The 267966-nt window shown below is 38.3% G+C and overlaps 2 protein-coding genes across 10 annotated transcripts; one reads left to right on the plus strand and one right to left on the minus strand.

Annotated features, from left to right (window-relative positions):
• Positions 1–252: 252 nt before the first annotated feature.
• Positions 253–29977, minus strand: CIP2A (cellular inhibitor of PP2A). 2 transcript variants are annotated; one of them, XM_055420703.2, is made up of 21 exons: positions 29626–29977; positions 27757–27904; positions 26820–26932; positions 25900–25994; positions 24555–24651; positions 23159–23281; positions 22866–23011; positions 22415–22490; positions 19105–19323; positions 17539–17698; positions 16140–16281; positions 14720–14819; positions 13155–13273; positions 11074–11269; positions 10319–10393; positions 10114–10224; positions 8545–8741; positions 5933–6046; positions 5603–5685; positions 4118–4257; positions 253–2908 (listed from the first exon to the last, which is right to left on the minus strand). In XM_055420703.2, exons 1-21 carry the CDS (start codon positions 29725–29727, stop codon positions 2738–2740), a joined length of 2727 nt encoding a protein of 908 aa, XP_055276678.2. In that variant the 5' UTR covers positions 29728–29977; the 3' UTR covers positions 253–2737. The 2 variants fall into 2 exon arrangements, with proteins under 2 accessions (XP_055276678.2, XP_055276755.2); XM_055420780.2 differs by lacking the exons at positions 26820–26932; positions 29626–29977 and having other exon boundaries at positions 27757–27884.
• An 85-nt stretch (positions 29978–30062) lies between these two features.
• DZIP3 (DAZ interacting zinc finger protein 3) lies at positions 30063–157256 on the plus strand. Of its 8 annotated transcripts, none has more exons than XM_055420053.2 (33): positions 30064–30212; positions 44926–45027; positions 50615–50684; positions 51980–52018; positions 53037–53192; positions 59895–60011; positions 66264–66344; positions 67573–67697; positions 70459–70573; positions 75815–75934; positions 77257–77358; positions 80256–80348; positions 81048–81100; positions 102260–102336; positions 103975–104592; positions 106429–106461; positions 107713–107879; positions 108703–108747; positions 119566–119591; positions 124313–124478; positions 126258–126353; positions 126475–126602; positions 128991–129059; positions 131451–131547; positions 132965–133068; positions 134850–134937; positions 137694–137795; positions 145808–145933; positions 148149–148288; positions 149699–149819; positions 150600–150743; positions 150828–150923; positions 154482–157256. In XM_055420053.2, the coding sequence occupies exons 2-33, from the start codon at positions 44996–44998 to the stop codon at positions 154590–154592; spliced, it is 3657 nt and encodes a 1218-aa protein (XP_055276028.2). In that variant the 5' UTR covers positions 30064–30212; positions 44926–44995; the 3' UTR covers positions 154593–157256. The 8 variants fall into 8 exon arrangements, with proteins under 8 accessions (XP_055276319.2, XP_055276028.2, XP_055276406.2 ...); XM_055420510.2 differs by having other exon boundaries at positions 30065–30212; positions 104431–104592; positions 154482–157255; XM_055420583.2 differs by having other exon boundaries at positions 30065–30212; positions 104542–104592; positions 154482–157255.
• Positions 157257–267966: the final 110710 nt, after the last annotated feature.

A 267966-nucleotide genomic window follows, 5' to 3' on the forward strand; every position in this document is an offset into this window, starting at 1 on the left:
ACTCATGTCCACAGAGTCGGTGATGCCATCCAGCCATCTCATTCTCTGTCGTCCCCTTCTCCCCCGCCCCCAATCCCTCCCAGCATCAGTCTTTTCCAGTGAGTCAACTCGTCGCATGAGGTGGCCAAAGTATTGCAGTTTCAGCTTTAGCATCAGTCTTTCCAATGAACACCCAGGATTAGAGGTAACAAAATGTAACAATAAGCCTTAAGCAGAAGTTGAAATTGTTACACTTTCATTTAATGAACAGTCCTAGCTCAAGACAGAACCTCATTATATTTTCAACACAACTAGGTTTTGCAGCACACGATAAATGAAAAGAAAAGGACACCAATCTGACGTTTCTCTAAAACCGAGCATTAGGTTTTAATGACTTATTTTTTGCCCTGACATTAAATGGGTGACAGTTTAGTATAAACTCCAACCAGCCAAATTTTAAGAAAACTCTACTTGTTCAAGTAACAAATGTAAATGGTTACAAGGAATTGTGTTAATGTATACTTGAATTCAAACTTCATAGCAAAATTCTTAAATATGAATAACTCCAATATGATGTATTTATTTACTTGTATTCTCCATTAGAAAATGGACAGATGCACATAGGAATCATTTGTAAAACTGACTAGAGACTCAAGTTTGCTTAAAATAAATTAATATTATTAATTTTATTTTTACAAAAGAAGAACATATTCAGACATATACACACACACTTTGGTTTTTGATTGAGGTACACAGAACCAAAAAGCAAAAAAAAAAAAAAAAAGTACTAAGGTTAAGACAAACAATAGGAATATGAAAGATGCTACAAGAGACAGAAAGACTAGGAAAAAACAGAAATGAAGATGGATGACAATTAGTACTCACCGTTAAGTCTGAAATATGGGCTTTTTTCTTCAGAGAGAAGAAATTAACAGATTAAAACTATTGTATTAAAAAAAGGTTGAAAAATATGTGCAGTCTCTGCCTACACAGGTTTTTAAGAATAGGCAAATTGAGTGGCTTAAATAAACGCATACTTGCAAGAATGGACTAGATCTGAACGGTGCAACTGGATGGAAATTAAAGTTACAATCAATTAAAATTAAATAAAATTAAGAATTCAATTCTTCCACTGTACTAGACACATTTTAAGTGCTCATTAACCACAAGTGCCTAAAGACTACAGTACTGTATAGTGCAGACAAAGAACATTTCCATCATCACAAAAAATTCTACTGGGTAGCACTGGGCTAGGCTCAGTATCTTGAACAGAATATGCCCCTTAAGGAAAGTGTAGCAATTTAAAATGTAACATATGACGTGGTCCTTTTTGAAAAATTTTCAGAACTATACAAAATGCATACAAATATATGAAACTTATTAGATAGTTTAGCGTAACTCAGTTCAGTCAATCAGTCATGTCCGACTCTTTTTAACTAGTGAATTACAAAAAAAAAAATGTATTTTCTAAATATAAATTCAGATATACCATGGTTAAAAAACAGAAGTAAATCTAAGTTTACCTAAGTCAAATAGAGATACAAATAGTGAGGAATACACCAAGTAAAGTCTATGGTTGTAATAGCATAGCAATAAAATCAACCAAAGTACAAATATACAAATTCTTCTTAAAGACTACTTAAAACATTCAAAATAAAGTACTAAAAAATTCCCTTGTATAAAAGTAATACATGAATGAGGATAAAGTTATGCTTTAAAATTAAATGGCCTAATATAAAACTATTTCAATAAAAGATGATATATTAAATGAAATTCACGTCAGAATTAACAAATAAATTTCTGAATATGTGGCAAAGGTAGAATCCAAGTTATCTGTATGTTACTAATAAGAAATTCGTAAATGACTGAAAATGATACCGGTGGGCAAACATCTAACATTTTAAAGAATAAAACTAAAGATATCCATAAATAATTCTGTTACTACAGGTTTTTATGTGACAACATAGTCACTTAATACAACAGCTATTTTTAAATTTTTGTACATTATTTCTGAAAATATTCACTGTATTTTTTAAAAATTTAGAACTTACGCCATGTATCTTACTAAATTTTAAATGCAGTAATAAAGTTATTTTAAATTCACTGAATGGGGTGAAGGGAGACTCAGATGAAGGTGATTAAAGGGTACACATTTCCAGCTGTAGGTAAGTAAGTACTTGATGTAACATACAGCATGATAAAGAGAATTTACACTGCTTTCTTTAACTTACATATTAAAGTTAAGACAGTAAATCTAAGAATTCTCTTCACAACGAAAAACAACTTTTCTATTTCTTTAATGTTGTTTTTATATAAGATAATGGATGCTCACTAAATCTATTATGGTCATCAGTTCATAACGCAAATTATTATATTGATATCTTAAATTTATACAGTGCTATGTGTCAATTATATTTCAATAAAATGAGAAGGAAAAGTTCACTGATGCCTGATTTTGAAAATCTAATCACAAACAGAAGAGAATAAACAAACAGAAGACAATGGAAAGCAACTAAGGAAAAGGAAAAAAAAAAAAACCTTAGAAAAAATAATGAAGGTTAAGAAGAATATTTTGAAGAACTAAACAAGTTTTAAGCAGTAAAATATAGAAACAGGAAGTAAAAATTTAAGACCAAATAAAAACACATGTCAGATCAGGTTCTTTACTAAATTAATACTTAGATAATAATTTGCTCTTGTTTTGGAGTCACAGATTAGCTTTCTTCCCCCACCCTGCCAGTAGATAAACACATAGTGTCTATATACTGAGATTCACAGTTTCTGGATTTATTTTCCCACCACTTAGACTGTGGATCATTGCTATCATATGAGAATGTTTGTTTAACTCCTCTTGCTGAAGTTTTACCAGGGACTCTTTCTCTTCCAAACGACCTTCTAATTGAGCCTTTTGAACTTCCAGGGAGGAAGCCTGAAAAAAGGGGGTGGTAGAGAGAAATTGAAGGAAACAACTTAGCATGTTTTCTCTTCACAGAAACCTGCTTTAAGATGTCCTTATGTTTTATTTGTACGACAACAATATCAAGGCACATTAATGTAATTGCTTTACTTAACAATTATATGGTAAGTTTAAGATCTGTAACTATTAAACAATAATAAATAAATTGGGAAGACATAATTCGTCTTTTTAAGCCTGGACTTCTGCAGAAAATACTACATATTACTATTTAGAATTACTATTAAGATAAACATATTAAAGCTAAATTGTATGCCTCTCCTGTCACTTATATTCTGTAGTTGTTCGGTCTTTTTAATCTTGGTCTGTTCTCATCTTCCTTGTAGTAGACGGTCCAGAAAGCATTATTCATAGCTATCACACTCAATGAAATTGTTAGTCACTCAGTTGTGTGTGACTCTTTGTGACTCCATGGACTGTAGCCTGCTAGGCTCCTTTGTCCGTGGGATTTTCCAGGCAAGAATACTGGACTGGGTAGCCACTCCCTTCTCCAGGGAATCTTCCCGATCCAGGGATTGAACCTGTGTCTCCTGCATTCCAGGCAGATTCTTTCCTGTCTGAGCCACCTAAATAGCCCACACTCAAGCATTCATGATAATGTAGAAAGAATAATGAACTTAGACTATATGCCTACTATTTCACATAGCTATGTGACAACCTTGAGCAAGTAACTTAAGATTCAGTTTCATTTGTAGGATGAAAATATTTATAAATACTTATATATTAGTATATTTGTTAAAGTGAGGAAGATTAAGCAAAAATATTTCAGAGTCCCTTGCAAATTATGAAATTTTACATATATACAAATTTCTATTATTATCACCATCCTTGCAAGCAAAGAGATGCAGTTATATAGATTTATACAGGTAGCTATCTGTATGTGACATTATGAACTGAGAACCTCTTTCTGTATTGTTTGCCCTCTTGAAAGCAGCAAGTGCTGGAACACGGTATACATTTAATCAATGTGTAACAATTTTAGAAAATACAAGTTTTCACACTGTGAGAGCCCTCATAACAAACAACTGTCAAATCAATTTGAGCTTCTGGTATCTTCTAGGCAAAATTACTTAAGAAACAGAACACTAATTTATACAGATTTACCTTTTTCAAAAAATAAGACTTTATAATTTCACTGAAAATGAGAATGCAATAGATTCTTACCTTAATGCTCAATTCTTTTCTTATCTGATCTGTCCTATTTAATTCTTTTCTAAGGACACCAATGGTTTCCTCTTTGTCTTCTTTTTCTCTTTGTAAGACTTTAATCTTTTCTTCCTGTATTTTTATTTTTTGTTCTAGGTCTTAAAGCAAACAGTCAGCTTTATACTCAAAGGTCTTAAAACAAACAGTCAACTTTATACTCAAAGGTCCTATACTGACATTATCCTGAAAAGGTTTAGAAGCTATTATAAAAGACAGATAATTACAAAGAAGAAGAAACACCTTTCCACACATAAGTTATATAGCATTTGATGAATTAAAAAAAATCATGAAACTTTTCTCCTGTCAGGATTCTATGGTGGTGGTTTAGTCGCTAAATTGTGTCCAACTCTTACGACTCCACAGTAGCCTGCCAGGTTCCTCTGGTCCATGAGATTCTCCAGGCAATACTGGAGTTGGTTTGCATTTTCTTCTCTATGGGATCTTCCCAACCCAGGCAGTGAACCCAGGTCTCCTGTGTTGCAGGCAGATTCTTTACCAACTGAGCTACAAGGGAATCCCAGGATTCTACAGATAATGCTAAATTGTCTATGTCTTTCCCTCTTCCTCTGTTCTAAATATAATATATAGTGGTCATGTATGGATGTGAGAGTTGGACTGTGAAGAAAGCTGATCGCTGAAGAATTGATGCTTTTGAACTGTGGTGCTGGAGAAGACTCTTGAGAGTCCCTCGGACTGCAAGGAGGTCCAACCAGTCCATTCTAAAGGAGATCGGTCCTGGGTGTTCATTGGAAGGACTGATGCTAAAGCTGAAGCTCCAATACTTCAGCCACCTCATGCAACGAGTTGACTCACTGGAAAAGACTCTGATGCTGGAAGGGGTTGGGGGTGGGAGGAGAAGTGAGATGGCTGGATGGCATCACCGACTCGATGGACATGAGTCTGAGTGAATTCTGGGAGTTGGTGATGGACAGGGAGGCCTGGTGTGCTGTGATTAATGGGGTCGCAAAGAGTCGGACATGACTGAGCAACTGAACTGAACTGTATGAGGGGAAGGATAATCCTTATAGAGTTTAAGGGTTATAAAAGAAAGGGCAAGAGAAAATTATGAACAATTATATAGGTAGATGTCTGTGCTTTAAGGTAAGTGAGTCAGAACAAAAACATTTTTGTCTATCTCTTTAGAGTTACTACCATTAAGAAGCTAGCACTGCCACCTGCTGTTATTTTCTTTAAAATTTTTTTTATTTTAAAAAGGCCAATCATTTCCTATAACTCCTGATTTCAGAAAAAATGTATTGCTTTTTTAGTCTAACTAAACTGCTTTGTGGCAAGAAAAGGAGAACTTTTAAGATATGATTTAAGGATTAAAAAAAATGAGAGAAGTAGAAAATGAAACAGCAAACTAAAAACCACTTATGCTTTGATTTTCTTCCAACATAAGATTTATTAAAATATAGACAATTTATTAAACAAGCTACTTACTTGCTAGCTTACATTCTCTGTCTACTAGTTGGTTCTGTACTTCTTTTCTCTGTTCTTCTTTCTCTATCAATTGGGCAATAGTTCTGAAGTTATAAGACAGTACAGAAGAAAACATTAGTGAACCATATAATTTCTTTTTCTCTCCAACAAGTATTTTAAGAGGAAATTTCTAAGGCTAGTAATCACTCTTAAGTTCTGCCAAATATGTACTTTATATCTATAAGTAATAATTCTATTAATTTTATATATAAAAAACAATGTTCTATATATAGGGAACCATTTTGTTTTTGAAAAATCCAAGTAATTAAAATAAAAAACTGTAAATTTTACTTTTCATTTTGTTGCTTGAGTGACTCATTCAGCTTTTTCACAGTCTCAATTTGTTTATTTAAAGAATCACAAGTGACCTGTAAATCTTTGTTCTTTTTTTCAGCAGTTTCATTCCTGAAGAGACAAGGAGATATTTTTAGTAGAGGAAAACACAGAGAAAAAGAAACCGAGTGTCTTCTTTACTACCTCTTCTGACTAAATTGCATACACTGCAGGAAGAGGAGGAATGCTATGTGAACAAGCAACACATAAACAGAGTTAGGTTAACTCTAAAAGACAATAAAGATATGTTTTGGCTGACTGAAGAGGTGAAAAATTACTATGAAATGGAAACATGTGAATGCTGCACTACAAAATTTGCTATTAATATAAAATACATGTCTTTTTCTTTATAGTCAAGTCCAGAAACTGAAACAATTTCTATTAAAGGATAAGGGATTAAAAACAAAAAAAATTAAACTTACACCTATCATCACTAGCCTGTTGGGCATAACACATGTTAAAGGAAAAACATCAAATTAATGAATTAAGTGGTTGAAGATTTTAAATTTCTCTTGCCTCTTTATAGTTCTGCATCATATTTACCTGTTGCTGCTGCTGCCAAGTCACTTCAGTCGTGTCCGACTCTGTGTGACCCCATAGACGGAAGCCCACCAGGCTCCCCCGTCCCTGGGATTCTCCAGGCAAGAACACCGGAGTGGGTTGCCATTTTAGGTAAACATATAAAAAATCCTTTCCAAAGTGATACTTTGACACCCAACTATCTTAAGCATAAAATGTCCTTTCAGAGGATAAAATGGTGCCATTGGCCAAATGTGGCCAACAGAAGTTTTATTTATCTCACAGAGAGTCTGTGAAATTCTGAATTTGAATGCCTTGAGATATCCCTGCTGCTCCGTCACGTCAGTCGTGTCCGACTTTGTGCGACCCCATAGACAGCAGCCCATCATCCCTAGACCCCATAGACGGCAGCTCCCCCGTCCCTGGGATTCTCCAGGTAAAAACACTGGAGTAGGTTGCCATTTCCCTCTCCAGTGAATGAAAGTGAAAAGTGAAAGTGAAGTCGCTCAGCCATGTCCGACTCTTAGCGACCCGATGGACTGCAGCCTACCAGGCTCCTCTATCCATGAGATTTTCCAGGCAAGAGTACTGGAGTGGGTTGCCAGTGCCTTCTCTGTGAGATATCCCTACCATTACAAATAAACTTTACCAGCCAGCTTCATTTGTTATCCACCTGGCCCCTCAAGGCTGGAGTTTCACTTCCTGGCCCACCCCTCACTATCTGGAACATAAGCAAATCCTAGAAAGCCTATTTTCTCTTGAACCACTGCCTACTTTCTCTTACACCCTAACTGAAAACTAATAGTCCACTTTATCAGGACTGCCTCAAATAATCAGACTAAAAGTTGCTGGGGGAGAATATCCTATTTAAAAATCACCATGTCCTCACAAATTTTGTAGATGCTATACATTTTCCACCCTTCATTTTTATTGATGGACAAATAAAATAAGGGCTTCCCAGGTGGCACAGTGGTAAAGAACCTGTGCTTTCAATGCAGGGGGCACTGGTTCAATTCCTGGTCAGGGAACTAGATCCTGCATGCTGCACAGTGAGGCAAAAATAAAAAGAAACATTAGCTTCCTTAAGAAAAAAAAAAAAAGTTAAAAAAATAAAATAAGCATACAGAACTTGTAAAGTTAAATTTTTCTGTATCTGTATATTAATACCAGAGAAAGAAGGACATATTTTCAAGTCTTAACCTATCTTAAAGTATATATAAAGAAAAACAAGAACCAAGTTAACCAGAGTGTAATTTTTGTTTGGCAGAAATAAATAACTATTACTGGTCTTCCTTATAATTCGCATGTTAAAACTGGCTTAAAAGATAAAAAGTGACAAGGGGGGGAATAATCAATCTCATACTTTGTTAGTGAATGTATAAACTGGCATTGGCATAGCCTTTCTGAAGGTAAACTGGACAATCAATCAAAAATTTAAAAGCACATACCCTTTAAACCAGCAATTCACCTACAAGAATTTATCCTGCAGACACAGTCATACATATAAACTACACTCAAGGACTTTAAAGAAAAATACTGCCTACAAATTCCAAGGTGAGTTAAACACTAACATCCAAATTTCTATGCTATTAGGCTGGTGATATGACAACTGTTAATATTCAACCACTTTTGATCTGCAGAAATGGCCAATTCATATGGTTCAACCTAGTATGAATAGTGACAACTAAGGTCATTCAACAATTACTTATGCAGTGCCAAACCATGTATCAAGCACTATTCTAGGCTCTAGAGATCTGTCAGGAAATAAAACAGGGGAAACTTGTCCTTGTGGTGCTAACATCCCAGACGACTGATGACTGCATAAATGAAACTGGAAAGAGACACTTATATTCTGTTTCCAACTGTGGTACTGAATTTGAGTAAGCAATATTTCATTTCACTATGATGTAAGTTTCTTGCTAACTACCTATCTTATATTAATAGTATTATTAGAACATACGAATGTTCAGAAAAGAACTTCAAGGACAGAGAAGAGAAATGCTGTGTGTTCATTCTAAATTTAAACAGAAATTTTTACTTTATTAATTTACCTCTGAAGAAGTTCCATGTAGGATTTTGTCAGAACTTCGTGTTCTTCAGCCACAGACTCTAACTTCCTATTATGTTGAAAGAGATGCTCAATATCACTCTGGGCTCTTTCTGATTCAACCTGCTGTGACTTCAGCAACACAGCAAGCTCTTCGTTTTTTCTTTCAACTTCTCTCAACATATTAGCAAGTGTCCGAGCCTAAAAGAAAATGGAATACTTTTCTACTATCATTTATATAATATGCTCAGTTTCTATAATTTAAAAAATTAATGAAATGAATCTGTTTATTGTCAATTATTAGGCCAGTCTAGAGTGACCGAGGAAAAATTTTCCTCTCGAACATCATCAAGGGTGACAGTGGGGTCATACAATTTTCACATGGTGTGAGAAGTACTGTAAAGAAGGCAGCATGGGGAGGAAGGGTCACCAAAAGTGTGGGAACCAGAAGACCAGAGAAAAGCTTCCTGGGAAATGGAGGAAGCTTTTAATAGATTTAATTTATTTAATAGATTTAATAATCTAAAGGATTATTAAAAAACAGAGAAGAGAGGAAAAGGTATTCCAGATACAGAAGAGCAAGTGCAAGGGCAGGAAAACATAAAAGTATGTCAACTTTCAGAAACTGCAAAGCAATCTAATGTATTTGACTGGAAAGAATGCAAAGAAGTGCAAGGAGATGGGGAATGAGAAGTAGTTGAAATCCCTGTGCAGTGAGTTCTTAGGAATTCAAATTCTCTTCTGAGCTAAAAGGTAAGACACTGAAGGATATTCGGCAGAGGAGCAATAGGATCAAAGTACTGCCTCAGGTGTGACTGTGAAGGAAGAGGAAAGAGGATGGGCAGATCCAAACACAGCCAGTGACTGTATGTAGAGGGCAGATGAGAGGAGGGCACTAGACTGAAGTAGGAAGACTAATTAGAGGCTCTGTTGTCACTCATGTGAAAAATAAAAACGACCTGGCCTGTAACAAATAGCCATAAGAACAGAGACAAGGCAAAAAGTATTATGAAGAAAGGAGAATCAGCTGAACATGATGAAACTAACTGTAGAAGGTAAACTGTGATTTCCAGATTTCTTGTTTGGAAAACTCTAAGAACAGTACAGGGAATACATAAGAAAGAATAAATTTTTTAAAAAGGGAGGGTGATGAGTTCATTACTGGTTCTGAGTCTGAAGTATTTGCTGTGTATTTAATTGGAGCTACACATAAGATACCTAGTGCTTAAGGAAAAGGATCTGGCTCAGCATATAAAATTTGGTGAATTAACATTCTGGTAATGAGTAGAAACCATGAATCACCTAAATAAAGGAAAAGAGCTTAGAACATAATCCCACTCAGGTGGGTAGATAAAAGGGTGGGTAGATAAAAAAAGATTTAGGAAAAGAATATACATTAAAGTAGAAAAAAGAACCGTGTAACCAAAATTAAAGGGGAGATAGTTTTAAGACAGAGGAAGTAGTTGTGCTAAATGCTAAGGATAACTTATTTCAATCAGAGTAATGAAGGTAAAACTAATATTTTGTATTTATTTAGTTTTCTACTAATCAGATGTCTTTATATTGTACACACCTCAGTCTCAGCTTGAGTTCTTTGACAGCGATACTGAGCAATCAGTCTATCAGCCTGTGCAAGGGCTAGAGCTTTTGCTTCTAAGAGATCCTGTAGCCTGCTTTCTTTGGACTGTAAGAAAACATACCGTAAATCTTCTTCATTTGCTGGAAAATATCTCTTAGGGTTTACTTGATACACATAATTAAAATAAGGTTGTACTTACAGCTAATGTGGATAATTTCATCTCATACACATCCATTATGTCAGATATTCTCACATCATTAATCTGATCCTTTACCTGGATTTAATAAAATAAAAAAAAATCAGAAATCATTAGCACTCAATAAAAAAAGTAAATAAACACCTACTAAAACCAAATAATTGAAACACATTAACAAAGGGAAAAAAGGGATGTCATATGAGGCAGGTCACAAACAATTCATTAACCTGACTATTGCAGAATAATATCTTGGTGTTCTGCTTGTGGGAATTTAAAGTACATTTAAACTGGGGGTGATGGTGGGGGGTGGGGTAGGAAGGTAGGCTGGTTTGGGAAGACGAATGGAAAATTGATAGCTGTATTAAAATGTTGGGAGTTTTATGACTGAGTTTTTCCTCTTTCCAAACTTTCCACAATATTGCTACTTTTTATATTAAATAACGTTTCAATGATCAAATCTGTATCTAAAGTTGTTTAAGTAAATGTTATAATAAGAGTTGATATTTAGTTGGTATGTTGTGGCTCAGCTGGTAAAGAATCTGCCTGCAATGTAGGAGACCTGGGTTTGATCTCTAGGTTGGGAAGATCCCCTGGAGAAGGGAAAAGCTACCCACTCCAGTATTCTGGCTTAGAGAATTCTATGGACTGTATAGTCCATGGGGTCGCAAAGAGTTGGACACGAATGAGCGATTTTCACTTTCACTTTAGTTGGTACGTACCAGGCAGAATCCCACTTTTCATGGCTATTTATCACTCACCACAACTCCAGACTGAAGTTTCTCTATTAAGTCCTCAATGTTCAATCCAGGAACTCTATCTTTCAAAAGTGGAGGAGTTAAACATTTTACTGACGTTGAAAAACTGTGATTTAATGATTGCAAAGGCACTCTTCTAGGCATATGTTCTGTTTCCTGTTGTCTATAGGCATTGTTTGCTGCTATACTTTCTCCAAGTCTGAGCGGGAATCAAAATAAAAAAGAGAAATAATTATATGAAAATAGAGCAAAAGGCAGAGTTAGTATAGAATTAGGGACTCATTTAGAATGGGTCTTCTGAGAATTAAGTCTTCAAATATTTCCGAAATAATCTTGGACTCTATAATGAGGCAGATTTTGGGGAAATATCCAAAATCTGCCAGAGGAAAACTTTTCTACTTGCAACCCTTTACAATGACAACTCCACCTCTGGTTTGGAGCCTCTAGAACTAGTTTGTGAATATGAGTCATATGTAAAAATTAAAGTTATTGGTATTGGTAAGAACATTCTTCTAACCATGGGCAATAACACCTGGCCTTTAGTTTTCCTTCACACTTCCCTTTTCTCACTCAATATTATTCTTACCAACCTGACCACTATCTTGCCCCTGCTTCTGAAAATATCATCTCAATGGCTGAAACTGATGAGTACAGTAGATAATTCTGTCTGGCCATTATCCCACCTTCTTTAACAACAGAATTTTTCTTTAGGAATCCTTTCCATGGTAAATGACCGAGATCTAGTCAATGAAAGCAATACTCAGATTTAGCACTCAAACAGCTGGGAAGGAAAAGCTCTTTCTATGGAGAAACTAAATTGGTAGGATGTAAGCAGGTCAGGAAGCAACAGTTAGAACTGGACATGTAACAACAGACTGGTTCCAAATAGAAAAAGGAGTATGTCAAGGTTGTATATTGTCACCCTGCTAATTTAACTTACATGCAGAGTACATCATGTGAAATGCCTGGCTGGAAGAAGCACAAGCTGGAATCAAGACTGCCAGGAGAAATATCAATAACCTCAGATATGCAGATGACACCACCCTTATGGCAGAAAGTGAAGAGGAACTCAAAAACCTCTTGATGAAAAGAGGAGAGTGAAAAAGTTGGCTTGAAGCTCAACATTCAGAAAACAAAGATGGCATCTGGTCCCATCACTTCATGGGAAATAGATGGAAAAACAGTGTCAGACTTTATTTTTTTGGGCTCCAAAATCACTCAGAATGCTGATTGCAGCCATGAAATTAAGAAACGCTTGCTCCTTGGAAGGAAAGTTATGACCAACCTAAATGGCATATTAAAAAGCAGAGACATTACTTTGCCAACAAAGGTCTGTCTAGTCAAGGCTATGGTTTTTCCAGTGGTCATGTATGGATGTGAGAGTTGGACTGTGAAGAAAGCTGACTGCCGAAGAATTGATGCTTTTGAACTGTGGTGCTGGAGAAGACTCTTGAGAGCCCCTTGGACTGCAAGGAGATCCAACCAGTCCATTCTGGAGGAGATCAATCCTGGATGTTCATTGGAAGGACTGATGCTGAAGCTGAAACTGCAATACTTTGGCCACCTCATGCGACAAGTTGACTCACTGGAAAAGACTCTGATGCTGGGAGGGATTGGGGGCGGGAGGAGAAGGGGACGACAGAGAATGAGATGGCTGGATGGCATCACTGACTTGATGGACATGAGTTTGAGTGAACTTTGGAAGTTGGTGATGGACAGGGAGGCCTGGCGTGCTGTGATTCATGGGGTCCCAAAGAGTTGGACACGACTGAGCGACTGAACTGAACTGAAGCTAAGAACAGAAGCTATTGCATTAAATAGAAGTGTTGAGACAGGTATAGAATCTGAACAATAAATTTAATCACCTGAATGGATCTAGCTATTTTCTAAATGAGTATACATCTGGTCTTCTGATTAGTTGAAATAAAAAAAATTTTTAAGCGAAGGTTTTATTTGAAGAATTACTATTACAATGAAGTCTTCAATTCACTAATTTTCCAATTTGTCCATACTGAAGAGTATTAAAGAAACTGGCAGGATAGTCTAGCACCACAAGAGATACACTGCAAATGATTATAACTCACACTAATGCAGGAAAATCTGGCAGTGGAGAAGCTTCCAATAATATTCCCAATCCAGACTGCACTTGTTCTCTATTATCTGATGTTAAAGCAAAAGCCAAGGGAGTAATCAGGCGAGGATCCTATGCAAATCAGAAACCAGAAAATAAAAAGTCAGGTCTTTCAGAGTAAGGTGAATAAATAGACCTAAATCATAAAAATTCTAGGCAAATTCAAAAGTATTTCTATCTGATGTCTGAATGTATTTATTAGTCTTTACCTAATGTTATTTTAAAAAAATCTGGCAGAGGTTTTGAATGCTTTTACTGTGCCTAAGAAAATCATGTCTTAAATATTTTGATTTATTTAAAATATCATCTACAACTGATTGATGTTTTGAGTTACTGTTTCTTTCTAGCTACCTTTTAAAAGAAAAACTGGCTAGAAGAAAAATGGTAAATCATTTCCAAATTAAAGTAAAAAAATAAAATTCAAATTAATTTCATAAAATATTTTAATTTAGTGAATGAAACAATTATACTTTAAAGTATAAATCCTTCATATCAGTAAACATTTTCATTAGTACTTTAAGCCTCAAATCATCTATTGTGAAAAAATTTTTATTGACATAAAATCAGTGTGACTCAATTTAAAATTTGTGTAAGTTGCTAACAGAGAAAAATATGACAATATAAATTCTTTAAAATTATCAACATTTTAAAATGTTAAGTGTTTTATAGGTACTCAAATATAATCTAATGCCACAGAACCATAGGAGATGGCTTTTACCTCCAAAACCCTCATGGCAACCCTTCATATCTCCTCCATGAAGGGGGATCATTATTTTTACTTTGTAGCCAAGAAAAGGAGCTCACAGAGGTGAAGTAACTTGCTCAAGTCTGTAACTAAAAAACGGTGGAGTCAAAATCTGAACCCCATCTTTTAAGCCCCATGCTCTCAAAGTATACAAGTAGGTTCCAGTTTTGGCTTCTACCCTGTCTACACAGGCACTGGAGACATTTGTGTTATTATAGTAACTTATTTCACACGTTTGTAAATATCTGTTATAAGCCAAATTTTGCGGCTATCAAGGAAAACATCTAGAACTTGTGTTTAGCTACTATGGTCAATAAAGTCGGTGAGTTAGCTACTTTCTGCACACCTATCAAATAATCACTCACAATCAAGTCCTTTACTTCCAGATGTCTTCTTCCTGCCTTAATATTCTACCTCATCAACCTTAACCAAAAACAAACACTCCAAAATAAATACCACTCCTGCCTACCATAAAGTCAATAGAAACAAATGAAGAAACCAGAAATACGATACAAGAAAGGAAAAGGCTGTGGAAGCATGGCCACCATGAATATCCCATACTTCAGAATCAGAAGCACTTAGGTTTAATCCTTGTGAAACTCTACAAAATAACTGTAGTGAGAATATTATATCAATTAACTATTTTCAAATTTTTCCCAATGGCCAGTTTTAAGAAAAACATTAATCTTCTAAAGATTAAGAATATTAAAACAGAAACATATATTAGGAAACATTTATATATAAATCAACTTCAATATTTTAAGAGTACTCACCTGAAGGATTTTGTAGAAGCTTACTTCCATACCAGGAACCAACTGTTTAAGTTTGTTCATCAAATCAAGAGTTTTCAAAATCACATCAGCAGCAAGCTTGCTTTAAAAATAAGTCATATTTAACTTAGATAACTCAAAAATTGCTTACAGCTATTTCTGTCCATAAGTCTAAAGAAAATAAAAACCCAAAACCTTTGTTCTTAAACCTCAAGATTAACCACTCTTTGTCATGAGATTTAAAAATATCAGAGACCAACATTCTTATAACCCAGGATCCAAAGAGAACTGGTATTAACAGTTTAAGTTTAGACAGTGTTTCTTCTTCTAATCTCAAATACCAACATGTTTCAACTTTTGCTTGAAATTACTAGCAGTATTAGCAACAGGACTCATTTAATTCTTAGTTTTGTCACTAGAATATTAACAGTAGAGGGCAATTCTGCGTGCATGGGTGTTGTCGTTTCAGTTGTGTCCAACTCTTTGTGACCCTGTGGCTGCAGCCCATGAGGCTCTTCTGTCCATGAGATTCTCTAGGCAAGAATACTGGAGTGGGCTGCCGTGACCTCCTCCAGGGGATCTTCCAGACTCAGGGATTGAACCGGTATCTCTAACATCTTCTGCACTGGCAGGTGGGTTCTTTATCACTAGCCCCACCTGGGAAGCCTAAGATGGCAACCTTCAGCAATGTAGAGTATCTAACATTTACTGAACAAATCATACTAAGCTGTTTTTCACAGCCTTTTATAACTGAAAAGGAGTACAAAAAAGTAAAAAGAGATCATTGTTATTCTTGAGAAGTACAATTACTGACAATTATGACATTTATGAAAATTGGAACAAATTATAGTGTTTAGCATTCAGTGGGTCCTCAATAAACACTTGTTAGATGAACTTAATTCACAGGGGAGGACAGAGATAAAATCATCTCATTACTATCAGTGAAAATCCACATTTAACTGTAAGCCTTAACATGCTAAAGAAGAGTTGTCTTTATTACTAGAAACTTTCAGCAATGATTGGTTTTTTTGAAATAAAAATGAACTGTTTTTTTCATGCTTTGTCATTCAAAATATAAAATTAAATAAATATAAAATAATTACTGAGTCAAAGTCAGGAAGGAACTCTAGAAAAAAAATGCACTGAAGCATAAAAGGCTTGTAGATAATCACAATAAATTAAAACAAGACAAACCTAAACAATGAAAAACAAATCACAGATATTAATATCTCTGTTCAGAAGCACGTGATCTATGACTTAAATGAATTAAAAAAAATTCATTATGAATCTATTTTTAATTCTCTTCTATATCTTGAGTTAATAGAACATACCCAAGGATGATCCTCTAAAACGAATCACTACATCTTTTGATTTTTATTAAGTTTGGACTTACCATTTTGCCATTTGTATTTCATATACTCACCATAATTCAGAATCTGCTACCTTTGTTCCAAAGCCCATATCAATCTTGCCATATGTAAACTGTTGTTCTATCAGAGTGGTACACTTGATAGTAGTGAGAATTTTTGCAACATGCATTTTTAGAGTGTCATCTCCACACAGAGGTTAAGTTTTGTTAAGAAAAACAAAAGATTCTCAAAAAAACCCCTTATATTTGAATAGCACTTTACAGCATTTAGGATGATTTCAAACAAATTATTCTTGTCACTGCAATTTGGTGTAATTGTTGCTACATTGGCTCAACGACAGATGAGGAATTTAGGAGCTCAGAGCCATTTAAATGACTGATAAGTCACAAGAGATGGGGCTGCCACCAAAGTTTCTGACTCAAAAGTAAAACAGAGAAAGGATCTGCTTTTCACTGGATGTTAGTTTTTTATTAACAGGTTTCACAATGGGTCAATAAATACTTGTTGAAATAAGGGAAGTTATTTTCTCATTTGTTTTTTCTCAATTTCTCTAAGTTAATTTGAATATCTATTATTAAAAAGGGGTTAAGTTTGGTACTATTCAATGAGAGGAGGCCTAAATATTTTAGAGACTATCTCAAGGTCAAGCAAAATAATCCTGCCTTTACAGCAATGGTTTTCAACTTTGGCTGCATGTTAGAATCACCTGGATAGTTTAAACAGTCACAAACATGCCTTCACATCCCAAGGTTCCACATTATTTTAACTGAATCAGAGTTTCTGGAAGCAGGAGTCAAGCATCAGTATTTTTCAATGTTCTCCAGATGATTTTAATACACACTGCCATTGAGAAAGAAGAAAATTAAGGAGCAGCTCAGAGAAGAAATTAAAAAGATGCTGAGTTTGCTATAGGGCAGGACAAAATTGACTACATTCTTGCTGGTCTGAAATATAAGGATATCTTTTTTATTAGTAAGTGTGATGTCCTGTTTATTGAAACATTTATGGAGCTGTTAATTTGTAAAACACAAGCTAAAAAACTAAGCTAAAATAATAACTACCAATATATTCTTCTTCGCTAATATACTCCATCACAACATACATCGTCCAGGGGCAGCAATCAGCATCAAAAGAGAATATCAGGGTAGTTATTTATGTATCTACTAACCTCAAATTATGATAAAAAATGTACAAACCAAACTTAAAAAGCATTTCTGAAAATGTCTGAAAGTTTTACACAGAAAAACATGGGAAAAAAGTCTAGGTAACTTTTTCTAAGAGACTCTTCTGTGAGTATCAGTTCTTTAATTTAAACTTGTGTTCAGTAATTCTCTACAGATTCAAGCATGAGAGGTATAAAATTATAAATAAAGACATAAAGTCAGTAAAGATGCAGAAAATAAATTCTAAAAAACATAAGCAGTTAGTTTCCATGGTTAAACCGAAGGATATTTAACAAAACTTCAATGGCCTTGACCATTCTTGCACATTTTTTCCTTATTAGGGCTTCATCTAGATTTTGTTCTGTGAACTGAAGCTGATCAAGGATTGCAGGCAGCAGAAGAGTCACAGAACGGTCAGCTGAGGAACAGTGAGCAGTATCTATGACATCCTGGAGAATTCACCACCACCAAAGATTAAAAAAAAAAGAGACAGAACACAGAACGCACAGTCACCACTGAACTGCAACACTCTTTAAATTTTTTATACAGATGATCCTTGAACAATGTGAAGGTTAGGGGGTGCCAACCTCACCATGTAGCCGAAAATCTGAGTATAATCTAGTTGGCCCTGGCCTCCTGTATCTGTGATTCTGCATCTATGGATTCAACTAACATTGCACACTGTGTAGTACTGTAGTATTTACTATTGGAAAAAAAATCCACATATAAGTGGACCCAAGTAGTTCAAACCTATGCTGTTCAAGAGTCAATTGTAATTACTTCAGATATTCTTGACCTGTGTCTTCTATTTAAAATCTACCCTTTCATCCAGTTTTGAGGGCTATGGTAACTTTTTTATCAAATGGACCAGTCTCAAACAAGACTCTTTAAAGTGGACTCTGTGACTTAAAAATTATTCTAAGTATGTACTGTAAACAAATATTGTCAAGATGCTAAATGCAATTACAATAACTAAGAGACACTGGTATCAACACTACAATAATTCCTATCAAGAATCTCACAGGGCTTTTTCAAAGCTAAAACTGATTGTTAAGTCAAGATCAACATGAAACAGAAAGAATAATTTGTGGATAATCCTTAACAAATATATTTAATCATTCATACACATTTTGATTTGTGCACAGAATCTAGTCATGAGAGGGTAAACATTCTAGGAAAATGCTGGTATAGACAGAATGGGTATAAAAACAGGGAAACAGCAGAGGGAAACACAATGACCTAGATAATAAAATCTATCAGAATTTAATGGCCTCTATGAAAAGGACTTTTTTTCAGCCTGCACTGCATGGCATGTGGGATCAGTTTCTGGATCCCAGATTCAACCCATGCCCCCTGCAGAAGAAGAGCAGAGCCCTAACCAACTATACTATAAGGGAATTCACAGTAAAGGATTTTTGTTTATATCCTTAAATACCTGACATGTTCCACTCCATCTGACTGACTTAATTCAATGTTCATATATATCCACTCAATAAAAACAGCAGACAGTATCTACTGAGACGGAGAGACAGAATATAACTATTGCCAAGTACAGTCACAGACAAACAAACCATACAAATCTTAGTCATACCTTTACTTATTATACTGAAAGGAGTATATATTAAGTTACTTAGTGAAAACACAAAAGTCTCACTAATATTTGGGACCTGGCCAGAAAAATGAAATTCAGTAGCTAGGGAATTACTACTAGAGGCAGGGAGTCCAGTAATTGCTAAGTTTTCCTAAAGGGTATGAAGAATTGGAAATTTATTATAAATTTATAATAAACATTTTAAAAAACTGTCTACTGAGAATCATAAGAGCAGAAAAGTCAATTTGTTAGTCACTCTAGTACCTCAAATATTTCCTTGAACAACTCCAGTGCTAAAATAGAACAGTTTTCTGATCCATCCAAAGGTTGGCTTGACCAACGAAGCAGAGCTACAGTAGGTTCTAAACACTTAGAACGGGTTCCCAGAATGGTGCTGCCAGATGGAGGTTGTTCAAATATCGTCTGTGTGAGCACGTGGCGCAGCTGAGTCACTGAACAGAAGGCAAGAAGTAATTCTAAAACCTGTGCAATATAAAGTCTTCATTAAGGTCTATATCATTAGACTTCAATGCACAAAGCAACCAAAAGATGAAGTTGGAAATAATATTTATGTTTAAAAAAATAAAATAAAAATTAAAAGTTGCTTCCCATTTTTCTTGGAGTATTATTTCCCAAAACATGTCATTAGGTTCCAGAAGGTTACAAATAAACTTGTTAATGGTAGTTACTTTAGTTAAGAGGACTATGGGAACTCAAGGGCAACTTCAACTAATGTTATATACCTTCCACAGTACTTAATATTTCTTCAGCACAAACATGTTGTCTCATGCTAAGATTTATGAACTGCTATAAAGTATACTTTAAGATAATATTTAAAAATGGCATCCCAAAGCTTAAAAACTTTAAGGATGGCTATTTCCACAGTTTACATAATGCTGGCAATACGCGCCTCAGCCTGCTTCCCTGGGCTACCACATTTCTTCTGTGCTTCATAACTGAGCCTTATGCCATTACAGAGCATCCCACATCAACTTGTTTATTAGCTATTAAGTTAAATTCTACCTTATTTAACATACTACCAACTTATTATTTAAAAAAAAAAGTATTGCTATGTCTTTGTGTACTTATTTTCACCTTTATCTGTTCCTTGTAAATGATATACAATAGGGATTTGTGTTTTAATCAACCTGACAGTGTCTGATTTTAATAGAATTCAACTTATTAGCATTTACTCCGTTACAAATGATAAACTCTTTGACTTATTTTCTTTTAAATACAAATTGTAGTACTTGTTTTTGAATAGATAATACATTCACTTGGTTCCAAAGTCAAAGGTACTGACCTGACCTCTACCTAACATTCCCTGGAAGCAACAGACACTATCACCGGTTTCTTATTTACCTTATCAGAGATTATGTACTGCTGCTGCTGCTAAGTCACTTCAGTCGTGTCCGACTGTGTGTGACCCCATAGATGGAAGCCCACCAGGCTCCCCCTTCCCTGGGATTCTCCAGGCAAGAACACTGGAGTGGGTTGCCATTTCCTTCTCCAATGTGTGAAAGTGAAAAGTGAACGTGAAGTCGCTCAGTTGTGTCCGACCCTTAGCGACCCCACGGATTGCGGCCCACCAGGCTCCTCCATCCGTGGGATTCTCCAGGCAAGAGAACTGGAGTGGCTTGCCATTGCCTTCTCCGTTATGTACTGCACATAGAAGCAAATACCGTCATTTACAATTTCTCTATAAGTGTAACATAGAGGGAAATAAAAACATCAATAGCTAATGGAAAGTTAGATGTTTTCCCCAAAGTGAATTACCTGAGTAACTAGCAACTAGATCACGAGAATTCCATCAAAACTCCTGAATTCCCTTGAGTCCTCTCCCAGACAATGCCTCAATCACTACTCTGACATCAGATTTTTGACACCAGACACTAATTTTACCTTAGCTATTCTTGGATCTTTGTATTTCCATATAAAATTTTCAATCAGCTTGCCATTTTATATAAAAAACTCACATGGAACTTTATATATAAATACAATCTTACAGTGTACACTTTAAATTTGTTTTAGCTTAGCATTATGTTAGTGAGATTCATTTATATTTTCACATGCAGCTGCACCTCACACATTCTCATTGCTGAATAGTATTCCAGTGTATAAACATACCACAGTTTATTTGCCCATTCCACTGTTGTTGGCATTTAGGTTGTTTACAATTCCTGGCTATCGTTAAGAACACTGCTGCGTTTTGTACATGGTGAACACACGTATTCAACTCTGAGATAAATCAAAGAGTGGAATTGCTGGGTCATAGTTTATACATGTATCCTAGTTAGATAATACCAGTTTTCATAAAAGGTTGCACCAATTTTCAGCCCATGAGTATTTCAACATTCTTTACATTATCATCTATGCTTGACAGTACACTATTTTAAATTTTAACCATCTGGTGGGTGTGTAATGGTATTGTATTACCATTTAAATCTGCATTTCCCTGAAGATTAATAAAGCTGAGCAACTTTTTCACTCTTTAAATTATTAGTGGCCTTCTCAGGAACAGAAAAGTTCTTAATTTTAATGTAATCTAACTTACCAACATTTTCCTACATAGTTCATGTTTTTGTTTTCTGTTTAAGAAAATCTTCATCCCAAGGCTATGCAGATATTCTGCTAGGTGTTTCTTTTTAAAGTTCACTATTTTCCTTCCACATTGAGAGCTACAATCTTTATGACTGATTTTTGCATCTGGTGTGAGGTAAGGGTTAAAATCCCGCTTTTCCCCATATGGATACTCAATTGACCAGTATCATTTACTGCAATGATCATATTTTTAGGAGTATACAGTTATCAATCAGGAGGCTGTATTCTGTGGGCTTGTTCTGCACTGTACTCTATTCCACTGAGCTGGCTGTTCATTGTTATGGCAATACTGCACTATTTAGTTACTGGGGCTTTGCATTACGCTTTAATATCTGGTACTATAAGCCCTCTAGCTTTGTTCATTTTTCACAACAGTCATAGCTATTTTTAGACTCTTACATATCCATATAGAGTTCATAATCAACTCCTCAATTTCCATATACACCAAAAACAAAAAAAACCTAAAGCTTGCTATAATTCTGACTGACCTAATATGGTAAACTCGTCCAATCTATGAACTTGCTATATCTGTGTTTATTTAGGTTTTTTCTATTAATGTTTTGTAATCTCAGAGTAGAGGCCTTGTACATGTTTTGTTGGGTTTATCCCCTAGGCATCTGCATTTAAAAAAATCAGTAAACAGTACCAGTTTTAAACTTTCATTTTCCATTGAACACTTTCTACATCTTTTGTGAGCTTACTGACATCTCTCTCAACTATGTAGATGGGAGTGGTATCTGTGTCATAGGGTTTACATGTGTTCAACAGGCACCATGAAAACAGTTTCCCAAAAGGATTATGCCAGTTTATGAGGATTCAAGGAGGGTTCTAAACATTGGTAGTATCTGGTTTCTTGCTTGAGGTCTTGGTTACATGGCTGTGTTCATTTTGCAAAGATTCAGAGATCTGTGCACTTAGATTTTTCTGCATATTGTAGTTTTTAAAAACTTTAAAAACAAAAAGCTATATATACCTTTGAAGAAGAATCAGGATCCTTTCCATTAAGAAGACCTAATACTTGATTAAGACATGAAGAAAAGTGCTCATACCTAGGTTTAAAATAAAAACATATCAAATGATAAGTATGAAATTGATACATTAAAAGGATTTATATATAAGATAATCATACTGTTCAGATGTAAAACTGGTTTTGCACAGATTAATCAAGATATGTATATTCTGGAGAATGGCACAACCTTATTTACCTAAGACAAAGTAAAAAATACACACATACCCTTGTTATACTTTCACATTTCAAGTCAGAAAAACAAAAAGAATGGGAACATAAAGCACATGAAAACAATCTGATTTTAGTCTACTGTGAATCAGTAGAGTCCAAGTTTACTAAGTGTAAAAAGGCAGTTTTATTTATTACAAATACATTTTGGTTTAAAAAAAGTCCCAAATTTGTCAGATAGCCATACCTGGTAAGATAATCAGCAATTTTCGGATTCTTAAGAAGATCCACCAGTAGATCAACTGAATACTTTCTGGTCAGTGTGCCATCCCCATTTATGAGAATATTAAATATTAGCTGAAATGTCTGATGAATATTTCGAGCATGGAACAGCTTAAAAACAAATCAGGAAAAGGATATTATACGAAAAAAAAGTTTAAGTTGACACCACACTAAAACTCAGAGAGTCTCAATAACTTTTAAATTATCAGAGAATATAAACTTTAGGATTAGTTTCATAAATTGCAAAAAAATTTTTACCTTTTCCCCAACCTCTTCGTTTAATGTCAAACTGGATAATATTGAAAGTGCAAACACAACCACAGTTAAACTACTATGGGCCAAGAAGCTTATAAGAGTTCGATAAAAAGATTTCACATTATTCTGAGGAAGAAAAAAAATTAAAAATAGATTAGAATGAAAAAATTATGAGCCTTACATTTTGTTTTAGAAAGTATATCTTGCACAGAATAGGTTAACTGTCATTAAATATTATTATCAACTTAGAGATAATTCAAGGTGTAAGACGGTACTTTCACAAACTGCTTACAGTAGTATGAACAGGGACAATCTGAGTAAAGAGCAGTGTGTAGTTTGCGTTTATGAGCAAATGTTTACCTTTCTCAAACAGTTTCATGGCTCAAAATAATCTCCACCAACAAAACAGGATGAGGTCAGAAAAATCCAGCACATGAACAAATGAGATACTGTTAAATTTAAAACTAAACAAATAATACTGAATATTGCATAGCAAGGGAACTATTCATAAAGCAACTTAAAGAATCAATGAACTTTCCTGATTTAATATATTTCTAAGGAAATGGCAACCCACTCCAGTGTTCTTGCCTGGAGAATCCCAGGGATGGCAGAGCCTGGTGGGCTGCTGTCTATGGGGTCGCATAGATTCGGACATGACTGAAGCGAACTGAAGCGACTTAGCAGCAGCAGCAACAGTGGTTCAGATAACCTCATTTGAGTTCCTTCACTTCTCACAAGTACTGGTAATGCTGCTGCTGCTAAGTTGTTTCAGTTGTGTCCGACTCTGTGTGACCCCACAGAGGGCAGCCCACCAGACTCTGCCGTCCCTGGGATTCTCCAGGCAAGAACACTGGAGTGGGTTGCCCTTCCTTCACCAATGCATGAAAGTGAAAAGTGAAAGCGAAGTCGCTCAGTCATGTCTGACTCTTTGCGACCCCATGGACTGCAGCCTACCAGGCTCCTCCGTCCATGGAATTTACCAGGCAAGAGTACTAGAGTGGGTTGCCATTGCCTTCTCTAGTAATGATGCTAGGCACTTATAAATCTTTTTGGGAAAGTTGTAATTGATTGTGTAGAAATACAAGACTGAGGTAAATGCAACTGCCAATAGCATGTCTCCCCTCTATTAGCACAAAATTCAGCATTTATTATATTATTCAACACGACAAATAATGAGATGCTACAGAAGAAAAACTTCTAGTATTTAAATTAACATTTGTATTAACTCGTCTTAATTAAACATATATGAAAGCTAGTGTACTTCAAGTTATTTACATCAACCTGATGCTTTGTTAACTCTGGTGAGTCAACTAGACAACACAAATTCTTGTTAAATTTCTTTTTAAAGAAAAAAGTGAGCCTACCACAAAACAAAACAAACATTTTAGAAACGTCTTACCAAAGTCTTTATGTGTGTTTGAACAGAAAGATTGTGCCGGCAAAGATTTGCCAATAATCCTAGACAAGGCATTGTCAACTCATCTTCAGAAGATTGACTGTTTCAATAAAAATAATAAAAGATAAAAATATTAAGCTCCTTCTAAATTACTCAAAAACGATCATTTACACATTTAAATTCCTTCCTTTTTATAAGCAAAAAGAAAAATCTGATTAACATGTGAAGACTGCCAAGTTGAATAGTATTGATCATTTATTTCATGTTTTGAAACTAAATGATCCTACTCAATCCAGCATAAAATATAGAAATAATTGTCAGAGTACTCATATGCTATCTCACCAGTATATTCTTTCAAGAAGATTAAATATAAACATAATTTTCAGTTTCAGTTAAGTTTTTCTGTCTCAATCATTTCATAAATTTCTGTTCTAAAAATTGAAGTTGTTTTGTACCATCTGATCCTCGAAATCATCCAATGAGTAAACAGGAATCATCATCTCAGTTTAAAAATTAGGAAAAAAAATTATTTAAGAAAAATTGAATCATTACATATTTTAGTTTAAAATAAACCATTAAGTCAACACAATGTGTTTCTGAAAGTGAAAGCTGCTCAGGCTTGTCCAACTCTTTGTGACCCCATGGACTATACAGTTTATGGAATTCTCCAGGCCAGAATACTGGAGTGGGTGACCTTTCCCTTCTCCAGGGATCTTCCCAACTCAGGAATTGAATCCAGGTCTCCCACATTGCAGGTGGATTCTTTACCAGCTGAGCCACAAGGGAAGTCCAAGAATACTGGAGTACGGGTAGCCTATCCCTTCTCCAGCAGATCTTTCCAACCCAGGAAACGAATCAGGGTCTCCTGCATTGAGGCGGATTCTTTATCAACTGAGCTATGAGGGAAGCCCAATGTGTTCAATGTGTTCCTCTTTCCCATATATTTTTGCTTGTCAGTGTATTTCTTGAATGGTTTCATATTATTTCTTTCCTGTCTGTGAAATGGTTTTAAAAAGAAAACTTGGGACTACAAGTTGTACAGATGTATGTTTTCACCTGACTGTTATACCACAGGTAGACTGTTTAGTTAAGTTGAAAAGAGTCAATTGATAGCTTGATTAAGTTACATTAATCCTGGATAAGAGTTGTTGTTGTTTTAAAGGAGTTAGTCCTTAACCACTGGTTTGACATCACCTCTATTTTAGGTGACTTGTTTCACCAGCAGGCCTGTTACTCTCTCTGACTAATTGTGTAAGTGCTTATAATGGAATCAACTTTTTCTACATTAAAAAAATAAAAAAACATAAACCAGTAGATTATTTGGTTACATGTGTGGTTGCATACTCACATATGATCTATCAGGAATGTAATTAATTCATCTATATTGGCACCAGAATGCAAAATTTTGATGTTGTATGTTAACCTCTGCAGAAGCTGAATGCACTGAGAATAAGAAAATAGCAATGAATATAAACACATAAAAATATATTTGCATGATCACAAAAATGAACTCCCACACATATTCTGAGCATGTAACCATTTTAGGAGGCATTTAGAGTAAAAATCTTTCCACATCTTATAAAGGTTCTATTTTCACATGCAAGTAATGAGATTTTACTTAAACATACACAATTAATGAGACCTTAAAAGTTCACCTCCTGATTCACACATTTCTATATATTCTATCTCAAACACAGCATTGTCTCATCAATCTGGCTTCCTTAATCATCTTAAACTTATACGCAAGTTGAGAATATATTCTATCAATTCTAAGATACATTTATTCATATTTTACCATCTTTAAAACTGCATGTCAGTTTAATTGGCAATGTTTTTCTTTCTTACAACTGACGGCATTTTAGGTTCAAAGAAATATGGGTATAAGAGCTTTAAGCCTATGTTAAAGAAGACTAAATCTATAGCTTCAATTTTTATAGAATGCTTCCTCAACAGTATGAGACTAGATGCTAACTTTAAATTATAATTCTAATACAAACAGCTTACACCTCAAAATGCTGACACCTATGTTTATAAATCTGTCAAAATAGTTATAATGTGAATTTTTCTTCAATAATAGTGTTAGATGTAAATTTTCTTCCTTAGAATCTCTTAAGTGGTAGTACATGTGACTAACCAGTTTTTAAATTTATTGATGGTATTAATGCCAGCATGTAGTACACTGTATGCCAGCACTTCATAATAAATACTATCAATTTTGATTTGAAAATAAGGAAGAATAAGCATAAAGTGGAAAGTAGATGTTTATACCTGCAAAAACACTGAATCATTGTGGCAAGTACTGCTCCGACAAACCACTCCTGCCAGCACACTATTTAGGTTGTATGTACTCTGAAGACAGTCTCTGGTTTCATTGTCTATAGCTGTTAAGTTAAAATAAAATGACACCAAGGAGATCATCTTTATATATGGCCTTCATGGATGAAAGACAAATAATTTATAACTTATTTCATGTTAAATTTATTGTTATATAAAAATATAAAATATGATGTGACTATTTTATTTACAAATACCTCCCAATTCACAATTTCAACCATGGTGGCTGCTATACTGGACAACACAGATATAGGACAATTTTATCGTCTATTTGAAATGATCTGTTACCACTTCTGTATCACTTTTTTTTTTAAATAAGCATGTATTAATTTTATAACCACACACAGAAATATCTCCCTTGTACCCCAAACACAAATCAGGAAAAAAAAGTAATCAGAGAATTAAAATATAAAAACTAAGACAAGGTAGGAAAAAGCAAAAAAAAGCAACACTTGCATTTTTAGCTTTTAGCTCTAGGTTTAGTATAGTCTATCAAAAAAAGGATGATATTTTGATCACTAGTTATGATTTTCTAATACTGTTCATACTGACACTTGTGCATGTATTTTTTTAATTTGAAAATAGGCCCACATTTCCCAAGGTACATTCTTTTCTGTAGACCACTGAACCCTTGATTTGCTTCAGATTCTCTGTTCCAATAAACTTAAGGATGCGTATAATATTCCCTTTACAAGAGATCCACAACAAGATAGTTCCAAGAGGTCCTGCAGCGAAGAAATCTTTTTCTTTTTAAAGAAATCTTTCAAATGTGAATCATCCTCCAAAAGATTCTGTAATGGAACCTGCCCTTTAAGAAAATACTAAATTCATGCATCTTCTAAAAAATAAAAAGCGAAACTAAATACATTACCTAGTTGAGATAGCAAACTGATGATACTTAAGATGAGTGGGGCACTTATGTTTGGGTCTTCAAGTAGTTCTACAAGGCAACTTAAGCATTCACTTGGTAGTATCTGATTTGATGTAAACAACCGAGTGAGCTTCTGTCCAGAAATTACCTAGAAAACAGTCATTAAAATGTGTTAGTTAAGAAATGGCAATTTTCACTTCTTCTCCATTTTAAATAAAAACCCATTTCTTCCAAAGTGGCACTGACACACTCTTCCCCAATTTAGAAAATTCATACATGCTGTTCCCTCTACACGGAAGATCACCTATCCCTTCACTCACTAACTAACGTAATTATTCCCGTCTCAGTTTTGTTTTCTCTACTAAGCTTTCTCTAATTCTCTTCCACTAATTAGGTTAGGTTTGCCTGTTACACTAGCCTATAGGACAAAAAGTACATATGAATCCACTTATCTGGACAAGGGACATCTGAACAATCCATGTAAGGGACAACTAACGTGGTGTTGGAAATGTTCTACCTCATGATAACAGGTTTTAGCTACTTGAGAGTACACTTTGGTTTAAAAAAAAATAAAACTACTTCATTTAACATTAATGCACTTCATGCAATGCACGTGTGTTATCTTTCAATTAAATGGTAGAAGAATTTTCAGTAAACCTCTTGAAAAGTCTGGGAACAGAGTACATAGAAGTCAATCTCTAAGCCTCAAATTTCTTTGAAGTCTCTTTCAACTGTTGATAACACTCTGCTCAGATTCATAACATACCTGGTTATTCTCAATAATAAATAATGTTTCAGATTACAATCTAAAACTTTTTTTAGGAGGCAGGCAGCTCAAGTAGTAATAAGAGGAGTCCCAGAGAACCTCGAGAGAATGTCCACCAGTTAGAACAAAGGCTGATGTTGCTGGGCCATTCACAATAGCCTTCTTTGTAGCAGTTTCTAATCTTTGCAAATATAGCCTTTCATCATAGGGTTAATATAACAAATAGGATATATTTTTAAATTATGTTCAATTCTATGTTGAGAAGCTGCAACATAGAATTAAGAGTAACTTAGAGCTTAATTACTTTTAATTAAACTGATGTCAGTATTAGTTGGAATTCCATTAAAGTATAACAAATGACAGCCGGAGTTTAAGAGTCTAAAAACAAACAGGATCACAGAAAGCTGTGATTTTATCTTTAAACACAAAATAAGCACACTCTACAGGCAAATCTTTGTGAAGTAACGGAAAAAGTGACAACAATTCAGCATTTTAGGACTTAAAAACTGTGAGCAATACATTTTGGTAATGAAAAAAGGATTATGATTACTAGTAAACAAGATTGGTTCTCAATCCAGAGTAAATTGAAATAATAATTTTCGAGCTCGAGATCAACATGAATTCAACTAAAAGCAATAAGCAACAGGTTCAGATTGCAAATTGCCTAAGGGACAAGAGATGAATCAAATTTTAATCCTTATTCTCTAGCATCTCCACCTCCGAGAATTGCTGTACCTCTAAAAAGGCCTGTTACAATGGAAAAACGAAAATAAGAAGCAAAAGAAAAGATACAGCTCCGAGCTCTTTCCTCTACCAACTCCAAATACGCTGAAATCCCCAACATTTTGTCTCACCCTCCCTCTTCCTACAGCTTTCAGTACTCTTTCCTCACTGCAGTCAGCTGAATGCGGAGAGGCTTGGCGTTGGGTGGGAATTCAAAGGTGACAACCACTCGCTTTCTGTAGCAAAACAAAAAGACAGCGGAGGGAGCGAGGAGTTGCCCTTTGTTTTCGAGGCTGAGACCGCTACAATCTCGGCCACAAGGTGAACGAAGGCTACAGGAAAGTCCGTCTCGTCCGCCACCCCTGGAGCCCCTTACTTACCTCCAAGTGCCGCAAAAGCTGAGCGGTGTTCGCCTCGGACTTAACGGCTTTATACTGACTGATGGTCAGAAGCAAAGACTTCAAGCAGGCGGTAGAGTCCATCCGGACCCGCCACAGGGCCGCTGGGAGCGAGTACCACCACCGTCCTCCAGCTTTTACCGCGCTTTTTTTGATTTTTCTTCTCCACCCCCTGGCTCCCAGAAGCTTCCGATTCCGGTTGAGCTCCGGAAGTCCCTTGGCAACTTGAGGATGGCACCCTACGAAGGAAAGGAGGGCTGGGATGGAGTGGTGGAGGTGGGGGTGTCGAGGCCCAGTGTGAATCCGTGAGACGGGATAGTAGTTGTCCTTTCAGACCCCCGATCTGAAAACCCGCGAGGTTTTAGTTCGAGATCCCGTGAAGCGGAAAAATCTCGCGAGAAGTCAATTGCGCCTCCACTGGCGTAGGGGCGGTTGGGTAGCAGGGGTCCCTGTTCGTCTGTGAGCCCTGTTTGCGTTTGCTTCCTTGGTCTTCACCGTGGGTGGCCATTTTTCTCTTTGTGCGTCATCCTCTACCTGAGAAATGGTCGCTTTCCCCTAGTCTAGACACGGTGAGGAGCTCTGAGGAGGAGAATCTCGGGTTCTAGGTTTTGAGGCGGCCCGGGAGAGGCCTGTTTTTAACATCGCTTATTTGTCCACCGCTTCTGCTGAGGAATGGTGGTTTCTCAGAGTAAACCTTTGGCCGTTCGGATTCGGTGGCAAGTTAGTCATGCGCTTGTGATAGTCGTCAATTTATTTGAGAAAGCTGGCCCAGGTGACTCCTGTGCCAGGTGTTGCTCCGAAGGCTGTTATTAGCGTCAGTTTTGTAAGTGAAGGTGTCTGCTTTTATTTGGCGTGATTGATTGTTTTATAAATCTTGGTGTCTAAGGAAATGGCACTGCAGTTTTGTTCAGAAATAGTATTATGCATGTGAATATCATGAAATGAATCAGACCGGTTCTGGAGCTTTTTTGCTTAATGTATGCTATTGTTGAATGAAGCTTTAAAAGCCAGTTTGGAGAAAATTGTGAGAACTGGGTACACATCCTTTTTATTAAACCATTTGTCGGAAATTATGTTTTGTCAATTCAAAGAAAGCCTGTTTTGCGTCACTACATTTTTAAAGACAGGAATTATTTTTTATATTAAAAAGCAATTCTGAAAGGTAAAATAACTGAGGCATAAATCATTGGATAATTAGTGTGTTTACGCATTTATTCATTCTGTAAACAATTATCAAGTGTATAAAGTGGGCTAATCCTGCTAGTTAGGGACCCTGCTGGGAAGGAATTAAATGTACTGGATAGTAGTACATACAAAAGTCACCAATTAGAGGCATCATGCGATTATGGTGAAAAGTGGAGCCAGGCTGGTTGCTTACAAATCCTAGGTCTACCTTTTACTCTGTGACCATAGGCACATTCTTACTGTTTCGATCTCATCTTAAAATAAAATCTGACTAACAGTAGCATCTATTACATAAGATTGCTCGTTCAATAAATAGCTGGAGCCTACGATGTGCTGGGCACTGGTCTAAGCACTAGATTCGGTAAATAAAGTAAAAATCCTATTGTCATGAAACAAAAATCCTACCATTACATTCTGATAGGGGAAAGAAAAACAGTAAATAATAAGTACAGTAAGGAAAGTGAGATGGAGGAAAAGAGAATTACTCCTCTAGAGAAATGGTTTAAAAAAGGGAAATGGGAGGTCAGGATAGAGAAAGCATCATTTGAAAAATACTTGAGTTGAAAAAGACCTGTGCTTTCTAAGGGGAAACATTTCTAGATAGAAGCTAGGGGGGAAGCTTTGAAATGGAGCTTGATAATATAAGGAACAACAAGGACTTTGCTATGGCTGGAGTAGAAAACGAGGGTGAGAGTAGTAGAGATGAAGTCATGTCAGGTTCTTTCACTTTTCACATTCATGCCTTGGAGAAGGAAATGGCAAACCACTCCAGTGTTCTTGCCTGGAGAATCCCAGGGATGGGGGAACCTGGTGGGCTGCCGTCTATGGAGTCGCAGAGTCAGACACGACTGAAACAACTTAGCAGCAGCAGCATGTCAGGTTATTATAAAATGAGCTAACCAATGAAGAACAGTTGTCTGGCATACCTTGGCAATACAGTGATAGGAGTTTGACAGCATTAGACTTTTCATTCATAATGATAAGTGCCTCATGATTGTCCCCATTTAGATCTGAGGGAAAGGGTCAAAGCTGTTTGTTTAAAGTACTGTCCTTTGAAATCTTGCATTTTAACTTGAGCAGTCGCACACATTTTGCATCTCCGTATTTATTTTAATGTATAAGAAAATCTTCACCAAAAATTGAGCTGTGAAAAGGTCTGACATCTTTTGTCACATACTTGTGTATCCCAATATGAGAAACAGCCATATTTTTAAGACCCAAAAAGGGGAAAAGGAGGAGGAGGAAATGGAGCTGGGTCTAGATGTACTAGCCTTTGAGCTGAGACTCTATCTTGATTAAATGGTGATCTCTGGTTTCAAACTGGGTCCTGAAAGTTAGGTTTGTGTTTTAGATTGATTACTCTGTTACTCTGAGGAAGATAAGCCCAGAAGTAGGAAGAATATTTATTTTACTGGAGTCTTTCCAAAGGATGGCTGAGATAATTGAAGTGGAGTTAGCAAAAAGGTGACAAATTTAAGAAATATATATGAAGTGAAATAGGTAGGACTCTGAATGATTTCAAATGGATGAATGAGAGGGATGAAAACTAGAAGGGATTCCAAGTTTCTAGTCTGGCTGATAGAGAAGATATAGAAACTGCTGAGGTAGTCAATATTTTAAGTATTCACGTCATATTTTATGTTCAGTGAAATATTGTATAGCTTATCATGTAGTCTTGTACCATTCTCATTAAATTTATTCCTGGATATTATATAATTTTTGTTACTGTGAGTGGATTCTCTTTTTCCCCTAAAAATGTTTTAGTTTGTTTTTGCTACTGGTAAAAGAGAAACTGATTTGTGGTATATCTTTTACTCAGTTTACTGACTGAAATATCCTTATTGATTCAATTTTGCTTCCTCTCTTAAATTTTCTAGCTATGTATCACCTGAAAATAATAATTGAATCCCTTCCAATATTTATTGTCTTGCTTTATTTCATCAGTGTAATTTCTAAACTAGGGAATAATTATAATGATAATGAACATTGTTACTTCATTGAATGAGAATGATCAGTATTTTAACGCTTTGTATAATTTGTACAACAGTTGCCAAGAGATAAGTATTCTTCAAAATGTTTAGGCAATACCAGTTGTATTTAAAGATTTGTCAGAATGTCTGCTAAAAAGTTATCAAATATTTATATATCTTATTTGTCCCTTTAAACTGGTAGTGCAGTTGATTGTAACAGCTAACACATATTGAACATTTATCATATGCCAACCACTGTTTTAAGAACTTGGCTATTTGATCTTTATAATATCATGCTTTATGTATTGTTATGATCTCTGTTATGATCAGATGGAAGAATTTGAGAGAGGTGAAATAATTGCCCAAGTTCACACAAGTAGTAGTAGCAAACCTTGTATTTGCTGTGCTGCAGATATTTTATTCAGGGTTTTGTATTTATGTTTGGGAGAATTTAAAATAGCTTTTTCTTTATTCTCTCTTTTGGAATTTGGGTTGTTTGTTACTTTTGAAAAATGAATTGGAAAATTTCCATCTTTTTTCTTTGCTATAGATTAACGAGAGTCACATAGGAATCATCTGATTCTTGTAGATTGTGTACAACTAACCTATAAAATCAAGTGTGATAGCTCATTTAGTGGTAGATTTTTAGAAGATACTTGAATTTATAACATGGTTATTGATCTGATAATTTTTTCTATCTTGAGTTAACTTTGGAAATAAAAAATTTGAGCATACCAACTATTTCTCTAAATTTGAAAATTTATTGATGTAAAGTTGCATCAGTATTCAATAATTCTCTTAATCTCTTCTTTGTAAATTTAAATTTTCATTTTCATTTTAAGTTATCTGTTTTCTTAGGCTTTTCAGGGGGGTGTCTATTTTATTCAGTTTTTCAAGAACCAAATTTGATTTTATTAATCTTGCTTTTTTTTTCCTTCAGAATCAGTAATTTTACTTTTCTCTTTAAAAATTCCATCCATATACATGTATTTTTCTTTTATTTGTTTTATAATTTTGTAAAATTGAAGGCTTAGTATATTTCCAATACTGTGTTTTTTATTAAAGATTATTCATTTTTTATTAAAGATTATTCATTAAAGAAAATTTAAAAAGTCATTAGCTAAAGTGAGTGTCTGCGTTGTACTTTAAAAATGTTTATTTTAATCAGGTAAATATTTTTAAAATGCTAATATTCACTCATTTATCAAATATTTACTGAATGCTAGTTATTTCGCAAAGAGCTTAGAGTCTTTTGGGGAATAGACAAATTCAAAGTGCTTAAAATAGAAAGCTGTAGGAACACAGGATTTTTTTTAACACAAAATACCAAGTATCCAATTCCTTTATCTGGGACTGGCATGAAATCTTCTATAAATTTGTATTGCTGTCTGTTCTTTGTATTTGATGTAGATATTTTTCCTAATTTATAGATCAGGGAACACATTTGAGGGAGTTAAAACTTGCCTAGGAGCTTGCAACTCAAGGGTTGTGAAATTCCTTTATATCTTCTGGAAAAACTTAAAGAGCATTATCTTCAAAGCTAAATAGTAAAATGGAAATTTTTAATGTCATGACCAGAGTTTAAGTCGTATTAGATGAATCATATTGAACGGAGATATGAACTGTATTTTTTGACAGAAGTGCAGAGTACTGAATGTTGTAATAGAGGAATTATATCAGAGGTATGAATACAGAGCTAATTGTTAATTCATTTAATCTCCATATATTTAATGAGTGCTTGAGTTGCAGGTACATTTCTAGGTTCTGGGGATAGAGTAGTGAATCAAATAAATAAAAATGTCTGTCCAAGTAGAGCTTTTATTTTAATGGGAGATATAGCAAAGAAAAAAAGAGATATAAGTAAAATATATGAGTGTTAGTAATAAGTGCTATGTAGGAAAAGAAAGAGAAGGGAGATAGAAAATATGAGTCAAGATGGAGAATTGAAATTTTAATTAGGGTGAAGTATTGATCAGTATTTGCTGCACACAAAATCACCTCAAAACTCTGGATGAAACCGTGAAAATTTCTTTCTTGGTCTGTGGGTTGACTGCAATTAGTCTGATCAAGGCTTGACGTGGCTGAGTGGGTACTTGAGCTGTTTTCTGGAGAAGGGGAGATATCCAGAACTCAAGCTCAGTTATGGTGAGGTATCTACTAGACATCTGGAAGCTGTTGAGTGGGCTGTTCAATATATTATTTGTAGTCAAGGGAGTGTGGTCAAGGCCAGAGATAAAAATGTAAAGCCTCAAGACTAAATGACTTAGGGTGAGTAGGATAGAAAAGACTGAACCCCGAAAACTAAAATATTTAGACGTTGGAGAGATGTGGAAAAGCAAACAAAAACACCGAGAAGTAGTTGCCAGAGGACAGGGAACCTATGTTGACCCTGTGGTTGTCTGTAGGGATTCCTGTTACTGTAGAATTTGGGCTGCTTTCAACTTGTGAAGGTGGACTCTAGGTCGACAGAGAAGGAAGTCTTTATCTATGTACAGGTTTCACTCTTTATTTCTGCCTACAGAGGACTTGAAGTATGAGGAAGGATTGGTGATTTTATTCTTTGTATCAGTATTGAATGCTTGAAGTGTGCCAGGTACTAGCCACTGGGGCTGTAGCAAGGGATTTAGAAAAAGAAAAAAAAAAGTTGTGACTCTGGGACTTCCATGATAGTGAGAACATGAGGCCAAGTCTAAAACTGAGAGATTATTCAGTAGGCATAAACAGCAGGTAGAACAAAAATCCTATTGGCCCAGGTTCCAAAGATACAAGAAGAAGAAATCAGTGGTAGAAAATTGGCAGAGGTCTAGACATGAAGTCATTTGGATACTATGGCCCCAGTACGATTAAAACAATTCAAATATGTACTGATATTAAATTAATTTTAGCCTTTATACAGAGCCAGAAAACAGGCTGTACAGTTAATGTTAACTCTCATTTTTCAAAACAGTTTACCTTCCATCACAAAGCCAGGAAACCTAACTAAACCAAAATTATTCTCCATTTACAATTATTTTTCTTCCTGGTTTCTTTCCGAACCGTATATGATTAAGCTAATCTGTAAATGACTTACCAAACCATAAAGTTAACTTTCTCACTTTTCAGACAGTTCCTGATTTTATTTAATGTACATTTCACAGACTTCAGCTCTAAGTTAAGAATACAAGGAATGGATAATTTGGGTAAATGTTTTGTCCTGCATTTTCACATCTAATTTTATATCCCCGAAACTTTTGATTTTTTTTTTTAAAGTGCTATCCATTTTTTTTTAATCTAATTTTTTATAGATAAGTAAACATGAAGTGGCACACTTTTAAGTTAAGTTACAGTAATCATTTTTAATTATAACTAGTATTTGTTGAAAGCCTCTGTACAGAGCAGTTTCTTCTGCATATCTCATTTAAAATTTTCTAGTCTTTTAGGAAATAGAAATTATCAAGATCGTGAAAGGGGTATATATTTGTTCCCTGAATTAAAATGTGAAGTCATTTTCTGAAACAGGGGAGTCCAAAGTAGAGTATGCACACCTTAGATATGTGAAACTGACTATTAAAGTGTGGGAACAAATATTAGAACTTTTGTTTTTACTTATTTTAGTCTTACTCATTTTATAGTAGTACTTTCAGTAGCATTAATAGCATAAATGAATTGCTAGCCATATATTTTCATTGTATTTTCAGATTTGCTTCTTTAGAAATATGTGATCAGAACAATTGGAGACTTCTCCAGAATCTTTAACCTTGACGGAGGATAAAGTTGGATTTGGGTAGGGTCATTGGTGGTGGGAGAGTCAAGTATATATTGTATCTCTATTCCCTGCTTGATCGTCATCTCGATATGGGTCATGACTTAAAAGTCTGTCATACCTTTTTTTCATTATTGTCTAACAACTGTAATGACAATGTAATATTTTTAAATGACTGAAAATATTCCACTTTTGGAGAGTTTGCTTAACAAATGGTCCTTCCAACAGTCCTAGCTGCATTTTTGAATAGCATGGTTTTTGCAGTGCTACCTGTAAGTAACATGAAACTGATGGATTGTTTAATATTTGGATTTTTTTCAGGTGAATTCTAACCTGTGCATATTTAAAATAGATACATTCCAAATATTTATAACACACACACACACACACATATATATAATTCTGCAAATTTACTTGTGTAAGTTCAGGAATAAATGACTGATTAGATCTGAAGAGAATTAAATACCGGCTTTGGACAAGATGCTAATTTTGGCAAGGATGTTACATTGGCAGATTTGTAAGGATGGGCATAGGGTGTGCATTGCTATTTTCTGTGTCCTGGTATGATCTGCCAGATAGTGCCAACTGATCTTTGCTAAATAGCTAGAGCTGAGTAGTACCCTGATCTTTTGGGACAGATAATATCTTTGGTTTCTGATAACTTTTGCAAAGATTTTCCAACCGTCATCAATCAGTCTGGGAATTTACTTAAGCAAACTATATATTTTTTCCTTGGGGGAAATGATATTTTGGCTTCCCTTGTGTAGGTATGTTCATTTTGAGGCCTTGCCAAAGTGAAAGTCACTGTTGTGTCTTTGTGACCGCATGGACTGTAGCCTCCCAGGCTCCTTTGACCATGGAATTCTCCAGGCCAGAATATGGAGTGGGTAGCCATTCCCTTCTCTAGGGGATCTTCCAAACCCAGGGATTGAACCCAGGTCTCCAGCATTGAAGATGGATTCTTTATATCTTGCAGATGTTCATTTTGAGTCTTTGCCAAGAACCTAAATAAATACCAAATGGAAGAAATAAATGGAAATTTAGAAAATCAAATAATCAGTATATTTTGGCCATTCTTCAGACAGCTAATAACAAATTAATTGTACAATCTGTTATTCTTTGAGTTTACACTGATGTCTTTAGCCCTTCTTGTTTACTATCTCACACGTGAGAGTGCTGAAGCCGCAAAACTGCTTTACTCTTTTCAAAGCCACCAATGACTGTTTCTATTTGACTAGCAGACATAGATTAATAATAGTTAAAATTTTGGTTCAAAGAAACTCCCATAAAAATGTCCTGAGTTATTCCTAGAAAGTGTCCTCTTCATAGGTTTTTCAGCCTTGGAGTGGTTACTGTACTTTATGTGGCCATAACATCTCACATCTCCACTTACAGAAGTGTTTTAGAATTCTTTCGGTAAAGTCTAGCAGAAATGATAACTAACGTTGTCAGAATTTGCTTTAGTAACAGACCTGAAGTACATTTAATTCAGTGCTGAAATAGAAATCCAGCTTTGTAAAGTAGCTTTCAAAATTTGACCAAGTTACATGTTCAGAATTGTTTATTGCAGCATTGTTTATAATACAAAAAAAAAAAAAACACCCACATACAAACACAAACTGGATACAATTGAAATATTTATCAATAGTGGTCTGGTAAATAGTTTCATTTATACAATGGCATATCATGCAGTTTAAAGAATATGGCAGATTCATATGTGTTGATTTGAAAACTGCAAGGTGCCAAGTATATGCAGATTAAACTGCCAGTTGTTATCATGTAGGATATATTTGAAAGATGTTTTTGACCCATTTTCTTGTCTCATTATTACTATTCCTTTTCATATAATAGCTTTTCTCCAAGGTAGAGAATTGGAAGGAAAGTGAATGATTTTGCCCTAAATTTAAATGAAATTAAACGAAGATGATGATAGTAACAAATATAGTCCTTACTATGTTCAGTTACATGTTTTAAAACATTTACTCTTTGCAACCACCCTGTGAATCATGGATCAACTTTTTCCCTATTTTTCAGATAAGGAAACTAAAGTACAGAGATGTTAATTCCACTTAAGTTTTCTTGGTTAATATGTGTTGAAGCTGACTTGTACACTCTTGTAAACCGGCTGCAATGTCTCTTGTGCTCTTAACTACGAATCCTGTGCAACCTCTCAGCTTTTCACACTGATGGAAACTAAATGAGATACTTTATCATTTCTCCTTTTTATAGACAAATGATTTGTTGTGTTTATACATGATACCTGAGTCCAGAAGATCCCCTGGAGTAGGAAATGGCAACCGTCTCCAGTATTCTTGCCTGGAAAATTCCATGGACAGAAGAGCCTGGCAGACTACATTCCATGGGGTGATAAAGAGTCAGACATGGCTGAGCACACATACACATACATGATACCTAATCACAGGATTTTTTTGTTATAATTTCTGAGAACAATCTTTGTTCATTTAGTTAGCTTTTTCATTTTAATTCATTTAATTAGGTAGTTCTGAGCTGTGGGCAATTTTGTCCCCTGAAGGACATCTGGCAGTGTTTGGTGACGTTTTTGATTGCTGCAGTGGGGCTGAGAGGTGAGAGAGAGTTGCTCCTGTCATATACTGGCTAGCTAGGCATGTTTCTGAACATCCTAAAAATGCATAGGACAACTTCTCATAACCAAGATTTACACAGCCCAATATTTTTTTTTTTCAAGCTAGTAACATTAAGAAAAATGAACTTTATTTTTACTGCTTTTTTTTACGCTGTTATTATGCACTTTTCCCACCTGGCAATGTGTTATCTGTAAGTGCCACAACTGACAAGGCTAGCAAATTCATAGGACCATAGGCCATCCACCCATACATTGAAATGTAAACTTGTTGGTCAGGTGGAGCCTCTAACTTGGTCAAGTGACAGAGTTAAGATGAACATTTAAGTGGATATAAAGACAATGTAAATATATACAGTTTAAGGAGGTGACAGTGCTGCAAGGTAAATGTTTAAATGAATGATTAAAAAATTATAAACAATAGTTGTGCCTACTTTGATGAAAATAGCACAGCTTTAAAAATAGGAAACAGAAACTCTTAAATTTAAAAAAGCTTGCTATTATTCCATGAGAGGAAAAGTGGGAACTGGAAGCTCAAGTAAAAAAGATATTATGCTGCCTCGAGATAAGGATGGCAATACCTTATTTTCAACCAGTGAAGCAACATGCAGATAAAATCATTTTGGATAGTGGATAAAGGTGTGATTTAAATCGACACTGAACTTTAGCTTGCCCTGTGGTTAGCCAGCCAGACCTGAATAGTTCCTGTTGAAGGGCAGTTCTTCAATTCCAGAAAGTCAGAGTAAATGTTTCATTTCCTGCTGACAAGGGAAGTCTATTGAAATGAATACACACGGGGAAACTGGATTCACCCTTTCCCTCATGATAACCCTGATTTTAAAAGTTTCCTTTAGCCTCTTCTAGAATAGTGAGAACTTTTGATTATTTCAGAAGTACAGTGATATCTTTGCAGTCCGGCTGCTTCCTTTCTGTTGCTAGGCATTTATACCTTCCTTCCCAAGAAAGGCTGTAAAGTGCTCCTGCTGCCAGTTTTACCTATGGGGCTTGCCACATGGCAGCTCAGCTCCTGGGAAATGATGGAATTAATGGTCAATTCTCCCAGAAATCCTTTCACCATAGATATTAAGAGGAGGTGGCAAGAATACACAGAACTATACTATACAAAAAAGGTCTTCATGACCCAGATAACCACAATGGTGTGATCACTCATCTACAGCCAGACATCCTGGAATGTGAAGTCAAGTGGGCCTGACAAAGATAGTTGAGGTGATGGAATTCCAGTTGAGCTATTTCAAATCATAAAAGCTGATGCTGTGAAAGTGGTGCAATCACTATGCCAGCAAATCTGGAAAACAATGCAGTGGCCACAGGACTGGGAAAGGTCACTTTTCCAGTCCCAAAGAAAGGCAATACCAAAGAATGTTCAAACTACCACACAATTGCACTCATCTCATATTCTGGCAAAGTAATGCTCAAAATTCTCCAAGCCAGGCTTCAACAGTATATGAACCGTGAACTTCCAGATGTTCAAGCCGATTTTAGAAAAGGCAGAGGAACCAGAGATCAAATTGCCAACATCCACTGGATCATTGAAAAAGCAAGAGAGTTCCAGAAAATCATCTACTTCTGCTTTATTGACTATGCCAAAGCCTTTGACTATGTGGATCACAATAAACTGTGGAAAATTCTTAAAGGGATGGGAATATCAGACCACCTGACCTGCCTCTTGAGAAATCTGTGTGGAGGTCAAGAAGCCACAGTTAGAACTGGATATGAAACAACAGACTGGTTCTGAATCAGAAAAGGAGTACATCAAACGTCAAGGCTGTATATTGTCACCCTACTTATTATATGCAGAGTGCATCATGTGAAATGCCAGGCTGGATGAAGGACAAGCTGAAAGCAAGATTGCCAGGAGAAATATCAATAACCTCAGATATGCAGATGACACCACCCTTATGGCAGAAAGTGAAGAAGAACTAAAGAACCTCTTGATGAAAGTGAAAGAGGAGAGTGAAAAAGGCTTAAAGCTCAACATTCAGAAAACTAAGATCACGGGATCTGGTCCCATCACTTCATGGCAAATTGATGGGGAAACAATGGAAACAGACTTTAGTTTTTTTGGCTCCAAAATCACTGCAGATGGTGACTGCAGCTATGAAATTAAAAGATGCTTGCTCATTGGAAGAAAAGCAATGGCCAACCTAGACAGCATATTAAAAAGCAGAAACATTACTTTGCCAACAAAGGTCTGTCTAGTCAAAGGTATGGTTTTTTCCAGTAGTCATGTATGGATGTGGGATTTGGACTGTAAAGAAAGCTGAGTGCTGAAGAATTGGTGCTTTTGAACTGTGGTGTTGGAGATGACTCTTGAGAGTCCCTTGGACGGCAAGGAGATCCAACCAGTCCATCCTAAAGGAAGTCAATCCTGAATATTCATTGGAAGGATTGATGCTGAAGCTGAAACTCCAATACTTTGGCCACCTGATGTGAAGAACTGACTCATTTGAAAAGACCTTGATGCTGGGAAAGATTGAAGGCAGGAGGAGAAGGTGATGACAGAGGATGAGATGGTTGGATGGCATCACTGATGTGGTGGACATGAGTTTGAGTAGGCTCCGGGAGTTGGTGAAGGGACAGGGAAGCCTGGCGTGCTGCAGTCCATGGGGTCACAAAGAGTCGGACACGATTGAGCAACTGACCTGAACTGAATGATCCTGTCTCCTGGAAAACCTTTCACCACAAAGATTGATATCAGGTTGTTTTAAAACAGGCTGAAAAAGAAAGCCATTAGCCTTTTTAAACTCTTAATTTAGGATCCAAATACATTTTAATTTATTGATTACTTTTATAATTTTTTTTTTTCAAACTGAACACTGAATAGCTTAGTAGAGGCCTTCCATTCTCTCTGCCTCATTGCCAGAGGATTTTCCTCCTTTTCACCCTCACTATGATCTATGCACGGAGAAGGCAATGGCAAGCCACTCCAGTACTATTGCCTAGAAAATCCCATGGATGGAGGAGCCTGGTGGGCTGCAGTCCGTGGGGTCGCTAGGGGTCGGGCACGACTGAGCGACTTCACTTTCACTTTTCACTTTCACACATTGGAGAAGGAAATGGCAACCCACTCCAGTGTTCTTGCCTGGAGAATCCCAGGGACGGGGGAGCCTGGTGGGCCTCCGTCTATGGGGTCACACAGAGTCGGGCACGACTGAAGTGACTTAGCAGCAGCAGCAGTAGCAGTGATCTATGCAAACAGCTACTAACTGAAGGAGAGCTTATCAGAAAGGGGAATATCCAGGCCTGAACTTTTAAATTCAGAAAATGAGAGGATTATTTTGTCTGGGAAAGGCATACTTTGTATGCTCTGGCTATGAAATAATGTCATTTTTTTTTTTTTTTTTTAAATAACAGGGAGGTTAAAGAAACCATAAAAACAGTTTGATCGCAGTCCTACAATTTTCAAAGCCATGTCCTTTTCTGTACAGCTCTATTAAGAGAGAGAGCAGATCTGAGTGTGTGTGAAAGAATAGCAAGTTTTATCCGAACTTTCTCTGCTTCATTATTGGCTTTAGTTTATATCTTTGTGTTTGAATAGAGAATGCAAATTTTAATAGGCATATGACTTTGTATACTGAGTTTTTGAAATAAGACTAAAAGTACAAAATAATGTACCTAGGAGACTAGATTGTATAGGCGAGTTATGTAAATATTGACAGAAAGAAGTGTTTTATTAGGTATGGGCAGGAAACGGGTGTTAGAAAGCTCCGTTTTAAATGACAGAATTTAGTGGAAGTCTGTGTAAATCTTTGCATTTGTAGTTTGATTAAGAAATATCAGCTAGCATTGAATTGTTAGAGAATTATCCTTGTTTCTCAATTCTTTTTGTGTAACTGAGGGCTGGTATGCGTTGCTCGCTCAGTCGTGTCCGACTCTTTGCAGCGCGGTGGACTGTAGCCTGCCAGGCTCCTCTGCCCATGGCATTGTCCAGACAAGAGTACTGGAGTGGGTTGCCATTCCCTTCTCCAGGGAATCTTCCCCTCCCAGGGATCGAACCCGGGTCTCCCGCATTGTAGGTGGACACTTTACCGTCTGATTCACCAGGGAACAGGGAAGCTAAGTCAAATACAGAATATAGATAGAATCATTTGTTTCTTTGTCCCAGAGCACCGTGCTCTGATGTGAAGAGCTGACTCATTTGAAAAGACCCTGTTGCTGGGAAGGATTGGGGGTGGGAGGAGAAGGGGACAATAGAGAATGAGATGGCTGGATGGCATCACCGACTCAATGGACACAAGTTTGAGTAATCTCCGGGAGTTGGTGATGGACAGGGAGACCTGGCGTGCTGCGGTCCATGGGGTTGCAAAGAGTTGGACATGACTGAGCATCTGAACTGAATTGAACTGAACCATGCAATAGTTTTATATACTTTTACTGTAATACTTCCTCAGCTTGTGTACAGTGGGACCAGAAAGGGAAGCCAGCGTAACAGAGGGCATTAGAATTTGGAGACCTGAACCCTCAGTAAAAGAGATCAAATGGGACTGATTTTGGAAGAATTGGCTTTGGGATAGTTAAATTAGAGAGCAATAATAAAAGATATAGATACGCTAATGATACTTTGTTCCCCTTTAGTTTTCATTTATTTGCAGCAGTATTTTTTTTTTTTTCCTTCAGGAAACATCCAAAACATCCAATGATATTTGAATCAGAGAATATGCAAGGGTTCTTCACATCTCTAATCTCCTATTAATGGAGATTCACGCAATTTTGAAGAAAAGTCAGTTCAGTTCAGTCAGTTCAGTCGCTCAGTCATGTCCGACTCTTTGCGACCCCATGAATCACAGCATGCCAGGCCTCCCTGTCCATCACCAACTCCTGGAGTTCACTCAAACTCATGTCCATCGAGTCGGTGATGCCATCCAGCCATCTCATTCTCTGTCGTCCCCGTCTCCTCCCACCCCCAATCCCTCCTAGCATCAGACTCTTTTCCGTTTAGTCAAAGCTAAATGTTATTTTTATGTCTTTCTGTGAGATCGCTCAGTTGTGTCTGACTCTGCAACCCCATGGCCTGTAGCTTTCCAGGCTCCTCCATCCATGGGATTTTTCAGGCAAGAATACTGGAGTGGGTTGCCATTTCCTTCTCCAAAATGTTATTTTTAGACTAAGAGAAATGTTGAGGCTTGGCAGAAACCAATACAATTCTGTAAAGCAGTTATCCTTCAATTAAAGAAGAAAGAAAGATTGTGTTAAAGAGGTACTTCTTATAACTGGGAAGTAAATTATTACAAACCATTTGGGAAGCCATTTAGCAGTATGCACCTAGAAGCTTAAAATATTTGTGTCTTTGACCTAGGAAATGTATTTCTGAGGATTTATCGTAAGGAATTAATCCCATTACAGGCAGTGGAGTTTATCATAGTATTAATTATTTATATTGAAAAAATGGGAAACACTAAATGTTCAACTATCAGGAAATGGCTAAGGAAACCGCAGTCAGTCAGTTTGTTATATAGCCATTGAGAATGTTTACTAGGAGTATAAAATAACATGAAAGGTGCTTTTGATACAATTCAGTGAAGAAGCTACTGTTGTGTATTCTATATTCAATATGATTACAAATTGGTAAAATATAATTGGAACAAAGTATATTAAAACATAGGCAATGATTTATATTATTTGTTTAATGATGAAACTATGTGATTTCACTTTCTTTTATAGCAGTTTCAAAATTTTCTTTAATGATTATATACTATTTAAATAGTGGGGAAAAAGAATGAAATCCTACTACCCTCCTACTAAAAGCATTACTTTCCTTACAGCTTTAAACAGCAGTTGTAAAAGTCAGTCTTCAAGCCTTGGAATAAGACTTGCATAAGAATATTATGCGGCATGGATTCTCTACCAGAAGAATTTTTTGTGAGGTAAGGGATGGGCTGACAAAAACCAAATGTAGGTGTTACATTCTGAAGATACAACGTTTGCCTTTCTCACAAAATTTTGAGAAGCTAGTGTGAATGAGATACCCTTATATTTCAAGACAACTTAACGGTTTTTTAGTAGAGGATGAAAACTGGGTAAAATCTAATTTTAGAAAATTTCTCAAAGGACTTAGACCCTGACTCGGTAGCTAAGAGTTGATGTGCCATTGCTTGCCACACTGGGGACATTCACAACAAAGTAATGTTTTATTTATCATTTAACAAGCACTTAAATAGATTTGGGGCTTCCTTGGTGCCTCAGATGGTAAAGAATCTGCCTACAATGTGGGAGACCTGGGTTGATCCCTGGGTCAGAAAGATCCCCTGGAGAAGGGAATGGATACCCACTCCAGTATTCTCGCCTGGAGAATTCCATGAACAGAGGAATCTTGCTGGGTATAATCCATGGGGTCTCAAAGAGTCGGACACGACTGAGAAAGAAACACTAAATAGACTTTCTTTCTGCCACACATTGTTGTGAATACTTTTACAACCTTAAACCATATAAACCTCATAACAACTCTAAGAGGGGATGCTATTATTATTTCCATTTTATATAACTTAGCCTTAGTATAACACAGAAGACTACTGAGTGGTTCAACTGGGCCTAGGCTAAATGTCAGTCTCTCCCCTCCAGTTAGGGAAAGTTCATCCTGCTTAGACCTTTCCCATAAAATAGTAAAGAGCTGGTTGGTATTGGAGATCTCCTTCCCACCTTGCCCTATCTCATATAATAAGCAATGTGTTGTTTTTGCAAATATTTAATTACCTCCTGGACACTGAGGGAATAAGACTAAAATAAAATATGTGTACTTAGATAGCATCAATGACTCAATGGACATGAATTTGTGCAATCTCTGGGAGATAGTGGAGGACAGAGGAGCCTGATGTGCCACAGTCCATGGGGTTGCAAAGAGTTGGACATGACTTAGTGATTGAACAACAACTTAGAATTATAGTCAGAAGATATATAAAAAGTTGTTTTATCTTCAGGCAAAATGCATGCGTAAGTATTATAGTAGAAATGCTGTGGCTGTATATAGAATGAAACACTAATTATTGACTGGGTGGTTCAGTGGGTTTTTACAAGGTGACATTTAGACTGAGATTTAAAGGATAAAGATGGCTTTTGATGAGTGTAGAAGCAGGGCACATGGGAGGTTGTTTAGCTGAGGAAACAGCAAGAAAAAAGTATTTAAGATAAATTCTTGGAGAGGAGTTTGACTCCTGATAAGGAGTTAGCTTTATTTTGTGCAGTTACGAGAAAAGGGGCAGACGAGAAGCAGAGATAGGCTGAAGGTTTCTAATGATCACAAGGAAATATGTACTGTTAAGTAACATGGAGATCACAAAAGGAGAACAGTTTTAATGTGTATTGAGAAAGTAAGAGAGGATAGATAATGAGTTCAACTTTAGATTTGAGCAGTTTGAGGTGTCGCTAAGATAGTCTTACGGAGATTGTCAAATAGGTGGATGGAAATATGTAGCTGTAAGATCAAAGAACAATTAAGGTTGCAGATACAGATTTGTGAATCATTGGAATGGGTTACTATTTGAATTCATGGAAGTTATTTATTTGTTTGTATATTCATACATTCAGTAAATATTTGAGTGCCTACTTTATATCAGATGTTGAACTGGAGACTTGAAGGTAAAAATAGTGAATAAGAAGAACCTGATTCCTATTTGAGGGTGTTTATTCATGGGCATAAATGAGGTTGATTTAAATAGAAAATGTTAGAAGAAAGAGGCTAAATATGGAACATTACTATAAGCTGTATATGTATATTTCAGGTTTATTATTATAGCAAAATTTCAGCTTTTCCCAGCAGTAGAATAAAGTACACAGATTGTAGAAGTAGCAGAATAGCAAAAAAAAAAAAAAACCAAACTAGTCTTATACTTTGTTTTAGCTTTGCTGCTTTCTAGTGTATGAGTTCTCTGGGCATTAATTTACCCATCAATAGAATAAAGTAGATGCCATATATGACCACTGGGTACCATCCTGATCTAATACATGGGGAGCATGGTTTGATAGTGTTAACGTATGCAGTTCTATATAAATATTATTATTTTTTCTTTTTTTATTTATTTTTTATTAGAAAACTGAAATTTACAATGTGTTTATATCACTCACTGAGTACATGGCATTTAAAAACATCATTAAAGAAAGATAACAAAAATATAAAGTCTTAAAACTTACGGGATATGGAAAACATTATCCAGTGAGGCCTTAAATGTAGTAGACTTTACATAAAAAGGAAAAGCAATGAGTATACAAGTATACAGCCAGTTTAAGAAGTTAGCAAGATAAGCAGAATAATCATAAAGAAAGCACCTAATACATACCAGGTATTAATGCAATAAAAATAAAATTGAGAGGCTCAACAGAGTCAAAGCTGCCTTAAAAAGCTTCTCTAAAAAGGGAAACTTCAGGTAACAATAATCAACAAGAAAAATCTTGCAAATAAATGATACTCAAAATGGGAATTATTCATAGAAGCATTAAGAATATAAAAGAAACAACTTTATGCTTATACATTCGAAGATTAGTTGTCTCCTATAAAGGGTTATCGTTACCGTCTTTCTAAATTCCATATATATGTGTTAGTATACTGTATTGGAGGTTTTCTTTCTGGCTTATTTTACTCTGTATAATGGGCTCCAGTTTCATCCATCTCATTAGAACTAATTCAAATGTGTTCTTTTTAATTGCTTAGTATACTCCATTGTGTAAATGTACCACAGCTTTCTTATTCGTCTGCTGATGGACATCTAGGTTGCTTCCATGTCCTGACTATTATAAACAGTGCAGCGATGAACATTGGAGTACATGTGTCTCTTTCAATTCTAGTTTCCTCAGTGTGTATGCCCAGGAGTGGGATTGCTGGGTCGTATGTCAGTTCTATTTCCAGTTTTTTAAGGAATCTCCACACTGTTCTCCATAGTGGCTGTACTAGTTTGCGTTCCCACCAACAGTGTAAGAGGGTTCCCTTTTCTCCACACCCTCTCCAGCATTTATTGCATGTAGACTTTAGGATAGCAGCCATTCTGACTGGCGTGAAATGGTACCTCATTGTGGTTTTGATTTGCATTTCTGTGATAATGAGTGATGTTGAGCATCTTTTCATGTGTTTGTTAGCCATCTGTATGTCTTCTTTGGAGAAATGTCTGTTTAGTTCTTTGGCCCATTTTTTGATTGGGTCATTTATTTTTCTGGAATTCAGCTGCAGGAGTTGCTTGTATATTTTTGAGATTAATCCTTTGTCCGTTGCTTCATTTGCTATTATTTTCTCCCATTCTGAAAGCTGTCTTTTCACCTTGCTTATAGTTTCCTTTGCCGTGCAGAAGCTTTTAATTTTAATTAGGTCCAATTTGTTTATTTTTGCTTTTATTTCCAATATTCTGGGAGGTGGGTCTTGGAGGATCCTGCTGTGATTTATGTCGGAGAGTGTTTTGCCTACGTTCTCCTCTAGGAGTTTTATAGTTTCTGGTTTTACATTTAGATCTTTAATCCATTTTGAGTTTATTTTTGTGTATGGTGTTAGGGAGTGTTCTAGTTTCATTCTTTTACCAGTGGTTGACCAGTTTTCCCAGCACCACTTGTTAAAGAGACTGTCTTTTCTCCACTGAATATTCTTGCCTCCTTTGTCAAAGATAAGGTGTCTATAGGTGTGTGGGTTTATCTCTGGGCTTTCTATTTTGTTCCATTGATCTATATTTCTGTCTTTATGCCAGTACCATGCTGTCTTGATGACTGTGGCTTTATAGTAGAGCCTGAAGTCCGGAAGGTTGATTCCCCCAGTTCCATTCTTCTTTCTCAAGATTGCTTTGGCTATTTGAGGGTTTTTTGTATTTCCATACAAATTGTGAAATTATTTGTTCTAGTTCTGTGAAAAATACCGTATTATTATTAAAATAATAATAAGGTAAATGAAAGGAAGAGGGATAGCCAGTGGTACAAACTGATAAGTGGACAGCTGAGGGGCTAGGAGAAGAAACAATAGCAGCAAAGTATGTAGAGGTTTTCAAGGAGGGTTAGAGTATATGATGTATAATGTTAAATGATGCAGAAAGGGTCACTAAATGAGGACCCAAGACAAAAGCTGCTGGAGTAGCAAATAGAGCCTCAGCAGCAACTTTTATTAGAGCACTTTTAATATTGTGGAGAAAGTACAGAGTAGTCAAGTTTTCACATCAAAATTTGTTATGGAACCTATGGAACATACTGAAGCTCATGTTCCACACTTTTGTTTAAGAAGTTCTGAAGTAGGGTTTGGACATCTGGATGTTTCCAAAGCCTCACAGATAATTTTAACATGCATTAAAATCTGGGACTGAGAACTACTGGGTTAAGGAATAAATGATCCTAAAGTGGAGTCAACAAGTAGAATATACCTTGCAAGAACATTTTGTACTCTCTCAAACCTTAATGGGCTTCAGAAGACTGCTTAGTATTTTTCATTCCTTGATAACACAGATGCCCTGTGTTCCTTTTTGGAATGGGGCTTAGAAGTGCAGGAAAAAAACAATTAGCAAGTTTCTTTTTTACCATGACATTTTAAAGGGCACTGACTCCTGTTGTGAAATATTGTTTGTGTGTATAAATCAGCTTTTGTTGTAACGTTCACTGTGTAGATGATTCTGTACTGTTTATCTGTCCCAGTTTCTCCTGACAAAATCAGTTAGCACATAGTAGATGATAACTGATTGTCAGTCAAATGAGTATATAAATGTGAAGTCAAATAGGATATTTACAAAGTACAATTCTGATAGGGTTCTCACCTCAGCTTTCTCTTTGCTAGTATATAGAATTAAGCAGATTATATAAATCATTTATGACCTATGTTATGGTTCTCAAATCTTGTGTCATGGTTCTGTATGTAGGCAAAGGCAGTTTTATAAATAAATTTTCAGTTCAATAAACAATACTGCATATATTCACATTTCAAGTACATGTCAAAAGCAAAACTTGTTATTCCTTTCTACAGAAATAGTTAATTTCTAAATATGATACTCTTCTACTTCAGTTACAAAAGCCACTTTGGAAAACCAGATAATTTTGATGCTAAGAAGCTGAAAAAAAAAAACTATGTAAGGTAGACACTTCCCAAACCTTAATTATTTTCATAAACACACACACGCATGCACACCCAGAACAAAATATCAGTCTTTTCAGCCTTTTTTTCCTTTACACTGAAACAATGCTATAAAGTTAATTTTTCCTATTATTTTGATCTATTGTGTGTTTGTTAAAGATGAAAGTTTTTTACCTCAGTTTTCTGTTCTCTCTGCCACCATCCAGTAAGGACTTGGAATAATTTCTTTTCTTTATCATGAGTCCCTAAAGAGAGATAGCACCTACCACTGTTGCCAGGCTTTGGTACGTATTGTTTACACTTTTGAAACTTTCAGGCAAAAATTCATGTTAGAGTCTTTACTAATACAGGCAAAAATTCATCAAAAATTTTTAATTGTGTTCTTTGTAAGGAGATGCTCTGAATATACCTTTCTTTTTCATTTAACATAGGGATCTTCCTCTGGAAGAGCAGGCTACAGAGGAAACCAAGAAAAAGGTAGAAAAATCAACTGATCAACTGGTAAGAGAAAATTTAGTTAACTAATGTTGTATGAGAATAGAATACTAAATCTAATCAGTTTAATTATCTGCTAAAAGTTTTCCTACCTTGGTGGTCATCACTAAATCTTTTTTTCATAATTGATGTTTGTGTCTCAAAGTTATCATTATAAACATCCATCCTCACTGTAAGTTAAAATTAGTAGATAAGTGAATTGACTTGCCCAGAAACATCACAGTAATCAGTTTTAAGATATCTCTTATTTAACCTTTTAAGCAAAATGCAAACAAGATGAACACTATACACATAGCAAGAAAACGTACACAAAGAATTTTATTTAATAAGAAATTTCATTGATTTGTTTCTTAAGTTAAATCTTTTTCCTGTTTTTATTTTTATTGTCAGAACCTCCAGTTCTAAATGAATAACTTAATTATACACTAATATAAAGTGCTTGTTACCTGCAACAGTAGACTTTATAGCAGATTAAAAGATACAGACACATTTGTGAATGCCATATGTATTTATATTTAGTGAAGCCTTGATGAGAGATATTTGTTTGATAGGTTCTTTTCAATGCAATTTTTACTTTCTACATAGTTTTATACAGTGAATGATGGCCACTTGTTAATAAAGTTTATAAAAGTTGTCTGCTGCTGCTGCTGCTGCCAAATCGCTTCAGTGACCTGCATAAGGTTATTAAAAGAATGTTGCAGAGAAAATACAACATGTGCAAATATACATAGGGATGTACACTTGGACTAGGGGGACTGGATCCAGAAAAGCCATTTCTAGATACAGATTTCAGAATACATAGGCAAAGGAGGTAGAAAGTTTAAGTTGAATTTGGCTTAGATGCTAAATCTATTTTGCAAAAATAGATTGAGTACCAACTATTTTGACAACTTAAAAATTAAAATTGTGTTTATAATAAGATTATTTAACAAACATGGAGCTTATAGTATTTCCTGTTGAAAAAAATTTTATTCATGCCATGATCTTATTTGTGTTCTAATTTGGTAATTAGTCTTAGATGATTCTACAATGACTTTTGAAGACAGAATTGATCTTTACTTTGAAATACATGCACTGTTGACAATGATCATTCTTTGTAAAGGTTTGTTTGGTTATTTTTTAGAAGCTTTTTTTATTAACTTTTTGAAGTATTTTAGACCTACCAAAAAGATTGTAAGAATACAGTGAACATATACACTCTTTACTGAGATTTAGCAAACTGTTAACATTTCCTACATTTTTGGATGTAAATATAGTGAAGTGTACCATAAAATGCAAGATGTATTTGTTTGGTGTTGTAGGTGGTGAAGAAATCTCAATGTAAGACTCAAACCCAGAAGGTAAGAGGAGGAGGAGGAGGAGTCCTGCATTGGACCTTATTTTTTTCTGGGTAGTTCCAGGTCTTTTAGAAACCTGGCAGTCAGAGTCACCCCATACCAGTGACTGTTTTGCCTTCTCAGCGACTCTACATGGCCTCTGCAGTAAAAATGTTTTTATATACATAGGTCAGTAGCTGCATATTCATAATCCCAAAGTTTTAGCTGGGTGTAAGAACTGTGGTATCTTGTTAAGGTTTGAAGGAAGGCCATCATCCATCCGTTCCAGGACATTTATTCATTTCTGTTGCGCACTCGTTTCTCACAATTAATGTTAATAGAAAATTCAGCAAGAGTTGACTATATAGCTATCAGTTAACCATTAATTACAGCTTTATTAAGTCTATAAGGATCAGTTCCTGAAGTCTCAAGATTATTACTATTTATTCAGCTCTGACTGAATTGAGATTAGGTATAGATTTTATTATGCCAATTATTTATAATTTAAAGTATTACAACTGCATTCATTTTCAAATTGCTGTATGTAGTAGCTGAAGCATTAGTCACATAATGTAAAAAGCACTATTGGAGATAGTTTTCATATTATTTTGTAGAATAACCTATTTAATATTTTAAACTTAGCATTTTTTATGCCTTTAAATGGACCAATTCACTACATGCTATGTATTTCTCAAGGGCAATCATTTTTTGAGGCTTAACTCACATTTAAACCTAAAATCATTCATGTTTCCCATCCTGCCACAATAAAAAAGGATATAATTATTCCCATCTTTGAATCTATGCTTTGTTTATAACTTATAAATGTGTTTATAATGGCCTTCCCTAGATTAAAGCTTCTTGAGTTTTGATCTTCTGGCTATGTTTTACATTCCTTGAGAACAGAGAGAATGTCTTTTGGGGTCTGTCAAAGTGATCACATATAGCATGGAAAGGTACTTTTTAAAAAATATGTCAACTGGTTTTAATATTGAAGTAAATAAGATCATAAATAATTGTGTAAATTTTTTAAAATGTTGTCTAGGACAAACAGCAAAAGGACACACCTACTGATCTTGTCCCTGTTAACCTACTGTTAGAAGTGAAGAAATTATTGAACGCAATTAACACTCTACCAAAAGGTGTGGTTCCTCACGTCAAGAAGTTCTTACAAGAAGATTTTTCCTTCCAAACTATGCAGGTAAGATAAAAATTTGGTATTTGGGGCAGAAGTGTAGCGCTCTCTGTGACACACAGTGTTCCTTTACTTTCACACTACTGTCATACTCACACCACTTCTGACACTAAATGTGTGGGTTTAGTCCCACACCAGTCAATTCTCCAGCATTCTCTGGGTGTCCTACAAGTCACTTCAGTTCTGACACTATCTACCTAGAGTTAGCATCCAATCCCACAAGTTAAGAGCCCAGTCTAAGACTGCTCCCCTTCAGATGCCAATCACCCGTCCTTGATTTTCCCAGTACTTCTGACTGGCTGGCTATACATTGGCCAGTCAGTGAACACTTGTATGCTCAGCCATGATCCCTCTTGGGTGCAGTAATTTGCTAGAACAGCTCACAAAACTCAGGGAAACACATTTACCAGTTAATTACATGATAAAGGATGTGATTTATAGAGGATACAGCTGAACAATCACATGAAGAGATACATAGGGCAAGGAAGGATCTCAAGTTCAGGAACTTCCCTCCTTTTGGAGTTGGGGTTCACCATTCTCCTGGCATGTGCAAACTGGAAATTCTTCAAACGCCATAGTCTTAGAATTTTTACAGGGATTCATCATGTAGGTACGTTGTTTTATTAATTATTAATTTACCTTCCAGCTTCCCTCCCCTCTTTAGGGGTATGGTGCTAAAAGTTCTAAACTTCTAATCATGGCTTGATCTTTCTGGTGCCCAAGTGTCCATCCAGGAATCCACCAAGAGTTACCACTTTAGAACAAAAGATACTGACTTCCCTGTCATGCAGGAAATTCCAAGGGTTTTAGGAGCTCTGTGCCTAGAATCAGAGTCAAAGACCAAATATTGTCAGGAACTGGGGACAGATCAATATTTGTATTTCTTATTACTTTACAATGACCCTTCCTTCCTCCCTCCTATCCTTTCTCATTCTCTCTCTCCCATTCCTCTTTCCATCCACTTCCTTCCCTTTCTTTCCTTCTTTCTTTACCGTAACAGTGACACTAAGTTCTTGAATCTATCTTACACCTTATGAAGAGCTTTGGTTTCAGCTTAGACATTTATTAATTAAATAAATAAAGTTGATGCTAGCCTTTCAAGAATAATAGTAAGGATGTGGGTTAGTAGCTTATAAGCTGTTAGTAGCTTATAAGGTCTAGGGTTGAATTCTAATAATGGGCAACATACTGTTCTGGAAGAGGGAACTGCTTTCAGTTTTCCAAATTTGTAAAATGCTGATGGCTTTTTCAAAAATATAAAATATAAAGAAAATAATAAGACTTCTGGATTTTTAATGCGATAAATATTCTAGAGAATAGATTGTTGATTTGCATCGTATAGTTTTTCTAGATAATTTGTGAAGCTTTTGACACAAGATGGGCATCAGTTTGTAAATTAATGAAATTTCCCAAAGTTAAAGAAAATTATTATCTACTCTTCTTTGTGACAGTTAATTGGGGGAAGGAGACAGAACAACATAGGTGTCCTGAAAAGCCCACATTTACTTTTTCTGTGAAAGAATATATTATTAATTATTTCCATGAAACAAATTAATACTATTATGATTCAGTTCAGTTCAGTCGCTCAGTCGTGTCCGACTCTTTGCAGCCCCATGAATCACAGCACGCCAGGCCTCCCTGTCCATCACCAACTCCCGGGGTTCACTCAAACTCATGTCCATCGAGTCGGTGATGCCATCCAGCCATCTCATTCTCTGTCGTCCCCTTCTCCTCCCACCCCCAATCCTTCCCAGCATCAGAGTCTTTTCCAGTGAGTCAACTCGTCGCATGAGGTGGCCAAAGTATTGGAGTTTCAGTTTTAGCATCACTCCTTCCAATGAACACCCAGGATTGATCTCCAAAGTTCTAAAAATATCCAGAGACTTTGTGTACAATTATAACCTTAACTGAGGTGAAAGTGAAGTCGCTCAGTCGTTTCCAACTCTTTGCAACCCCATGGACTGTAGCCTACCAGGCTACTCAGTCCATGGACTTTTCCAGGCAAGAGTACTGGAGTGGGTTGCCATTTCCTTCTCCAGGAGATCTTCCCGACCCAGGAATTGAACCTGGGTCTCCTGCATTGCAGGCAGACACTTTACCATCTGAGCCACCAGGGAAGCCTGAGGTAATATACCACAAATATAAATTCTGGTTTGAAATTTGATGGAATAATGCCACTTTTTCCCTCTCATGGTTTGAAAATCCTAGAAACCACAATATGTAATAGAAACCAGTAGCCTTTATTATATAAACAGTAGCCAATTAGAAGGTAAGAATGAAAGAAAAGTACTTCTGATAGCAACAAAAAAAGGTAAAATATCCAGGAAAACACTTAAGAAGTACACAAGAAATAAGTTGGTGTTTCTCAAAGTTTTTTCTAAGCCACTTACATGAACCTATTCTGACCCCCATACTAGTCTCAAAGAATGAAAATCTCTGGGGGTAGGTCTGGGAATCTATATTGTAGCAGGTACCTGGACACACCTATTTTTTCACAATTAAGTTTAGAAATCAATACTATATTAAAACAATAAGTAAAAATTTCTAAGACTCTATTAAAAAGTAAGATATGAAGACGTGAATGGGAAGCAATAGATGTAGGAAGACACAGTGTGATTGAGATGCCAATTTTCCTGAAATTAAAATTTACAAGTATCACAAAATTCCAAGAAAAGTAACAAGAGGGTTTTCTATTTACTAAAAGCTAATTCTAAAGTTCAAATCAGAAATTAAAGGAAGAATAGCCAAGAAAATTATGAAAACATTGTAGAAACAAAGGGCTGGGAGTTTGTCCACTTTGATGTTAAAACTTACTATGAAGCTCTAATAACTAAAAGATTATGTTACTTGCTCTTGACTCTACAGACAAGTCTGCAAAATAGAAGAGAAATTCCAGAAGTACACCCAAATATATTCAGGAATTTTATGTATAAGATAACAAGAATTGATAATACTAAAGGGGAAATGAACCAATTAGCAGTCCCGGAGGGAGATTTTAACACAGCTGTCTTAATAAGTGATAGAACATGAACACAAGATTAGTAGACTATAGCAATCTTAGTCTAATTTATTTGGTCCAATTCATTTATGTATATGTAGATCATGGCATCTGGTCCCATCACTTCATGGGAAATAGATGGGGAAACAGTGGAAACAGTGTCAGACTTTATGTTTTTGGGCTCCAAAATCACTGCAGATGGTGATTGCAGCTATGAAATTAAAAGATGTTTACTCCTTGGAAGGAAAGTTATGACCAACCTAGATAGCATATTAAAAAGCAGAGACATTACTTTGCCAACAAAGGTCCGTCTAGTCAAGGCTATGGTTTTTCCAGTGGTCATGTATGGATATGAGAGTTGGACTGTGAAGAAAGCTGATTGCCGAAGAATTCATGCTTTTGAACTTGGAGAAGACTCTTGAGAGTTCCTTGGACTGCTAGGAGATCCAGCCAGTCCATTCTAAAGGAGATCAGTCCTGGTGTTCATTGGAAGGACTGATGCTAAAGCTGAAACTGCAATACTTTGGCCACCTCATGCGACGAGTTGACGCACTGGAAGACTCTGATGCTGGGAGGGATTGAGGGCGGGAGGAGAAGGGGACGACAGAGAATGAGATGCTGGATGGCATCACCGACTCAATGGACATGAGTTTGAGTGAACTCCGGGAGTTGGTGATGGACAGGGAGGCCTGGCATGCTGTGTGATTCATGGGGTCACAAAGAGTTGGACACGACTGAGCAACTGAACAGAACTTAACATTGAACCCAACAGTTACAAAAAATGTATTCTTTTTAAATACACATAGAATATTTACAAAAATTGACTGTGTTCTAGTTTATAAAGCAAGTCTCATCAAATTTCAAAGAATCAAAACATGCAGAGCATGTTCTCTAACATTTGTACAATCGATTTAGAAATTAGTTACAGATATACAAACTAGAAAATCATTGTTCCTAAATTAAGATATATACCTCTAATGTAGTTAATCTAGGGGCCAAGGAAGCCAGCACATTGGACATTAGTACATTTTGGAAATAAAATATATGAAAAACATGTATCATAATTTGTGTTATTAGATAAAAGCTGTGCTGCAAGGATTATTTAGCTTGAAATGCATATAATAGAAAAAGAAGTAAGGTTGAATCCAGTCATCTAAACAAAATTCAAGAATTTAAAGAAAGAACAGCAAATTAAAAGCAGAGTTTAAAAAAAGAATAAAGATAGCCAAATCTAATGAAATAGAATAAAACAAATGACTGGTAAGAATGTTAAGAAAAAAGGCAAAAATAACCAAACTCGTAAATAAATGAACATGCAAGCTTCAATACAAATTCCATAGTCATCTATTTTGTCTGACGGGGATTAAGAAATACAGACTTACAGCTGTAAGATAAATAAGTCAAGGGGATATAATATACACCTAAGGAATATAGTCAATGATATTATAACAAGTTTGTATAATGATGAATGATAACTAATGTTATTACAGTCATCATTTCATGAGGATGTCATAAGAAAAATGTCAAATCACTATGTTGTTCAGCTGAAATATGTTTATTATAACTCAATACGGTATTCTGCTACTTACAATGGCTGCCTGGGTTGGTTTCAGGCAACCTTCTTTTGAGAATAACTAGAAAAACAAGGCAGAATCTTTCTTAGTAATGATTATTTGTGCTTTTCTTACAGATAACTTAATTCAGCTAGGGATTGAGATGATTCCAGATTTCACTTCTGTTCTATGAAGTGTCTGTGGCTTACCCTTTGTAGCAGATACTGTCAGTGCCCTGTCCATATCCGTTGGCCCCTTTAATCATTTCAGTATACTCTGGACAGTTTCTAATTTTCAATATCTACATCTCTATGTTTCAGGCTTTTTTTTTTTTTTTAAACTGCATGCATGCGTGCTTAGTCACTCAGTCATGTCCAGCTCTTTGCAACCCCATGGATTGTAGCCCAGCAGTCTTCTCTGTCTATGGGATTTTCCATGCAAGAATACTGTGAGCAGGTTGCCATTTCCTAGGATCTACCCAACCCAGGGATTGAACCCACGTCTCCTGAATCTCCTGCATTGGCAAAAATATTCTTTACCACTGTGCCACCTGGAACTGAAGAAAGCTATAATTCTTACAGAATTTTAGAGATCTCAAGGAATTAGTACTCTCCCTGACCTCAGAAAGCACACCATCAATAAGCCTTGGGAATTACTATATAAAAAATCCCAGTACTCTCTCTCCTTAAGTTGAATAACACTGAGATTGAATTTTTAAATGGTTTTCTGTTGTATTAACCCTAGTCAGTCACCGTGGTAACTAGCTTAATAACACACCTGTTAATTTAAAGCCTGCTTTCTCTTCCCTGATTCCCTTCTTCACTCCACTACCATTGTTCTCTGCACCTCTCAAGTAAACTACTTGCATGCATATCTTTGTGTTAGGGTCTGCTTCCAGTTGGAACCAAAATAGACACTTTTACTCTAAGGGTAAATTTCTTCAGGATTCTAACCAAAAGAATAAGGTGTTTACCAGGGACCCTGTTCCTTGGTAGGTCATACAGTCCCAATTTCCCTCCCAGCTTCTCAACTTTGTTGAAAGCTTTGCCTAGCATTTCAGCCTCTCAGCCACAACTGAATACAGCAGTTTTATTAAGAAAAAAGGTGGCTTCAAAATCAGTCTCTTGTCTCTGGGCCTTCCCCTTCTCTTGCATGTTGGCCCCATAGATTTTAGTGCCCTGGTAGTCCATTGCTTTCAAAATTAAAAAAAAAAAAAACTTGTATTTTATCCAGCTTTTTAAAGTTCTGATTGAGAGTATTGCTCTGAAACTAGCTAAACTGTTTGGCAAAGGTAGAGCTTCAGTGTTATATACTTTTTCAGATTCAAGAGATATTCTTGAATTGGTTGGATGGATGAGTCTGAAATTCAGATGATAGTTCTGAGCTCAAAATATAAATTTGGAAACTGTCAATATGTAGACACTACTTCAGAAGATATGCTATATTACTTTATCTAGGAAATGTGTTTTAATAGAGAAAATTGAATGTTATGGAGACTGAAATAAAGTATCTAGTTAGCCTAGGAGAAGAACAGGAGAATGTTGGAAACTGGAAACGGAGTTAAAGTATAGATTAAATTCCCCCATAGATAGTAGTAAATCATTAAACAAAGAATGTAATTTAAGCCAAACACTTTGGGGTACAAGGCATTGGGGAATGGACACAAAGATAAGACATAGGTCTTCCTTTATTTCATCCATGTAAGTAAGAAACTATGGTGCATAATAAGTTATATATTAACTTGGTTTCAATTAGATGACAGCATAAGATGGTTTGCCCTGGTTTTGGTATTTTTAAAGCCAGCCTTCTTGTTTACTAGAGTCTCAGGGCTGGAAAGAAGTTTTTAGCAATGTTAGAGAACAGAAGGTATCAGAAGGAAATGGGATTATGACTTTCCTCTGAAGTAGGAATGGACATTACCAATTCTTTTGCAAAGTTGGTATTTAGTATTTTGAGGAAGTAGTTATAAAGAAGATTTGTCAAATTACTTAAAAACAAACAAATATAAGAACAGTTTTATCTAGGTTGTATGGATTTTTTTAAGGCCTCTTTATTCTTTAGACTTTCTATGATGAGCGTATATTATTTATTTAATAAAAATAAATGTTGATATTTGTTGTAACTTAAGGAAATTTTTGACCAAATTATTTTTCACAGAGAGAAGTTGCAGCCAATAGCCAGAATGGGGAGGAAATTGTTCCTGCTTTGACCTTACGTTTCTTAATAACACGACTAGAAGCAGCACTTAGGAACATTCAAGCTACTAATTATACTGTAAGTGTTTTCTTTTGGAAGTTTGAAATAGTGGACTTGGACAACATTTTTCAATGAGAGAGCATCCAGTATATGCTTTTTAAGGTGTGGGCCAATTTGTATTTTCCTTACTTACCTCTAGAAATACACATGAATTGATTTCTTGCATTTGTCTTGTACTTTCTCGTGACCGCATCGCTTTAATGAGCCTATTCTAGTTTCCTTTCCTACCATAAAATTGTTCATCTTAAATAGAGAACCTTGAACTAGAATAAGTGGGCTTTCCCAGTTAGACATGAAGAGTTATGAACTTCAAAAACTAATTCTTCCTTTCCTCCTGATTAATAGACATCTCTTCTTTTTACTGATATTTCTTTCTTTAATTGAAGTATAGTTATTTTACAGTGTGTTAATTTCTGTTGTACAGCAAAATAATTTGGTTATATATACCTTTTTTATATTCTTTTCCATTATGATTTATCTCAGGATGTTGAATACAGTTCCTTGAATACAGTTCCTATTGAATACAATAGGACCTTTTGTTTATCCTTTCTATAAGTAATTCTACTGATATTTCTGTATTTGTAAAAATTGGAACTTCTATTATCTGTGTAATCGTGTGAGATACAATTGACAAGACATATATTCGAGGTCAATTGATACTTTAGAAATAAAGAAAAATCTGAGAAAACATTGCTTCAAAAATAAGAACCAATAGAACAGGACATAAAAGGAAAAGGCAGTTCTTTGAATAATTGGGTCAGTAAGAGTTGACTCACTGGAAAAGACTCTGATGCTGGGAAGGATTCGGGGTGGGAGAAGAAGGGGACGACAGAGAATGAGATGGCTGGATGGCATCACCGACTCGATGGACATGAGTTTGAGTGAACTCCGGGAGTTGGTGATGGACAGGGAGGCCTGGCGTGCTGTGATTCATGGGGTCGCAAAGAGTAGGACACGACTGAGCGACTGAACTGAACTGAACTGAAAGTAAGCTAAGTTTTGCATACATGTAGAAGATGGATTAGAGTTATCTTCAAGAAAGGACTACCCAGACATGAAACAAAGTAGCCTAAGACACCACTCCCATATTATAATGGTGTATACAGAGATAGAAAAATGATCTTTTTTTTAGGACTTTCAGGACAGGTTCTAAGAGGTGATATATACTAACCTAGAGGAATTCTAGATAGAGTCAAAAGAGGGAGCAAGGAAAAGGGAGTTTGCATCAACCTGTAATCCCAAGAACTTCTGGAACACTGCAGACCTGCTGTTTCTCCCAGTAACCAGGTTGCTAAGCAGTTAAATAAATCATTGTAAAATCAGCATTAACAGATGCTGATTGCTTAGCCTTATCTGTTTAGGCATTACTTCAAAGATAAGTCTTACTGCTAATGGAAAAATTTCTTCGTTTGGTGGCACTTTTGAGCAGAATCAAAATTGTCATGATCAGAGCAGCTTACAACTGTATTCAGATGGCTCTCTGATCCTCAAGGCCTCCAAGGAGAGGTGAAGCACCCTTTTAGGAAGTGGCAATCAGGTGCGGGGGTTGGGGGGAACTGCTGGGGTAACATCTCTATATCCACTTAGTCCTGTTACCCCAGATGATCTCTGTTAATGGGGGGAAGGTAGGAAGCAAAGGGCAGGGCATTTGATTTGACCATTTGCATCTTTAAATTTCTTTATGTTGTACTTCTAATTATAGCATTCCCACAATTCTGCATCTCATCTTGTTCTCAGATGCTTTTTTTTTAGAGTTATATGAGCCAAAAGATGTATTGTATTATTTATGAAGCTAGTTTTTTAAAAGTTACAAAATAATAGCTCATGCCTGTTAATGTTTGCTATTTAACAAACACGGTTCTAAGCACTTTGTATGGATTAGCTCATTTACTTTTCACAGGCAGCCCATCTTATTGCTCCCATTTTACAGATTAGAAACTGGGGCATGGAGATTAAATAATTTGCTTAATTAATCAAGTAGTAAGTAGTGGAGTTCAGAGAAGCCGATGGCACCCCACTCCAGTACTCCTGCCTGGAAAATCCCATGGATGGAGGAGCCTGATAGGCTGCAGTCCATGGGGTCGCTAAGAGTCGGACACGACTGAGTGACTTCACTTTCACTTTTCACTTTCATGCATTGGAGAAGGAAATGGCAACCCACTCCAGTATTCTTGCCTGGAGATTCCCAGGGATGGGGGAGGCTGGTGGGCTGCCGTCTATGGGGTGGCACAGAGTCAGTCATGACTGAAGCGACTTAGCAGCAGCAAGTAGTGGAGTTAAGACACAAACCCACATAGTCTTGGCTTCAGAGTCTCTGCAGAGACAGGAAGTTTAAGATGGAAGCCAATTAGATGTTTCAGAGGAGTTTATTTATAACCCTACTTTGTCCATTGACAATAAGCATACATGCATATTTCCACTAAAATCAATTTGAAACTGAACTAACCCCAGCCAATTATAAATATATATTGTTGGCCCTAAGAAGTGGGCTAGGTGAGAGAATATAGTTAGATCAGTATAAAAAGAAAGCACCTTGTATTCTATAGGTGCTTATCATCCTTATGTGCTTGAAAATAATCTTGTTTTTAGTAAAGCGGAAATCTTAGTGAAAAAAGTCAATGTGACAAAAGATATGGTTATACTCTAGTCAGTATAAAGCTTATGAACAGAATGAGCACTATTTTTCTCCATAGATAATTTATTTTTGATTTCAAGATAATTTTAGATGTAGAGAAATTAGAAAAATACAATTTTGTACAATACAAAAGTACAGAGAGGTCTTGCCGTACCCTTCATGCAATTTCTCCCAATAGTTATATCTACATAACAACAATGCATTATCAAAACCTGGACATTGACATTGGTACAATGGGTGTTGTGTCAGGTGTGTTGTATCAGGGGTCTCCCAGACCCTCATGTTCAAAAGGACTCATGAGATTCAGTATGTAGTTGTACTCATACTGAGACTTATTACAATGACATAGTAAAGATATGCCCAGATCATAAGGGTTAACACACAGGCAGAGCCTAGAGGAATCCATCTTCAGGCATCCTTACGTATTTTCCCTCCCATGAGGGAGTCACACAGTACATTCCCTCTTTCCCTCCTTCGCGACAAAAATGCAGCAATGTGTGTGTGATATTTTTGCCCAGGAAAGTCCATTAGAGAATCACTGGTCAGGATTTTTACTGGGGGACTTGCCTGGTGGTACAGTGGATAAGAATCTGCCTGCCAATGCAGGGGACATGGGTTTGATCCCTGGTCCAGGAAGATTCCACACACTGTAGAGAAACTAAGCTCTAAGCGGCACAACTACTGAGCCTGTTCTCTAGGGGCCTCGAGGTGCAACTGCTGAACTCATTGTTGCAACTACTAAAGTCTTTGTGCCTAGATCGTATGCTCTGAAACAAGAGAACCCACCACAGTAAGAAGGCTGCAGAAGCCAGCACAGCATTGTAAAGCACTTATCCTCCAATTAAAAAAAAGTGTGCCCACCACGGTGAAGAATAGCATCCCTACTTGCCACTACTGGAGAAAGGTCTCACACAGCAATGAAGACCCAGCACAGCCAAAAATAAATAAATAAACAAGAAGATTTTTATTGGGGGTTGGTCATGTAGGCATCCTCATCTGCTGCTACTGCTAAGTCGCTTCAGTCGTGTCCAACTCTGTGCAACCCCATAGACGGCAGCCCACCAGGCTCACCCATCCCTGGGATTCTCCAGGCAAGAACACTGGAGTGGGTTGCCATTTCCTTCTCCAATGCATCAAAGTGAAAAGTGAAAGTGAAGTCGCTCAGTTGTGTCTGACTCTTAGCGACCCCATGGACTGCAGCCTACCAGGCTCCTCTGTCCGTGGGATTTTCCAGGCAAGAGTACTGTAGTGGGGTGCCATTGCCTTCTCCAATCGTCTGTCTAAAATGTAACAAAATTCCAGACTCACAGACGAAACTTCCTGATGTTCAGCATAAGTTGCATCTTTGGCACAAACAGTCTAAGCACAGTGAGCCACCCCTGTTGGAGAACAAGGGGAACACTCTTGAAATCCAGATTTCCAGGCGCCAGCCAAGGGTCAGACTTGCAAGCAGGCCTTTCAAAATATAACATTCTCAAGCCAGATATAATAAGGTTTTTATGTACAGGTGTGTATCGGTCTCTGCCATTTTGTCACAGTGTATATGTTTATAACCACTGCTGCAATCATGATAAAAGAACTATATCATCACGATGAAAATCTTTTGCTGCCCCTTTACAGTCACATATACCTCTTACCATCCTCACTCTTCCTAATCCCCAATCTATTCTCCATCTCTAATTTGGCATCAGTTCAGTTCAGTCACTCAGTCGTGTCCGACTCTTTGCTACCCCATGAATCACAGCACGCCAGGCCTCCCTGTCCATCACCAACTCCCAGAGTTCACTCAAACTCATTTCCATCGAGTCGGTGATGCCATCCAGCCTAATTTGGCATAGGCTGTTTTTTAATAAGGGCTTTCCAGATGGCACTAGTGGTAAAGAACCTGCCTGCCAAGCAGGAGACAAAAGACGTGGGTTTGAGCTCTGGGTTGGGAAGAAGGTCCTCTGAAGGAGGACATGAAGGAAATATTTGTGCTTCAATTTTTCATTCAGTTCAGTTCAGTTCAGTCGCTCAGTCGTGTCCGACTCTCCGCGACCCCATGAATCACAGCACGCCAGGCCTCCCTATCCATCACCAACTCCCGGAGTTCACTCAAACTCATGTCCACAGAGTCGGTGATGCCATCCAGCCATCTCATTCTCGGTCATCCCCTTCTCCTCCCGCCCCCAACCTTTCCCAGCATCAGAGTCTTTTCCAGTGAGTCAACTCGTCGCATGAGGTGGCCAAAGTATTGTAGTTTCAGCTTTAGCATCAGTCCTTCCAATGAACACCCAGGATCGATCTCCGTTAGAATGGACTGGTTGGATCTCCTTGCAGTACAAGGGACTCTCAAGAGTCTTCTCCAACACCACAGTTCAAAAGCATCAATTCTTCGGCGATCAGCTTTCTTCACAGTCCAACTCTCACATCCATACATAACCAGGGGAAAAACCATTGCCTTGACTAGACGGACCTTGGTTGGCAAAGTAATGTCTCTGCTTTTTAATATATTATCAAGGTTGGTCATAACTTTCCTTCCAAGGAGTAAGCGTCTTTTAATTTCATGGCTGCAATCAGCATGTGCAGTGATTTTGGAGCCCCAAAAAACAAAGTCTGACACTGTTTCCACTGTTTTTCCATCTATTTCCCATGAAGTGATGGGACCAGATGCCATGATCTTTGTTTTCTGAATGTTGAGCTTCAAGCCAACCTTTTCACTCTCCTCTTTCACTTTCATTAAAGAAGTGATAAACTTTGTTTATAACAAAACCGCCCATGAACAGTAAAAGACTTTGATAAGAGATCCTTGTGCTTTTTAAGCTGGATGGTAGATACTTGGGTATTTGTTATAAACTCCAGTACTCTGGCCACCTCATGTGAAGAGTTGACTCACTGGAAAACACTCTGATGCTAGGAGGGATTGGGAGTGGGAGGAGAAGGGGACAACAGAGAATGAGATGGCTGGATGGCATCACTGACTCGATGGACATGAGTTTGAGTGAACTCCAGGAGTTGGTGATGGACAGGGAGGCCTGGCGTGCTGTGATTCATGGGGTCGCAAAAAGTCGGACACAACTGAGTGACTGAACTGAACTGAAAGTGTTTCTAGGGGCTTCCCTGGTGGCTCAGATGGTAGAATACCTGCCTGTAATGCAGGAGGCATGGGTTCAATCCCTAGGTCAGGAAGATCCTCTGGAGAGGGAAATGGCAGCTTATTCCAGTATTCTTGCCTGGAGAATCCACGGACAGAGGAGCCTGGTGGGCTACTGTCTAGGGGTTGCAAAAAGTTGGACACAACTGAGCGACTAACATAACAACACCAACAGAGTGTTCTACACCTAAAATACAATGAGAAAAATGGAGAATTAGAATTTTTTGGAACGTTTTAGTATAATAAGTATTGATGGTATTTGCTTTTATTTTCTTTGCTCAAACTCTAATGTTTTATTTTGAGATTATTAACTGTCTTTCTTCTGGGTCTAATTATTAAATACGTCTAAAATGAATTCTATAGTGATTATTAGATGATTGATAGTAAAATGATAATTTAGCTCCTTTTAATAGCTATTGAATAGGCCTAGGGTAATTAAGCTTTCTATACTGAAAAGTAGCATAGTCTAAATAATCAACTAAGGTATATTTTATCTTTTTAGGCACATCAGATTAATATTGGTTATTACCTGACATTACTGTTTTTGTATGGAGTAGCACTTACTGAAAGAGGAAAGAAAGAGGTATGTAGCCTGTGTTATTTGTCCATTACAAATAAATCTTTTCACGTACTTTGATTTCATTTTAGTAAGTTAAAAATGTTGATTTTTAAAAAAAATTCTCTAAAAACTGAAACCATTTCATGACTTTTCTGTCATGTATTTAAGGTATAGAGTAATTCTGACAGAGACTATATTGTGAAACTAAAAATATTGATAAAATAAACAATGTAAGCGTATGGCCTTGAAATACTTACCATTTGTATAAAACAGAAAATTTTGTTTAGCTTGTTTCATTTATACATTGTAATTCATTTTTAGTGTAGTAGTATAATCTCTCTGGTTTTTATATTACTGTCTTACTTAAAATATGAATTTGACCTTGGTTCTTTATCGAATAAAGTGAAGTGCAAAAGTAAAAATCTAGGAGTTAACTAGGTGATCTCTAAGGGTCCTTACAAATTTAACATTTTCCTTTGCTTATTTTCAATGATTTCTCAATTGCAGCCTTGATATCTCTTTTACTTTTTGTATTCTTAAATTTATACTCTCTTCTTGGTTTCATAAATAAGTCTAATTTGTTAATTAGGTGAAGTAGAATTTATAAGCACCAAACTGAAAACATTTCCAGTTTAAATAATTTCACAAAATGCTAATTATTGTTTAGTGTGTTGTACTAGAGGATGTTTCAAAATGAGGCCATGCAGCACTTTTTTCCCCTCAGGGAGATTGAGGCTATTGTGCCTATTCTAATAATAGTAACTGAAACATTTATTAGAACTGATTCTGACCTTTCCTTCTATCCTATATTGCTTATAATCAAGATGATCCTTCCCCAAAAGAGACTATATGTGTGGTCAAAAAGTCACTTCTTTCCTATTTTAAAAATTAGGAAGATTTGTGCTCCAATTAGAAAAAAAAAAAAATAGGAAGAATTATGTTCCCATAGTCATTAGAAGAGCCCTTATTTTTGCTAGTAATATTTGTCAGTTTTAGATATAAAGATTATTATTTAATGTTTCACTTTGAAACCCTGAAGATCTTAAGTTCTTTTGTAACTTTTATTAAGCACTGAGTACATTTTTTATGGGATCATATACATATATTCTACAAACGGAGATGTGAATAAATGACCTAATGACTGAATCAGTATTAAAGCTGCTCTGTCTTTTCTAGTTTGGCAAATAATTGTTTATTGTAAAAGGAAAAAATAATTTTTACATCAGCCAAACCTAGTTTTATGTTACTATAGGATTATATACAAGCTGAGAATAAATTTCTAGTGATGAAGATGGTGATCCAAGAAAATGAAATTTGTGAAAACTTTATGTCATTAGTTTATTTTGGCCGTGGTTTGCTTCGATGTGCTCAGAAGAGGTAAGAATTTTAATTAATGGGTAGTTCTTGCCTGTTAACTTTCAGCATTATGTAATGGGAGTAAAGTTTGCACAATATACCAGGGATTGTGACAATTGTGCTCTATTGATTCTTTTCTCTGTCACTGATTCTGTAGATCATTTCATTAATGTACTTGAGAATATTAGATATCAAATTTAACAGGCCATGGCAATAAAAGGTGGTATAGCATAGGCATTAGGAACACAGGCTTTGGAGTCTGATAGACCGGTTCAAATACATTTGGTATCACTTACCTGATATACGACCCTAGGAAATTTAATGTTGCTAAGCCTAATCTTTGGAACTAATAACAGTACCCACCTCGTAAGGTAATTAACAGTGCTCAGGACACAAAAATACTATTCTTAATAAGTAATAATTATAGTTATTAATATTATTACCACTTAGAATGGCTGTTTAAGTTATATATATGCTTATAACACATTTTGAAAGGGTCCCAGTTCTGAGTCCAGGAGTATTGGGTATTACATGGTTAGGTACAGAGGAATGTACATGGGCTATCTGTTCACTTCCCATATGTATGTTGTTTAGTCACTGAGTCATATCCAACTCTTTTGGAACCCCATGGACTGTAGCCTGCCAGGCTCCTCTGTCTGTGGGATTTCCCAGGCAAAAATACTACAGTAGGTTGCTATTTCCTTCTCCAGGGAATCTTCCCAACTGAGGAACTGAACTTGAATCTCCTTCCTGACAGGCAGATTCTGAGCCAACAAGGAAGCCCTCCAATATGTATCTCCTTAGCCATTTGTAGAATCAATCATTCATTTTATTTCTAAGCATTTCTTGTATACTAGAGACTGCTCTAGGTGTTAGGGATAAAATGGTTTACAAAACAGTTTCTTTCCTCATGTAACTGACAGTATAGTGAAGGTTTATAGACCTTAATAACATAATCAGTTACTTAAATAATCAATTATGAAATGTGATGAAGAGCTATGAAGAAAAATATAATAAAGAATTAAAGTCCTTACTGAAACCTCAATGTGTTTCTTGGGAATCAGAAGTCTTCTTGAAGAATTAATGTATGGCTGACATCTGAAGGACGAATTAGGAAAAATTTACTTATGCAAATCCTTATGAAGGATTACTGCTGGGCCCAACTGTTGAATCCCTAAAAGCATCACTTAATGTGGTAGTTCCTTGATTCTTTGAAAGGCTGATCTTCCATCCTCTGGTGTGCTTGATTTTTATTATCCAGAAGACGTCCTGCTTCCTATTTATTATTAGCATGATGTTCTCAATGTAGTTTGCCACTGTGATATTTCACAGAAAGTCAGAATAAGCAAAATCCCTTTACTACTGTGGAGAGAATTAACATAGCTCTGAGTCAAAGAATCTGGACTGCTATCCTTCCTTCAGATATGTGAACTACTGTTTATTTTCTTTATTGATGGGCATTGAACCCAGTTGTCTGGCAGCAGCATTTCGTTTCACCCCTGGCATATAGAGAACAGCCACCACTGAGCTGCTCAAAATGTCCTTCTTACTCTGTATTTCTTATTGCATTAATAAAATGGAATGTCTTCTGGACCTTTCTAGGGTACCCTGTCTGGTAGTGGATTCAATGGTGTTATGTCCATACTACCATCTTTTCCTCCCTGAGCTTTGTTGAATACTCTGCCAAGAAATTTTCAACGTTTTCATCACTATCATAGAGGCCATTGGTTGTGTCCAGACTTCAAGTAGCCTCAGCAACATGTTAGGATTGGCTTCGCATGTCCTTAACATTCAGTAAATGCTAAATTATGGGAGAGATTCCCCATATCAGTATACATTTCCCTATCCGGCTATATATTTAACCATTGGTTTAGCTCTCTTAAGATCCACTCCCAAACACATTCCTGCCACTGCATAGTAGTGAAAGTAGTGAAGTCTGCAACGCTTATGGTGAACAAGCCTTTTCTTCCTCTTTTTTCACTTGGGCTTTGCTTGTACCTGATCCTAGATTTTTCAGTATTTAGGCAATGAGCAGAGATAGGGGACGATTTTGAGAAGGAAGAAGAACATCATCTTTTGGGACATGTACCTCAGATGATGTACAGATATTTGCATGGTCTACTCGTTCCATAACAGAGTCCTGATATTATAATAGTCTTGTTGAGGCTGTGCTTTTGGTTTTTGCTATTGTTCTATCCTTGTGATTAAATACTGGGTCTTATTTTCAGCATTGTCTGCCTTTATGTTTAGAATTGGTCAGATTTCTTTAAATGTTACTATAGAGGCCTTTTAACTTTCACGGGGTACCCTTAGTTGATAGTAGTAGCCAGTTTCTTCCACTTTGTGGTTAAATCTGGGCCTGATTTTCAGCACAGATTATCTTTATGGCTGTCAGAGCTGAGGATCTCTTTAAATGCTGCCCTCAGAGGCCTCTGTCTTTCATTGTGTCCTGAGTCAATCATTGGCTGACCTATGCCGGTCATTCTCTTTCTTCAAGGCTTCCAAGACAGTAAACAAAAGCCAGCCAACTCTGCAATCCCTTTAATTACTGTGGCCCCCATACTGTTCAAGCTTGAGCTACTACATAGTCTATTACCTCCCCTTCTACCTGTATTTCATCCCAATCTATTATAGGCGAGAGTCCCAGTATTTGTATTTTTGTAGCATGTTAGACATTATCATCCTACTTATACACACACACACACAAATGGGTTGCCTGTTGTCTAATTGGTAAGCTAGTTACAGAGTCTTGTACAAATTAACCTTTCAAAATGCCTTGCAGATATAATGGAGGACTGCTCGAGTTTCATAAAAGCTTACAAGAAATAGGAGATACAGATGATCATTGGTTTGATATAGATCCTACAATAGATGAAGATTTACCTACAACTTTTAAAGTAAGAAATTATTTAAGAGTAAGATTTACTCTATGGCTAATCAGAATCATCTTTGATAAAGTGCAGTTTATGCTGTGTCATTCTATAGCAAACATATACTTTTATTGGACATTAGCTTTTTGTATGAGAAAACTTTGATTCCATTATCTGGTACAGAATGTGAGTATGATTCAACAAGTAGAGAGAAGTGAAGTAGATGTGTTAGCATTTACAGATAACAAGAAGATTAAAAATTGTACTAGTTCAGTACTTCACATGGCTAGAGATAAATGTAAGTTAACTTCTTTTTTCTAATTATATTTGCCATTGTTTTGTTGTTGATTTAAATTTTAAAAGTATTAAATGGTCACTTCAGAAAACTTGAAAAATGTGAAAATGCCAAAGATAAAAGTAAAATTCATCCATATATTCTTTCAAATGGCAGAACTATTGTTAGAATTTTCATTTATGTATTTCCATACACACATGTATAAACACTTATTATTTTTAGTAAATTGGTGTGATGTTATATACACTGATTTATAGTACAAAATATATATTACTGTGAATTTGCAAGTAGATTATTGTATATTGAAAGTATAATTTTTATAGTCTATCATAAACTGTGATTTAATTTGGTTAACCAGTTCCCTGGTATTGAACATTTAGTTTATCCTAAACATTCTAATTTTTTAGTATTACGGAAAGTGATCTGTTTTTATTTCTCACATCATTGCCTTAGTGTAAATTTCTAGATGTGGAATTGTGAAGTGTTTACACACTTGTATAAGTTATTCATGTATATTTCCACATTTCTTCCCAGAAAGTTTGTCCTGATTTATATTCTCAAGACAGAGTGTAAGAATTGCTCTTTGCCCTCATGTGCTTAGCAGCTCAGTTGTGTCCGGCTGTTTGTGACCCCATGGACTGTAGCCTCCCAGACTTCTCTGTCCATGGGGATTCTCCAGGCAAAAATACTGGAGTGGTTGCCGTGCTCTCCTCCAGGGGATCTTCCCAACCCAGGAACTGAACCCAGGTCTCCTACCTTGCGGGTGGATTCTTTACCATCTGAGCCATCAGGGAAGCCCATACTCTCTGGATATTCTTTACCTTTTGGGTAAAGAATAATAAGCCATATTGGTTACTTTTTAGTTGTTTAATGTGAAAATAGCTACATTAGGCTTCTCTTGGTTAACATTTGAGTGAGGTATGTTATTCCAAACTTTTACTTTAAACCTTTCTGGATCCTTACATTTTAGCTGAGTTTAAAGCCAAATGCATTCCTCAGATTAAAGAAGGATGTTTCATAAAAAGAAGAAATTCAATTTTTCTGGGAATCTTTAACAACTCGAAGTTTCTACATACCTAATAATATAGCCTCAAAATACTTGTGACAAAACCTGGTAGAACTAAAAGAAGAACTAGAAGACTTCCCAGTCACAGTGGAATATTTTAATATACCTCTCTCAGTAATCAATAGAATAAGCAAGATAATCTCTGGTGTTTGGTGAGATGATCATATGTCTTGTAACTTTGACTTTAATATTTTAAGCAGTAATTTTATGCATTTTCTAAAAAATACTGAATTTCTGTGTTTACCTGAAGCAGCCCCCACTTGGTCTTGGTTGATTTTCTCCTATTCCTTCTCCTTTTAAATTATCTTTCTTTCTTATCCAAATTTTATTTTTGTTTTATGCAAGCTAGTACATGTATACAGTTTGTCAAGTATATTAAAAAATTTTAACAGTCTGTGGTTCATCATTTCTAACTGTAGTTTTTGACTGTAGATAACTTATTTTAACCCTCTAGGCATTTTCCTTTGATATTAACTTGTACTTTTAAAAAGCTGTACCGCTATTTTAAAAAAATTCTCCATTGTAGGTATCATCTTTTGATTTCCTACTGCGGAAGGTGAGGGTTTAGTAATTTCCTTATACATTTCCTTCACACACACACTTCCCATTCCCCATCCTGTTAATAGTTACATGTTTTTATTAAATTGGCCTTAGAGTTTCCCTTTATTCCTGGGAATACCCTTACCCCTCTCCTGTGTAAATCCCCTATTCTTGGATTAAGTTTTCCTCTTTCTAGGTGTACTTCCTTGTTTTGGGGGAGTAGCTTTCATCCAGCAGCTTCCTAGAAAGGGAACTTACTTGGGAGTTAAATTTTTTGAGACCTTTCAAGTCTCAAAATAATTTATCCTTTGTACACTTTACTTGTATCTTGCCTGGGTATAAAATTATAGGTTGAAAATAATTTTCCTTTAATTTTAAAAATTATGTTTCTATTATCGTTTAGCTTCCAATAATAGTACTTTTGAGATATTTGATGTCATTCTGATTCTCAATCTTTTGCTTGTAACCTGTTGTGTTTTTTCTTTCTGGGAATTTTTAGGATATTCTGTATATCCCAGGTGTTCTGAACTTATGTTTTTTTGGTGCTAGGACATTTTATTTTTTATTTATTTGATGATTTCTTCTTCATTTTCTCTTTTCTTTTTGCGATGTTTGTTTTTCAGCTGCTTGACATCCTGGAATGAATTTCTGACTTTGTTATTTCTATGCTAATTTTTATTTTTTGTCTTTTCTACTTTCTAGGAGATTTTCTTAAATTCATCTTTTCGCATAGACCTAGTATTCAGCCAGTATACACTAGTGCTATCATACTAGTTATTATAATGTTAAAATATTTCCATACTACTTGGAAAATAGTTTCTGTCTCAAAAATAGTTTGGGTAACCAGCTGCATTCCAGATGCCCTGTACTCTCCTCCAGCCCTCTCTCCCCGTACTTCTCTAAAATTCAATAACTAAAGGTTTAATGTACAGTAGAGCAGAGTGTGTCCATGATACTGCTCCCGCTCTAGGCCAGCATGTTTTTATCTGTTTTAATTGGTACCTATGCCTGTGAGCCCACCAAAAGTCCTACTTCCCAGACATTGTGATTAGTTTCTAAAGGAAACTTAAAGGGCTGGCCTGTTACTTTATCTGGCATTGACAAATTCCAGGTGAGTACCACCAGAGGCCTGCCCTGCCCCAGTTGCTCCTATCCTCATGTGTCTCCTGAGATAAACTTACCCTGTTGGAAGAAGATCATACTTATAGAGATGCTGGCACCCTTGTAGAGCAGTGACCTTCATATCGTTATTGTTTTCAACATGATTCTAGTTTCTATCCTTCTGTTGAATTTTTAATTTCCCTGATTATTTCAGCTATCATCTACCAAGAGTTTTCTTGTTATGAATGTTCCTTTTTAAAAAAAATAATATCCTGTCCTTTTTTCTTGCACTTGAGAGGTAAATGTTAACCAGATCATTTAAGGCTTTATAAACAGTGGGGTGTTATAATTAAATTATAGTAAAGTATGATTTATAGAATTTAGGACTTTGAATAGTTTCTGTATTTATGGTAAAGGAGGAGTTAATAAAATAGTTGCAAATTGTAATCAGTGTTTTAAAGAAAAACAAGGGACTGGGATAGAGAAAATGGAGGAAATGCAGACACATACTTATATCCCTGCATGTGTCCATATTTATATGTATATATGCATAAATGTGTATGTGTGTTTATGTGTAGTGGTTAGGAAAGGCCTTTCCAGGAGGTGATATTTAAGTTGGAAGCCCAAGACTGCTGATGGAACTAACTCTATGAAGAGTAGGGGAACAAGGGGAGAAGGCCCTCAGGCCTTGAAGAGCAAGTTTGAGGAACTGGAGGTATAAAACCATGTGAATGTTATAGGGAGTGAGGCTAGAGGTGAATTTGAAGAGATGGGCCAGCAATGGATAGGTTTACTGGGTTCAGATGCTGCAAGTTCTGCAGAACCTTGACATCAGTCTTAATAAGATAGTGGAAAGGTAGGTAGTGGGAAGCCACTGAAGAGTTTTAAGCAAGAAACTGACACGATCTTTTGCTTCTTTATAGAGTGCTTTGGAGCACAGTAGGCAGGGATGAGGGAGACCAGTTAGGCAGTTGTTATAGTTAGTAATCTAGGTAAGACATAGAACGGTACAAATGGAGATAGAAAAACTTGCAGTATAATTTGGGAGAAGTCTCAACAGTATTTGCTAATATATTGCATGTAAAGGGTGATGGAATAACCATGTGATGTATGACTTCAAGCCTGCTGGTTGAAAGTTAAATAGATTGTGGTAGATGTACTTGATGTAAGTTCTGTGAAGACTAAGTATATATTGACCTTCTAAGTTCACTGCTGTATCCTTAACATCTAACATTTCCTAGCATTCACAACCTAGCCTGTAACAGGTACTCAGTAAATGTTCATTGAATGAGTGAGTATCAATGACTGGGGCAGAAAATAAGAAGTAAGGAACAAGGAACAGATTTGGTGGGCGACTCAGTAGATCAGTTTTGAACTATTAAGCATTAGATATGTGAAATGACAGTAAAGATATACATACTATGAGTCCTGTCCTTTTATTTGAGGATCTGCACTTACTATTGGCTATCCTCATAGGATATACTGCTTTCATATGGATAGGTCCTTGGATGCTTCTTCTTTATTTCTTGACATTTAAAAATTTCTAGTTGATTTGGTTAAAACATTTTTATTCTTCATAAAATTCTGAATGTCATTAAGCACATGTTATGAATGCTGACTTGATGCATACAATAGTCTATAGAGGTTTACTTTATCATGTCATATACCCTCAGTATATATGGGTATGTCTCTCTAAGGGGCAGTATTAAGGACTTGTTTAACTTAGACTTGATAATATGTTTCACAACCTTTAGCCAGCATTTTAAAATATGGAAATTGCATTGAAAGTTGTAACTCTGAACATTGGAAACATATTTCTGGCCCTGCCTCTGCCCATTTTGGCTGAGCAGCCTGTTGCACCACTACAATAGTCCCACTGCCAACATGGTGTCCAGTTCTAGCAAGGACTCTCCTGGGTTTCCAACAATTTGTTGTTTCTCTGTATCTGTATCAGAGAAAGTAATTCTTATTAGGAACCCACTGGCTATTATGAGTTAGAATGGAAAATAGACGTATAGCTTCGAATATAGACTTTTTTCACTTTCTCTGTGTTTGTATTCAGTAAGAAATTTAGTATTTCATGTTTAGAACCCTTCTGTGTATTGTTTACTTTGAATGAGGGAAATAGCTTCTATAAATATTTTTTTAAAAAACAACATAATACACCTTCAAAAAAAGGATATGAAATGAACCTATAACTTAATATAGGTTAAATGAACCTGTAACTTATTACTGATTCATAAGATTTTTTATTTTTAAAATTTAGGACCTTCTTAATAATTTCATCAAGACAACTGAGGGTAATATAATGAAGCAGACCATTTGCAGTTATTTAGATTGTGAGCGATCTTGTGAAACTGACGTTTTAAAGAACACCAATTATAAGGTACTATAATTATCAATCAACTGAGTGTTTTAAAAATGTAATTGTAAAATTAAACTTAGGTAAAAATTGTTATATTATCATTCATCAAAATACTCTTTAAAAAGTACTTCATTTATTGTTTGTAGACTTTCTGATAGCGGCCATTCTGACCTGTGTGAGATGGTACCTCACTGTGGTTTTGATTTGCATTTCTCTGATAATGAGTGATACTGCGCATCTTTTCATGGCTGATTCATGTCAATGTATGGCAAAACCCACTACAATATTGTAATTAGCCTCCAATTAAAATAAATTAATTTTTTAAGTACTTCATTTAATTACAGAAAAATGCAGTTGAGAAGTTGTTTGACTCTAGATAATCTCAAAAGCTTAGATTCATTGTGATCAGGAATTATTTACATCCCATGAGTCAATAAAAAAATGAATTAGCACAGAGCCCCTGTTTGAGTTTCCTGAGCCATACAGCAAATTCCCGTTGGCTATCTATGTTATATATGGTGATGTAAGTTTCCATGTTGCTCTTTCCATACAGCTCACCCTCTCCTCCCCCTCCCCATGTCCATAAGTCTATTCTCTATGTCTGTTTCTCCATTGCTGCGCTGTAAATAAATTCATCAGTACCATTTTTCTAGGTTCTGTATATATACATTAGAATATGATATTTGTCTTTCTCTTTCTGAATTACTTCACTCTGCTGTATGGCTCAGAAAACCCAAACAGGGGCTCTATACCAATCTAAAGGGGTGGGATGGGGCAGATGGGAAGGAGGTTCAAAAGGGAGGGGATATATGTATACTTGTGGCTGATTCATGTTGAGGTTTGACAGAAAACAACAAAATTCTGTAAAGCAATTATCCTTCAATAATAAATTTTAAAAAATGAATTGGCTTTGCTAGGGCTTTTGTAATATTCACAAGTACAGTAGCTCAGGAGCTGTTTATCACCAATATAGTAATCTAAGGTCTGGTGATTGATGACAAAGGAGTTTTGGGGAATAATGCTATGGGATTGGGGCTGAAGGAAAAGAGAAATATAAAAGTTCTGATGAAGTTGGGCAGAGAGCATGTTCATCTACAAAGGTCACTCACTGAGTTTCTGATATTTTGTTGTATACAGCGTATGAAAAATATTAACTTACTCAAATTATTGCCTATTTTTTGTCTTTAATGAGATAAAAATGATTTTTATAGTTCTTTGACTACCAGTGATCTGTTGATGAATTTTCAATGCCATCTAGTTATAGAATAATAAAAAGTGACGTAAGGTGATATTTTATCTATATGAATTATTATTTCTTATCAACAGTTTTTACTCTTTTCCAGGGATTTTTTCAGTTAATGTGCAGTAAGAGCTGCTGTGTTTACTTCCATAAAATTTGTTGGAAAAAGTTCAAGAATTTAAAATATCCAGGTGAAAATGATCAGGTATTATATTTGTACTTCCTTTAAAACTTTACTAGAGTATATCCTCTTCTGCTCTTTCCTGCTTTTTTATTCTTTCCCCTTCATTTCTTTCTATTTACATCCTTCCTCTTCCTTTCTCACTGCATTTTTCTTTCCCTATTCTCTCTGATACTTTTCTCCTCACTATTTGGTCATCATTACTGTTTATTAACAGGTCTTTGTAGGAAATTCACATAAAGGACATAAAATCAAAGAATAGAATTGCTTAATAAAAAGAAAGGACAACTGTGTAGTTTCAAGGGTAGAGAACAGTGATACATTTTATAGTCTTCAAAAATATATTTGTGTTATTGGAAATTCCCTGGAAATTCCCTGGTTGGGGCTTGGTGCTTTCACTGCTAGGCCTTGGCTTCAATCTCTGCTTAGGGAACTAAGATCCCACAAGCTACACAGTGTGGCCAAAAAAAAAAACCAACAGAAAACCTTCAAAATATATTTGTATTATTTATATTTGCCAGGCTGGGAGGGATTGGGGGCAGGAGGAGAAGGGAACGACAGAGAATGAGATGGCTGGATGGCATCACCGACTCGATGGACATGAGTTTGAGTGAACTCTGGGAGTTGGTAATGGACAGGGAGGTCTGGCGTGCTGTGATTCATGGGGTTGCAAAGAGTCAGACACGACTGAGAGACTGAACTGAATTGAAAATCATATAACTAAATTGAATTTTTTCCACTGAAATTAAAATAGAAATTGAGTGCCTGAGTCTTTTACTTAATCTTTACTCTTTAATGAGGTAATAGCCATAAATTGGGTCTATAATGTTTAATTCTAAAGTGTTTACATTGTGCAAACCACAGAAAACACTTATAAAGCAATTGTATATGGAGTTGAGTGTTCTGAGTTCAAGTCCAAATTGAGCCACTTACTAGGTTTTTTTTACACTAGGCTGAAACTCATTTTTCTAAGCCATAAAGTGAGGATAGTAATACCTGCTTTATAAGGTTGTGAAGATTAACAGATAAACTTGTATTGTACATTGTAAAAATCATTATATAAAGCATAGTTATTCATTTTTTAAGCAGTATGTAAATACTTTTCACTTTCTTTGATTGTTAGGGCAATCAGTATTGCTCAACTTTAGAAAGACAAGTAAACGAAAACTAAGTAAATTAACCAGAGGAAATAGCAAGATCAGGATCAGAGGACTCAAATTTTTATTCTTTCTTTTCTGCTGGAATCTTCACTTATCTAATGGAAATTCAGTATTTCTTTTTGCACTCATTTAATTTGTATATTTTGCTTGAAGTTACTTTCACTGGGAGCAGCAAATTCATTTTAGTTTATAATGTAACTATACAAAGATTTTGAAATATTCATGGAAATGATGAGAGAGAAAAGTGTGTTCCTACATTTTAAATAGGAAATCCACTGGTACGAGTAATGGACTGTCATTGAACAGCTAACTCTCAAGTGTTTGTTCACGTGAATCTTTTGTTTTATTGTCTAGCAATGTTTACTTCTAACTATCGGGGACCAGCCTCGATATGGCCCAGGGTATCCTCGGGATGAACGGCGTCGGCGTCAGAGAGAGAGAGAGAGAGAGACAGGGGCTGATGATTCCATGGTTTACGCTGGAAACCAATAAAACCCCAGCACGGGGTTTGCTCTGTTTACGTAGGCCGCAGGCGCCCTCTTGAATCACTGGAGGTACCCCACCAGGGCACCCCCTCGAGTGGGTCTTAGAAGCCCAGGCAGATAAGTAAACTCAGAGGGCCCAGCGCTCCAAGGATCTCAACCAGAAAAAGGAGACTAGAGAAAAGGACAGAAAAAGAGAAAGAACGACACGGGGAGACCAAGCTTCAGTGAGCAAGGCCCAAAACTTTATTTTCCAGTGCTGCTTTTATACCCTAAGTTTTGCACATAAAAAATAGAGAAAGAGAGGTATGGAGTCACGTCAAAATCACGCGGGGTCAGCAGTCTTGACCCTTATCAGGATCAGGGCTCATTTTTGTATGTCTCGTGATATACAAAAGTTTTGGGTGGTTTATATCATCTTCTGGCCAGGTGGCCTGCTAACAGTTTATGGCCCTCTCTCCTAACAAAGGTTAGTTAGCTAGAAAAAGTCTTATATTCTTTTAAGATGATTTTCCTAAAGTCAGGTGCTATTCTCCAAAGACACATGACAAAGTTACATTCCTATAAGGCAAGGGTGTAGTGAGCTACAAGAAAGGAATTTATTAACTTAAGATCTGATGTGGTTAAATCAAAGGCTACTACTTATTTTCTCTATATGTGATTAATATATTTCCAAGGATACAATAGATAGAGGAAACTTTGCAGCAAGCATTGATTCAACAATGAAATCTTTTTTAGTACTATTCTAATGATTTTAACTTCTTCAACAGATTCCTGTATTTTAGAATATTAGGCTTTCTGTCCTTGCATGGCTGGGAGGCTATAAACGGTCACACTCATAGTTGTAAGAGCCTGGACAAACTTGTCATGCAAGTTAGAAAGCTGTCAGAGGGGCTTGGATTGGAACACTCCTATTAAGCCAAGGAGAACTTTTTAACTACAGCTCTGAATTAATGTTTTCAGAGAAAGGTGGTTGGGGGGAAGCCCCCGTAAGTATTAGAGGACTTGATAAGAGGCGTAAGGTAGTAAGGCAGTCAGACTCCGGTTTTCTTTGGGATAGATGCTCAGGTAAGTCCAGGGGGTTCCTCGAGTCCTGATTAGCCTTTGCCCGTCAGGCCTCTTCCCCAAATGACCTTTGCCACGGGTAGGATTTCCCTCGCTGGCTCCCGGCATCTAACTTTATATAAATATAATCAGTTTTGCACATCAGTGGGTTTTTTCTATTTTTATTGTTCATATTATCTATTGATTTATTGTTTTCTATTGATAAAATTTATAGAGTTTTAGTGGAAAAAAATGTTTAAAGGAAGGATGTACGGGTGACATGGTAAGGATGCTGCAGTGTGAGGTACCTGGAATTGTCAAAATTTTGGTGAGTATCTTTCTCTTGTTTTTCTTGCTTTCCTTCACTGAAATGATGTTTTTGACTTGGAACAAATTTGGGAATCGTAATAATAGTAGCCTAGTCATATTCTCTTTGATGGTGACTAAGCTCTCTAACATTTTGTTGTATTGATTTCTCTGAAGTAGTATTTAAGTGGTACTTAAGAGTAAAAAATTTTAAAAATAAAACACACACACACACAGAAACTGACGAAATAGACCATGACTATACCAGTGAGGAAGGTCTATCATGCACAGAGGATGATAATCTAATTCTGTTCCACACATGGTTAAAAATAATTTCAGAGTTTCTGAACTTTTTATAGTCTTGGTTTTGCTATTTCATTTTAATAAAATATCTTCTTGATTTTTCAGTTTATCAGTAAGTAAACCAAAATTTAAAAAATGCGTGCATTTATTATGTTTATGTGTGATCTCTTTTAGATTTGGTATTTAAATCCCAAGGCGATATAAAGTAGAACTGGTTTTTGAGATCAGCTCTACTATTTGACTAAGATTGTTTATACCTTGTTTCTTCTGTTTTATTTGTTGTATATTCACTATAGTTTCATTCTCACTGTCTTCTTTCAAACATTAAGGCTAAATGTAACAATACAGAATTTTGAAATACAGAATTTTGAAAATTGAACTACTTTAGCGCTTTTTTGTTTCTCCCCATCATTTGCAGTTTGAAGTTGTGAGGAAGGATGAATATATAACCACTGAAAATTTAGGAGCAAGGTAAGTTTGAAATTAAATATTCTACTTTTTTTTATGGCATGTATGAATTTTTCAGTTGCTTCTTTCTGTGTTTTCTGTTACTTTTTGGTGCTTCATTAAATTGGAAGAGTATCAGTTGTGTGAAAAACTGTTTAATTGACGTTTGTTTACTCTTCCCTACCTCTTTGTAGACACTTAAATTCTAAAGAGGAAAGGAGAAATTATGTGGATGCTTTTACCTTAAGAATGAAAAGAATCCTTTCATGAAAACCAAACATATTTTTAAATTAGTTATTTAAAAATATGTTATTTAAATTAGGTTGTTATAAAAAACTTTCTCCTAGCTTTCAAAACTCATCCAGGCCTCCAGGCTCATCTGAGAATTAGAATCATTCTGTTTCTTAGATGAGAAAGCTGTATTGTAACTATATACTGCTCATGTATAATATATAAGCAGAAATTCATTGAGCTATAAATTGTTTCTGTTGAAATTAAGAATTTCAATATAAAACTTATCCTAATCCATTTATTCTCTTTTCTTCTGTTTAAAATGTCTACCATTTTTTAATCTACCAGGGTCAGACATTAATACCTAAGGCATCAGTTTTCCCTATGAGCTAATGAAATGCAAATCTTTATCTCTGCTTCAGATCTCACTCTCAAAATTCTCGGTCTATCTACCTGAATGCTAAATATTTACATTTTTATTTTTAAAAAAAGATCTATAGTTCAGTATGCCCACAGCTAGATTCACAATATTTCTTCCAAACATTGCTGTGTAACGTTGTTCAGGTCCAATTAATTCATCTTCTTAAATATATTGTACATGCCTCCTTACTTATGCACTTGTGCTTCTAGTAAGCTAAATAAAGTTATTTTTTCATTTGGAATTCTGAAATAGCTTCTAAACTTGTCTTTCTGGCTCCAGTCTCAAACCTTTCTTCAGTCTGACTGTTCAGCAGTCTATAGAACTGTCTGTTCAGCCATTAAAATAGCTTTTTAAAAAGAAAAATGGAAATACTTCACTTCTCTGCTTGAAAATCTTTAAGAGACTTCTAGTTGTTCCTGGTTAAGTTCAGACTTCTTAGCTTGGTTCTTTCAGACACTTTGGACCCTGCTATACTCACTGGTGTCATCTCTTGTCATTCTTTTCTTACTATATATGCAGCAACTGTACTCAACTTCTTTTAGTTATTAAGTGTGCCATCTGTTTTACCTCTAGAACTTGCCCAGAATACTCCACTCCTTTGGATTTGGCTGGTTAAAACTTCAAGAAAGTCCTATTTACTTTGCATTAGGTGTTTCAATCACATATTCCCTTTTTTTCTCCTATTAAAAAATTTACTAAGTTCTGTTGTACTTTCTTGGCTCTCTTCTCCATTTGACTGTAGCCTCCACGAGGGCAAGAACTTTAACTTGCTTACTGGTATATTACCAGTATGTAGCATAATGTCTGGCATACAGCTAATACCCAATAGTTACACGACAGATGTGGAGATTCTGAAATGAGTGTGTTACTTTTGTTTTAATAGACAATTAACTCATTTGGAACTGAACTGCAAGGCTGTTTTTTTGGCTAGTGGTTCCAGTTTCAATTCAGATCGTTTGTCTTTAGCTGAGCTGCCACAAATGAGTGTTCCACGTGTATGGTTAAGCTGTCAGTCAGAGACGTGGCCAAAAAAATTGGGGGATCTCTTCTCTATTTCCTTTCTGAAATTCCCCCACAATCAACAGCCATGGCTTCTTGGCTTCAATTTTCTAGTTCCTTTAACCAGGGAGACCTTTGTTTTCCGCTATGTTATACTTGCGCAGTATTGCATAGGAACCTGGAATGTTACGTCCATGAATCAAGGCAAATTGGAAGTGGTCAAACAGGAGATGGCAAGAATGAACATCGACATTCTAGGAATCAGCGAATTAAAATGGACTGGAGTGGGTGAATTTAACTCAGATGACCATTGTATCTACTACTCTGGGTAGGAATCCCTTAGAAGAAATGGAGCAGCCATCATGGTCAATTAAAGAGTCTGAAATGCAGTACTTGGATGCAATCTCAAAAACAACAGAATGATCTCTGTTCGTTTCCAAGGTAAACCTTTCATCACAGTAATCCAAGCCTATGCCCAAACCAGTAATGCTGGAGAAGCTGAAGTTAAATGGTTCTATGAAGACCTACAAGACCTTTTAGAACTAACACCCAAAAAAGATGTCCTTTTCATTCTAGGGGACTGGAATGCAAAAGGAGGAAGTCAAGAAACACCTGGAGTAGCAGGAAACTTTGGTCTTGGAATACGGATTGAAACAGGGCAAAGGCTAATAGAGTTCTGCCGAGAGAACGCACTGGTCATAGCAAACAACCTCTTCCAACAGCACAAGAGAAGACTCTATACATGGACATCACCAGATGGTCAAAACCGAAATCAGATTGATTATATTCTTTGCAGCCAAAGATGGAGAAGCTCTATACAGTCAGCAAAAACCAGACCGGGAGCTGACTGTGGCTCAGATCATGAACTCCTTATTGCCAAATTCAGACTGAAATTGAAGAAAGTGGAGAAAACCACTAGACGATTCAGGTATGACCTAAATCAAATCCCTATGATTATACAGTGGAAGTGAGAAATATATTTAAGGGACTAGATCTGATAGATAGAGTGCCTGATGAACTATGGACAGAGGTTCATGACATTGTACAGAAGACAGGGATCAAGACCATCCCCAAAAAAAGAAATGCAAAAAGGCTAAATGGCTATTTGAGGAGTCGTTACAAATAGCTGTGAAAAGAAGAGAAGTGAAAAGCAAAGGAGAAAAGGAAAGATATACCCATTTGGATGAGGAGTTCCAAAGAATAGGAAGGAGAGATAAGAAAGCCTTCCTCAGCAATCAATGCAAAGAAAGAGAGGAAAACAACAGAATGGGAAAGACTAGAGATCTCTTCAAGAAAATTAGAGATACCAAGGGAACATTTCATGCAAAGATGGCCTCAATAAAGGACAGAAATGGTATGGACCTAACAGAAGCAGACGATATTAAGAAAACGTGACAAGAATACACATTAGAACTGTACAAAAAAGATCACGTGACCCAGATAATCACGATGGTGTGATCACTCATCTAGAGCCAGACATCCTGGAATGTGAAGTCAAGTGGGCCTTAGGAAGCATCACTACGAACAAAGCTAGTGGAGGTGATGGAATTCCAGTTGAGCTACTTCAAATCCTGAAAAATGATTCTGTTAAAGTGCTGCACTCAATATGGCAACAAATTTGGAAAACTCAGCAGTGGCCACAGGACTGGAAAAGGTCACTTTTCATTCCAGTCCCAAAGAAACGCAATGCCAAAGAATGCTCAAACTGCCACACAATTGCACTCATCTAACACGCTAGTAAAGTAAATCTCAAAATTCTCCAAGCCAGGTTTCAGCAATACGTGAACTGTGAACTTCCAGATGTTCAAGCAGGTTTTAGAAAAGGCAGAGGAACCAGAGATCAAATTGCCAACATCCGCTGGATCATGGAAAAAGCAAGAGAATTCCAGAAAAACATCTATTTCTGCTTTATTGACTATGCCAAAGCCTTTGACTGTGTGGATCACAATAAACTGGAAAATTCTGAAAGAGATGGGAAGACTAGACTACCTGACCTGCCTCTTGAGAAACCTATATGTAGGTCAGGAAGCAGCAGTTAGAACTGGACATGTAACTGGTTCCAAATAGGAAAAGGAGTACGTCAAGGCTGTATATTGTCACCCTGCTTATTTAACTTCTATGCAGAGTACATCATGAGAAATGCTGGGCTGTAAAAAGCACAAGCTGGAATCAAGATTTTTCGGGAGAAATATCAATAACCTCAGATATGCAGATGACACCACCCTTATGGCAGAAAGTGAAGAGGAACTCAAAAGCCTCTTGATGAAAGTGAAAGAGGAGAGTGAAAAAGTTGGCTTGAAGCTCAACATTCCGAAAACTAAGATCATGGCATCTGGTCCCATCACTTCATGGCAAATAGATGGGGGAATAGTGGAAACAGTCTCAGACTTTATTTTTTTGGGCTCCAAAATCACTGCAGATGTTAATTGCAGCCATGAAATTTAAAGACGCTTACTCCTTGGAAGGAAAGTTATGACCAACCTAGATAGCATATTAAAAAGCAGAGACATTACTTTGCCAACAAAGGTCCGTCTAGTCAAGGCTATGGTTTTTCACGTGGTCATGTATGGATGGGACAGTTGGACTGTGAAGACAGCTGAGCACCGAAGAACTGATGCTTTTGAACTGTGGTGTTGGAGAAGACTCTTGAGAGTCCCTTGGACTGCAAGGAGATCCAACAAGTCCATCCTAAAGGAGATCAGTCCTGGGTGTTCCTTGGAAGGACTGATGCTAAAACTGAAACTCCAGTACTTTGTCCACCTCATGGGAAGAGTTGACTCACTGGAAAAGACTCTGTTGCTGGGAGGGATTGGGGAAAGGAGAAGGGGACAACAGAGCATGAGTTGGCTGGATGGCATTGTCAACTCAATGGACATGAGTTTGAGTGAACTCCGGGAGTTGGTGATGGACAGGGAGGCCTGGTGTGCTGCAGTCCATGGGGTCGCAAAGAGTCAGACACAGCTGAGCAACTGAACTAAACTGAACTGAACGTTATACTTAACCTCAGACTAAAAGCTCTAAAAGTGGTAAACTTAATTTCATGTCGTTCTCTTCTCTTCTCTCTGAGCATATATATATATACTGTCTACATTTTGTTTGTTTGGTTGGTTTGTCTTCCACTCTTTGGTGCCTTTAAGGAGTCGCTTTTTGTAATTTATGTAAGTTTTATAGTTATTTTCTGTGGGAAAACCCTGGAATAATTGAACCTTATTATCAAAAGTGGAAAAGCTACCTCATAAGGTTTTATTAATGAATGACAGGAATATTTGGTTGTTTTTTAACTTTAAAATGCGTGTTATTAAAATATGCTTAAAGAAAAGCCCATAAAATATAAATGCAGATTTTAAAAAAGTTATGAAGCATACGGTCTTGTGGCTTTACCCAAAGCACCAAATAGTTTTGTCAGCACTCCAGAAGCACTCAGTTCTCCTCTTCCTAGGTAACTGTTGACCTGACTTTCACAGTAATCATCTCTTCACTTTCTTTATTAATATAAATACATTTCTAGACACTGAATTTTTTTATAGGTTAGGCTTTTTTAAGCTATAGTTCATATACAGTCAAATTCACTTTTAAAAAATATACGTTTAAATGAGTTTCTTCATATACAACCAGGTACCCACTACCGTGATCAGTAGCTCTTCATCTCCCCCAGTCTCTATAAAATCTCTTACATAGTCTTTCCTCTTCAACCTCCAAATTCTGGTAACCACTGATACGATTTCCATTCTGATTAATACTGCTTTTTTCTGATTATCCTCTAGTAGGAAGACCTGTAGCATCTGGATATATTTTACTTAGTGTAATGATTTTGAGATTCTTCCTTGTTATTGCATGTATCAGTAGTTCTGTTTTCTTTGTTGCTGAGTAGTCTTCCTTTGTATAGATGTACCATAACTTATTTATCCATTTAACAGTTGGTGACATTTGAATTGTTTCTGGCTTTTGGCTTTATAAATAAGGCTGCTATAAATATTCATGTATTACTCTTTGTAGAAAGAGATGCTTTCATTTCTCTTGGGTAAATTCCTAGAAGCAGGATTGCTGAGTCATATGGTATGTGTTTAATGTTACAAGAAACATCCAGACTGTTTTCAGAGTAGCTATACATTTTGTTATTTTTACCAGCATTGTAAGAGACTTATACTTTCTCTGTATTCTGTTCATCGCTTGGTATTATTAAATCTTAAAATTTCAGCCATGTTAAAAAATATGTAATGGTATCTTATTGTGGTTTTAATTTCCATTTGCCTGAATTTTCAAAACTAGTTTTCTATTTTAGATCCTTTGCTCTTACGTGATAAATCTCAGAAACACCTTATAAATTTCTGTAGACTTCTTGCTGAGGTTTTGATTGCATTGAATTTGTAGGTCAATTTGGGGATGATTTATATCTTAGCAGTTTTGAGAATGCTCATCCATGAAGATGGTGTATAATTAATTCCATTTAATTGAGTCATCTTTGATGTCGCTCAGAAATATTTTGTAGTCTTCTGTGTATAGTCTTATTTTGTTAGACTATCCACGTATATTTGACTTTTTATGCTATTGTAAATGATAATTATAAAACTTCAGTTTCTAGTTATTTCTATTATATAGAATTGATTTGTGTCTATTGAACTTATATCCTGTGACTTTCTACTTAATAATTTTAATATTATTTGTAGATTCTTTGAGGTTTTCTATAAATGATTATACCATCTGTGCATAATGACAATTTTATTTCTTTTTTGCAATCTGTTTGCTCTTTGTTTATTTTTCTTTACATGTTGCATGAGCTAAGTTCTCTAATACAGTGTGGAATACACTTGTGAGAGCAGACAGACATCTTTGTCTTTTCCGGATCTTAGGCAGAAGCCTTCAGTGTTTCAGCGTTTAGTGTGCCGTTAGCTGTAGAATTTTTACAGATGCTCCTGTTTAGGTTGAATAGATTCATTTCTCGTGCTACTTCTCTGAAAATTTTTATCATGAATGAATAATGAACTAATGCTTTTTGGATGCTTTTGAGATGATCATATGATTTTCGTCTTCTTTATTGTTAATATGTGAAATTACATCAGTTTATTTTCAAATGTTGAATCATATGTGCTTTCTAGGAGCAAATAGTAATTGGTCACTTTCACTTTTCACTTTCACACATTGGAGAAGGAAATGGCAACCCACTCCAGTGTTCTTGCCTGGAGAATCCCAGGGACGGGGGAGCCTGGTGGGCTTCCGTCTATGGGGTCACACAGAGTTGGACACGACTGAAGTGACTTAGCAGCAGCAATAGCAGCAGCATGATCTTTATTTTATGCTGCTGCTTGTCTTTTAATTTCTAGCTTTATTGAGCTATAACTGGTATACAGTGTGATGCTTTTATATATGTATAATATTCACATATATATGTTCGTATATATGTATATGAAACAGTTACCACTGTAAGGTTAGTTAATATATCCATCACCTCATACAGATTTTTTGTATGATGGGAATTTTTAAGATCTTTTGTTTTCTTGGCTGCACCTTGTAGCATGTAGAATATTAGTTCCTCAACTCAGGATCAAACCTGCACCTCCTGCTTTGGAAACATGAAGTCTTAATCACTGGACTGCCTGGGAAGTCCCTAAGATCTACTGTCTTAACTTTCAAGTATACATTGTAACATTGTTATTTATAGTCACGTGATGTATTTTAGATCGCTGGTTTGTACCTTTTGACCCCTTTACCCATTTCTCCTCCTGTTGTAGAAACCAGTACTCGAGAAACCAAGCACCACACTTGGAGAGTTGGAGAACTCAGGTTTATTATGCCGGAGGGCCCAGAGAGTTAACACTCCAAACTCTGAGCCCCAAACAAAGGGATTACAGAGTTTTTTATACACAGACAGGCATGATTAAATGGGTTTGTGGGTTTGCAGGGGCTAGGGCGATTGCAAAGAGCAGAACAAGGGTGAGTGAGATAAGCTGCAGTTCCTAATATTGTGAGTCCCTACTTTCCGAGACATAGGTGATCTAGACTTTGCAAGGAGCAAGCTGGGTTACAGATGCAGAAGAAGCAGGAAGTTATGTTAAATTTTAATTTTTCCTCTTCATTCCCCCCTCTTGATGCTTCTGTCACTCATTGTAGAAAGCATCATCTCATGTTTTGGTAGGACATTCAGAGCTCCCCATCATTTAGGGGGCTATATTGGGCTATTACCATTTGTAACTTTATGGATTTAATCCAAGAGGTTATGAATTGACAGTTACATTAAGAATACAAGGACCACACAAGAGCACTGCAAAGAACATGAAGAGAGGACCTGTTAAAGGGAGAAGCCATGATGCCCAGCTCCAGATATTGTTCTAATTACTCCGGAAATTAGCTAGTTTCTCTCTCCTTTTTATGATTTATTCCCTTAGTGGTTAGGCCTTGTCCTTGGCTATTTCTGATTGGTTTACAGCATTCTTCAATTAAGAAGAGACAGAGTCCTCTCTTTTCAGCTGTCAGTAGGTCTGCTGCTAAGTCACTTCAGTCGTGTCCGACTCTGTGTGACCCCATAGACGGAAGCCCACCAGGCTCCCCCGTCCCTGGGATTCTCCAGGCAAGAACACTGGAGTGGGTTGCTATTTCCTTCTCCAATGTGTGAAAGTGAAAAGTGAAAGTGAAGTCGCTCAGTCGTGTCCGACCCTTAGCGACCCCACGGACTGCAGCCTACCAGGCTCCTCCATCCATGGGATTTTCTAGGCAACAGTACTGGAGTGGCTTGCCATTGCCTTCTCCGAAGGTCTAGCCCTTTTCTATTCTGTAAAACCACTTCAGCCAGGGAGTCTAGTTGGTCCTATAATGAAAAGCACAGCAATAATACCGATTAGGGATAGAGGCCAGGGTTGACAATGAAAATCCATCGATATTTCGATAGCAGGATCCTCAAACTTCTGCTGTGCGTTGACCAGCCAGCTGCCAGAGTGTGACTGGAGCAAGGCTGAAGAATCCTCAAGCTTCTGCTGTGCATTGACTAGTCAGCTTCCAGACTGACTAGAGCAGGGCTCAGCGTCCTTCATGGGTGAGGGCGGGTGTCTTTGGAACCAGACCTTGAGGAGGTTTTTTGGGCAATGGTTTTTCCCGTGGTCATGTATGGATGTGAGAGTTGGACTGTGAAGAAAGCTGATCGCCGAAGAATCGATGCTTTTGAACTGTGGTGTTGGAGAAGACTCTTGAGAGTCCCTTATACTGCAAGGAGATCCAACCAGTCCATTCTAAAGGAGATCAATCCTGGATGTTCATTGGAGGGACTGATGCTAAAGCTGAAACTCCAATACTTTGGCCACCTCATGAGACGAGTTGACTCACTGGAAAAGACTTTGATGCTGGGAAAGGTTGGGGGCAGGAGGAGAAGGGGACGACGGAGAATGAGATGGCTGGATGGCATCACCGACTCTGTGGACATGAGTTTGAGTGTACTCCGGGAGTTGGTGATGGACAGGGAGGCCTGGCGTGCTGTGTTTCATGGGGTCGCGGAGAGTCGGACACGACTGAGCGACTGAACTGAACTGAACTGAACTGAACTACTTTCCAGGTGTCCTCATCAAGGAAGCTGCAGATTTCTTGATTCCAGTGTGGCGACTCTAAGGGATGACATCTGTAACTTTAACAGTAGTAAGGGTTGCCAGGAGGACCATGTGAGGGCCTGTTCAAACTGGCTGAAGTGGTTCCTTCTTTTAATCTTTAACCCATATCTTATCTACTGACTGATAGGGATAAACCCAGTTGCTCAAAGGAATGAGTGTCCAGCTCCAAAATCACTGAAGATGGTGACTGCAGCCATGATATTAAAAAATGGTTGTTACTCCTTGGAAGGAAAGTTATGACCAACCTATATAGCATATTAAAAAGCAGAGACATTACTTTGCCAACAAAGGTCTGTCTAGTCAAGGCTATGGTTTTTCCAGTGGTCATGTATGGATATGAGAGTTGGACTGTGAAGAAAGCTGATTGCCGAAGAATTCATGCTTTTGAACTGTTGGAGAAAACTCTTGAGAGTCCCTTGGACTGCAAGGAGATCCAACCAGTCCATCCTAAAGGAGATCAGTCCTGGGTGTTCATTGGCAGGACTGATGCTAAAGCTGAAACTCCAATACTTTGGCCACCTCATGCGACGAGTTGACTCATTAGAAAAGACTCTGATGCTGGGAGGGATTGGGGGCGGGAGGAGAAGGGAACGACAGAGGATGAGATGGCTGGATGGCATCACCGACTCGATGGACATGAGTTTGAGTGAACCCCGGGAGTTGGTGATGGACAGAGAGGCCTGGTGTGCTGTGATTCGTGGGGTCACAAAGAGTCAGACACGACTGAGCGACTGGAGTGAACTGAACTGAACTGAACTGATGGCTGAAGACTTTTCCAGGGCCTGGAGGTGTCAGGACATCCCCAGGTCAGCTAGTTGTGGATGGTCTTCCTTGAGCTTTTCTATTACTAGGGGTGGTCTCCTGTATAAGATCTCGAAGGGAGAATAGCCTGAGGACCTCAGGGTGCATTTATGGAGGGAGAGGAGAGCCCACAGAATGATAAGGCAGCTTGTTCTAGCATTGTCTGGGTGTTGGCTGGGCGGATATTCTTGTTGTATTACTACTTGGAGAAACAAACTTAACAAGAAAGTTAAAGATACATAGCCCAAAGATTAATAGAAGTTGGAAAGCTGTTGTGGGGCTAGCCAGGAGAACCAGGTCCAGACATTGGTTTGTGACATTAGTGCTTCTCTAGACATGAGAAAAATCCCATGGATGGAGGAGCCTGATAGGCTTCAGTCCATGGGGTTGCTAAGAGTCAGACGCGACTGAGTGACTTCACTTTCACTTTTCACTTTCATGCATTGGAGAAGGAAATGGCAACCCACTCCAGTATTCTTGCCTGGAGAATCCCAGGGACTGGGGAGCCTGGTGGACTGCCGTCTGTGGGGTCACACAGAATTGGACACGACTGAAGTGACTTAGCAGCAGCAGACATGAGAAGATGCAAGAATTTGGACTCATAAAAATCTTTACCTAAAAACATCTGACTTATCTGAGGGCCTTTTTCTGGGTTTTTCCCAGAGCATAGAGTGCCTTATTTTTTGTCTCTATCCTGAACTCCTTTCAAGGGTCGGCATTTTGTAGTGGTAATGATTTAATATTTGTAGAGGCAGCTGGCAAGGGCCACCTTCCAGTCAGCAGGGCCCCTTCATAGCCACATATTTGGCCATGTTTTGGGGGCATTTCATGGTCATTTTGTCCCGCTGTGCTGGGAAGGCTCATTCCCAGATCTACCAAAGATTCCATTGACAGGCCACTCAATGTGTTGTCACTAGATCAGGCCTTGTAAGTAGCAAAAGTCTCTGGACCATACCTGTCTTACTAGCCTCTTGGTCCAGGAAAATATTTCCTCTTGTTGTTTCTTCCCATATTTAGACTTACATTATTACAATTATTGATTTCATATGGAACTGCATATCAGCATTTTATCACAGGCTTAGTCACACTTTTGGTAACATAAGAGATAATCTTCTGAAGCAAGCTACATAGAAAATAATATAGCTAGCAGTTATTAGTAAGGTCAAAAGCAAGAATTTAAGTTAAGAACTTTCATTGGGTATAGCCTGGTGTACCCCAGGTCATTTGACTCAGTTAAATGATTATAGCCAAGTTTTCATCTCCTGGTTGTATATCATGGAGCATCTGACCTTTATGCAAAGACTGGTTACTGAGATAAGCTTTAGAAACAATCTTAAGAGTGTCCTTTATAATAACTTAATTAAAACTTTTGGCAATATAACAAGGAACTATCTCAAAAGTGAGTCTTAAAAGCACAGACCTTAATTAACAAAACTAGAACTTAATATTCAGTGAAACATTTTTCTTTTTTTTTGGAGAACTCACTGTGAGGGCATTAACACTGTAGCCAAGTAAGGCTTTAACCCATCAAATAAAAGTTAAGTCTGTCAGGGAACTGGAAAAAGCCAAGAGACTGTCTTGGATTTCCCCTAGCCCTGGCTCTTTGATTTTCATCTGTTTGTTGTTTATCTATTTTCAATTTCCCGATTTAGGAGCAGACAATTGCCATGTTTTAAGGACGTCAGGATAGCAAAAGTCTAACTAAGGGGTTTTTTGTTGTTGAAGCAGAATGAACTTTGTCTACATATACCATAATCTTCATTGGAAGGACTGATGCTAAAGCTGAAACTCCAATACTTTGGCCACCTCATGCGACGAGTTGACTCACTGGAAAAGACTCTGATGCTGGGAGGGATTGAGGGCAGGAGGAGAAAGGGACGACAGAGAATGAGATGGCTGGATGGCATCACCGACTCGATGGACATGAGTTTGAGACTCCGGGAGTTGGTGATGGACAGGGAGGCCTGGTGTGCTGTGATTCATGGGGTCACAGAGAGTCGGACACGACTGAGCGACTGAACTGAACTGAACCATAATCTTAAATGATGTTTATTTACTTTATCAAAGTAACAAAAAGAGTTTAAAAAACAAATATAACTCACTTAAATTTTTAGGCAAAGAAATTCATAATCTGTTATTGAAAGCTAAATTTTAAGAACTTTGTTCTCTAAATAGAGAGAAGACCAAATTCCAGTCTGGTACCAGCTTACTGTTAATTTGTTAATAAACAAATTTGTTTATTTGCTTGATCTTAGAAACTCTTTTCTATAAATTTTGAAGAACTAGCAGTATTTTTTTAAAGGCATGAGAATAAAACCATAGAAAGCATGTTTAAAATCTGATTCTGTAGTAATTGACAAAGAAACCTGGTCATAACATTTTAATATGACAACCAGAATTATAATTGACCATATTTTATCAGGACATATCAGATCTATATAAATTTACACAATTTTAGGATACCTATATTGGTAACATCAACCATACAGTATAATCTGAAAAGATTTATCACCCCTTCAACAGTACTTCCCTTGTGGCTCAGCTGGTAAAGAATCTGGCTGCAATGAAGGAGACCTGGGTTTGATCCCTGGAGAAGGGAGAGGCTACCCACTCCAGTATTCTGGCCTGGAGAATTCCATGGACTATGTAGTCCATGGGATAGCAAAGAATCAGACACAACTGAGCAACTTTCATTCACTTCACCAGTACTTCCCATGTAATTTAACAGGTCCAGTGAACCCAGGTAGCTTAATAGCTCTTTGGGATATCTCAGGGGCCCTCTGAAGCATCCCAAAGTTAGCTAGAAGTCAAGTTATTTAGGAAGTTTTATCAATAAATATCAAAAGGGTTTGTAACAGTCAGGGTTGCACAGAGTCAGACACAACTGAAGTGACTTAGCAGCAGCAGCAGCAGGATCATAAAAGTCACTGTGAAATAATAGTTATTCACTTAGCCAAAGTTAACAAAAGATTTTAAAGGTAAATTTAGAACAGATCAATTAAGAGGTAAAGAAACTTAAATCTATTATTGAAAGTAGTTCAACATCTGAAGAAAGTATTTCCTCTTAACAGAGAGAAAGGCCAAATTCAAGTTTTGCATCAGCTTACTTTAAACTCATTTAGGTGCACAAAACTTTTTAGGGTCCATTTTCCACAAACCTTTTAATCATTTTCTGTAACAGCCACCTGTAAGTCAGACCTACTTTGTTTTCCCTTTATAAAATAAAATTTTATTTTTTATATCTTCTTTATTAAAAATATACATCTTACATCCTTATTAGATTAGCAAACAAACATTAATACATTAATGCTAGATATTTAATAAACCGGGAATATTTCCTGGTTTACGTGAATCTGAAATATATTTAGATTAATTTTTCTTGTACTTAGAATTGTTTGATTTATAAACACTTACTTTAGGTCAATGAAATTAGAACGCATTTACAACTTCAACAATATTATCAGAAAAAAAAAAAGACATACACTGAGTCATATATAAATCCAGACAGACAGACAGAGATCTTATAGTTTTCTGTTTGACATTTTGAAATATCTCTTTGACCCCTTTTTTTTCTTTGCGTGAAGTTCTAATTTGCCCAAGACTGAGGTCTGAGGCAAAGTGGGCTGTGTATTTCAAGTACATGGAAAGGGTTAACTTCAAGCTTTGTCCTTGGCAGGCCTTTTAACAAGCTAGCTATTTTTAACTGTATATGCAAAAAGAATTGGCTTTTGCAGTTTCCAAAAAAAGTTTCTCTCACTCCGTTCAGTCAGCAATCACGCACTCACAATTATTCAGAGGCTATCACAATGCCTCCCTTCTCCTGAGTCCCCTGGTTTCCTTAACTTTTGCTCCCTTCCTGGGAGCCCCAAGGAGGTTATCAGTTACAATGCCTCCCTTCCTCCCAAGTCCCCCATTCTCCCTATCTAGTGCTCCCTTCCTGGGAGCCCAAGGAGATAATTATTCTCTTCTACCCGCTGGGGTAGGTTCCTGCCTGGGGACCGACCCCAGAGCCTCACCTTATCCTGTGGCCATTCCTAGTGAGTTGGTGCTGCCCTTCAATGAGTCCAGTCGGGGCTCGGCCATCCGGAGATTCAGAACACTGGTCTGAAAGAGAACCTGGAATACTGTCAGGTGGAATACCGTCAGGTAGCATACCTCCTCATTCATCTCCTGATTCCTTAGCTCCAGCCTGGCCGAGCCACCAGTCCAGTGGCTCAAGGGGCCAGTGTGGATGGAATCTGACTGGGGCCTCCAGAAATGTTGCAGTAACAAGTACTCGAGAAACCAAGCACCACACTTGGAGAGTTGGAGGACTCAAGTTTATTATACTGGGGGGCCCAGAGTAGTTAACACTCCAAGCCTTGAGCCGTGAACAAAGAGGTTACAGAGTTTTTTATACACAGACAGGCATGATTAAGTGGGTTTGCGGGTTTGCAGGGGCTAGGGCGATTGCAAAGAGCAGGACAAAGGTGAGTCAGATAAGCTCCAGTTCCTAGTATTGTGAGTCCCTACTTTCTGAGATGTACGTGATCTAGACTTTGCAAGGAGCAAGCTGGGTTACAGAGGCAGAAGGAGCAGGAGGTTATGTAAAATTTTAACTTTTCCTCTTCACTTTCACCCCTGGCAATCACCAGGGGCGGTTTTTGAGTTCAGGATTTTTTAGTTCCCACATATAAGTGAGATTATACAGTATTTGTCTTTCACTGTTGGACTTATTTCACTTAGCATAATGCCCTGCAATTTTACCCATTTATCACAAATGGCAGTATTCCCTTCTTTTTATGACTGAGTAGTATTCCATAGTGTATATATATATATATATATATGCCAAGTTTTCTTTATCCATTCATCCATTAACAGACACTTGTTTTCCATGTTTTTGCTGCTGTACATAATGCTTCAGTGAACATGGGGATGTAGATTTCTCTGAGACAGAAGTTGTATTTCCTTTGGACGCATAAAGTGAAGAAGTGTTAGTCATTCAGTCATGTCTTGACTCTTTGCAACCCCTTGAACTTTGGTCTTCTGCATTGCAGGCAGACTCTTTATAATCTGTAGGTTGGCTTTTCATTTTGTTGACTATTTCATTCAGTGTGCAGAAGCTTTTTAGTGTGATGTAGTCACACTTAGTTATTTTTGCTTTTTTGTATGTGCTTTTGATGTCATATTAAAAAATCATTGCCAAGACTAATGTCAAGGCAGTGTTGCTTTCCTCTCTACTTTTACTTTTGTTAAATAAGTTATAATGCATCTCAGTGCAGTCTTTTTAAGGTTCAACCCATTTGTGGTTCTTTGAGCCTTGTGTATCTGGATGTCCATTTTGCACAAGTTTAGGAAAGGGACATTATTTTTTTTAAACACTCTTCTGTCCCTTTTTCTTTCCCATCTCCTTCTGGGATTACTATATGAGTATATTGTTTCTCTTATCATTGTCCTATAAATCCCTTAAGCTTTATTTATTCTTTATATTCCTTGTCTTTGCCTTTTTCAGGAGCCACTGCAAGAAGGAATGTAGTCTGCCAAGATACAAACACTGCTTGTTGTAATTTCTACCCCTTTTCTCAGTTTATCTGATACCCAATGGTTGAGCTCAATAGATTTGCCTCAGTGATCCCTATGAGGCAAGACCCAAATGTAAGCCTCCTAGTAAGCTTTCTACAGTGCTAGGTTGCCAGATGCCTATCTTGAGTTTTCCTTTTCTCACTGGAGAAACTGTAGGCCCAGAGGGACCCTCTTGATTCAGTGCTGTGCCAGCTTGGGAGACGGGTATGTGGTCAAAAAAGGACTGCTTTTCTAATCCTTTTAAGAGTGCTCTGCTTTGTCTCTGTTGTCCAGGGAGATGCATCAGCCTCACAGTTGGGTTCTTGGATTTTCATTAAGGTGTCTTGTCTCTGGAGAGTTACTCGTTAGTCTTTTTGTGAGGGAGACTGAAGTCTGAAATGTTCACGTTGTTGTCTTGATGATGTCATTTCATTGGTGGTGTTAAAAATATTATTCATGATGATTTTTAATATGAGAAGGCAGGCTTTATTCAGAACTTTCATGAGAAGCGTAGAGACTACTGCTAAGGATTTTGTAGTAGGGAGTGAGACTGAGCAAATAGGAATTTATAGTCAGGGAGGAGAGTGGGAGTCAGTGGATGAAAAAGTACTAAGAATCATCAAGGGTGATTCTTTGTTAAACTTACCTAATAGGACTCTTGCTGAAGTCAGGCCAGGATAATCAAAATTACCTGAGGGAATATGGAGGAGAGGAATTTGGTCTGATATCAAGAGTGACCAAATAACCAGTAGCGGATTCTGGCTAAAATTGACTTAGCAGGATTCTTCCTAATTTGGAGCTGTTGAGCACCTGGACAAGCATAGGGCCTAATTGAAAAAGAGTTCAAAAGGACCTGATTCGAGTTAGGTCTTGGAGAGAATCTTTGTCATTTGATTCAATTTTCTAGTATAATTAAAGGATTTCTGCCCTTTGCAACTAAGGGAAATTGATCCAAAGTTTGTTTGTTTGTTTTTGTAATGTCTTTATCTAGATTTGGTATCAGTGTAAGCCATCTGGACTGGAATTTTCTTTTACATATTAATTAAATTTTTTTAAGAGATCAGTTCAGTTCAGTCACTCAGTCATGTCCGACTCTTTGCAACCCCATGGACTGCAGCACGCCAGGCCTCCCTGTCCATCACCAACTCCCAGAGTTTACTCAAACTCATGTCCATGGAGTCAGTGATGCCATCCAACCATCTCATCCTCCTTCTCCTCCTGCCTTCCATCTTTACTAGCATCAGGGTCTTTACAAATGAGTCAATTCTTTGCATCAGGTGGCTAAAGTATTGGAGTTTCAGCTTCAGCATCAGTCCTTCCAGTGAATATTCAGGACTAATTTCCCTTAGGATGGACTGGTTGGATCTTCTTGCAGTCCAAGGGCCTCTCTAAAGTCTTTTCCAACACTACAGTTCAAAAGCATCAATTCTTCGGCACTCAGCTTTCTTTATACTCCAACTCACATCTAGACATGACTACTGGAAAAACCATACCTTTGACTAGATGGACCTTGGTTGGCAAAGTAATGTCTCTGCTTTTTAGTATGCTGTCTAGGTGGGTCATAACTTTTCTTCCAAGGAGCAAGCGTCTTTTAATTTCATGGCTATAGTCACCATCTGCAGTGATTTTAGAGCCCAAGAAGAGGAAATCTGTCACTGTTTCCACTGTTTCCCCACCTATTTGCCATGAAATGATGGGACCAGATGCCATGTTCTTTGTTTTCTGAATGTTGAGCTTCAAGCCAACCTTTTCACTCTTCTCTTTCACTTTCATCAAGAGGCCTTTGAGTTCCTCTTCACTTTCTGCCATAAGGGTAGTGCCATCTGCATATCTGAGGTTATTGATATTTCTCCCAGCAATCTTGATTCCAGCTTGTGCTTCATCCAGCCCAGCGTTTCTCATGATGTACTCTGCATATAAGTTAAATAAGCAAGGGGACAATATATAACCTTAATGTACTCCTTTCCCTATTTAGAACCAGTCTGTTGTTCCATGTCCAGTTCTAACTGGCTTCCTAACCTGCATACAGATTTCTCAGGAGGCAGGTCAGGTGGTCTGGTATTCCCATCTGTTTTAGAATTTTCTACAGTTTATTGTGATCCACACAGTCAAAGGCTTTGGCATAGTCAATGAAGCAGAAGTAGATGTTTTTCTGGAACTCTCTTGCTTTTTCAGTGATCCAGTGATGTTGGTAATTTGATCTCTGGTTCCTCTGCCTTTTCTAAATCCAGTTGGAACATCTGGAAGTTCATGGTTCATGTACTGTTGAAGCCTGGCTTGGAGAATTTTGAGCATTACTTTACTAGCGTGTGAGATGAGTACAATTGTGTGGTAGTTTGAGCATTCTTTGTCATTGCCTTTCTTTGGGATTGGAATGAAAACTGACCTTTTCCAGTCCTGTGTCTACTGCTGAGTTTTCCAAATCTGCTGGTGTATTGCATGCAACACTTTCACAGCATCATCTTTTAGGATTTGAAATAGCTCAACTGGAATTCCATCACCTCCTCTATCTAGCTTTGTTAGTAGTGATGCTTCCTAAGTCCCACTTGACTTTGCATTCCAGGATGTCTGGCTCTAGGTGAGTGATCACACCATTGTGGTTATCTGGGTCATGAAAATCTTTATTCTATAGTTCTTCTGTGTAAGAGATACATAGCTATCAAGATTATTTTTTCTTGAATGAGCTTTGATAGTTTGTCTTTTTCAAGGAATTTGTCACTTTCATTCAAGTTATGTATCTTTGCATAAAGTTATTTTTAATATTACCGTATGATCCCTTTTTAATGTCTGTAGATACAGTGATGTCACCCTTTTCATTTTTTATGTTGGAAATTTGTATCTTTTTTGCTTGATCACTGCTTTTGTTGTGTCCCATCCATTTTAATATGTAAATTGTTTTTAGGTTTTTCAACTTAGATTATCTTCTAATTGTGTGTGTGTATAACTATGGAAGTGTGTTATGTACTTGCCAAATATTTGGGTATATTTCAGCTATGTTTCTAGATATGAATCCCAATCTCATTCCCTGTGGTCACAGAATGTATTTTCAAGCATGATAGCCTTAAAAATTGTGGAGATTCCTTTTATGACACTTAAATATTGTGTATTTTGATAAGTGTCTCATGTGCATTTGAACCATATCTGCCTTTGTTTAGTACCATGTTCTGTTAATATGCCAAGTTGATTTATTAGTTTTGTTTCAGTGTTTCTGTATCACTACTGCTTATCCATTTACTTTTTCTATCAATTACTAAGAGGGAAATGTTGAAGTTTGATGTCTATATATTGTCTTTTTCTATTGCCTATTTGTGTATTTTTAAACTCTTTTCATTAGATACTACACACATATATAGGGTTACTTTCTTTTTTTCTTGATGATTTGAGTCCTTTATCCTTATGTAAAAGGATATTCCTGATTATCCCTGATAATATTTTTTCTTAAGTTTATTATCTGATATTTCCATAACTATTCCAGCTTTTAGTTAGTGTTTATGTGGCATAGCTTTTTGCAACCATTTACTTCAATTTATATAATCCCATGGATAGAGGAGCCTGGCAGGCTACAGTCCATAGGGTAGCAAAAATTCGAACACAACTGAAGTGACTTAGCACACAGCACATATATATTTTTATCTTTAAAGAGGGTTTCTTACAGATAACATAGGTCTTGATTGTTTTGTTTTGTTTTATATCCAGCTTGCCAATGTCTGTCTTTAAATTAGATGGTCATTTCCACATACATTTGCTGTGATTCTTGATTGCATTGGATTTAAATCTACCATATTCTTGGTTGTTTTCAATTTTTCCCATCTGCCCTTGTTTTTTGTTTCCTGATACAAGTTTTCTTGTTATATTTATTATATTTATTTTTGTTATATTAAGTGACTGCTCTGAAACCTATGATACACATTTTTAAATTATTTTATTGCAGTATAGTTGATATACAATGTTGTGATGATACACATTTTTAACCTATAAAAATCTATTTTAAAATAATGCATTATATATAGTGTATGAGCATTACAGTAATATAGTCTGATATCTTCCCATTTTTGTGCATCATATATTTTACTTCTACATATATCCTGAATTCCATAATATACTTTTGCTTATAAGTATAGTTTATTTTTTTCTGTTTTGAACTTTATATACATTTAAACACTCATTTTTATGCTTTTAAATAGACATTGAAATTTTTTCCTATTATGGTTTTTCATTTCATTGGTCTATTTCATTTATAGCTATGGGGCTTCCCTCATAGCTCAGTCAGTAAAGAGTCTGCCTGCAGTGCTGGAGACCTGGGTTTAGTTCCTGGGTTGGGAAGATCCCGTGGAGAGGGAAATGGCAAGCCGTTCCAGTATTCTTGCCTGGAGATTCCTGTGGACACATTTATAGCTATACTACTTTAGTTGTTCTATCATTGATAGATAAATGGGTTATTTCCAGTTTTAGACTATAACAACAGTTCTATGATGAACATTCTTATATATGTCTCCAGGTGTATGTGTGCAAAAAATTCTCCAGAGTGTATTTCTAGGAGTATAATTGCTCGGCCATCTATTCATATCTTCAACTTTACTGGATTTTGCTGAACTCTTTCCCATAGTGGTGTTATCAATTTACACTCTTGCTGGCAATGTAGAATTCCTTTTACTCAGTGTCTTTGCTGTTACTATACATTGTTAGAGTTTAAAATGTTTTCGGTGTAGCAGATGATTGGCAGTGTTATGCTGGTGCTGGAGGTAAAATCAGTAACAACCACCACCAACATCTCTGTCCTTTAAGCTAAGTGTGCGTTCTAGTGTTGCTTTTTTTCTTTTTTTTGGTATTGTTTTCTGTGGGAGAGTTCTTTTCGAAGTCAAGTGCCAAGTTTTTTCATCTGTTTCATGGCAGCATTTACCTAGTCTATTTAATAAATCTTGCTACTTTTCTCTCATTTTTTCCTAGTTATTTGTATTGACACTATGCCAGTTTCTTTCTTTGTGTCTCTTTTAATCACTAGTTATTAAAAGGGGGACTTCCCCAATGGCTTAATGGTAGAGAATCTGCCAGTGATGCATGAGATACAGGAGACACAAGTTCGATCCCTAGTTGGGGAAGATCCCATCAAGGAGGAAATGGCAACCCATTCCAATATTCCTGCCTGAAAAATCTCATGGACAGAGCAGCCTGGTGGGCTACAGTCCAAAGGGTCAGACACGACTGAGCGACTGAGCATGCATGCAGTAATTAAATGAGTTGTTTTAGAATAGTTATTGGTAAGAAGATTCTGTGGTTGAAGAGGATGTGGGAGGAGTTCCAGGTTTGCTGACTTTTTACAATGCAAAGACTTCCATTATTTTGCTACCATACAGTCTTCTTGCAAACAAGCTAGTCATGTGATTCTTTTTGTATGAAATCTAAAAATTCTACTTGCCTCTGAATTCCAATGAAAATGGCCTTGTAGGGTTGTTATTGTTGGTGTTTTTATTTGTTCATTCAATTTTCTCCTTTGTTTTTAAATTATTTCCAGGAGTAGAAGAAGAAAGTGCTCACTGACTTAGCCATGCTGATATAAAAAATGTTCACTGACTTTTTAAACTTTTTTTCGAATTGCAGCTATAAAAATTTAATGTCTCTGAAAATAACTGACACTGATATAAGACCGAAGATCAGTTTAAAATTTGGTACAAAAGGTATATTTTACTTTCATATGTCTGCTATTAAAAACTGTGTTAAAATTTTGACTTTCTGTGTAAAGTATCATGCTATTAACAACCATATGTTTATTTGTGTTTGTCATTCATGGGCTTGGGTTTATACTAACATGCATCACTTGGTCTGGGCTGGAATTCACTGACAGAAATATCAGGTGTATGAGTATCACATTACCTTGCCTCTACAGAGAGGTAATGCATAACTGTGGCTATACAGATTGAGCTTCATCAGATCTTCCTTACCAACCTCTCCTCCTTTGCTGCGTTCCCTGTTAAAAGGGTGAAATGGAAAGAATGAACATTTTGGGCTCAAAGTCCAAATGGTGCCACCTCTTCAGGAATGTGCTAGCAAATGCCAGCCACTCAGCATTTGGAGACCTTAAGGTCTCCTGGCCCCAGAGAAGTATAGTCTGGTAGCGTTCCTTCTTATTTGGGGATGTCCCTGATTCTAGACAGCTGCTTATTTGGCAGCCCAGAGAAAGCTCCTTGAGTCATTTGCTTTGTAACTTTGCTTGCCTCCACAGTTTATGTCAAGTATATCAAGCAAGAATATATTACTTTAAAAATCTTTTGAAACACAATACTCATTAAGGATAAAACAATAAAACTTCATTTTATGATAAATACTTATTATTTTAAAAATATACTGTCATATGCCAAATTCTTATTACTTTCTAATTCATCTCAGTCTGCTTTCATCATTTGGAGGTGCTGCTAAACCAGGAAAAATACCAAATAGTTCAGTCTCATGCCTTATTCCATTTCATTGATGAAACACCTACTTAGTCATTAGTTTATTTTTTGGGAAGATAAGAGTAAGAGGTTCATTAGATTGGTGTGTCTCAAACTTTAATATATGTTTGAATTATCTGTGATTTTGTTAAATTATAGGTGCTGTAGGTGCCAATTCACTAACTCTGGGGTAAGACCTGAGATTCTATATTTCTAGCTGGCTCCCATGTGGAAGTTCCTGTTGCTGGTCAATGGACTATACTTTGAGGAGCAAGGCATTAAATCACTTTACGTTTCTTAATATAGTTCCGCATTTTCTAATAAGGTAGCCACTAGCCATATGTGGCTATTTAAATTTAAACTCGTTAAAATTAGATAAAGTTTCAAATTCAGTTCCTGTGTCAGACAAGCAGCATTTCCACTCTCAGTGGATAGTGGACAGCAGAAATTTAAAATATTTTCATCACAGAAAGTTTTATTGGACAATGCTGATTAAGGTAAAACGTAATTGCCTAAATAAAGTTTAATTAAACACTAGCAGTTACCATTCTTGACAATCTTCAAAACATTCAAAGGCCTAATACTTATGCCATTTGGTGGCCACAGATCATTTATTTGAATAAAACACTGAATGGTTGAAAGGCTTCTATGGTGATGAGTTTTTGTGATTTCTTTTGCTTGGAACATACTGTTCTTGTTTTGACTTTGACAGCTAGACAGATAGCAGCATGTTTATTGAGCACTGGCTGTGGCAAAGCTCTGTACTATATACTTATTCTTTTGGAATAGTGCCTGTCCTATATGAACTTAGGATGTAATACCTGAAACCACATAGAAAAAGAGTATTAATGTGGAATCTTTTGACTTTTCAAAATTCATTTTCAGATGAAATGCCTATCTTCAAACTTGATTATAATTATTTCTATCATCTGCTTCATATAATTATTGTTTCTGGTACTGACATTGTTCGGCAAATATTTGATAAGGCTCTACCACCCCCTCTTTTGAGAAAAGAGCTTCTTATACACAAGAATGTACTGGAACCCTACTACAACCATCTTTGGACCAATCACCCTTTGGGTGGAGCATGGCATCTGCTTTATCCCCCAAACAAGGAGCTACCACAGTCCAAACAGTTTGACTTATACCTCCTATTAGCTCTCATAAAACATTTGAATGTGTTCCCTGCACCCAAAAAAGGCTGGAATATGGAACCACCACCTTCTGATCTCTCTAAGTCTGCAGACATCTTGAGGCTGTGCAAATACAGGGATATCCTCCTTAGTGAGATTTTGATGAATGGTCTCACTGAGTCACAATTCAATTCAATTTGGAAAAAAGTTTCAGATATTCTTCTGCGCCTTGGGATGAAGAAAGAAGATATTGACAAAGTGAAGGAGAACCCCATTGAGAATATCTCCCTTGATTACCATCAACTGTCTATCTACCTAGGCATACCAGTACCAGAAATCATCCAGAGGATGTTATCCTGCTATCAACAAGGTACAAAAGAGTTATTTACCTAAGCTAGTAAACCTTCACTGAGTGTCTGCTATGTGTCAGACACACTGCTAAGGCCAGGAGATTCAGTGAGCTCACATTCTTGAGAGAATAGACTCATCAAGACATTAATAGTAATTACAGTGCTAGAGATGTTTTCAAAATACCATGGGAAATTATAGTCTAAAAGAATCCAAAAAGGCTTTCTGGAGAATATAATATCTTAGGAATTCTTAAATGTAAAAGTTAGCGAAGTGAAGAAGATGGAGAAGGATGTTTCAGAAGGAAACAAGGACAAAGGTATAGAAACATAGAAATATGATTCAAGGAACAAAAAGTTTGGCAATACTGAGTTTAACGTAGGGGAGAGTTCATAGAATAAATTCAAGAGGATTTCTCTTGCCACGCAGAGGAGTTTGTGTTTTCATAAAGGAATTGTTGAAGATTTTTAAGTAGAGGAGTTTTATCACTTCTACAAAATTAAGGATGCCTAAAACTGTGAAGTACAGGTACTGCGTGTTTCAAGAATGCTCTTTTAAATACCATGAGTGCATGTTTCACCTTTCCATCAGAACTGTGACTTTTAGTTTAGAAGTTTAGCTTTCCATTGATCATAGGTAATTTTAAAAATCAGATAACATTTATGCAAGGTGTCTAAAGTCAACAGTGGCCATGCTCAGACATTGTCTGTTATGGGAAAGACTTCAGACCACCTTTCCACATTCCAGGATAGCGTCTCAGCTGTCACAGAAGGTGAAGGTATGTCAGCATCACTGAAACCCTCACTGTGCTATTCTGGCTGAATTTTCCTGGTCCCAAGTTATTAGTCATACTACCTGGTGAGCACCTGATGATTACACTGATGCTCTTTAAACATACAACTTTCCAAGTCTAGTAATTGTTGACCTGGTCCAGATTTCCTTCAGAGATAATTGCTAGACCACATCCCAGTCCTTTAGCTAAGGCTCTGGGATACCATTGTGTTTTCCTTCTTAACCTTTAAGAACTGTCCTTGAACATGAAAGAAGAGAATGCTGAGTTTGATGATACAAGAACCCTTGACTTGTAAATTAACTTATAGATTAGAGGGTTTTCTTTTTTGCATTTACTCTGTTAAGATTTTAAATAACAAAAACTCATGAGAAGAAAGGTAATATTGGGAAAGAGCCTTGAGCAATAAATTCACGGCATTTCAGTTCTCAGTCTGGAAGTCTGAAGAGCTTACTGGTCAAGTCTCTTTAATAGAGGCTTTCCTGGAATCTTCCCTAGTAGTTACTACAGTTGTAGTTTTCATTTGTGTATCTGATTAATATCCATTGTCCCCACTAACTCTCTATGAAGGTTATCTTTTTTCTTCACCTTTCAAACTCTAGAACCTAATACAGCCTCATATATCATAGGTGCTTAATAAATATTAATGGGTAAGGAGAGGGACTGCTTATCAGGAATTTGCTTAAAAAGAGGCTCAAGCTTACAATGGAGATTTGCTTCATAATTACCTATTATTGCTTCATGACCTTAGACTGTCAATTGTAAGAATTTGCTTCTTGGTTTAAAGTACTGGTGTTCTAGACATTATTATGAGCTATTTTTTTTTAACTTTTCTTTCTCTAATCATGGATTAGATAAGCTTTATGTTATAACACAAGATTTATGTTTTAATCTAAAAATTGTACCTTGTTTAAACTGGATTCATGAGTGAAGTTGGTTATTTTTAGTTATAATATTTATTGGTGCAATATAAAAAAACTTTATTTTCTGGTTTTTCTTATTCTCAGTCTGATATTTGTTGGTTGCATTTGCAATTATACATCTAAAATTTTTCTTTATATATCATAGGAATTGCGCTACAGTCAATAACAGGCAGTCAATGTAAGTATGTTTAAAAACCAAATGCCTAAGTGACCTTTCAACCCTGTGTATCTAAGGGGCACCTGTAGATTTTTACTTGATCAAATAAACTGTATGATAAACTGTGTTTACTATAAGCTTGGAAAATTATATGATCAAATCACTACTGATCAGCTGAATCTAGTATGAGCCTTTTTACTCTGCCTTCATCTTAGTACATGTGCCCTGGGGTTTACCGTAACAGAGTATTTTAATATTTTAACTTTTGACACAAAGGACACTTCAACAGGCAAAAATGCCTACTTGCTTTCTCTACCTGATCACATATGCTACTCGTTAGCTTATGTAGCTTTTATTTGGTTAACTACCCATTGTTAAGCTATATACTTTTTGCCAAGTAATGAGTTGCTAATTATTTGATTTTCATTTCTGTGCTGTTGGTTTTTTAAAATGTAATTCAAATTCTGCAACAGAATTATTCTTAAGAAAGGAACACCATGGCTTTTGTTTGAACCAATTGTGACCAGTCAAACGAAGTCTGCAGGTTTAGAGATTGAATCTCTGGAGCACAATCAAGGAGCATGGTGTCAAAGAAGAAGTTACATAATAGGGGGTTGATGTAGGCTGCAGTCCGTGGGGTCGCTAAGGGTCGGACACGACTGAGCGACTTCACTTTCACTTTTCACTTTCACACATTGGAGAAAGAAATGGCAACCCACTCCAGTGTTCTTGCCTGGAGAATCCCAGGGACGGGGGACCCTGGTGGGCTTCTGTCTATGGGGTCACACAGAGTCGGACACGACTGAAGTGACGCAGCAGCAGCAGCCCTTTAAAAACCTTTGGTTATGAAAAAGAAGGAATAAAGGGAAAAAAATAAGTTGAACTTTTCCTTCTTTTCTTTATGTTTCAGATTTATGCCCTACAATAATACTAGTTGCAGTGTTAACAGGGTCAGTGTCAGGATACTCATAAGCTTATATTTAGGGTTGACTCAAGTTCTAGATTATCTAATATCTCTAGTCTGCTTAAGATAAAAGTAAAATATCTTATCATTGTGTTCATACTGATTGGTTTCATGCTAGTATATGTACCTATTATTATTTGGTCACTGATAAATGGACATTTTATTTTCATTTAGTACTTGAACAGAGTAAGGTGTCTTCTATTTTTATTTCTGGGATGGTGTTATGGGGGGAGTAAATATATTTAAAATAGTGATAAAGCTAAAATTATGTGCATCCAGATTTTGAGTGTTCTGGTTTTAATATTTAGGTATTGAAGTAGAAGAGTTACAAAATGAAGAAGAACTAAGTCCACCTCTTATGGAGTACAATATAAATGTGAAATCAATCGCTGAAATACATTTAGCAGAAATGAATAAAGATGGGGCGTCGATACTCGGTGAATCTTCAACAGAATCTATTAAAGATCTCCAGGAAGTATAAGCTCTCATTAATATTTGAATTAGAAGAACTTAATCAAAGCTTTTAGTTTGTTACATGTGCTGTTCTTAAAGCATCCCAGATAGTCTTACTTTATATTATCATACTGTTTATACAGAACTTGAATTGGAATGGTTCTTTTCCCAGTACTTTCTTCTACAATCTTCCCTGCCTTAATCATGTATTTTTGACAGCATTTATTGAACACTTATTATGTGCCAGGCACTGTGCTAGATTTCTGAACATGTTTCTTCATCCTCAGTGGTGGAGTGAATGTGGAAGGTTAGCAGAATGTAGAAGAAAGCATACTAGGGAATAGAAGGAGAGAGAAAGGAAGAGAAAACAGGGATTTTCAACACTATTTACACAGAGGTAGAATTAAAATCATCCAGGATGTATTTCTTTACAGATAAGTGGTAGCAGTTAATATGTGGTCACTAAATTCTTTTTAAGCTTAGTTTTTCATCTTATGGACCTGAGTATGTTGATTTTTTTAAGGTGCCTTCTTTCTTTGTTAGTCATACATGCACACACACACACACACCTTTGTTAGTCATACATGCACATGTGCAAGTGAAGACCTCTGAGTTGAGTAGCCTAGTCATTGATGTTATATATTGTTCCTTTATACATGAGTGATTTCTTGAGCAGAAAACTGAGACTGAAATTAAAATGAAACTAATGTTCCATATAATCTAGAGGAAACTATGATCTATTTTAGAAGATAAAATTCCGAATGGTTAGAGGAAATATATTTTGCAAAATAATCCATTGTACAGTTTGAATTGCATATTAAATAGATGTATTTCTTACCTATCAGGTTAAGAGTAAACCAAAGAAAAAGAAAAAGACCAAGAATAAAAAGGTAAGAGGCATTATAATGGAGGAATGTCTGATTATGAACAGTTAGGTTTAATACATGGTTTTACTGTTGTTGTTTAGTTGCTAAGTTGTGCCCGACTCTTTTGCTGACCCCATGGACTGTAGCCTGCCAGGCTCCTCTGTCCATGGGATTTCCCAGGCAATAATACTTGAGTGGGTTGCCATTTCCTTCTCTGGGGGATCTTCCCAACCCAGGGATCAAACTCACATCTCCTACATTGGCAGGCAGATTCTTTACCACTGACTCACCGGGGAAGCCTGGTTTTACTGTTAATAGTTAGAACTTAAAATTAGTCCAAGTAGACAGGTAGCACAAATGACTTATACATGTTCATAGCTTATTGAATATATGATCATAGAGAAGTCTATATATGTTAGATTCTGAAAATGATTTAAATTTACAATATGCCCTACTTTACTTCCCTAAATCATAATATATACATTTAAATATATAAATAAAGAAACTGAATTAATCACTTTGAAATTTCATTAATTTCTGCATACCACTCTCATTTTAAAAATACCAACTTTGTTTTAAAAACAGCTTCTTTTCATATTTCTACAGATAAGTTCAGAAACAGTTTTCAAAGCCTAAGAAATCTTGATTTCTCCTTTGTATCTAAGACTCTGCCAACAATGCAAATAATGTACTAAAATGGTACAATCCCAAGAAGCTTTTTTTATGCCTCTTCCTGTTGTTTGAGAGTTGTAAAATGAGCAAGTTACAGTCTATAGCAGTTTTAGCAAGAAGTCTCTTAATTGCTTGAAAAATGACAAAAGAAAGTCAAGAGTATTTTTTTATTGGCTTAATTTTTTTAATCAAGACTGTATTAATAATTTTAGAGCAGTTTTTTGGTTCAGAGCAAAATTGAGAGAAAGTTACAGAGATCTCCCATGTACTTTCTGACTCCAAACATGCATGTAGCCTCTTCACAATCAACATTCCCCTGCATAGTGTAGGTGTAGGTTACAACTGATGGGCCTGCATCCATATATCATAATTACCCAGAGTCCATACTTTACATTTTGGTTCACTCTTGTACATTTCAGTGGATTTGGACTCAAGATGATTTTTTTTATTATTTCTGGCTTGAAACATATATTTAAAATCTAGATTAAATTATAAACTGAGTGAAAGTATCTGCCCAACTGCAAATTCGTCTTACTATACATGAATTTACATTGTGTATATACACAAACTTTAGTCATAAGTAAAATTTTACACAACAAAGGTAAATTTACAAAATACTTACTAAAGTCAAGAACATGATAAAGATTTTTATTCTAATCTGATCAGTAAAATATCAGTATCATTTTCATATTTATCGAAAGTTATCTTAAACTTTAAATTTTTAAAATTAAATTGTGTTTTTAAAACACATGAGTATAAATATATTTTCCTTGCTTTTAGACAGTTCTTATTTAATAAAACACAGCCTTGTAAATTGGTTTAGCTGATGTTTTTTATTTTATTAGCCAAAACATTGGTAAGTCCCAGGTCTAATACAGTGTAAGACTGATCAAATATATCTACAGCTATTAGACCACTGATCCAAACTCCAAGAGTTACAGTGTATATCTTCCTTACTTCCAAAGGATTAAAATATGATAATACTCAGATTGTCAATTTTAGCTAAATGGAAAGCCCCGCTCCTGTGTCAAATTGAAATTAAACAGGGAATAAACACAAGCAGAAATAATGTAATCACTACTTCAAAATTTGTACACTGGTAATATAAATTCTGAAAGAGATGGGAATACCAGACCACCTGACCTGCCTCTTGAGAAACCTGTATGCAGGTCAGGAAGCAACAGTTAGAACTGGAACTGGAACAAACTGGTTCCAAATAGAAAAAGGAGTATGTCAAGGTTGTATATTGTCACCCTGCTAATTTAACTTCTATGCAGAGTACATCATGAGGAACGCTGGGCTGGAAGAAGCACAAGCTGGAATCAAGATTGCTGGGAGAAATATCAATAACCTCAGATATGCAGATGACACCACCCTTATGGCAGAAAGTGAAGAGGAACTCAAAAGCCTCTTGATGAAAGTGAAAGAGGAGAGTGAAAAGGTTGGCTTGAAGCTCAACATTCAGAAAACAAAGATCATGGCATCTGGTCCCATCACTTCATGGGAAATAGATGGGGAAACAGTGGAAACAGTGTCAGACTTTATTTTTTGGGCTCCAGAATCACTGTGGATGCTGATTGCAGCCATAAAATTAAAAGACGCTTACTCCTTGGAAGGAAAGTTATGACCAACCTTGATAGTATATTAAAAAGCAGAGACATTACTTTGCCAACAAAGGTCCATCTAGTCAAGGCTATGGTTTTTCCCATGGTCATGTATGGATGTGAGAGTTGGACTGTGAAGAAGGCTGATCGCCGAAGTATTGATGCTTTTGAACTGTGGTGCTGGAGAAGACTCTTGAGAGTCCCTTGGACTGCAAGGAGATCCAACCAGTCCTTTCTAAAGGAGATCGATCCTGGGTGTTCATTGGAAGGACTGATGCCAAAGCTGAAACTCCAATACTTTGGCCACCTCATGCGACGAGTTGACTCACTGGAAAAGACTCTGATGCTGGGAAGGATTGGGGGCAGGAGGAGAAGGGGACAACAGAGAATGAGATGGCTGGATGGCATCACCGACTCGATGGACATGAGTTTGAGTGAACTCCGGGAGTTGGTGATGGACAGGGAGGCCTGGCGTGCTGTGATTCATGGGGTCGCAGACACGACTGAGTGACTGAACTGAACTGAACTGAATATTAAACATTTCTTATAAAGTCAGCAACTATTTAGGGATTTTAAAAAAAAACATTCTTAGTTTATTTCCAGTTTATTTTATTAAACAATTGAGATACTTTGAAAATAAAATAAGTTTATCAAGAAAAAATTTGGACACTAGAAGAGAGACCTTATATCCTTTATCTAAATTTTGAAGTATAAGCCTAAAAAAATGCTGAAAATTTTTCATATGACAATTTGATATACAGTAGTCCTATTATACTCAATTACTGTTATAGTAGGAAGGAATTGTCTAGTGTAATACAAGCAACCAGTTATAAAAAGCTGAGTCCATCAAATTCTCTAATCACGTGTTCTCAAGATGAAAAATTCTAGCATGTAGAAGTTTGTGTGATACAGAGTGGCTACAGAATCCTTGTGCATGAAATTATGTCTTCTGTTAATAACAATATTTGAGGTCCTGAAAAGACCTATCAGGGATTCTCTGGATGAAGATAACAAAAAGTATAATTTATGTAGCAAATAGAGGGGATAATAAGATAACTTCTAACTAGTATGTATAGTAGTAAATTGTAAATAACTCTCGAGAGTTAATGAGTTATTTCTTTCTTTCTTCCCAATTTTATTCCCTACTCAGAGGAACTGAAGTTAGAAAAGGAAGGTAAAACAGATGGCAAAAGAATAGAAGCATTGAGGGAGAAAATATGGCAGGAAATAAGCTCTTCAAAGTGTATGTCCTCTCTGAAGGGAAGTTGCTGAGATGCATGTAAGACAGGCTGATACATAAAGTTGGCATGAAGTTATCCTGGAAAGAGCTTAAAAGGAATTTTAGAAATACAGATATCTCCTGCTTTCTGAAGTTCACTTTATACCACTTTGTTTTTCTGAAAGACCTGCATTATCTGTTTATGTTAACCAAAAGAAATCTGAAGAGGATTTTTGCTTATACAAAAGAAGTTAACAAGCTTACTTCGTTTCATTGCATTTTGCTTTATTGTACTTTGCAGACACTGAATTTTTCACAAACTGAAGGTTTGTGGCCGCTCTGCAGCAAACAGAGCTAGTGGCACCATTTTCCCAATGGCGTTTACTCACTTTTCTTCTGTGTTGCATTTTGGGAATTCTCACAATATTTCAAACTTTTAAATTATTATTATTTTGTTATTGTGATCTGTTATCTTTTTTTAGGTATAGTTGATTTACAGTATTATATTATTTTGAGGTACACAACATAGTGTTTCAAAATTTTTGTTAGTTCTACTCCATTCCATTCAAAGTTATTATAAAATATTGGCTATATTCCCTGTGCTATATAATATATCCTTGTATTTTATTTTATACACAGTAGTTTGTATATCTTAACCCTCTCTTCCTATGGTGTCCCTCCCCACTTCCCTATCCCTATTGGTAAAACTAGTTTGTCCACTATATATTTGCATCTGTTTCTGTTTTGTTATATTTATTCATTTGTTTTACTTTTTATATTCCATATATAAGTGATAACATATAGTATTTGTCTTTCTCTGACTTTTTTCAGTAATCCTAATACTCTCTAGATACATCCATGTTGTCACAAATGTAAAATTTCATTCTTTTTTCTGGCTGAGTAGTATTCCATTGTGTATATAAACCATAGCTTCTTTATCCATTCATCTGTTGATGGACATTTAGGTTGCTTTCATATCTTGACTATCATAAATAATGCTTCTCTGAACATTGGGGTGTATGTATAGTTTCAAATTAGCATTTTCATTTTCTTTTCCTGTATGCTCAGGAGTGGAGTTGCTGTATCATGTGGTTGTACTGTTGGTTTCCTGAGGAACCTCTGTACTGTTTTCCATAGTGGCTACACCAACTTCCATCCCCACCAGTGGTGTACAGTGTTCTTTTTCTCCACATCTTTGCTGACATATATTTGTGGTCTTCTTGATCATAGCCATTTGCTACATGTGGGGTGATCTCATTATGGTTTTGATTTGCATTTCTTTGATGATTAGCAGTGTTGAGCATCTTTTCATGTGCCTTTTGGCCTCCTGTATATCTTTTGAAAAATGTCTATTCAGGTCTTCTGCCCATTGTTTAGTCAGGTTGGTTGGTTGGTTGTTTGTTTATATTGAATTGTATGAACTGTTTGTTTTGGATATTAGCCCCTTTTTAGTCATATTGTTTGAAAATATTTTCTCCCATTCAGGAAGTTATCTTCTCATTTTTATCAGTGGTTTCTTTTGCTCTACAAAAGTTTTTAAATTTAATTAGGTCCCATTTGTTTACTTTTGCTTTTCTTTCCTGTACTTTAGGAGACAGATCCAAAAATTTAATGTTGCACTTTATGTCAAAAAGTGTTCTGCCTAAATGTTCCTCTAGGGGTTTTATAGTTTCTGGTCCTACATTTAGGTCTTTAACCCATTTTTAGTTTATTTTTACATGTAATATGAGACACATGTAATATAATTTCAGCCTTTTACATGTAGCTGTTCAGTTTTCTCCTGCATCACGTATTGAAGAGACTGTCTTTTCCCCATTGCGTATTCTTGTCTGTCTCCTTTGTCATAGATTAATTGACCATAGTGTGTGAGTTTATTCCTGAGTGACTCTTGGCTCTGTTCCTTTGATCCATGTGTCTATTTTTGTGCCGGTACCATATTCTTTTGATTACTGTAGCTTTGTAGTACAGGTTGGAATCAGGGAGCATGATACCTCTAGCTCTCTTTTTCTCTCTCAGGATTGCTTTGATTATTTAAGGTCTTTGAAGTTCCATACAAAGTTTGTAATTATTTGTTTTAGTTCTATGAAAAATACTTTTGGTATTTTGATACGGATTTCATTGAATCTGTAGATTGCTTTGGGTAGTGTGGCTGTTTTAACAATATTAATTCTTACAATCAGCAAATTTGGTATATCTGCCCCTCACTTTAAGTTAGCCAGTTTCTTTCATTAGCATTACAGTTTTTCAACTACAGGGCTTTTACCTCCTTGTATTTATTCCTAGGTATTTTATTCTTTTTGATGCAGTGGTAAATGGGATTGTTTTCTTAATTTCTCTCTGATATTTCCTTGTTAGTGTAAAGAAATGTAACAGATTTCTGTATATTAATTTTGTATCCTGTGACTTTACTGAATTCATTGATGAGCTCTAGCAGTTTTTTAGTGGCATTTTAGGGTTTTCTATGTATAGTATCATGTCACCTGCAAACAGTAACAGTTTTACTTCTTCCCTTCCAATTTGGATTCTTTTTATTTCTTTTTCTTATCTATGGCTAGGACTTCGAGTATTGTGTTGAATAAAGTGGATATCCTTGTCTTGTTCCTGATCTTAGAGGAAATGCTTTCAGCTTTTCACTATTGACTATGATGATAACTGTAGACTTTTTATATATAGCCTTTATTATGTTGAGGTATGTTCTCTCTGTACCCACTTTCAGTTCAGTTCAGTCGCTCAGTCGTGTCTGACTCTTTGCAATCCCATGGACTGCAGTACGCCAGGCCTGCCTGTCCATCACCAACTCCCAGAGTCTACCCAAACCCATGTCCATAAAGTCGGTGATGCCATACAATCATCTCATCCTCTGTCGTTCCCTTCTCCTCCTGCCCTCAATCTTTCCCAGCATCAGGGTCTTTTCAAATGAGTCAGCTCTTCATATCAGGTGGCCAAAGAATGGGGAAGACTAGAGATCTCTTCCAGAAAATTACAGATACCAAGGGAACATTTCATGCAAAGATGGGCTCAATAAAGGACAGAAATGGTACCCACTTTGTGGAGAAACTTTATCATAAACAGATGCTGAATTTTGTCAAAAGGTTTCTCTGCATCTATTGAGATGACCATATGATTTTTCTTCTTCAGTCATTGTGGTGTATTATATTGAATAATTTGTAAATATTGAACCATCTTTGTATCCCTGGGATAAATCCCACTTGAAGCAATCAGTGAGCTTTGATGTTAATATTGCAGTTGTTTTGGGCTGGTACAAATCATGCCCATATAAGATGGTGACCTTAAAAGATAAATATGTGTATTCTGACTTCTCTACCAACCAGGGCTACCCTGGTGGCTCAACTGGTAAAGAATCCACCTGCAATGTGGTAAACCTGGGATTGATCCCTGGGTTGGGAAGATACCCTGGAGAAGGGAAGAGCTACCCACTCCAGTATTCTGGCCTGGAGAATTGCATGAACTGTACAGTCCATGGGGTCACAAAGAGTCGGACATGACTGAGTGACTTTCACTCACCAACCAGCTATTCCCTCATTTCTGTCCCTCTCCTTGGGTTTTCCTGTTCCCTGAGATGCAACCGTTGTTGAAATAGAGCAGTTAATAACCTTGCAATAGCCACTAAGTGTTCTAATGAAAGGAAGAGTTGCAGGTCTCTCACTGCAAATCAAAAGCTAGAAATTATTAAGCTTAGTGAGGAAGTTATATTGAAAACTGTGATAGGCCGAAATCTAGGCCTCTTGTGCCAAACACTTAGCCAAGTTGTAAATGCAAGGGAAAAGTATTTGAAATAAATTAGAAGTGCTACCTCAGTGAACACAGGAATGATAAGAAAGTGAAATAGCCTTATTGCTGACATAGAAAAAATTTTAGTGTTCTGGATAAAATATTAAATCAGCCACAGCATTCCCTTAAATTGAAGCCTAATCGAGAGGAAGGCACTTCAGTTCTGTAAAAGCTGAGAGAGGTGAGGAAACTGCAGAATAAAAGTTTGGAGCCAGCAGAGGTTGGTTCAAGGAAAGAAGCCATCTCTATAACTTCAGATTATAAGATGAAGCAGCAAGTGCTGACGTGGGAGCTGCAGAAAGTTATCCAGAAGACCTTGCTAATATAACTAATGTAGGTGACTATACTAAACAACAGATTTTCAGTGTAGTCAAAACAGCCTTCTGTTGGAAGAAGATGCCATCTAGGGCTTTCATAGCTAGAGAAGAAAAGTAATACCTGTCCTCAAAACTCCAAGACACAGGCTGACTCTCTTGTTGGGGGCTAATGTAGCTCGTAATTTTAAGTAGAAGCCAGTGCTCATTTACCATTTTGAAAATCCTAGCAAAAAGAGTTATCCTAAATCAACCCTGTCCTCTAGAAATGGAACAACATATTCCTGGATGACAACACATCTCTTTACAACATGGTTTACTAAATATTTTAAGCCTACTCCAGAGACCTACTGCTTAGAAGGAAAGATTTCTTTCAAAATATTACTGCTCATTGACAGTACATCTGGTCACCCAGGAGCTCTGATGGAAATCTACAATGATATTACTATTGTTTTCATGCCTGCTAACACAACATCCATTCTGCAGCCTGTGGATGAAGGAGTCATTTCAACTTTCAAGTCTTATTGTTTAGGAAATACATTTTGAGAGGCTTCATTTGCTATAAGTAGTGATTCCTTTGATGAATTTGGGAAAAAATTGAAAACTTATGGAAGGATTCACCTTTCTAGATGCCATTAAAAATATTAATAATTCACGGAAAGAGGTAAAAATATCAACACTAACAGGAGTTTGGAAGAAGCTGATTCCAGCCCTTATATGACACGGATAGATTTAAGACTTCAGTAGACGAAGTAATTGCAGATGTGGTGAAAATAGCTAGAGAACTAAAAATAGAAGTGGAGCTTGAAGATGTGACTGAATTGCTGCAATCTCATGATAAAACTTTAATGGGTGAAGAGTTGCTTCTTACAGATGAGCAAAGAAAGTAGTTTCTTGAGACGAAATCCACTCCTGGTGGACAGTTCCGTAAACACTGTTGAAATGACAGCAAAGGATTAGAAGATGACATAAACTTAACTGCAGGGTTTGAGAGGACTGACTCCAGTTTTGAAAGAAGATCTACCGTGGGTGAAATGCTATCAAAACAGCATTGCAGGCTACAGAGAAATCATTTGTGAAAGAAAGAGTCGATCAACATGACAAACTTTGTTGTCTTATTTTAAGAAATTAGCACAGCCATTGCCAGTTTTGGCAACCATCACCCTGATTAGTCAGCAGCCGTCAACATCAAGGCAAGACCATCTACCAGAGAAAAGATTGAAGTTTGCTGAAAACTTAGATGATGATTAGCATTTTTAACAATAAAGTATTTTAAAATTAAGTTATACACATTCTTTTTTTAAGACATAATGTTATTATCATACACTTACTTGCCTGCAGTATAGTATGAACATAATTTTTATATGTACCAGGAAATCCAAAAATTTGTGTGACTTGCTTTATTACATTATTCACCTTATTGAGTTTGTCTGGAATCAAACCTTCATTACACTTAAGGTATGCCTGCAATTATTTCTTCAGTTTGTATCGTCCCTTTTGGAGAAGGAAATAGCAACCCACTCCAGTGTTCTTGCCTGGAGAATCCCATGGACAGAGGGGCCTGGTGGGTTGCGGTCTATAGGGTTGCAAAGAGTTGGACATGACTAAGCAACTAACACATGCCATTTCAGCTTTGGAAAGGTTTCATAAGAATGATGTACTTTTGGGTAGCTGGGGAACTTATTATACTAGATGTATTCATTATGAACCACCAAAGCTCTTTTCAATTTAGTTATTCAGGTACACTCAAGGCAGGAGTTGATAATTCTAAATTGTAGAATCAGATTGGCACTGGACATTGATCAGACAATGAAATGCAAAAATCCTCTTAGTATGCAGACATTAAAGCAAAACAAATTAGTAAGTTTATCATAGAATCTGTGGGGAAAGAGACCACAATTTTTTTGTAAACAAGAGATGATAGTAGAAATTAATACTGTAATTTACATGACAGTAATTGATACTCTTAGTGGAAGGGTGATATATAAGAGTAATTAATATGTTGTGTCATTGTTATTACCTTTATTTAATAGGTTGCCTTTATAGCTTTGTTTTAATGAAAATAAAATTTAGGGCTATTTAACTTTTCCTCCCAATTGTGATCTCCCTAGCATTTTTTTACCTGTAAGATTCTTAGTATATCAGTTTGCTTTCTCTTTACATGTAGATTTTTCAAGAACACTTATAATTAGTGTCAGATTTCATAAATAAGAATTACATATACCCTGTCCTAAGATATAGCAATAGGTACAAACTCAGCCTCAACACTCATTTCCATTATCTGAATCAGTGATTTGTGTGTGTGTGTGTGTGTTTCATGACTCAGTAGTTAGATAACAAAATGGATTTGATAGTCCACAGCTATAATTTTAGAAAAGGAAAAGAATTAGTATGAATAAAAAAATTCTAGAGTTCCTCATGCATTGTCTTAATTTAGGCTGCCATAGCAAACTACCATAGATTGGATGGCTTAAAGACGATTTTTGTTTTTCACAGTTCTGGAGGCTGAGAAATTCCAGATCAAAGTGCTAGCCAATTCAGTGTCTGGTGAAGGCCCTCTTCTTAATATGCAGACAGCTACCTTTTTGTTATATTATCACATGTTGAAGAAAGAGAGTGAGTGAGCATGCATAAACAAGCAAGCTAGCTCTCTGATCTCTTCTTTTAATGGCACTGATCCTGTCATGAAGGCTCCACATCATCTAAACCTAATTACCTCCCAATGGCCATACCTCCAATTACCATCACATTGAAGGTTAGGGTTTTAATGTAAGAATTTTGGAGTCACACAAGCATGTAGTCCATAATACACATAATATGAGTAAGGTTTGTTTCATGGAACTTATATTTCAGTTTTATGCTTGTGTATAAAAATAGCTATGTAAGTGCATTTAAGTCATAATGTAAAATATATTTATTTTGGTTGTGGTCAGAAAGCTTGGTGGTGGTGGTGGTGGTGTAGTCACTAAGTTGTGTCCAACCCTTTGACCCCATGGACTCTAGCCTGCTGGGCTCCTCTATCCATGAGATTACCCAGGCAAGAATACTAGCGTGGGAGTGCCACGCCCTTCTTCAGGGGATCTTCCCAACCCATGGATCAAACCCACATCTCCTGCATTGCAGGTAGATTCTTTACCTTTGAGCCGCCAAGGATCCCCCCAAAACTTGAGAAATGTCTAAATTCACTGTATTGTACCAACATAGTTAATACATAATACTAATTCTTGATGTTATTTTTCAGAATAAGGAATCAAAAGAAGACCAACTGTAAGTATTTAATTTTAAAATTTTTCTTAGTACTTTCAAGTGTGCTTTACCAGTATGACACAACCTTGCTTTGGTACATATTCTCAGAATATGGTAATATTCTTAAGAGAAGAAAAGACAGTTTTTTTTAATCTTAATAAGTTGTTGGGTTTTTTATTGAAAATGACAGAAAGTTAAATTATCACTTGTTTTGGGAGAATAGAATCTCTTACCATTTTTCTGTGTGGCTACTCAAGAGTCATCCAATGCTAACTGCTTTATTCAAGGACTAAATTTGTTTCCAACATAAAATCTTTTAAAGTACAATCTAGATTATAGTTAGCCAATGTAGACAAAATAAAACTTAACCTTAAAGACAGATTATCTTTTGTCCCAGTAACCCCTTTTACAAAAAAGAGTTTCATGTGGTTTGGTTTGTTTAATTAACCTAAGATGTTTTATTTTTTTATAATCCCAGTTATTAACAGTGAATTTTGAACCTTTACTGAACACCTTTTAATGTCTGAAGATAATTGTGAGCTATATTCTCCAGCAATATGATTAATGACAGTGTAGTAGAGGAAGGAAGTAGGGCAGGCATTCCATGAAGAGATCAGTTAAAAGTTTTGTTAACTGAAAACTAGTAGCTATAGAGAATTCTCTGTAAGGACATACTTATCTTTAAAATGGTAACAAGAACATACTTTGTTAGCTTTAAAGCATCTTGTAGTAGATACCTTCTCGTTGATAATGGACATGATCCACTTGGTACATTAATAGTTCATCATCCAAGATGGGTTTTCACTTTCTCTGTCAACAAGTTGAGCCACTAAACTGATAGTGTGTGTCTGTGTCTTTTCAAGGTTATGTCTGTTGTTCAATCACTAAGTCTTGTCTGACTCTTTGTGACCCTGTGGACTGTAGCACACCGTAGCACACCAGGCTTCTCTGTCTTTCACTATCTCCCAGAGTTTGCTCAAATTCATGTCCATTGAGTCAGTGAGGGTATCTCACCATCTCCTCTTCTGCTGCCCTTTTCTCCTTTTGCCTTTAGTCTTTCCCAGCGTCTGGGCCTTTGCGAATGAGTTGGCTCTTCACATCAGGTGGCCCAAGTATTGGAGCTTCCACTACAGCATCAGTCCTTCCAAAGAACGTTCAGGGCTGATTTTCTTTAGGATTGACTGATTTGATCTTCTTGAAGTCCATGGGACCATCAAGAGTCTTCCCCAGCACTGCAGTTTGAAAACATCAATTCTTTGGCACTCAGCCTTCTATGGTCCAAGTCTCATATCCTTCTGTGACTACTGGAAAAACCATAGCTTTAACTATACAGACCTTTGTTGGCAAATTCATGTCTCTGCTTTCTAATATGCTGTCTAGGTTTGTCATAGCTTTCCTTCCAAGGGGCGAACATCTTTTAATTTAATGCCTGCAGTCACTGGACCATCTGCAGTGATTTTGAACCCTGAGAAAATAAAGTCTGTCACTGCTTTCACTTTCCCCACTTCTATTTGCCATGAAGTGATGTAACCAGATGCAATGATCTTAGTTTTTTGAATGTTGAGTTTTAAGCCAACTTTTTCATTCTTCTCTTTCACCCTCATCAAGAGGCTCTTTAGTTCCTCTCGCTTTCTGCCATTAGAGTGGTATCATCTGCATATCTGAGGTCGTTGGTATTTCTCCTGGCAATCTTGATTCCAGGTAATCATTCATCCAGCCTGGCATTTCACCTGACATACTCTGCACATAAGTTAAATAAGCAGGGTGACAATATACAGCCTTGACGTACTCCTTTCCAAATTTTGAATCAGTCAGTTGTTCCAAGTCCAGTTCTAACTGTTAATTCTTGGCATACAGGTTTCTCAGGAGACAGGAAAGGTGGTCTGATATTCCCATCTCTTTAAGATTTTTCCATGGTTGTTATGATCCATACAATTAAAGACGTTAGCGTAGTGAATGAAACAGAAGTAAATGTTTTTCAACTCCCTTGCTTTCTTCCATGATCCAATAATCTGGTCCCTCTGCCTCTTTGAAATCCAGCTTGTGCATCTGGGAGTTCCTGGTTCACATACTGCTGAAGCTTGAAGGATTTTGAGCATAACCTTGCTAGTGTGTGAAATCAGCACAATTGTACAGTAGTTTGAACATTCTTTGGCATTACCTTTCTTTGGGATTGGAATGAAGGCTTAACGTTTTCCAGTTCTCTGGCCACTACTAAGTTTTCCAAATTTGCTAACATATCGAGTGTAATATTTTAACAGCATCATCTTTCAGGATTTTAAATAGCTCAGCTGAGATTATATTACCTCCACTAGCTTTGTTCCTAGTAATGCTTCCTAAAGCCCACTTGATTTCACATTCCTAGATGTCTGGCTCTAGGTGAGTGATCATACCATCATGGTTATCGGGGTCATTAAGATATTTTTTGCGTAGTTTTTCTGTGTATTCTTGCCACCATCTCTTAGTCTCTTCTGCTTCTGTTAGATCTTTATCGTTTCTATCCTTTATCATACCCATCCTTACGTGAAATGTTCCCTTAATATCTCCAATTTTCTTGAAGAGATATCTAGGCTTTCCCATTATGTTGTTTTCCTCCATTTCTTTGCACTGTTCATTTAAGAAGGCCTTCTTACCTCTCTTTGCTATTCTCTGGAACTCTGCCTTCAGTTGAGTCTACCTTTCCCTTTCTCCCTTGCCTTTTACTCCCTTTTCCTCAGCTGTTTGGAAAGCTTCCTCAGACAGCACTTTGTCTTCCTGCATATCTTTTTCTTTGGGGTGGTTTGCTCATGGCCTCCCGTACAGTGTTACAGATCTCTGTTCATAGTTCCTCAGGCATCAGGTCTACCAGATCTAACCCCTTCAATCTTTCCATTACCTCCACTGTATACTCATAAAGGATGGTCTGGGTCATACCTGAATGGCCTCATAGTTTTCCCTACTTTCTTCAATTTAAGACTGAATTTGGCAATAAGGAGCTCATGATCTGAGCCACAGTCAGCTCCAGGTCTTGTTTTTACCGACTGTATAGAACTTCTTCTTCTTTGCTACAAAAAAAACATAATTAGTTTGATTTCGTTATTGACCATCTGGTGATGTCCATGTGTGAAGCTGTCTCTTGGGTTGTTGGAAAAGAGTGTTTGCTGTGACCAGTGGAAAAGTAAGTTTATGTCTAGATACCATAAATGTAAATTATTAAAGAATGAAACAGTATAATCAGACATTTTGCATATTTTGACTTACACCATAGACCCAAATCTGGATGATTATCAAATCACCCAGGGAACTTTGTTTTAAATGAAAAATTTCAAAACACACAAAAGTAAAGAGAATAATAACAACGTATCTACATTTGTAGGTATACCTATCATCCTGATTTTACAGTTTTCATTGTTTTTCCACATTTGCTTCATTCTTCCCTTCACATTTATATTTTGAGTGTTTTCAGTCTCAAAACTGTATAATTTTATCTATACATGCTTCAGTTTGCATCTCTTTAATAGAAGAATATTTTCCTATATTATCACAATGCTATTATCATACTTTAAAAATTTAGAAGTAACCTTTTTTAGCTTTTCAAATGTATAAACTCATATTTTTGCATCTGTTGTGGTTTCAGGAAGAATATAAATTTTTAAAAACTGTTGAAGTAATATGGAAAACTGAGTTTTGGAACTGTGGTCTAAACAAGTAATTTATTTCATTGAACTTTCCAAAATGTTTGAGTTAGTCTAGAATACTTGAGTGATATGTAATGACTGTTCTATTGTGTTTTACAAGTTATTCTACTAGCATAATATGTCCTTTTTTCTAGATCTCATTGACCTAAAATAAGTACTAATGCATCTATTTTCTTTCTATTCACTAATGAAGTCAAGTAATTTATATCATGCTATATGTAAAAGTACTATTTCTTGTTATTATTATAATTTAACTTATTAAATATGTTACATATTATATATATAACATATATATAATATAACATAATATATATATACAACAAATATATATAACATATTATAATAACTATGTTATTATTCAGTGAGATTAGGAAGGAAGTTCATAGCTACTAAATAGTAGGCCAACTGAAATGATACTAGCATGCATTTAAATTTTAGACATAGGTATAAAATAAGTTAATTGCCATTGTACTTATAGTATTTCCTTTCTTTTCTCAGTGGTTTCTAGTTACTGAAATTCATTATCACTACTGTTTTTGGGTTTTTTTTAAATAAAATATTGTTACCAAAAAAAAAAAATCCCTGTTACAAAACAAACCTCCGTCTTAAATCTGCTTTATATATGTTACTATTCAGAGCCCTCTATTTAAATGTACATGAGACCTAAGCACTGAAGTTGATTAAACCAACCTGCCTGTCAGGAATGCTGTAATGATTAAATAATATAGCAGATGTGGAAATGCTTGTCAATATTTCCCAAAGTATTGTTTCTCAAAGTAACTGATGTTCATAGTTACAACTTGAAAAATGAACTCCACGGTCTCATAATTCTTAGAAGCCCTACTATGAACAGAATAGGTACCTCAATTGACTGCTATCTCAAATATGCTAAAATTTATTGTGAGTCTTCAAAAGAAATACACGGTATCGGCACTGTCCAAACTTTGAACCTTTCTGATCTAAGCATCTCATGAGACCAGTACAATATTAATTTGGGAAATAATGGCTTAGATGAAAAACACTATACAGTTATAAAAGGTCACATTGGTTATGTCACCACTGTAGCCCAAATATGATAGGAAAGGAAGAGCAGTTGAAGAAAGAACAAGCAAATCTGTATGCAGTCAGTAGATTTATGAAAGATGATGCAAGCAGTGTTCAAGAAGATTCTCCGACTGAAGACAAGTTCTATAGTCTGGATGAATTGCATATTCTGGACATGATAGAGCAGGTAAGCCTGATTGGAGAGGGTACAGCCCTGCCTTCCTTCTTCCAGAATAATTGTTAACCATTTTCTCCCCATGACTCTTTGAACATCATATTAACCTAGTGGTTTATGTTGTGTTTGTGAGGAAAAAGAAAAAGTAGGAAAGGAGGGACAGAGGGATGACTGACATAAAAAAGAACTCTAGGAACTAGAAACTCTTCACTTTAGTCCTCAAGTCATTTCCTGGTTTTAAGTATTGGGCAGAGTTGATTACAAATGCATACCTTATAAAGAGTTTTCAAATAACACAAGGAAGAAAAAATACCCTAGCATAATCCCACTGGATTAAATTTCATTAGGAAAATAGCTTTATAAAACAAAGCTACTTTCACTTTTTAGATAATTAAACTTGGCTGTTACAATGAAATATCTACAAAAATATTAATAACGACACTTTTTGGGGTTCCTTTCCTGTTAGTAGTCAGTGCTGGGGACGACATACATATATGAAGGTGCACATGAACATGATCTAGGTGCTCAAAAGAGCACTTAATGAGACAAAACTATGAAAGCTTTTTTTTTAAAAAAAACAAACATAGGATTTACTTACCCATGAGAATTTTATACTGAGATAATTTTATGATAACCTGTTCCAGGGTTTAAGTATAATAATATATAGTATATATATATATTATATTATTATATATAGTATCAATAATATTGATTGTCTAAGGAAACAGTGCAAATGATTCTCTAATAGTACATTAGTATGATTGTCACATCTTTCTGTCTCCTTTCCAATTAAAATACATAAAGTTTAACTGAAATGACATATTTTAGGCTTTGGATGTCACACTAAAGTTTAAATGTGGGGTCTTTAGTTTTCATTCAACAGCTATGAGAACTCAAAAATAGAATCAAAATGTCACACACATTTTGAAAAATGTTTGTTCATTCATTTATTCAGAAAGCACTTAGTACCTAATTTGTGTCAAGAGGTATGCCAAGATATGGTTCCTGTGATGATAGTGTTTATAATCCAGTGGAGAAATTGAACATTAACCTAAGGTGATAATTCCTGAGGTAATAATTGGTACTTGTGCAATCAAGATTGCCTGAGTTAGAATTCTGGCTCTTTCACTTACTGTGTGACCTTGGGCAAGTTACCTAGTTTTATCATCTCTAAAACAGAAATATCGAGTACCTACTTCATATGATCTCGTGACAACAAAAGCATTACGAAAAAAACTTTAAAAATGGTGAGCTTGCAGATAACATTATCCAATAGTAGCAGCAGTAGACAAGTAACTCTGGTATTGTTCAGTGAATGCTGTAATTGGAGAGAGGTAGATGTATTTAAACTAATCAGAGAATGATGTTTGCATTGAAAGCTATAATGCATGAGTTAGCAACTTAAATATCCGCGCAATATCTAAAATAGTAGTGCTTTTCCTTTAAATAACTGTCATATTAAGTGGGTTTTTTTAAAGTTATTTATTTCTGTCTACGCTGGGTCTTTGTTGCTGTGTGGGTTTTTCTGTAGTTGTGGCAAGTGGGGGCTGCTCTCTAGTTGCGGTGTGCATGCGTCTCATTGCGGTGGCTTCTCTGGTTGTGGAGCACAGGCCCCACAGTTGTGGCACACAGGCTTAGTTGCTCCACAGCATATAGGATCTTCCAGGAGAGGGACTGAACCCGTGGCACCTATATTTGTAGGTAGATTCTTTACCACTGAGCCACAAGGGAAGCCCCTAAGTGCTTTTTTAAAGAGAAAAATAAAGCATTCATATTCCATTTGCTCAATAGGGCTCAACCAACAAGGTAACTACAGAATATGGAGAAACTGAGAAGGAAAAGCTCACTCGACAACAGCAGCTTTGTAAATTGCACTATCAATGTGAAGTAAGTACTTTTGCCCTTAAATCTGAGGCAAGTTAGAGAGAGTTTTTGGAGTCCAATTTTTTTCTTTAAATTTCTGAAGACTTAAACAAAATTAGTTGAAATAATGCTTTTCATTAATTAGGATTTCAGAAGACAGTTGAAAACAGTGACTTTGTGGTGGCAAGAAAACCAAATGCAGATTAAAAAGAAAGATAAAATCATCGCGTCTCTTAACCAACAAGTGGCTTTTGTAATCAGTAAGATGTCCAAGTAAGTGCAAATCTGTTGATAGAAGAAAATCCTGTGTTAAAAGATAATTCCTATGTAGCCACTAGGTGGCATTGTGACTGCACATTAGGAACTGCCAACCACAAGGACTGCACTTGGTTAAAAACCCACTGTTATTTGCCTTGCCAGCTGGATTGAGAAATAAGCAACTGCTCACTCTATATATCAAGCTTTTCATATATTGGCTGAATAAGTGTGAAGATAATAGAATTACATGAGAACGATAATTAACTTTCAGGTCATGGCTCTAATTTGTAAAAATGTGACTAATGATTGGCTAGTTTATAGCATATGAGAATTAAATTCCTCAAAGACATCACTGACTCACTTTTATACTTTTTAATGTTGGTTTCTGAGAGTATTTGTGTTTTAAGCACAAGATATTGAAAACAAATCAAATTCCTGGAGAATCTTTTCTCCTCTATCAATCTCATATCTCTTACAACCTTAAGTATTAAATACCTAAGACTAAAAATTCTGATTAATATGGAAGATTAGTATCCTGCTCCATTGTTTTTAATCTAGCCACTGCCTCAAACCACTATTGGGTGAAATAGTAGTATAATTTGTAACATATTATTTTGATAAACAGTGATACCACAAAACACCAATCATTCATGATGTCTGATTTGAAATCCACTGCAATTCCTAGTGGAGAAGGCAATGGCAACCCACTCCAGTACTCTTGCCTGGAAAATCAGATGGGCGAAGGAGCCTGGTAGGCTGCCGTCCATGGGGTGGCAAAGAGTCGGACACAACTGAGTGACTTCACTTTCACTTTTCACTTTCATGCATTGGAGAAGGAAATGGCAACCCACTCCAGTGTTCTTGCCTGGAGAATCCCAGGGATGGGAGAACCTGGTGGGCTGCCATCTGTGGGGTCACACAGAGTCAGACACGACTGCAGCAACTTAGCAGAAGCAGCAGTTCCTCGACTGCTAATAAGGAAAATAGGTTCTAGGGAGTACCTCAGTGTAAGGAATCCATGATAGAACAGTCTTTGGGACTCTGAGGGAGAGGGTGAAGGTGGGATGATTTGGGAGAATGGCATTGTAGCATGTATATTATCATATGTGAAATGAATCACCAGTCCAGGTTCGACCCATGATACAGGATGCTTGGGGCTGGTGCACGGGGATGACCTGGAGGGAGGATATGGGGAAGAGGGAGGTGGGAGGGGGGTTCAAGAGGGGGAACACATGTACACCCGGGGCGGATTTGTGTCAATGTATGGCGAAACAAACCAATATATTAATTTAAATTAAGTTGCCTCCAATTAAAAAAAAAGGAAAATTGGAAAAATACTTGAGAAAGATTTTGGTCTTAAATTTTCTCCCACATATCATTCAACCTGAAGGGGTTTTAAGGAAGAACAAGATGCTATACCTCTGGCAACATGATATCACTTACAAACACTCTCAGGTTTGTGGGCCTAAAATAACTGGGGCAAACTAAACTGGCTGACATCACTTAAGAAACCATACTTCAGGATTCAAAACTTTGTCATTTAACCTGGAAGGTAATGACCAATCCATGAATATGTTACATAGCATCAGAGATCAGAAAAGCAATGCCACCCATGCAGCTGCCCTTCTCCTTCACTATCTGAGATATTCCTCTTCAATTCTGATACCTTACCCAGTGTAAACAACCAGTTATAAAAAGCTGAGTCCATCAAATTCTCTAATCAAGTGTTCTCATGAAAAATTCTAGCTTGTGTGTTCATTGTGTGAGGACATCAAACATTTATCAAGTTCCCACGGTGTGCAATTATGTAAGGACATGTAAAAGATGCCAAGATGTATCAGATATTAACTGTGAGCTTCTGGAAAATATAGATTAATATGAGAGGATTAAAATTACATACAATAGAGGGACCACCACTTCACCAACAGGTAGTAGCTTCTTGACTTGAAAGTCCTCCTTAAAACTAAAACACCCTGGATAGAACACAGCAAATATAGGAAGACTCTGAAAGGTAGAAGAAGAAAGGTGACCATCTAGAAAACTTGGGACTTGAAGAATTATGTGACAGTGATTTTTCTTATTGCCTTCCATGTATACTGGACAGGACACTGCAGAAGCCTCCAACATGGAATTGCTAGTAAGCACAGGGGAGGGGGGCACTAAAGTCCCAAGAAAAGTCTGTTCCCTTTAACCAAATGATGAGGGAAAGGAAGATAGAATAACATGAAACCTTTTTGGCACTACAGATTTATTCCAGCCAAACACCAGTAGCTCCACACCACCCGCTGGACACAGGTGCTGCACTCTGACAAAACATGGACATGGTTCTTCCTCAGCTACAAATAGAATTGTTCTATTAATGACAAATGATTTCTAACATTTTATGGCGTTCTTTCTTCTTAGATTACAGCGTCAGAGCCATGCTAAAGATAATGAAATCAAGAACCTTAAAGAGCAACTTTCTATGAAAAGGTAACAAATAGCTGGTCCTACAATAGACTACTGTCAGAGACTAGGGCTTATGAGTTCTTTTCTCTTCATTGCAATCGTACTGCTATCTGTGACTGCTTTATGAAACTGGCTAAGTTTTGTTCTGATTCATACTTTTTTATAATTGTTGTTTTGAGATCTAATTCATATAGAATAAGATTCACCCTGTTAAAGTATGCAGTTACTTGATTTTTAGTATATTCACAGAGGATTACAACCATCACCACTAGCCAATTCCAGGACATTATTATCACCCTAAAAAGAAACCCTGGATCCATTAGAAATCACTGATTCTCTTTCCTCCCAGCTTCTAGCAACCACTAGTCTTTTTTTTTTTTGGTCTGGACATTTCATATAAATGGAGTCATATAGTACATGCCTCTTCTGATTAACTTCTTTCACTTAACATGATGTTTTCAAGGTTCATCCATATTGTATCAGGTATCAGTACTCATTCCTTTTTTATGGACAAATAATGTTCCATATATGGATATACCACATTTTTAATCAGTTGATGGACATGTTGTTTGTTTCCAATTTTTTACTATTATCAGTAATGCTATTATGACTATTTGTATACAAATTTTTGTGTGGACATATGCTTTTAGTTCTCTTGGGTATATACCTAAGAGTAGACTTGGTAAGGCATGCAGTAAGCTCTGTGTTTAACTTTTGGAGGAACTGCCAAACTGTCTTCTAAGTGACTGTACCATTTTACAATCCCACCAGCAATGTATGAGTATTTTGATTCTCTACCATTCTCACCAATACTTATGTTATCTGTTTTTGTTTCACCCATCATAGTATTTGTGAAGTGGTATGTATCTTTATGGTTTTTATTTGCATTTTCCTAATAATTATCTTTTAATGTGCTTACTATTTGTGTATCTTCTTGGAGAAATGTCCGTTTACTTCCTTTGAATATTTTTAATATTAGATTGTTTCTCTTTCACTGGGCTTCCCTAGTGGCTTAGTTGGTATAGAATCTTCCTGCAATGCAGGAGACCTGGGTTTGATCCCTGAGTCAGGAAGATCCTGGGTCAGGAGAAGAAACTGGCAACCCACTCCAGTACTCTTTCCTGGAGAATTCCATGGACAGAGGAGCCAGGCAAGCTGCAGTCCATGGGATCGCAGTTGGACATGACTGTGATTGACTTTCACTTTCACTTTTTTCTCTCTTAACTATTGACTTTTAAGAGTTCTTTGTATATTCTGGACACAAGTTCCTTGTCAGATACATGATTTTCAAATATTTTCTTCCATTCTGTGAGTTGTGTTTTTACTTCCTTGATGATGTCCTTTGAAGCACAGTTAATTTTGATGAAATCCAATTTATTTTTTTCTCTCATAGGCAAAATTTTCACAGCATTCAATGGCATTATAATTCCTTTTTGTTGACTCTTTCCATATTTTATAATTTTTCCCCTCAAAATACTCTGGCCTTAATGGATATTAGCAACATATTGTTTTATCAAGCTTCTCATAAATGTTTGTCAGGTATTGTCAGGTATTCAGGCATCCAGATGTTTCTAATAATAAAACATTGAGGAAAGTCTTGTGAAAAAGTTCCTATTACAATGCTATATGTTCAATTAAATGCTTTCATTGGGAACATAATTTGGTATGTATGGTCTAGTGTTCTGGGGCTCAAGTGTAGGAAGTTGAAATGGTTTAGGAAAAAGAGAAACTTCATAGGTAGCCATTTTCCATAATGTCCTTCGTAAATAATATCCTTATCAGCACCTCCTCCTCTCTTTCTCAACCTACAGGAATTGTTTTCATTCTGAGTTACTGAATATGAGCACTGAAATAACCAGTAAAATATTTTAATACAGTGATGTAGCTTTATTACAGGGGTGGTTGCTATTGTTATAAAAAGGCTTGTAGAAATTTTATTTGATGTAAAATTTGTTAATAATAATAGTTTATACTTACTTAGTACTTAATATTTGCCAGATGCAAGTACTTTATATATATTATCTGAATGAATGTTTCACAACAACTCGTTGAGGTAAGTAATGTAATTTTCTCCATTTTTCTTTGTGAGGAAACTGAGGTATAGAGAAGTAACTTGTTCATGGTTTCACATTTAATAAGTTGTGAAGGTCAGATTCATCTTCAGATAGCTTGATTTCAGAGCCAAGTTTTAAATCATAACCTCTGTACTGGTAACTTTAAACCTTCCACACTCACGATAGAAAAGGATAACACTAAGGGTTAAGGAGTGTCTCTTCTTGCTTCTATGTGCCGTGTACTTTTCAGGAAATCATTTCCTATTCATTGAATAGCTTGTATCTGTGTGCTTCCTGAATAAGGTGGAAGAGTCTGACCTTGCTGCAATGTTACTGACTCTTTAATTATCATATATTTCAGATCTCAGTGGGAAATGGAGAAGCATAATCTGGAAAGCACAATTAAAACATACTTAAACAAACTGAATGCGGAAACTAGCAGGGCTTTAACAGCTGAGGTAAAAAAATAGAGATGGCGTTGGGGAGGGAAGTTTTCCTTGTGTACTAGTATACTAAAGAATTTTGAAAAGACTGTTTTTTGAATAAACAGAATTAAGACATCTGAGGACCAGCCAGAAAAACACAGTTCAAACTCTTGTGCTTTTCTTTTGACTCATTGGCGTTTTGTGTGTTTACTTGAAGGTTGATGATCTTATGTTGTTTTCCCCCAAATGATTTCACGAAATTGGTTTGCTTCAGTATATATATCATACTGATTTTGAAAAATTCTCATTAAACCAGGTGACTAAGCCAAATGTCTAAGAATAATATGTCACTGCCGCTATAATAAATACTTTCTTTGCTGTTTAACTATATAGATATTTCAAAACCACACACACACCGTACAGTCCAATCAAAAACTAACTTACCTCTTCCCCTAGAAAGTCATCCAGTCTCTCCTAAGTTATTTTTGAACACTACAGCTAGGATTTCTCAAAAGAAATGCGATTTTATGTATGTGTGTAATTTTTATTTGTAGATAACCAATCTTGATATACAATAAAATTCAAATTTTTGGAGAGCTCATTGACATTAAAATCATCGCAAACCTTCTCACCTTTGTCGTGGGTAAGGTCTATTTATAACAGAGTACTCTGAAATCCAGAGCTCAACAATCAAGGGTTGATATCTGCACCAAAAATCCTTGAAGAGTGATGTATTGAAGTATTAAATTCAACTGGGGCAAGAAAACAACCTCAGATTACCTTAAGAACTCGTTTGTAGACTTTTTCACTGCTTTTAATTGGAAAGTTTATACTTCGATTATTAATTTTAGAAACACTTAATGCTGTCCAAGAGTATAGTAAGCTACATTCAGTGAATATTGAGTGATCCATAGAAAAAAACAAAGGCCAAATGACCATGCATCAATAATACTTGAAGAGACATCAGACTAGATGACCTCCAAGCCCCATTTGGTCGGCATAGTCCTATATGGTCTCATTGTTTTCTTACTCCTTAATCAATTCAAAAAAGATCAAATAGCAGGACTTCTTTTGAGTGTTCTTAAACTTTGCTGCATAATCTGAGAGCTTTAAAAAACCCCATTTACCAGGCTGCACCTAGAATCAATTACATTAGAATCTCTGGAACCAAAGCAATTTTTTAAAGTTTCTGAGATGATCCCCCATTGCATATGCAAGTTTGAAAACTAATGTTCTAAAATGTTTACCATCCAAGTAACTTTTGAATAAAAATAGTAGAACTTAAGGATTGATCAAAGAGCTTTAATGTGTTATGGTCAGGAAAAAGACTCAGGTGCTTTAGAAGAAATTTTTTAAAATAGCTTTAAATTTATTTGAAATGTTTGAAGAAAAATGTGTTCTTCTATAAGGACACCTTTCACTTCTTTCTCTTTCTCTCAAAAATCTGTAGGTATATTTCTTACAGTGTCGTAGAGATTTTGGTTTGCTTCATCTGGAGCAGACTGAAAAGGAATGCCTCAGTCAGCTTGCCAGGGCGACTCATATGGCAGCAAGGTAACCTCTCCCTCTTCCTTAATGTGTCTTGAGCTCTGAGATCTCACAGGTGGCTCCAAAGTTGAACATAATCTGTGTTGTGTTTTACATATATGACATCAGAATCTTTGGAATAAAAAAAAAAAAATGGCTTCTTGAATGAAGAAGCCATTTTTTTAAAAACCTCAGATGTCATTTAATCACTTTGAGCTTTTACTTTGTTGCTCCTGCTGTAGCACGGAGAAGTCTGTAAGGGCAGTAATAGCTGCTAGCAGATTTTTCCCTTCCTCTACAATGAAGCAGATCAAAAGTCTCAGTCAGAGGCATGCATAAAGACCAGATGTTTACAAAACAAGTGAATTCCAACTGGAAAACTTTTTCTAATTCTTTTCTCTTAATGCTTGATTTTAAATGCCTTTGGAAAAATACACTGAGGGAAAATCAGCATTAATACCTAAAACTGTGTTAAAGGCAGTTTGCTACTCTGCTACAAATGAATGGTTTTCAAATTTTGGGCAGGTTGCATGGGATTCTTCTTCAATTTGTAATTTTACCAGGTACACCTTTAAACTTAAGGAATTAATTGAGTTAAAAATCTCTGGGACCAATGCATCACTATTTTTAATGATGATTTCAATATAATCATCATTATTCTTCAATTCTGAAGAATCAGAATCTGATGTTTAACAAGATTCCTAGTATATACTGATGTATGTTCAGGTCAGGGAAGCACTGTTATAAGTGATCAGTCTGTCTTTTCTTCCTCGAGGGGGAAATGATGCTCTGTAAATTAGAATATTATCAAGCTTCTTTGTATGAGATAATCTCAGTGATAACTTGTTAGGCTCTTTTAAAGTTGTTGTGCTGGGTGATTCTGGGGTGGGGATGTTACAACAGATAGAACCTTCTGAAAGGCCACATGAAATCTCTCTTCTAGAGATACCAGACCCTAAACACCTTAAAACTGTTTTACATAAGTCATTCGGTGGGCTGCTTGGCAGAGCTGCTGTGTCTGTGCAATTTATACATTTTATAGAGACAGCAATCTATAATTCATCCTTGCAAAGGAGGTACTTCTTTATTATTTGCCTTTTTGTAGGGAATATCTTTTTCTAATTTACAAGAGAGATTTATAGGCCAACCATGGCCCTGTGATGTCAAGGTTAATGTGCAAATAGTCCAAAACCTACTTCCAAGATGAATTAACATCTTTGAGATTGCTCGTGCACTGAGTGCCAAGTCACTTCAGTCATGTCCCATGACTCTGCCCTATAGCCCGCCCGGCTCCTCTGTCCATGGGATTCTCCAGGCAAGAATACTGGTGTGGGTTGCCATCCCTTCCTCCAGGGGATCTTCCCAACCCAGGGATCGAATCTGCATCTCTTATATCTTCTGCATTGGCAGGTGGGTTCTTTACCCACCTAGGAAACCAAACTAGATGGCTAGGGCAATTTCCCTACTTGGTCTTCTTTGCCTGCCTTCAGTGGAGGGATTCCTGAACAAAGGTTTTATAGTATGTCCTAAAAAATATTGCCAAGATAGAAAAAACTTAGTGTTCTGGAAACAGAGGTTATATCCACTGTTTAAAAAAAGAAATCTTGTCTTTATTTCCTAGTCTTTTCTTAAAACTTTTAATAACAAGTCGTTCCATACAACTTTCTTCCCATTTGAGGCAACTAGTGATAGAGGTAATTTTGTTGTTTTGTTTTATTTACATAAATACTAGGGAACATAATAGAAACTTTTGGAAATCTAAGTGGCATTTACAAAGAGCTTTCTCTGTGTTTCCATTTTTGTACCAGCAACCTAAAATCACTTCAATTAAAGGCTGCAGTAGACACTTGGAATGCCATTGTGACAGATGTTAGAAACAAGATTGCATTCCTCAGGGTAAGTCATGAAGTATTTAGAGTAAATTGACTCAATGGTGTAGATGGTATACACTTAAAAAAAAAATCTAGTGTTAAAAACAATTGGAAGAAAAGCTATGACAAACCTGGTGATGGTTTAGTCAGTAAGTCATGTCTGACTCTTGCAACCTCGTGTACAGTAGGTTGCCAAGCTCCTCTGTCGATAGGATTCTCCAGGCAAGAATACTGGAGTGGGTTGCCATTTCCTTCTCCAGGGGGTCTTCTGGACCCAGGAATTGAACCTGGGTCTCCTGCATTGCAGGCAGATTCTTTACTGACTGAGCTATGAGGGAAGTCCTAGACAGTGTATTAAAAAGCAGAGATATCACTTTGCCAACAAAGGTCCGTATAGTCAAAGTTATGATTTTTCCAGTAGCCTTGTACGGATGTGAGAGCTGGGCTGTAAAGAAGGCTAAGTGCTGAAGAATTGATGCTGGAGAAGACTATTGAGAGTCACTTGGACAGCAAGGAGAGCAAATCAGTCAATTCTAAAGGAAATCAACCCTGAATGTTCATTGGAAGGACTGATGCTGAAGCTGAAGCTCCAATATTTTGGCCACCTGTTTCGAAGAGCCAACTCATTGGAAAAGACCCTGATGCTGGGAAAGATTGAGGGCAGGAGGTGAAGGGGACAGCAGAGGATGAGGTAGTTGGATGTCATCATTGACTCAATAGACATGAGTTTGCGCAAACTCTGGGAAATAATGAAGGACAGTGGAGCCTGGTATGCTGCAGTCCATGGGGTCACAAAGAGTTGGACATGACTGAATAACAACAAAAATTTAAGGAAAACATGTTTTCTCACTGCAGTTATTAAAGTATGCCTTTTTGAGGTTTGATTACTTCCACGTAGTTGATTGTAGATAGCATCCTAACTCTCACACGTCTTCTTTCAGGTTCTTGGTTTAGTAAATGGTACATTCAAAAATTGTGCCTCACACTTAATTTTCCTAGAATTCCAAAGCTAACTGTGCTCCAATCATAAGGGAATGCTTTAACTTTAACAGAGTAATTATGTGTTTATAGAATTAAAAGGAAGGTCAAGAATACCTGTATTAGTTTTCAGTGTTAAACTTTTTTGTATTAATAATTACTCCCTAGTGCAAAGTAATAAATTCTTAATTATTCATGTAATAGAATTAGGACTGTGCTAAAGGTAATCTGTGAAGAGGTAAACCACTGAATATTTATTAGTTTATTCATTTGTAGAATAATTTCATATTTTTATCTTAAAGTTGATATATAATGTTGATTGTTTTGTGATTCCACAATACTGCAGGGAAAACAATGACATTCAGTTATAAAGAGCTGTCTCAAAGCACTATCTACTTGTCTAGCTTTGTCCTTGGTGATCTTCCCTGTTTCTTTCCTGGATTCTTTCATCCTCAGCTTTTAGTGATGCTTAGCTTTTTTATTGGGTTTATTAAAAGTTCTGACCTCAAAAGATCTGCCCTTTGTTCTCTATCATTGTTTCCTTCTAAGAACATGTCCTGTACATGAAAGTTTCTAAATGTTTTAAGACTTTTTCTTTCCACTCTTGTGGGTTGTTTACAAAGTAAACAGATTACAAAGTAATATGAAAAGCAAAATGGGGACAATGCCAATAATCTAGAAAGTATGTTTTTAAACTTCAAGGTTGGGAGTCTTTCTTTTGGCAAAATCCAAGAGGAAAAATACAAAGCTATATGGGGAACTGGAGAAAGCTAACGGTATAAATATTAAGATTAAAAAAATGTGGACATTTAGTAAGTTTTTTCTGAACCTTCCCCTCCATTTCTAAAATGAACATTTACAAGTAGTTTTGGAGAAGACTCTTGAGAGTCCCTTGGACTGCAAGGAGATCCAGCCAGTCCATTCTAAAGGAAATCGGTCCTGGGTGTTCACTGGAAGGACTGATGCTAGAGCTGAAACTCCAATAATTTGGCCACCTCATGCGAAGAGTTGACTCACTGGAAAAGACTCTGATGCTGGGAGGGATTGGGGGCGGGAGGAGACGGGGACGACAGAGAATGAGATGGCTGAATGTTATCACTGACTCGATGGACATGAGTTTGAGTGAACTCCAAGAGTTGGTGATGGACAGGGAGGCCTGGCATGCTGTGTTTCATGGGGTCGCAAAGAGTTGGAGACGACTGAGTGACTGAACTGAACTGAACTGAAGGATTGGGGTCAAGAGGAGAAGGGGATGACAGAGAATGAGATGGCTGAATGTTATCACTGACTCGATGGACATGAGTTTGAGTGAACTCCGGGAGTTGGTGATAGACAGGGAGGCCTGGTGTGCTGTGATTCATGGGGTCTCAAAGAGTCGGACATGACTGAGCGACTGAACTGAACTGAAGCTGTTACAAATACTTTTTTCCCATATCGATCACCTAGTATATTATTTACATCTTCTTGATTTTTAGACATTGTTTACTTTAATCAGTGGTTACCATTTGGGGGCTAAAAATTATGGAAACACTGAGGAATTATCACAGAGATCTGTGAATTATGTGTCATTGTACCTTGTCACTCAATAGACACTGTTAAAGACACAGCTATTAGTATTTACATTTATGGAGAATGGTGTATAGAGTTGTTTTATGTCAAAAATTAGTTTTATATTATTTTTGGCGTACTAGATTGGGAATCACTAACCTGTGTTGTACTATTCAAAACTACATCAAGTATTTCCATATGCTATTCCTTTGAAGTTGATTTTGCTGTAAAATATTGTTTCTCTTCTTCTATTAGACACAATACAATGAACAAATTAGCAAGGTGAAGCAAGGGTTTGCCTTGAGTACATTGCCTCCAATCCAGCTTCCTCCACCACCTCCCAGTCCTGAGATACTGGTAAGAAATACAGTTGACTCTTGAACAACACAAGGGTTGAGGGGTGCCAACCCCCCATGCAGTCAGGAATCTGGGTACTGCTCTACTCGAAAACAATGAATTCGATAAATGACTGCCCAAGTGCAGAAAGCTGAAACAGTTTGGATAGAATCATGACTCAAACCCTAGTTTTTTGATTCCATGTATCAAATGCAAACTTTCTCCGCATTTAAAGATCTAAAAAATGGAAATACAGGGACTATATTTGTTGAAAAAAATAGGCATTTAAATAGACCCACACAACTCAGACCTGTGTTGTTCAAGAATCAGTTGCATAACATTTTGAACCATCGCCATCCTCATCTTGATAAAATGGTGAGAACTGTAAGACATTGAATAAGCAGTACGTTCATGTGTCTTCAAAGTGGATAGGGCACATGTTGTGCATATCATTTGTAATTATGTCCATCCCTGTTGTATCATCTACAGATGGTATGGCTAGTTTGTTGGCTCAGCTGAGGCCAAGAGATAGGTTGTATTATTGGATTTTATTAATGTGTTTGATATCTAAAGAGGTAATGTGTGCTCATTCATCCTGTCAATCACATTTACATGGTGGGAGAAAACTGAAGAATACTCAGAATTGCCAATTGCCCTCAAATTACCACTAGACTACTGAAACCTCTTAGCATAATACCCTATCAGGCTGGACTTCAGTCCTCCACTTCCACTTCAGACTGTGTTTTCTTAATTTTTATCTTCTATTCTTACCTTTTAATATCAAAGACAGCTTTCATTTAGGTCCCTTCCCTGATTGTGGCTAGGGATAAATGGGTCTTCATCAGACAAACTAATCTCTATGCCATACTATTTATATTAGCCTTCTGGGAAACATTATTGGGGGGGAAAAGTGAAACATAATACCTTAACCCAATAAACTCATACAGCTTTCCAAAAGACCTTTTGGAACAGAACCACTAGATGATAGCTTTTATTATGATAACAGATCTGAGGATAAGAAAAAAAAAGCTGTAATATATTTAGGGGTAGATCACTTCTGACATTAGCATTTCTGCTTGTAATAGAACTTTGAAAATATTATTTCTACAAATACTAGTTCAATATCTCAAAGAACTTAAAAATTATTAATATGCGAATTGTGTGGAGTTATACTGTGTTTCAAAAGCAGAATTTAGAGCTGAGAAAGTATTCTATGATACGCATGGGCCTTAGTTTAGAATGAGAGGATTGCCTTTAATATTTTTGATTAGTTCAAGTCTTACAGGAACTTTGTATTATGGATATTTTTATTCTAGGCTTTGAACAACATCCTTCCCAATGCTTCTGATAAGGAATGTGTTGCATAGATGACAAATCCCAGATTCCCTTTAGTTCTATGGGAAGTAACATGGTAGGATTTCTAGAAACCCTGTTGCCTTCTGCCTGTATTCAAACTGCTGCCTGTAGCTCGTAGTTAAACTCTCCCATGACTCTCAACATAAAATGTCTCCAGAGACTTGGAAGCTAGATACAGAGTTGTTCTTTGGAATTTTCTGGAATCAGACTGGCATCAGCTGTCTGTGACAGCTATATATGACACTGTAACTGACAGACATTATCTAACCTTGACCTCTACATCTGCATCCTTTCAGAGACTTGCTTATGTCTAATGTGGCTTTCCCGATGTAGTCAAGGGCAAAAAACCACTGGCAGTTACGCTCAGTAAAATTCATAACTATCCTTTGCAAACATTTAAAAGGTGCATGTGTATCTTTTGTGCTTCCTAACGAGAGTCACTGCTGTGCAAACATTTAAGAGGTGCATGTATATCTGACGGAATGTGGTCCACTGGAGAAGGGAATGGCAAACCTTTTCAGTATTTTTGCCTTGAGAACCCCATGAAAAGTATGAAAAGGCAAAATGATAGGATACTGAAAGAGGAACTCCCAAGGTCGGTAGGTGCCCAGTATGCTACTGGAGATCAGTGGAGAAATAACTCCAGAAAGAATGAAGGTGGGGAGCCAAAGCAAAAACAATACCTAGTTGTGGATGTGACTGGTGATAGAAGTAAGGTCCGATGCTGTAAAGAGGAATATTGCATAGGAACCTGGAATGTTAGGTCCATGAATCAAGGCAAATTGGAAGTGGTCAAACAGGAGATGGCAACAGTGAATGTCAACATTCTAGGAATCAGCGAACTAAAATGGACTGGAATGGGTGAATTTAACTCAGATGACCATTATATCCACTACTGTGGGCAGGAATCCCTTAGAAGAAATGAAGTAGCCATCATGGTCAACAAAAGAGTCCAAAATTCAGTACCTGGATGCAATCTCAAAAATGACAGAATGATATCTGTTCATTTCCAAGGCAAACCACTCAATATCACAGTAATCCAAGCCTATGTCCAAACCAGTAATGCTGAAGAAGCTGAAGTTGAACAGTTCTATGAAGACCTACAAGACCTTTTAGAACACCCAAAAAAGATGTCCTTTTCATTATAGGGGACTGGAATGCAAAAGGAGGAAGTCAAGAAGCATCTGGAGTAACAGGCAAATTTGGCCTTGGAGTACGGAATGAAGCAGGGCAAAGGATAACAGAGCTTTGCCAAGAGAACGCACTGGTCATAGCAAACACCCCCTTCCAAAAACACAAGAGAAGAATCTACACATGGACATCACCAGATGGTCAACCCCGAAATCAGATTGATTATATTCTTTGTAGCCAAAGATGGAGAATCTCTATTCAGTCAGCAAAAACAAGACCAGGAGCAGACTATGGCCCAGATCATGATCTCCTTATTGCCAAATTCAGATCGAAATTGAAGAAAGTAGGGAAAACCACTAGACCATTCAGGTAAGACCTAAATCATATCCCTTATGATTATACAGTGGAAGTGAAAAATAGATTTAAGGAACTAGATCTGATAGAGTGCCTGATGAACTATGGACAGAGGTTCGTGACATTGTACAGGAGACAGAGACCAAGACCATCCCCATGGAAAAGAAATGCAAAAAAGCTAAATGGCTGTCTGAGAAGGCCTTACAAATAGCTGTGAAAAGAAGAGAAGGGAACAGCAAAGGAGAAAAGGAAAGATATAAGCATCTGAATGCAGAGTTCCAAAGAATAGCAAGGAGAGATAAGAAAGCTTTCCTGAGCAATCAGTGCAAAGAAATAGAGGAAAACAACAGAATGGGAAAGACTAGAGATCTCTTCAAGAAAATTAGAGATACCAAGGGAACATTTCATGCAAAGATGGACTCGATAAAGGACAGAAATGGTATGGTCCTAACAGAAGCAGAAGATATTAAGAAGAGTGGCAAGAATACACAGAAGAACTGTACAAAAAAGATCACAACCCAGATAATCATGATGGTGTGATCACTCACCTAGAGGCAGACATCCTGGAATGTGAAGTCAAGTGGGCCTTAGGAAGCATAAAGTGATGGAATTCCAGTTGAGCTATTTCAAATCCTGATAGATGATGCTGTGAAAGTGCTGCACTCAATATGCCAGCAAATTTAGAAAGCTCAGCACTGGCCACAGGATTGGAAAAGGTCAGTTTTCATTCCAATCCCAAAGAAAAGCAATGCCAAAGAATGCTCAAACTACCGCGCAGTTGCACTCATCTCACACGCTAGTAAAGTAATGCTCAAAATTCTCCAATCCAGGCTTCAGCAATACGTGAACTGTGAACTTCCAGATTTTCAAGCTGGTTTTAGAAGAGGCAGAGGAACCAGATATCAAATTGTGAACATCCGCTGGATCATCGAAAAAGCAAGAGAGTTCCAGAAAAACATCTATTTCTGCTTTATTGACTTTATATGCCAAAGCCTTTGACTGTGTGGATCACAATAAACTGTGGGAAATTCTGAAAGAGATGGGAATCCCAGACCACCTGACCTGCCTCTTGAGAAACCTATATGCAGGTCAGGAAGCAGCAGTTAGAACTGGACATGGAACAACAGACTGGTTCCAAATAGGAAAAGGAGTACGTCACGGCTGTATATTGTCACCCTGCTTATTTAATTTATATGCAGAGTACATCACGAGGAACGCTGGGCTGGAAGAAGCTCAAGCTGGAATCAAGATTGCTGGGAGAAATATCAATAACCTTAGATATGCAGATGATACCACCCTTATGGCAGAAAGTGGAGAGGAACAAAAAAGCCTCTTGATGAAAGTGAAAGAGGAGAGTGAAAAAGTTGGTTTAAAGGTCAACATTCAGAAAACTAAGATCATGGCATCTGGTCCCATCACTTCATGGCTAATAGATGGGGAAACAGTGGAAACAGTGGCTAACTTTATTTTTCTGGGTTCCAAAATCACTGCAGATGCTGATTGCAGCCATGAAATTAAAAGATGCTTACTCCTTGGAAGGAAAGTTATGACCAACCTAGACAGCATATTAAAAAGCAGAGACATTACTTTGCCAACCAAGGTCCTAGTCTAGTCAAGGCTATGGTTTTTCCCGTGGTTATGTATGGATGTGAGAGTTGGACTGTGAAGAAAGCTGAGTGCCGAAGAATTGATGCCTTTGAACTGTGGTGTTGGAGAAGACTCTTGAGAGTCCCTTGGACTGCAAGGAGATCTAATCAGTCCATCCTAAAGGAGATCAGTCCTGGGTGTTCATTGGAAGGACTGATGCTGAAGCTGAAACTCCAGTACTTTGGCCACCTCATGTGAAGAGTTGACTCATTGGAAAAGACTCTGATGCTGGGAGGGATTGGGGGCAGGAGGAGACGGGGACAACAGAGGATGAGATGGCTGGATGGCATAACCAACTCAATGCATATGAGTCTGAGTGAACTCCAGGAGTTGGTGATAGACAGGGAGGCCTGGCGTGCTGTGATTCATGGGTCACAAAGAATCGGACACCACTGAGCAACTGAACTGGACTGAACTCAACTGTGTATCTTTTGTGCTTCCTAACGAGAGTCACTGCTGTGCTTGATCAGAGTCACTTTAAGACTGTTGTGTTAAAGTATAGGCATTAGTGACCACTGGGGTCCAAAATCACTGCAGATGCTGATTGCAGCCATGAAATTAAAAGACGCTTACTCCTTGGAAGGAAAGTTATGACCAACCTAGATAGCATATTAAAAAGCAGAGGCATTAATTTGCAACCAAGGTCCGTCTAGTCAAGGCTATGGTTGAGTTGGACTGTGAAGAAAGATGAGTGCCAAAGAATTGATGCTTTTGAACTGTGGTGTTAGAAAAGACTCTTGAGAGTCCCTTGGGCTGCAAGGAGATCCAACCAGTCCATTCTAAAGGAGATCAGTCCTGGGTGTTCATTGGAAGGACTGATGCTAAAGCTGAAACTTCAATAATTTGGCCACCTCATGCGAAGAGTTGACTCACTGGAAAAGACCCTGATGCTAGGAGGGATTGGGGGCACGAGGAGAAGGGGACGACAGAGACTGAGATGGCTGGATGGCATCACTGACTCGATGGACATGAGTTTGAGTGAACTCCAGGAGTTGGTGATGGACAGGGAGGCCTGGGGTGCTGTGATTCATGGAGTCGCAAAGAGTTGGACACGACTGAGCGACTGAACTGAACTGATCATTAGTGGAACAGTTTGAAAGCACAGATGCTATAAATGTGACCATTCTTTCAGTATAAATTGAGGCGGTATTGTACAATGGGAATACACTAAACGTCTGTGTTCAGGTCCTAACTATGAAGAACAGTGTTGGTTTGGGGAAATTCAAGTGTCCCAGACTTATGTTTTTCTATTGACAAATCAAGAAATTGTCCTGGATAATATGATTACTAACATCTGTCTCTCTGAAATTCTAGTATTGTGAAGAATGGTCACCAGGCTTCAAATAAATATAGTGGTCTAACCTGAGAAGTCTGGAATAATGGGTACTCTTCCCAGTTTAACCCAGTATTTTTATGTGTTTCATTATATTTTATTTTTATACCCTGGCTGTCTAATTCTCAAAGTAATATTAGGTAATTGTCCTCAAAAAGAGCAGGACCACTGATTCAGAACCAGAACCATTTGTTATTTAAGAATTTTATATTATGAATATATTGAAACTTAATTAAAAATAGAATGATGAACCTCTGTGAACCCAAGAGCCATCTTCAACATCATAATCAACATTTTATCAATCTTGTTTCATGTTATTCCCTCCTTCCTCCCCACTAGAACATTTTAAAGTAAACCCTATATATCATATAATCTCATCCATTTATGGTTTTTCCCGTGGTCATGTATGGATGTGAGAGTTGGACTGTGAAGAAAGCTGATCGCCGAAGAATCGATGCTTTTGAACTGTGGTGTTGGAGAAGACTCTTGAGAGTCCCTTATACTGCAAGGAGATCCAACCAGTCCATCCTAAAGGAGATCAATCCTGGATGTTCATTGGAGGGACTGATGCTAAAGCTGAAACTGCAATACTTTGGCCACCTCATGTGACGAGTTGACTCACTGGAAAAGACTCTGATGCTGGGAAAGGTTGGGGGCGGGAGGAGAAGGGGACGACGGAGAATGAGATGGCTGGATGGCATCACCGACTCTGTGGACATGAGTTTGAGTGTACTCCTGGAGTTGGTGATGGACAGGGAGGCCTGGCGTGCTGTAATTCATGGGGTCACAGAGAGTCGGACACAACTGAGCGACTGAACTGAACTGAACTGAACTGATGCATTCCTAAAAGATGAAGACTCTTACTCTTATTGGCTATAATCACACCACCATTCTCCTAAGAAAATTATAATTTTTATATCTGATATTAAAATTTATATTTCCCCAACTGTTTCAAAAATGTCTTTTTCTTAACTAGATTAACAATACTTCCAATTTGGTTATAATTACCATTACTTTAAAAACCCTTATTTTTAAAAAAACAATCTAAACAAGGTTTATAATTTCATTTGGCTGATTATTTTTCTTTAAAGTTGTAATAGCTACCCAACACCTTCTGTCTTACTCATGTTGTTTGTTCGTTGAAAAACTAATTTCCTGTATTATTAATGTAACTGATTACATCTTTATGTGTCATTATACATGTTCTGCTATTTCCTATAAACTGATCATAGGTCTAGAGGGTTAAATTAGAATCAGATTCAGTATTTTTAGCAAGGTTACCTTATAGGTGATGAAATATATGCACATTAGAAGATACAGTATCTCTCATTTAGTGATATTAGGAATCAAGTGTCATTCTTGTCTCCATTATAAAGTTCCCATTAATTGTCACCTTTTTGGTTTCAGTATCATTACCTAAGAGCTATACTGATGTTTATTTTTTAAATTCAATAAATAGGTCAACTTCTACTTTATGCCAGTGCTAGACCTGGCACATAGTTGATGTCCCATAAACTTGTCCTCTTTTGTAGTCCAGCCAATAAAGTATCCAGCCCATTGGTAGATGCCAAGAAGGGCTAGCTTTCTATGAATCCCTGGGAAGTTCAGTAACATCCACAGGCATGTCTACAAGTCACTGTAGGAGGGTTTATCCCCCTGGCCCACCCTATTTTAGCTTTCTGCTATCCTTGAAACTAAACATAAGTTCAGAACTCCACCAGGTGGTAAAAGGTCCTTTCAATACATAATAGCAAAAGTAGTATTTTCTATAGACAACTTTCATTCTTTAGTGAATTTCTGAGTGTCAATATTGTTTATCAGTATGGAGAGTACTCACTGAGGAACTCCTTTGTACAGTCCTTTGCATTATTCCATTTGGCAGAGAACTTTATAGATCATCTAACCTCAACTCTTATTTTTATAGATTAATAACTTGGTGTCCAAGGCTACCCAGCGAGATGGAAAGAAAGTAGGACTAGAATCAAGTTCTCCTTTCTCTCTGTGCTCTTTAGTGTATTTTACTGCTCTCTGCTTTTTTCAAATATTCATATATTTAATTAGTGTTATAAGAGCACAGTTTCTAATATGTTTTGTATCTAGATTTCATACCAGTTTTCCTCCCCCCCCGAAAAGTTCATTGCTCTATGAGTTTATGTTATTGACTACGTAATCATGTGGGGGGTTTGTTTTTATTTTCTCTTTTCTATTTTAGATGCAGCAGTTCTTGGGAAGACCCATAGTGAAAGAATCTTTCTTTAGACCCATACTCAGTGTTCCTCAAATGCCTGCCGTTAGTTCTGGAATCGTCTCTGCAGCTGGTCAATCTAGATCTCCCTTGGTACAAAACCCTCTTGGTAGAATTGACATTAACTAGTCCATTGTCGCAGTAAACTCCCAGAATGAATGTGTTCTCTTTCTTCATTTATTTAATAAAGTAAATAATGATGATAATTGAATGACTATGTCCATGAAGCACTGTGTTAAGTACATTACATATATTAACTATTTCATTAAGTGATAATAGTTTAGTTTTTAGATACAAAGATAAATCTGATATTATAGTAGAGAATTCTTAGTTTTGCTTCTGAAAAAGACAGGGTGAGATTGGTAATTTTAAGAGACAGTTTATATTTAGCATGGTTGTTGGGTAGGGTGAAAAGCAAAGAAGCCAAGTCACATTATGCCACAAAGCAAAAGAAAAATTTTTTATACGTAGATAATATGTATATATTGTTGGACAGTAAATATCTATAAACAGGTAATATAAATATTATCACCCTGAAACATGTTATACTGCAAAGTTACAAATTTTCCTAGTTACAAAGAGCCAGATAAGCTTTATTAGAACCTGAAGAAGCAGTTGAGAAGTTTAAAGTGGTTAGGATTATTAGTTGTAATCTTGGTCAAGGTATACTTTTTATTAAAAAACCTCACAGAAGATTGATTTTTAATATAATTAATAAAAATTATCTAATCTTGAATTTGTCATAACTGCTTTCTAGTGAATTGAGGTTTATTCTGTACCTGTATATTGCTGACAGACTCCCTTTGAAATGTATAGTCAAATAGGTTTACTTACTTGTATAGAGGCCTCGCTACAAGCAAATATGTATCTAAGCTTTAACATGTTTACTAAGCACCACATTTTTTTTTATTATCTTGATACTATAGTGTTGCTGATGTGTTTTGCTCCTGCAACATTCTATGAGGATCAAGTACCTCAGCCTTCTAATAGGATTACTTTCTGATTCCTCTGAAAAAGCTTGGACATTGAGGCAAACCCAGATTTCTGGGGATATTCCGCTCTTTCTCTGACTTACCAGGCTTTGTATGAGTAATTTCAGTGTCTCTCAGTAGTTGCTAATTTTTCATAAGTAGTAACCTTATATTTTAAAATAATCTGTAATCTTAGATGGAAGATACTTTGTTTATAATTATCCTAATAATCAGATAAACCACTTCAAAAATTCACATATTGATATTAATTAATTAGAAACTTAATGGTTCTAAGAAAGAACTATCACAAAATATGGGAAAATTTTTGTTTAATGGTTTCATGACTCTGAGTTGTCACTACAACTTCCATATACCACCTATGTGACGTTTTGAGACACTGGGCAGATATTTTAGTAGTATTCTCATCTTTATTTAGTTGTTTGAAAATTAAACTTTTATTATTCGCTTTTTATGATTAATAAGTGTGAGTATAAGTGTAGTCGCTCAGTCGTGTCCAACTCTTTGCAACCCTATGGACTATAGCCCACCAGTCTCCTCTGTCCATGGGATTCTGCAGGCAAGAATACTGGAGTAGGTTGCCATTTCCTTCCCCAGGGGATCTTCCTGACCCAGGGATCGAATCTGGGTCTTCTGCATCACAGGCAGATGCTTTACCCTTTGAGCCACCAGGGAAGCCCAAATAATTTTATCTTATTAGATATTTATTAGTAATTATTAATAATTTTATTATTTTTATAATTAGAAAAATACAATGCACATAGTATATACAAAATATATAATATATACAGTAGAAAGCAAAACTACCCTGCTGTTGAATGCTAGAAAATAATCACAGCTTATGGATTATTTTATATCTTACAGTCCTTTTTCTATGCATACATATTTGAAAAATATTTTAATATTACATGATTTCTACCATAAATGCTGTGCCATAGACTTTTTTTAAATTACATATATTATGGATATCTCTTATGCTCAGACATATAGATCTATTTTTAAGGACTTGATTAGATATGCTACAGTTTATTTATTTATTCCCCTACTAACAAACTAGGTTGCTGTCAGAAATGCACACTCTATTTCCTTTATGTTTGCAATTACTGAGACTAGCATGTGCCATTTTAAAAATAAAGGTAAACATATATAAATAATTAGAAATGTTGTTGTGCTGGTTAAGGAAAAACTTCTGAAAAGGGAACATGCATGTCAATATTCCTCTTTATTGTACCCATTTTCTGAGGTATGGAGATCTCATGTTGACATGGAACTTTGCTTCCCCATAATTGAAGCTGATGACATAATTGTGTTTCTTACAGATGACTAGCATAGCCTTGACACTGCCAGCTCCTGTGGGAGAAGCTATACCTCCCAGTGCAAGTCTAGGAAGTGATCCCCTTATGATGAATTGGGAGAAGATTACAGAGGGGCTGAAAACTGCCTTTCCACAGCAGACCAGGTAGCTTAGTTTCTTTTAGTGTTGTGAATAGATCATACGACAGTTTCCATAGCCATAATTATGCCAGTGAAACATTTCAGAGAAACAACACCCACCCTCCCTCCTCCCAACACACACAAGGTACAGGTATTTCTTAACCATCACCTTGGTAAGGAAAATGAAATTCATTAAGAAGGGATAGTTTTCAGTATAAATTCTAAAACTCTCCATGAAAATTATTAGTTTTAAGTCACGAGGGAATGAACTTTTGAATTTAGGTTTACTTGTTTAGTGAAAGTACAACTAATTATAAACCTATCCAGTTTTAATGCCACTAGCTACAATAATTATCTTAATAACCTATTTCCAAAGTGAATTTTAAGTGAACTGTATGCCATATAAGTGCAAACATAGTCAGATTTCCTTAATTTATTGAGGGTTCTTATGGTTTCTTTGTTAAGGAACACAGTTAAATGCAAGAAATCATTATTTTACTCTGCTTTTCACAGTTCTGACTTTCGCAGAAAGCTATTTAATTCTACTCCTCCAGAAATGAAGTATCTTTTATCTTTAATCTTGTATCAAATAAATAATTCTAGTTTTCACCAGCATTTTCATTTGAAGATCAATGCTTTTATTTAACACTATATACTATTATGTTTCATGGTTATATTATGGTTTTGTAAACATAATGGTGAATAGAAAATGAAAATAGAACTTTAATATACTTGTGGTAACAATGTTTATAGAAAATAAATAGTAAATCAAAGATAGTTTTATAAGGCTGGTGACATGACATTTCATTTGAGAAAAATATTTTATCATCCTATCCTGTCCTGCCAAAATGTGTATGCAGACTTTGAGTCAGTGGGCCATGGGAATTGAAAAATAGCATGTTGATTAAAATACTCCTAGGTTTCTTTATCACTTAATGTGTCTTTTAGTCTTTGCTTTCCTTTTCTGTTAAATCTTTAATTTCTGTTTATGAATTTTATAAAAGTAGAATTGATAGCACAATGATAGAGACTGATGGTAACATAATTGAAAAGCAATATTTTAGTCTCTTTCAAGTAAGAGAACATTGAGAATTACAATATAAAGAGGCTCAGTACATAAATATTTAGATAGCAAACTTCATTTTCACAAGTGAGCTTTTATAAAGTTAAAATCTCATTGGGGGAAGAAAGCAAATACTAAACTTTATCAATCATGAACATATTAAGTATCCTAAATGAGCACATTAGTAGGAATTTTCATTCTGGTTTAAGATAAATGCAGATGGACCCATAATCACGTTTTTAGATCAGGGATCCAAAGGGTCACATCTGTACGGTGGATATTATCCCATGATAGGATTTTATATATCCTTTGGAGGGCACGTCTTCAGGGCAGTAGGAGAATGACCACTACTCTTTCCTTGATCTTTTCCAGAAAGGAGCTTACAGATTTCTTACGGAAATTGAAGAATACTCATGGGAAGTCCCTATCTGGACTGACATTTGATGAAATTGTTCATAAGATTTCCCAATTTATTGACCCCAAGAGATCTCAGGTAAAAAAAAAAAGCAATTAAACAACATAAAACAAAAAGTAAAACTATCTCCTGACCTTTACCTTTAGTTAGCTGTACTAATTATCTCTATAACATAATCAGGAAATCAATTATAATCATATTAAATCATATATTAACATTAAACAAACTTGACAAATGGCGTTGGAAACACCACCTGATCATTCTAGAATAAAACTGAGCCTTTTGAAATTCAGGTTATTTTGAATATTTCAAAATGAAAACTTTTTTTTTTCTAATTTTCTGCAAAGACTTATTTTAAATAAAAGAGCACCTAGAGTTACTTTTGTTTTTACCTGGTTCTTAGTCTATAAATAATATTGCTATAATTGCTTGAAGATTTCTCATGAACCTGATTATTAACCTTTATGTTGTTGTTCGGTTGCCCAATTGTGTCCGACTCTTTGTGACCCCATGGACTGCAGCACACCAGGCTTCCCTGTCCTTCACTATCTCCCAGAGTTTGCTCAAACTCTTGCCCATTGAATCGGTGATGCCATCCAACCATCTCATCCTCTATGTACCCCCTTCTCCTGCCCTCAGTCTTTCCCAGCATCAGGATTTTTTCCAGTGAGTCAGCTCTTTGCATCAGGCAGCCAAAGTATTAGATCCTCAGCTTCAGCATCAGTCCTTCCAATGAATATTCAGGGTTGATTTCCCCTTTTGTTGAATTCCACTGTAGCATATTCTATGGTAGTCTGTCAGTTCTTCCTGTCTTATACAATTCTAAAAAAATAATAAGTATGATATTCTTATTTTCAGAGTCAAGGAAAATTAGTGCCAAATGGTAATCGTGTTTCACCTAGCCATACTCCACCACAGGCTAATGCTGCCCAGCCCTCAAAACCAGCCCGGAGGCCCCTTGGTTCAGAAGGCTCTGTCACGCAGGAAGGAGCCAATCATTTGGTAAGACTGAGACTGTTGATTCTAAATACATTTAAATTTAGGAGAGAGAATGAACTGAATTAACTTTATGTGTATTTTCCCTAGGATGATGAGGAAGAAGAGCCTTGTGTGATCTGTCATGAGAATCTCTCTCCAGATAACCTCTCAGTTTTGCCTTGTGCGCATAAATTCCATTCTCAGGTAAACTTATCTGTTTAATATTTTACCATTAATTAATTGATTAATTAAGTGAAATTCATGCTACATTTCTTGAAATCATATACACGTATGATCATCTACTGTGTCATGAATTTCACTGGATATTCATGTAGTGGATAGCGTTTATGTGTTTCCCCATACCTACCATGGATTGCATTGTGTTTTCTCAGGTCTTGATATACCTTGCAGGAGAAGGGGACAGTGATGAAATTTAATGGACAGAGTGGCATTTCCTTTGAACAGATGAACAGAACTGGAAGGAATTTTGATTGACATGACAGTTGACAGTTTAGCAAAGTGACACTTCACCTTGACTGGTTATTTATAAATAGTGTTCTTTGTTCACACCTAATGATGGCCAACTGCTGTTACAGCACATAAGAATTACCTTAACAGTCTGTCCAGGCTTCTGTATTTGCTTTTGAAGATGCTAAGACTTGAGTGTTTTGTTTTGTTCTTCATTTTTATTGAAGTGTAGTTGCTTTACAATGTTGTGTTAATTTCTGCTGTACATCTTTGAATCAGCTATACATATATTCCCTCTTTTTTGGATTTCCTTCTCATTTAGGTCACCACAGAGCACTGAGTAGAGTTCCCTGTGCTATACAGTAGGTTCTCATCCGTTGTCTATTTCATACATAGTAATGTATATATTTCAATCCCACTCTCCCGATTCAGCCCACCCTCCCTTCCCCCCTTGGTGTCCATACGTTTGTTCTCTACATCTGTGTCTCTGTTTCTGCTTTGCAAATAGATTCATATGTACCATTTTTCTAGATTCCACATATATCATTAATATACGATATTTGTTTTTCTCTTTCTGACTTACTTGACTTGTATGACAGTCTCTGGGTCCATCCATGTCTCTGCAAATAGCACAGTTTCATTCCTTTCTATGGCTGGGAAATATTCCATTGTATGTATGTACCACATCTTCTTTATCCATTCCTCTGTTAATGGACATTGAGGTTGCTTCCATGTACTGGCTATTGTAAATAGTGTTGCAGTAAGCATTTGGATGCATGTATCTTTTGAAATTATGGTTTTCTCCAGGTATATGCCAGGAATGGAATTGCTGGGTTAGATAGTAGTTTTTTTCCTAGTATTTTTAAGAAATCGCCATACTATTCTCCATAGTGGCTGTATCAGTTTTTACTCCCACCAATAGTGCAAGAGGGTTCCCTTTTCTCTACACCCTCTCCAGCATTTATTGTTTGTAGTTTTTTTTGGTGATGACTGTTCTGACTGGTGTGAGGTGATAGATACACCATTGTAGTTTTGATTTGCATTTCTCTGATAATTAGTGACATTGAGCATCTTTTCATGTGCCTCTTGGCCATCTGTATATCTTCTTTGGAGAAATGTCTATTTAAATCTTCCACCCATTTTTTGATTGAGCTGTTTTATTTTTATATTGAGCTACATGAGCTATTTGTACATTGTGCAGATTAATCGCTTGTCAGTTGCTTCATTTGAAAATATTTTCTCACATTCTGAGTGTTGTCTTTTCATCTCGTTTATAGTTTTCTTTTGATGTTAGAAAAATGTGAGGCTGGCATATTTTTTGTTAATTCTTGGCATTTGTACATTAGCAACATAGATTAACTTGTTAGCAACATAGAGTAACTTCTGATGTTGTTGTTGTGCAAGTGCTATTGATATACAGTTTATGATCCAAGTCTTCTGTTGTGGAAGTGTAACATGACAAAAGAAAAGGTAATCTTACACAAGAAAGGCTTCTCAGGGAAATGAACAATAGCCACCTTATTCAAGCCATATCTGTAAAACATCATTTCAAAGATAATGTGATACCTGGTACAGAATTATATTTTTCATCTGCTCTGTTAAGAGATATGCATAGAATGACTAATCCTAAATGATCTCCAGATGGTATTTGAGTCGCTCAGTCGTGTCCAACTTTTTGCAACCCCATGGACTGCAGCACACCAGGCCTCCCTGTCCATCACCAAATCCCAGAGTTTACCCAAACTCATGTCCATTGAGTCGGTGATGCCATCCAGCCATCTCATCCTCTGTTGTCCCCTTCTCCTCCTGCCTTCAATCTTTCCCATCATCAAGGTCTTTTCCAGTGAGTCAGTTTTCACATCAGGTGGCCAAAGTACTGGAGTTTCATCTTCAACATCAGTCCAATGAACACTCAGGACTGATCTCCTTTAGGATGAACTGGTTGGATCTCCTTGCAGTCCAAGGGACTCTCAAGAGTCTTCTCCAACACCACAGTTCAAAAGCATCAATTCTCTGGCACTCAGCTTTCTTTACAACTCTCACATCCATTCATGACTACTAGAAAAACCATAGCTTTGACTGGACGGACCTTTGTTGGCAAAGTAATGTCTCTGCTTTTTAATATGCTATCTAGGTTGATCATAACTTTCCTTCCAAGGAGTAAGCGTCTTTTAATTTCATGGCTGCAGTCATCATCTGCAGTGATTTTGGAGCCAAAAAAATAAAGTCTCTCACTGTTTCCCCATCTATTTGCCATGAAGTGATGGGGCCAGATGCCATGATCTTAGTTTTTGGAATGTTGAGCTTTAAGCCAGCTTTTTCACTCTCCTCTTTCACTTTCATCAAGAGGCTGTTTAGTTCCTCTTCACTTTCTGCCATAAGGGTGGTGTCATCTGCATATCTGAGGTTATTGATATTTCTCCCAGCAATCTTGATTCCAGCTTGTGCTTCATCCAGCCCAGCATTTCTCATGATGTACTCTGCATATGAGTTAAGTAAGCAGGGTGACAATATACAGCCTTGATGTACTCTTTTCCTATTTGGAACCAGTCTGTTGTTCCAGGTCCAGTCTGATTTTCCTAAAGATCTGTTTAGAAAATAAATGTTTCACAAACTTGTGTTATTCTTTGCCATCACTCACTGAATAGAAAGCAAGTAATTCATTTAGGTTACTGTCTAGGGATAGAGTTAATGGGCCTCATGTCTACTGCCTATTCTTCATACTCTTAATACTCTCTCATCTAGCTAGGCTCTCCATTATTCATTCAGGTAAAATGATTTGTTTTTGGAGAGTCAGTATTCAAACAAATAACTTAATAGATAGTTCATAGCCAAAGAATACTACCATTATCACCAAAGAAAGGCGATCTTAAAAGTATACCCATTATCTAAAGATTTTAACTTCAAACACCATAAGTACTTGATACAACATATTTGTGACATTTGTATATTTAGATATGACTTTTTCTAGATTATCAATTAGAATAATAGATAATAAACAGAAAAAAATATAGCAGGTTTCCTCAACTTCCTTGTTAGGAAGAAGTGCTAATCTACCTGAAGATTGGGGTTGGAGAAACGAACTTATTAGAATAAACTGGCTGAAAGGTGTTGTCCTGTTACCAACTATATTGCTCAGCAAACCATGGACAAAATGCCTTGACTGCAGCAGTTTTCTTGGCAATCCACCAGTCCATCAGAAGACATATTGGTTGGCAACCCTGATGTGTAGAGTAACACCTGCCTCTGCTAGGCTAAATCTGAGTGACTGACATGAATCTTTTTGCTCCTTAGTGCATTAGACCTTGGTTGATGCAACAGGGGACATGCCCAACCTGCAGACTCCACGTTTTGCTACCAGAAGAATTTCCAGGTCACCCCAGCCGGCCCTTGCCCAAGATCTGATTCAGCAGGGTGACTATGCAAAGGAGGTTCAATTTTCAGACTCCAGAATTTAGTTTTCCACTTATTTGAGCTGACAGTATGAGTGATGTGAAGCAGTATGTTCTTCAATATTATTAAAAATAAGCTAGTTAATCTCATTAAAGCTGCAGCCAAAGAGGAGAGGACAAATCTTCAGGACTATGAACTGAACTGAAAGGGTTTAAAGAAGATAAAATTTTGAAAGTTACGTTAGATTTGCCCATATTTTAGTAGATCTTTTCTTCCAACTTAAACGTGATTACTGTTGCCTTGTATCTTAGGATGTCTTCTCTTTTCCTTATTCCAGTCATCCTTTACTTTCTCCTGAATATGCTACACTTTAATTTCCTGAAGTAAATGTAAACAAGAGTAAGAAAATTCCTCAGATTTTAGTGTTCCTTTTAACTTTTAAAATTGCTTATAAAATATGTTATTTATTTATATTTTAGCTCTATCTTCCCCATTCTTTCCTATTCTCTAAAATATGTACCTGTGAATAGATTATGAGCTACGTGAGGGTGATGACCAACCACTGATGTCTTGGAGCTGGCTTATATACCGTACTGGTTTGTGAGAGATGATTCTTAGTTTCAGGAATTTTGTTACAGTTATTCAAACTGTTAGCTTGAAATCTGGTATAGTGGGAGTATTTTACACCACAGAAATTGGTGAATGCTGTAGATAAGGGCTTTTTTTCCCTTCCCCCCAAGAGCTTGTTATTAAAGATTTACCAGCATACCACTGGGACCATGCCTGATAATTGTGACTGTTCTCAATGTCTTGCACAGTATATACACCATAAAAACCCCCCCAAATTAGAAATCAGGAAGCAGTAAGAAAATTAGTATGCAAATTAAGTCATTTGCTCATTTGAATAACTTTGTAAACATGCTTTTTGGACCTTAATCATTTATACTTTGGAGGAATTTTTTTTTCAGCCTTAAAAGTTTCTAATTTCACTTTCTCGTGCATGGGTGGTGTCCTGTTTGTGTGTAGTTGTCTCTTATGACAGAGTTGACACCCACTGAGCTAAGTGGCACATTTAAAGCTTGTCACTGAGAACTTTCATTCTTAGAGGTCAAAAATCTATTTTGAAATTAGTACTATGTAAATGTTGTGTTGTACATGTCTCTGGCTACAAAATTATTAATAAAAGAATTCAGTTACCTTGTAAGAGAAATGTTACTTGGTTCGTATTATTTTCCATAAATTAATGAAATCCATTCTGTGAATAAATCTTTCCTGACTCAGCAACTATTTTACCTGTATATTTCACTATAAATATATCTTGAAGTTATTTTAAATCTCTACTTAAAATTACTGTTTCTGAAATTGTATGTTGTTTTTTTCTCTAATGAGAATAGACTGGAAAATGTGAAAGAAAATACCCCAAAGTGAAGGCAGTCATCTAGACTTGTTAAGTGCCAATAAAGTCTTAGAATTATACAATTCAGAACTTACAGGGCCTTTAATAATTATCTCGTCTGACACCTCAAGGTCATGGTCATATAGCAGATTACCTTGTAAAACATTTTTTAGTATATGTTTACAATTGTATTTACACTTTCATGTGGGAAAGAATAAATGTTTCTTAATGCCTATTATTTTGTGTTTATCACTGTAACTATATCCTAAAACTACTTGAAATCTCTTTCAAACATCTCTTTCTGTTTAATTGTGCTTAAACTTTATCTTCTCTTGTGAGAAAGGGTAGGAAGATATCCAAGAAGTCAGCCATCTATACTTGTAAAATATCAAGAATATCTTAGACTCATAGAATGTCAGAGTTTATAGGGTCTTTATTGATCCTTTGGTCTATTGCTTCATTTTACAGGAACAGCTTGCCCTAGATCATGCGGTTAAATAGTGGCTGAGCCAGTCCTAATATTTGAGAGAGTCCTGATACTCAGTAAGTCACGTGTTTGCTCCATAAACTCAAGCTGCAAGGCTGTATTGGTGCTGACCTGCTGTTCTTAGCTCCAAAGATGGGGCCAGAGAACTTAACAGGGTAGCTGATATATAGTGAGAATGTAGTAGGAACATGCTCTTGAATGTCATGTCCAGCTCTGCAGATGCTAACAGTAATGGTATTTTTTTCTTTTTGAGATTTAACAATAAAGACAACTGTAGCCGTCATTCTGTTATAAACAATGATTGCTGTCATGCCTGTGGCTGCTGAAGGACCCAGAACACCATACTGCACAGAAATTCAGTGAGAGAAGTAGTAATATTTACTTTAGAATCTGTACACCTCCTGTAATGTAACATCACTGCAGCTGCTGTCAGATATGTCTTGTAGTATTTTCCTTTATATTCATTGTCCATGTGTATAATAACATTTTCCAGCTTTTATGGGACACCTCCTTGATCAAATGTTACTTTGTTTGATCCACCAATAACTTTAAAGTGGATACTATCCTTTTTATTTTGCAGACGATGAAACTGAGGCTCAACTAAGGGTATATTTTGTCTGAGGTCACAGCTGTGAAGTGGCATTCTAGGATTTGAATGCAAATCTCTGTGCCTTAGATGGTGTTCTCTTCCAGTTCGTCATAGTGGTCTCCCCATTCTGGACTGACTGTATACACAAATATTATTTTAAATAATATAGTCAAAATAAAATGAAACAAATGGTAAATATGATTATTTTGGGCTATGTACATGGTATTGAATACATAAAAATATATATAATAGTGATACAATATAATAAGAAAAATTTGACTTTTCCCTCAGATGTCTTGGTTTGCTTAGGATGGTTCCAATTAATGCCTGTTGTCTTGACATATTAATAGTGCTCCCTTTTACTCTCAATAGTGTCCTAGTACAGATGATTAATTTTATTTTATGGTTAATCTTTTTTACCAGATTCAAAATTTAGCAAAACTCCTCTACATTTATAAAATGCTCCTGGAATACCTTAATCCCTTATCACATAGCTTCTCAGGTAAGAATCATCCACACACACAACCTCTCAGGTAGGGAACCATCCACACATAAATATGATATAAAAAGCAGCAATCAAGAGAGTGCAAATGCAAGATATTGAAAATGCATTTGAAATTAAAAGACCATCAACTTAAAGCAGTCTTATATGTGTGTGAGTATATGTATGTATATATATAGCCTGCTGGAGAAGGCAATGGCAACCCACTCCAGTGCTCTTGTCTGGAAAATCCCATGGACGGAGGAGCCTGGTAGGCTGCAGTCCATGGGGTCGCTAAGAGTCGGACACAACTGAGCAACTTCACTTTCACTTTTCACTTTCATGCATTGGAGAAGGAAATGGCAACCCACTCCAGTGTTCTTGCCTGAAGAATCCCAGGGACAGGGGAGCCTGGTGGGCTGCTGTCTATGGGGTCGCACAGAGTCAGACACGACTGAAGCAACTTAGCAGTAGCGGCAGCATATAGCCTGCTACATTAAAACCTTGTGGTAACTGCAAACCAAAAATATACAATAGATAAAAAACAAAAAAGTAGTCCAAACAACACTACAGATAATCATCAAATCACACAAGAAGAAAACAAAAGAGGGAGGGAAGAGAAAATACCTATAAAAACAAATCCAAAACAATAAATAAGATGGCAATAGGAACACATAATTGGTAATTACCTTAAAAATGTATCAAATATTTCAACCAAAAGACACAGATTGGCTGAATGGATAGAAAAACAAGACCTATATATATGCTGTCTACAAGAGACCCACTTCAGATCCAAGGACACATACAGACTGAAAGTGAGGGGAGAGTAAAAGGTATCCATGCAAATGGAAATCATAAGAAAGCTGGTGTAGCAGTACTCACATCAGAAAAAATAGACTTTAACATAAAGATTAACAAGAGACAAAGAAGAACACTACATAATGCTGAAGGGATCAATAATCCAAGAAGATATGACAACTATAAATATGTATGTATCTAACATAGGAGCACGTCAGTATAAAAGGTAAATGCTAAAAGCCATGAAGGAGGAATCACTCGTAATACAATAATAGTGGGTGACTGTAACACCCCATTTTCATCAGTAGACAGATCACCCAGGCAGAAAATAAGTAAGGAAACATAGACCTTAAAAGATGCATTAGACCAGATGGACTTAACTGATGTTTATAGAGCATTCCATCCAAAAGCAGCAGAATATATATTATTCTCAAGTGCACATGGAACACTCTCCAGGAACTAATTGCATACTGGGCCACAACGTGAGCCTTGGTAAATTTAGGAAAATTGAAATTATATCAAGCATCTTTTCTGATCACAAGACTATGAGTTAAGAAGTCAACTACAAGGAAAAACTGTAAAAAACACAAACATATGTGGGCTGAACCATATGTTATTAAACCACCAATGGGTCACTGAAGAAATCAAAGAGGAAACAAAAAAACCCAGTTATCTAAAACCTATGGGAGGCAGCAAAAGCAGTTAGTTGTGAGTTTATATCAAATACAGTCTTACCTCAGGAAATAAGAATAATCTTAAATAAAGAACCTAACTTTATTTAGGGCTTCCCTGATGGCTCAGATGGTAAAGAATCTGCCTGCAATGTAGGAGACCTGGGTTCAATCCCTGGGTTGGAAAGATCCCCTGGAGGAGGGCATGGCAACCCACTGCAGTATTCTTGCCTGGAGAATCCCCATGGACAGAGGAGCCTGGTGGGCTACAGTCCATGGGGTCGCGTAGAGTCAGACATCACTGAGCAACTAAAGCACAACGTGACCTTATTTTAAAAACCCTGGGGGGAAGGAACAAGATGGCGGAGGAATAGGACGGCGAGACCACTCTCTCCTCCACAAATTCATCAAAAGAACATTTGAACGCGGAGTAAAGTCCACAAAACAACTTCTGAATGCTGGAAGAGGACATCAGGCACCCAGAAAAGCAGCCCACTGTCTTTGAAAGGAGGTAGGAAAAAACATAAAAGATAAAAAGCGAGACGAAGTAAGGACAGAGCTCCGTCCCAGGAAGGGAGGCTTTAAAAAGAGAGAAGTTTCCAAACACCAGGAAACACTCTCACTGGCGAATCTGTGGCGAGCCTTGGAAGATCAGAGGGCCACATAACCCTCTTTTTTTTTTAAGATTTTTTTAAAACCCACAGACTACCCACCAAACGGTAACTCCCAGCGGAGAAGCAGTGCAGACGCCTGCATACGCCATTAGCAGGCGGGGGCTGGGCAGGGAGGAGCCGGCTGAACTGCTTAGAGAGAGGACTGGGCTTGAATGCCGCGAGAACAATTTGAGAGAACTGGGGAGAGCAAAGCAGACTGTGGGATAGCTTCCCCACGAAAAGGCGGAAAGCTCTAACCTAAGACTCGGCCAGCCTCGCTCACAGAATAAAGGACTGAGCACAGCGAGCCGGCTGCGGTCGGCCCATCCCCCATCCCCTGCTGAGACAGGCAGGGAGTGCAGCCAGAGCCGGAGCGGGCAACCGTGGCCCCAGAAAGGCATCTGATACAAACTGCAGACAGGCTTGTTGCTAATCAGGACTTCTTGGGCTCGGGCCGGTCGATATCCCCCTGAGAAGGTGCGCCGGTTGTACACCCAGAAAACCGAGTGGCGGGGACTGGGGAGGCGATAAGTCGCAGGGACGGCGCTTGCCAAACACCTGGTCCCCTGAACTGCTCGGACCAGGGAAGGCACAAAACGCAGGCCCAACCAAGTCTGCGCCTTTGTGGAGTACCTGAGAACCTGAACTTGAGCCACTCAGACCTGGGAAGTGCATACAACCCGGCACTGGCCTCGGACAGTTCCCGCAGAGCAACCTAGAGCCTGTGCATTGTAGACTGGGACAGCATACGTGCTGTGAGCGGGGGCAAACCCAGTGTGGCCAAGACGCTGCGAGCACTCTCCACAGATGCCAGAGATATTCGTCTGCAGCGTTCCTCCCTTCCCAAAACAGGACTGAACAACTGAGCCTTAAGAAGTGTCCACCCACCCCCTAGTATCAGGGCGGAAATTAGACACTGAAGAGACCAGCAAACAGAAGCTAAAACAGAGGGAACCACCTTGGAAATGACAGATAGAGACGTCTAGAGGCTACTCCAAGAATAAGACCAAAAACCAGAGGCAAGAGACTTAAGCCCGAATCCTGAGAACTCCAGGGAACATTAATCGATAGGAGCTCATCATACGTCTCCATACCTACACTAAAACCAAGCACCACCCAAGGGTCAACAAGTTCCAGAGCAAGACATACCACGCAAATTCTCCAGTAACACAGGAAACTAGCCCTGAGCTTCAATATACAGGCTGCCCAAAGTCACTTCAAACCCACTGACATCTCATAACTCATTACTGGACACTTCATTGCACTCCAGAGAGAAGGAATCCAGCTCCACCCACCAGAACACCGACACAAGCTTCCATAACCAGGGAACCTTGACAAGTCACCTGTCCAACCCCACACACAGCGAGGAAACTACATAATAAAGAGAACTCCACAAACAGCCAGAAGAGGGAAAGGCCACCCCAAGCAAAGCAATATAAGCAAGATGAAGAGGCAGAGAAATACCCAGCAAGTAAAGGAACAAGATAAATGCCCACCAACACAAACAAAAGAGGAAGATATAGGGAATCTACCTGATAAAGAATTTCGAATTTTGATAGTGAAAATGATTCAAAATCTTGAAAGCAAAATGGAGTTACAGATAAATAACCTGGAGAAAAAGATTGAGAAGATGGAAGAAAGGTTTAATAAGGACTTAGAGGAAATAAAAAAGAGTCAATATACAATGAATAATGCAATAGATGAGATCAGAAACACTCTGGAAGGAACAAACAGTAGAATAACAGAGGCAGAAGACAGGATAAGTGAGTTAGAAGATAGAATTGTAGAAATAAATGAAACAGAGAGGAAAAAAGAAAAACAAATTAAAAGAAATGAGAACAATATTAGAGACCTCTGGGACAATGTTAAACGCTCCAACATTCGAATCATAGGAATCCCAGAAGAAGACGACAAAAAGAAAGACCATGAAAGAATACTTGAGGAGATAATAGTTGAAAACTTCTCTAAAATAGGGAAAGAAATAATCACCCAAGTCCAAGAAACCCAGAGAGTCCCCAACAAGATAAACCCAAGGCGAAATACTCCAAGACACATATTAATCAAATTAACAAAGATCAAACACAAAGAACAAATATTAAAAGCAGCAAGGGAAAAACAGCAAATAACACACAAGGGGATCCCCATAAGGATAACAGCCGATCTTTCAACAGAAACTCTTCAGGCCAGGAGGGAATGGCAAGACATACTTAAAGTGATGAAAGAAAATAACCTACAGCCCAGACTACTGTACCCAGCAAGGATCTCATTCAAATATGAAGGAGAAATCAAAAGCTTTACAGACAAGCAAAAGCTGAGAGAATTCAGCATTACCAAACCAGCTCTCCAACAAATGCTAAAGGATCTTCTCTAGACAGGAAACACAGAAAGGGTGTATAAACTCGAACCCAAAGCAATAAAGAAAATGGCTACGGGATCGTACTTATCAATAATTACCTTAAACGTAAATGGGTTGAATGCCCCAACCAAAAGACAAAGGCTGGCTGAATGGATACAAAAACAAGACCCCCATATATGTTGTCTGCAAGAGACCCACCTCAAAACGAGGGACACACACAGACTGAAAGTGAAGGGCTGGAAAAAGATATTCCATGCAAATAGAGACCAAAAGAAAGCAGGAGTAGCAATACTCATATCAGATAAAATAGACTTTAAAACAAAGGCTGTGAAAAGAGACAAAGAAGGAAACTACATAATGATCAAAGGATCAATCCAAGATGAAGATATAACAATTATAAATATTTATGCACCCAACATAGGAGCACCGCAATATGTAAGACAATTACTAACAAGTATGAAAGGGGAAATTAACAACAATGCAATAATAGTGGGAGATTTTAATACCCCACTTACATCTATGGATAGATCAACTAAACAGAAAATTAACAAGGAAACACAAACTTTAAATGATACAATAGACCAGTTAGACCTAATAGATATCTATAGGACATTTCACCCCAAAACAATGAATTTCACCTTTTTCTCAAGCGCACACGGAACCTTTTCCAGGATAGATCACATCCTGGGCCATAAATCTAGCCTTGGTAAATTCAAAAAAGTTGAAATCATTCCATGCATCTTTTCTGACCACAATGCAGTAAGATTAGATCTCAATTACAGGAGAAAAACTATTAAAAATGCCAACATATGGAGGCTGAACAACACGCTGCTGAATAATGAACAAATCATAGAAGAAATCAAAAGAGAAATCAAAATATGCATAGAAATGAATGAAAATGAAAACACAACAACCCAAAACCTCTGGGACACTGTAAAAGCAGTGCTAAGGGGGAAGTTCATAGCAATACAGGCACACATCAAGAAACAAGAAAAAAGTCAACTAAATAACCTAACTCTACATCTAAAGCAACTAGAAAAGGAAGAAATGAAGAACCCCAGGGTCAGTAGAAGGAAAGAAATAGTGAAAATTAGGGCAGAGATAAATGCAAAAGAAACAAAAGAGACCATAGCAAAAATCAACAAAGCCAAAAGCTGGTTCTTTGAGAAGGTAAATAAAATTGACAAACCACTAGCCAGACTTATCAAGAAACAAAGGGAGAAGAACCAAATCAATAAAATTAGAAATGAAAATGGAGAGATCACAACTGACAACACAGAAATACAAAGGATTATTAGAGAATACTATCAGCAATTATATAGCAATAAAATGAATGACCTGGAAAAAATGGACAAATTCCTAGAAAAGTACAACTTTCCAAAACTGAACCAGGAAGAAATAGAAAATCTGAACAAACCCATCACAAGCACGGAAATTGAAGCTGTAATCAAAAATCTCCCAGCAAACAAAAGCCCAGGTCCAGACGGCTTCACAGCCGAATTCTACCAAAAATTTAGAGAAGAGCTAACACCTATTCTACTCAAACTCTTCCAGAAAATTGCTGAGGAAGGGAAACTTCCAAACTCATTCTATGAGGCCACCATCACCCTAATCCCAAAACCTGGTAAAGACCCCACAAAAAAAGAAAACTACAGGCCAATATCACTGATGAACATAGATGCAAAAATCCTTAACAAAATTCTAGCAATCAGAATCCAACAACATATTAAGAAGATCATACATCATGACTAAGTGGGCTTTATCCCAGGAATGCAAGGATTCTTCAATATCCGCAAATCAATCAACGTAATACACCACATTAACAAACTGAAAAATAAAAATCATATGATTATCTCAATAGATGCAGAGAAAGCCTTTGACAAAATTCAACATCCATTTATGATAAAAACCCTCCAGAAAGTGGGAATAGAAGGGACATACCTCAACATAATAAAAGCTATATATGACAAACCCACAGCAAACATTATCCTCAATGGTGAAAAACTGAAAGCATTTCCCCTAAAGTCAGGAACAAGACAAGGGTGCCCACTCTCACCACTACTGTTCAACATAGTTCTGGAAGTTTTGGCCACAGCAGTCAGAGCAGAAAAAGACGTAAAAGGAATACAAATTGGACAAGAAGAAGTAAAACTTTCACTGTTCGCTGATGACATGATCCTCTACACAGAAAACCCTAGAGACTCTACCAGAAAACTATTAGAACTAATCAATGATTACAGTAACTTTGCAGGATATAAAATCAACACACAGAAATCCCTTGCATTCCTATACACTAATAATGAGAAAATAGAAAGAGAAATTAAGGAAACTATTCCATTCACTGTTGCAACGAAAAGAATTAAATACTTAGGAATATATCTACCTAAGGAAACAAAAGACTTGTACGTAGAAAACTATAAAACACTACTAAAAGCAATCAAAGAGGACACTAATAGATGGAGAAATATACCATGCTCATGGATTGGAAGAATAAATATTGTAAAAATGAGTATACTACCCAAAGTAATTTATACATTCAATGCAATCCCTATCAAGCTACCAACGATATTTTTCACAGAACTAGAACAGATAATCTCACAATTTATATGGAAATACAAAAAACCTCGAATAGCCAAAGCAATCTTGAGGAAGAAGAATGGAACTGGGGGAATTAACCTGCCGGACTTCAGGCTCTACTACAAAGCCACAGTCATCAAGACAGTATGGTACTGGCATAAAGACAGAAATATAGATCAATGGAACAAAATAGAAAGCCCAGAGATAAATCCACGCACCTATGGACACCTCATCTTTGACAAAGGAGGCAAGAATATAAAATGGAGAAAAGACAGTCTCTTTAACAAGTGGTGCTGGGAAAACTGGTCAGCCACTTGTAAAAGAATGAAACTAGAACACTTCCTAACTCCATACACAAAAATAAACTCAAAATGGATTAGAGAGCTAAATGTAAGACCAGAAACTATAAAACTCCTAGAGGAGAAGGTAGGCAAAACACTCTCCGACATAAATCACAGCAGGATCCTCCATGACCCACCTCCCAGAATATTGGAAATAAAAACAAAAATAAACAAATGGGACCTAATTAAAATCAAAAGCTTCTGCACAGCAAAGGAAACTATAAGAAAGGTGAAAAGACAGCCTTCAGAATGGGAGAAAATAATAGCAAATGAAGCAACTGATAAAGGATTAATTTCCAAAATATACAAGCAGCTCCTGCAGCTCAATTCCAGAAAAATAAATGACCCAATCAAAAAATGGGCCAAAGAACTAAACAGACATTTCTCCAAAGAAGACATACAGATGGCTAACAAACACATGAAAAAATGCTCAACATCCCTCATCATCAGAGAGATGCAAATCAAAACCACAATGAGATACCATTTCACACCTGTCAGAATGGCTGCTATCCAAAAGTCTACATGCAATAAATGCTGGAGAGGATGTAGAGAGAAAGGAACCCTCTTACACTATTGGTGGGAATGCAAACTAGTACAGCCACTATGGAGAACAGTGTGGAGATTCCTCAAAAAACTGGAAATAGAACTGCCATATGATCCAGCAATCGCACTCCTGGGCATACACACCGAGGAAACCAGAATTGAAAGAGACACATGTACTCCAGTGTTCATTGCAGCACTGTTTATAATAGCCAGGACATGGAAGCAACCTAGATGTCCATCAGCAGACGAATGGATAAGAAAGCTTTGGTACATATACACAATGGAGTATTATTCAGCCATTAAAAAGAATACATTTGAATCAGTTCTAATGAGGTGGATGAAACTGGAGCCTATTATACAGAGTGAAGTAAGCCAGAAAGAAAAACACCAATACAGTATACTAACGCATATATATGGAATTTAGAAAGATGCAAATGATAACCCTGTATACGAGACAGCAAAAGAGACACAGATGTATAGATCAGTCTTTGGGACTCTGGGTGAGGGTGAGGGTGGGATGATTTGGGAGAATGGCATTGAAACACGTATGTTGTCATATGTGAAACGAATCACTAGTTCAGGGTCAATGCATGTTATAGGATGCTCAGGGCTGGCATGCGGGGATGACCCAGAGGGAGGATAAAGGGAGGAGGGAGGTGGGAGGGGGGTTCAGGAGGGGGAACTTATGTAAACCCGGGGCGAATTCATGTCAATGTATGGCAAAACCAACCAATATAATATTGTAAAATAATTTGCCTCCAATAAAAAATAAATTAATTAAAAAAAAAGTAAAAAAAAAAAAAAAAACCCTGGTGAAAGACTAAATACTTTCCCACTGTGTTCTGGAATGAGGCAAGAATGTCTGCTATCATAGCTTCAATTCAATATTGTATTCAATGTTCTTGCCAGTGAAATTAAAAAAAAAAAAAGAAGTGAAAGGCATTCAGCTTGGAAAGGTAGGAGTAAAACCTTTTTTAGTACACAGATGACATAAATATATGAAGAAAACTACCATCTTCAGGGATTGAAACACTTGATACAAGGTCTCAATTCTCCCCAAGTTGATTTATAAATTCAACACAATCCCAGTTAAAATCCCAACAGACTTTTTCATAGAGATCTACAAGCTGATTATAAATTTGATTTGGAAATTCTGAGACGCTCTGGCGGCGCAGACGCGGGAGACGCCGGCTCCGTGGCGCAACTGACCACGTGCAGAAGCGTGGCTGAGAGGAGCTACCCCACGCCCAAGCTCAGGGAGGTGGCCAAAAGGAGCTGTCCCACGTCCAAGAGGCGGTGGCTGTGCGGGCACAGTTGGGCCAAGAGGAGCCACTTCACGTTCAAGGTCAGGAGGGGCGTCCTTGAGGAGATACCCCTCGTCCAAGGTAAGGTACAGCAGCTGCACTTTGGTGGAGCAGCTGTGAAGAGAGATTCCACAACCAAGGTAAGAGAAACCCAAATAAGACGGTAGGTATTGGGAGGGGGCATTAAAGGGCAGACACACTGAAATCATAATCACAGGAAACTAGTCGATCTGATCACACGGCCCACAGTTCAGTTCAGTTCAGTTCAGTCGCTCAGTCGTGTCCGACTCTCCGCGACCCCATGAATCACAGCACGCCAGGCCTCCCTGTCCATCACCAACTCCCGCAGTTCACTCAAACTCATGTCCACAGAGTCGGTGATGCCATCCAGCCATCTCATTCTCCGTCGTCCCCTTCTCCTCCTGCCCCCAACCTTTCCAAGCATCAGAGTCTTTTCCAGTGAGTCAACTCGTCGCATGAGGTGGCCAAAGTATTGCAGTTTCAGCTTTAGCATCAGTCCCTTCAATGAACATCCAGGATTGATCTCCTCTAGAATGGACTGGTTGGATCTCCTTGCAGTATAAGGGACTCTCAAGAGTCTTCTCCAACACCACAGTTCAAAAGCATCGATTCTTCGGCGGTCAGCCTTCTTCACAGTCCAACTCTCACATCCATACATGACCACGGGAAAAACCATTGCCTTGACTAGACGGACCTTGGTTGGCAAAGTAATGTCTCTGTTTTTTAATATACTATCAAGGTTGGTCATAACTTTCCTTCCAAGGAGCAAGCGTCTTTTAATTTCATGGCTGCAATCAGCATCTGCAGTGATTTTGGAGCCCAAAAAAACAAAGTCTGACACTGTTTCCACTGTTTTTCCATCTATTTCCCATGAAGTGATGGGACCAGATGCCATGATCTTTGTTTTCTGAATGTTGAGCTTCAAGCCAACCTTTTCACTCTCCTCTTTCACTTTCATCAAGAGGCTTTTGAGTTCCTCTTCACTTTCTGCCATAAGGGTAGTGTCATCTGCATATCTGAAGTTATTGATATTTCTCCAGGCAATCTTGATTCCAGCTTGTGCTTCTTCCAGCCCAGCGTTCCTCATGATGTACTCTGCATATAAGTTAAATAAGCAAGGTGACAATATACAACCTTGACATACACCTTTTCCTATTTGGAACCAGTCTGTTGTTCCATGTCCAGTTCTAACTGTTGCTTCCTGACCTGCATACAGGTTTCTCAAGAGGCAGGTCAGGTGGTCTGGGATTCCCATCTCTTTCAGAATGTTCCACAGTTTATTGTGATCCACACAGTCAAAGGCTTTGGCATAGTCAATGAAGCAGAAATAGATGTTTTTCTGGAACTCTCTTGCTTTCTCCATGATCCAGCGGATGTTGGCAATTTGATCTCTGGTGCCTCTGCCTTTTCCAAAACCTGCTTGAACATCTGGGAGTTCACGGTTTACATACTGCTGAAGCCTGGCTTGGAGAATTTTGAGCATGACTTTACTAGCGTGTGAGATGAGTGCAATTGTGCGGTAGTTTGAGCATTCTTTGGCATTGCCTTTCTTTGGGATTGGAATGAAGACTGACCTTTTCCAGTCCTGTGGCCCACAGCCCTGTCTAATTCAATGAAACTAAGCCATGCCGTGTGGGGCCACCCAAGATGGCCGGGTCATGGTGGAGAGATCTGACAGAATGTGGTCCACTGGAGAAGGGAATGGCAAACCACTTCAATATTCTTGCCTTGAGAACCCCATGAACAGTATTAAAAGGAAAAATGATAGGATACTGAATAAGGAATTCCCCAGGTCGGTAGGTGCCCAGTATGCTACTGGAGATAGTGGAGAAATAACTCCAGAAAGAATGAAGGGATGGAGCCAAAGCAAAACAAATACCCAGTTGTGGATGTGACTGGTGATAGAAGCAAGGTCTGATGCTGTAAAGAGAAATATTGCATAGGAACCTGGAATGTTAGGTCCATGAATCAAGGCAAATTGGAAGTGGTCAAACAGGAGATGACAAGAGTGAACATAGACATTCTAGGAATCAGTGAACTAAGATGGACTGAAATGGGTGAATTTAACTCAGATGACTATTATATCTACTATTGTGGGCAGGAATTCCTTAGAAGAAATGGAGTGGCCATCATGGTCAACAAGAGAGTCCGAAATGCAGTACTTGGATGCAATCTTAAAAACGACAGAATGATTTCTGTTCTTTTCCAAGGCAAACCATTCAATATTACAGTAATCCAAGTCTATGCCCCAACCAGTAATGCTGAAGAAGCCGAAGTTGAACGGTTCTATGAAGACCTACAAGACCTTTTAGAACTAACCCCCAAAAAGATGTCCTTTTCATTATAGGGGACTGGAATGCAAAAGGAGGAAGTCAAGAAACACCTGGAGTAACAGGCAAATGTGGCCTTGGAGCACGAAATGAAGCAGGGCAAAGGCTAATAGAGTTTTGCCAAGAGAACGCACTGGTCATAGCAAACACCCTCTTCCAACAACACAAGAGAAGACTTTACACATGGACATCACCAGATGGTCAACACCGAAATCAGATTGATTATATTCTTTGCAGCCAAAGATGGAGAAGCTGTATACAGTTAGCAAAAACAAGACCAGGAGCTGACTGTGGCTCAGATCATGAACTCTTTATTGCCAAATTCAGACTTAAATTGAAGAAAGTAGGGAAAACCACTAGACCATTCAGATATGACCTAAATCAAATCCCTTATGATTATACAGTGGAAGTAAGAAATAGATTTAAGGGACTAGATCTGATAGATCGAGTGCCTGATGAGCTCTGGATGGAAGTTCGTGACATTGTACAGGAGACAGGGACCAAGACCATCCCCATGGAAAAGAAATGCAAAAAAGCAAAATGGCTGTCTGACGAGTCCTTACAAATAAGCTGTGAAAAGAAGAGAAATGAAAAGCAAGGAGAAAAGGAAAGATATACGCATCTGAATGCAGAGTTCCAAAGAATAGCTAGGAGAGATAAGAAAGCCTTCCTCAGCGATCAATGGAAAGAAATAGAGGAAAACAACAGAATAGGAAAACACGAGATCTTTTCAAGAAAATTAGAGATATCAAGGGAACATTTCATGCAAAGATGGGCTCAATAAAGGACAGAAATGATATGGACCTAACAGAAGCAGAAGATATTAAGAAGAGGTGGCAAGAATACACAGAAGAACTGTACAAAAAAGATCTTGACGACAAAGATAATCACAGTGGCGTGATCACTCACCTGGAACCAGACATCTTGGAATGTGAAGTCAGGTTGGCCTTAGAGAGCATCACTACGAACAAAGCTAGTGGAGGTGATGGAATTCCAATTGAGCTATTTCAAATCCTGAAAGATGAGGCTGTGAAAGTGCTGCACTCATTATGCCAGCAAATTTGGAAAACTCAGCAGTGGCCACAGGACTGGAAAGTCAGTCTTCATTCCAATCCCAAAGAAAGGCAATGCCAAAGAATGCTCCAACTACTGCACAGTTGCACTCATCTCACACACTAGTAAAGTCATGCTCAAAATTCTCCAAGCCGGGCTTCAGCAATATGTGAACCGTGAACTTCCAGATGTTCAAGCAGGTTTTAGAAAAGGCAGAGGCACCAGAGATCAAATTGCCAACATCCGCTGGATCATGGAGAAAACAAGAGAGTTCCAGAAAAACATTTATTTCTGCTTCACTGACTATGCCAAAGCCTTTGACTGTGTGGATCACAATAAACTGTGGAAAATTCTGAAAGAGATGGGAATTCCAGACCACCTGACCTGCCTCTTGAGAAACCTGTATGCAGGTCAGGAAGCAACAGTTAGAACTTGACATGGAACAACAGACTGGTTCCAAATAGGAAAAGGAGTACGTCAAGGCAGTATATTGTCACCCTGCTTATTTAACTTATATGCAGAATACACGAGGAATGCTGGGCTGGAAGAAGCACAGGCTGGAATCAAGATTGCCGGGAGAAATATCAATAACCTCAGATATGCAGATGACACTACCCTTATGGCAGAAAGTGAAGAGGAATTCAAAGGCCTCTTGATGAAAGTGAAAGAGGAGAGTGAAAAGTTTGGCTTGAAGCTCAAAATTCAGAAAACGAAGATCATGGTATCTTGTCCCATCACTTCATGGGAAATAGATGGGGAAACAGTGGAAACAGTGTCAGACTTTATTTTTTTGGGTTCCAGAATCACTGCAGATGCTGATTGCAGCCATGAAATTAAAAGACACTTACTCCTTGGAAGGAAAGTTATGACCAACCTAGATAGCATATTAAAAAGCAGAGACATTACTTTGCCAACCAAGGTCCATCTAGTCAAGGCTATGGTTTTTCCCGTGGTCATGTATGGATGTAAGAGTTGGACTGTCAAGAAAGCTGATCGCCAAAGAATTGATGCTTTTGAACTGTGGTGCTGGAGAAGACTCTTGAGAGTCCCTTGGACTGCAAGGAGATCCAACCAGTCCATTCTAAAGGAGATCAATCCTGGGTGTTCATTGGAAGGACTGATGCTGAAGCTGAAACTCCAATATTTTGGCCACCTCATGTGAAGAGTTGACTCACTGGAAAAGACTCTGATGCTGGGAGGGATTGGGGGTTGGAGGAGACGGGGACGACAGAGAATGAGATGGCTGGATGGCATCACCGACTCGATGGACATGAGTTTGAGTGAGCTCCAGGAGTTGGTGATGGACAGGGAGGCCTGGCGTGCTGTGATTCATGGGGTCGCAAAGAGTCGGACTCGACTGAGTGACTGAACTGAACTGAAGGACCTAACATAGGCAAAAGAAAGAACAGAGCTGAAGAAATTTCACTACCTGAATTCTACACTAATTTCACAGTTATAGTAATCAAGACAGTGAGGTAATATAGTATGTCAAAATAGAAAAATCCATCAATAGGAACAGAGACCAGAAATAAATCTACATATATGGACAACTTTTTTTGACCGAAATTTAAAGACAATTCAGTGGAAAACGCTAGTGCTTTCAACAAATGGTAATGGAACAATTAAATATCCAAATAAAAAAATAAGCTTTGATCCATACCTTGCACCCTGCATTGGATCATATATCTCAATGAAATATTTTAAACTGTAAAAATTCTAGAAGAAAATATAGAACAGATTTTGTGTCCTTGGGTTAAATACCAAAGGATTCTTAAATATAACACCAAAACAGCAATCCACAAAAGGAGAAGCTGATAAATCAGACTTCATCTGAAAGAACTACACTTCAAAAATCCTGTTAAGAGAATAAAAAGATAAACCATAGACTGAGAAATATTTTTAAATCACATAAATTACATTTATCCAATTTATCCAGTACATATAGAGCACTCTCAAAATGCAATAGAAAGACAATTCCATAAAAAATGGGCCCAAAATTAGAACAGATACACACTCATTGCCAAATGAATATACAAAAAGATGTTCAACATCATTAGTCATTAGGAAAATATAAAATAAAATCACAATGAGTTGCCACTGAACATTTATGAGAGTATCTAAAAAAGTTGAAATTACCACGTATTGGTAAATATGTGGAACATATGGAATTCTCATATGCTGATTTCAGGAATATAAAACATCACTTTGGAAAACAGTTTGAAATTTTTGTATAGTTTAACATACACCATCTATAGACCCAGCTGTTCCACTTCTAGGTATTTATCCAAGAGAAGTGAAACCATAAGTCCATACAAATACTTGTACACAACTGTTCGTAGAAGCTCTTTGTGTTAGCTCTATACTGAAGTAATCCAGACCTTCCACTGAGCTTTTTTGGTCACAACACTTCTGACACCAAATATATGGATTTTTTTGCCCCACCACAGTTTTCTAATGCTCTGGTCACCAACTGGGTGTCCTACCTTTCAGTTCAGTTCTGACACTAACTACCTGGGATTAGCCCAGACCTCACAGATAAAGGGCTCAGACCCACAAGACTACACTAACTTCAGATGCCGGTCACAAGTCCCTGGACTTGTTTCTGACTGACTGGCTGGCTATAAATTGGGGGTTTCCATGACCCAATTCCTCAGGGTCCATAATTGCCAGAACGGCTCACAGAACTCAGGAAAGCTCTTTCCTTAACTACTATTACCCATTTAGTATAAGCAATACAACTCAGGAACAGCTCGATGGAAGAGATGAATAGCACAAGGTATGGGGGAGGAGAACAGAGCTTCTATGCCTTCTCTGGGTGAGGTACCCTCCTAGCACCTTGTGTTCACTAACTCAGCTCTCTGAACCTATTATTTAAGGAGTGAACTCCGGGAGTTGGTGATGGACAGGGAGGCCTGGCGTGCTGTGATTCATGGGGTCGCGGAGAGTCGGACACGACTGAGCGACTGAACTGAACTGATATGGGCATGATTAATTAAATCACTGGTTATTGGTGAATACTTCAGTCTCCAGTCCCTTTCCCATCCTTGAAGAAATGAGATCAGGAAACTGAGAATTCCAACATGTCTTTCTGGTGACCAGCCCCTATCTTGAAGCTATCTAGGGACCCCTCAGCCAAGTCATCTCATTACCATGCTGAGAAACTTATCATTCAGACAATTCTCAGGGTAGACCTGGAGACAAAGACCAAACATATATATCTCATTATATCACAACCCCTCACCATGTAAATAAATAATAAAATAATAAAAATGACAAATCTTTGATACATACAACAATTTGGATAATTTCAAAATAATTATGTTAACTGAAAGAAGCAAGACAAAAATGTAATACATATATGATTCCATTCTTGTAAAATTCTAGAAAATGAAAACATCTACTTTTTGTTTTGGCCATACCATGTGGAATGCAGGATCTTAGTTTCTTCGCCAGGGATCAAACCCATGCCCCCTGCATTGAAAGCATGGAGTCTTACCCACTGTACTGCCAGGGGATCCTCCAAAACCTTATCTATATTGACAGAAGACACATCAGTGGTTACCTGGGAGCAGGGAGGAACAAGAAGGAGCACAAGGAAAAATTTGGGAGGTGGAAAATATGATCATTATCATGATGATAGTTTTCTAAGAGCATATTTATACCAATACTTATCCAGTTGTATGCTTTAAATATGTACAGTTTAATGTATGTCAATTATATCTCAATTAAGCTGTGTGGTTTTCTTTAAGTGAGTCCTGAATTTCACGCAGTAGTATGGTTGTTACATGCTAAGGAGATTCCATTAGCCAACTGGAGTAAAGACAGTACGATCAAGACCCACCCAAGGACAATGACCCAGCTGGGCAGATCTGAGCTCCACTAGTTTTCTATTGATGTTCTCCCCCAGAAAGCTTCAGTTCAGTTGCTCAGTTGTGTCTGACTCTGCGACTCCACGGACTTCAGCACGCCAGGCTTCCCTGTCCACCACCAACTCCAGAGCCTATTCAAACTGATTTCCATTGTGCTGCTGATGCCTTCCAACCATCTCTTCCTCTGTTGTCCCCTTCTTCTCCCGCCTTCAACCTTTCCCAGCATCACGGTCTTTTCCAGTGAGTTGGTTCTTCACATCAGGTGGCCAAAGTATTGGAGTTTCAGCTTCAGCATCAATCTTTCCAATGAATATTCAGGACTGACCTCCTTTCGGATTGACTGGTTGGATCTCCTTGCAGTCCAAGGGACTCAAGAGTCTTATCCAACACCACAGTTCAAAAACATCAATTCTCCAGCACTCAGCTTTCTTTATAGTATAATTCTCACATCCATACATGACTACTGGAAAAGCCATGGCTTTGACTAGATGGACCTTTGTGGGCAAAATAATGTCTCTGCTTTTTAACATGCTATCTAGGTTGGTCACAACTTTTCTTCCAAGGAGCAGGCATCTTTTAATTTCATGGCTGGAGTCACCATTTGCAGTGATTTTGGAGCCCCAAAAAATAGTCTCTCGCTGTTTCCATTGTTTCCTCTTCTATTTGCCATGAAGTGATGGGACCAGATGCCATGATCTTAGTTTTCTGAATGTTGAGTTTTAAGTCAACATTTTCACTCTCATCTTTCACTTTCATCATTTAGTTCTTCTTCTCTTTCTTCCATAAGGGCAGTGTCATCTGCATACCTGAGGTTATTGATATTTCTCCCGGCAATCTTGATTTCAGCTTGTGCTTCATCCAGCCCAGCGTTTCTCATGATGTACTCTGCATATAAGTTAAATAAGCAGGGTGACAATATACAACCTTGACGTACTCCTTTTCCTATTTGGGACCAGTCTGTTGTTACATATCCTGTTCTAACTGTTGCTTCTTGACCTGCATACAGATTTCTCAGGAGGCAGGTCAGGTAGTCTGGTATTCCCATCTCTGTAAGAATTTTCCATAGTTTGTTCTGATCCACACAGACTTTGGCATAGTCAAAAAAGCAGAAGTAGATGTTTTTCTGGAACTCTCTTGTTTTTTTGATGATCCAGTGGATGTTGGCAATTTGACCTCTGGTTCCTCTGCCTTCTCTAAATCCAGCTTGAACATCTGGAAGTTCACGGTTCACACACTGTTGAAACCTGGCTTGGGAATTTTGAGCATTACTTTGCTAGCATGTGAGATGAATGCAGTTTTGCAGTACTTTGAGCATTCTTTGTCATTGCCTTTCTTTGGGATTGGAATGAAAACTGACCTTTTCCAGTCTTGTTGCCACAGCTGAGTTTTCCAGATTTGCTGGTATATTGAGTGCAGCACTTTCACAGCATCATCTTTTAGGATTTAAAATAGCTCAACTGGAATTCCATCACCTCCACTAGCTTTGTTCATAGTGATGCTTCCTAAGGCCCACTTGACTTCACATTCCAGGATGTCTGGCTCTAGGTGAGTGATCACACCATCATGATTATCTGGATCATGAAGATCTTTTTTGTACAGTTCTTCTGCGTATTCTTGCCACCTCTTCTAAATATCTTCTGCTTCTGTTAGGTCCCTACCATTTCTGTCCTTTATTGAGCCCATCTTTGCATGAAATGTTCCCTTGGTATCTCTAATTTTCTTGAAGAGATCTCTAGTCTTTCCCATTCTGTTGTTTTCCTCTATTTCTTTGCACTGATCAGTGAGGAAGGCTTTCTTATCACTCCTTGATATTCTTTGGAACTCTGCATTCAAGTGGGTGTATCTTCCCTTTTCTCCTTTGCCTTTATCTTCTCTTCTTTTCTCAGCTATTTGTAAGGCCTCATCAGAAAATCATTTTGCCTTTGTGCATTTCTTTTTCTTGGGGATGATCTTGATCCCTGTCTCCTATACAATGTCACAAACCTCTGTCCATAGTTCTTTAGACACTCTATCAGATCTAATCCCTTGAATCTATTTGTCACTTCCACTGTATATTCATGAGGGATTTGATTTAGGTCAAACCTGAATGGTCTAGTGGTTTTCCCTACTTTCTTCAATTTAAGTCTGAATTTGGCAATAAGGAGTTCATGATCTGAATCATAGTCAACTTCTGGTCTGGTTTTTGCTGACTGTATAGAACTTCTCCATTTTTGGCTGCAAAGAATATAATCAGTCTGATTTTAGTATTGACCATCTGGTGAAGTGCATGTGTAGAGCCTTCTTTTGTGTTGTTGGAAGAGTGTGAGTGCTATAACCAGTGCGTTCTCTTGGCAAAACTCTATTAGCCTTTACCCTGCTTCATTCCGTACCAAGGCCAAATTTGCCTGTTACTCCAGGTATATCTTGACTTCCTACTTTTGCATTCCAATCCCCTATAACGAAGAGGACATCTTTTTTGGGTGTTAGTTCTAGAAGGTCTTGTAGGTCTTCATAGAACCATTTAGCTTCCGCTTCTTCAGCATTACTGGTCAGGGCATAAACTTGGATTACTGTGGTATTAAATGGTTTGCCTTGGAAATGAACAGAGATCATTCTGTCATTTTGGGGATTGCATCCAAGTACTGCATTTTGGAGTCTTTTATTGACTATGATGGCTAGTCCATTTCTTCTAAGGGATTCTTACCCACAGTAGTAGATATAATGGTCATCTGAATTAAATTCACCCACTCCAGTCCATTTTAGTTCGCTGATTCCTAAAATGTCTACATTCACTCTTGCCATCTCCTGTTTGACCACTTCCAATTTGCCTTGATTCATTGACCTAATATTCCAGGTTCCTATGCAATATTGCTCTCTACAGCATCAGACTTTACTTACATCACCAGTCACACCCACAACTTGGTGTTGTTTTTGCTTTGGCTCTGTTTCTTCATTCTTTCTGGAGTTATTTCTTTACTCTTCTCCAGTAGCATATTGGGTACCTACTGACCTTGGGAGTTCATCTTTCCGTGTCATACCTTTTTGCCTTTTAATACTGTTCATGGGGTTCTCAAGGCAAGAATACTGAAGTGGTTTGCCATTCCCTTCTCCAGTGGACCACATTTTGTCAGCACTCTTGGCCATAATTCCTCCGTCTTGGTTGGCCCTACATGGCATGGGTCATAGTTTCATAGAGCTAGACAAGGCTGTGGTCTATTTGATCCGTTTAGTTAGTTTTCTGTTTATGTGGTTTCATTCTGTTTTCCCTCTGATGGATAAGGATAAGAGGCTTATGGAAGCTTGCTGATGGGAGAGACTGACTGAGGGGGAACCTGGGTCTTGCTCTGATGGATGGGGCCATGTTCTTTAATCCAGTTTTCTATTGATGGGCAGGGCTGTGTTCCTCCCTGTTGCTTGACCTGAGGCCAAACCGTGGTGGAGGTAAGAAAGATAATGGAGACCTCCTTCAAAAGGTCCCATGGTGCACTGCTGCACTCAGTGCCTCCGACCCTGAAGAAAGCCACAGCCGACCCACGCCTCCACCGGAGGCTCCTGGACACTCATGGGCATGTCTGGGTCAGTCTCTTGTGGGGTCACTGCATCTATCTCCTGGGTCCTGGTGTGCACAAAGTTTTGTTTGTTCCCTCAAAGAGTCTGTTTCCCCAGTCCTGTGTAAGTTCTGGTGGCTCTATGGTGAGGTTAATGGCAACCTCCTCCAATAGGGCTTATGCCATACCCAGGTCTATTGCACCCAGAGCCCCTGCAACAGGCCACTGCTGACCCATACCGCCACAGGAGACACTCAAAATCAGTTCTGGCACAGTCTCTGTGGGTTGAGCATTTGTTTTGTGCCCTTCCCAGGTCTGAGCAGCTCAGGTGACCAGGTGCTTGGCAAGCACACTGTCCCAGGTGGACTGTGCATCTTAATCACCTTCCCGATCCTGGCCACTTGGTTTCCTCGGTGCTCCATGAGAGCACTGTCTCAGGTGTGTAGTATGTCTCCTCTGGAGAGCTGATCTCAGGCTATGACCCTCTGGCAGATGTCAACCATCAAGGGTCTCAGGAAGACGTGGTTAGCAGCTAAGAGCCTGCTCCCAGTTTGGTGGAAGATGCCCTCTCTGGGGCTGAGATAGTATCTGCCCCTTGCCTCCTGGCTCTGGCTGTTGAAAGCCTGCCTCTCTGCCACTGGACAACGAGGGGCCGGTAAGCAGCTGGCTAGTTCTCCTTTGATATTTGCTCAATCCTTTGTTCTGTGCTGTGAGCTGGCCAGGCTATGCATTAGGTTGTTAAGTTAGAGCCTTTCATGGGAAAGTTCTCTTTTCTGGAGTTGTGGTTAGGCGTGTATTCTGTGGGATTTTTTTTTTTTCTTTTTTTCCTCCCGGTTATGTTGCCTTGTTGGATCTTTCCTCACATTTCATTCTGAATATACTCATAGAATGACTCTGGATTGGCAATCACCCTGTTTCTACCGATCACTCCTAAAACTGCTCTCACTGATAAAAATCTGATCTACCCTGGGAGGCACAGTAGGGTGGGCGGGGGGCATTGGCAATGATAACTGAGATGCACACAGCACTATAACAGAACATGGATTTCAGAGTGGGATGAACACCAGCTACTAGCTACATACTACGTGTGTGTTGTGCTGACTTGTATCCGACTCTTTGCAACCACATGGGCTGTAGCCTGCCAGGCTCCTGCAATGGGATTCTCTAGGCAAGAATACTGGAGTGGGTTGCCATTTTCTTCTCCAGGGGATCTTCCCAACCCACAGATTAAACCCACGTCCCTTGCATTAGCAGGCAAATTCTTTACAACTGAGCCACCAGGGAAGCCCCATATAACTAGCTACATGCATGACTGCTTAGTTGCTCAGTCATATCTGACTCTTTGCAGCCCCATGGACTGCAGCCCACCAGGCTCCTCTGTCCATGGGGATTCTCCAGGCAAGAATACTGGAGTGGGTCGCCATGCCCTCCTCCAGAACTAGCTACATAACCTCAGGCAAATCACTTTGTCTCTCTGAACTGCAGTTTTCTCATTTCAAAAATATGTAACAGTTCTTACCTGTCAGGGTTGTCCTGAAGAGCACATATGAAAGGATGAGACAACACCTGGCCAGAAGAGGAGTGAATATGGAATGCCTTGCCTTCCTGCTGTTATTTGAAGCCCCCTCCTTAAGCCAGTGATTCTGCGCATTCGCATCATCACGTGCTTTTGGGATGCCAGCTAAAGCCTCAGGTGTAAAAGGTAAATGAGGTTCTAAGTTAGTGGGTCTCAAATGTTGCTACTTATTAGAATCTTCTGGGGAGGTTTAAAAAGTAGCAAAATATGTGATGCCTGGGTTCTGCCCCTAAAAGCTCTGATTTGACTCTATGGTGCAGCTGGGCACTGGGATATTTAAAAGCTTCCCAAGTGATGTTAAGAAGGGGCCAAGTTTGTGAAACACTGTTCTAATGCTGCTCAAATGTTAATGTCCATTGAATCACCAGGGATCTTATTAAAATTCATATTCTTATTCTGAAGGCTTGAGATTCTGCATTTCTAATAAGCTTTCAGCAATGCTGATGCTGTTAATCCTCAGATGACACTTTGAATAAAGAGGCTGAACTCTGGCTGAGCATCAGAATTACCTAAGGATCTTTTAAAGCTGAGGAATCCCAGGTCCTGCCCTGGGATGCACTTGCATAGGTCAGCCAGATAAGTCTATGTGCTTCTCTTACTAAGAACCATGGATCCAGTTGACCTTTTACGCTTGAGGACACTGTGTCCCCGGGAAGCTGTGTGACCTCTATCCTGATGTAACTTTCTGCTGGGAAAGTTCATTACTGAATGAAACCTGTATGCAACAGGAACATTTTCTAGTATGTAGGTGTCCAGTGCTGATTGGGAACTGCAATCTGCAGCATGAGTCGAGCGTGACGGTTTCATTAACACACAGCTCAGAACCTAGCTGAGGAGCAGCCTGTGTGATGAATGGGGTCCCAGGTTCTACTTGAAGCATTATCACATAATATATCAGCTTTATGTCAAATGAACTGATGGTTTTATGGCCTTTCCATTCAATTTGATAGGCTCCTTGTCATGGGCTCTTTTTAATATGGCTAGAGGGCATTTTTTTGTGATGATGACATAGTGATTTATAAAACCCACTTCATGCATCAGCCACACATATGTAAATCAGAAACATTTCTTTCTGGAAAAAATTGTCATTGCCATCATGTGATAAATAGGTGCATATTCAATGAGCAGGCATTCATCAAGATACAGATTTGAATTCATTTTTCTATATACCATAAGGCCAAGCAATTAGCACCATACCTAGGAAACAGTCATATAATTCAGGGTCCTTCCCTGAGAAAGGATGTTCTGCAACTGAGCTTGGTGCCAGCTTGCCCCATCACTGCTGCAGCAGGGTGACCTGGAACTCATCTGGAGACACCAGAGCATCAGCCAAAGAAGAATCATTTTTTTTTAATCTCTCAAGTTCCAGGATTGTTATAGAACTTAACATCCTTCACCTTATTTAGTCCTCAAACATGCTGCAAGGTAGGAATTACCATCTACATATTAAAGATAAGAAAACTAAAGTTAAAAGTCTCATGGAATCCTTAAAGTCAGTTTCAGTTCAGTTCAGTCGCTCAGTCATGTCCGACTCTTTACGACCCCATGAATCACAGCATGCCAGGCCTCCCTGTCCATCACCAACTCCCAGAGTTCACTCAAACTCACGTCCATTGAGTCGGTGATGCCATCCAGCCATCTCATTCTCTGTCGTCCCCGTCTCCTCCCACCCCCAATCCCTCCCAGCATCAGACTCTTTTCCAGTAAGTCAACTCGTCACATGAGGTGGCCAAAGTATTGGAGTTTCAGCTTTAGCATCAGTCACTCTGACTCAAAAGCCCATGCTCCTCCTGCTCCACTACAATGCTTTCACAAAGCAGGTGCAGCACCTGCAGGTCAATGGAAGTGAACTGTCACCATAACTCCAGCTTTGCTGACACCAGGCTTCAGCTCTTAGCAGTTGTACCCGCCATCTGCTTTCTGTGCCCAGCCTTAACTCTGTAGAGAAACATCAGAAGTACTCATGCTAAAATGTGAAAGGTTAAAAAAATAAGCCCACAGAAACTCTCTTTCACTGATGAGTGAAATCAGATCTCTGCAATATCCTTAGCTAATTGTGTGAAATCAATTTGTAACTACTATATACTTCCTAGAAATAATTGGCAACAGGAATACTTGAAATGAATTCGAAAAGAATATATTTTATTTCCTAAATATTTGTTACTTTTATTGGAGGGAGCCTCACTTAGAGAAATAAAGTTGCTGTCCCAAAATATGTCTCTCTAGCATGAAGATTGGAGAAGGCAATGGCAAGCCACTCCAGTACTGTTGCCTGGAAAATCCCATGGACAGAGGAGCCTGGTAGGCTGCAGTCCATGGGGTCGCTAAGAGTCGGACGACTGAGCGACTTCACTTTCACTTTTACTCTCATGCATTGGAGAAGGAAATGGCAACCAACTCCAGTGTTCTTGCTTGGAGAATCCCAGGGACAGTGGAGCCTGGTGGGCTGCCATCTCTGGGGTCACACAGAGTCGGACACGACTGAAGTGACTTAGAAGCAGCAGCAGCATGAAGATTATTTTAGACTGATTATTTTTAAGGAACAGTATATGCAGATCTTTCTTATTACCTCTGCCTTAACTACCTAAAAGAATTTAGACAAAGAGCCTGGTCCAGGAGGAGCACTATGCCCAGAGATACTTAACAAAGAATATGAGCTACGTGTGGTGTGAGGAGCTCAGCAGCACCTAGAGCCCCAAATCCTGTGTCCCAGCAAATATTTGATACCAAACTTTTGCTTTTCCATCTGCATGTGAATTTCCTTCCTCACCTCTGAAGTCCCAGTACCCTACTCCCTTCTCTCAGATGGCATATAAGCCTCAATTTTATAATTTGTCCCAGGGTGTCATTTTTTTCTTTTCAGACCTCTGTCATACATAACTAAATTTGATATTTTCCTATCCATCTGTCTAACATCAATTTAATTCTTAGACCAGCTACAAGAACCCAGAAGGGGTGGAGGAAAATGTTTTCCTTCCCCAGTATTTACAGTATTTCCTCCACTGACTTAAGATGCTGCTCATTTTAAAAATAATATTCAGTTCAGTTCAGACCCTCAGTCGTGTCCAACTCTTTGTGACCCCATGGACTGCAGCATGCCAGGTTCCATATCCATCACCAGCTTCCGGAGCTTGCTCAAACTCATGTCCATCGAATCGGTGATGCCATCTAATCATCTCATCCTCTGTCATCCCCTTCTCCTCCTACCTTCAATCTTTGCCAACATCAGTGTCTTTTCAAATGAGTCAGTTCTTCACATCTGGTGGCCAAAGTATTGGAGTTTCAGCTTCAGCATCAGACCTTCCAATGAATATTCAGGACTGATTTCCTTTAGGATGGACTGGTTGGATCTCCTTGCACTCCGAGGTAATCTCAAGAGTCTTTTCCAACACCCCAGTTCAAAAGCATCAGTTCTTTGGCACTCAACTTTCTTTTTAGTCCAACTCTCACATTCATTGGAGAAGGCAATGGCAACCCACTCCAGTACTCTTGCCTGGAATATCCCATGGGTAGAGGAGCCTGGTAGGCTGCAGTCCATGGGGTCGCAAAGAGTCAGACACGACTAAGCGACTTCACTTTCACTTTTCACTTTTGTGCATTGGAGAAGGAAATGGCAACCCACTCCATGTTCTTGCCCGGAGAATCCCAGGGACAGTGGAGCCTGCTGGGCTGCCATCTATGGGGTCGCACAGAATCAGACACCACTGAAGCGACGCAGCAGCAGCAGCAGCAGCACATCCATACATGATGACTGGAAAAACCATAGCTTTGACTAGATGGACCTTTGTTGGCAAAGTAATGTCTCTGCTTTTTAATATGTTCTTCATAAACTTTTGCAAAACTTTCAACATTTGTAAGTTACTTTCACAAATATTATGTGAGTCTCATGACATTTCTGTAATGTTGAGAGGTATTATTTGATGTGTTTTTAGATCATTCTTCATGATTGAGTCTCCAAGACCCAGAAATCGAGATCTTAGACTCAAAAAAAAACCACAAAGCCGATTATCAAGAAACAGTTCACCACACTCTTCGTTGCATATGCTGTTTGCTGCTCAAGAAAATACTTTCTTTAAAAACTACTCTTCTGCTTTCCCAAATCTCCATATCAAAGCAGGAAAACATTTACTCTAATGATTACAGTTACAAATATATTCTTTCCCTTTTAAAGAGGTAAGAGGATTTGTTGGTTCACATATTTCACTGGGGACTTTCTATATAGTTTGGTATCCAGAATATTATCCTGAATTGAATATTTCATATCACTCTTTTCCTCATTCTACCCTTTGTCTCTAATATGAAATCATATGAAATCTACCCTTTCTAAATATGAAATCAAAGGTGGATATTTAGTAAACAGAAAAAAACAAGGGTATCTCTGACACATTTTGTCAGAGAAAATATATAATGTAAACAGGATGCCCTAACCTCTAACAGCAGAAATGGAAAAAAGAGATCATGGGCCTGGATTCTTTTGGAAGAAGAGGGAGGGAACAAACAGGATATATAGTGAAAGAACTGGTTTGGGGAAGGGATTCCAGGGCTTCCTTAAAGTCAAGAATACTTGGTGCTTTTATCCTGAGTGTTCCTTGTCAGAAGGAAAACCTTCAGGTGGTGGAAATGGTCTGGAATCTAACAGGAGAGTGACCCTGTGCCTCTGAGGTGGTTGTGTTGGTTGTACCACCATCAAGAGATGCTAGGAACAAACTGGAAACCACTTTGGTGACTGGAAAGCACGTCACTTAGGAACTCGGAGAATTTATAAGACACCAGGCTTCCACTGATGCTTTTGAACTGGGGTGTTGGAGAAGATTCTTGAGTCCCTTGGCTAGCAAGAAGATCAAATCAGTCAATCTTAAAGAAAATCAGTTCTGAATATTCATTGGAAGGACTGATGCTGAAGCTGAAACTCCAATACTTTGGCCACCTGATGCAAAGAATGGACTCATTGGAAAAGACCCTGATGCTGGGAAAGACTGGAGGCAGGAGGTGAAGGGGACGACAGAGGATGAGATGGTTGGATGGTATCACCGATTTGATGGACGTTAGTTTGAGCCAGCTCCGGAAGTTGGTGATGGACAGGAAAGCCTGGTATGCTGCAGTCCATGGAGTCACAAAGAGTTAGACACAACTGAGCGACTAAACTGAACTGACTCCTTTTTTAATCGCAGGCTAGAAGACACCCTTGGAGAATTTATGAGACACCAGGCTTCCACTGATGCATATACCCTCTTGACTGACAGAAGCAAAGAAGCAAAACTATCTACACGTAGATGGCTAATAGGATTTATGAAGCACAATTTTTTAATCATTGTAAACATCTGGTGGACCTAGCCAGGTGAGAAGCCCTCAAATATGAGCAGCTAAGTCTATCGGTGCAGCTATATACTGGAATACCTGCATTCTGATTATGAGGTAAACGTGCTTCCTTGGGAGCACTTCCCCAGCCTCTGGTCAAAGTTTAATTTCCTGGTATTTCCTTCTATAACACCCTGTCCATCCCCTCCCTATACTCACCTGATCTGTGCTTGTTTTGTGCTTGCAAGCAGAGTTGTCTCTGTCTGGTCACCTCTGCTCTCTATCAAATAATGTAAGCTTGTGTATCGTTCTAAAGAAATGTTTCTTAAATTGAAATGGAAAAAAAAGTCCTAGGATTTTGGTTAACATGGAAAGAGTCATACAGTGGCTAACTGAAAAGACAATCAGGTTGGAAAACTGTGTAAGTTATGATCCAGTTTTAGTAAAAAAATTTCTTTTGAATGCATAGCAAAACACTGAAAAGATATATTTTGAACTGTAACTGTGGTTTTCTGAGTAGTAGATTACTGATGCTTTTCATTTTCACTATTTTTGCTTGACTGTAATTTTTTAATGATTAATGTGTTTTACTTAGGTGGAAAGAAAATATCAATTGTTGTTTAGTCGCTAAGTTGTGTCCTTTGCAACCCCATGGACTGCAGCATGCCAGGCTTCCCTGTCCTTCACTACTCCCGGAGTTTGCTCAAATTCATGTCCATTGAGTCGATAATGCTATCTAACCATTTCATCCTCTGCTTCTGCCTTCTCCTTTTGCTTTCAATCTTTCCCAACATCTTTTCCAATAAGTTGACTCTTCACCTCAGGTGGTCAAAATGTTGAAGCGTCAGCCTCAGTCCTTCCAATGAATATTCAGAGTTGATTTCCTTTAGCACTGACTATGTTTGTTCTCTTTGCTGTCCAAGGGACTGACAAGAGTCTTCTCCAACACCACAGTTCAAAAGCATCAATTCTTCGGCGATCAGCTTTCTTCACAGTCCAACTGTCACATCTGTACATGACTACTGGAAAAGCCATAGCTTTCCTTCCAAGGAGCAAGTGTCTTTTAATTTAATGGCTGCAGTTTCTATCTGCAGTGATTTTGGAGGGCTAGGACTGCTCAGATGTGAAGAATGACCTACGATGCAGTCCTTATCTGACAGCTGTACATGTGAACGGCATAGAAAGAAGTAGGATCAAGTGCAGGTCACATTACCAGGAAACTAGAAGGAGCTGGGAGAAAGTAAAGGAGGAAACAGAATCGAGAAGGAAAGAGTCAGCAATGTAGGACAGAATCCAGTTCTTTGAAAACTTAAGATACAGATTCAACCCCTCATAATGATTCTTAGTGACTATGAAGCTAATACTCCTGTCTATAATAATTTGCCTTCAGAAGCTCAGCTGAAGGAAGAAAGATGGTGGTCCTGTAACCTATTGGCCTTGTTAAATATCACTGGAATCCATTTTTATCAGAAGATTGCAGATTTCTAGAATGTGATTTATGTATCACACAAAATCTTGTGTTTCTTAATTTTCTTAAGAAAAATTCTAAGACAGAGGGAAGTAAGTTTCAAATACCATGCTTTTCCCTAACGTTCAGGTGTGTGCTTTGTACTCCTCACATTGACTAGAGGGGACTTTTTTATAGTGATTCTGAGCAGATAAGAAAAAACGCAAAGGAAAATGGTTATTTCTTGGTCACTGAGACAAATGATGGTTTTCTCTCATTTTTCTGCCAATAACCCCATTGCAAAAAGAAGAAAAAAAAGTTGAAGAAGTGGCAAAAGCTCTCATTTCCTTTGAAACAATAATCACATTTAGGGCTATTTAAGTTTCCATCAATAATCAGAATATCTTCTACAAATATTTTTAAATGCTTTAATAGAAGCACTGAAAGTGGAACTTAAATTTCATCTTCAATCATCTCTTGAGACCTTGGCCCATGTGCCTTCAAGTCCACCTAACTGATGAGATGCTTATAAGGGCTCCTGCCAGTTGAGAGCCTACCACAAGGAAGGTTTTATACCACTCACCTTAAATTATCCCCCATCAAACAGCTCTTTGAGGGGTTAGATTAATTGTTTACAGTCAACAACTAGAAAATTTCAAAAATTGAGAAGGAAAAAAATCTGTAATCTCCCCAAATTTCATAACCCAGAGACACCCAGGTTGACTTGTAAATAATTTAATGTTGATCTTTATTTTTAGTGTCTGTGTGTGTGGTATTTGTATGGTCTTAGTTCATTTATCTGTTAATGGATATTTAGGTTTATATTTTCCACTATTTTATTTTTGTATCTATGTGCTATTTAACTTTTGTATGGTTTTAATTCACTTAACTAATATTTCAATGGATATTTAGGTTTATATTTTCCACTACATTAGATAATGTTACAGAACAGTCTCATATTTTTGGAGGCTCTTGTCCAATATTTTCCTCTGGAGAAATTTCTAGAAGTGAGAACTGCTGGTTTAAAGAATATAAAATTTAAGCTGGCTTAAAGCTCTTTTTAAAGAGCTTTTTTAAGTTGCCGAACTGTTATTCTGTATAAAACAAAATCAGTCCCACTCCTAATAGCAGTTATGTGAAGCTTCCTGTTTCCTTACACAAACACAGTGACACCAGATCATCCTATTCTTTTAATCTTTGTCTATCTGGTAAATCAGATCTTTTTTTTTTTTTTTTTTTGTAGAATTGCTTCCTTCGCATATCAAACTTTATTTATTTATTTTTTTACTGTACATGGCATTTTTTAAATTTATTTTTCAAAAACAATTTTAGGAATCTTTACTTAAAAACAACCTTATCTTAAAATGGAGTAACTTTGGTTTTACGAGCAGCAAGCAAAGTACAGAAGCAAAAGTGCATTACAGGAGCATTAAGTTCTACATTAGGTCACAGCGTCTAATCTGAAATCTTATTTTGGTTTGCTTTTAATTACTAGTGAGGCCGAAATCCTGTTGTCAAAGCAGGTATTTTTCCATTTTGTAGTCAGTCCTGCAGAATTCTTATATGTACATCAATTGCAGCAGAAATGAACTCGCATGAATCACAACATAACTTTCAACATTTGTTATGCATCTTCAGTGTGCATCACTGTTAACCGTTTTTCTTCTCTACAAGACAGTGGACTCTTAGGTGAGACATTTTTACTTTGTTCATCATGTCCAAAAAGTCCCGCTTTCTTTCAGGTTCTAAGAAATGTATATAGTTATGTGTGGATGGCTTGCAATAAATCAAAAGAGAGGAGAGAGTTGCCTGGCACCCGGCAGGATGACCACATTTGCTTTCCTCAGGTGTGAGCATGCTTCAGTCCCACCTTGTACCCCTCTGCTATGGGGACCAGGAGCCCAGGGAGTTTAAGTAACTTGTTCAAAGCCAGAAAGCAGTTAGTTGGCAGAGTGGGAGGCTAGAACTCGGGTCTTCTCTCTTCCTGTTACTCTGTTGTTACCTCCTATAATCTGTGTCACCTCAGATCTGAACCCAAGTGAAGGCTTTATTTCTGAACTTGCTCTTGATTTTTCACTGTAATTACTGCCTTTGGATTGATTTTTTGTGCATCCAGGAAAGGAATGCTGTCCTCTGCTGACCCTTCCTTCTCTTATGCCTAATGAGCTGTTCCAGGCTAGAACCTTTGATAAACACTTGCCTGGTAGTGGAGCTGTGTCTGTGTCCTCTGCTCTGGCTATAGAGGGAGACCCCTCACAAATCTCCTAGCTGGTTGCTTTATAAAGTATAAAAAGTCAGGCATATTTCCAGTTATCTTGTTTCAGAATGTTTGTGCCCTTGTCAATTGCATCAGTTCAGTTCAGTTCAGTCGCTCAGTCGTGTCCGACTCTCCGCGACCCCATGAATCACAGCACGCCAGGCCTCCCTGTCCATCCATGTTCAGTTCTAACTGTTGCTTCCTGACCTGCATACGGGTTTCTCAAGAGGCAGGTCAGGTGGTCTGGTATTCCCATCTCTTTCAGAATTTTCCACAGTTTATTGTGATCCACACAGTCAAAGGCTTTGGCATAGTCAATAAAGCAGAAATAAATGTTTTTCTGGAACTAGAGGGTAAATCTGGTGCTTGTTACTCCTCAGAATATTAAGGCATTATTTGTTAGCTTTATTTTAAAATTTAAAGGAAATGAGTTCTCTTCTGTTGAGGCATTCAGCAGTCACTAGGTGACTTGGAGTGCACTCAATTTGGTCTGAGCTTCATTTGGTGATTTTTAAAATTTTTACTTTTACCATCATTAAAGTCTATAGTATTTCTCCTTAGAGAGCAATGGCTTTTAAAAAAAAATTTAAAAACCTCATTCCTTTCCAGTCACTAACTGCTTAATCTATTAAGAAAATGAAAAAAAATATTTTATAGCATAACCAACACTAGCAAGCAACTCCAATATTCTTCTAACACAGTAGAACCTACTTTTAACCCACCATGGAATGTTAAATTCTTGAAGAAGGAGGAAAGAGAAAGTTAAAAATTATCATTGAGGGGTTAAAAAAAATCCTGATAATCACACTTACTTTTCCTGAGGGGAGAAAAAGAAATACCTCCCCTCTAAAACTGCCCCTCATCCCCAGAGAACCACCCAAAGCCAACAAACAGACTGTGATCAGAGAATTTTCCATCAACGGCACCCTCACTTCCTGTCTGAGTGATAAGACAAAGATTTTCACCAGATAAAACACTTGGAAATGATTTAGAGTGGTCAGGGCTTCTTCATTGGTCTTGATTATCAATATTAATTCTGGGATCTCTGCCATCCAATGGGCCCTAGGAGATAAATAACACCATTATTCTTCAGCTCTCAAGCTCAGGTATAAGTCTCACTTGGGGGAGCTTAGAATTATAGGTGATATAATTTAGAATTCTAGGCTCATAAGTTAATGCTTCAGAAATGTCTTCTTTATCTTTTCCAGAGTGATAAATGGGCAGATCCCTGGCTCAGCTCCCCATCTCCTTGCTTGATCTCCTTGCTTTTGATGAAAGCCTTATTCTGCCAGATTCACTACTGTTTGTAGTAGAAAAAGCAATGATCTGGTTCAGACAAGAAAGAAAAGATTACTGTCAATAGCAGAGGAGAAGTGACACCTTTGGCAAAATAAATAATACTCTGGAGCACTTAATATATACAAGGCCCTGAACTGGTACTTTGGAAATTTTTATTTTAAATATATTTAATTACATAAATAACTAAAGCTAATATATACATAGTGTTTTACATATAGTTTAATTTTTTCAACTTCTTTCTGAGCTGTGTATTATTATTATGCCCATTTTCTATATGAGACAGGCATAGAGACGTTATGCAACTATATCATGTTTATGTTCTTTCTTAACATTCAGATGTTTGGTTTTTAATCTTCACATTGGCTATAGAGTGGTTTTGAGTAGTACTGCTGAACAGAGGAACATAAGAAAAAGCACAGAGGAAAATGGTTAGTTCTAGGTCACTAAGGCAAATGGTGGTTTCTTCTTTCCTGGCTATAACTTCATCACAAAACCCCCCAAAATGTCTGAGAAGAGTCAGAAGCTCTCATTTTCTTTTGAAACAAGTGTCACAGAGACTATTTACATTTTCATCAATAAACAGAAAATCTTTTACAAATATTTTGAAAAACACTTTAAAAGAATAACAGAGGCACTGAAAGTGGAAGCACAAATTCCATTTTCAAGTATCATCTGAAACCTGGGCCCATGTGCCCACAAGTCTACCCATCTGATAGGAAAATAAGTGTTCCTGTCCACTGAGAACCTGCCTACCATATGAAAGGCTTTACACAGTCCCTGGACCTAAACTGTTTCTCATTCTCACAATGACTTTCAGGTAGTGAACTCAATGCTGAGTCAGATGTTGCAATCCTGCTGCCCTTGTACCTGGGACACCCCTTCCACCCAGCATTTACTGCACTGTTTTGAAATTATCTTGATGTCTCCCAGCTACCCAATGACTAAAAACAGCAGAAGCAATTTCTTTATCATTGTTGTCTACCTCAGTCAGTCAGCTCAGTCGTTCAGTCATGTCCGACTCTTTGTGACTCCATGGACTGCAACATGCCAGGCTTCCCTTTCCATCACCAACTCCTGGACCCTACTCAAACTCATGTCCATCGTGTCGGTGATGCCATCCAAACATCTCATCGTCTGTCGTCCCCTTCTCCTTCCACCTTCAGTCTTTCCCAGCATCAGGGTCTTTTACAATGAGACAGTTCATCACATGAGGTAGCCAAAGTATTGGAGCTTCAGCTTCAGCATCAGTCTTTCCAATGAATATTCAGGACTGACTTCCTTTAGGATGGCCTGGTTGAATCTCCTTGCAGTCCAAGGGACTCTCAAGAGCCTTCTCCAACACCACAGTTCAAAGGTATCAATTCTTCGGCACTCAGTTTTATTTACGGTCCAACTCTCACATCCATACATCACTACTGGAAAAACCATATCTTTGACTAGATGGACCTTTGTTGGTAAAGTAATGTCTCTGCTTTTTAATATGCTGTCTAGGTTGGTCATAGCTTTTCTTACAAGGAACAAATGTCTTTTAATTTCATGGCTGCAGTCACCAATGCAGTGATTTTGGAGCCCCAAAAATAAAGTCTCTCACCATTTCCATCTATTTGCCATGAAGTGATGAGAACAGATGCCATGATCTTAGTTTTCTGTATGTTGAGGTTTTTTATTTATTTATTTATTTTAATTGGAGGCTAATTACTTTACAATATTGTAGTGGCTTTTGCCATACATTGACATGAATCAGCTGTGGGTGTACATGTGTTCCCCATCCTGAAATGCCCCCTCCCCATCTTCTTTCCCATTCCTTCCCTCAGGGTCATCCCAGTGCACCAGCCCTGAGCACCCTGTCTCATGCATCAGACCTGGACTGGTGATCTATTTCACATATGATAATATACATGTTTCAATGCTATTCTCTCAAATCATCCCACCCTCGCCTTCTCCGACAGAATCCAAAGACTGTTCTTTACATCTCTGTCTCTTTTGCTGTCTCGCATACAGGGTCATCGTTACCTTTATTCTAAATTCCATATATATGCATTAGTATACTGTATTGGTGTTTTTCTTTCTGACTTACTTCACTCTGTATAATAGGCTTCAGTTTCATCCACCTCATTAGAACTGATTCAAATGCATTCTTTTTAATGGCTGAGTAAATTGCTGAAGCTGAAACTCCAGTACTTTGGCCAACTCATGCAAAGAGTTGACTCCCTGGAAAGGACTCTGATGCTGGGAAGGATTGGGGGCGGGAGGAGAAGGGGACGACAGAGAATGAGATGGCTGGATGGCGTCACCGACTCGATGGATATGAATTTGAGTGAACTCCGGGAGTTGGCAATGGACAGGGAGGCCTGGCGTGCTGTGATTGATGGGGTCGCAAAGAGTCGGACATGACTGAGCGACTGAACTGAACTGAACTGAATATTCCATTGTGTATATGTACCACAGCTTTCTTATCCATTCGTCTGCTGATGGGCATCTAGGTTGCTTCCATGTCCTGGCTATTGTAAACAATGCTGCGATGAATATTGAGGTACACGTGTCTCTTTCAATGCTGGTTTCCTCTGTGTGTATGCCCAGCAGTGGGATTTCTGGATCATATGGCAGTTCTATTTCCAGTTTTTTAAGGAATAGCCACACTTTTCTCCATAGTGGCTGTACTAGTTTGCATTCGCAACCACAGTGTAAGAGGGTTCCCTTTTCTCTGCACCCTTTCCAGCATTTATTGTTTGTAGACTTTTTGATAGCCATTCTGATTGGCATAAGATGATACATCATTATGGTTTTGATTTGCACTCTCTGATTATGAGTGATATTGAGCATCTTTTCATGTGTTTGTTAGCCATCTGTATGTCTTCTTTGGAGAAATGTCTGTTTAGTTCTTTGGCTCATTTTTTGATTGGGTCATTTATTTTTCTGGAATTGAGCTGCAGGAATTGCTTGTATATTTTTGAGATTAATTCTTTGTCAGTTGCTTTGTATGCTATTATTTTCTCCCATTCTGAAGGCTGCCTTTTCACCTTGCTTATAGTTTCCTTTGTGCAAAAGCTTTTAAGTTTAATTAGGTCCCATTTGTTTATTTTTGCTTTTATTTCCATTACTCTGGGAGGTGGGTCATAGAGGATCCTGCTGTGATTTATGTCAGAAATTGTTTTGCCTATGTTTTCCTCTATGTTGTGGAGATTTAGCATGGTATGTCTTGCTCTGGACCTTGCTGGCTCTTGGGTGGAGCTTGGTTTCAGTGTAGGTATGGAGGCTTTTGGATGAGCTCTTATTGATTAATGTTCCCTGGAGTCAGGAGTTTTCTGGTGTTCTCAAGTTTTGGATTTAAGACTCCTGCCTCTGGTTTTCAGTCTTATTTTTACAGTAGCCTTAAGACTTCTCCATCCATACCGCACCGAAGATAAACATCTAGGTTAATGGAGAAAAGATTCTCCACAGTGAGGGACACCTGAGAGGTTTGCAGAGTTACATGGAGGAGAGAGGAGCGAGGAGGGAGATAGAGATGACCAGGAGGAGAAGCTGCTGCTGCTGCTAAGTCGCTTCAGTCGTGTCCAACTCTGTGCAACCCCATAGACAGCAGCCCACCAGGCTCCTCCGTCCCTGGGATTTTCCAGGCAAGGGTACTGGATTAGGGTGCCATCGCCTTCTCCACAGGAGGAGAAGAGGGGGAATCAAAAGGGGAGAGAGCAATCTAGCCAGTAATCAACTCCCTATGTGCTCTCCACAGCCTGGAACACCCAGAGAGGTTCACAGGGTTACATAGAGAAGAGAAGCGGGAGGAAGGAGACAGGTGACCAGAAGGAGAAGAGAGGGAGTCAAAGGAGAGAGACAGATCCAGTCAGTAATCAGTTCCCTAAGTGTTCTCCACAGCCCTGAACACACACAGAGATTCACAGAATTGGGTTGAGACGAGAAGGGGGAGAGAGGGGATAGAGGCGACCTGGGGGAGAAAAAGGAGAGTCAAAAGGGGGAGAGGGCAATCAAGCCAGTAATCACACTCCCAAGTAAAAATGGTACTGAAGATTGGGTTCTTAAAGGTACAGAATTGATAACAAATACCAAAAAGGAAAGATTAAAAATCTAGAGTAGAGGTTGCTGCTGCTGCTGCTAAGTCACTTCTGTTGTGTCCGACTCTGTGTGATCCCATAGACGGAAGCCCACCAGGCTCCCCCATCCCCGGGATTCTCCAGGCAAGAACACTGGAGTGGGTTGCCATTTCCTTCTCCAGTGTGTGAAAGTGAAAAGTGAAAGTGAAGTTGCTCAGTCTTGTCCAACCCTTAGCGACCCCACGGACTGCAGCCTACCAGGCTCCTCCATCGATGGGATTTTCCAGTCAACAGTACTGGAGTGGCTTGCCATTGCCTTCGACTCTCAAAAATACAATATTAAAAAAAAAATCACAAAAATTATAAAAAGTATTATGAAGTTTGCTTTAAAATCAGATCTTTTTTCTTTTGCAAGGTAATAGTAGGTTATAAAAATGAAGATTAAAGAAGTAATAAAGAACTTAAAAATTTTTAAAAATTAAATTTAAAAAATGATAATAGTAAAATATAGGAATTTCTCTGGAGCTGTTGAGGACAGTGTGGGGTCAGTTCAGTTTCAGTCAGTTCCTTGTTCCAGCTTATACTTCTTCTCAAGGTCTATAGGCCCCTTCCAATGTAGTTGGTGCTAACCTACAGGGTTTTAATCTGTTGCACCTGTCACTTCCAAAGTGGTTCCCTCTGTTTATTTTGGCTTTTGTTTGCAAGTCTCTTCAGTGTCTAATTTCCGCCCTGACACAAGGGGGCGAGGGTGGTCACTTATTTAGGCTCACTTGTTCAGTTGCGCTGTGGGAAGGGAGGAAGACTGCAAATGGATATCACTGGCGTGTGGAGCGTGCTTGCAGTGTCTGGGCCACACTGGGTTTGCCCCTGTTCACGGCGTGTGTGCTTTCCTTGTCTGCACTGCTCAGGCTCCAGGTTGCTCTCCAGGGGAACTGTCTAAAGTGGGCCCTGGGTTATGTGCACTTCCCAGGTCTAAGCTGCTCAGGTTCAGGTTCTCAGGTACTCCACAAAGGCACAGACTCGGTTGGGCCTGTGTTTTGTGCCCTTCCCAGGTCCGAGCAGCTTTGGTGTCGTGGTGCTTCGCAAGCACACTCTCCCCAGGTGGGCAGTGCATCTTATCACTTCCCCAGTCCCAGCCTCTTGGTTTTCTGGGTGTGCAGCGGGAGCGCTGTCTCAGGTGTGCTGTGTGTCTCCTCTGGGGAGCTGATCTCTGGCTGAGACCCTCCTGGTGGTTGTCAACTGTCCAGGATCCCAGGAAGTATTGGTTAGAAACTGGGAGCCTGCTCACAGTTTGGTGGAGGATGCCATTTCTGGGGCCAAGATTTCCCCTCGCTTTCTGGCTCTGGCTGTCCCCACTCCTGCCTCTCTGCCTCCGGCGGGGGATGGGCCAGTCCACCCACAGCCAGCTAGCTCTGCTCTGCTATTTGCTCCGTCCTTTGTTCTGTGAGCGGGCCAGCAGTGCCTTAAGTTAGAGCTTTTCACGGGAAAATTCTCTCTGTCTCTCTTTTTTCTTTTTTTCTATCTTTTTGGCTATCTCACAGTTTGGGTTGCTATATTATGTTAGCTCCCTCAGATTGTCCTCAGGGCATTCAGGCCAGTCCTTACACTAAACAATGCAGACCACGCCTCCCTGTTCAGCCCCCACTTGCTGGTGGCAGACACAAGCATCTGGGCTACTTCTCCACTGGGAGTTACAGTTAGGTGCCTAATCTGTGGGTTTTAATTTTTTTCCTCCCAGTATGTTGCCCTCTGAGATTCTAAAACTCCCCACAGATCCCCTGGTGAGAGGGTTTCCTGGTGTTTAGAAACTTCTCTTTCACTACTCCCTCCTCAGGACAGATCTCTGTCTCTTAACTCTTTGGTTTCTTTTTATCTTTTATACTTTGTCCTACCTCCTTTCAAAGACAATGGACGCCTTTCTCAGTGCCTGGTGTCCTCTGCCAGCATTCAGAAGTTGTTCAGAAGAATTTGCTCAGCGTTCAAATGATCTTTCAATGAATTTGTCAGGGAGAAAGTGGTCTCCCCATCCTATTCCTCTGCCATCTTAGGATCACCCCCCTGAATGTTGAGTTTTAAGTCAACTTTTTCACTCTTCTCTTTCATTTTCATCAAAAGACTCTTTAGTTCTTTTTTGCTTTCTGCCATAAGGGTGGTGTCAGCTGCATAACTGAGGTTATTGATATTTCTTCCAGCAATCTTGATTCCAGCTTGTGCTTCATCCAGCCCAGCATTTCGCATGATGTGAGTGAGTGAGTGAGAGTTGCTCAGTCATGCCTGACTCTTTGCAACTGTAGCCTGCCAAGCTCCTCTGTCCATGCAATTCTCTAGGCAAGATTACTGGAGTGGGTTGCCATTTCCATGATGTACCCTGCATATAAGTTAAATAAGCAGGTGACAATATACAGACTTCACGGACTCCTTTCCCAATTTGGAACCAGTCTGTATTTTCATGTCCAGTTCTAACTGTGGCTTCCTGATGTGCATACAGATTTCTCAGGAGGCAGGTCAAGTGGTCTGGTATTCCCATCTCCTTAAGAATTTTCCACAGTTTGTTCTGATCCACGCAGTCAAAGGCTTTGGAGTAGTCAGTAAAGCAGAAGTAGATGTTTTTCTGGAACTCTCTTGCTTTTTCGATGATCCAGTAGATGTTGGCAATTTGATCTTTGGTTCATCTGCCTTTTCTAAATCCAGTTTGAACATCTGGAAGTTCAAGCTTCACATACTATTGAAGCCTGTCTTGGAGAATTTTGAGCATTACTTTGCTAGTATGTGAGATGAATGCAATTGTGTGGTAGTTTGAACATTCTTTGGCATTGCCTTTCTTTGGGATTGGAATGAGTCTCACCTTTCCCAGTCCTATGGCCACTGCTGAGTTGCATACCTAGAACGTGTCAAAATGTCAAGTACACCATAGCTGCTAAATTAATGCTTGCTAAGCTCAACATTCATGGAGAAAGCAAGAGAGTTCCAGAAAAACATCTATTTCTGCTTCATTGACTATGCCAAAGCCTTTGACTGTGTGGATCACAATAAACTGTGGAACATTCTGAAAGAGAAGGGAATACCAGACCACCTGACCTGCCTCTTGAGAAACCTGTATACAGGTCAGGAAGCAAGAGTTAGAATTGGACATGGAACAATGTTCTGGTTCCAAATAGGATAAGGAGTACGTCAAGGCTGTATATTGTCACCCTGCTTATTTAACTTATATGCAAAGTACATCATGAGGAATGCTGGGCTGGAAGAAGCACAAGCTGGAATCAAGATTGCCAAGAGAAATATCAATAACCTCAGATATGCAGATGACACCACCGTTATGGCAGAAAGTGAAGAGGAACTAAAAAGCCTCTTGATGAAAGTGAAAGAGGAGAGTGAAGAGGTTTGCTTGAATCTCAACATTCAGAAAACAAAGATCATGGCATCTGGTCCCATCACTTCATGGGAAATAGATGGGGAAACAGTGGAAACGGTGTCAGACTTTATTTTTGGGGGCTCCAAAAGCACTGAGGATGCTGATTGCAGCCATGAAATTAAAAGACGCTTACTCCTTGGAAGGAAAGTTATGACCAACCTAGACAGCATATTAAAAAGCAGAGACATTACTTTGCCAACAAAAGTCCATCTCGTCAAGGCTATGGTTTTTCCGGTGGTCATGTATGGATGTGAGAGGTGGACTGTGAAGAAAGCTGATCGCCAAAGAATTGATGCTTTTGGATTGTGGTGCTGGAGAAGACTCTTGAGAATCCCTTGGACTGCAAGGAGATCCAACCAGTCCATTATAAAGGAGATCAATCCCGGGTGTTCATTGGAAGGACTGATGCTAAAGCTGAAACTCCAATACTTTGGCCACCTCATGTGACAAGTTGACTCACTGGAAAAGACTCTGATGCTGGGAGGGATTGGAGGCAGGAGGAGAAGGGGACGACAGAGGATGAGATGGCTGGATGGCATCACCGACTCGATGGACATGAGTTTGAGTGAACTCCAGGAGTTGGTGATGGACAGGGAGGCCTGGAGTGCTATGATTCATGGGGTCACAAAGAGTTGGACATGACTGAGTGACTGAACGGAACTGAAGGAATATTTTAATCAAGAAATCTTTTAAAGTTAATGATGGCTTCCTGTGATTAAGTTTCAATTATTCCCCACAAAGGAAAAAATAAAGTTGGGAAAATAATCTCTGTTTTGGGTCAACTTTTTCTTTGTCTAGGATATAAAAATGCTACCCATCGTCTTCTGGCTGTCTCTTCCTTGTTTTTGTCCCTCCTACATATGGGATAAACTCTGATCCTTGAGGCTGAGGCAGATGAGTCTTTGTTGTGTGTATTTGGCATTTTCAAATCCTCCCAATGTGAGAATTATTGGCCCTTCAAAGAGCTACATGGTGAGCTGATGAGAAGCGAATGACTTCCCCTGAAGAATATGAGCCAGGCTGTGGCCAGGACTGTCTGAAAAAAGAGAAGGAAGTGATGATGAGGCCACAGATGTGACCAGCAACAAACAAAACCAGGAGGCTATAAGCTGTGATAAAACCAGTCCTGATGCACTGAGTCTCATGAGCCTAATGGGCATGGCTAGTTCATATGCCTTTCACGCCTCTTGAAGCCTAGATAGTGCTCAGAACAAAGTCCAATAAAGGCTTCTGGGATATAGGGGACTGGGATTCTGGTGTCTGTCTTGGTTCTCACAGCAAAACTCCCCTTGAGATGAGAACACTTGGGAATCAGGAGATGTGGTTGAAGGCATTCTACATGATCACAAGCTGGGCTGTGTAAGAAGTTCCATATGTCTTTATGAATTTTGATTCATAGTCCCCATTCTTCCAGGCTTTTAGAATGAAGAAATTCAACTTCATTCTTTTGCGGGGATATCCACATTAGAGTAAGCATCTTATACAAAGCTAAGGAATAGGAAAATTCCTTTTGATCAGTCATTTACCAGAGAACCCTGTTCTCCAAACTCCGTGGCCCTTTTGGGGACATCAGTTCCACTCTTTCCTTACTATATTCAGAGCACTCTGGATGCTGGAATATAGAACTATGGGGTTCCCATTTTCTAAGTTGTTTTCACCTCATTCAGATGGAGTGATGAAGATGAGATATGAACAGCCCTGCTACTAGGAGAGCCCTTAGAGTTCTCTCCAGTTGCCAGCCCAGGGAATTGTCTCCTCCTTGTCCTTACTGTCAGAAAGTGTCTTTCTCTCCTGCCCATCAATGACACATTACCACTATAGGCACAAGAAAAACTGTGTGCTTGGCACCACTTCTGTATAGCCAGAGTCCTTGAAGCAAGAATTGGTAAAACTTGGCTACCAGTTTGAAATAAAAGGAGAGGAAAAGCATGGGGAAAATAGAAATAAGTATTTCACTTTTAAACCACTATTCCCTAGGGGAATGGTAAACACAGAGGCAGAGAAATGCGGAGACCACTGTTACTTGGAACAGATGTCACTGGCAGGGGGGACTGGGCTGGAGAAGACATGCTACAGATTACTTGGTGAGGTTTCCTGATTGGGGCTGAGGTTTCCTTAGGGATCACAAGGGCAACGTCTTTAGGTCTCTTCTTTTACAGCAGCAAGCAGTGGTCCAGCCTGTGATGGCATACCGATAATGACAGATGGTTTTCCACAGCACATTCAAGAACCACAGTCGTAGACACGAGTACAACCAGTAATGAGGTACCCTGCGTGGCAAATGGGACAGAAACGCAGAGTCCTTCAGTTCCTAAAGGGAGGAATTCTTACCTCTGCCTGCCCTGCCTCACTCTTGCTCGCCCTTCCTTACCCCGTGACTATCCTCTCAAAACCTTTGGGAGTTCAGAAAGTGTCATATAAGAGGCAGGTGAGGAGGAGCCAAGGGACAGAAAGGGTGGACTTGTAAATAAACAAGTGGCAAACTATCTTTGAAGGAAAGAATGGAAGAGGCCTTAATAGCCAGGAGAGGAAAGGGATGCCAACCAGCAATCTATCAGCATCATCCTCCAAGGAAACAAAGGCAAGAGGACAGGAGTTAAGGACAGTGACTCAGATCACTGATCTAGTGCTCAATGAAGCAGGTGCTTGGGGAAGGCATAGTAGCCTGAACTGGGGGGAAGGAGGTCTTTCAGATAAATTCTCAGTGAGGAATAGTCTGCTGAGACTTTTGAGACTTTGGGGTCACACACCCTATACGGGAAAGAATGAGGGATGGATCAAAGACCCTCATCCATTCAAGTGCCTGTGAGAACTCACTGAATTCAGGCTGAGATTATTCTAGAGACATCATGAATCCCATGAAGAGAGAGGACAAAATCATGCAATGCAGACTTTGAAGGCAAGGAGATGTGAAGGTCCATCTGTCTAATACAAAGTCAATACTCTGTACACAGCATGGACTTCCTACCTCTGAAATAAAGCTATAAGATGGAGTAATTCACTCCAGAATCTCATTATGTATCATTTAAATGCAAGATCATAGCAATACTTATAAGAAGCAGAAATTAAACTCCCACACTATGTAAAGTTCTGTCCTAAGCACTCTGGAGGATGGATGTGACATAATCTCTGTTGCACAGAAAACTTAAAATCTAGTAGAAGAAATGAGACATAACACGTAAAGAGATAATCGACAACACAGGAAGAAACCTGCAAGTGTGAAATGAAGGTGTAGACAGATACTGGGGACGAGAGGAAGTTGTGGTCACAGTGAGCTGAGGTTGGTCAGTGAGGATAGGGTTTCTGTTTCTGACCTTCAAGGACAGGTAGACTTTCTACAGGCAGGACTTTGGTATGGGGAGGAAACTGTGGCTGGCATTTTGGGTAGAGGAAATGGATTGAAACAAAGCACAGAGGGAAAAAAGAAGTTCGGAGAGTGAAATAGGGGAACTGAGAATGGAACATTTGATGGCATGAAGGTCCTCTAGGGGAATAGCAGTGGATAAGGTTGGAAGGGTAGATTGGAAATGATTGTGGAAGGCACCAGGGCAAAGCTGAGGTTGGTAAGCTGGGTTCAGTAGGCAATGGGGGCAGTGAACATTTTGCATAGGAGAGTGATTTGAACAGACAAATTCAAGAAAGAACTTACACAGATGAGCAGAGTTGGGTACAGCAGGTGAGGCCAGGTCAGAAATAGAGCGGTCAGAGGCTCATGGGGAGGTCCACATTGGGACGTAGCCTGGTCTGGGGAAAGATAGCTTTGGAGTTAACACAAACAAGATATAAAGACCCCCACTCTGTCTCTCCTCAACTGTGTTACTTCAGGAAAGATCCTCAGTGGTCCACAGGCTCAGTTGGTTCTGCAGAATGTAGATAATACCTTTACCACAGAATTATTTATCTGACTTCTTTAAAACACTTGAGTACTACCTGTATGCCGGGTAATGAAAGAAGAAGGGTCAAGAATGACTCCAAAATATTTGGCCTGAGCAACGAGATGAGTGGATTTGCCCTTCTTGTGACACTCTGATATACCACGTGTAAGATGCTTATCAAAGCACTTGGCACATAGGGGCTAGTCAGTTAGTGTTCAGTTTAGTTCAGTTCAGTTGCTCAGTCGTGTCTGACTCTTTGCGACCCCATGAATCATAACACGCCAGGCCTCCCTGTCCACCACCAACTCCCGGAGTCTACCCAAACCCATGTCCATTGAGTCGGTGATGCCATCCAACGATCTTATCCTCTGTCATCCCCTTCTCCTCCTGCCCCCAATCCCTCCCAGCATCAGAGTCTTTTCCAATGAGTCAACACTTCGTATGAGGTGGCCAAAGTATTTGAATTTCAGCCTACCAGGCTCCTCTGTCCATAGGATTTTCTAGGCAATAGTACTGGAGTGGATTGCCATTTCCTTCTCCAGATAGGCCTTGAAGGAAAGAAAAAAAGTGAAGTCACTCAGTTGTGTCCAACCCTTTGTGACTCCATGGTCTGTAGCCCACCAGGCTCCTCCATCCATGGGATTCTCCAGATAAGAATACTGGATTGGGTTGCCATTTCCTTCTCCAAGATAAGCCTTCAGTTCAGTTCAGTTCAGTCACTCAGTGGTGTCCGACTCTTTGCGACCCCATGAATCACAGCACACCAGGCCTCCCTGTCCATCACCAACTCCCGGAGTTCACTCAAACTCATCTCCATTGAGTCGGTGATGCCATCCAGCCATCTCATTCTCTGTCATCCCCTTCTCCTCCTGCCCCCAATACTTCCCAGCATCAGAGTCTTTTCTAGTGAGTCAACTCATCGCATGAGGTGGCCAAAGTATTGGAGTTTCAGCTTTAGCATCAGTCCTTCCAATGAAGTAATTAAAATGCATCTCAAATTATAAATGGTAAAAAAATTAAAGTGTAGTTGAAGTAAATATATATATTCTTTTCCAAATTATTTTCATTTATAAGTTATTATAAAATTTTGAATATAGTTCCCTGTGCTATACAGTAGGTTCTTCTTAGTTATCTATTTTGAATATAGTATTATGTATATGTTAATCCCAAACTCCTAATTTATCCCTCCCCACTACCACTTTGGTAAGCAGTGTATTTTCTATATCTGTGGGTCTGTTTCTGTTTGTAAATAAGTTCATTTGTACTATCTTTTTAGATTCCACATATAAGCAATATCTTATGATATTTGTCTTTCCCTGGCTTTTTTCATTTGATAATAATCTCTAGGTCCATCCATGTTGCTGCAAATGGCATTATTTTTTATTTTTTTAATGCTTAGTAATATTCCATTGTGTATATGTAGAAATTGATTATTTCAAAGCTGTCCTTGCTTGCCTACTTGCTGGAAAGCCTGTCTGGCCACTATTCTAGTCATTGGGTTTCATAAAAACATATTTGTTATTTCATCTCTTTGTACCACCAATCCAAGCAAAGTATTTGGTCATTTTCCTTTTATTAAATAATGAGGAAACTAGGGGTTGGAGTGTCCATCACAGCTTGTCCCAGATCTCCTATTTGGGATCATGGTTTCATTACAGTCAAAACAGTGAGGTTTTCATTCTCCTTCCTCTCAGGTCAGATGGCAGCAGCAGGCAGTGGTCCAGTCTACTGGGTTTCACTGGACATGACATGTGGTTTTCTTCCAGATGTCCCAGGAGCCACAGGTATAGCCACAAGCTACAGCCAGTGACAACAGACCCTGTGTGGGCACATGAGACACAGACATCAGATTTCTTTGATTTTGAGAGTGGGGAGGTCCACTCATAATTAACTTTCATCAGCATGCATCCCAGAGGTAGATCTAGGGTTTGTGGGATCTAAAATAATTCAATTTTGAAGGTCTTCTTTAAGAAAAAAAATATTAATAAAAACTAATAAAACAAATTTAGGCATAGGACTGTGAAAGCGAGGGGCCTGAGCATTTCTGTTTTCTTAAGGTCATGGTAAAATAGACACTTCTGTGCTGGCCTTTAACAACCAGAGCAGGAGAACAGGAAAAGGAAGACAAAGGCAGAAGAGAGGTAGTGCATGAGCATAGCAGGACCACTGAAGAGAGGAGGGGCTGGGATGAGCAGCCATGAAAGGAAGGCAGGAAGGGAAGAGGTAGATGCCCAAGCCTGCTCAGTAGAATCCTCACAGGAAATGAGAATGGGACGGGATCTCTGGGAGCTGAGTTATGACTCAGCCCCAGGATAACAGAAACACAAGATTGGGGAAGGGGTAGGTGCTGGGGGTGGACAGGGGAGGGCATGGGGCATCATACCCTCCATTCTTCCCCAGAGAGATACTCACCTGCAGGTCAGGAGGACAGTTTGCCTGAGTTCTTGACACTGAAACATGAGATCATCTTCTCTTTGGCAGAGGCTTGAGCTCTGAGTAGGAGAGAAAGGATACTGTCCTTAATCTCTGTCTCCCATAATCCCCTTCTACCCAGAGGTATCACTGTATCCATAATCAGGCTTCACACTAACTTTTAAGGTTTATAATCAGGGGTTACTCTCCCATCCCCTCCCTCTGGCTGCCTGACTCCAGTCAGTTACCTAGACCAATGAGAGCATTTTTTATCTTTTTATCGATAATGGAGTCTAAGGAGTATGGAGCACCCCATGGGATTATCATGAAAAGGGATAGGCTACCCACTCCAGTGTTCTTGGGCTTCCCTTGTGGAGACCTGGGTTTGATCCCTGGGTTGGGAAGATCCCCTGGAGAAGGGAAAGGCTACCCACTCCAGTATTCTGGCCTGTAGAATTCCATGGAGAGTCCATGGGGTCTCAAAGAGTCGGACACGACAGAGCAACTTTCACTTCACTTCATTTCAGTTCAAGAGGGATGGTGATGAGAAGGAAGCAACAGGTTGGCTTCATCCTGTAGAAGGGCAGGGTCCTTGGGCTAGAAGGAAAGATAGAAACTGAGATCTCAGAGCTGTGGTTGGGAAGGAAGGAAGGAGAGAATGTGGAGTCTCCAGAGAGGACATATGGAAGGATGTCTGTGTCAAGATAGAGGAGCCTGGGGCTCTCTAGGCAGTTTGGAGAATCAGGGAGCACAGCTGCAGAGCAGACTCACTCACCAAAAAGGTCAGAAAAGTTCTGAAAAGACTGGTCAGGCAGGGATGTTTTATATGTAGCAGTATTGACTGGGTTACCCGTTAACACACAAGCCTGCACCCACATACAAACACACTTCCTGGTAAATTTTCAAAGAACTGTCTTCTGGTGTGTGGCACACAAACTGGTAACTTCAGTGTGCTCAATGTGAGCAATAACTGCCTTTATGCTGGTTCTCTGTCGAGAAGAGAATTCCTGCCTTTCTGTTCTTTCTTCTCCTTTCTTCTTGGCAACCTGACAAGGCCAGCACCTGGGCCTTTTGTTGAGAGGCCCATATTATAGGCCTCTTGTTTAATCCTTCATTGGGAAGTGGAGACTTTATGGTCTGCCAAATGAGGGCCCTACTTGTTACCTGTTTGCTGCTGCTGCTGCTAAATCGCTTCAGTCGTGTCCGACTCTGTGCGGCCCCATAGGCGGCCGCCCACCAGGCTCCCCCGTACCTGGGATTCTCCAGGCAAGAACACTGGAGTGGGTTGCCATTTCCTTCTCCTATTACCTGTTTAGACATTGTTTTATTGTCAGTGGCTAATCTCATCTGTAGGAAAGTAACAGAAAACCTGCTTAACACTGGTTTATAAACAAGAAATTTATTATTTACTTAACCAGAGACATTGTGCTTGGTTCAGGGTTCTTTAGGAAACTCAGAGTTATTAACAGCCTGATCTTTCCCCCTTTTTCTCCACTATCTTCAGTTTTTTGGCTCTTCATCCTTGATCTTGTCTTCCTGTGGTCATAAAGTCACAGGACTCACATCCTCCACTGATATCCAAGCAGGAAGAAGGGATTAGTGTAAGCCCATGCTCTTTGGAGGCTTTCCATCTTCATTTTAGAAGCAAGATTTTCCTCTAAAAGATCAAGCAGATGTCCTGTTATACTTCATTGTTCAGTTCTGGGTCACATAACATCCCTTCCTACCCTGTGGGGCTGAGCAATTGAATAAGGCTATACAATCCCTTATCCAAGATCAATGGGCCCCAGACATGTTTCAGAATTCAAAAATTTTCAGATTTTAGAAGGAAAGAGAGTTAAAATTCTGTATATTATGTATGGATGTGAGAGTTGGACTGTGAAGAAAGCTGATCGCCGAAGAATTGATGCTTTTGAACTGTGGTGTTGGAGAAGCCTCTTGAGAGTCCCTTGTACTGCAAGGAGATCCAACCAGTCCATTCTAAAGGAGATCAATCCTGGATGTTCATTGGAAGGACTGATGCTAAAGTTGAAACTGCAATACTTTGGCCACCTCATGCGACGAATTGACTCACTGGAAAAGACTCTGATGTTAGGAAAGGTTGGGGGCGGGAGGAGAAGGGGACAACCGAGAATGTGATGGCTGGATGGCATCACCGACTCTGTGGACATGAGTTTGAGTGAACTCCGGGAGTTGGTGATGGACAGGGAGGCCTGGCATGCTGTGATTCATGGGGTCGCAGAGAGTCGGACACGACTGAGCGACTGAACTGAACTGAACTGAATGCTGTACTTATTACTAAGGGATCTGGGGCAACATCCTGTAATGAAGCATCTTAATATTCTGCTGCAGTAACATGACTATTCACAAAACACTAGGAAAAGATCATAAATAGCCTGACACCAGGCCATAGCAGGTTTTGCTGTCAAATGAATTATTCTCAAATTCAGGGGACCATCTTTAGGCTTGTAGAGCCCTTTAGATTTTGGAATAGTGGTTGAGGACTTGTATGTGGCCAAGAAGAGCAGGAGTGCTATGATTCATCCTCCAAGATGGGGCATGTGATCACTGTGAGGAATCCTGTGATTCAAGAGCAAGATGAAGAAGCAGAGAATGGCTGTTGGATGACAACGACTGGAGGCAGTCAGATGGGGCAGCCTGGCCCTGCTTCCACTGTGGCCAGCCTCACTGCCCCTGCCTTAGAGATGCCCTCTAGTGAGCAGCTGTTTATTCTTTATCTCTCCCTCTCAGGCAACTTTGAGAGTGGGGCTCAGTGATGCCAGCAAGAGGCAGAGATTCTTCCTTATTACCAGATAGAAATTTGAGAAAAGGAAAAAGTGATAGAGAGCAAGAGAGAGCACAGGCTTAGATTTGGTCTGAAGTTGGGTAGATTAACTCATTTGTTAATTCAGTGACTATTTATAGAGCTTCTCTGCACCAACTTTAGCTCTGGTGATTCAGCAGTGGGCAATGAAGATGAGGTCCTTGCCTTCTTGAGATGACATTCTAATGCGGAAGGTAAAGATATATGTCAGATATTGGACAATGCCTTGAAGAAAAAGAAATCAATTTCAACCACTCTCAAAATATGGATCCTATATAGATCTTCATTCAAACAACAAAAAGCCATTAAAAATTTAGAAGACTATTAGGGTAATATTGACTGAATATTTGCTAATATTTATGATTATTATTTTAGGTATCATAATGATGCTGTAATCATTTTAAGTGGTTTGACCTTTTAGGGATGTACACTGAAATATGACATCATATGATATCAGGGGTTTGCTTCAAAACAATCTGCTGGGATTGAACACGCACACAATCTATTAGGCAGGAGAGCGCTGATGGATATGAATGAATAAGATTAGCCAAGTATTGATGAGTACTGGAGTTGGATGTTGATATTATTCTATTTCTGAATATGCTTGAAATTTTTTTGTGATAAAGAAGTAAAGACAGAAAGACAATTGGGTGTGCCTCTGTGCTGTTGTACACAATGCAGTGGGTTCAGGGAAAGTATCTCAGCAAACAGAAACCCACGGAAGTGTGGGTGAGCCACAGACAGAGCTGGGACGAATGTTCCAGGCTGAGGGACCAAGGCAGGGAGATGGGTGTTGTGTTGAAGGAATTAGCAGCAAAAGCAGGGTGAGTGAAGAGAGTGAAATGATAAAGGGGAAGCAATGTCAGATTAGAGTCTAAAATACAGCCCAGTCCCGATCATACAGCACTTCTGAGCCAAAGTAAGAGCTCTGGGTTTCACTGGAAATTTGACAGGAAATTACTGGAGTGTTTTGTTCACGGGAGTGGCACAAGATGATTTATGTTTTATAAAGCTTTCCAAGGTCATTGTTGTAGAAAAGAGATTGGAGGAAAAACAGGTAAACAAGGAGATCAGGGAAGCTTTAGCAGAGTTCTAGAACTCAGATGGTGGCTGAAGAAGGTGTGAGAACTGGGTGGGTTTGGTTCCATAGAGAAAGTTGAGCCTCTTTAGGATTTCCTGATGGACTGTGTGTGAGGAATAGGAGAGAGTCATGGAAGATCAAGATTATGTTCTGAACAGCTTGTTGAAGAGTGACGCCTTTGACTGAAATGAGGACCCCTGGGGGGAAGAGTAGGTATAGCAAAACATTCAATCACATGTGATTATGATCAATTTAATATGTCTGTCAGACACTCAGGTGGAGCTCTGCTATAAGAAGTCAGAATACAAGTCTAGGGCTCAGAGGAAAGGTGAGAGTCAGAAATACAAATCTGACCGTAGTCAGTCCACGGATGATATAAGAGCAAGTGCTCAGTTGCTCAGTCACGTCTGCCCCATAGACTGTAGCCTGCCAGCCTCCTGGGCCCATTGAATTTTCCAGACAAGAATACTGGAGTGGGGTGCCATTTCCTACTCCAGGGGATCCTTCCTGACACAGGGATCAAAATCGCATCGCTTGCATCTCCTGTACTGACAGGCGGACTCTTTACCATTAGTGCCACCTGTAATAGCATAGATAAATAATGAAGAGAAATCTGATTTTATTTTTTGAGGGAATCAGGTAAAGAAAGAAACTGAAAAGTGGTTGCCCAGAAGAACATTGATTTAATGATATGAATTGCATTGACTAGCGGGTTTGTTGAGAGTGACAGAGGACAAAAGAGAACCCAGGATCCTGAGAGTGCTCTTGGGTTAATTTGAGCCCTGACAACAGGGAGAGTGACCAGCCATTCTGAACAACATTTGCATTCATTGGCATGTTGAGCGCATCTGACACCCAGAGGAGTTAGTAATCTTTTATTCCATTTATGTATTTTGAAGTTTCTTAAAGAATCTCTTTTTAAGCGACTAAGAAATATTTATGATTAGTCACAGAATTCATGTCTTTAACATTTAATATGGGTCAGAATTCCCTGAAGGCTATTTGGGGCAATTTACTGCATGGTCCCTTAGTGTATTCTTCTGTAATTTTCTGACTTCTAGGTCCTTTCCAACATCTACAAGTCAAGTCTCCTGCATTGCTTGTGGTTTCTTTACCACTGAGTCAGAATAATATACTTAATATTACTTGAAACAAAATATTAAACATATTACCAAATATAGGTTTATCTATTTGTGTTTATTATATAAAAATCAAACGTACTAGAGATACAGGGTTGCTGTTTAGTCACTAAGTTGTGTCTGACTCTTTGTGACCCTATGGACTGTAGCCCACCAGGCTTCTCTGTCCATGGGATTTTCAAGGCAAGAATACTGGAGTGGGTTGCCATTTCCTCCTCCAAGAGATCTTCCCAACCCAGGGATCGAATCCATATTTCCTGCATTGCAGGTGATTCGTTACCACTGAGCCACCAGGAAAATCCAAGATATAGGGTACTTTTCATTTAAAAAAGATTCTTGGCTATTCAAGGTATTCACAAATAAGATTATATGTGAATCAGTTCAGTTCAGTCGCTCAGTCGTGTCTGACTGTCCGCGACTCCATGAATCACAGCACGCCAGGCCTCCCTGTCCATCACCAACTCCCGGAGTACACTCAAACTCATGTCCACAGAGTCGGTGATGCCATCCAGCCATCTCATTCTCCGTCGTCCCCTTCTCCTCCCGCCCCCAACCTTTCCCAGCATCAGAGTCTTTTCCAGTGGGTCAACTCGTCGCATGAGGTGGCCAAAGTATTGCAGTTTATAAGTGAATAGTGCCCTTAAAATGGAAACACATGTATAAAATTTGTGGACAACAGAATCTTGGCTTGCAGGGAGCTCTTGGGTGTCAGGGGTCTTAGATTCCTTCTGCTGCATTAGAACTCTGTATGCAAATCATTTAATCTCACATGTATAACACAAAAAACCAAATTAGTACCACTGAGCATCTTTTCTATTCACATACTCCCTAAATGAAATTTAGAAAACTATGTATTGCCTTATACTTTTTGAATTGATTTTCAGATGTGTAAGTAATAAGTGTAAATAGTAGCAAAAGGCTTACCAGTTTAAAATAAAACGCTTATTAAAAATATATGCAATGAAATCTATTTGTCATGGCAATTTGACACCTACCACCCATTTTTAAAATGTAAAAGTAAAGCTTGTATTAATACAGTATGATTCCATTTATTTGGGCTATGTAGAGTGGTCAAATTTAAGAGACAGAAAGTAGAAGGTTGGTGGTCAGGGGCTGGCAGGAGGGGCAGATTAAAATTTGTTAATGGGGTATAGAGTTTCAGTTTTGTAAGATAAAGCATTCTGGAGACTGGTTGAATAGCAGTGTGAATGTACTTACCACTACTGAATTGGACACTTAAAGATGGTTCAAGTGGTAAGTTTTATGTGATGTGTATCTTATCACAATTTTTTAAATTAAAAATAGATTTTAAAGTGAAAAAAATAAAGTGAAGTTTGTATTTAATAGTCAAAAATATTATATTATTACTAGTTTCCATTCCTTTCCTCTATAGAACTTTTTAAAAAGACTTACCAGTAATTGGATGAAATTCATTACCTGTTCTAGATGTTTCTTCTCTTGAGGTAACATTGGTTAATGTAAGTTTCATGTATATGACATTATAATTTGACTTCTGAATATGCTACAGCATGATCACCACCAAAAGTCTATTTTTCATTCATCTACATACATTGACCCTTTTACCCATTTGCCCTTCCCGCAACAGCCTTCCCCAAGGCGATCGTTCTTTAACACTCCCATTCTTTATATAAAAAAATTACTTCCAGTAATAATTATGTAATGATCAATAATAATCATTATTTCTTGACCTATTCTAAAGTTTTAAAACAAAACAAAACCTATTAAGAGGAGCAAATGTCAGTTTTAAAGATGCTATTTAAATTCAGTATGTACTTTTGTGTGAACTAAAATTTTCACTTACCAAAATTATTATACCTCCCAGTTTTCACTCTCTGAATTTAAGTTTAAAACACAATTAAACTCAATATAATCATATCAGTTCAGTTCAGTTCAGTTCAGTCGCTCAGTCATGTCCGACTCTCTGCGACCCCATGAATCACAGCACGCCAGGCCTCCCTGTCCATCACCAACTCCCGCAGTTCACTCAAACTCATGTGCACAGAGTCGGTCATGCCATCCAGCCATCTCATTCTCCGTCGTCCCCTTCTCCTCCCGCCCCCAACCTTTCCCAGCATCAGAGTCTTTTCCAGTGAGTCAACTCGTCGCATGAGGTGGCCAAAGTATTGCAGTTTCAGCTTTAGCATCAGTCCCTCCAATGAACACCCAGGATTGATCTCCTTTAGAATGGACTGGTTGGATCTCCTTGCAGTCCAAGGGACTCTCAAGAGTCTTCTCCAACACCACAGTTCAAAAGCATCGATTCTTCAGCTATCAGCCTTCTTCACAGTCCAACTCTCACATCCATACATGACCACGGGAAAAACCATTGCCTTGACTAGACGGACCTTTGTTGGCAAAGTAATGTCTCTGCTTTTTAATATACTATCAAGGTTGGTCATAACTTTCCTTCCAAGGAGCAAGTGTCTTTTAATTTCATGGCTGCAATCAGCATCTGCAGTGATTTTGGAGCCCCCCAAAATAAAGTCTGACACTGTTTCCACTGTTTTTCCATCTATTTCCCATGAAGTGATGGGACCAGATGCCATGATCTTTGTTTTCTGAATGTTGAGCTTCAAGCCAACCTTTTCACTCTCCTCTTTCACTTTCATCAAGAGGCTTTTGAGTTCCTCTTCACTTTCTGCCATAAGGGTAGTGTCATCTGCATATCTGAGGTTATTGATATTTCTCCCAGCAATCTTGATTCCAGCTTGTGCTTCTTCCAGCCCAGCGTTCCTCATGATGTACTCTGCATATAAGTTAAATAAGCAAGGTGACAATATACAACCTTGACGTACACCTTTTCCTATTTGGAACCAGTCTGTTGTTCCATGTACAGTTCTAACTATTGCTTCCTGACCTGCATACAGGTTTCTCAAGAGGCAGGTCAGGTGGTCTGGAATTCCCATCTCTTTCAGAATGTTCCACAGTTTATTGTGATCCACACAGTCAAAGGCTTTGGCATAGTCAATGAAGCAGAAATAGATGTTTTTCTGAAACTCTCTTGCTTTCTCCATGATCCAGCGGATGTTGGCAATTTGATCTCTGGTGCCTCTGCCTTTTCTAAAATCTGCTTGAACATCTGGGAGTTCACGGTTTACATACTGCTGAAGCCTGGCTTAGAGAATTTTGAGCATGACTTAAAATGGACTGGAGGGGTGAATTTAACTCGGATATAATCATATAGAATAACCAAATTGATATAATTCAAGTTCTGTTTAATTTGTCTTAACAATCACCAGGCTGTCATTGCTTATTTAGATTCTACTGATTAATTGCAGGGATACATAGGATAGGAATTGTAGACACACAAGCAAACTTGAAATGTTTTTTAACTGTTACAAATTGACTTTAAAAACGAAGGTATATAGCTGAGACCAAGTATCAACACGTTGGGCCAACGATGTAATTGGAAGTACTCTGAACTAACTTCCATGTAGAATACAACACTTGTTCAAAGATATGTAATAACACTGTGCTAATTTGAAGTTTACATAAATTTTATTAAAGCAACAATAATCATAGCATTTTTTAGCCTAACAAATTATGTGTTAGAGGAGGAGTATTTTACCACTGACTATTTAGAATTGCATGTATATGGCTATAACAGAAGTTGAGTTGACTTTTATTGAGATGTATTAATGCTTTTAAATTCTCTATAGACAAAGCATCCTGCTTCTTTCCTGTGCCTCTACCTTTGATAGTTATGGCCTGTATTAATAGTATGAAAACACTGCCTTTAATCAGCCACCACAAGGTAGAATTTCCACTTCAGCATTCTTGGAAAATGGTCAGAAGCTGCTACACAGAGAAGGTAGAAGAAAGGTTTCTGCTCCTTCAAAATCCATAGACTAAGTAGAGTCTTTTAATAAGTTTTTCTCCTTAGAGCTACCCTCTTCCTAAGAGTGTGCTCCTTTCCCAATGGCTCAAAGGTGGAGGTACATTTTAAATCTGTCTTATCTGGTTTCCCCATCTATTTAATTTTCCACTGTTTACTTATATAAAATACCAAAATCAGGTTGATTATATTCTTTTAGCCAAAGATAGAGAATCTCTATACAGTCAGCAAAACAAGACCAGGAGCTGAATATGGTTCAGATCATGAACTCCTTATTGCCAAATTTAGACTTAAATTGAAGAAAGTGGGTAAAACCACTAGACCATTCAGGTATGACCTAAATCAAATCCTTTATGATTATACGGTGGAAGTGACAAATAGATTTAAGGGATTAGATCTGATAGACAGAGTGCCTAAAGAAGTATGGTCAGAGGTTTGTGACATTGTACAGGAGGCAGGGATCAAGACCATCTCCACGAAAAAGAAATGCAAAAAGGCAAAGTGGTTGTCTGAAGAGGGCTTACAAATAGTTCAGAAAAGAAGACAAGCTAAAGGCAAAGGAGAAAAGGAAAGATATACCCATCTGAATGCAGAGTTCCAAAGAATAGCAAGGAGAGATAAGAAAGCCTTCCTTAGTGATCAGTGCAAAGAAATAGAGGAAAACAATAGAATAGGGAAGACTAGAGATCTCTTCAAGATACCAAGGGAACATTTCATGCAAAGATGAGCTCAATAAAGGACAGAAACGGTATGAACCTAACAGAAGCAGAAGATATTAAGAAGAGGTGGCAAGAATACACAGAACTATACAAAAAAGATCTTCATGACCCAGATAACTATAATGGTGTGATCACTCACCTGGACCCAGACATCCTAGACTACTAAGTCAAGTGGGCCTTAGGAAGTGCCACTTACAAACTAAGCTGTGGAGGTGATGGAATTCCAGCTGAGCTATTTCAAATCCTAAAAGATGATGCTGCACTCAATATGCCAGCAAATTTGGAAAACTCAGCAGTGGCCACAGGACTGGCAAGATCAGTTTTCACTCGAATCCCTGAAAAAGGCAATACCAAAGAATGTTCAAACTAGTGCACAATTACACTCATCTCACATGCTAGCAAAGTAGTGCTCAAATTTCTCTAAGTGAAGCTTCAACGGTATGTAATCTAAAAACTTCCAGATGTTCAAGCTGGATTTAGAAAAGGCAGAGGAACCAGAGATCAAATTGCCAACATCTGCTGGATCATCGAAAAAGCAAGAGAATTCCAGAAAAACATCTACTCCTGCTTCATTGACTGTGCGAAAGTCTTTGACTGTGTGGATCACAACAAACTGTGTAAAACTCTTAAACAGAAAGGAATACCAGACCACCTGACCTGCCTCATGAGAAACCTGTTTACAAGTCAAGAAGCAACAGTTATAACTGGACATGAAAAATGGGCTGATTCCAAGTTGGGAAAGGAGTACGTCAAAGTTGTGTACTGTCACCCTGCTTATTTAACTTCTATATTCAGGGTACATCATGTGAAATGACAGGCTGGATGAAGCACAAGTTGGAATCAAGATTACCAGGAGCAATATCAGTAATTTCAGATATTCGGATGACACCACCCTTATGGCAGAAAGTGAAGAGGAACTAAATAGCCTCTTGATGAAAGTGAAAGAGGTGAGTGAATGAGCTGGCTTAAAACTCAACATTTAAGAAATTAAGATTATGGCATCCAGTCCCATCACTTCATGGCAAGTAAATGGTGAAACAATGGAAACAGTGAGAGTCTTTATTTTCTTGGGCTCCAAAATCATTGCAGATGGTAACTGTGGCCATAAATTAAAAGACAGTGTTCTTGCCTGGAGAATCCCAGGGACGGGGGAGCCTGGTAGCCTTCCGTCTATGGGGTCACACAGAGTCGGACACGACTGAAGTGACTTAGCAGCAGCAGCAGCAGTCCTTGGAAGAAAATTAAAAGCTTCTGCACAGCAAAGAAAACTATAAGCAAGGTGAAAAGACAGCCTTCAGAATGGGAGAAAATAATAGCAAATGAAACAACTGACAAAGAATTGATCTCCAAAATATACAAGCAGCTCCTTCAGCTCAACTCCAGAAAAATAAACGACCCAATCAAAAAATGGGCCAAAGAACTAAACAGACATTTCTCCAAAGAAGACATACAGATGGCTAAAAAACACATGAAAAAATGCTCAACTCATAATCAGAGAAATGCAAATCAAAACCACAATGAGATACCATTTTACACCAGTCAGAATGGCTGCTATCCAAAAGTCTACATGCAATAAATGCTGGAGAGGGTGTGGAGAGAAGGGAACCCTCTTACACTGTTGATGGGAATTCAAACTAGTACAGCCACTATAGAGAACAGTGTGGAGATTCCTTAAAAAACTGGAAATAGAACTGCCATATGATCCAGCAATCGCACTCCTGGGCACACACACCAAGGAAACCAGAATTGAAAGGGACACATGTACTCCATTGTTCATCACAGCACTGTTTATAATAGCGAGGACATGGAAGCAACCTAGATGTCCATCTGCAGATGAATGGATAAGAAGGCTTTGGTACATTTACACAATGGAGTATTACTCAGCCATTAAAAAGAATGCATTTGAATCAGTTCTAATGAGGTGGATGAAACTAGAGCCTATTGTACAGAGTGAAGTAAGCCAGAAAGAAAAACACCAATACAGTATCAGTTCAGTTCAGTCGCTCAGTCGTGTCTGACTCTTTGCGACCCCATAAGTCACAGCACGCCAGGCCTCCCCATCCATCACCAACTCCCGGAGTTCACTCACACTCATGTCCATAGAGTCGGTGATACCATCCAGCCATCTCATTCTCTGTCGTCCCCATCTCCTCCCGCCCCCAACCTTTCCCAGCATCAGAGTCTTTTCCAGTGAGTCAATTCGTCGCATGAGGTGGCCAAAGTATTGCAGTTTCAGCTTCAGCATCAGTCCTTCCAATGAACACTCAGGATTGATCTCCTTTAGAATGGACTGGTTGGATCTCCTTGCAGTACAAGGGACTCTCAAGAGTCTTCTCAAGCACCAGAGTTCAAAAGCATCAGTTCTTCGGCGATCAGCTTTCTTCACAGTCCAACTCTCACATCCATACATGACCACTGGAAAAACCATAGCATTGACTAGACGGACCTTGGTTGGCAAAGTAATGTCTCTGCTTTTTAATACAGTATACTAACGCATATATATGGAATTTAGAAAGATGGAAATGATAATCCTGTATACAAGACAGCAAAAGAGACACAGGTGTATAGAACAGTCTTTGGGACTCTGTGGGAGAGGGAGAGGGTTGGATGATTTGGGAGAATGGCATTGAAACATGTATATTATCATATGTGAAACGAATCACCAGTCCAGGTTTGATGAATGATACAGGATGCTCGGGACTGGTGCACATGGATGACCCAGAGGGAGGATAAGGGGAGGAGGGAGGTGGGAGGGGGGTTCAGGAAGGGGAACTCATGTACACTCGGGGCAGATTCATGTCAATGTATGGCAAAACCAACCTATATAATATTGTAAAATAATTAGCCTCCAATAAAATAAATAAATAAATATACATTTATAAAAAAAAAAAAAGAAATGCTATGACCAACCTAGACAGCATATTAAAAAGCAGAGATATTTGCTGATAACGGCCTGTCTAGTCAAAGCTATGGTTTTTCCAGTAGTAACATATGGATGTGAGAGTTAGACTATAAAGAAAGCTGAGTGCTGAAGAATTGATGCTTTTGAACTGTAGTGTTGAAGAAGACTCTTGAGAGTCCCTTGGACTGAAAGGAAATCCAACCTGTCAATCCTAAAGGAAATCAGTCCTGAATATTCATTGGAAGGACTGATGTGAACCTGAAACTCCAATACCTTGGCCACCTGATGCAAAGAACAGACTCATTGGAAAAGACCCTGATGCTGGGAAAGATTGAAGGCGGGAAGAGAAGGGGACAACAGAGAATGAGATGGTTGGAAGGCTTCACTGACTCAATGGTTATGAGTTTGAGCAAGCTCCGGGAGTTGGTGATAGACAGGGAAGCCTGATGCGCTGCAGTCCTTGGGGGTCTCAAAGAGTTGGACATGACAGAGCGACTGAACTGAACTTACATAAAATGAAACAGAATGCAAAGAAAAGTTGCAAAAGTTGGTAGCATAGGACAGAGGCTGCACAGAACAGGGGCATTAATCTGAGTAAAAGCAACTGGACAATTGGGAAAAGAAAAGGTAGGAAAGATGGTGCTGAGACAGGGTCATCTGTTAGAGGTTAGGCTCAGGCACAGCACTGATTCCCTATGACTCCCCTTGCACCTGGGCGCAGGAGTTTTCACTGTGGAATATAGAACCCTAAAGGGATACCAAATAACCCACTGAGTTATAAGAAGTAAACAACAGAACTTCTATATTTATTTTATTCTCAATCTTTAACATTTTCAATCTGTATATGTTTTAGTGTGAAAATAATCTTACTACATGTTTATAGTTCTAAAATTCATTTAAATGTATGCTTAATTTTTAAAAACTCATGGTGTATTTAAAAAAAAAAAACCACAGGAAGTTTGCAGGTCTCTAGGATAAGTTTCAGCTCTGTTTTTGGCTAGAGTTGGAGAGCTCTCTGATGAGGCGTTTAAATGCTGCAGTTTCATCTTGTGAATTCATATACTTCAGATATGACATGATAAATCAGTCAAGTCAATATTAGAGATTAAAAACTGAGATGCTGATAAAAATTGAGAGGCTGACCCACCATGAATAGAGATTAGTCATAGATTTGCTTGTAGATAGGACAAAATGTCCCACAAAAATGATCTTGGAATCTGCTCAATGGTTGCAGAGATACCTGATTAAGACTGCAGAGTTCTGCATCATTAAGCAGGGGGAAAATTGGTTCTGTGAAACTTGATGAGCTGATGCCTTCAATTAGCTGTGAAACCATAAAGTTTCTCTTCTCATCAAGGTTCCAATCAAGTGCAAGTCGGCCCTAAGAAGAGAATTTGTATTCTGGAGGCCAAAAAGAATATATAAAAATATCCTAGAATGGCTGGATGGATTGATTTTTCCAAAGCTGTTGTCCCTCTGATAAGGACAACAGTATGTTTTTGGCATTATATACCATCAGGTTAGTCGTGGCACTGCTTAGGTAACAGTCTGAACTGTGGAGAGAGACAGAGCTATGAGTGGAGAATAATTACAGGAAGAGTCCCGGGGGAGGAAATAATGAAAGAAGAGCATCCAGGGGAGAAAATAGAGAAGAGGAATTCAAAAGAAAGAAGACGAGCATGATGGAGGCTAGAAGAGCTACAGGTGCATGGATTCCCTGGAAGTAGACAGCATTTCTTGGAGTCATTTAAAGATGACATAGATTAAGTCTGCATGGTCAGATTCACCTTAGGACCATGCGCCATGGCAACCATCCTAGCTCAGGGCTCTCTTCCTCACTGGTTCTGTCTCTGTTTGCTGGCTAGAGAGAAGTAATGGAGGATTCCAGGGCTCTGATTCAGGAAGGAGATAGATCCGGGGGAGATAAACAAGAGCCCCTGAAAAGGAGAGACACCTGTGGAAACGGCCCCTTTTCACAGAGGGGACAATAAGAGGTCGTGGGCGGTCAAAAGGTCTATGGTAGGATTACTCATGCCATATTTCTATGAGTAGATGCCTACCCATTTGACTCTCCAACTGCTGCTGTTGTGAAAGAACTCCTGTTCTGCCAGTCAAATAGGGGTTAGGGTGAGGGTAGATTCACCATAACTCAGGCAGTTTCCTTTAATTCTTTGAAGGTGTAGGAGGAAATCAGAGCTGGTCAGGGACAAGCTAGGTGGCCTGAGCATGTCCATGTATCTCTCTCTCTGTCCTTAGTGATATGCATATAGAGACAGAAAAATCTACCACAGTATTGATTCACATGTATTTTAATGATGTCGTTATTGTTGTGCTGCATGGTGATTGGTCATATATGATAAGGAGCTGACATATGTGACTAACACATACGGTTTTCCAGAGCCTAGTCAGGTTTATGGTTTTACTTTCTGTATATTTGGCCACCTATAATAAATGTCCACGTTGCTGGCATTCCTTGATACCAGATTCTATCTAATTCGCATCATAACCACTGGCTTAATTCTAACTGATAAGTCATCTTCAGGTACCCAGGAATAAAACATGGGATTGAGAAACATTTGGCTACGATTTGACTCACTCTTTTCTTGAGATTCCTGGAGTGCTGAGCTGGGTCACAGGGAGAAGGGAGCCAAGTTTATAAAGGGGCCAAAGAGGTTACTGGGAGAAAAGGGATAGAGCCTCTAACAATTCACTTTCAAGTTCAAACTCTTTAGAACCTTATGTCTAGAGTCATATTTTTAGGACAAAGGTGATTCTTTTGACTCAAAGTTTGAGGATTCAGATGGTTGTGAATGAGTTCTGCTCACACAAAAAGAAACCAAGATCCCAAATGAGAGCCCATTAGGAAGGAGGAGGGAGTCTAGACTGGATGACCTGGGGCTCCACACCAGGGATTAGAGGCTCACAGTTGAAACTAGTTCTGGAAAAGCCTGTAATCCTCTTTGGTACTTATTGCCTTTGATTTGATAAATAAGCAACTTGGGGGATTCTTGATTAGGGGTGCTTAAGTTTAAGATATAGTTTGGAACAAAATCATGTTTTGACTTGTTTCATGTTTCTGACTTGTTTATTCTTAGTGGTAAGACAACCTTAATGCCACAAATGAGTTTAAAGGTCTAACTATGAACACATTGTAGATCCATAAGCCTAAATAATTAGACACCAGGTATCTCTTCCCTGCCCACTTGTTTCTTTTCCCTAATGTTGATGACTTACTAGATTCTTAAGCTGCTTAAAGGCCAGAAACATTGCTTAATTCTTCTCTATCTCCATCACTCACAGTGTCTATCACATGGCAGATGTCAGTACTTGTTCGTTGGTTAGTTGAATAAATAAGTGGATAAATTTTGGCCTAAGAACTTATTATACATTTCTTCCTGGTTCTCCTGTCCAAGTACTAACCAGGTCCGACCCTGCTTAGCTTCCGCGATCAGATGAGATCAGGTGCGTTCAGGGTGGTATGGCCGTAGACCCTGGTTCTATCATGAGACAACTTGAGGGCCAAGTTAGAGTCTTTCATGCTGTTGAAGTATACCAACATACGTGTTGTCATTTTTTTAAAGGACAATCACAGAGTTTGGGTTGAAAAGGGTCAACCCCACCATTCCTGTTGTCCAGTCTCCCTGTTTCTTGTACCACATGTTATTTTCATCTAGCACTACAGACGTATCTAGCAAGCAGTATTATAAACCTCCCTGATCCATCTCTGCTCATAAAATTAATTCTAGCTCTGTTTTTCCACCTCTCTCTGACTTTTGAGCAAATAACTTTTTTTTCTTTCTTTTCCTTTCCCTTCCTCCCTTTTCATTTTCCTTCCTTCCTTCCATCCTACTTTTCTCCCTTCTTTCTTTCTTTTCCCTGCCCCATCAATTCTGGTCTCTTTGACTAGTGAGCCATAGTTCTTGTTATCACTTTTAAACACTCACATTTATAGCTAACTACTTGTCTACAGGAAAAAGAGACTAATATAATGACAATTAAGGACAGACATTCCATTAAGACATCTTTTTCTCCATTTTCTCTCCTTGATATTTCCAGAGGGAGAGGCAAGCAATAGACTGAGTGGGTGAGAGAATGCCAATGGCTGATGAAAGTGAAGAAATTGTTTAACATTATTAATTCCCAATGATATACAAATGGAAATTGCTATGAACATCAATTTTTACCCCTCAGATCCTCCAGGGTTAAGAAAACAAGGAAAGCAAGAATTTGTTGGGATATTTTTCTGCTGAGAACATAAAATCATTTATACATTTTTATAGGAGGTCATTTGGCAAAATACATCAAAGCTTTAAAATATGTATTTCTTTTGACACGGAAGTTCCACTTTATGGGCTTAATCTTTTAAAAAAAATCAGAGACATGCACAAAGATTTATATTTCTAAAGTTCATTATTATTTATAGTAGTAAAAATATCTGAAATATTTAAATAAATTATAGCACTTTATATACATGAGATATTATGTACATTATGATATTATGTTTAGGGTCTGTTGTCACACTATGAAAATCAGGGCACAGTATGCATTTTTTGACCCAATATAGACAGGTATAGGAAGATTCTGGGAGTGCCTATGCTGATCAGATTAACAGTCATTCTCTTGGGGTGGTGGTATTAAGGGTGATTTTGGACATTTTCTTACTTACAGTTATTGATATATTCTACTTTTTCTACAATTATAATTGTAGAAAGTTATAATTAATTTTCTACAATTATTATTTTAAAAAGTATCTGTGACAGGTGGAGGTGAAGAGGGATTCAACCAGCCCTCTGATTTCTGTATGTAAGTGTCTTAGAGTCCATTCACTGATGGGAAACATAGCAAAGTCTATTCCCCCAACTCCTCAATCTGATCTGACCTTGTGACTTGATTTGACCAGTGAGTATGACAGAAATAATGTTGTACAACTTTTGGGGCTGGACCATTAAGAAGCTTTGTTGCTTCCATTTTGTTCCCTTGAAGTTCTGCCATGAAACCACCACATAAGTAAGTTGGTCTAACCTACTGGAAGGAAGGAGGCCTCACAAAAGAGAACCAAGGTACCCCAGCCAAGAGTCAGGACCAGGTGCCAGACACCATGAAAGGCATCACGGACCTTCCAGGCCAGTCAGCTCTCCAGCTGAATGCAGCGAGGTGCCTGAACCCTGGTGAGTCTGACAGAAGAGCTTTTCCATCAACCCCTAAAGATGAGAAATAAAAAATACTGTTGTTTCAAGCACCAGTTAGGGTGTTAACTCAGAAAGAGATCATGGAAACAGTGGCATAAACATTAATCTTAAAAAGGAAGTTGAGGCTGGCTATGGTTGTCCATAGCTTCCTGAAAATATTACCTCGGGTGTTTATATAGAAGCTTCATGGCAGTCATGTGCAATTGTGTTTTGAAATGTGGTCTGGTGAGAAAAGATGATGGTGGTCTACGATGGGCCAGCAAATAAGAGTGAGTATGTTTTTGTGTGTGTGCAGCTTTTCCTCATTGATAGAGCACACTTTCTCCAAAGTACCTGTGGATGGCTCAGGACAGGACCCCTCCCCTGCTCCTGCTGCCACACCGCCCCCCCTCCACCTGCCTGGCTGTCAGCTGACTCTGTGGATCCTCCTTCCTATGGGTGCTGTTGGAGGGGGTGTCTGCATATTCCCTTGTCTCCTTCAGAACTTTCTAACTCCTGGAGCCTCCAGGGTTAGAGGAGAAGGAGGACTATTTTTGAAGATACTCTTAATGTCTTTATTTGTTGTCCAGCAAAATGAATAGGAATATTAAGGAATAGTATTACTTAGGAATAGTAATAGTAATACTTAGGAATAGAGTCCTATTACTTAGGAATACTAAGCAGAAGTGATAGAAAGATTTCTGTTACCTATTTCCTCTGAAGTCTTTTTGGGGAAATTTTCAAGATATCTTCCCAACACTCCACCCGCTAGTGATCCACATACATTATAGGAATGAAAATTCAAGGATGAGGCCAACGAATGTCTCAAAAATCAGCCTGAATTCAGCACCAGAGGGGTAGAAATAAATACCCTCTCCAGGGCCCTTAGAGACAATCGAATTCACCCCACTGTTCAAAAGACAACTCAGTCTAAGACTGAGACAGTTGTGGTGGCTCAATTCTGGTCACAAATAAGTGACCTCATAGGCACAGAGCTGGGAATAAACCCAAGTCTCTCTGCTCCTCTGCATTACAGTTTATATGATGTTGTCCCACTTAATCCAGCCCAGTGAAATCTGAGAGGTAGGATGAAACACGTGGCCTTTGCTAATTTTAGGAACATATCATATTTCAGTGGGATCGTAGGTCATAAAAGATGAGGGTCCAAAAAGTTATGCAGCCAAAAAGTTTTATGCAGTGCTGTAAATATAACCATCAAATCAAATTGCAAAGGGGTTTCTTTCTCTGGATGCAAGACTGCCTGAGACCAGCAGAGAGTGAAGCTGCACAGCTTCAGTTTCACAGGTTGTGTTCCCAGCAAACTGTTTCCAAAGCCAGATGCCTGGTGATGGATGTTGTCTCTCTCCTCTCCTACTGGGTAATTGATATTTATTATAAAACTAAGCAGGAGCATGTGGGGCTTGGGAAGAAGAATTCTGAAGCTGCTAGTTTCAATATCCAGTTTTTTCTCAGTTCATCTCCCCTAGGCATAATCCTCGTGGATGTCACACTCACTGACATATTCCTCTGCGATCAACCTCCATTATCATCATTTTGTTTCTTCCATGCCAAACCCTGCCTAAGAGCCGTGTGCTAGGTATGAGGTTTCAAAGCTATGTCAGAAAATATAAGGAGTATGAACTATTGTCACATGCCCAAACCTGGCAGTTGTATCTGTAGATTAGAGTCAAGGAGTTGGTTCTGCTGAGGGGCCCTCCTATTTCCTGCCGCACTTCCTCCCTGGTGTGAAGAATTTCTGGCCCAGAATTGAGGGAAGAATTTAAGCCACTGGCTCTTTCTGAAGCTTTCTGATGCCAACCTAGACATCTGGGGTGTGACCTCAGCACTCGCTACTGGCATCAAGTTTGGCACAAAGCTCTGTGATGTCTGAGATATCTTTAGTCCTGACAGCCTTTATTTCTCACTCATCTCACTTTTCTGCCAGCCAGCAAGACAACAGTTCATGCTTGCATAAATCTGGCAAGGGCCCAGGATATTTGTGTGTGTTGTGGGAGAGGGGTTGTCACTCTTTGTTGGTATGGAGCGCCCTGTCCACTTGCTCTTTCTGGGATCTGGCCTGGAGGTCTGGGGCTAGGGTTGGAGATCTGGGCCATATATGAATCAAGAGTTGTGGCTGCTGCTAATCTAACCTAACCCTAGCTTTTGGAAAGATTTTTCATCAGGGTGACGGGCTCTAAATGCTGTATGTATGAGCAAGAGTCAGAACCCAGGAGGTCAGCAGTTTAGCAGACCCTGGGATAAAGTGAATGGTAAAAGAATAAGACCAGGAGAAAATGAAGAAGATCTAATACTATAAAGAAGGCAAATTTTGGCAAAAGAGCTTGTACAACATTTTGAAAAAAAATTAAATCAGTTCACATTTAACCCTAGGTTTCATTTTCAAATCTATATTCCCATCTCCTCTTGAAGCACCCTGTAGGTCTCCAGCCCAGGTAAGGTAAGACAGTCCCATCCAGAGTTCTCTCCAACCACTTAGCTCATCCCAGAGGAAAATGCTCATTTCAGGTGTGCATATCTTGGTCTTCATTTTCTGTTTTCTTCACAAAGCATGAGGTGGAGTACACAGGACATGGATTATCCTTTCCTCTGAGTTTTCTCCTGAGGAATGGTTCATTATTTAAATCAAAGACTAAAACTTGAGAAACAGAATACTATCTGACATTATAATGCTGCTTCTATTTCATACTATGATTTTTTGTTCCTCCAAAACCTTCCTCCAAGTCACACTCTTGAGCCTGTTCTTGGTGGAGAAATAAAGTGTGAAAGCCCACACTTGACCTTAGTGTCACCACTGTAGGGGAACCAGAACAGGTTTTCCAAACAATTTTTTAAAGGACCCCTTTTTAAAATATCACTTACACTTCCATGATAGTGGTCAGACTTCCCAGTATCCAGTGAGAAAAGCTTTTTGTATTTATTTATTAAAATCTTATTGAGAGACTATTAAGAGTCCAGGATATGGACTGCCCACAAAATAAACATAGTCTCTGAGCGCTGGACCATAAAGAAGGCTGAGCGCCAAAGAATTGATGCTTTCAAGCTGTGGTGTTGGGAAAGACTCTTGAAAGGCGATCAAACCAGTCAATCTTAAATGAAGTAAGTCCTGAATACTCATTAGAAGGACTGATGCTGAAGCTCCAAAACTTTGGCCACCTGATGTGAAGAGCCAACTCATTAGAAAAGACCCAGATGCTGGGAAAGATTGAAGGTAGGAGAAGGGGACAACAAGAAGGGATGAAATGGTTGGGTGGCATCACCGACTCAATGGGCATGAGTTTGAGCAAGCTCCAGGAGACGGTGAGGGAATGTGAAGCCTGGGGTGTTGCAGTCCATGAAGTTACAAAGAGTCAGACACAACTGAGTGACTGAACAACAACTGCCTTCACAGACGTTATACTCTAGTGGGGGATAAAAGCATTAAGTATCAGAGAATGACTCACAGAAATAGCTACGTACTCACCATTTAGGGGTCAGGATGAGAAAGTAGAGAGGAATCTTCCCTGTGGAAGTGACATCTGTATGACTTGAAGATGAGCAGAACTTAGTCCAGGGGTGGGAAGGCAAAGGCCCAGAGCAGGAAGCAGCCCCTCCCAGCAAGAGATTTCCACACGGGGAAGGCCAGGCTGGGGTGGGAGGAAAACTCACTCAAATGTGACTCACCTGGTTAGGAAACCATTGGCTGGAACTGGATTTTACATGCCAAAGCAATGGGCCTATTTGGTTCTTTCAAGAGTACCCAGAAAACCTACAGGACCTGCTTGAGACTTCAACCTAACATGGAGAAAGTGAGGTACAGAAAGCAGAGTTGACAATTCACAGGAGAAAGAATAGAATTTCATGATGATTTTAGCTTGTCAAGTCCTACTCATTCACTAAAAGAATTAGGAAAGATTCTGTTTGCTACATATTTGCATTCAAGGAGCATTCCCTGGGTACCGCACAGAGAATGGCTTAGAAAAGAGCAAGGGTCCTTTCAGGGAGACCCTTAGAAGGATGAGTAACCTTGGGGACAGAAGAAGTCTGGAGGAAGGTGACAGCAGGAGAGTGGAAAGAAGTGCAGATGCGTGAGATGCAAACCTAAATACGTAATATTAATAACAGAAACTGCTTAGGAATTTAGTGATACCTTTAGAGTTTGTTAAGGAAAGTTATGACCAACCTAGATAGCATATTAAAAAGCAGAGACATTACTTTGCCAACGAAGGTCCGTCTAGTCAAGGCTATGGTTTTTCCAGTGGTCATGTATGGATGTGAGAGTTGGACTGTGAAGAAAGCTGAGCACCGAAAAATTGATGCTTTTGAACTGTGGTGCTGGAGAAGACTCTAGAAGAGTTCCTTGGACTGCAAGGAGATCCAACCAGTCCATTCTAAAGGAGATCAATCCTGGGTGTTCATTGGAAGGCCTGATGCTAAAGTTGAAACTCCAATACTTTGGCCACCTCATGCGAAGGGTTGACTCATTGGAAAAGAACCTGATGCTGGGAGGGATTGGGGGCAGGAAGAGAAGGGAATGACAGAGGATGAGATGGCTAGATGGCATCACCAACTAGATGGACATGAGTTTGGGTAAACTCCAGGAGTTGGTGATGGACAGGGAGGCCTGGCATGCTGCGATTCATGGGGTCGCAGAGAGTCAGACACAACTAAGCGGCTGAACTGAACTGAACTGAAGAGTTTGTGTTTTTTATATCATTATCCTTACACATTTGAAAAAATACTAAAACATTTGGCAATTATATGCAAGGATATGATGGAATTCCAGTTAAACTATTTCAAATCCTAAAAGATGCTGCTGTGAAAATGCTGCACTCAATATGACAGAAAATTTGGAAACTCAGCAGTGGCCACAGGACTGGAAAAGGTCAGTTTTCATTCCAATACCAAAGCAAAGCAATGACAACGAATGCTCAGACTACCGCACCATTGCACTCATCTCACATGCTAGCAAAGTAATGCTCAAAATTCTCCAAGACAGACTTCAACAGTACATGAACTGTGAAATTTCAGGTGTTCAAGCTGGATTTTAAAAATGCAGAGAAACCAAAGATCAAATTGTAACATCTGCCAGATCATCGAAAAAGCAAGAGGAGTTCCAGAAAAACATCTACTTCTGTTTCATTAACTATGCCAAAGCCTTTGACTGTGTGGATCACAACAAACTGTGTAAAATTCTTAAAGTGATGGGAATACCAGACCACCTGACCTGGCTCTTGAGAAACCTGTATGCAAGTCAAGAAGCAACAGTTAGAACTGGACACAGAACAGCAGACTGGCTCCAAATCGGGAAAGGAGTACATCAAGGCTGTATATTGTCACCCTTCTTATTTAACTTATATGCAGAGTACAGCATGGAAAATGCCAGGCTGGATGAAGCACATGCTGGAATCAAGATTGCTGGGAAAAATGTCAATAACCTCAGATATGCAGACACCACTCTTATGGCAGGAAGTGAAGAACTAAAGAGCTTCTTGATGAAAGTGAAAGAGGAAAGTGAAAAAGTTGACTTAACACTCAACATTGAAAAAATTAAGATCATGGCATCAAGTCCCATCACTTCATGGCAAATAGATGGAGAAACAGTGGAAGCAGTGAGAGACTTTATATTTTTGGGCTCCAAAAGCACTGCAGATGGTGACTGCAGCCATAAAATTAAAAGACTCCTGCTCCTTGGTAGAAAAAGATATGACCAACCTAGACAGCTTATTAAAAAGCAGAGACATTACTTTGCCAACAAAGGTCATCTAATCAAAGCTATGGTTTTTTCCAGTAGTCATGTATGGATGTAAGAGTTGAACTATAAAGAAAGCTGAGCACCAGAGAATTGATGCTTTTGAAGTGTGGTGTTGGAGTAGACTCTGTAAGGAGATCCAACCAGGTCCATCCCAAACCAAATCAGTCCTGAATACTCATTGGAAGGACTGATGCTGAAGCTGAAACTGTAGTACTTTGGCCACTGATCTGAAGAACTGACTCATTGGAAAAGACTCTGGTGCTGGGAAAGATTGAAGGCAAGAGGCGAAGGGAACGACAGAGGATGAGATGGTTGGATGGCATCACTGACTCGATAGACATGAGTTTGAGCAAGCCCCGGGAGTTGGTGATGGACAGAGAAGCCTGCCATGCTTCAGTCCATAGGGTTGCAAAGAGTCAGACATGACTGAGCGGCTGAACTGAACTCAGCTGAAAACACTTTGTGTTATACAGTCACCAGGATTTTATTAGGGGCAAAGCCTGAGGAAAGGAAATAGGGAGGTGACCAGTAGCTGGGTGAGGGTGGTGGGGGCTGTGACTTTCGATACCTCTGACAAATTGATGGATTTCCCTTAGTGAATGGGGTTCTCCCTCTATTCCACTCCTTGGAGGGGGTGGTCTGTGAAGACTTTCTCATGACTGCTGCACACTTAAATAGGTGTGTTTTATTCATTCAGGCTACAATATTCCCTGAGGTTGGTTCTAGGGAAGCCAGGATCTCTGCAGTAAATCTGATGTTTCTCCTAATTGGAATAACTCAGAGATTCAGAGGTGGGAAATAGGAAACAAGAGTGGGTGTATCTCTTACCTTGGTCTTTACCTAACATCTCTACACATTCTCCTCTTGTCCCGTTAAACCCCTCTCACTTCCAGTATCAGTTCAATTCAGTTGCTCAGTCGTGTCCAACTATTTGCGACCTCATCAATCGCTGCACGCCAGGCCTCCCGGTCCATCAGCAACTCCCGGAGTCCACCCAAACCCATGTCCACTGGGTTGGTGATGCCATCTAACCATCTCATCATCTTTCATCTGCTTCTCCTCCTGCCCTCAATCTTTCCCAAACTCAGGGATTTTGCAAATGAGTCAGTTCTTTGTATCAGGTGGCCAAAGTATTGGAGTTTCAGCTTCAATATCAGTCCTTCCAATGAACACCCAGGACTGATCTCCTTTAGAATGGACTGGTTGGATCCCCTGCAGTCCAAGGGACTCTCAAGAGTCTTCTCCAACACCACAGTTCAAAAGCATCAATTCTTCAGCGCTCAGCTTTCTTTATAGTCCAACTCTCACATCCATACATGACTACTGGAAAAACCATAGCCTTGACTAGATGGACCTTTGTAGACAAATATCTCTGCTTTTTAATATGCTGTCTAACTTGGTCATAACTTTCCCTCCAAGTAGCAAGCGTCTTTTAATTTCATGGCTGCAGTCACCATCTGCAGTGATTTTGGAGCCCAAGAAAATAAAGTCAACCACTGTTTCCCCATCTATTTGCCATGAAGAGATGGGACCAGATGCCATGATCTTAGTTTTCTGAATTTGAGCTTTAAGCCAATTTTTTCACTCTCCTTTTTCACTTTCATCAAAAGGATCTTTAGTTCTTCTTCACTTTCTGCCTCATAAGGGTGGTGTCATCTGCATATCTGAGGTTATTAATATCTCTCCCGACAATCTTGATTCCAGCTTGTACTTCCTCCAGCCCAGCATTTCTCATGTACTCTGTATATAAGTTAAATAAGCAGGGTGACAATATACAGCCTTAAAATACTCCTTTTCCTATTTGGAACCAGTCTGTTGTTCCATGTCCAGTTCTAACTGTTGCTTCCTGACCTGCATACAGGTTTTTCAAGAGGCAGGTCAGGTGGTCTGGTATGCCCATCGTTTTCAGAATTCTCCACAGTTTATTGTGATCCACACCGTCAAAGGCTTTGGTATATTCAATAAAGCAGAAATTGATGTTTTTCTGGAACTCACTAGCTTTTTCATTGATCCAGCAGATGTTGGCAATTTGATCTCTGGTTCCTCTTCCTTTTCTAAATCTAGTTTGAACATCTGGAAGTTCACAGTTCACGTATTGCTGCAGCCTGGCTTGGAGAATTTTGAGCATTTCTTTACTAGCGTGTGAGATGAGTGCAATAGTGCGGTAGTTTGAGCATTCTTTGGCATTGCCTTTCTTTGAGATTGGAATGAAACCTGACCTTTTCCAGTCCTGTGGCCACTGCTGAGTTTTCCAAATTTGCTGGCATATTGAGTGCAGCACTTTCACAGCATATCTTTCAGGATTTGAAATAGCTTAACTGGAATTCCATCACCTCCACTAACTTTATTCGTAGTGATGCTTCCTAAGGCCCACTTGACTTCACATTCCAAGGTGTCTGGCTCTATGTGAGTGATCACACCATAGTGATTATCTGGGTTGTGAAGATCTTTTTTGTACAGTTCCTCTGTGTATTCTTGCCACCTCTTCTTAATACCTTTGCTTCTGTTAGGTCCCTACCATTTCTTCCCTAATATTTCTGTCCTTTATGGAGCCCATCTTTGCATGAAATGTTCCCTTGGTATCTCTAATTTTCTTGAAGAGCTCTCTATTCTTTCCCATTCTATTGTTTTTCTCTATTTCTTTGCATTGATCGCTGAGGAAGGCTTTCTTATCTCTCCCTGCTATTCTTTGGAACTCTGCATTCCATTGGGTATATCTTTCCTTTTCTCCTTTCCGTTTGCTTCTCTTCTTTTCACAGCTATTTGTAAGGCCTCCTCAGACAGCCATTTTGCTTTTTTGCATATCTTTTTCTTGGGGAGGGTCTTAATTCTTGTCTCCTGTACACTGTCACAAACCTCCGTCCATAGTTCATCAAGCACTCTGTCTATCAGATCTATTCCCTTAAATCTATTTCTCACTTCCACTGTATAGTCATAAGGGATTTGATTTAGGTCAAACCTGAATGGTCTAGTGGTTTTCCCCACTTTCGTCAGTTTCAGTCTGAATTTGGCAATAAGGAGTTCATGATCTGAGCCACAGTCAGCTCCCAGCCTGTTTTTTGCTGACTGTATAGAGCTTCTCCATCTTTGGCTGCAAAGAATATAATCAACCTGTTTTCAGTTTGACCATCTGGTGATGTCCATGTGTAGAGTCTTCTCTTGTGTTGTTGGAAGAGGGTGTTTGCTATGACCAATGCGTTCTCTTGGCAGAACTCTATTAGCCTTTGCCCTGTTTCATTCCATACTCCAAGGCCAAATTTGCCTGTTACTCCTGGTGTTTTTGACTTTCTGTTTTTGCAGTCCAGTCCCCTATAATGAAAAGGACATCTGTTTTGGGTGTTAGTTCTAGAAGGTCTTGTAGGTCTTCATAGAATCGTTCAACTTCAGCTTCTTTATCATTACTGGTCAGGGCATAGACTTGCATTACCATGATATTGAATAGTTTGCCTTGGAAATGAACGGAGATCATTCTGTCATTTTTGGGATTGCATCCAAGTACTGCGTTTCAGACTCTTTTATTGACTATGATGGCTACTCCATTTCTTCTAAGGGATTCCTGCCCACAGTTGTAGATATAATGGTCATCTGAGTTAAATTTACCCATTTCAGTCCATCTTAGTTCGCTGATTCCTAGAATGTCGATGTTCGCTCTTGCCATCTCCTGTTTGACCACTTCCAATTTTCCTTGATTCATGGACCTAACATTCTAGGTTCCTTTGCACTATTGCTCTTTATAGCATTGACCCTTGCTTCTATCACCAGTCCCATCCACAACTAGGTGTTGTTTTTGGTTTGACTCCATCCCTTCATTCTTTCTGGAGTTATTTCTCTGCTGATCTCCTGTAGCATATTGGGCACCTACTGACCTAGGGAGTTCATCTTTCAGTGTCCTATCTTTTTGCCTTTTCATACTGTTCATGGGGTTCTTAAGGCAAGAATACTGAAGTGGTTTGCCCTTCCCTTCTCCAGTGGACCACATTCTGTCAGACCTTTCTACTATGACCTGTCCGTCTTGGGTGGCCCCACACGGCATGGCTTAGTTTCATTGAGTTAGACAAGGCTGTGGTCTGTGTGATCAGATTGGCCTGTTTTCTGTGATTGTGGTTTCAGTCTGTCTGCTCTCTGATGCTCTCTCTCAGTGCCTACTGTCTTACTTGGGTTTCTCTTACCTTGGACGTGGGGTATCTCTTCACAGCTGCTCCAGGAAAGGTAGACCTTGCTCCTTACCTTGGACATGGGGTAGCTCCTCTCAGCCGTCGCCCCAACCTTAGACGTGGTGTAGCTCCTCTCGGCCATGCTCTTGCACCGTCGGGGTATATCTTCCAGTATATCACATTCATAAAAACTTCTTTCTATGAAAAAAATTTGTTTCTAGTTTTCCATTCTCCTACATACTTTCTCATCATTCTCCTCCCACTATGACCATTCTCTCTGCCTGGCCAATTTCTAGTCTTGTTTTTCTCAGTCTCTCTCTCTGGCTGCTGAAAGTTTTGGACAAAATTAAAAAAAGAAAAAAGAACATGCTGCTTCATCTACTAAATATTGAAGCTGAATAACTTCTATTGATCTTCCTGGAGCTCTTAGTTGTTTCTTATAGGTAAATTATGGCATGTCCCTCAAGACTGCCTTAAATTCCCTGCACTGCCTCAAATCTCAAAATAACCTTCAATTCAACCTCAAGAGATGACATCACTTCCTACTCTCCTGGCTGTGAGACAGGGGTATGTAACTACTTAGGATCTTAGTTTTCTCCTCACCATAATGCCAAAACAATGGTTCAAGGGCTGTGATAAAGATTAAGTGGGCTATGTTTACCAGACATCTTGGAATGTGAAGTCAATTGGGTTTTAGAGAGCATCACTACAAACAAATCTAGTGGAGGTGATGGAATTCCAATTGAGCTATTTCAAATCCTGAAAGATGAGGCTGTGAAAGTGCTGCACTCAATATGCCAGCAAATTTGGAAAACTCAGCAATGACCACAGGACTGGAAAAGGTCAGTCTTCATTCCAATCCCAAAGAAAGGGAATGCCAAAGAATGCTCAAACTACCGCACAATTGCACTCATCTCAAACACTAGTAAAGTCATGCTCAAAATTCTCCAAGCAACGCTTCAGCAATATGTGAACCGTGAACTTCCAGATGTTCAAGCAGGTTTTAGAAAAGGCAGAGGCACCAGAGATCAAATTGCCAACATCCTCTGGATCATGGAGAAAGCAAGAGAGTTCCAGAAAAACATCTATTTCTGCTTCATTGACTATGCCAAAGCCTTTGACTGTGTGGATCACAATAAACTGTGGAAAATTCTGAAAGAGATGGGAATCCCAGACCACCTGACCTGCCTCTTGAGAAACCTGTATGCAGGTCAGGAAGCAACAGTTAGAACTGGACATGGAACAACAGACTGGTTCCAAATAGGAAAAGGTGTACGTCAAGGTTGTATATTGTCACCCTGCTTATTTAACTTATATGCAGAGTACATCATGAGGAACACTGGGCTGGAAGAAGCACAAGCTGGAATCAAGATTGCTGGGAGAAATATCAATAACCTCAGATATGCAGATGACACCACCCTTATGGCAGAAAGTGAAGAGAAACTCAAAGGCCTCTTGATGAAAGTGAAAGAGGAGAGTGAAAAGGTTGGCTTGAAGCTCAACATTCAGAAAACAGAGATCATTTCTTGGGCTCCAAAATCACTGCAGATGCTGATTGCAGCCATGAAATTAAAAGACGCTTACTCCTTGGAAGGAAAGTTATGACCAACCTAGGTAGCATATTAAAAAGCAGAGACATTACTTTGCCAACCAAGGTCCGTTAGTCAAGGCTATGGTTTTTCCCGTGGTCATGTATGGATGTGAGAGTTGGACTGTGAAGAAAGCTGATTGCCGAAGAATTGATGCTTTTGAACTGTGGTGCTGGAGAAGACTCTTGAGAGTCCCTTGGACTGCAAGGAGATCCAACCAGTCCATTCTAAAGGAGATCAATCCTGGGTGTTCATTGGAAGGACTGATGCTAAAGCTGAAACTCCAATACTTTGGCCACCTCATGCGACGAGTTGACTCACTGGAAAAGAGTCTGATGCTGGGCGGGATTGAGGGTGGGAGGAGACGGGGACGACAGAGAATGAGATGGCTGGATGGCATCACCGACTCTGTGGACATGAGTTTGAGTGAACTCTGGGAGGTGGTGATGAACAGGGAGGCCTGGCGTGCTGTGATTCATGGGGTCACAAAGAGTCAGATACGACTGAGTTACTGAACTGAACTGATGTTTACAAAATTACTGTGGTTTGTTAGTTATTATTATGTCCAGTAATAAGTTTTATTACTGCATTATTTTTCTCCTCTGAATCAAATTTCAATAAGCTAAATATTGGTTAATAGGCTGTTGGACCTGAATGGGCTTATTCTGAACATGGAGAAACAAATTCTTTTCATTGTCAAAGCAGCTAGCTTTGTTTGAAAGACGATGCTTCAAAATGTTATTTCATTCTAATATGTCTCTAGGCCTGAGATAATTAATAAATCACACCCAAACTCATAGTGAAACAATAACCTCATACACAAAGACAATCTTTCGTTTCCGAAATTATCGCTAAAACAAAATGTTCCCAGTGTTTACATTCTTGCGGTGTAAACAACAGGAGAATCTAGTCACGTATTTAGCTTTCAGCTCTTTCCTCCATGCTCACATATTGTTTACTGCATTATTCATTGTTGGAAATGGCAGTCATTAAGCTGATTCCTACTTCAGTTTTTCTGTCATTGCTCTAGTCACCTTAAAAATTAGCATTTTGTCTCATACATGAGACTCCCTAATTAAAACCAGACTCTCCTCATTTGGTCTCTCAGATGGATTTCTGTATGTTTAGAGACTCCTTGTTGTCATGAGGAAAGAGCAGCAAGCACAGGGGAAGAGAAAATATTAAAGCCATGCACTCTCCTCAGTCTGCTTCCTGGGTTTGAATTTGCGTTTTAAATTCGCGCTCACATGTTTAGTTCCACTCTAGGTCTCAGGTCTGCCGTCAGAAATAATGTGTTTCTGTTGATTGACGCCTTTATTAGTTTGCTCAGGCTGCCATAACAAAGTACTTAAACAACAAGAATGATTTTCTCACAGTTTGAGGCCAGCTGTCTGTGATAAAGTAATAGGAAAGGTGGGTTTCTCCTGAGGTTGCTTTTCTTGGTAGATGGCCATCTTCTCCTCTGTCTTACATGTTCTTTCCTTTGGACATGTCTATGGCCTAATCTCCTCTTCTTACAAGGATGCCAGTCCAATATAGTCTAATTTTACCTTAAGTTCCTCTTTCAAGGCCCTGTCTCCAAATACAGTCACATGCTGAGGTCCCGGGGGCTGAGGACTTCAACATATGATTTCAGTCCATGAAACTTATAGGGGAAAGCAGGAGGAAATGTGTTTTTATTAAAAATTCATAGTTGCTATTGATTAGATGAGACATCCAGGCAAGGAACTTAGTATGTAACATTTTGAAGGAGGCATCTTTTTTCATAATGCACTGTGATAAAAGTTTAATGAGATGCTTTAATAAAAATATATAAAGATTTGTTCTGACTGCAGGAACAGGACAGCAAAAATAGCAAACAGGCTGGATGTCCAAAGGGGTACAACAGTTGCTTTGGGATGGAAAAATAAATCAGAAGAATGCTTTATTTGCTGTCAGAAGCATTCTTTCACTGTTACTTCAAGAATTAGAAGATAAAATAATGAACTATTTATGCTTAATAAGTGGTGGCCTGTAAATTTCAACCCAAGTAGCTCTCGTGGCTCAGATGATAAAGAATGTGGGAGACCTGGGTTCAATCTCTGGGTCAGGAAGATCCCCTGAAGGAGGGCATGGCAACCCACTACAATATTCTTGTCTAGAGAATACCCATGGACAGAGGAGCCTGACGGACTATAGTTCATGGGGTTGCAGAGTCAGACATGACTGAGGACTAAGGACAGCACAGCACAGCACTCGTACAGGGATGTAAGGGTACTGACACAGAGATAGGAGGGGGCGGTAGGAGCCCTCTGTTGCAAACAGTACCCTCAGAAACTGAAAAAAGATTCCAAAGTAGTTTCAAATACTCTCACATCCTTTAATCTGTGGGACAGTCTTTTCTGACTGCTTAAAAAGAATAAACATGAGCAAGACATCTGAAGGTCAAGTTCAATGTCTACCTCCTATCATAGAAAAATATTTTGGTATCTCTTTCCCTAACTGGGAAATCCTCATCTTTGCATCTCTCACTTGGCCAAATATCATACAATCCTCCTGAAGATTGTCATTAAAACATGTAATTCATGTAATCACAGAATCTTTTTTTTTTTTTCCCCAAGAAGGAAGGACACTAAAGATTTAGGGCAACCTTCTCCTTGATTTAAAATTATTCACAAGTAGAGTTTTCTAGGAGATCAGCTGGAGCAGTCTTATTTACTATTGTGTCTGTATTACAATTCAACTTGTTCTATAAAATCCTGTCTGGTCATATATATTGCCTTGTATAAACCTAAGAAGCCTCTTTAATATTCATCGTAAAGACAGTTTATTATTACTTACATTAAATAGGTGTGGTTTGTATATTATGCTAGTGAATTAAAGTAAGTCACATAAATGGGTCTGCAACGTGCCCAGAAGATAATTGTTACATATTTAAATAAATAGAACATGCAGTCTTGCACTGTTCCTGTAAAAATCTCTTCTTCATTCAAAACTATTTCTGGTTACTGTTTAATACTGCATTTGTTGCAGCACCATCCAACAGATGTTTCTGGGATGATGGAAATGTCCAAAAATACCTTTACTAATACACAAATTCTGAGAAGTGAGCAAGCTTGGATATCTCGTTCATTCATTCTTTGAAACATTGGCTAAGAGCCCAGTGTGGCCTAGATAATGTGTCTAAGAACTGGGCATATGATGGTGAACAATATACAGTCCCTGCCTTTGAGGAGCATAAGAGCTAATAACTCAGACAAATTGGAATACCAGAAAATAGTTTGTTATAGGGGCTGAGGAAGTACACAGAGAGACATCTAACCCAGCCAAGTAATGGGGGTTGGGGATTCACAACTTGCAGCATGCTTTGTACTTCAGTGAATTACTCACAGTAGACCTGGCCTCATTCCCCACTTTAAAAAGGAGGAAACAGTCTCAAAGGGTTCTGTGATTTACCCAAGTCCACGTGAAAACTACTCAACCAGATGGATTTAGTTGAAAAATTCATATGCTTTCGACTGCTTTCTCAAAATGCCAATCAACATTTCTTCAAAGTTGATTTTTAAAGTCACCCAACTTCTACCTCTCACATCCATACATGACCACAGGAAAAACCATAGCCTTGACTAGACAGACCTTGGTTGGCAAAGTAATGTCTCTGCTTTTTAATATGCTATCTAGGTTGTTCATAACTTTCCTTCCAAGGAGTAAGCGTCTTTTAATTTCATGGTTGTAATCAGCATCCGCAGTGATTTTGGAGCCCCCCAAAATAAAGTCAGCCACTGTTTCCACTGTTTCCCCATCTATTTCCCATGAAGTGATAGGACCAGATGCCATGATCTTTGTTTTCTGAATGTTGAGCTTCAAGCCAACCTCTTCACTCTCCTCTTTCACTTTCATCAAGAGGCTTTTGAGTTCCTCTTCACTTTCTGACATAAGGGTGGTGTCATCTGCATATCTGAGGTTATTGATATTTCTCCCAACAATCTTGATTCCAGCTTGTGCCTCTTCCAGCCTAGCGTTCCTCATGATAACTTATACTCTGCATATAAGTTAAATAAGCAGGGTGACAATATACAACCTTGACACACTCCTTTTCCTATTGAGAACCAGTCTGTTGTTCCATGTCCAGTTCTAACTGTTGCTTCCTGACCTGCACACAGGTTTCTCAAGAGGCAGGTCAGGTGGTCTGGTATTCCCATCTCTTTCAGAATTTTCCACACTTTATTGTGATCAACAGAGTTGGACTGTGAAGAAAGCTGATTGCCAAACAATTGATGCTTTTGAACTGTGGTGCTGGAGAAGACTCTTGAGAGTCCCTTGGACTGCAAGGAGATCCAACCAGTCCATTCTAAAGGAGATCAATCCTGGGTGTTCATTGGAGGGACTGATGCTAAAGCTGAAACTCCAATACTTTGGCCACCTCATGCGACGAGTTAACTCACTGGAAAAGACTCTGATGCTGGGAGGGATTGGGGGCGCGAGGAGATGGGGACGACAGAGAATGAGATGGATGGATGGCATCACCAACTCAATGGACGTGAGTTTGAGTGAACTCTGGGAGTTGGTAATGGACAGGGAGGCCTGGCGTGCTGTGATTCATGGGGTCGCAAAGAGTCAGACATGACTGAGCCACTGAACTGAACTGAACTGAACTTCTACCTGTCACTATAAAAATAAAAAAAGGGATTTTCAAATAAGGTAAGAACAGTGAGGTAACTACTGCAGTACTTTACATTAAATTAAACCTATGAATGATTAGTTAATGGTATGCATAGGCATATTATTTCTAGTGGATTAAATTTTGCTTGTTATTCTATCAAAAAATAGTGGATGTTATAAACTTTGTTAACTTAAATAATTCCACTTAACTGCTGTCCCTTCATCCTTGCACTACTGACAAGTAAGTAAGTTTTCAAGGCTCAATTCTTGAGCTTTGCAAAACTATATGATAAAATTTTATTGAAATAGACATCTTTCTTCAAGACTTCCTAGAATCAGAGTGAAATTAAGCAAGAATCTAAAGGTACATAGAAACCACAGATAGTGAAAACAATCTCTGAATAGCAGAAATCAATTTTCTAAGGAAGGAAGGTGGGACAAAAAGGGATGGAACAAGAACATTTTTATTGTGAGCATCTATGATGTTCATAAAAGGAAAGGGAAAGGCAGATGGTTTCATCATCTATGGGGCCACAAGCTCAGTACTACAACAATCTAAAGAATACTAGCTACATTTATTATTATCTTCCACATTCAGCTGGATGGTTCTCACTTGGGGTTACTCAAGCACTCGTGGCCAGATGTTGGCATCTAATGGCTCAGCTGGGCTGGTGGTCTGGAGGGCTCACGCACATTGCTAGCCATTGGCTGGGAGCTTAAATAGGACTGTTCACTGCAACAGTACATGTTTTTCATGAGCTTGGGCTTCCTTCGGTATGGTGGCTGGATTTGTAAAAGGTTTCACAAGACCAAGTATTATAAGAGACCGAGCAGGAAGCTGCAAGGCTTTTGAGAATGTGTAACATCACTTCTGCCACCTTCTATTAGGATAATAAATAACAAAGGTCAAATCAGATTCAAGCAGAGGAAAACTGATAGGGAGTGACAAGGTCACATTACAGTAGAGCATCCGGCTGGACCAAGGAGGCAAGAGGTGCCTAGTAAGAAGACAGATCTTATTACATCCATCTTTGGAAAATACAAATTGTCATAGTCTAGTCTCCAGATGCAACAATTCACATCACTCTTACATGTGACATATCATTACTTCCAAAGTCTCATCAGCCCCAAATCCAGATGTTGTCATTATATCCAGTGAGGGGAGGATATCTCCTCAGCTCCGGGTGCAGTTCTTTAAGTACACCTCCTTGGGAACAGATCTCCTTTTCTAGCTACTCTACCATATCCTCCACCCCACCTCTGCCTTCCCCCCGAAGTTCACCTAAGCCCTCTGCAGTGGTAATGCAGGTAGGGAGAAAGGCAAAATGGGACAGGCTGTTTGCACTTAATACAGTCCTAAGAACACTTGTCCTCTCTGGACCTGGCTCTTTCTCTGTGTGCACTTGGCGGGGTCTTCATGCTCCCATTCTGAGCTCCTCAGACTGCAGCTGTGCTGTCTGGGCTGTCTGCTTCTTGCAGATTCACTTTGCTGGTATCTCATCTTCCTCCTAGCCAAGTCTCTTGAACAGGAGTTAAAATGACTAGTGGCTTCCAGACAAGTTGAATTAAATGACACTTCTTAGCTCAGGTGATTCCACCAAAATGATAAATTGACTTATTTATTTAAGAACAAAGATAAAATGTAACCCACTACCTTCCCTCCCATTTTTCCACCTCTAGTCCCATGGCAAAATGGTTTCATTGAAGGCACATTTTTTTCCCCTGGAGAAAACATGCAAGTTGCCAGGCATTCAGGAAGTGTTAACGGTTTCTCTCTGACAATAGCTCAAGTCTATAGGGCCTCACATCTCTTAAAAGAGAAGAGCTGGAGGAATCAGTTTGGGTTTCCAAAAAGAAATGAATGTCACGTTAACTGTATTGGCTTTGGTGTATGTCCAGGACTCAGAACTCTTACAAAATCTCCTTCTGCTATTTCTCAAGTTCCCACACACCAAAACCATGTCTTCCTGATCACTGCCCTCAAGGATGCAATATCAAAAATTAGGATCATCTCTCATTGCTTTATTCCTTCTCAAGCTCCAGGCAGAAGATTGAGGTCCCTTTATTATAGACTCAACTACTTTATTTAATGAAAGTAATACATTAGAAAAAAGTAGAACTGTAAGCCCCAAACACTAAATGAGACAAAGATGACAGTTTAATTTATTAATAAAAATGTAATCAATCAGAAAGATAAAACGGTGACAGAGCATAAAATATAGGAAATTTTAAAAATAATACAAGTAAAAGGAAAATTGGGAAAAACAGAGTAGAAGACAAACTCCTCTACAGAGCTTGGCATTTCAAATGATAATAATGATAATGAAAATAACAAGTATATAAAGGATCTGAAAAATAGTTAACCCAAGTGATTTAAAGTAGATGCCATGCTCTTTTGGAGAAGGAAATGGCAACCCACTCCAGTGTTCTTGCCTGGAGAATCCCAGGGATCGGGGAGCCTGGTGGGCTGCCGTCTATGGGGTCACACAGAGTTGGACACAACTGAAGTGACTTAGCAGCAGCAGCCATGCTCTTTGGTGCCTCTCTGGTTTAAGTTATACTGTTCATTTGGTGGCAAAGCCCTTTCCTGCCTTCTCCATTTACTCATTGGAAGTCCTTTCTCAAATGCCAGTTTCTCATTGATGTCTTCTAGTCACCTGGATTAGGCACGGCATCTTATAAATGCCTTTGTCCTACACTTATTTCACTGCATGTTCCAGTATGAACGGTTACATTCGTGCCTGGGTTCTGGTAGATCAGAGAGGCAGCAGTAATCTCATCTCGGTATTCTCATTATTAGCACAATACATGGTGGCTGTGGTGAAAGGAAAGGTAGTAATGTAATGCGAATCAGCCCACTTTATCATATAAGTGGGGGCAGCAATGGAAATAGTCTCTCCTATCTGTGAGAGCCCATTGATGGAGGTGAAGCGGAGCTGAGGGAAACCACAGTCTGTGCAGTGGCTGGCCCTTTGAGGCTGTAGCAGCCGTTGCACTGAGATGATTTAATTCCTTCTCAAAACAATACACTCACCTCAAGTGCTCTATCATTCCCCACCTATGAGGGAAACAGCGTCAGAGAGAAAAAGTTAAAAGCAACTTAACAGTGGAGAACAAAGTAAGTTGAAGATATTTCAAGATTGGGGTTGACAAGGAGAGGGTATATATAGGCCCAACCACAAAGTAAGGTGTTATTCCCACTCCTGAGTAAAACGCAGTATGTAGACAAGCCACTCGGGCCTCTAGGCACAGGCAGCTCTGCTTTATGAGCCAGTGTGGTTTGAGGTGCACCGCCCACGCCCCTTCCCAGTCAGTCTGTGCAGCTGAGAATGAACCGGCCCAATTGCCCTTCTACCCCCCTGCCTCACACCAGAGGAAATGGGCAGTGAGTAACCTGTCTATGGCTGTGCTGGGCTTGGATTCTGCTCTCCGACAGAGGACGGGGGCACTGGGAGCGGGGCTGGAAATTTGTCTCCTGAATGCTTGCTTGTCACAGCTAGCACCCTGGGTTTGGAAAAGCTTCTGAGAAGTGACTTGTCACTCTCAGCAGGCAGGAAGAAACTTCTCTACTTGTGCTTTGCCAGGTCTTCCCCATTTCCCAGGTGTGGCCCCCTACTTACCTGCTGAGGTCTCTTCCCTGTCATGGTGGTGACCAGTGGGAATTTCCATGAAGAAACTGATACAAAACAAGAGGAAAATAAACAGGGAGCATGGTAGCAAATGCAAGCTACAAATTGAAATTGTTTTGTTCCCGAAGTGTTTATAGAAGGCCTACTTGAGATGACTTCTTCCTAAGGTTTCTCCAAGGAGGCTTTTCAGGGAAAGCCTAATGGATTTTCTTATTGGGACAGTAAGGAATTTGGTGGTTTGGTATAGTCACAGGTGAACGAGCTGGTGAAGAAAATATTGCTGTAGCCAAATCATATCCTTGGGAAGAGTTTGTTCTTTGTCATTCTTCTTTGTTGTGATTCTTGTATGAAAAAGCCCTGAGGTCATGTAAGTATGCTGCTGCTGCTGCTGCTAAGTCACTTCAGTCGTGTCCGACTCTGTGTGACCCCATAGACGGAAGCCCACCAGGCTCCCCTGTCCCTGGGATTCTCCAGGCAAGAACACTGGAGTGGGTTGCCATTTCCTTCTCCAATGTGTGAAAGTGAAAAGTGAAAGTGAAGTCGCTCAGTCGTGTCCAACCCTTAGTGACCCCACGGACTGCAGCCTACCAGGCTCCTCCATCCATGGGATTTTCTAGGCAAGAGTACTGAAGTGGCTTGCCATTGCCTTCTCCGCATGTAAGTATAAATCAATTCAATCCTGGAGCTCACACTGTCTGGTTTGGCAGCCAAAAGGTAATTTAAAAGATTTGATAATTTAATCAGTCTCTCAATGGACCTTGAAAGAGGAAAGTCTAAAGCAAGGTTCAGTTCAGTTCAGTTCAGTCGCTCAGTCGTGACCGACTCTTTGCGACCCCATGAATCACAGCACGCCAGGCCTCCCTGTCCATCACCAACTCCCGGAGTTCACTCAAACGGTGAGGATCTTCAAAAACCCTCTTTTACCATCATTCTCCACTCTGTATCCTCCACCCAAGAAGTATCTGTTTTCTTCAGTTCTTTCTCTCATGCTGAACTCTCTCAACTGCCACTGGCCTCCAATTCTTAGAGCAAATGTACACAACCTTAGTGTTATTTTAGTTCCACATTAGACACACCAATGAAGAATTCCCACTGGTCTTTCTCACTGTTCCCTCTTCATTACTGATTTCTTTAGAACCAAGAAGGGCCCAGGAGATGACTTAAAATGCAGAAAAATCTTTGGAGTCCTTCAGAATGAAAATTGAGAATGTTCATGAATTAATCAATTGTTAATTAGTAAAAATTCTATTTTTCTGAAACTAAAAGAAAGCAAAGAAATCTTGACAAGGAATTATACCCTAAAATGCACAATCAAGCAGCAGAATAAGATTGCCTGATATTTTTCCTCAGGTTTAGTTTTGGTGATTACTTTGGAGGGTGGACCTTGTCAAAGAGGAGACAATCAGAGGAAGCGTGCTGTATACAAGGTTGGATTTGAACAAGTAACTGAAAGGTAAAATTTTGCTTGATTATCACTGAGCTGGGTAAAAATACAGACATGAATGGTCACTTTATTTTTATAACTACATTTATACCAGTAATGTCTGATGTCAGATTAATTTATCACATACTTGATGCTAAAATAACTGATGAAACTTTAGCAAGAGTTTTATCAAGCATTCCATTATTGAATGGAACGTATGTACAGATGTGGGGAAATTGATGCCAAATCTGTAAGAAACATGAATCCCAAAGTGGATTCTCACATGGCCACTAAATCTCTCAAATGTAGCAGCAAGACACTTTGCCTCAAAGTCTGCCTTTGTATGTCCAAGAGAGGGGTAAAAATCATCTGTTTAAAAGAGGAGCGTGTGTGTTAAGTCACTCAGTCATGTCCAACTTTTTGCGACCCTTTGGGCTGTAGCCAGCCAGCCTCCCCTGTCCATGGGATTTTCTAGGCAAGAATACTAAAACAGGTTGCCATTTCCTTCTTCAGGGGATCGTCCCAACCCAGGAATTAGACCCATATCTCCTGTGTCTCCTGCACTGCAGGCAGATTCTTTGACCCACTGAGCCATTGGGAAAGCCCTTTAAAAGCTACATACTTTCTACAAAAGTACTTTGCTATAAACATAAACATTTTCTTAGCCAGGGCAAGTTGCTAGTCAGGGTTTCAAACTGAAGATTGAATTGCTATTTTTCCTTCACTAATGAAAGAAAAATACACCATGGCAAAGGGTAAAATAGGGAAACATATGAATTTACTTACCATTTTGAGAATAAATTTGTACTCATAAATTTAGCTTATTTAGCAGATTATTCTTCAGGGCTGAACCTTCAACACATAATATATGGAGTACACTGTGGATATTTATTAGCGCAAGACAAATGCAAACAAGGAAACGTTTAAGAGGTGTGTAAGAGTTTTGATGAAATGAATCACTTAGGACTCATTTCATTTATTGTTGCTGTTCACTTGCTTAGTCGTGTCTGACTCTTTGCAACCCTATGGACTGTTCTGACTCTGTGGTCCCGTGGACTGTAGCCCACCAGGCTCCTCTTGTCCGTGGAATTTTCCAGGCAAGAATACTGGAGTGGGTTGCCATGCCCTCCTCCAGGGGATCTTCCCAACCCAGGGATCGAACCCTTGTCTCCTGCATAGCAGTCAGATTCTTTACCACTGAGCTACCAGGGAAACTCCATACACAGTGCTCTCTCTCCTCAACTCATCGCTTTCAATAATTGAACCACGGAGTGTAACAACATTTTACTTGTGAGACAAGAAGGTATGCACAAAAGTCGCTTTTTCTTCTGGCCACCTTTTTAAGTATTGTTTTTGTGTTATGAAACAAATGTCAACATATTGTAAAATGAATATACTATGATGTATCCAAGAAGCTGAAAGAAATTTCAGTTAGAATAATTCTGCTCCCAGGCCACAGGAAGAGGAAAGCAAATCCATTTCTGCCAATTTAATAACCTCTGGTCCTTTCAAGTTCCAAGTCCATTGCCAGGAGAATCAAAACTTTCATTATGAAAAAATTTCTTAATAACAAACATGAGGCAGAAAAAAATTGTAAAAATTGTATACTCTAACCTAAATTAAACACATTTAAAAAAGCATTTACAGATATGAAAAAAAAAACTACTGAGGGGGGAAAACATGGAAAAAATAGAACAGAAAGATTATAATAAAAGACACACTGTGTACCCAGGAAAATTGACCCAGACTGGATAACTTAAATATATATATGTATAATATGTATGGTATGTTTAATAATACAAATCAGTAAAAAAAAATAGATAAGATGAAGAAAAGAATCTGACAAAAGTGTAAATCAATTAAAAAGGAAAGAAAATCATATTTTTATTAATCTTCAACTGCTACATATATGTAAGTGAGCAGAGGAGCAACATTTTCAAGAAACACAAGTGGAAAAAAAAAACATAGCCAAGTAGTTTCAATTAAACTTTTCTTCAAGCATTCAAGGCTCTGGGAAATAAAATTTAAACATAAGGAATCCAGGGATTACTGTACTAAGGTGCTATACTTGAACAATCAACCAGAGGATTAACCTTATTCATCAACAAGATAACTGGGAAAACTGGCAAAGGAACTGATGGTAAGCAAAGGGTGCATTTAATACAGGTCCACATGAAACCCGAACATGAGAGGAAAAGTATAAAAGTAGTAGGCAAAGGCTTTGAAAAATTCAACCTTGTGTCAAAATGACAAGAAAAAAAATGAGTGGAGAAGGGAGAGAGAGGGAGGAAGAGGAGTGATTTTACCAATTGCTGCAAAGAATAAATGAGACTCAAAGTGTATCATCTAAAAGTAGTAAACCAGTTCTGTGAAAAAGATCATTGGTAGCTTGATAGGGATTGCATTGAATGTATAAATTGATGTATAGATCAGTCTTTGGGACTCTGTGGGAGAGGGTGAGGGTGGGATGATTTGGGAGAATGTCATTGAAACACGTATGTTGTCATATGTGAAATGAATCACTAGTTCAGGGTCAATGCATGTTATAGGATGCTCGGGGCTGACATGCGGGGATGACCCAGAGGGAGGATAAAGGGAGGAGGGAGGTGGGAGGGGGGTTCAGGAGGGGGAACTTATGTAAACCCGGGGCGAATTCATGTCAATGTATGGCAAAACCAACCAATATAATATTGTAAAATAATTTGCCTCCAATAAAAAATAAATTAATTACAAAAAAAATAAAAGTAGTAAACCAAAAAGTACGAACAAAAGACATTTTGAAAAATAAAAAAATATAGTAAAGGAATAAGTATAAATTTAAACACTAGAAAGAGAAAACTTCCTGAAACCCCAAAGATATTTTTTAAAGTATATAAACTAATCATTTAGGGAAGACATATAATAAATGTGTTGCAAAGAGTAAATATAAAAGTCCAATGAAAGAATTAAACATATCACCAATTAAACATTAGTGATAGCAATAGATCAAAACTGTTTCAATTCTCTATCAAAACAAAAAGATTATAAGACTGACTTACCAGTAAAACCCTGTGCCATATAAAAGAGATACCTTTAAAAGAAAGTGATTAAGAAAAGCTAAAAATTAAAAGATAGGCAAAGTATTACCAAGTTTTATATGTAATATATATATGTACTAATAAAGCAGCTTGAAATGCTGTGGTGGTAAAAATAGAATTCAGTCCCCATATTTAAATGCTACACATATGGATTCTTTATAATGGTGAAGGACATGATTCAGCAAATTTATTTATATGCCAGATAACATAGCAACCATTTTCGTGAAGCAGAAACAAAAGATGCCAAAAGAAATAGACAAAAACCTCATTTTTATTGTGGATAAAAGTCATTTAAGATAAAATTTACCTTATTAACAACATTTTAGGTGTACAATATTGTTAATTATATACACACAGTTATACCACAGATCTCCAGAGTTTTTCCATCTTACATGACTGAAACTCTATGCCTGTTAAACAGAAACTCCTGATTTGTTTCCTCCCCCTCAGCCCTTTGCAAATATTCTACTGTCTGCTTCTAAGAGTTTAAATACGACAATTTTCGTAGAAGAAATAGAGAAAGTTATCAAAGGACAACTTCACAGATACACCAGGAGCAGACGGTTTCACAGGAGGGAGTGTTCAAACCTTTCAAAGAGCAGATAATTTCAATGCTATGAAACTGTCTCCAGGTACAGAAACAAAAGGAAAAATCTATCAAATTTCCTTTTATAAAGCAAGTGTAATTCTGACATCCAGAGTTTATACTTGGTAAACTATAGCACAAACTTGATAGCTAGCATACTAAAAACTGTATTATCAATGAGTTGATAATAAACAATTATGAATAGTTGTAAAAAATGAGGAAATGGCTATTAGCAACTTGAATTTACCAGCATAGTAAAAAAAAAAAGTCATGACCAAGTAGGATTTACCCCCAGAATATAAAGATTATTCAGTATTAGAGGGAATTTGTTAATTTAATTCACTATATTAATAGATTTAAGAGAAAAGTAATTTGAATATCTCCATACATATTGAGAGATATTTGAACATAAATTGACATTCATTTCTGAGAAAAACACTGAATAAAATAGTAATTGAGATACATCCTTAACATGAAAAGCATATAGTTTCGTACTTAAGGAATCACTTTATTTAATGGAGAAACTCCAGAAGCTTTCCCAATAAGATTAGGAACAAGGCAAGAATGCCCACTATTTCCATAATTATTTCACATTGTATTAGAGGCTTCTAACTAGCAATATTGTTCTTAACATGGGTGGTATGATTTTATAATCATTCTCTAAATTGTATATGTGTGTCTTGTGCATTCTTTTAAGTATCCATTTCAAACTGAAAAGGTAAAAAGTGCAACATAAGGAAGCCATCTACGCGTACATCAAAATGGGCTATTTGATGTAAGAGTAATTTATGTTCATTTGTACACTTTCGATTTGTGACTGAAGGATATAAAACCAGGCATTTTCAGCAAAATAAAAGGAGGCATTGTAGATGCAAAACATGCAGCAGGAGATATAAAATGGTCTGTGGTCTTTTTATTGCTGGTGATAAAAATCTAAATCAATGACAGTTGATATATTGTCAAGAAGAAAAGCACAAACATTTTTAAGATTTAAGTATGAAACTTTCATCTGCAAAAGACAGCCAATGAAAGTTAAATGCAGGTTTCAGCTCCAGTATTTAAAGAGTTTAGAGGTCATCACTCCTATCCTTACCACAAAAACAAGTTGCACAAACTAAAAATCAACACCATTTCTTGGACCCATTAGAGAGCTGAGTTTCCAGTGCAAAACACTGCCCTGAAATCTGGAGAGATAGGTAAATCCAACATCACAGTGAGATTTGCTTACCTAGAACAGAGTCCCTGAAGGTGTAAACTGATAGAAATAACTTAAGTGGTAATAGAGATAAATTGCTGATGGATTAGGATGAAAGTGAAAGTGAAGTCATTCAGTTGTGTCCGACTCTTTGCGACTCCATGGACTGCAGCCTACCAGGCTCCTTCGTCCATGGGATTCTCCAGGCAAGCATACTGGATTGGGTTGCCATTTCAAGAGTGAGTAACTCTTGGAAGGTGGGGTCAAATTATAGAGGTTACCCCATCCTTTTTATCAGCTCTACCTCCAGGAAATCCAACCAGTTTTCACGATGATGGTATAAAAAAGATACTCCTTGTAGCTCTGCTTGGGGGAGGGAGAATAATTGTTGTGAAATTCATCTGCCTGAAGCCTCCCCCATAACAAAGGCTTACCTCTAATGGGGAAAGACCTTATCAGAGCCTTGCTCCAGAGCTATGGCAGAAAGGCATTTCCCTCACCCCAGCCCCATCTAGCCATCCTGCCTCACCTAAGGGAGGTGGGGAAGAGCTATGAAAGACAAAATCCTTGTGAAAGTCATAGCCCAGTGACATAGACCCATGAGATTTAGTGGGAAGATATAAATTGCCTCAAACCCCACCCCCGCCATGAACACACATATACACCTCACCTTCACAATAGCGAGGTTCTAAAACAGTCACAGTACTCTTGCCTGGAAAATGCCATGGATGGAGGAGCCTGGTAGGCAGACTGCAGTCCATGGGTTTGCTAAGGGTCAGGCACAACTGAGTGACTTCACTTTCACTTTTCACTTTCATGCATTGAAGGAAATGGCAACCCACTCCAGTATTCTTCCCTGGAGAATCCCAGGGACAGAGGAGCCTCGTGGGCTGCCGTCTATGGGGTCGCACAGAGTCAGACACGACTGAAGCGACTCAGCAGCAGCAGCAGTGTAATCACAGTGGAACAGCGCTGAAAGACCTACAAGACACTGATGCCCTCTGAAGAGGAATACTTAAGGAAGCCCAGAGTAAGATGGGAAGTAAAAATGAGGACACTAGAGAAATTTGAAGCCTCTGTGCCTATAGCTACAGCAGGCGTTAAACATAGCCCAACTCCTAGCCATATTAATGTAAATCCTCACACCAGAGACCTATGTATCTGACTTCCTGTTTCCAAATACAACTTATCTGGTTATCAACAAGGTGTGGCAAAAAGCAAGGAAAAACAGTCTGAAGAAACAAATCATTAGAACTCAACTTAGATATGACACAGACATTGAAATGATCAGACAAAGGGATAGCCGTGATGAATGTGTCAAGGTCTCTAATGGAAAGCATAGACAACATGCAAGAAAAGATGGATATTACAAGGAGAGAGAGAAATTCTAAGCTAATCAACAAGAAATGCCAAAAAAACAACATGGCTGAAAAATCAGTGTCCCTAAAGATAGGGCAATAGAAAATCCCCAAACTAAAATGCAAAGAGGATAAAGAAAATGGAACACAATGTAGAACTGTAAGACAGTTTTTATACAATGTATATGTGTATGCAATTGAAATACCTGAAGGAAAATAGAGAAAAGAATTAGAGAAATATTTGAAATAAGGTCCCTGAGGACTTTCCAAAAGTGTGACAACACCAAGCCACAAATCCAGGAAGTCCGGAGAATACAAAACACAATAAATATCAAAAAAGTACACCTAGATAGATCATCTTCAAACTGCATGGGACCAAAGACAACAGGAAATTCTTGAAGTCAAGCAGGGGGAAAAAAAAAACCACCTACCTATGGAAGAACAAGGGTAAGAGTTACAGCAGATTTGTCAGAAAAGAAGCAAGCTAGAGGAAAATGTAACACTTAAAGTGCTGAAAGAAAAAAGCTTATCAACCTCGAATTCTATAGTGAAATTTTATGTGAAATTATCCTTCAAAAGTAAAGGAGAAACGAAGTCATTCTCAGACAAACAGAAATGAGGTGAATTCATCACCAGCCAACCTACTGTGCAAAAAATATCAAGACTTTTTTCAGGTAAAAGGAAAATAATATAGGTCAGAAACTTAGATCTATGGTAAAGAAGAGACAAATTTTAGAGAAGGAATAAGTGTAGGTAAAATAATTAAAAAAGATAGTTGATCTAAAAATTAACTGTTTAGAGCAATAATAGTAATAGTGTTTTGGGTGATTATAACATAGTGGGTAAATGAACCAGTGAATGTCACAAGGGATGAGGAGGAATGTTAGAAAGTTCCTGTACTACACACAAAGTGGGGTAGTTTTATTGAAGGTTGACTTAGTTAAAAATATATATTGGAAACTCTAGCTCAAACAGTAAATTTTGTTTGTATAAAATATAATTGGCATGCTAAGAGAGGAGAGAAACTGGAATCTTATAAAAGACTGAAGCAGAGAAGACAGAAACAGAAGCTTCTAGCAATTAATAGAAAACACTTCAGAATGTGAGTCAGATTGTAGTGAGGTGGAGAAACCCAGAGTCTGTTGTACAGAGTGAAGTCAGTCAGAAGGAGAAGAACAAATATCATATATTGACATATGTATATGGAATCTAGAAAAATGGTAACCGATGAACGTATTTGCAGGGCAGGAATAGAGAAACAGACATAGAAAACAGACTTATGGACACAGCAGGGGAAAGAGAGGGTGGGGCGAACTGAGAGTAGCACTGAAATGTGTATGTTTCCATATGTAAAGGAAATTGAGCTAGCTAATGGGAAGTTGCTGCATAAACAGGGAGCTCAGCCCTGTAACAACCTAGAGATGGGGCATGGGATGAGAAGTGGGAGGGAGGTTTATCAGGGAGGGCATATGTGCATACTATGGCTAATTCATGTATGACAGAAACCAATACAACATTCTAAACCAATTAAAAATGAATTTTAAAAGTTCTAAAACTGGTTGATATTAATCCAAATACATCAATAATCATTCTCAGTGTGAATAATTTAAATGCATTAATTAGAAGACTGTCAGGGTAGATTTAAAATAGCCAAGTATTTCTGATTTACAAGAAATCATTAAATATAAAAGACACTGACAGGTTAAAAGCAAAGGGATAGGAAAAAAATACATCATTAACTGTGATAAGTGTAACCAGTGTAATGTAAGATGTTAATAGGGGAAATCGGGTGTGGGGCATATGGGAACTCTCTGTCCTGTCTTTATTATAAATCTGTAATTCTAAAGTTAAAGAGCCTCTTGATGAAAGTGAAAGAGGAGAGTGAAAAAGTTGGCTTAAAACTCAACGTTCAAAAAACTAAGATCATGGCACCCAGTCCTTTCACTTCATGGCGCATAGATGGGGAAACAATGGAAACAGTGAGAGACTTTATATTTTTGGGCTCCAAAATCACTGCAGATGGTGACTGCAGCCATGAAATTAAAAGATGCTTACTCCTTGGAAGAAAAGCTATGATCAACCTAGTCAGCATATTAAAAAGCAGAGACATTACTTTGTCAACAAATGTCCATCTAGTTAAAGCTATGGTTTTTCCAGTAGTCATGTATGGATGTGAGAGTTGGACTATAAAGAAAGCTGAGCACGGAAGAATTGATGCTTTTGAACTGTGGCATTGGAGAATACTCTTGAGAATCCCTTGGACTGCAAGGAGATAAAACCAGTCCATCCTAAAGGAAAGCAATCCTGAATATTCATTGGAAAGTCTGATGCTGAAGCTGAAAGTCAAATACTTTGGCCACCTGATGCGAAGAGCTGACTCCTTGGAAAAGACCCTGATGCTGGGAAATATTGAAGGCGGGAGAAGGGGATGAGATGGTTGGATGGCATCACAGACATGATGGACATGAGTTTGAGCAAGCTCCAGGAGTTGGTGATGGACAGGAAGGCCTGGTGTGCTGCAGTCCATGGGGTCACAAAAAGTTGGACACAGCTGAGTGACTGAACTGAAGAGTGTTCTAAAATTACAAGTTTATTTTAAAAGGTGGATAACGAATTACTTGAATGAAAAATAAGTCAAGACAGTTCAATATAAAGTATCTTTGAATTAGAAAGAAAAGCTGCTCTGAAATGTGCATCTTAAAGATCTCAGCATCTCTTTAGCTTACTCTGAATGATAAACCATAACCATATATTATACTGAAGAATAAATAATTCAAAAACTAGTCTTCTATAAAATCTGCTTATTGTTCACTAAGAACTGGTATTAATTTATCCATTTATATTGGACATGGCTGAGCGACTGAACTGAACTGATATGAATTTGAATTTTCAGGAGAGATTATAAAGTTTTAAATACATGACAAATTGAGGCTTTTCATAATATTTAAGTGTAAACTGTGGATAAGTCACTGTATAATTTAGGACTGTCTAGGTTTACCAGTTTAATTTAGCACTAATTCCATTCTGTTAGTAAATGAACATTGAGCATCTCCTATATTTGTAGAATTGTTTTAGGCATTATGAAAAATCACAAAAAATGCATAAGAAACAGAGTCTGCCCTAAGAAGATTGCAAAATACAGCCTGAATATTTTTAACTACAACTTCTGCAACATTTATCCTTTTCTACAAATTCAGGTATAACAGTGGAGTCAGAAATAAATTGGACCTTTGCCTTGCAAGGTTTTGATGGACAGTGAGTTTGTATGTTTCACCTGTAAGGGGGCCTACAGTGTTGTTTCTTCTCAACCACATGATAGCAATTGATATTGAGCTAGAATACTATTATTTTTTATTTTAAAAAATTTATTAAAAAAGAGAAAAAAATTATCTTCATTTCCTTATCTGGAAACTATTTTTCCATTTTTCTTTTGGTCCAAATTAATTCACAGTTGTTCAAATACATGAAAATTTATCCTTGGCCACAGTTCTCAAAATAATTTATTAGCTTCTTATTTTTATCTGGCTGGTTTTAAGGGCTTCAGCCTGGGCTTTTTGGTATCAAATAAAGACCTGGATTTCCAAGCAAAGTGAAATCCCTACATTGTGATCTGTTCCATCCTAACAATCTTGCTTTTGTTAATAACAGGGCATTATTGAGCTTTTGTATTAATTAATTCGGATTAAAAGGATTATTAACTTGGACTAATATAATCATTGCTAGTGATTAATTTTGATGTTTCTAATACAAAGACTCACTGATGTAAGAAAGATGGTGACTAATAGGAAAAATATGGATGAATATTTACTGGAATAATTTAGCAAGGGGAGGCTCTCAAGTGTGAAAATGAAAATAGCCAAAAGAATCTTTTAAAAACAATCTTCTCCATAGTGAGAACAGGCTAAAATTGAAAAGATTTGTACCAATATATGCAAAATACTTCAATAAGACTAAACAAAATAGAAACTGTATACACAACACTTATACATTCCTTCCTTTCCCCCTTTTTGTCTAGAAATGTGGATGCTTAAAAATAATCACTTTATTATTATTATATTATTATCTCTGCAGAAATTCCTTGAAAATGATAAAAGGATGTCAGTTAAGACTTCGTGGTGGGAAAGAGAGGGTTGGAGCAGAGTAGTTGTTTCCCATAGGATATCCACCTTGCAGCTCATGGTAAAACTAACTTGAAAGGCAGGATAATGAAATCACTGCTTGCTAATCATTCTGAAGTCCATCATTTGCCATTTCCAAATAAGATGACAACTGCCAGGAGTTTTATCTTGTAACGCCAGAAACCCTTAGTATCATTTAATACTGTCACTGCAAATTTATCTGTATGTAAAATTTACAGAAAGTTGCAGAAACTGATTATATTAGCCACCTCTGGATTTAGTAGCATGGAACACCAACCTTACTGTAGTAAAAAAACAAAACAAAAAACATGCAAATGCTTCAGGTGCACTCATTGCCGATGAAATCATAGGGAAAATCTCTTTTCTCAAATGTACTTGCTATTTACTTCAGTAAATATCTAAGAAATTCTGTGTGAACATCTCTGAGTTGGACATTATAGAGCTTCAAAGATAAATAAGGTAAGTCCCCGCAAGATGTGGCCATGGTCAAAGAGAAGTGATTAAATGATTTACAGTGTCATGTATTTAAGGTGGCTTCCTAGTTTGCTCAGTAGTAAAGAACCTACCTGCCAGTGAAGGAGATGTGAGAGATGTGGGTTTGATCCCTGGGTTGGGAAGATCCCTACAGCAGGAAATGGCAACCCACTCCAGTATTCTTGCTTGGAGAATCCCATGGACAGAGAAGCCTGGTGGGTTACAGTCCATAGGGTCACAAATTGTTGGACCTGACTGAGTTACCAAGCATGCACACACACACATATTCAAAGGATGACAATTATATTTTTGGTTTTTTCTTCACTCTATCTTCAGCTGTCAGATGAAATTTGGTCTAACTCCTTAAATACCCAGTGACAACATTGTCTGAAACTCTCCACCGCAGAGCGTGAAGTCGCTCAGTTGTGTCCAACTCTTTGTGATCACATGGACAGTAGCCTACCATGCTCCTCCATCCATGGGATTTTCCAGGCAAGAGTACTGGAATGGATTGCCATTTCCTTCTATAGGGGATCTTCCCAACCCAGGGATCGAACCCGGGTTTCCCACATTGCAGGCAGATGCTTTACCATCTGAACCACCAGGGAAGCCCAAGTACAATTTCACTGAGCTCCAAAAAGGCCCTCCATTCCAACCAGCTCCTCCCTCTCCCTAGTTCAGACTCACAGCCATGAGAAGAAACAGCTGTTACTTTATCCCCATTATAGAATGCTTTAGCTACATCTAACCATGCTGAGTTCTACAGAGCAGTTTCCACTGGGGCTTTTAAGATCAATGCTGACTGTTCTTCTCCTGGGGTTAACAGAAAAATTCTTGCTGAGTCTTTGAGGCGGTGGTTCAGGATAAGTAGGGTAGTGCATTGGGGAAATCTCAGAAGGCATCCCTTTGATTTTCAAAATCTCTTAGTCATAATAAGATAATGATAGTCATGCTTCTGCCCAATGGACAAGTCTACCGAATCATGTCTTGCCCCACACATCCCACAGGTGGTATCAATCTATGTTTGCTGGACAAATGCTGCTGCTGCTTAGTTGCTTCAGTCGTGTCTGACTCTGTGTGACCCTATGGACTATAGCCCACCAGGATCCACTGTCCATGGAATTCTCCAGGCAAGAGTACTGGAGTGGGTTGCCATGCCCTCCTCCAGGGGAAATTCCCAACCCAGGGATTGAACCCAGGTCTCCTGCACTACAAGCAGATTCTTTACCACTGAGCCACCAGGGAAGCCTCACTGGACTAATAAATGTGTGAATAAATACAAAGAGCAAATAGACAACTGCTCGAGCTACAGTGACAGTGTTTGTTGTTATCTCGTATTCTAGGCTGTTTTGAGGGGGGAGGAAGCATAGTATTTCTTGTGGAAAATTCATATTAGATGTGAAATTAAATGACTGAATGCCATATAGCAAAGGTAGCTATACAAGTTACTTTTCTTTTTTTAATCAACAAATATTTGCTGAGTACATCCTAAGTGCAGTTCCTTTCTAGACAGGAGGGAAGCAGTGCTGAGGAAGACAGACATGGGACCTGACTTCCTGGAGCTTAGTGTCTTGTGGAAGAAAGTAGGCAAACAAAAACATGAGCAAGACAATTTCTCTTTTAGTGTGTAATGCAGGAAACAGGATATGATAGTGTAGAGTGTATCTGGGGAGATGGGTGCCCTACTTTAGTGAGAGTTATAAAGGAAAGCTCTTCTGAATATTTAAGTTTTGAGATGAGTTGCTGAGGAAAATATGGAAGCAACATTTTACTCTCTCCAAGCAGAAAGGAAGATGAGTTCAAAGGCTAGAGGTAATTAAAAGTTTGTCTTGATCAAGGGGAGGGGAAGGAAGATAATGAGACTCTAGACGAAGAGTGGGCACATTTTTTCTCTAAAGGGTCTGGCAGTAAATATTTTAGGCGTTTCAGGACATGTGTTGTTTGTTGAAATTCAACTCTGTTTTACAACACAAAAGTAGCCATAGATGTTCATGAGTGAGTATGGCTGTGTTCCAATAAAACTTTGCAAGAACAGGCAATGGGGTAGATTTGGCCCATGGGCTGTAGTTTGCTGTGGTCTGCAGGTGCTGGTGTTTTTAGTCGCTAAGTTGTGTCTGACTCTTGTGACCCCAAGGACCATATGGCCATGGGATTCTCCAGGCAAGAATACTGCAGTGGGTTGCCATTTTCTTCTCCAGGGGATATTTCTGACCGAGGAATCGAACCCAGGTCTCCTGCATGGCAGGCAGATTCTTTACCGACTGAGCTATGAGGGAAGCCCTGCTGTGGTCTGGACTATAGAGCAAAAGAAATATGTTGAAATTGGAACACCGCAGAGTCCAGATTGTGTGGAGCCGAGGGCATAGTAAGAAGTTGGAATTTTATCATTAGTACAATTTAAAGCAATTGAAAGTTCCCACTAAGCAAAATAGTGAGTTTGCCTGATTTAGTTTTTAATATATTCTAGATGATGTGTAGGGAACAGGTTGATCATAAAACCATCAGAATAGAAGTAGGGAGGTACTTTGTGGTGGTCTGGGCAAGAGATGGAGATGCTTGGCCTCCAGGGGGCACTCATGCAGGTTTGCAAGAGTTCATAGCCTTCAAATTGGGACATGAAAATGGATGAGATGTGAGAGTAAGAGGCGTGTCAAGGCAGCAAGGATGAGTTCTAGGTTTCTGATTTGCTTTACGTTTCTTGGTGGTGATAGTGCTGTTCTCAAAATATGGAAAAAGGATAAGAAATCAGAAGTTCAGGTTCAGAAAGTTTTAGTTTGACCTGTCTGTGAGACACTCTGAGTCATCCTACAGAAGAATACCTGAATAAATAACAATTGGGGGGAAATGGCCCATTGCTGACACAGGTCAAGGAGAAAGGCAAGGCCAGTATGCAGTCATTCACACTAGAATGGCTTTGGAGGGAGTGTACCAAAGCCCTTCATGATATATATGCATTACACACATATACATGCCAGGCTGTGAAGTTACTCAGGACCTTTGTTAAAGTGGCCACAACAATCATTACTTTCTGTCTCAGAATAGAGGGCAACCTCCTCCTCCAGCGTGGGACGCTGCACTTCTCTTTCTGCACTGTCAATGAGCACGCCAGCCCAGCAGTGAAAGGGGGCTGACTGCAGGCAGATAAAAATAACCATGGTAGAGAGACACAGGATGCTAATTGTGACTAGCAAACAAAGTTTGCAAGTTAGTTGTAACCTGCAAATGCGCTGCTGCTGCTGCTGCTGCTGCTAAGTCACTTCAGTCGTGTCCGACTCTGTGTGACCCCATAGATGGAAGCCCACCAGGCTCCCCCATCCCTGGGATTCTCCAGGCAAGAACACTGGAGTGGGTTGCCATTTCCTTCTCCAAAATGCGCTGCTACACACGTTTATCTTTTGGGCTTTGACCACATCCTAAAACACAGTTCAGCATATGGATTTTTCTGAGTCAGTTTGCTGTTTTTGATTAATTCAACTTCAACTGGATGTTCCAAGGAATACTACTGCAGAAAATAATCCTAGAAATAGGGAGCAAGTTAATGGATCATGATGGATCAGAACCAATACTAAATGATGTTTCCCAATCCATTCCATAGTAGTAGGTGAAGTTTCAAAAGGTATTTTTTGGTCAAATGTTAAAGTAGCATAAACTTTGTTGAAGTACATTTATCACTGGCAGAATATTTAATGCAAATAATTAATATCATTCATGCTAATATGCATTGTGAAGTTTCAGAGGATGATACAGTATTTGGTGTTTTCCAACTTATTGAAAACATATAATTTGATAAACATGCACACATGTATATCAACTGTATATTTTCAAGAATCATCATCCTAGCATATAACTTGGGTCAGTTTGGGTTATGCTTTGCTGTCAGTGGCGAAATATCCAATTTTAGCTACTGAAGTAATTAGGGGTTATTTTCTTCAAAGAGCAAGAAACCAAGAGATGGGTTTGTGGCTTTATTGAGTGGCTCGTGAATGTCAGAACAAACTCAAAAATTCTCTTGACCTTTCTTTTCCTCTCAGTTGCAAAATAACTCCTGCAGCTGTAAGTACCACAGCTGTGTACAAGAAAAGGAAGAAGGAATTAGGAAGAGGTAAGAAGATGCATGCGTTCGCAGAGTCAGACACGACTGAGCGACTGAACTGAACTGAACTGAAGAAGATGCCAGCTTCATCTGTTCCTTTTTAACAAAGAAAACAAAATATTTTTCAAAATTCCTATTGTGGACATTTCCCTGAGTCTCATTATCTTATTACCATCAGGCCTCCTGACCACAAGTAACCGCTACAGAGACTGGGAGGGTAGGGGGAGGCTCCGGGAAGCAGAGAACAGGATTCTCATAATTGGTTTAGACACCACTCTTATGTCACCTGACTTAAGCACATCCTGCTTCAAGCAAATTAGACACAAGGAGAAGCTGGATCTTGACCGGGCAACTTGTGTCTGCTGCACAGACTGTGTTACCAGACAAACTCAGCTTAATTCATTTGTCATTTTCTAATTGTGGTGAACTTTATAATGTACTGCCCAGATTCCTGTTCAGGAATTAAGGACTGATTACCCAGCTTCTGACAGGTTTGCTGGAAGGAAAACAGGCCTCAAGCTATCAGCTCCCTTCAGGTATCTCTGCTTGTGAAGAGTCACCTTACCAAGCATATACCGCTTCAAGGCCATCTTCATCAACACAGGCTTGTCATGGCCCTACCCTTCCTGTTTCCCTACACTTACCCCTCCCAGCCATCTCCATTCTCAGAAAAACTCTGAAAGGTCATCCTATCTTCAGAGCTGGGGATCTTGAAGCCTGAGACTGTATTGCCCCTTGACCTTTTCCTTTGGTCTGCTTTAGTTTCTTGTCGTCTCCAGCTTCACCTGATCCCTAGTGCACTCCTGGTAAACCTGTCTATCAGAGCCACCTTCCTGAGAAGCCAACCTGCTACAAAAATAAAAATTAGATATATTCAAAATAGGTTCCTTTCTCCAGTTTTAAAGTTTGTTTCGAAGCTTGAATTAAAAAAAAAATTTAGTTAAAATTAAAATGTAATTTTTAAGGATGCCACACAGCACTGACATTCATTGTCACTCCAACATTGGCAAGTGTGAGAATATTTGCCGTCTGTACCAACTATTCATTTCCTCAACTTGATTGCTTAGAAATGTTTTAAAATTTATTTTTAATTGAAGGCTAATTGCTTTACAATTTTATGTTGCTTTCTGCCATACATCAACATGCATCAGCCATAAGTATACATATTCCTTATAAATTTTTTTTGAAAATATCTTCATTTTTCTGAATTAATTAATGCTTGTTGTAAAATTACAAAAAAGGTGAAAGTTTAAATAAGAAAGAAAAAAATGTATGTAATTTAGCACATACCTGTTATTAATCTTTGAGTGATATCTGTCCAGACCTTTTAAAAGGAGCTAACAGTTGTTCCTTTGACTTTTGTTCAGTCTTATGATGGAAGATTTGATCCATGTTCAGTCTTCCTCCCTTCCTTAACTGAAAGACATTTTAGAAACAGGACTTGAGCAATTCTATGCTTAAAGAGGATCTGGACAAGGACTAGAGGACCAAACCATACCTCATCACTGAGAATGAGTGATGAGTAACGGGTGTTTGAGATGAAGCTGCAGAGACGTGGGGCTAACGGCATACACGTGGGAACAAAGAGACGAGGACTAAAAGCTTACAGGTCCCCAGAACTGATGATTCCCTGAGCTGTTGGAGCTGTGTATTTTCAGCTTCATTTCTGTGACCATGTGTGTTCTGTAAACAGCATGGCTGGCACATTGCAAGCTATGACTGGGAAGTCCAAGACCACAGCTTTGTTGTATGCTGGGTTATTTCCTGTTTGTTTTCTTAAAACTAAATAACCACTAGAAACCGACGTTTCTATTATCACACAGAGAATTCAGAACTCTATTCTTACCGTAAAAGATTCAACTAATACAGAGCTTCATAAACTCCTTCCCTGCATTCCCCCTCTTCCCTCATTTTTAATTGCTATTATTTTGCATATGTATATCCAGATTTTCTATTAGTTCTCAAGTCGGTTTTTAGTACTTTGTGACTTTCTAGGAATTTATCCATTTCATCTAAGTGTTAAATTTAGAGTGGAGTGTTCATCTAATTCATATTTAATGTAAGTATTGATATAGTTGGATTTATATCTGCCTTTTTGCTATTTGTTTTCTTAATATCTCACTTCCTTTTGTTCTTCTATTGCTCAATTTCTGTCTTTTTTGTTAAGCAAAAACTTTTTTGATACCATTTAAATTCCTCTGTTTGTTATTTTCGCTGTAGTCTTTGAGATTTTGTGTTGTGGTCAGCTGTCCTAGGGATCAAAATATTCATTTTTAACTTTCACAATTCACTTAAAGTTACCACTGACATAATTAAAATGTAGCATACTAGTAAAGATCTATGTCACTTCTCCTTATTATTTTTGTGTTGACATATATATATAAAACCTTCATATATGTATTGTAAATCTAATACTGTGATAGAATTAAGATTTTAAACAATCTTCTAACTTTAAAGAAGTTAAGGAAGGAAAACTTTATATATACGTGCATATAGTTTTTATTTACTTACATATTTCTGGTGACCTCCATTTTTTCCTGTGGATCTGAATGTCTGGGGTCATTTCCTTCAACCTAAAGAACTTCCCTTGTGTTTTGAGGTCTCCTAGCAATAAATACTATTAATTATTTTAAATCTAGAAATATATTTTGCTTTAAGGCTAATTTTACTAGGCTGCTTGGTGGCCTTTTTATTTTTTTTTCCTTTCAGCACTTTGAGTATGTCATTTCTTTCTATGGCCTCTATTGTTTCTTATAAGAAGTTAAGTATTAACCATACTGTAGTCCTTTTTTATGTGAGTTGCTTTTCTCTTGCTGCATTCTTTTTTTTTTGATTTATAAATCTGAATATATGATGTGTCTAGTTGTGCTTTACTTGTATATCTGCCTGTGTTCATTGAGCTTCTTAGTGTTCATTAGGTCTGGAAATAAATGTTTTTCATTAAAATGGGAAGTGTATAGCCATTATATTTTTAATATAATGTCTTGTCTCCCTATCACTCCTCCTTTTACGACTCCCAATACATACATTCTTGAAATTGTTCTACAAAATCTTTGAGACTATTCCTTTTAAAAAATCTTCTACTTTTCCTATTTAAAATCTTCTGTTGAGTCTACCTAGTGAAGTTTTTATTTCAGTTATTATACTTTTCAAATCTAGAATTTCCATTAGCATCTGGGTTCTCAAGAGTCAATTTCTATCGACCGTATCCCCCTCCCCCGCCCGCTGAATATGGGTCACACTCTTCTGCTTCTTAACATGTCTTGTCATGATTGTGTGAATTTTGAGACTGATGTGTTGTGGTAATAGGGCAGATAACTGTGAATTTTAGATAAAATTGTAGCAGCTGTGTATTCTATTTTTCTAAGGCTCATTGTATTGTGGGTTTCTGTTGTTTGTTTTGGTAAGCTGCCTGGACTTAAACCACAGACCATCTTCTGAAACTGAATGTATCTGGTCATTTTCTTTTAGTGTTTCTTTTTTGGGGCTGCTCTGTCTACATAATTTAGTGGTCAGTCAATGATTTGAGCAGACACCTTAATTCTCCAAGACTTGCCCAGATGTTGCCAATTGAGGTTATGTGCGTGAGGAGCACCTTCAAAGTTGCAGTCAGTTCTCAAGTCTACCTTGGTGTACATCATCAGTAGATACATGACTTTAGTTTGTTTCATTATTGATAAGATTAACTTTAATACTTACTTAAGATTATATCTGCTAGGTTTCTCTATCAATAAATTAACATTTTTCCTTTTAAAATAGTAAATAATTTGTAGAGCTTTTGTCCAAGTTTGTAATTTCTTAAAATTTGGTCATTTACTTACTAAACTAGGACATACTGACCATCTTCTCTGAATCAGTTAGTAAGTTGATAGTTTCAAAACGTTGGATGTTCTACCATCATTATTCCTTCCACTCTATTTTAAGAAACAAACTCCCCTTACTACTTATTCATCATTTATTTATTTTACTTATCAACATGGACTCATGGATTCTTTTCTTTCCTGTCTCCAAATTTTTGAAGTTAGTGTTATCAAAGTATAATTTTACATAGGGTCAAAATCAGTTCAGTTCAGTCACTCAGTTGTGTCCAGCTCTTTGCAGCTCCATGGACTGCAGCACTCCAGGCCTTCCTGTCCATCACCAACTCCCGGAGTCCACCCAAACCCATGTCCATCGAGTCGGTGATGCCATCCAACCATCTCATCCTCTGTCGTCCCCTTCTCCTCCTGCCTTCAATCTTTCCCAGCATCAGGGTCTTTTCAAATGAGTCAACTCTTCGCATCAGGTGGCCAAAGTATTGGAGTTTCAGCTTCAACACCACAGTTCAAAAACATCAATTCTTTGGCACTCAGCTTTCTTTACAGTCCAACTCTCAAATCCATACATGACTAATACAAAACCGTAGCTTTGACTAGATGGGCCTTTGTTGGCAAAGTAGTATCTCTGCTTTTTAATATGCTGTCGAGGTCATAACTTTTCTTCCAAGGAGTAAGCATCTTTTAATTTCATGGCTGCAGTCACCATCTGCAGTGATTTTGGAGCCCCCCAAAATAAAGTCTGCCACTGTTTCCACTGTTTCTCCATCTATTTGCCATGAAGTGACAGGACCAGATGCCATGATCTTAGTTTTCTGAATGTTGAGCATTAAGTCAACTTTTTCACTCTCTTCTTTCACTTTCATCAAGAGGCTCTTTAGTTCTTCTTCACTTTCTGCCATAAAGGTGGTGTCGTCTGCATATCTGAGGTTATTGATATTTTCCTGAAAATCTTGATTCTAGCTTGTGCTTCATCCAGTCCAGCATTTCTCATGATGTGCTCTGCATACATCATGATGTACTCTCATGAGTCAAAACAGACCTCTTTAAATTTTCCCAAAAGAATTCCCTTTTGTCCTTTTGCAGTCAATTCCTCTTTCAACTTCTAGCCCCCAAACATACTAATCTCATTTCTGTTCCTATTTTAATTTTTGCTTTTTTGTTACAAATATAAAATTTTATATATTAATTTTATATTATTAAACCATGATACACTTTCTAATTAATTGTAGCAGACTGTTTTTGTAATTTTCATAAAATTGTGTCAATGGTGAGACCTCTTTCTTTACTTCTTGCTTTCCAATCCAGATGCATTTATTTTGCTTATTGCTTGGACTAGAACCTCTAGTACAATGTTGAATTAAAGTGGTGACAGTATATATCCTTGATTTACGTCCATATTAGAGGGAAAACATTCAGTACCTGACAAGGATGACCTCCTAAATGATTAAGTGTTAGTTGCTCCATTGTATCCAACTCTTTGTGATCCCACGGACTGTTTCCCACTGGCTCCTTTGTCCATGGAATTCTTCAGGCAAGAAATCTGGAGTTGGTATCCATTCCCTTCTCCAGGGTATCTTCCCAGTCCAGGGAACGAACCCAGGTCTCCCACATTGCAGGCAGATTCTTTACTGTCTGAGGCACCAGGGAAGCCCCTACTTAATGATTAAGGATGATGTAAGTTGTAGGCTTTTTTAAGTATCTTAATTCTGTTAAGGAAGCTCCCTTCTATTCCTATTTTCCTGAGAGTTTTATTTTTTAAGTCAGGAAAGCATGTTGAGATTTTTTTCAAGTAGTCTTTCTGCCTCTATTGAATGATCACATGGTTGTTTTGTTTTTTGAGTTTTTTAGTTGTTAACCTGATGATTTACATAGATTTTCTAAGGTTAAACCATCTTTTGTTGCTGGAATAAATCCCACTTAGTCACAATATATTATTCTTTTAATATAATGCTGGATTAGTTTTGCTAACATATAATTTTCCTATGTATGTTTATGAGGAATAACTTTTCCATCATTTTCTTTTCTTTTAGTGTCTTAATCTGATTTTGCTATCAGGTTAATACTGACAGCATCAACATCTATGCTTACTATTTCATATGTAGCATATGCTCTTCTAAGTAATTTACATGTATTTATTAACTTTTACATTTGACATGATTTCAGACTTTACAAAACAATTACAGGAATAATACAAAGTATTCTCATATACTTTTCATTTGAATTGCTCAAATGTTAACCATTTGCCACATTGGCTTTACTATCTCTCTCCCTTCCCACTGCCTTTGAATTTTTTGACTTAAAAATTTTTTATTTTTCTTAAACCCTGGGAACTTTTCACATATAGTTTCCTCTATTATGTATTCCCTTCAATCATTTTGGTACCATCTTGGGTTAAATTTTATCCTTAGTTTTGTTTCCTTGTGACAGAACCAATTTATTTTTTAGGAATCTCAGGTTATTATTTGGAAAAAGAAATGGCAACCCACTCCAATATTCTTGCCTAGAGAATTCCATGGACAGAAGAGCCTGGAAAGCTACAGTCCTGGGATCGCAAAGAGTCAGACACGACTGAGCAACTATCACCCACTCACTCAGGTTATTATTATAAGGTCAATAAAACTGCCTTGATGAATCTAGTTAAAAATTTCAAAATTGATTGCTCTTATTTACTCTTCTGTGCTCTGGAGAATAAGTCTACTTACAAAACTATAAAGTCTGTGTATGTCAAGAGAGATATTTGTGTGTCCTTAGTTGCTCAGTTGTATCTGACTCTTTGCTTCCCATGGACTGTAGCCCACCAGGGTCTTCTGCCCATGGGATTCTCCAGGCAAGAATACTGGAGTGGGGAACCATTCCATTCTCCAGGGGATCTTCCTGACCCAGAGGCTGAGCCCAAGTCTCCTGCAGTGCAGGCTGTGACTCTTGGGAAGCGCCATCAGGAGAGATAGTACCTATCGAAACTGAATTCATTCTCAGCCACTCACTCACACATTTTCTCTCCAGACTTTTTCTCTGTTCTTCCTCTTTCTCAGACCATGTGAGGCTGACCTCTGTAGACTTTCTGGCAGGTTGCCTTCCCTGGGTTGACTGCGTTTCATGAGGAAAATGGGTGGGAGACTGAGACTAGGGGGCAGAGAACAAAATCGGGATGTTTTCCACAGATTTCCCTTTGCCTGGTCATAACTGGTTGTTTTTCTTGGTGGGGGTGAGCATTGGGGTGTGTTAATAAAGCCATAGTCCCTGCCTGGCAGCCCTTTCTTACAGCTATATATCTCACTTGGCTCCAGTAACTGATACTCTTCTGATACCTTTAAGCCTAGGAGTTGTCACGGGCTTCCTCTGTTGTCACCCGGCAAGGGCTTCACCGTGTTCTGTTCTTTCCATCAGCCCTGACTGCACCTCTGTCAATAGTCACTTCACTAAAGTCATTCAACTCCTCCTTTGAAGGTGCGTGTGTTTTCAGCCAGGACTCTGACTGCCCATCGCTTCTCGTTGTTCCTGTTTCTGCTCTATGTTCCTACTCCCTCGGGTCCTCCAACTAAAGCTTACCTTCCCTTAGAAAGGTCCGAGTCCTGAATCTTATTTGGATCAAAATTTAATGTAATGTATATCTTGCTTGAAGGAAGAGCCACTAGAACTAGTCTCACAGTGCAAGCTATTCTGAGGATTCTAATTTTGCTACCTGTCCAGGGGCATTTTAATTTTAAGGGCCTATTCTTTTATAATCTCATGCAAAACATCTCAAGATGGAAATTTCTATAAAGACGGTAAAATTAATACTCTCCATGGTACTCCTCAAGTAAACCAGGCCCCAAATGTGGAATGAGCACAGAAAGTAAGACCCAGTTCAACAGGAAGAAAAAGTTGCTAAAATACATACCTCAGAACAGTAGTTCTGCAAAATGCTTTTTTTTTTTTTAAAAAAAAGGGAATGCTTCTCTTATATGATAAGTTTTAGAAATGCTGCATAATATATCCTCCTGAGAAGCGACATTGCATATTAGCTCACTAAAACTTTGAGAAGTTTTATGATAAACTGGTTTGCTTTGTTTGAGCCAGTTGTGTTTCAAATAAGAACAGCATTTCTCAGAATGCTTTAACTTTGTTAAAGGACATCACATAGAAATTTGTGCAATGGGGCAAATTGTTTTCCTCCAGAAAATATGGGTGCTTAAGCCTTTTACATGTAGGAAAATGAAAATTTCTTTCATTTCTGAATTTTTGTTATCTACTTTTATTTCAGTGTTTGATTTTCCAGTGTTTGATTTTCAGTTCTACAAGGCTATTATTATAAGTGTAATAAAAAGATCTGAGAATCTTAGGCCAATTCTGTGCAGCATTCTATTGCTTTTAACTTTCTTTTCTTTCCATCTGAGTAATTATGTTTCCTGGAGGATCTTATAGTATAAACTTGATAAAAATATGAATCATCAGTATGGTTTAATCAGATGCAATTGTAACATTCTAATTAATTTCTAATTAATTCTAAATAATTTCATATTTTAAAACAGCATAATTGGAAGCACAGTGGCTCTTTCCATTTTGTCTTTCATAAAGTTGTTTGCTTAATTTGTACTAGCTTCAGTCTTACTAAAGAATGATTTTCCAGAATAAGGGGAAAAAATCACAGAGAGAGAAATTCTAATTGTATAAAACAAGGTATTTCAATGAGCCTTTAAAATAAGGAAGCATTTTTTATTCCAATTATAAAAGTAGTACATGTTATTGTAAATAATTTTAAACAATAGAAAATGTAAAGTCAAAGTCCCTGATAATCCCCTGCTAATAGCTAGTCTTAAACATTTTAGAACTCCTTGAGAAAAAAAAAATTTGTAACACCTTAAATATGTGTGTGTATAATATATGCATGTGTATATGCAGATATAAATAAACAACTACAGTGACAGAAAGTAATTAAAAAACTAATAGATAACCATAAAATACAGATTGAAAACTGGGTCTTTTGTTACACTCCATGACCCATTTTTCTGAGTATGGAACCTCTTGCCATTTTGACAAGATTTTGGTTTCTTTTGGCAACAAAACATCAATTTTGTTGGCCTTAAAGTCCTTATTTTTTGACAGGTGCCCATCAAAACCACACCTTTCCCCTAAATTTTCTACAACATATCTAATTGCTTCAGTCTTGTCAGGACATTTCTTCTTTGTCTAGCTACCTTCTATACTTCATTTTGATCACCCTTCTCATTAAACAGTAGTACAGAAGCCTCATGTTTATTTATTATTTGAACATGACGCATGAAGGCATGATTCAAATCTCTGAATGCACTACTATATTTCATAACAAGCATATCTGTAGGTGTTTATATTCTGATAATGTCTTCATGTGCTCAGCCATCTATATTTGATGAAAAGCTATCATTTTTCCCTAGCAGATTTCAAACATCTGTGGAGCTAGCTAATGCACAGACACGGACTTTCCATATGACCTTGGACAATCTTGTTCTATCTCCTGAGTATGTAAGTCTATGACTCGGGGAACATTGTAATGCAGGTCATTTTTCAGGAACATTACAATAATTAGAAATTGTGAAGTAGCTCGGATTTATCAGCCAAAGTTTGACAATTTTGGAAATGCCAGTCATGCAGATTGTGTACAATCATGTATGTTAACTCTTTTAAGCCTGTAGGCAATCACTCAGCAGGTACCACAGACTGCCTTATTGACCCAAAGTGGGGGGTATACCCTTGCTCAGTCCCTGCCTGTCTCCTCTGCCCTTGTCTTTTCTAGATCTTTGCCGACTTGTGTTATTGTGAGGCTGCAAACTTGAGACAGGCAAGCCTTAGCCATCTTCAGGCGCTGTCCCACAAGTGTTTGTCTCCTTCCCTGTTGGTCTGTACTGAGAGTTACACCTCTTGAGCTACACCATGGAATTCCTACATTTTGACCTGAGTCATTATCACTGAGTCTGACTTTCTCTGCATCCAAAGCCAACTACTGAACACCCTTCTCATTTCTAGAATTGTGCTTTATGGATCAGCCAGGATGAGGGCATCTTCGCACCTTCGTTCCCATCCTCAGCACTGTTCTTGTTCTAACAAGGGGATTCTCGTACCTCAATGTCCAGTCTTGAAACTCTTTCTCCCATGCCCTCTGCATGCCCCAGTTGGTATAAATGGGAATCTATCAATACTCTGCCCCCAAGCTGAGGTCCTGCTTGGGGAACCCTTCTTTCCAATCATCCTGTTTTAAGACCAAAGGGTAACCCCTCATGGCCACCTGAGCTGGCCTTCTCCTCTTGAACTGATGTTGCAGGTGTCCAAACCTCTCTGGAAATCTTGGAGTCAGCTCTTCAGTCTCTGTTCCTAAGTTCTATCTAATCTTGGATGGAGCCTTCTGAATTTTGTTGTCCTTTTGTCCCTACATGTACCTGAGACTTCTGTTTCCTTGAGATCTTTGTGGGCATCTAGGCCCATTTCATACAATCTGCCACCTGACTAATGGATGGCAGCTGAACAAAAAGATCTCTGGACAAAGAAGTTTAGAAAAACTCTGCTAAAAAATGTTTTTCAGGTTTCCTTTTTTGTAGGATTATATCTAAGACTTTAATATACTAATATGCATCCATAGAGATGAAAATATAGAATGTTCCCAAATATATTTGTTAAAGGAGTATTTTTTCCAAGGATTTCTTGAAAACGTAGAGCAAAATGTGTTCTATGAAACATATTTTGAAAAAAATTTTTAGAAGATTAGGCTAGGGATTCCCCATGACTTCTTTCACTTTTATCGATTCTGATTCAAAGATTCACAAGAACTTTTTGGCCAATTCAGTGTTTCGGAGAAAAGTGATCAAGGTAGAAAAATTTGTTAGTACTTAGTTAACTCTGTCCAAGGAATAGAGAAGCACTGTATTTTATTTACTGGGAAGTTCTTTTCTGTGATGGAGCAGGGAGAAAGCAGAAAACTAACATTCTTTTATTTATTCAATCATTGTGAGAATATTTATTGAGACTACAATGTGCTAGTCATTATTCTAGATGCTGGAGTGTTAAGGACAGATGAGATCAGTGCTCTCCCTGCCCTCGGGAATCTCAGAGAAGCTAAAGCAAGCCACCTAATATCTTCACTCTGAGTTTGTGCATCAAAAGTCTTATTTTTAATTTTATATTAAGTTTGAGTTCTT

This window comes from Moschus berezovskii, chromosome 1, assembly GCF_049115385.1.
Source record: "Moschus berezovskii isolate FMDL1 chromosome 1, NW_MosBer_1.0, whole genome shotgun sequence".
In the NCBI taxonomy this organism is placed as follows: domain Eukaryota; kingdom Metazoa; phylum Chordata; class Mammalia; order Artiodactyla; family Moschidae; genus Moschus; species Moschus berezovskii.

Excerpts from the sequence above, each read along its gene's own strand:
- CIP2A (XM_055420703.2), bottom strand. The coding sequence starts at position 29,727 with ATGGACTCTACCGCCTGCTTGAAGTCTTTGCTTCTGACCATCAGTCAG. Across the intron at positions 10,394-11,073 it reads AACTTCAGTCTGGAGTTGTG|GTAAAGGATCAGATTAATGA; the intron begins GTGAGTGATAAA and ends TATTAAATCCAG. Across the intron at positions 4,258-5,602 it reads CAGAGAATGTAAGCTAGCAA|ACCTAGAACAAAAAATAAAA; the intron begins GTAAGTAGCTTG and ends GTTTGCTTTAAG.
- DZIP3 (XM_055420053.2), top strand. The coding sequence starts at position 44,996 with ATGGATTCTCTACCAGAAGAATTTTTTGTGAG. Across the intron at positions 60,012-66,263 it reads TTCAAGCTACTAATTATACT|GCACATCAGATTAATATTGG; the intron begins GTAAGTGTTTTC and ends TTATCTTTTTAG. Across the intron at positions 131,548-132,964 it reads GCAGGGCTTTAACAGCTGAG|GTATATTTCTTACAGTGTCG; the intron begins GTAAAAAAATAG and ends AAAAATCTGTAG.